Source organism: Hyperolius riggenbachi, chromosome 2 (assembly GCF_040937935.1).
Source record: "Hyperolius riggenbachi isolate aHypRig1 chromosome 2, aHypRig1.pri, whole genome shotgun sequence".
Classification (NCBI taxonomy): domain Eukaryota; kingdom Metazoa; phylum Chordata; class Amphibia; order Anura; family Hyperoliidae; genus Hyperolius; species Hyperolius riggenbachi.
In genome coordinates this window covers 181,637,268-181,895,396 of record NC_090647.1, presented here as the reverse complement: position 1 = coordinate 181,895,396, position 258,129 = coordinate 181,637,268, and the positions used below count along the sequence as shown (strand labels likewise).

General features: G+C 43.6%; 2 protein-coding genes across 5 annotated transcripts; both read left to right on the top strand.

Moving 5' to 3' along the window:
• The first annotated feature begins 15,457 nt into the window (after window positions 1-15,457).
• On the top strand, window positions 15,458-18,676 carry LOC137544902 (52 kDa repressor of the inhibitor of the protein kinase-like). The gene is made up of 2 exons (XM_068265999.1): window positions 15,458-16,251; window positions 16,954-18,676. The coding sequence occupies exons 1-2, from the start codon at window positions 15,458-15,460 to the stop codon at window positions 18,674-18,676; spliced, it is 2,517 nt and encodes an 838-aa protein (XP_068122100.1).
• Window positions 18,677-33,366: 14,690 nt separating this feature from the next.
• On the top strand, window positions 33,367-248,681 carry TBC1D4 (TBC1 domain family member 4). 4 transcript variants are annotated; one of them, XM_068267862.1, is made up of 21 exons: window positions 134,650-134,813; window positions 135,240-135,327; window positions 145,606-146,199; window positions 156,677-156,766; window positions 169,838-169,942; window positions 176,117-176,249; window positions 178,970-179,061; window positions 186,357-186,467; window positions 194,143-194,262; window positions 195,679-195,753; window positions 197,580-197,818; window positions 200,443-200,592; window positions 221,594-221,757; window positions 223,461-223,670; window positions 228,483-228,638; window positions 231,133-231,291; window positions 233,777-234,021; window positions 236,515-236,674; window positions 240,059-240,228; window positions 241,726-241,902; window positions 243,655-248,681. In XM_068267862.1, the coding sequence occupies exons 2-21, from the start codon at window positions 135,268-135,270 to the stop codon at window positions 243,886-243,888; spliced, it is 3,444 nt and encodes a 1,147-aa protein (XP_068123963.1). In that variant the 5' UTR covers window positions 134,650-134,813; window positions 135,240-135,267; the 3' UTR covers window positions 243,889-248,681. The 4 variants fall into 4 exon arrangements, with proteins under 4 accessions (XP_068123960.1, XP_068123961.1, XP_068123963.1 ...); XM_068267859.1 differs by lacking the exons at window positions 134,650-134,813; window positions 135,240-135,327 and adding an exon at window positions 33,367-34,481; XM_068267861.1 differs by having other exon boundaries at window positions 134,650-135,327.
• Window positions 248,682-258,129: the final 9,448 nt, after the last annotated feature.

The following is a 258,129-nucleotide window of genomic DNA, read 5'->3' as shown; positions in this document are numbered from 1 at the left end:
GGGTGAGTACAACTTTCTTTTTTTACTTGAGCTCGGAGTCCCTTTAAGCAGTACATCCCAAGCAAGCGCGCCCGGTATGGGGTCAAGTTGTATAAGCTCTGTGAAAGGGCCACAGGCTATACTTATGGTTTTAGGGTCTATGAGGGAAAAGACTCAAAACTGGAGCCGGTCGGATGCCCTGACTACCTGGGGAGCAGTGGCAAGATTGTGTGGGACTTGGTGTCATCCTTATTCCACAAGGGGTACCATCTATACGTGGACAACTACTACACAAGTGTGGCCCTCTATCAGCATTTAAAGTTAGTCAGAATTCCCTGCTGTGGCACCGTGCGACCTAGTCGCCAAGGCTTCCCCCAACGGCTCACTACTACCCGACTTGCACAGGGGCAGTGTTGCCAACTCACCCCTTTAATTACTGACACATATGAATTATACAGGTTTTGTGGCTAGGTAGATGCAGTTAAGGCACTGATTATGTGCAAGTAGCCCCAGAACCTGTATAAGTTAGATGTGTCAGTAATTAAAGGGATGAGTTGGCAACAATGCACAGGGGGAGAGGGCTGCCTTGTGTAACAATGACCTTCTTGCAGTGAAATGGAAGGACAAGAGTGATGTTTACCTTCTGTCCACCATTCACGCAGACATAACAGTCCAAATTCGACGGACAACTGAGGTCGTTGAAAAATCCCTCGCCGTCCACTATTATAACACAAACATGGGAGGGGTGGACTTTAACGACCAGATGTTGGCTCCCTATTTAGTTTCCCGAAGGACCAGACGCTGGTATAAAAAGGTGTCTGTATATCTAATTCAATTGGCAACTTACAATAGTTTTGTTCTCTACACAAAGGCTGAGAAAACGGGATCCTTCCTTCAATTTCAGGAAGAGATCGTTTCAGAACTCCTGTATCCAGGAGAAACTGTGCCCCAACCCCCTGATGTAGTTAGCCGGCTACATGAAAAGCACTATGCTTATACCTTTCCGAGTGCCCCAGGTCAACGCACCCCAAGAAAACACTTAAAAACAATTAGGTTGCGCTAATAGATAATATACTTGGAGCGCAGATTAGAACAAATCTGAAAGTTTTGTATAAAGTCACTCAATAAAATGACCGCGCTCCAGGCTGAATTCAAAAACAAAACAAGTCACATATCACCAGTGTGAATAGGATTCCAGAACCAGTACAAAACAGGCAGCATTTAATCCAGATCCGGACCAGTCTCTTTGCAAATGTCAGCCGACACGTCACATGTAAATGAGAGAAAGGAACATAGCGTAACCATTTCCAACTTCAATAAACCACCACCGCTCCCAGTGCAGTGCCTCCACTCTGTTTTGTCACCAAGTGTGGGCACCCCCTAGTGCATACCTACGTTACGGCACGGCTCCTGCAGTGATTTGCATCAGCCCGGAAGTCATGTTAGTCTATAGCGATGCAAAGATGTTTACTTCATACTTGGCCGAATGCCAGACAGGGAATACCATATACTAATGCGGTATTCCCTGAAGGTCTGTTTTTGCGATGTGGTGCGGCAGACGCGACCCACCAGATACACCAATATGTAGTGTGAAACCAGACATCAGGTTTCGAGAGACCCTAATACACAGAGCTGCCAGAAACCTCTCCTTTCACTTAGGACAAAGTGCATAGTGTACTTCGCCACACACTGTGTTTGCACACTGTTACATGGGGAAGGAGAGGTTTGTCCTCGGAAGGTAAGTAAAAAAAAAAACAAAAACAAAAAAAACAGGTAAGCAAAATAGTTAAAAGTTAAAATTGTTAACGTTTGGTTAAAAAGTTTCAATAAAGTTTATCAAAGTTAATGTTAATGAATTTATTGCATTGCTGCTTGCTTGTTTTTTTTTTTTTGTTTTTTTTGTGTGTGTGTGTTTTCTTTTCTTCTCTCTCTCTTTTTCCATCCTTTACCCCTCCAGGTGGACCGACCGACCGATCGACCAACCAGCTGCAGCATTGATGGTGCATCCTGACAGAAGCATTGCGCGTCTGTCAGATTACACACAAGTCGGTGCATGCATCGCTGCAGGACGAGATTTCTCCTCTGTAGTAAGATACGTTTGCCAAGGCATATGAGCTGAGGGGCAGTGTTGGAGTTCCTATGCTTTGGCAAGCACTTTGTATCAAAACTGGCAAAGGTTTTTTCATCCACATCGATCGATGTGAATGGATTAATCGGGTTTGCCAGGGCATGGGAGCAAAGTGGGTTTGGAAAATTTTGTGGGCGGTGCTCCTGTGTCCTGGCAAACGCCATGCCCCACTCTTTTTTTAACATTTTTCCGCAGATATTTTTTCATCCACATTGATCAATGCGAATGCGAGAATCTTTGCCGTTCACCTTTTGCCTTTTATGGGAAAAAAAAGTGCATCACCCCTATGCCCAATATAAGGAGTATAGCAGAAACTCCTAACACTGGCCATACATGTAATGATTGCGGAGACCCTAAAATGCCAGGACGGACCCCGCAAATGACCCCATTTTGGAAAGAAGACACCCCAAGGTATTTGCTGAGGGGCATGGTGAGTTCATAGAAGATTTTATTTTTTGTCACAGTTAGCAGAAATTGATTTTTTTTCCCTCCGTGTCATTTTTTGCTAACGTGTGACAAAAAATACAAATTTCTATGAACTCACTATGCCCCTCGTGGAATACCTTGGGGTGTCTTTTTTCCAAAATGGGGTCATTTGTGGGGAGTGTTTACTGTCCTGGCATTGTTTGGGGGGGGGGCTAAATTGTGAGCATCCCTGTAAAGCCTAATGGCCCATACTCACGGGCTACAATTGTCGCCGCAACATGCGGCGCGCGCGTGTTGCGGCGACAGGTTGCCTGTGAGTATGCGGCGTTGCACGGGCGCGCACCCCGAACTGTCGCCCGTCGCTGATGTCGCCAGGCGATTGGCGCGTGAGTATGCGGACTAACGACAGCAACATAATAGCAAATAGACGGCGCTTACGGCGGGGGGAGGGACAACAGCGACAGCTTCCGCCGCATCAGTTGCCAGGTCCCTCCGCCGTGTCTATGCGGAGGGACCTGGCGACGAGCTGTCGCCAGCATGTCGCAAACACGCTCCCGTGTGCTAGCGACATGCCAAAAAGTTGCCCATGAGTATGGGCCATAAAGGTGCTCATTGGACTTTTGGCAACATACAGTGGTGTGAAAAACTATTTGCCCCTTTCCTGATTTCTTATTCTTTTGCATGTTTGTCACACTTAAATGTTTCTGCTCATCAAAAACCGTTAACTATTAGTCAAAGATAACATAATTATACACAAAATGCAGTTTTATATGATGGTTTTTATTATTTACTGAGAAAAAAAACTCAATCTACATGGCCCTGTGTGAAAAAGTGATTGCCCCCCCCCCCCCCCTTGTTAAAAAATAACTTAACTGCCACACCTGTTTCAATCAAGAAATCACTTAAATAGGAGCTATCTGACGCAAAGAAGTAGACCAAAAGCACCTCAAAAGCTACACATCATGCCAAGATCCAAAGAAATTCAGGAACAAATGAGAACAAAAGTACTGTAATTGAGATCTATCAGTCTGGTAAAGGTTATAAAGCCATTTCTAAAGCTTTTGGACTCCAGCGAACCACAGTGACAGCCATTATCCACAAATGGCAAAAACATGGAACAGTGATGAACCTTCCCAGGAGTGGCCGGCCGGCCGACCAAAATTACCCCAAGAGTGCAGAGAAAACTCATCCGAGAGGCCACAAAAGACCCCAGGGCAACATCTAAAGAACTGCAGGCCTCACTTGCCTCAATTGCTTAAATTAAGGTCAGTGTTCACGACTCCACCATAAGAAAGAGACTGGGCAAAAACTGCCTGCATGGTAGATATCCAAGGTGCAAACCACTTTTAAGCAAAAAGAGCATTAAGGCTCGTCTCAATTTTGCTAAAAAACATCTCAATGATTGCCAAGACTTTTGGGAAAATACCTTGTGGACCAACGAGACAAAAGTTTAACTTTTTGCAAGCTGCGTGTCCTGTTACATCTGGCGTAGAAGTAACACAGTATTTGAGCAAAAGAACATCATACCAACAGTAAAATATAGTGGTGGTAGTGTGATGGTCTGGGGTTGTTTTGCTGCTTCAGGAACTGGAAGGCTTGCTGTGATAGATGGAACCATGAATTCTACTGTCTACCAAAAAATCCTGAAGGAGAACGTCCGGCCATCTGTTCCTCAACTCAAGCTGAAGCGATTTTGGGTGCTGCAGCAGGACAATGACCCAAAACACACCAGCAAATCCACCTCTGAATGGCTGGAGAAAAACAAAATGAAGACTTTGGAGTGGCCTAGTCCTGACCTGAATCCTATTGAGATGTTGTGGCATGACCTTAAAAAGGCAGTTCATGCTAGAAAACCCTCAAATAAAGCTGAATTACAACAATTCTGCAAAGATGAGTGGGCCAAAATTCCTCCAGAGCACTGTAAAAGACTCGTTGCAAGTTATCGCAAATGCTTGATTGCAGTTATTGCTGCTAAGGGTGGCCCAACCAATTAGTAGGTTCAGGGGGCAATTTCTTTTTCACACAGGGCCATGTAGGTTTTGAGTTTTTTTTCTCACTAAATAATAAAAACCATCATTTAAAACTGCATTTTGTGTTCAATTATGTTATCTTTGACTAATAGTTAACGGTTTTTGATGAGCAGAAACATTTAAGTGTGACAAACATGCAAAAGAATAAGAAATCAGGAAGGGGGCAAATAGTTTTTCACACAACTATGTGGTATCGCCATTCTCAGGAGAATTAGTATAATGTATTTTATGGTGTCTTTCCACACATAACCATGCTGGGTGGGAGAAATATCTCTGTAAATGATAACTTTGTGTAAAAAAATGCAAAAAGTTGTCCTTTACAGAGATATTTCTCCCACCCAGCATGGGTATGTGTGGAAAGACACCATAAAATACATTAAATTACTTCGCCTGAGTACAGTGATACCACATGCGTGACCCTTTTATTGCAGCTTAGCTGTGCAAAGGGGCGCAAAGTCCAATGAGTACCTTTAGGATTTCACTGGTCAATTTTAATTATTTGGTTTCCAGACTACTCCTCACGGTTTAGGGCCCCTAAAATGCCAGGGCAGTATAGGAACCCCACAAGTGACCCCATTTTGGAAAGAAGACACCCAAAGGTATTCCGTGAGGGATATGATGAGTTTATAGAAGATTTTATTTTTTGTCACAAGTTAGTGGAAAGTGACACTTTGTGAGAAAAAACAAAAAAAATTGAATTTCCACTAGTGGCAAAAAATAAAATCTTCTATGAACTCACCATACAAAAGCACTGACACACGGACACTTGTGTTTTATTAGGTAGGATAGGTTTTGGAGTGGTACATTTTAAAGAAGACCATATGGCATATACTGTAGTATAGAATTGGATCAATCTAAAGCAACAGGTAGTTCTTTTGACTGGCCTAAGTGCAAATTGCATACAATTTGAATTACATTTGTATGAAAGTTAGATGATAGTAGCAAAAAAATGTTTCTGTACCGTGTTAGCCAAACTATTACCTAAATAATATGAAAGGTAGAAAAATCTCATTGCCCATCTCGAATAGTGACCATGCAGGGAATTATTTTAATTTAATTAATGTCTTGTAACCATGCTATTAAATCATTATTAGTAGTATTTATATAGTGCTGACATCTTCTGCAGTGCTGTACAGAGTTTATTGTCTTGTCACTAACTGTCCCTCTGAGGGGCTCACAGTCTAATCCCCACCATAGCCATATGTCTATGCATGTATAATGCAGTGTATGCATCGTATTATTACAATTACGTTCTATTATTTAGTATGTATACAGTATAGAGCCGACATCTTCTGCAGCGCTGTACAGAGTATATTGTCTTGTCACTAACTGTCCCTCTGAGGGGCTCTTAGTCTAATCCCCACCACACTCATATGTCTATGCACGTATAGTGCAGTGTATGTATCGAATTCTAGGGCCAGTTTAGGGGGAAACCAATCACTTATCTGTATGTTTTTGGGATGTGGGAGAAAACGAGTGCCTGGAGGAAACCCACGCAGACACTGGGAGAACATACAAACTCGTGCAGATAGTGCACTGGCTGGGATTTGAGCCGGGGACCCAGCGCTGCAAGGTGAGAGTGCTAACCGCTACATCACCATTATCATTTGGCAGGAGGTAAAATTACTGTATTGGGAACACAAAAAGAAATTAAAATGTTACAAAACATTTCTGCATCATTGGTGTGTGTTGGAAATAGAACTAGAAGTAATTACAGTATTGCATGATGGAAATTACAAACATTATGTATACATATAAATATATCATTTTATAATAAGCTGATGTACAATTCTGCAGAATGTACCACAAGGAATCATGAAACCATTTGAGCTGCTGTACTTCTAACATTAGAAGCAGCAGGCTGAAGAGAAGGTCACAGAATGCTGCCATGATATTATATCAAACAGTGTCTGATCATTCAAAGCGCAGCCTTGTTAGTGACTAACTTCTATTCCAGTAAGTCATTTATTTTTTCATTCACTGGCTGACCAGAAAATGTTGTCTGCTATTATAAAGGGTTGTGGAGTCAGTACAAAACTCCTCCGGCTCCAACTCCGACTCTGGGTACCCAAAATGGCTCTGACTCCTCGACTCCAACTCTTAGTCTAATACTTAACAGCATAGCTCCCAACTGTCCCTTTTTCGGAGGGACAGTCCCTTTTTGGGAGCACTGTCCCTCTTTCACCCTCATTTGTCCCTCTTTCAGGACTTTGTCCCTCTTTCTGTGTAAATATATATATTTCTATACTAAAAATGTGTTTGACTCTAAACTTTATTCCCAACCTTTAAATTAATATATTTCTAATTTTAAAATGTTACTATGAAGGAAAATGAATCAGAATAGAAAGGACCAGTGTGGTTTGAATTATAAAACATATTTTTCTTATGAAATCTTTATGGTATGCGTGACTAGAGGCGTGGTGAGAGCGTGGCCAGGGGTGTGGCTGGGGCATGGCTTAAGTGTCCCTTTTTCTCATCTCAAAAAGTTGGGAGGTATGCTTAACAGGGCTGTGGATTTTGTATAAAAATCATCAGACTCCTCAGTTTATGAAATCAATGACTCCGGGTGCCTACAAGCAGAACTAAAGGCTGCATTCTAGGAAAGTTGCTATTCAGGCCAGCATACTGGAGATGGAAAAGGGTAATGGCAGCACTTAAAGGGAACCTGAAGTGAGGAGTACAGTGATGTGAAAAATATTTGCCCCCTTCCTGATTTCTTATTCTTTTGCATGCTTCTCACACTTAAATGTTTCTGCTCATCAAAAACCGTTAACTATTAGTCAAAGATAACATAATTGAACACAAAATGCAGTTTTAAATGATGGTTTTTATTATTTAGTAAAAAAAAAAAACTCAAAACCTACATGGCCCTGTCTGAAAAATAAATTGCCCCTGAACCTAATAACTGGTTGGGCCACCCTTAGCAGCAATAACTGCAATCAAGCGTTTGTGATAACTTGCAAGGAGTCTTTTACAGCGCTCTGGAGGAATTTTGGCCCACTCATCTTTGCATAATTGTTGTAATTCAGCTTTATTTGAGGGTTTTCTAGCATGAACCAACTTTTTAAGGTCATGCCACAACATCTCAATAGGATTCAGGTCAGGACTTTGACTAGGCCACTCCAAAGTCTTCATTTTGTTTTTCTTCAGCCATTCAGAGGTGGATTTGCTGGTGTGTTTTGGGTCATTGTCCTGCTGCAGCACCCAAGATCGCTTCAGCTTGAGTTGACGAACAGATGGCCAGACATTCTCCTTCAGGATTTGTTGGTAGACCGTAGAATGCATGGTTCCATCTATCACAGCAAGCCTTCCAGGTCCTGAAGCAGCAAAACAACCCCAGACCATCACACTACCACCACATTTTATTGTTGATATGATGTTCTTTTGCTGAAATGCTGTTTTACTTCTACGCCAGATGTAACGGGACACGCACCTTCCAAAAAGTTCAACTTTTGTCTCGTCGGTCCACAAGGTATTTTCCCAAAAGTCTTGGCAATCATTGAGATGTTTAACAAAATTGAGACAAGCCTTAATGTTCTTTTTGCTTAAAAGTGGTTTGCACCTTGGATATCTGCCATGCAGGCCGTTTTTGCCCAGTCTCTTTCTTATGGTGGAGTCGTGAACACTGACCTTAATTGAGGCAAGTGAGGCCTGCAGTTCTTTAGATGTTGTCCTGGGGTCTTTTGTGGCCTCTCGGATGAGTTTTCTCTGCGCTCTTGGGGTAATTTTGGTCGGCTGGCCACTCCTGGGAAGGTTCATCACTTTCTTCTTACATTACTGATGCCAAGAACCCCAAAGTTAACACAGTTGGTTATTGGTTGACTTTGTTTCAGGGTTAGCAAGTGGGCAGAGCCACCAACCAATCAAATTTCACTCATTGCATTTCAGTTGAGAAAGGAAAACTGCGGCCATTTTTACACTTTGAACTCCTGGCTTCCCAAACTTTAGCCGCATCTACACGCGTAGATGCGGCCGCGATGTTCCTTATCAATCGAGCCGCTGATGCGGCTCGATTGATAAGATCCGACAGGACGGATCTTGCTTCCGCCGATTCCCTGCTCGCTCCCCGCGAGCGGACAATGGCAGGGAATCGAGCGGAAGATAAGCGGCGCCGGCGGGGAATCGAATGCGGCGAGCGGGGACGCGGCGGGCATGCGCGGGGACGCGGAAGAGGCGATCCGGCGGCTAATCGAGCCGTCGGATCACCACAACATCTCAACATCTCCACGTGTAGACGGGGCTTTAAAAGTGTTGGTCACTGGGTGACTGGGGCTAATAGATTGGGGGAAAAAAGGTGGGCCAATAAAACAACAGCCAGTCAGATTTTAGTCATTGATTTCAATGAAAAAACATATACTGCTGCCGTTATCACATTTAAAATGCCAGGCTTTCCAAACTTTGCACAATTACTCACTGGATAACCTGAGATGCTGTGCAGGTAGGAAGGCTTTCAATGTCCTTTACTAGCAACTGTAATGACACATTATACATCAAATTATAGGTTAATATTAGATCCACCATAACAATTGTGCTATATATTAATGGGAATCTATAGATGTATAGTGTTTCTATAAGGTATGCATCATTTATTTATTATAATCACCACAGTAAAAATACACTACATAGATAAAAGTGTATTACAAATGGATGTTTGTTTTCTTGGTGCAGGACCTGCATCTCCACCTGATAATGACTTGTAAGAAAACTAGCCAGTAGGAATGATCAATAAGATGGAAATCATTAATAAAATAGTTGATACAGGACTATGCAAATTCTGTACGCAAATGTATGCGGCTTTAAGATGGACCATCAAAATAAATCTTGGTGGGATTTACAATTTACTGTATATGGAGGCTGCCATATTTTATTTCCTTTTAAACAATACCAGTTGCCTGGCAGCCCTGCTGATCTATTTGGCTGCAGTAGTATCTGAATAACACCAGAAACATGCATACAGCTAATCTTTGGCAGAAACACCTGATCTGCATATGCTTACTTAGGGTTTTTGGCTAAATGTATTAGAGGCAGAGGATCAGCAGGACTGCCAGGCAGGCTCGTACTGAGCCGTCGAAGTGCCGATGGTCCCATCGGTGGGCCCCGGCTGCCCCGCCTCCTGGGGGCCCAAATGCTGAAAAGGAGGGGGGCTAAGCGCAGGAAGGGGAGAAATTGTGCACAGAGTGGCAGGGAAGGGGGGGGAAGCCTCCCCCCCTGCCTCACCTAGAGCCCCCCCTTCCGCGCTCCCCCTCCCTCCAAAATTGCAGCTGGCAGCGAGCAGGGAATAGCTTATCGACCGAGAGTCAGATCGATAGCTCTGCGTGCCGCTGGCTGGTCTGGGCTTCTGCACTGACTGTCCAATCACGCTCTCGCAGTACTTCCTGTGAGAGCATGATTGGACAGTGCAGTGCAGGAGGCCAGACCAGCAGCGGCACACAGAGCTATCGATTTGACTCTCGGATGGTGATTTCTGCGCTCGCTGCTGGCTGCTATTTTGGACAGGGGGGAGGGCGGAAGGGGGGGGCCCTAGGTGAGGGAGGGGGGAGGCTTCCCCCCCTCCCCGCCGCTCTGTGCCCACTGCACCCCATTCCAGCATGGGGGGCTGAGACCTGCGACTACCTACCTACCTGGGGGGGCCCTAGGTGAGGGGGGCGGTAGGCTTCCCCGCCGATCTGTGCCCGCTGCCCCCTCTTGGGGGGAACTTGCATTCTGTGGGGGTATCTGCCGCCAACCTGATTGCATTTTGTGGGGGTATCTGCCGCCAACCTGGTTGCATTTTGTCGGAAAATCTGCTGCCATTTGAGCACTTGATGAATTATCATGAGGCATGTAACTACTTGAATATTTTATCTAAACTGTATCTGGTCGGACCTAATCTCTGTGAATAACATGAATAACACCGCTACTTATTTTGTGTTTTGTTTTTTTTGTTTTTTTTAAAGTCTGCCCATGACTCATCATGACCACGCCGTTGTTCCGGTGCGTGGTGACACCCATTTATTTTTGCTGCACGCCGCATGTGGACATATTCCTATTGGAGACTGTACTCAGAAGTGCTCACAATCTATTCCCTACCATAAAGTCATGCAAAATTTGTAGAGTACATGTGTATGTGAGCCCAAAATGGGGGAGGAGGAGGGGGGGGGGGGAGGAGGAGGAAGGGGGGGGGCCCAGGCTGAAACTTCCTTGGTGGGCCCTTAGTGTCCCAGTCCGACCCTGCTGCCAGGCAAACTGGTATTGCTTAAAAGGAAATATATACAGGTCCTTCTCAAAAAATTAGCATATTGTGATAAAGTTCATTATTTTCTGTAATGTACTGATAAACATTAGACTTTCGTACATTTTAGATTCATTACACACAACTGAAGTAGTTCAAGCCTTTTATTGTTTTAATATTGATGATTTTGGCATACAGCTCAGAAGCGCACGGAAGGGGTTGTTCCGGGTGTACAGAACCCCCCTGCACCAAGACCCCGGAAGTCAGAGTTTCGGCAAATTATGTCTCCTCTACCTGAGCAGCGGCAGCCACAGATGCGCAGCTGCCGCCTGCTCATATTTGTGTGCGGCCGGGCGAGGAGGACTGTCTCTGACTAGAGCGGGGGGGCCAGGGCCCAGAGCAGATTACCTTATCGGCGGCGGCGGCGGCCGGTGATGGCGTCCCACTGGTCTCCATGGCTACCTTCCGGATGACGTGACGTCACCACGCCATGCAGCGCCGGCGGCCGGCCCGCGCTCCTCCCCCTGGCCATGATTGGACACTCAAGTCCAGACCGTGGAGAGGCTGCCAGAAGAGAAGTGAAGCTCTCTGGAGTAGTGATGCGAGCGGTGACCAGACAGTGACTCCCTTCAGGCAAGTGCAGCGGGTGGAATGTTTGGAAGCCAGCCATTCTGGCTACATATTACTCTGGGACATATCCCCTGCTGCTGGCTTATACAGTCTGGGCACATAATCCCCCTGGCTACATATACTGCCCCCCCCTGGCTACATATACTCACTGGGGACATATACCCCCCTGGCTACATATACTGGGGACATATACCCCCTGGCTACATATACTGGGGACATATACCCCCTGGCTGCATATACCCCCTGGCTACATATACTGCCTGGGGGCATATACCCCCTAGCTACATATACTGGGGGCATATACCCCCTGGCTACATATACTCGGGGCATATACCCCCTGGCTACATATACTGGGGGCATATACCCCCTGGCTACATATACTGGGGACATATACCCCCTGGCTACATATACTGGGGGCATATACCCCCTGGCTTCATATACTGGGGACATATACCCCCTGGCTACATATACTGGGGGCATATACCCCCTGGCTACATATACTGGGGACATATACCCCCTGGCTACATATACTGGGGACATATACCCCCTGGCTACATATACTGGGGACATATACCCCCTGGCTACATATACTGGGGGCATATACCCCCTGGCTTCATATACTGGGGACATATACCCCCTGGCTACATATACTGGGGGCATATACCCCCTGGCTACATATACTGGGGACATATACCCCCTGGCTACATATACTGGGGACATATACCCCCTGGCTACATATACTGGGGGCATATACCCCCTGGCTACATATACTGGGGGCATATACCCCCTGGCTACATATACTGGGGGCATATACCCCCTGGCTACATATACTGGGCACATAATCCCCCTGGCTACATATACTGCCCCCCCTGGCTACATATACTGGGGACATATACCCCCCTGGCTACATATACTGGGGACATATACCCCCTGGCTGCATATACCCCCTGGCTACATATACTGGGGGCATATACCCCCTGGCTACATATACTGGGGGCATATACCCCCTGGCTACATATACTGGGGGCATATACCCCCTGGCTACATATACTGGGGGCATATACCCCCTGGCTACATATACTGGGGACATATACCCCCTGACTACATATACTGGGACATATACCCCCTGACTACATATACTGGGACATATACCCCCTGGCTACAAATAATGGGGACATATACCCCCTGACTACATACACTGGGCACATATACTTCTGACTACATATACTGGGGACATATACCTCTGGCTACATATACTTGGCACATATACCTCTGGCTACATATACTGGGCACATATATCCCTGGCTACATATTCTGGGGACATATACCTCTGGCTACACGTACTGGGCACATATATCCCTGGCTACATATACTGGGGACACTGGCTGTTTGTCATTATGTTCATTTACTGGTGAAAAGCTGTCTCTTATTATGTGCATTTACTGGTGCAAAGCTGTCTCTTATTATGTGCATTTACTGGTGAAAAGCTGTCCCTTATGTGCATTTACTGGTGAAAACCTGTCTCTTATTATGTGCATTTACTGGGGAAACGCTGTCTCTTATTATGTGCATTTACTGGGGAAACGCTGTCTCTTATGTGCATTTACTGGGGAAACGCTGTCTGTCATTATGTGCATTTACTTCATATTTTTTCTATGTAACTACATTAGCTGGTATAACTACATTACAGTTAGCCCCACCCACGGGCAGGGTATATGAGGGATATATTTATTTAAAAATATATATGGGCATCAATATTAAAAAAAATCTTCAAAAAACTTTATGGTAGGCGTGACTAGGATGTGTGTTGGGGGTGTGGTTAGGGGTGTTGCCTGTTTCCCGATTTCTAATTTTAAAATGTTGGAAGGTATGCCTTAATGCTGCCTCAATGTGTTTGTGGGAACCCTGCCTATTTATATGAAATGCTACTTTAATATGTTTGGAGGGGATCCCTGCCTCATGTCAAACTGTACATTTATTGTTGCTTTGCCACTTGCATATGTTTTGAAAAGGGCACAGTATTTACAGCAAGTGTCATGTAGGGGGCCCCTTGGGTTTTTTTGTTCCAGGGCCCCATTTCACCTAGAACCGGCCCTGGCCGTCTGCTCGTTATTTCCCCTCCACCCCGGTCCCACTGTGCCCTCTGGTCCTTCTCGCCAGTAGCATATCACAGACCTTCTGTGTTCAGCATTTCCATAGAAACAGGAGAGCGGCCAGCAGCTCACAGGAACCGTGGGTGCGCTTCAAATGCCGGAAGTGATGTTATTAGTCACATCCTGCATTTGAGGTGTACGTGCGATCACTGCGAGCCGCTGGCCGCTCTTCTGTTTTGTGCTGAACTTAGAAGGTCTGTGACAGGCTACTGGGGAGAGTCGGACAACGCAGTACCGGAGGGAGGATGAGAGTCTCACTTCAAACGGGGGTTTGTATTTACATTATGGGTGTCTGCAGCCGCCATGTAGTTATCTGTGTAGGGAATTGTCTGCAGCCTCCGTGTAATGATCTGTGTAGGGAATTGTGTCTGCAGCCTCTGTGTAGTGATCTGTGTAGGGAATTGTGTCTGCAGCCTCCGTGTAACGATCTGTGTAGGGAATTGTGTCTGCAGCCTCCATGTAGTGATCTGTGTAGGGAATTGTGTCTGCAGCCTCCATGTAGTGATCTGTGTAGGGAATTGTGTCTGCAGCCTCCGTGTAACGATCTGTGTAGGGAATTGTGTCTGCAGCCTCCGTGTAGTGATCTGTGTAGGGAATTGTGTCTGCAGCCTCCATGTAGTGATCTGTGTAGGGAATTGTGTCTGCAGCCTCCGTGTAACGATCTGTGTAGGGAATTGTGTCTGCAGCCTCCGTGTAACGATCTGTGTAGGGAATTGTGTCTGCAGCCTCCGTGTAACGATCTGTGTAGGGAATTGTCTGCAGCCTCCATGTAGTGATCTGTGTAGGGAATTGTGTCTGCAGCCTCCGTGTAGTGATCTGTGTAGGGAATTGTGTCTGCAGCCTCCATGTAGTGATCTGTGTAGGGAATTGTGTCTGCAGCCTCCGTGTAGTGATCTGTGTAGGGAATTGTGTCTGCAGCCTCCATGTAGTGATCTGTGTAGGGAATTGTGTCTGCAGCCTCCGTGTAACGATCTGTGTAGGGAATTGTGTCTGCAGCCTCCGTGTAGTGATCTGTGTAGGGAATTGTGTCTGCAGCCTCCATGTAGTGATCTGTGTAGGGAATTGTGTCTGCAGCCTCCGTGTAGTGATCTGTGTAGGGAATTGTGTCTGCAGCCTCCATGTAGTGATCTGTGTAGGGAATTGTGTCTGCAGCCTCCGTGTAACGATCTGTGTAGGGAATTGTGTCTGCAGCCTCCGTGTAACGATCTGTGTCGATCTGTGTAGGGAATTGTGTCTGCAGCCTCCATGTAACGATCTGTGTAGGGAATTGTGTCTGCAGCCTCCGTGTAGTGATCAGAGATGTAGCGAACGGTTCCCGAACCGTTCGCCGGCGAACCACTCTGCTACTCTCGCAATGACCCTGAGTAGTACGCCTGCGCTGCCCGGTGGAGCGCGTCCTAGATCGCGCTCCTGTTGCCGGGCACTCTCTACGCATGAGCGTGATGTCACTCATGACGTCACGCACATGCGCAGAAAGTGCCCGGCAAAGGGAGCGCGATCTAGGACGCGCTCCGCCGGGCAGCGCAGGCATACTACTCCGGAAGTAGTAAGAGGCCCAGAAAGGTTCGCCAGGCGAACGGTTCGGGCCATCACTAGTAGTGATCTGTGTGCTACTAGCCTTTCCATTTTGTTTTTGATTTCTGTCTGTATCCCTACAGCCTGCTTTAGGTCTCTGTGGGCAGCTTTGTTCAAGCTTTAGCTTATCCCTCCAGACATTTAGATATTCTTATCTGGATGCTAAAAAAGATTTTCAACCAATTTACAAGATCTAATTCACCTAATTTACATGTAATCTGCCCAAAGTAGCCAACTTCATAAAGTTAACTGTTACTTATGTATGTTCCAGATAAGTAATTTATATCAATTTTTTTCTGTTTTACATTTATAGCTTAAAGTAAACATGTCAAAACGTCCATCATCCCAAAAAGGGGCCATCCTGAAATACTTTAAAACAGCAGCCAATAAAGATAATGCAACAGCAAAAGGGGTATACTTCAGTGAACAAAAAAGTGAGAAGCGGAACACATGTTTGCAGAACAGCATAGGCATAAAGAATGCAGGGAAAGAAGCGAGCTGCATAGAAAAGTTGTATGAACAAGTAGATCAAAGTTGCACAGTAACAGACGAGGTTCAGCCGAAGCAAAGTTGCACAGTTACAGAGGAGGTGCAGGCGGAGCAAAGTTGCACAGTTACAGAGGAGGTGCAGGCGGAGCAAAGTTGCACAGTTACAGAGGAGGTGCAGGCGGAGCAAAGTTGCACAGTTACAGAGGAGGTGCAGGCGGAACAAAGTTGCACAGTTACAGAGGAGGTGCAGGCGGAGCAAAGTTGCACAGTTACAGAGGAGGTGCAGGCGGAGCAAAGTTGCACAGTTACAGAGGAGGTGCAGGCGGAGCAAAGTTGCACAGTTACAGAGGAGGTGCAGGCGGAGCAAAGTTGCACAGTTACAGAGGAGGTGCAGGCAGAGCAAAGTTGCACACTAACGGAGGAGGTTCCAGCAGAGCAAAATTTCACAGTAACAGAGCAGACACAGAAAGAACAGAGCTGCATCGAAAGAGGGCATGTAGAGAAGGAGTCTACTCCAAGACTAGATATAAGCCATGTATTGACCAATATTTTGACAGACTCGGAGAAGTTTGATTTTTTGCACAACTTCTATAAACCACCCGTAGACTTTAAATTCCCTAAGAAATTAATGTATGGAAAACAAAGAAAATTTCATTATGGGTACCTTTCTAACTACAAATGGCTAGCCTATTCTAAGCGTCTAGATGCTGGTCTCTGTGTTTATTGTTCAATTTTTAGCCCAAAGATTTCGTCAGCAGCAGAAAATTTTGTTTCAGTCCCCTATGCTAACTGGAATAGAATGACCACAGCATTAGATAAACATCAAATTAGTGTTACACACTGTAATGCTGTTGCCATCGCCACCGACTTTGAGAGTGTCTACCAGGGAAAGCAAAAGGCTGTGGATCATTATCTCTGCCAAGAGAGAGCTGCACTGTTTGAGGAGAATAGGGCAAAACTTAAAGGGACTCCGAGCACAAAAAAAAAAAGAAAGTTGTACTCACCATGGGCTTTCTCCAGCCCAGTGCGCGAACAAAGCGCGCATGCGCAGTACTTTCACGCCGGCCGCCATGATGACGCGAGGCGGCCGGCGTGTGACGTAATCCGCGTCATATGCGGAAGAAGAAGCCCGACACTCGGGAGAGTGTCGCCCGGGCTGCGGCCTGCCAGCCATTCCGGAGCGGGTAGAAGGAGAGGAGCCAGGACGCCGGCGTGGGACCTCCCGACCAGCACTGGGCTGGAGAAAGCCCATGGTGAGTACAACTTTCTTTTTTTTTTTTGTGCTCGGAGTCCCTTTAAGACCATCATCAGCACTGTAATCTTATGTGGTAGACAGAATATCGCACTGAGAGGACACAGAGACAGCAACAAATGTGAATCTATAAACAAAGGTAACTTCAAAGCCATTTTAGAATACAGAAGTGAAGGTGATTCTGCTCTTAAAGCACATTTAAAAAAGGCAGCAAAAAATGCAACATATACCAGCGCAATTATCCAGAATGAAATAATTGAAATATGTGGTAAAATTTTGACTAGAGGTATTGTATCTGATGTCCAAGATTTCTTTAGTGTCATTGCTGATGAAACTGCTGACTTCAGCAATAAAGAACAATTAGTCTTGGTAATTCGTTTTGTGAGTAAGCAGAACTGCATTAAAGAGGAGTTTCTACAGTTCATCGATTGCAGTGATGGTGTTACTGGGCAGCATATTGCTAATCAGATTCTTAGTGGTATTGAAAAATCTGGACTGAATGTAGATAAACTTAGAGGCCAGGGCTATGATGGTGCTGGTTCAATGGCTGGAAAAGTTAAAGGTGCTGCAGCCATCATATCTGCAGCTCATCCTAAAGCTGTATATGGACACTGTTGCTCACATGTTTTAAACCTTGCAATCATGTCAGCTTCAAGCCTGCCTATAGTTAGGAACATGTTTGGGTTAATAGATAGGGTACACACATTTTTTGACTCCCATCCAAAGCGGCAGACTGCTTTAGAAGCTGCCATCATGACAGAATGTCCTGTAGCACAAAGAACAAAATTAAAGTCACTTTGCCGAACCCGCTGGATAGAGAGGCATCATGCATTAGAGACTTTCCTGGACTTATATCCAGCAATAGTCAACTGTTTTCAAGACATCTATGATCCACCACCTGAGAGTCTTGTGTCATGGAGCAGAGACACTGTTGTTGATGCTAAAGCTATCTTTCTTGCCTTGACCACATTTGATCACATCATCGCTTTAACTGTGGTACAGTACTGTATGTCTTACATAAAGGGACTTACTATATCTCTACAAGCCAAAGCCAATGACATTGTAAAAATGTGTTCAAGCCTTGATGGAGTAATTTCTACTATATCAGCAATTAGAGAAGACATTGACAATGTACATTCAGAACTGTTTAAACAAGCTGTAGCTCTAGCATCCAGATTTGGTGTTACACCATCTATCCCTCGCCGCTGTCCTAAACAAACTCTGAGGAGTAACATTCCTGCTGAAACTACTGAAATTTATTTCAGGCGTATCCTCTCTGTTCCATACCTTGATTACTTAATTACTGAATTGAAATCACGGTTTGCTAACCATCAGAAGACATCAATGATGGCACTAACCATTGTTCCTTCAGTGATTGCAACAGCTACTGACTTTCCTGGTGAGGGTCTCCTAAACTTCATTTCAAAATATGAAGATGATCTTCCCTCTCCAAGAACATTGCACGCTGAACTGCAGCTATGGAAAAATTATTGGAAGACACAGGAAAATCTTCCTGCTACACCATATGAGGCTCTTTTAAATGCTAATGATTTAGCCTATCCAAATATTACAACACTTCTACGGATTTTATGTGTTCTCCCAGTTACCACATGTGAAGCTGAGCGGTGTTTTAGTTCCCTGAAACTCTTGAAAACTCATCTGCGCAGTACTATGGGTCAAAACAGGATGAATGGCTTGGCTCAGCTTTACATTCATAGCAGTCCCCCAGCAGTTGAAGAAGTCTTAAAAGAATTTATGGCATTGCATAAAAGAAGAATGGAACTTGGAACAATAGACTTATAAAGGGAGGGACCTGGCCTAATTGAAATGTCAAGCCATGCTCCTTATACCCATCTTGCTTTTCAGCCTGTCTTAAAATGGCGGATGGCGGCACTCATAGCTCTCTTTGTGCTCCGGAGGATGTCATGGCCGGCTGGATCCAGGATGGGGGCACCGCATCACAAGACTTGTAGTTGAGTATGAGAGCTCCTGTGAGTTGGGACCTGGACACATGGGGGTTTCAAGCTCTCCGCATTAGACTCTTTCCTGCTTTCCAATTCGTCCTTCAATGGTGGACAGTGGAGCCTGTGAGTCTCTTTGCATTTTGGAGGAAGCCTTGGCGGGTTGGATCCAGGAAGGGGTACCGGTTTGGTCTCACATCTTTGTTTCTGCATGGGTCATCGATCCCGACCCTCTCCTCCTTCTTTGCTCATTACCTGAATGTTGGACAATGGGCATCCTGCCCCTGTCTCTATTGCTGTAAACATGCATTACTTGCTGGCCTAGATTGCCTACCCATTTCATGTTTGGAATTGTTGTTGCTTCCAGCCGATTTATGTTAATTTTTTTTTTTTCGTTCTGTTTTTTTTTTTTTTTTACACTCAACGATATGTTGTTACTTGAAAAGCATGTTGATGGTTTAACAAATGTCTGTACTGTGGAACTTTTATCTCAAGTTTTCAAGACAATTATTAGACCATTGGTGCCGTCATATGGCATACACTGCTTTATGGGATGATAAGCTGTCTCATAGCCTACTTTCATAATTAATAATGAAGTGTTTGTGTCTATGCATTAGCCATATTTTCTCATATACAGTAACTTCTATATAGTTCTCCTTGCACTTCAATTATACATCAGAGTTGCTGTATCACTGTTTATTGTTTATAGTTCTGAGGTTTATATACAGTTTTGCTTATATACCTGTGAATTACTACTCTTGTAATAAAATTATGCATGTGGGGGTTGTTTTGCAGGGGTTTTGGTTAGTGCATGCAGTGCCTGTTGACCTCACCTGTCTTCTCTATGATTCAAACCTGGGGGCATTTTACACCGCAAACTCATTGAGTCATTGATTTTTACATGACTGCCACTGACGATAGGTGTTATGCACCTTAGTGGACAAGCTGTGCCTTTCTTATTACCTACATACATGAGAATCAGCAACAACTTACGATGGTTACTTATGGTTTACTATGTGACTTGTATTAATCCCCGCAGGCAATATACCTAAGTAATAATACTTTGGTAGTTATGTTATGGGATCAGACATTACCTCAAGTTTGAGGTGGGGATGTGGGGTTTACCCTTTTTAGGGAAGATACTGTTGACTTACTGTACTCTAGGTTTCTATCTTTTTCTTTCTTCTCACCCTTTCTTCCTTCTTTAGGCCCAGTCCTCTCTCATATACCTTCTGCATTGTTTAGGTGGGTGTTCTTTCTCCTATCAGCCTATACTTCTACAATGCTAAATATATCTGGTATGGCTATGGTTAAATTTATATCATGGAATGTGAGGGGGCTTAACTCTAAAATCAAACATTCACTGGTTGTTCATTTACTCAAGCATATAGCTCTCACATCATCCATTAGGTCATATAGGGTATTGAACAAGGGCACTGCTTCCTCCCAAGCTGAGTGAGATGCCACCAAGGCTTTAATTCAAGGCCAATATATGAATGCTATCAAAGATGCATGGGCCCAGTCTCAAATCACCCATCAAAATAAAGAACAAGAGGTCACCAATAGAGGTATGGGTTCTAACATGACCTTAGCCATGAAAACGACTTTCACCATGCATAGGCTTTGAGTTAATCCTAGACTTTTACATTTTTTCTTCTGTCCTGGATCCTACAGTGTGGACTCTATTTTATATTAAAACTATTAGCCACATTCAGTCTCAGGAGGGAACTTCTTCTTTTGGCAATCTTAAATGGCAATTTAACTTGCTTAATTCAGTATGCAACCCCTTGAGATTGAGGATATAGGATAGCTCCTCTTTACACAAGATCTGGAGTAACCCCTGTTGGAAGTATTGCCTTGTGGTAGCTCATTATACATTTTCAAGTTACATAACTGATATTGGATTTGGAGAATGATTGTTGAAGATCTGAGCTATATGGGAGAATAGGAATATGGACCCAGCTGGTCTGTACTTTATCCCAATCCTTGACTGATATGGATCCTAACCATGTGTACACTTGGGTTGGTGGAGGTGGGGTTGCCTATTACTTACCTGTAAGGTGTTGAGGGACTTGGGACTGGATAGTCTTTCTCTTTTTCTTTCTTTTCCTTATTTCTTGGTTACTGACATGTATCACAAGTGAAGATCTTACTAGTACTTACATGGATTAATGTCTATTTCATGAAAAGTTATAGTATACTGCTGCATGACCACTCTTGTTTTCTAATTGGCGAACAGTAACCTACTATTGCTGCTGCTGTTCGGACAGCTTTATTATTATTATTTATCAATATACTCTATGTTCTAAATTGATTCTTATTGTGATTTCACTGTACATTGTTACTGTTCCTTGCAAAAAATGAAACTTCAACTTAAAATAAGAATTATAAGTCTACAACACTATTTCTTGCTATATGGTGTTTATTTTTCATGATAAGGTTTCATAAAGGAGAACACCAGTGTTTAATTTGGTTTGTCATAGAATACTTTTACTCCTTTTTTCCCTTTTTTTAAGTTATTAGTTTCAAAATGTTGGTATTGCCTCTTCACTCCATATAGCTCTATAGTAGCTCTCTGCTCTCCTCAAACATCTTGCATCTCCCTTGGAGGTTTGATAATTTATAGTATTTTGATGTACACTGTAGGTGCTTGAAAATTAACTGACAAAACAGTAGAGTAGAATAAGTATTAGTGCTCAAGGCCACAAAGACAGTGAAATCTAACAATTGAAAGATTCCTTATGGAACACCAGCAAGAGAGAGAGAGAGAGATTACTCTCACACAGAGTTTTGTCTTTGAAATGGTGTAGTAAAAAAATTGTTGGAGTTCTCCTTTACATGTGAGCATTTTTTTTCATTCACATGTACTTCTTTTTATTAGAATATCTAATAGTTGTTTAGGTCATTCATGATGTGAATGACATCACTATAGCAATCTTGCAGTCAGAGGTAGAGTAGGCACACCATCAAAGTAAATCTGGGTGCTTGGCAATGTGATGTAAGCAATACCACTTGTTACCTCCAGGGAATGGGTTGTCAACACACCAATTTCAAAAGTTGCAGAACACTCTTTATTGTACCAGTTCCACAGTTAATCCAATAGTTGTAGAGCCTTACAGGGTCTCCCTTTCTCAAGGCGTGTGGCATATGCATTGGGAAAGAGAGACCCTGCGAGGCTGCCAAAATAATTGTCGGATTAACTGTGGAATTGGCACAATGAGGAGTGTGCTGCAACTTGCAACACTAGTAATCTTTATCTTAGAGATAGAAAACTAGTATATGTGTGTTTTGATTCACTATGAACTCCATATTGTTCTTAGCCGAGATAAACCTTTTAGGAACCCCCCCCTTGAAAATCCTAGATTTGCCCCTGCAGCTCATGAAAACCCAAAATTCCTATCTCAAAAAATGAGCATATTTCATCCGACCAATAAAAGAAAAGTGTTTTTAAAACAAAAAAGTCAACCTTCAAATAATTATGTTCAATTATGCACTCAATACTTGGTCGGGAATCCTTTTGCAGAAATGACTGCTTCAATGCGGCGTGGCATGGAGGCAATCAGCCTGTGGCACTGCTCAGGTGTTATGGAGGCCCCGGATGCTTCGATAGCGGCCTTAAAGGGAACCTCAACTGAACGGGGGGTAAAGAGTTTCACTTACCTGGGGCTATTACCAGCCCCCTGCAGCAGTCCTGTGCCCTCTGGGGAATGCGGCACCTGTAGCCCATTTCCTGCACACGCCTATACACGGTGGCTCTGGATGTTTCTACTCCAGACTCAGTCTACTGCTTCCGCAGGTCCCCCAAGGTCTGGAATCGGTCCTTCTCCACAATCTTCCTCAGGGTCCGGTCACCTCTTCTCGTTGTGCAGCGTTTTCTGCCACACTTTTTCCTTCCCACTGAGGTACCTTGATACAGCACTCTGGGAACAGCCTATTTGTTCAGAAATGTCTTTCTGTGTCTTACCCTCTTGCTTGAGGGTGTCAATGATAGCCTTCTGGACAGCAGTCAGGTCGGCAGTCTTACCCATGATTGTGATTTTGAGTAATGAACCATGCTGGGAGTTTTTAAAAGCCTCAGGAATCTTTTGCAGGTGTTTAGAGTTAATTAGTTGATTCAGATGATTAGGTTAATAGCTCGTTTAGAGAACCTTTTCATGATATGCTAATTTTTTGAGATAGGAATTTTGGGTTTTCATGAGCTGTATGCCAAAATCATCAATATTAAAACAATAAAAGGCTTGAACTACTTCAGTTGTGTGTAATTAATCTAAAATATATGAAAGTCTAATGTTTATCAGTACATTACAGAAAATAATGAACTTTATCACAATATGCTAACTTTTTGAGAAGGACCTGTATATGATGAGAAAGTCTTGCAATTGCATTTCCATTGTAACTATTGTCACAGGCCCCCTTGTGGCCGGACTGCTCAATGTCTTCCAATCTGTTTCAACCCACAGACCATCCAACCTTGTGGATGCATTCAATGTGCTGAAAGTGAAACTGATCAGTATACTACTACACAACCATGCATTCGAGATAGAAGGCGAGTATATATGCCCCTGTGCTGGAACTGAAGTCCTGCAGGGCGTAGATATACTGCTGCAAGCAGGATAAGTGGTTAAGTACAGATCTAAATACAAATTATGATGCCCCATAGCAAAATATTGATGAACCCCCCACTTAAAGTGAACCTCCAGACTAAAAGTCTACTCAGCAGCACTGAAAAGGCTTGGTGTTTCTTTAACAGTTTCACAGCATCAGAACTTTGTTTTTATTATCCAAGCCTCATTTTTGATTGCACAGAAGCTAAGCTCCACTCCATCAAATAAAACTGCCCTGGCATTTTTCCCCTGATACTGTGCAAAGTGTGATGGGATTTCTGATGATGATGTTCTAGTTGCCCAGCAACTGAGAACGGTGATCAGTAGAAACGACAGTTGGAACTGTGTTTCATGCTCACTGTCACGTCCTTTCAACCAAAAAGATGGCTGCCTTCATGAAATCACAAACATTTTCCTGTCCTTTTAAAACAGGGTGGTTAAGAGATTATATTACCTATCTATTTTAATTCACATAACTGATGTAATATAATGTCAGTATGTTTGACTAGGCTGAAGATCCTCTTTATGAAATAGCATCCTCCCTCTTCCTCAACGGGATATGAGCATGGCAGTGTACACACAACATAGAGTGGATGGGTGAAGACATTTAGAGATGTTGAATGGAATATCGTTCACAAAAATGAAATGAAGTGCAAGGAAACTCCAATCCCACTTGAAATTGACACCACAGGTTTCTCAAAGACAAACAAGCCTGTTCTATGGTGAGTGGAATGGACAACACACACAGATATGTGTTTCCAGCTTGAACATCTCTGTACTTTCCTTAGGTAACTTTGCCTTGTGTTTACTTGGTCAAGAGAGATGACCACATTCTGAGCTTGCTTCAAAAAGGCACCAAGCACACCCAATCAAATGGCATAAACCAGAACTTGATGAGATTAAAGCAAAACTCCAGTGTTAAAATCCACATTGCACCAATGTCACTGTACTGTGTCCTACTAACACGTTCACAGCATATCAAGCTTCATTGTGCTTCCCCTGGTCTTTAAAGGGATCCAAGCATTTTGTTTTTCTACAATTTACCCTGGTTTCTAATAGCTTCAGGAGCTGCCCCCCCCCCCCCTTTCTGTCTGCCATTATTATCCAGGGAAAGGAGTGAATGTAGTCTAATAAGACTTCTCTAAACTGTTTAAAGTACATTGTCCTCCCACCCCCTGCTGATTAAAGTTTTTGTTATCTCACTCCTTATCTGCCTGCTCTTTCTGTGGACCGCAGGCCACAGAAGAAGGGCAATAAAAGTCTCTAACAGACATTTAAATGTAAAAAGAGGTAGAATGGATTTTTAAGTAATGAGCCACATCGTTAGCATGCATTTTTAATGTGCTGTTGAGATGCCCTAGGAGCTAAAAATGCTGCTCTGTTCACTTTAAGAATATCGGAGTAGGGTAGCCCCACCCCTGCAACAATATATGCTCTGGGAATTACTTTTTCCAGTGGGGTGCAAGGAAGAGTGATGTTGCAATTACCCCTCTCACCTCTCTGCATGAATTTCAGCCAAAAGTAGCTTATCTCCTGATGGACAGACAAACAAACACTTCACACACTCAGAGAAGAGGAGAAAGCAGACAGTATTTATGTAAGCTGCAGCCTGCCGTCCATTCAAAAACACTGCAGAGCAGGGACTGGGGAAATTCCTGTCAGACGGGTCGAATCGATTTCGAACAATTCTGATCTTTTTCTGATCACTATACAAATAGAACAGAAAAACGTTTGGGAATCAGACCCGCCTATCTGATGGGAAATTGCAGTGTGTGCCAGGCATAGGTCATAAACAGCATAATTAGCGTCATCAGTGCAGACAGATAACACGGGCAGCACAGTGGTGTAGCGGGTAGCACTCTTGCCTTGCAGCGATGAATCCCCAGTCCAAATCTCAGCCAGGGCACTATTTGCACGGAGTTTGTATGTTCTCCCCATGTCTGCTTAGGATTCCTCTGGGCCCTCCGGTTTACTCCCTCCCACAGGCTGGAACCCCTCTCCTCCCCCTCCCTCCCTGCAGAGTCGCAAACAGACGATAAGAGTAGGTACTTCCATGATCGCCGATTCCAGCGTATTACATGCTGGCAACTAGTGTGTACTATGCTGGCATGTCCTGACAGCACTTCAAGTGACACGTGTCACATGATGCTTTATGGCCATGGAGACCTTGTGCAGAGATTAGGTAAGTGTTAACCCTTTGTTTTCTTCTACTTGTGACTAAAGGAAAGGAGGGAGGGAGTTTAGGAATTCAGCACTCAGTCCGCAGCATAAGGCCTTGGCCATGCAAAGTTTGCCCAGCCCTGCACCAGACACACCTGTCCCTTCACAAAATGGCAGCTGCCAGGACTCCTGGTTTCTCATACCCGCATTTGAAATTACAACATAGGTAAGAAGCTTACTGCTTTTTTTTTCTATTTCTTAGCCAACCTGTAACATTACAAAGTAATTTCTTTGCACGGTTGTCTGCATTAACTAAAACTTTATCAGCATTGTTTCCCCTCATCCAGATAAGAGTGTTTTGCCTTCCATTTACTTTGGACATCCAGCTAAATGTGACTATATATTGTGAAGTTTAGAGGGGGTCGCAGCCAGCACGCAGTACACAGATGTAGAAAATAAAGTCCGTTTATTGTGCAGTAGAAGAAAAACAGCTTCAATTCAGCAGTAACAAGTGGAAAATAAACAGTCAGCTTACTTCAGCTTGGTAATATAAAGTCCAGCAGGTTCAAACAAAGTTCATTTTTCATCAGGCCAATACCATACTAACAACAGACCAGGGTATGGTTTGGCTTCCATCAAGTGCTCCAATATTCCTTGTTAGGAGATTCCGTAGCAGACATGCTACTCCTCCAACACCTCTCTCCAGACTGCCTTTGAGGCTGCTTCTTATGCATGAATTTGCATCTCATCAATACCATATTAGTGAGGCTCTCAGCCCCACTGAAAACCAGGTGTGTACCTAGGTGGGATGTGAAGGCCCGCCCTTCTTTCACTCCCATCCCAGGAGTCCGGCCCTGAAAAGAAAAAAAACCAAGCAGCAAAATCCGGACTCCTTTCCTAGGACCACACAAGGTTTTAAAGTGACCATAGTCCAAATACCGGGGAAATGTACCTCCCATCTACTACCCAGCCCCGATGGCCTCTACAATAAATATATATATATTTGTTTTACAACTTGCTATATTGGAAAGGGATTCAGGAGATTTCTTATGTCAAACACAATTGCTGTCACTTGCAGGGACTTGTAAACCACAAAGAGCATCCTTAATTGGAAGAACCATAGCCGCCCTTTGACCTGAGCGACCGCTCAGGGCGCCGGCTTCCAAGGGGGCGCCTATAGCTGGTTACCTATACTGAGGGCACCTACACCTGATTTCCTATACTGGGGGCACCCATAGCTGGCTACCTTTACTGAGGGCACCAACACCGGGCTACCTACGCTGGAGGCACCTACGCCTGGCTACCTATGGGGGCAATGGAGACCTTCAACTGACTTCCTATACTGGGGGCACCTATACTTGGCAATCTATATTGAGGGCACCTACACAAGAGATCTTATACTGGGTGCACCTATAGCTGGCTATACTGAGTCTGAGGGCGTTTTTTTGGGGGGGCCGGGTAGTGGGCGCACTGCGGCTATAACGCGTGGTGCAAATTGTCGGTGCTGTGCTATCATTCTAAATTGGGGGGGGGGGGGGGGCAACTCTCCCACTGATTGTTTTTTATTAATATTCTTGAGAGGTTCTAGCCTTTATTTTTAAGTATATTCAGGATAATGCACTCTTTCCATCCATAATAGTATTTATTCTATTATACATATGTGACGTGTCACGGAGATCTGAGCATTTGACGTGATGTGTCACGACATCAAAAAAGGTTGGAACCACTGTCCTAGAAGATATATTAGGAGAAAAGGTGAATTACATATGGGCCTGTGTTTGTGTGTGTGCGCAAACGCGCGAAGAGGATGAAGGGGGGCACAAAAATCAGGTTTTGCTCAGGGCGCCGTGAAACCTAAGGCCGGCCCTGGGAAGAACTACAACTCCCATATGCCGTGAAACAATGTAGTAGACTTTACTGAACAAATACTGATACATTAAAAAACAATTAAACATTTGTTAAAAATTCTCCAGTACTCATCGATTATAATCACTGCATCTCCAGACCAAATGTATAAATAATGTCTAAATAAATATCAAAATCAAAGCTTGGTAATGCAATGATGTGATAAAAAATATATCAAAAACACTTGATGTACATAACTCTATTAGATCCATATAGAAAAACAACAAAAAATGTGCAAAAATATTATGAAAAAAAAAAAAATTGCAGGGGTTTGGACTTGATCTCTCAAGTGACAGTTTAGAGACTCTGAAGCGAGAATAAATCTCGCTTCAGAGCTCATAGTTAGCAGGGGCACGTGTGCCCCTGCTAAACCGCCGCTAAACAGGGGTCCCTTCACCCCCAAACCCCCCACTGCGACACTTGGTCGCAGACTTGGTCGCTCCTGGAGGCAGGGCTGAAGGCTGCAGCCCTGCCTCCAGTCGCGTCTATCAGCGGCGCATCGCCGCCTTTCCCCCGCCCCTCTGAGAGGGGCGAGGGAGAAGCGGAGATACGTGCTGACAGACGCGCGTGGGGCAGGGCTGCGGCGGTTAGCCCTGCCCCAACCAGGAAGCGCTCCCCCGCTGAAACGAGGGGATTTGGGGGATCAGGGACCCCCGTTAAGCCGCGGGATAGCGGCGGTTTAGCAGGGGCACACGTGCCCCTGCTATCTATGAGGTCTGAAGCGAGATTTATTCTCGCTTCAGACTCTCTTTAAGGCTGAGCAATATACAGGTGTAGTATGTTGCTATGGAGGGGGGAGGAGGAACAATGCCAAGGCGCCTATGGATTAGGACTAGTACATGATTTGCATTCAAGGCATGTATTTAGCCATGTGGGGCTCTGCATGCCTCTGTTGGTCTACAATTCAGTTGCAGCCTATGAGCGCTGTCATTTGTTTGATGCCTATGGAGTGGCTTCAAGTGGGAGGGGTAAGGAGGAAAACAATGGGTTTAGTCAAGAACAGCATTCTGGATGTTTTGGCAAGGCTGTATACACACTAGGTCAGAGGTATCCAAACTATGGCCAGTTAGTACCAGGGCTGTGGAGTCGGAGTCAAGGAGTCTGAGTCGAGGCAATTTTGGGCACCCGGAGTCGGAGTCATTGATTTTATAAACTGAGGAGTCGGATGATTTTTGTACAAAATCCACAGCCCTGTTAAGTATTAGAGTAAGGAGTTGGAGTCGGGGCCATTTTGGGTACCCGGAGTCAGAGTTTCATAAACTGAGGAGTCAGAGTTGGAAGATTTTTGTACCGACTCCACAGCCCTGGTTAGTACTTTGTATCCAGCACGCCAATGCAGGGCCAAATTCAGTCTACTCTCCTCCCTCCCTGCAGAGTTGGGAGCAGAGTGCAATGACAGATTACTTACCCAATTGCAGCTTCCAGTGCCAATCTTCATGGACACAGCATTGTCATCTGACCGACCTTCAGTATGTGCCAGCGGGTCACATGACGCTGCTGTCGCCATGGAAATCGGAGCTGGAAGCTACGAGTAGGCAATTAATTTGTCATTACAATCCGTTTGCAACTGTGCAGGGAGTGAGGGAGAGAGGAGAGTAATCCGTACATGCATTGGGGCTGCTATACTGGGGCAACCATGGCTACCTATACAGGGAAGGAAGTGACAAAATGGCTAGAAACAGCCCTGCTTCTGCAACAGTTTAATCTGTATTAGACGATACTAGAGAGTGAGATGGAAGCCTCTCCTGTAGGATTTGACTTTCCGTTAGTCCGTGCCTCCTTGACTGCAATCAAATGGACGTGTTTAAATCCAGACTGAAATCCCACCTGTTCAGTTTGGCATTTGCAGAAATATAACTTTTGTTGTGTGAATACTTTATCCTACTACCAATTACTGAATCTGAGAGAGCCTAAGCGCTTTGAGTCCTATGGGAGAAAAGCGCTATAGAAATGTTATTGTATTGTATTGTAAATCAGCTATTGATTGGTAGGAAGATAAGGACTGGACTTGAACCAGACAAATATCTGCACTTGGATAAACAGTGTAATGTCTTTCCCCTTATGAGAGTTATTCAATATACAGTATTAACCTCCTCCAGGTCCCCGGCGATGACGTACTGTGCCTGCGCGAGCAGCACTGTCAACCACCGCCATGTGGACTGGAGCGTACTGACGTCATCGTCGGGGACAGGGACGCAGCGGTGGCGAACAGCTGGACGGCGGAGCTGCGGCGAGGGACATGCCGGGAGCTTGGGGCTGGAGGAAGCCCTGGGTAAGTAGCACTTATTTTCTTTTAAAATGCCTGATAACTCTTTTAAGTATTAAAGTGAGCCCGAGGTGAAATATTTACCACTTGTTGTTCTGAAGGCAGTATATCTACGCCCCAAGGGAGGGCTGTTCCCGTTCCAGGGGGCGTAGATACACGCCTCCCACTGCATCGCCGCTGTGCGCGCTTCCCGCTGTCTTCTGCACTGCGTCATTCTATCTAAGGAAGTAACATGTCCATGCATTACTTTATGTTTGCGTACTTATAGTACATAGAGCGTGATTTTGAGCGGTGTGGCCGCACACTCATGCAAGTGCAGAAGATGCCGACCTGGTGACACCGGAGCTGCAGCGAGGGACATATCGGCTGCCAAGGGCTGGATGACACCACCGGGTAAGTAGATTTTTTTTTTTATTTCCTTGGACCTGTCCTTTAAACAAAAAAAAACAACAAATACTTACGCAGGTAGATGGAAGCCTCCTGTTTCCTCCTTCACCTCGCCATTGCCGCACATGGACCCTCTGAACATAACTAGACTAAAAGAGGGTCTTAGTCAGCAACAGTGGATTCAAGGACACAGGAAGTCTCTAGAGAATCCATAGACTGCCCTCATCTAAGGTAAGTATCTGCTTTTTGTTTTTGTATTTTAACTCAGGTTCCTTTAAGAAGGCATTTCTTGCTGCTGGAGTAGCTTTCAAGCCAGCCATTGTCCTTAAATCTTTTGCTCACGCAGGCGCAGTGCGGAGCCACCCGTCTTCAGGAGCACTTAGGTTCCCAAAGCCTCCTGCGGTGGCACAGAGCGGTATTCACCACTAAGGGGTGACAGTGCTGGAATGAGGCGAAAAGTGGGGAGGACAGAGAAGCGCGCAGCGATGAAGACTGGGGGGGGGGGGGGGGGGGGGGGATGGGCGTGGTCATGACATTGATGGGCGGAGCTAACGTAATGATGTAACAGCAAGGCATAAGAAAGCAGTGTTTACGCCATGATGTGGACAAACGAGACTTTGCATCATGGGTGTGCAGAAACTGTTTGATGCTAATAGTATACCGTAACCACAAAGCAGCAAACATAGCCATTTATGACCATTAAATAATAAATGCAGTAACAGTTACCCCGGACACCAGAAAATAAACGCAATGGGCAAACATGTCAGTACAAAATAAACGCAATGGGCAAACATGTCAGTACAAAATAAACGCAATGCGGGCAAACATGTCAGTACAAAATAAATGCAATGCGGGCAACGTCAGTACAAAATAAACGCAATGCGGGCAAACGTCAGTACAAAATAAACGCAATGCGGGCAACATGTCAGTACAAAATAAACACAATGCGGGCAAACATTTCACCGGAAAATTACTGCAATGCGGGCAAACATTTCCCCAGAAAAGAAACGCAATGCGGGCAAACATTTCCCCAGAAAAGAAACGCACTGCGGGCAAACATTTCCCCAGAAAAGAAACGCAATGCGGGCAAACATTTCCCCAGAAAAGAAACGCACTGCGGGCAAACATTTCCCCAGAAAAGAAATGCACTGTGGACAAACATTTCCCCAGACAAGAAACGCACTGCGGGCAAACATTTCCCCAGACAAGAAACGCACTGCGGGCAAACATTTCCCCAGAAAAGAAACGCACTGCGGGCAAACATTTCCCCAGACAAGAAACGCACTGCGGGCAAACATTTCCCCAGACAAGAAACGCACTGCGGGCAAACATTTCCCCAGACAAGAAACGCACTGCGGGCAAACATTTCCCCAGACAAGAAACGCACTGCGGGCAAACATTTCCCCAGACAAGAAACGCACTGCGGGCAAACATTTCCCCAGACAAGAAACGCACTGCGGGCAAACATTTCCCCAGACAAGAAACGCACTGCGGGCAAACATTTCCCCAGACAAGAAACGCACTGCGGGCAAACATTTCAAAGTTCACCTGGAAAAAAAAGCATTTACTTACCTGGCAGAAGTCTCCGGCCTCTTGCGCGCTGCTCCCGGGACCACCTTCTCCCTGCATAGCTCCCGCGCTGACAGGGCTACGGCAAGATGGCACCCGAATCCCTGTACTGGAGACACAAATAGTCTGCAGTACAGGGCTTCGGCAGCCATCTTGCCGTAGCCCTGCTCGCCTGCCGGTGTCGGAACAGACACCGGAAGAAGGAGGCTGGAGCGGGGCTGCGGGCAATGAACTGGCACGGCGTCTATAGACGCCGCTACCAGTTCATGCGGAGAGAGTGACCAGAGTCCCGAGGCCGGGACGTCCCGCTGCTGAAAGCGGGACATTTCCCGGGACCTCATGCTGCCTGGGACAGCGGACCCCGAATCCGGGACGTGTCCCGGGCAATCCGGGACGTCTGGTCACCATACTTTAAAGGAGTTTCACTTGCCTGTGGATTCTGCCAGGACCCATGTGCCCACGTTGTCTAAACGAACGATCCTCCGGTCCCTAGTCGCGGCATAGTTTTGTAATCGTAAGTCGCCGGCCACTGCACCTTTCTATTCGCTCTCCCCTCGCTGGGATAGTGCTGCGCAGGCGCAGTACAAGGTTTTCTCGTATTGCACCAGTGCATAATGCTCCCATCGACGAGAGTAGAATGAGGACACGCACGGCCAGGGGCGCAATGGCCGTCGACTTGCAAGTCGGCGGTAATGAAACTTAGCCCATTAGCCACGGCAATGAACTGGAGGATCGTTCAGAGACTGCGCGGGCACGGAGGCTGCAGGGGGCTGGCAGAAGCCCCAGGTAAGTGAAAGGTTTTGTGTTTTTTTTGACATTACAGTTTTCTTTAAAGTGAATGGGAACCGCATTTAAAAAAATGAGACAGATACTTACCCAAGGAGAGGGAAGGCTCTGGGTCCTATATAGCCTTTCCGCTCCTCTCCTGGTCCCCTTGTTCCAGTGCTGGCTCGCTCGGTAGCAGTATTTGACTAAATTAGTCAAATACTGCTTTACCCGGCCGAAGGAGGCTTCAAGTCTTCAGGGAGCCCAAGTGCTCCTGAAGAAGGGCGGCCCTGTACTGCGCAGCACGCTCACGCCTCTGCAGTATGGAGCCACACGTCTTCGGGAGGACACGGCTCCCGAAGACTTGAGGGGGTTGGAGCCAGCACAGGATAGAGAGCAACGAGAGAGGAGACGGAAGGCTCTATACGACCCAAAGCCTCCCCTCTCCTTAGGTATTTGCTTCATTTTTTAAAAAATGCGGTTCCCATTCACTTTAAGAGGAGAGGTAAGATAAAAGTAAAGTTTTGGTCTGATTGTTTAGCCTGTCTGTCCACTACAGTGGACTGGAGGGCAGGTTGGCCTCAGCACATGGCGTAGCATGGACCTTCTCTTCCTTCCTGCATACACTGACCTGCCTAATAAGCACGTAAGGAGATCACTATCAGTGTGCAGCTGAGCTACGTCCCCGCCCTGGGGACTGAATGACAGGCGCACACACAGATGGCCGCACGCCTCCCATGTGCAGACACACAACTCTATGGTGGGAACCCTCAGGTGATGACATTAGTGCAGGCAAGCAGGGGGTGTGTGTATAAATGCAGCCCCCCTCCGTGGTGTGGAAGGAAGAGGTGGGGGTAGCCGACTAGCCGTGCTCTCTCTCTGCAGGGAGGAGGAGGAAGAGTGACTGCTGGCTACTGCTGCCTCACCAATCAGGGTTTTCCTCTCAGTCAGGGCTTTCCTCCCAGCGCACGTTACAGTGTTCTGATCTGGCAATGCACAGGATAGGATTCTATAGTCACTGTAGTCTGTCAGGCTGATCACTGCTGCGGGCACACACAGCTACTTCTGCTCCTGCTGGTGAGACAATGGAGAGCTGTGGGCTGGGAGCTGCTTATTAATACATGCAGGAGGTGGGGAGAAACCGATCTGCTGGATCTGTCATGAGACGATCGCTTGCTGGAGGGAGGAGAGAAGGAAACAGTACAGACAGGGCAGTGTGGGGAAGCAGATCCCGGAGGCACACTTGTGCACGACCCTGCCATGTGGCTGTAGATGCCCAGACAGACTTCACCACTACTCTCATTTCTACTTTGTTCTGAGGTACCACAGTGCCTTTTAATGACACTTCAATGGAGCAGCTTATTTTTGTGTAAAGTGTGCATGTCTGCACTTGGGCAAAAGAGCTTGTAAACCTACTGCAGTTCTGCTGCAAAACCACAGAGAGGCTTCAGTCTGTCCCACTGCAAGGGTTATTCTACTGTACTTTGTCTAATTCTAGGCGCTCTCTAGCTTTGTGTTGCCTGGCATTGGTATCAGAAGCAGTCATGGAGAGGAGAAGCTCTGCAGACCAGTGTCACCCCCTCTTGGAGGAGCAATCAGTCCCTGACAAGACTGTTAAAGGGGAGAAGAAGTTTCGCTTGTGGTATGTTGGATGGGCATCCCTTGACCGTAGGACCACCTTACCTATGCTGCCATGGCTAGTGGCAGCAATACGAAGACGGGCAGAGAGGCACGAGCCCACTGGTTGTGTGGCACCTTGTCGAGAGGTGCAGTTGTTACTAGTCACCCCACACCTTCGCTGTGTGCCAGCCTTGAACGGTGCTAGTAGCAACACAGCAGTATTCATCTTTGAACACAAGGCACAGCACATTTCCCGCTTCATCCATAACAGCCAGGACCCCTCTTACTTCGCCTACTTGATTAAAACTCAGCCTGACAACCCAGAGTCTGAGATGGCCTGTCATGTCTTCAAGGCTACTGACCCCAGTCAGGTGAGAGGGCTTTGATGGGTGGATTTCATAGGTGGATGAGAAGGCCATACCATGTAGTGTATATGTGAGAGCTTATGCACATAGTAAGTTATACAAAGTTACCTTAAATGGCTGTTCTACAAGTATAAGTTTAAGTAAAGATTGCCCTGTGCATGGTATGACTACATCGATTTGCAGATAGCAGTTTGAAGTTTCTTGTTTTGGCAGGGTGGCTGCCATGTGACAGCTTTGTTATGCTGTCATAAAGAAGTAGGAAGTTGTGGTGAGTTCCATGGAGAACTTTCTTCAGGTTGTCATTTCATAACTAGGCAACTTTTACTACTTGCACTTGTATCTTCTGGCCACCTGTTGTATGTAATGACATTTTAATAGTGAAAAAAAAAGTAGAAATATCAATCAGCGCACATGCATGAGCTTTTTACAGTTCAATAAACCACACTGAAATACCAAGGTGCTTCTACAGCTATAAATGAAGGAACAGCGTTAGTCTTTGAGTAGAGTCTCATAAGTCTTGAATGATAGGATTTTATGATTCCTCAATGAAAATCCATAGCTTACCAGAATGGTAATAAACCGCACAGCATATGATGTTACTCACTGACATCAAACAAAATGTTTCAGTAGTGTAAGATTATGTAAAACAATTGCCACATATGTTTTGTGACATTTTACTTTATGTAAACTTGGTAGCATTTTGTGTACAATGTATTGAAGCTGCAGGCATTTTCTTAAAAAAAAAAAGCAAGTCCAAAAGATTATGGGAAGATAAGGTGAGTGAACGGAGAGGTACTTGTATTTGATGTCCTGATCCATAGATATACAGCTGCAAGGTTTGGGTACCAAAGCTCATCTGTTCCATGCACACCCACACATCAGCCTTGCTGGCTGACAGCTGCTGATTGAGAGTGATGGGGACTGAAGGTTTCTGCATGGATTGCATGTACTAGTATATAGACTGGGTCTGATCACACCTAGAGTTGGGTACACGTTCACTAAAGGGCAGGATGTAGACTGACGATAGTGTTTTTACCCACTATCCCTGTACAGAGTTGTACACTCAGCTTGGCTGTTTCATTTGACCACAGTTTTGTTTTCTTTATGCTGTATACAAACATATCAATTGTGTTACCAATACATTTTTTTGGGGTCTTTTGCATGGGGTCCTCCACTCTCTGCGATTTAAGGTGCATACACACATAATTGTCGCCTGTAGGGATCATGGTTATAGCCCTAGCGCTGCAGTTCCAGGCACATGTGTGTGGAAGAGCAGCCAAGCGTTGTGTACTCTTTTTGTATGGGAAGGGGAAGTTTGTGTACACGATGGAGCAACTACAGGAAAAAATGCACTTGTTCATCGCTGTTCTTTAAAAATCTGATGTGCTGACACTTTAATCGATGTTGCTGTACACACACTAGAATCTCTCCTGAGAATGAGATGGGCCCCTGGATATGCCTTGGCTGAGTTCCCTCTAGCATGTGTTCAAGACTTTTAGCCTTCGGTAATTGGCAGTGTTGGATTTTTTTTACAGTTGACTTCTATTGTATTCTGTACAGCATGAGGCCTCCTGCTGCTGTCTCGCTCCTCTCACTGAAGAAGAACATGATCACTGGAGCCAAGTGTGCATGTCTGTACAGGGGTGGCTGGCACTCTGCTACCCAAAACAATGGTGAAACCTTTCCAAGAAACAAACATATCATGTCTGTAGTTATGCCTTCAGATTTTCTTGCACTCTACATAGCTAAACTGTGTTTACTAACTCTGCTAAAGCCGCGGACAACCGATTATTGATTCCCTTTCCAACCGGTTACAATTGTGTTGGGCAGCACTCTAATGTCTGTGTGGGCCTCTGCCAACCTCCTGGCGAAACTGCTTGGTGCAAGGTGCATTGGTTTTCTTATCCGATCACTATTGCAGTGTTCTCCCCAGAATTTTTTTCCAGCCAGGTGGCATTGAAATGTAGCCGAGTGGCATGGAAAAGTAACCGGGTGAGGTGAGATGAGAAAATGCAGGGCCGGTGCTTCTCTGCAGAACTCTGCTTACAGAATAGGAGGAGGTGAGCCAATGACAGCCAGGTGCTCACAACAACTTAGCCGGATGGAGCACCCGGCTAAAAGAGCCTGGGGAGAACACTGCTATTGATTTCCAGAGGCATTTGGTGCTCCTATCCTCCTGTTACTCTCCCCTTTGACCACAAAAACAATGACCTTGCAAGCTTGGCAGAGGTAAATGTTCCTGTTCATTACTCAGTCTGATGATGCAGTCCTTGGATCACGGTTGGATAATGCTGGCAGTGTTTTGTATCTTAAAGGGAACCTAAACCAATAACAATAATGAGTTTCACTTACCTGGGGTTTCTACCAGCCCCCTGCAGCCACCCTGTGCCCTCAACGTCACTCCCAGATCCTCTGGACCCCCGCCGCCAGCTAGTTTTGTTTTTGCTGACTCTGAGCTGGCGGGCCGCCACGCGTATCGTCGCAGGACGCTATAGCGGCTGTCAACATGTATCTTTGTAAGCGTTGCAGGTGCATCGCATACAAAGACACATGTTGACACCCGCTATAGCGTCCTGTAACCGTGGTAACACATGCAATGATGCCGACTCCGAGGCAGCAAAAATGGAACTAGCTGGCGACGGGGGACCAGAGGATCCGGGAGTGCCGTTGAGGGCACAGGATGGCTGCAGGGGGCTGGTAGAAACCCCAGGTAAGTGAAACTCATTTTTTTATTGGGTTTAGGTTCCCTTTAACTGACCATGTGAACCACTGCTGTTTTTTGAAAGAGAATATTTTTGAAAAAACAAAGTGGTCTTCACTGCCATGTAAGGAACAATACACTTAAAGGGAACCTTAACTGAGAGGGATATTGATGTTTCCTTTTGAACAATACCAGTTGCCTGGAAGTCCTGCTGAGCTCTTTGGCTATAGCAGTGGCTGAATCACACACCTGAAACAAGCATGCAGCTAATCCAGTCTGACTTCAGTCAGAGCACCTGATCTGCATTCTTGTTCAGGGGCTGTGGCTAAAAGTATAAGGGCTCGTTTCCACTATCGCGAATCCGCATGCGTCCAACGCATGCGGATTCGCTCATGGTATGCAAGTGGATGGGCCTGTTTCCACTGTTGTGTTGGTGATGTGCGTTTTTTCAGCTGTGAAAAAACGCACAAAAGAGCCAACGAATTCGCCTGAGAGTGGAATGCATGCGAATCGCATGCAATGTATTTAATAGGGAAATCGCATGCGTTTTTTTACGCGTGCGATTCCGCATAGGAACCAATGTAAATTAAAACAGGCAGTGACATGGTTAAAAACGCATATAGCCTAACCTATGCGTAATCGCGTAAAATAACGCGTAAAATCTGCACCTGCATGCGATTTCATCAGCGGTGGAATCCAGGCGATTCCGTACCGCAATAGTGGAAATGAGCCCTAAGAGACGCAGGATCAGCAGGAGAGTCAGGCAACTGGTATTATTTAAAAAGGAAAAATCCATATCTTCCTCAGTTTAGGTTCCCTTTAAAGGATACCCGAGATAACATGATGCGATAGACATTTGTAAGTACTGTACTAAGCATACAAAAAAAAACCTAGGTTGTGATTTTTTTTTTTTTTTCTTCCTGAAAGTGTTAATTAGGCATGCAAGTGACAGTTTCTCAAGTCAGGATGCAGTAGGACTATAGCGTAACCCTCACTGATAAGGTATTACGGGCCATAAAACACTTTTCTGGCAGAGAATCTCCTCTGACAATAGGAGGTACTGAAGAAAATCAATAGTTAATCATTTTAATATTTAATATATTTTAGCTTCTGGGACACTGGAAGACTGTCAGCATATGAGACAATACAACATTAAACATTATTTTCTAAGCTGATGCACAAAAATTAAAACAGCAGGATTAAAAAAAGGTCAATTTTAGGAGTAGAAGAATAGATGCAGTTGTTTATTTTCACCTCTGGTTTCCTTTACATTTAATTTGTAGAAACCTAACAATATTTAGTTTACTGAAGTTTTACTTGTTGAATGGGAGATGTAAGTACCATATTTTTTGGACTATAAGACAATCCTGACCATAAGACCCACCTAGGTTTAGATGGTCAAAAACCATGGAAAAGTATACTAAACCTGGTGCATCCATGGTGAAGGGGCATCTTGTTGATTATTCCCCCTTTTGTACCTTATGCCCCCTTGTGTCTCCCTGTGTCCTTCTCTGTCCCCCTTGTGTCCTCCTCCGTTCTCCTCTATGCCCCTTTGTGTCCTCCTCTGCATGGTCACTAAAAGACGCAGTGACCTTTTCCTTCCACTTTGGGGGGGGGGGGGGGGGGGGGGGATGTGAGTCTTATAGTCCAAAAATACAGTACTTCTTTTGGTGACTGTACTTTTGTCTTTGGTATGTTTAATAATGGGGTCTCTAGTAGTCATAACACATCTGGAAGAAGGAACTGAAAAAATCCTTGTATAAGTAATAAAACATTTAATAACCGCTAAATAGGTGTCTAGTTGAAACTAATTTATATATCTTTTGGAAATGAATAAATGAGAACTTTTCATATAAATAATTCCTAACTGAGCCCAAGATTAAACAAGGCAGATTCTATTAGCCATCAAGTTGACAGATATAATATAAACAGTGTATAGAAGCAAAGTGATGGACGTAATACCTGCCATACAGGCTAGATGTGCTTAGTTGGAATTGCAGTACAGATTGCTTTTGCGTGTCTCCAGACTCAGCTGGTGGGTGGGTCAGACAACTGTGACCATGTGACACTCAAACATAGGTAACAGACTTCATTTCCCAGAATCCCTGCATTACAGTAGAAATCCTGTCTGCAAGTGGGGTTGTAGGAAAACGAAATAGGGGTTGAGCAGGTGAAACACCTCACTGTGGAAATAGCAGACTAAAGGCAGGAGAGGCCTTAAAGGGGCACTATTGTGGAAAAAAGGGGTTTTAAATAATATAATACATTCTTTAGGTGCCTGAAAGACATACAAATAATGAATGAAATGTTAAAAAATGCTTAATCCCATCGCAAGAGCTTCCCTCGTCGGCTGGTTAGTATCTGACGTGACTGTAGAGCAGCTCACTCAACATACTGTACAATAGTGCACATTTAAGCCTGTATGGATGGTGCCTAACTGCAGGCAAGCAGAGCTGCACATTGCATTATAAAATAAACCGTTCAGAAAGTAAGACTTAAGGACCTCCTTAGGTGGTATAAAAAATTCCAAACTAACGATGAGTACGAGTCTATGATACTTACAGGGAGAAAAAACAACTCCTGGAGACAGTCGATTAATAATAAAACAAAAACAGTTTAAAAAGGAAGGTAAGTGTTGGCCTACCTTCATACCACTTAACTGGTATATTTTCAGACTCAAATCCTGCTCTTACAGGTCCGCCAGGCCCATTGTACCACCTGTCCACTGTTCATGGCTCTGACTAGCTTCAGTTGAACAGAAGCCGAAGGTGCTCTCTACCTTTTGCTCATACTCTGTCCCCCTCCACCCTCTCTGTATGTCCACGCTCCTGCCAAGCTGTGTACATCGACGTGAGTATTCTGGGCATTCATACTTCAAAAGTGTTGCTGGTGCATGAGCGGCACTTTTAAAATGCACTTTCACAGCCAGGCTGAAGTGCAGTGATACAAGAAGCATGGAGGGAGACAGAGCATGCACTGAAAGAGGAGAGCTATTACAAACTGGGTCTGGTTTTGTGGGGGAGAGGGGGATTTAGAGCTGAAGGACCTGTGTCGCATGACCTGAAAGTGAAGAATGCCCAACAATGAATATGTTCTAAAATGTGCACATTACTTTCACAGTTAGCTCAATGCTAGATTGAAGTATTGTGCACACACCCTCAAAAGTTTTGAAATAACTAGTCTCTGTCCTGAATGTATTGCAGAAGTTGTCCGCTGTGTTACTAGAACCACTCTTTCAGTAACTCTCAAAACTAATATAGCGCAGGTGAGAATTGCAGACTTTATTACGCAATTTATGAGATAATTACTGGTATACAGTGCGATGCAAAAGTTTGGGCAACATTGTTAATTGTCATGATCTTCCTGTATAAATCATTGGTTATTACAATAAAAATTGTCAGTTAAAGGGATACTTAAGTCAAAAATAAAAAATGATTTTTACTCACCTGGGGCATCCCTCAGCCCCCTGAAGCTGTATGGTGCCCTCGCAGCCTCGCTCCGATCCTCCTGTCCCCGCCGGCGGCTACTTCCGGGTTCGGCGACAGTCGCCGACAGTCGCGTTCCGTGAGTGATTCTACGCGTTCCCAGCCGCTATATCACCCTCTATGCTGCTATAGCGTATATGTTATACGCTATAGCAGCATAGAGGGTGATATAGCGGCTGGGAACGCGGAGAATCACTCGCGTTCCCAGCCTTCCCCAGCCTGTCGGCGGCTGTCGCTGAACCCGGAAGTAGCCACCGGCGGGGACAGGAGGATCAGAGCGAGGCTGCGAGGGCACCATACAGCTTCAGGGGGCTGAGGGATGCCCCAGGTGAGTAAAAGTCCTTTTTTATTTTTGACTTAAGTATCCCTTTACAAAACATCTCTAGTTCATTCAGGTTTGATGGCTTCCGAGCATGGACAGCTCTCTTTAATTCACACCACAGATTTTCAATTATACTCAGGTCTGGGGACTAAGATGGCCATTCCAGAATGGTGTACTTGTTCCTCTGCATGAATGCCAGTCCCTTCACTGGCCCCACAGCCCCACAGCATGATGGAACCACCACCATATTTTACAGTAGGTAGCAGGTATATTGTTTTACTACCAGAAAAGTACAACACTACACTGCCTTTCTTACCAGCCAAAACTGCTATTTTCCATATTATAGTGGGTATGCAGCCTGCTTCATACCCTGATGCCTATACAGTATGTCACAGCTATGATCTAACCACGGGGCTTGAACCACAGAGCTCTCGTCCACAGACAGCAGACAACTTGAACTGTTCTATGGAGACTTGGGGATGTCTGTGAGGACCTAGAATCCTGCAGAAACAGAGACAGAACAGGAATCCTATGTAGTGCAGTATGCAAGGCAATATGAGACAGAGGGTGTATATATATAAAAAATGGGGTAATCACAAAACCGGGGTCACAGAAATTAGGCTTTAAGGATGAATATCTTCACACCTGGTGTGTGCTGGTTCCAGTGGTATTAGTCTGGTCGCTCCCCAAGGAAAAAACAAGGAGTTATAGATGGGTCACTGGGCGACCACCTGGTGAGAGAAACCTTCCTCCAGGGGCTGATCTGATAACTTAGGAGCCCAAAAAGGATCATAAAAGGCCTATACAGACTTGTCTCTGTACATGTTGTATTGGCCTGAAAAAGTGGGATGGCACCTGCGAATTGCAACGCCTAGTGTGTCAAGCGTACAACTAAGCCTCTTCTTTTTTTCCCTCATTGGCGTCATTTATTATTATTATTATTATTGATTTATAAAGCGCCAACATATTCCGTGGCGCTGTACAAAGTAAGAAACAAACATGAGGTACATAATAATACAGACAATGGTGTACACTAATATACAAGATACATAATTGGTGACAAAATACAAAAAATGATACAGCATACAGAGTACAAAATACAGAAGTGGTAATGACATTGATAAAAGTAACATGATGAATAAAATGTATAACGATTTCCAAGACACAAAAGGGGGAGAGAGCCCTGCCCTTGCGAGCTTACAATCTAAAGGGAATGGGGGGAAACAAGAGGAGGGGTAGTATACGATAAAATATATAAAGGCAGTGTGTTTTAGGATACCTAGTAGGAGTGCAATTTGGTCTTAGGACAAAGGGAAGTGGTCTAGGGTAGCGCATATGCGGAACAAATTAGTTCTTAAGAGCGTTTAAAAGTAACAAAGGTTGGCGAGTGACGAATGTGTTGTGGGAGGGGATTCCAGAGAAGGGGTGAAGCGCGTGCAAAATCTTGTAAGCGGGAATGTAAGAAAGTAATTCTAGAGGAGGACAACAGAAGATCGTGTGCAGATCTGAGATTGCGATTTGGTTTGTATCTGGAAATGAGTTATGATATGTACCGGGGAGAGAGATTGTGGAGAGCTTTGTAGGTTAGGGTTAGGAGTTTGAACTGAATCCTCTGGTTAATTGGCAGCTAGTGAAGAGCTTGACAGAGAGGGTCAGCTGAGGAAGATCGAGAAGAAAGATGAATGAGACGAGCAGCTGAGTTCAGTACCGACTGGAGCGGGGCCAGTTTGTTAGATGGTAGTCCACAAAGTAGTACATTGTAGTAGTCCCAGACGAGAAATTATAAGAGCATGTATTAACATTTTAGTTGTGTCTTGAGTGAGAAAGGGACGGATGCGAGATATATTTTTGAGTTGGAGATGGCAGGAGCTGGTTATGGAGTTAAGATGAGGAATAAAAGAGAGAGAAGAGTCGAATATTACCCCCAAGCACCGTGCTTTGGGAACTGAAGTTATGGGAGTGTTATTAACATTTATAGTTACTTCAGGCAGAGAGGTGGCTAGAGACGGTGGAAAAATTATTAGTTCCGTTTTACTCATTTGAGGTAAGTCTCTACTTACCTTTTAACTTTTACCTTTTAAAATCTTTTGTCATCCTTTTGAAGCCCTCCTCCCTACCTCTGAGCTCTGCCCGACTGCATATGTGACAGGAGCTGAGGTGAGAGCTTCCCAAACATGACTGGAGATATCAGCTCATATGCAATTATTTTTTTCTCCTGAGTTTTCTCCTAGGACATAATTTTTCATCTTTTCTTTCAAATAACTTTTCAGCATTTTGCTATTGAAAAAGTACCAAAAAGTAGGTGGAAAAATACTGTCAAAACTATTATAAGTATTTTTTTCGCTTGCTGGTGATTTAAAAGGCATTTTATTGACAAGTTTGAAAATATCACTTCAGAGAGAACTCGGGAGAAAAAGTTAATTGCATATGGGCCATTATCTTAAAGGGATACCAAACAGCTTTAAAGGGACTCCGAGTTCTAAATAAAAACGAAATTGGTACTCACCTGGGGCTTTCTGAAGCCCATCGTAGGTCGGGAGGTCCCACGGCGTCCATCTGGCTCTTTTCCCAGGGCCTGGCCAGAAATGGCTCCCGGCGACCCTGGGCAAGATTGTCGGGCTCCTTCTTTCTGAAACGTCACGTCTGTCGTCACCACGGCGGCCGCCTCGCATCATCACGGCGGCCGGCGTGACAGTACTGTGCATGCACGGTTTAATCGCGCATGTGCAGTACTTACACGCCTGCCGCCGTGATGACACGAGGCGGCCGGCGTGGTGACGACAGACTTGATGTTTCAGGAAGAAGGAGCCCGACACTCGGGCCTAGTGTCGCTGGGAGCCGCCAGGGAGCCATTTTTGGCCAGGCCCTGGGAGAAGAGCCAGAAGGACCTCCCAACCTATGGTGGGCTGCAGAAAGCCCCAGGTGAGTACCAAATTCGTTTTTATTTAGAGCTCGGAGTCCCTTTAAAACGCAATTTGTACTTATTTGGGGCTTCCTTCAGTCCACCGTAGGCCACGAGGGCTCCTCTCCCAGTCAATTGGTGACATCCACCTGAAGTCGCCAGTACGAGTCCCCACTGTGCACATTACACATCATCACGCAGATGGCTACGCATCATCACGGCCGGTGTGAGAGTCTGGCGCATGTGCGGTTCAGAGTTAGAGAACCACACATGCGCTGGACTCTCACACCGGCTGCCGTGATGACGCGTAACGTGCACGGCGAGGACTTGTACTGGCGACTTCAGGCGGAAGTTGCAAATTAACAGAGCCACCAGCTGGACCAGGAGAGGAGCCAGGAGGACACCGGGGGACCTTGCGGCCTATGGGTGGCTGGAGAAAGCCCCAGGTAAAGACAAATTGTGGTTTTTTTTGTTTTTTTTGTTGTTGTTTTTTTAAGCTGCTTGGTATTACTTTTAAAAGGAATGGAGGCCCTGTCCATACAGTAAGAACAAAGCAAATGATGAGCATAGATCATATTTGGTCACTTTTTTTCAGCTCAGAATTTTGGAAGTGTCATTTTAAAAGTGACATAGCTATAGCCATCAGTGGTGCCTTTACTCCAATACAAGGCCATGTGGGTGGAATCACTTAGGCTCTCAACTGTCCCTCATCCTTAGAGAACCTTAGTAAATCTGGCTCCTGGAGTTATTCTGTTTGTCATGTTTACGAAATGTGCTCATTTTCTTATTGCCCGACCTCTGAGCCCCTATGACCATGTTCCAAACACTTAAATGCTGCTGTTGTGGCGGGCCTGTTTGCAGAGAGCTCTATGATGAGGTCCTTTAGCCTTGTGTGCTCTCTTTTACTACTTCAATTTGGGAATCCCGAGGTGGGTGAGGGATGGTGCGGCTCCGTTCCCTCTTGAGCGGAGAATAAACATTTTTTTGTTCGTTCTCCGCTCATTGCTAAATGGGCAGTGAAGGCTCCTATTTTATATATTGGAGCCTTTCACACTTGTCACGCTGCAATGGATCTGCAGGATCCATCTCAGCAATTGGACCGTATGTCTGTGCACTCCGCGGTAATCGTGGGCAGGCGGAAGCATTCCCCGTAGAGCCTATAAGGGTAAAACATCTGTCCATTGCTCCAGCTAGACCAAGGCGGACCATTGGAGCATACGCCACACTGTTTGACCCCGCTGGCTGCACGTGGTCCGGCTACAAGTGGGAACACAGCATAAGATAAAGTCTGATGAGCCTCATCAATCTGCTGAGAGGTGTATCCCTACAAAAACAAGTTATGCCGGAAAATCTTACCTGCTTTTCAGGGGCTATGAGAGCTGCAGTTTAGTGACAGAGAATAGAGCAGAGGACCTGTCAGCAGAATGTTTCATGGCAACAACTGCAGGATCTAATTAAGAAAATGACATGTAATAACAGGCTATTGGATTTGAGCCTGTTCATTTAGTACGCTGTAAAATCTAATTTTTGCGAATGGAAATGTATCTGAAGTGAGAGGGATTTGGAGGCTGACATATTTACTTCCTTTTAAACAATGCACATTGCCTGGCTGTCCTGCTGATCCTCTTCCTCTAATGCCTGGTACACACTGCAATTTTTCGCCAAATAGATGGTCCAATAGATAATTTCCGAGAAGTCCGATCTGATTTCCGATTTTTCTGATCGACTTTGCATGGAAGTGATCAGAAATCAGATCGGACCTGTCGAAAATTATCTATTGGACCATCTATCTGGCGAGAAATTGTATGGTGTGTACCAGGCATAATACTTTATACTGAACAATCATGCAGATCAGATTTTCTAACCCAAGTCTGACAGCAACCGGAGAGATTAACAGGACTGCCAGGCAACTGGTATTGTTTAAAAGAAAATATATATGGCAGGCTCCATATCCCTCACACTTCGGGTGCCCTTTAAAGGGATACTTAAGCCTCCTAAAAAAAAAAAAAGCGCTTCACTTACCTGGGGCTTCTGCCAGCCCCCTGTGCCCGCATTGGTCCTCCACGATCCTCTGTTCTCCTGCTGCCAGCTAGTTTTGTTTTCACCAACTCGGAGTCGCCAGGCCACTGCACCTGCGCAGCCCTGGCCACGCGTGTCTTTGTCCGTGGTCCCGTCTATTACAGCGTCTTGCGTTGAGGACTGACGCGGGCACAGGAAGCCTCAGGTAAGTGAAACTTTTTTTTTAAGGAGGCTTAAAGAGACACTGAAGCGAAAAAAAAATAAATTATATTATGATTTGTATGTGTAGTACAGCTAAGAAATAAAACATTAAGATCAGATACATCAGTCTTATTGTTTCCAGTACAGGAAGAGTTGAGAAACTCCAGTTGTTATCTCTATGCAAACAAGCCATTAAGCTCTCCGACTAAAGGGGCCCATACACTCAGCAGATTTTCTGGCCGACCGATCGATCACGATCGATTGATCGTTTGCAAATCGGTTGGCCAATCGACCGATCGATGGCTGATTTCGATCGATTTCGATGGATTTCCATCGAACTGGCAGGGTGGAAAATTTAGGTCGATCTGATGAGATTGCTTATCCGTTTGCATTGGCCTTAATGGAAATCTGATGGCAAATAAATGCCATCAGATCGAAATATATATGGCAGGCTCCATATCCCTCACACTTCGGGTGCCCTTTAAAGGGATACTTAAGCCTCCTAAAAAAAAAAAAAAGCGCTTCACTTACCTGGGGCTTCTGCCAGCCCCCTGTGCCCGCATTGGTCCTCCACGATCCTCTGTTCCCCTGCTGCCAGCTAGTTTTGCTTATCAGTTTGCATTGGCCTTAATGGAAATCTGATGGCAAAAAAATGCCATCAGATCGAATTTCAATAGATTTCAAACTGAAATCTATTGGAATTTTATCCTGGTAAAAAATGTTCTAAAAACGCATCAGATAGATCATCAGATGCATTTCTCATCTATCTGCTGCCAATCTGACGAGTGTATGGGCACCTTAAGTTAGTCGTGGAGAGGGCTGTTATCTGACTTTTATTATCTCAACTGTAAGTGAATTGTTTACTTTTTCTCTGCTAGAGGAGAGGTCATTACTTCACAGACTGCTCTGAAAGACTCATTTTGAATGCTGAGTGTTGTGTAATCTGCACATATTATAGAATGATGCAATGTTAGAAAAAACACTATATACCTGAAAATAAAAGTATGAGAATATTTTCTTTGCTGCTAATCTTCTAGTAATTATTCATAGTACACAACCAATTCACTATATCATATTTTTTTTTTCGCTTCAGTGTCTCTTTAAAGTGCACCTAAACTGAGAGGGACATGGACATCTCCTTTTAAACAATGCCAGTTGCTTGGCAGTCCTGCTGATCTTTTTAGCTGCAGTAGTGTTTGAATAGCACACCTGAAACAAGCATTTAGCTAACCCAGTCTGACTTCAGCCAGAGCACCTGATCTGCATGCTTGTTCAAGGGCTGTGGCTAAAAGTATTATAGACACAGGATCAGCAGGAGTCGTGCAGCTGGTATTTTTTAAAAGAAAAATGCTTATCCTTCTCAGTTTAGATTCACTTTAAGTATTCCTTTATAGGACTGCTATATCAACTGTACAATTTACATATAAGATGTATATTTGTTTCAAATGAACTATACATTACTTTGTTTCATTGATGCAGTCACTCAATCTAGCTGTACTTATGCTAGATTCTGACAAAGGTGGTCGTTATTGTCCACTTTGTGTTTCATCTAGCGCAGTGTTCTTCAAACTAAGGCCTGCAGGACGAATGTGGCCCCCTGAGGCTTTAATACCGGCCCCCCACACACAAAATGTATTACTTATAGATGCAGTCAGCTACATCTACAAATATTGGTGCTCCACATATGGAATAGCAGTGCTGGCACCACCCATCCACATGGAAGCCAGAAAGCAGTATTTCCAATCAAATTCCACATCAGGTGACACTGCTGTCCAATTGAACTGCAGGTTGTCACCTGGGTATGCTTTACTGTCTGGCTCGCAAAGACTTCTACATCTTATGTATACTCCGGCCCCCCAGCAGTCTAAACTATGTTGACCCGGCTCTCGATCCAAAACGTTTGGGGACCCCTGATCTACCATGTGTACAATGCTTTATTCTCATTTACAGTTAGTGTCATTGTAATAAATTCCTCTTTACTCGTTTTTCTGATTCTCAGCCTTTAACCACTTGAGGACCTAGGGCTTTCTACCCCTTAAGGACCGGCCACTTTTTTTCCATTCAGACCACTGCAGCTTTCACGGTTTATTGCTCGCTCATACAACCTACCACCTAAATGAATTTTGGCTCCTTTTCTTGTCACTAATGAAGCTTTCTTTTGGTGCTATTTGATTGCTCCTGCGATTTTTACTTTTTATTATATTCATCAAAAAAGACATGAATTTTGGCAAAAAAAATGATTTTTTTTTAACTTTCTGTGCTGACATTTTTCAAATAAAGTAAAATTTCTGTATACATGCAGCGCGAAAAATGTGGACAAACATGTTTTTTATTAAAAAAAAAACCATTCCGTGTATATTTATTGGTTTGGGTAAAAGTTATAGCGTTTACAAACTATGGTGCAAAAAGTGAATTTTCCCATTTTCAAGCATCTATGACTTTTCTGACCACCTGACATGTTTCATGAGGGGCTAGAATTCCAGGATAGTATAAATACCCCCCAAATGACCCCATTTTGGAAAGAAGACATCCCAAAGTATTTACTGAGAGGCATAGTGAGTTCATAGAAGATATTAATTTTTGTCACAAGTAAGCAGAAAATGACACTTTGTGACAAAAAAAAAAAAAAAAAGTTTCCATTTCTTCTAACTTGCGACAAAAAAAAATGAAATCTGCCACAGACTCACCATGCCCCTCTCTGAATACCTTGAAGGGTCTACTTTCCAAAATGGGGTCATTTGTGGGGTGTGTTTACTGTCCTGGCATTTTGGGGGGTGCTAATTTGTAAGCACCCCTGTAAAGCCTAAAGGTGCTCATTGGACTTTGGGCCCCTTAGCGCAGTTAGGCTGCAAAAAAGTGCCACACATGTGGTATTGCCGTACTCAGGAGAAGTAGTATAATGTGTTTTGGGGTGTATTTTTACACATACCCATGCTGGGTGGGAGAAATATCTCTGTAAATGACAATTTTTTAATTTTTTTTACACACAATTGTCCATTTACAGAGATCTTTCTCCCACTCAGCATGGGTATGTGTAGAAAGCCACCCCAAAACACATTATACTACTTCTCCTGAGTACGGCGATACCACATGTGTGGCACTTTTTTGCACCCTCACTGCGCTAAGGGGCCCAAAGTCCAATGAGTACCTTTAGGATTTCACAGGTCATTTTGAGAAATTTCGTTTCAAGACTACTCCTCACGGTTTAGGGCCCCTAAAATGCCAGGATAGTATAGGAACCCCACAAATGACCCCATTTTAGAAAGAAGACACCCCAAGGTATTCCCTTAGTAGTACGGTGAGTTCATAGAAGATTTTATTTTTTGTCACAAGTTAGCGGAAAATGACACTTTGTGAAAAAAAACCAATAAAAATCAATTTCCGCTAACTTGTGACAAAAAATAAAATCTTCTATGAACTCACCGTACTACTAACAGAATACGTTGGGGTGTCTTCTTTCTAAAATGGAGTCATTTGTGGGGTTCCTATACTGTCCTGGCATTTTAGGGGCCCTAAACCGTGAGGAGTAGTCTTGAAACAAAATTTCTCAAAATGACCTGTAAAATCCTAAAGGTACTCATTGGACTTTGGGCCCCTTAGCGCAGTTAGGGTGCAAAAAAGTGCCACACATGTGGTATCGCCGTACTCGGGAGAAGTGGTACAATGTGTTTTGGGGTGTATTTTTACACATACCCATGCTGGGTGGGAGAAATAACTCTGTAAATGGACAATTGTGTGTAAAAAAAATCAAAAGATTGTCATTTACAGAGGTATTTCTCCCACCTAGCATGGGTATGTGTAAAAATACACCTCAAAACACATTGTACTCCTTCTCCCGAGTACGGCGATACCACATGTGTGGCACTTTTTTGCACCCTAACTGCGCTAAGGGGCCCAAAGTCCAATGAGTACCTTTAGGATTTCACAGGTCATTTTTGTTTCAAGACTACTCCTCACGGTTTAGGGCCCCTAAAATGCCAGGGCAGTATAGAAACCCCACTAATGACCCATTTTAGAAAGAAGACACCCCAAGGTATTCCGTTAGGAGTATGGTGAGTTCATAGAAGTTTTTATTTTTTTGTCACAAGTTAGCGGAAATTGATTTTAATTGTTTTTTTTCAGAAAGTGTCATTTTCCGCTAACTTGTGACAAAAAATAAAATCTTCTATTAACTCACCATACTCCTAACGGAATACCTTTGGGTGTCTTCTTTCTAGAATGGGGTCATTTGTGGGGTTCCTATACTGCCCTGGCATTTTAGGGGCCCTAAACCGTGAGGAGTAGTCTTGAAACCAAATGTCACAAAATGACCTGTGAAATCCTAAAGGTACTCATTGGACTTTGGGCCCCTTAGCGTACTTAGGGTGTAAAAAAGTGCCACACATGTGCTACCGCCGTACTCAGGAGAAGTAGTATAATGTGTTTTGGGTTTTTTTTTACACATACCCATGCTAAGTGGGAGAAATATCTCTGTAAATGACAATTGTTTGATTTTTTTTACACACAATTGTCCATTTACATAGAAATTTCTCCCACCCAGCATGGGTATGTGTAAAAATACACCCCAAAACACATTATACTACTTTTCCTGAGTACGGCGGTACCACATGTGTGACACTTTTTTGCAGCCTAGGTGCGCTAAGGGGCCCAACGTCCTATTCACAGGTCATTTTGAGGCATTTGTTTTCTAGACTACTCCTTGCGGTTTAGGGCCCCTAAAATGCCAGGGCAGTATAGGAACCCCACAAGTGACCCCATTTTAGAAAGAAGACACCCCAAGGTATTCCGTTAGGTGTATGGTGAGTTCATAGATGATTTTATTTTTTGTCACAAGTTAGTGAAAAATGACACTTTGTGAAAAAAAAACAATAAAAATCAATTTCCGCTAACTTTTGACAAAAAATAAAATCTTCTATGAACTCGTCATACACCTAACAGAATACCTTGGGGTGTCTTTTTTTCTAAAATGGGGTCACTTGTGGGGTTCCTATACCGCCCTGGCATTTTACGGGCCCAAAACCGTGAGTAGTCTGGAAACCAAATGTCTCAAAATGAGTGTTCAGGGGTATAAGCATCTGCAAATTTTGATGACAGGTGGTCTATGAGGGGGCGAATTTTGTGGAACCGGTCATAAGCAGGGTGGCCTTTTAGATGACAGGTTGTATTGGGCCTGATCTGATGGATAGGAGTGCTAGGGGGGTGACAGGAGGTGATTGATGGGTGTCTCAGGGACTGGTTAGAGGGGAAAATAGATGCAATCAATGCACTGGGGAGGTGATCGGAAGGGGGTCTGAGGGGGATCTGAGGGTTTGGCCGAGTGATCAGGAGCCCACACGGGGCAAATTAGGGCCTGATCTGATGGGTAGGTGTGCTAGGGGGTGACAGGAGGTGATTGATGGGTGTCTCAAGGTGTGATTAGAGGGGGGAATAGATGCAACCAATGCACTGGCGAGGTGATCAGGGCTGGGGTCTGAGGGCATTCTGAGGGTGTGGGCGGGTGATTGAGTGCCCTAGGGGCAGATAGGGGTCTAATCTGATAGGTAGCAGTGACAGGGGGTGATTGATGGGTAATTAGTGGGTGTTTAGGGTAGAGAACAGATGTAAACACTGCACTTGGGAGGTGATCGGACGTCGGATCTGCGGGCGATCTATTGGTGTGGGTGGGTGATCAGATTGCCTGCAAGGGGCAGGTTAGGGGCTGATTGATGGGTGGCAGTGACAGCGGGTGATTGATGGGTGGCAGTGACAGGGGTGATTGATGGGTGGCAGTGACAGGGGGTTATTGATGGGTGATTGATAGGTGATTGACAGGTAATCAGTGGGTTATTACAGGGGAGAACAGATGTAAATATTGCACTGGTGAATTGATAAGGGGGGGTCTGAGGGCAATCTGAGCGTGTAGGCGGGTGATTGGGTGCCCGCAAGGGGCAGATTAGGGTCTGATCTGATGGGTAACAGTGACAGGTGGTGATAGGGGGTGATTGATGGGTAATTAGTGGGTGTTTAGAGGAGAGAATAGATGGAAACACTGCACTTGGGAGGTGATCGGACGTCGGATCTGCGGGCGATCTATTGGTGTGGGTAGGTGATCAGATTGCCCGCAAGGGGCAGGTTAGGGGCTGATTGATGGGTGGCAGTGACAGGGGCTGATTGATGGGTGGCAGTGACAGGGGGTGACCGGGGGTGATTGATGGGTGATAGGTGATTGACAGGTGATCAGTGGGTTATTACAGGAAAGAACAGATGTAATTAATGCACTGGTGAATTGATAAGGGGGGGTCAGAGGGCAATCTGAGCGTGTGGGCGGGTGATTGGGTGCCCGCAAGGGGCAGTGATAGGTAAAAGTGACAGGTGGTGATAGGGGGTGATTGATGGGTGATTGATGGGTAATTAGTGGGTGTTTAGAGGAGAGAATAGATGTAAACAATGGATTTGGGAGGTGATCTGATGTCGGATCTGCGGGCGATCTATTGGTGTGGGGGGGTGATCTCATTGCCCGCAAGGGGCAGGTTAGGGGCTGATTGATGGGTGGCAGTGACAGGGGGCGATTGACGGGTGATTGACAGGTGATTGACAGGTGATCAGGGGGGATAGATGCATACAGTACATGGGGGGGGGGGGGTCTGGGGAGAATCTGAAGGGTGGGGGGGTGATCAGGAAGGAGTAGGGGGTAGGGGGGGGTATAAAAAAAAATAGTGTTGACAGATAGTGACAGGGAGTGATTAATGGGTGATTAGGGGGGTGATTGGGTGCAAACAGGGGTCTGGGGGGTGGGCAGGGGGGGGGTCTGATGGGTGCTGTGGGCGATCTGGGGCAGGGGGGGGGAAATCAGTGTGCTTGGTGCAGACTAGGGTGGCTGCAGCCTGCCCTGGTGGTCCCTCGGACACTGGGACCACCAGGGCAGGAGGCAGCCTGTATAATACACTTTGTAAACATTACAAAGTGTATTATACACTTTGTATGCGGCGATCGTCGGGTTAACATCCCGCCGGCGCTTCCGTATGACCGGCGGGATGTTGCAGCGGGTGAGCGGCGCCAGGCGGAGGCGGAGGATCGCGTCACGGATGACGCGATCGCTCCGCCCATGCCCCTACAAGGACCGCCGCCATTTGTCTATACGGCGGTCCTTGCGGGGTGCACTTCCCGGCCGCCAATTGTATATACGGCGGTCGGGAAGTGGTTAATGGTTTTCAGTAATTACAGATGTGAAATATTCCACTAATGCATGATTTTGTGAGTAAAAAGAAGACAAGAATGTAACAGAAGAATAAATACTAATTAAATGAACTATTACTTATATGCAGTATATAACTTATACAATTTTTTTATTGGAGCAGATGATTTGGGCACCAAGATCGGCAGGCATCTGATAGACTCCTGTGTGAAATTTTGGCTATCAGGCGCCCAGTCATTTGGGCACCTGATGCGGCAGGTAGCCGATCTACAATGCATTTAATGGTTGTCAGCTACAACTGTCAGTAGTTTTGGGGGGGGGAGGGGGAGGGAGTGTTAAGCTTAGGCACTCAGAATGGAGGGATGAGTTTAGGTTTAGGGCAGTATATAGTAAAATATCAGTGCCACAATAAGTACTCCTTTTTCTGACTCCAAATAGAGCATGACCCTCCAGTATCCAGCACAGGATTGCCTGACGCCGGCTACATGGGCTTAGCGGTTGCTTGAACCAGCGTTAAATAGCATAATCTTCCCCCCAGAACAGCAGGAACTACTCACCGACATCCAGGCACCGTCTTCTACTTTGCTGCATATGCGTCATGTAGTTAATATTTTTTTTACAAAAGGGCTAAAATTGATCACTGTCACCTGGCTCATTGTATGTTTTTCATTCTAGAGTAGTAGTAATATATAAAATACTGATTTTTATTTTGTTTTCTTTTACTCCTGCCTAAAATGCATATATAATGATATATTGTTATTAGAAAGCCCTGTTTGCTAAGAAAGAAAATCTCAAATTACAATAATTACAATGAAAAAGGTGTAGTGATGCAGCGATGTACAGCTGCCATAGTGAAGGCAGTGAGGTGGTTAACTATGAGCACACATTTATCCAGCTATCTAGGTGACCTTTAGGCTGTAACACAATAATTCACAAGATGTCAGGCTGATTTTGGAAGGTACACAGGGATCACGACGTTGGGCAGAACAATTTAAATGTCATTTCTGCCTCTTCTTTGGCAGCTCTTTGATTGGTGGAGTGCTGAGATGTCTTTGTAAACTGCTGAATGCTATATTGCGCTGCAAGCAAAACGAATTGCATGCCGTGTTTACTGGGTATAAACTGCAACCATTTGTACCTCACATCATTGCCTGCCGGATTTAAAATTAGCTTGTCAGTCTTTTGATAAAAACTCACCATGTCCTGTTAGTGTCTCCATTATATTATGATTATTGAATATAAATATTACTGATGTGCCTGGCGAATGGCACAAAGCTTCCCTCATGTCTTTCCCAAGGGTGTAGTGTACAGGAAGTGTGGACATGACATCATGACCCTCACCTAGGTGCCAGAGCTACAGTCACACTGCTTTTGTGCTTGTATCCGACCCCTGGGAAGGGCATACTGATTCATGTTTTGCAGCCCCGGTGCTAATTGAAGGGGCAGACTGGGCACCGTACAGCAATGGCAGGCAGCACAGCTAGTGTTTGTTATTATTAATAGGTAGGCACTGGGGGATGACCTGGAAAGACATGATATTTCCACTAGAGGTGGAATATGACCATACAATTGATTAGCTAATTAAAGCACACCTGACTCGAGGCAAAACTACCTTTGGTAAGCAGAGAGGTATGTTCATGCTGGTTCCACATAGCTCTGTGCAATTTCTGTTCCTTTCCCAGGTGGTAGGCATGAGTACTGCATCCTTTACATGCCTGCTCTCCCCGTTTTTACAATTGGTTTCAGCTCTGGTATCCTTTAAGGTGCCCATAAACGGTACAATGTTTTCCTGAGAGCTATCATTTGATTGTTCAGAAAACCAAGCAGTATGTGGAGAAAATCGAGGTTAAATGTAGTGTTGTTGTTCAAAACAGGAAGGAGGAAGTATCAGAGTCATGTGAATGGCCTCCTGATCCTGTCCGCTTGTTTGTTGCTGGACAGCGGCAGACGGGAGCAATCGGGTGCTTCGACTCGACTATGCCAAATTCTAACACCAACACTAGTGAAATACTTCTATTGTCGATCCGAACAGACAATTTTGTTGATTGGGCTGTTGAATTTTAGGATTGTATCTGAAGAGAGAAAGTGCCCTAATTGACCTGTTTAAGGGAACAATCGGTAATTGTGTTCCGATTACGACTATCTTATAAATCTGATTGCATCTGAGAAAAATATTGTACCGTTAATGGGCACCTTAAGGTATGCCTGAAATGCCCATTCAGCCTACTTACGTGTACGGCTTTGCCATGCTGGGGCTGCCTTATTGCTTTTCCAGCCAAGGTATGGGCTCTCCTCTTCCTCTGGAAATTAGCGATGGATGCACCTATGCTTCCTCCCTGAAGGGTTGTAATAAGCAACAAATGTTCTTCCTTCAACCATTTTTATATAAGAGGACTTAATTGTAACTGCACAATTTATGGATTTCCTGATGTGTAATTATGCTAGAGAGTGTGCCATTTCAAGTAATTGCACATTTGCTTTTTTTTTTCATTGCAGTCATCAGTATCCTCTAATTATCCACTAATTACGGCATTTTCATATCGCTGGTAAATTTATTTTAATAAAGTTTGTCATGTTAAATATTCATTAACAGTAAAGTACAGCATTTGCAGTTTCTTTTAAATGCTGTTTTAGATCTGTCAAAAGAGCAGCAGCGTTTGAGGGCAAGCTGTAATTTGCATGTTCCTCATATTCCCCCCCCATTCTCCAGGCCTGGTGAGCACAGAGTGATGATCCTGTTGTACAGCTGACTGAATCCTGATGCTGAATTCCCCTACAGGCTGCAGTTTACACTTCACACACTGTGCAGGCCTGAGATCCCCCTTAGCTCTGTGCTGCAGACTCTGACATTAGTCATTAGCTGTCATTGGGCCTTGTGAAACACAGATTCCAAATTAAACGCTAACTGAGAAATGTCTGAGAGTAAACTGTGTTTATATAAGCGTGCTGTATTTAAATATTCGTTGCCTATTTTCTAAGCTAGCGGAGTGCGCCTGACAGTTGTGCAGAGAGTAACAGAAGAGAATGGTAAAGATATGGTTTCCTGGCCGCCCACATTGGTCGTAAAATGCTTGTGATGCGTCACTCATATTCATTCCAATCTAGAAATGACTAAACATACCCACAAACTTGAAGGCTATAGATGTATGATTTTTTTGTTTTTGTTTATTTCCCAACTATAATTAAGTAAGGCAAATTCTAATGGTAATCAGGTTAAGTAAATATAGTGTATAGAATATGGTGAACAGAATGCTTTTTTCAATGAGGACACAGGACAGTGCAGGGAGTCCCCAACATCGCGATGGGTCGTCTGTTTGTATCGGTGGGCTTTAGTAAGTCGGTAACCCCCTGTATTTAGCCTATAAGACGCAATTACTTTTTCTCAGCACTTTTAGTGGAGAAAGTGTGTCTTACAATCTGTGCAATACAGTAATTGCAATTTTCTCCTAGGAGATAATTTATTAATTTTCTGTTTAAAGAGACTCTGTAAAATAAAAAAAATAAAAAATGCCCCTGGGGGTACTCGCCTCAGGAGGGGGAAGCCTCTGGATCCTATCGAGGCTTCCCCATCCTCCTCCGTCCCACGGTGGTCTCTGTCTGCCCCTCGGAAGGCACAGCCGACAATTTGTCAGGCTCTGCAATATTTACCTTCCCTGGCTCCAGCGGGTGGTGCTGTTGCGGCTCTCCGCTCGGAAATGGTCGATCCCAGTTGGGTCCGCTCTGCTGCGCAGGCGTAGGAGTTTTGCGTCTGCGCAGTAGAACAGACCCGACTGGGTTCGGCTATTTCCGCCTATCTCCGAGCGGAGAGCCACTACTGCGCCTGCGCTGAAGCCGGGAAGGTAAATATTTACATCCCTGCTGTTCGGAGAGCTGTATCGCTGCCGCCATGGGACCGAGGAGTACAGGGGAAGCCTCGATAGGAATCAGAGGCTTCCCCCTCCCGAGTTGAGTACCCCCAGGGGCATTTTTTTCTTAACCTCCCCGGCGTTCTTTTGAGATCGCCAGGGAGGCTGCGGGAGGGGTTTTTTTTAATTAAAAAAAAAACTATTTCATGCAGCCAACTGAAAGTTGGCTGCATGAAAGCCCACTAGAGGGCGCTCCGGAGGCGTTCTTCCGATCGCCTCCGGCGCCCAGAATAAACAAGGAAGGCCGCAATGAGCAGCCTTCCTTGTTTGGCTTTCCTCGTCGCCATGGCGACGAGCGGAGTGACGTCATGGACATCAGCCGACGTCCTGACGTCAGCCGCCTCCGATCCAGCCCTTAGCGCTGGCCGGAACTGATTGGTCCGGCTGCGCAGGGCTCGGGCGGCTGGGGGGACTCTCTTTCGCCGCTGCTCGCGGCGGATCGCCGCAGAGCGGCGGCGATCAGGCAGCACACGCGGCTGGCAAAGTGCCGGCTGCGTGTGCTGCTTTTTATTTGAAGAAAATCGGCCCAGCAGGGCCTGAGCGGCAGCCTCCGGCGGTGATGGACGAGCTGAGCTCGTCCATACCGCTCAGGAGGTTAATACAGATTTTCTTTAAAATAACTTTTGCCCTCTGCAATTGAAAAATACCAAAATGTAGGCGAAATAGTACTGTCAAAATCATTCTGAGTATTTTCTTGCTTGCTGGTGACTTAAAAGGCATAATTAATAATGTGTAAAAATATCACCTAACAGAAAACTTGAATTGGATCAGGCCATTTGTGCTAGTTATGTTCTCTGCCATTAAACACTTTCAAAGGTGCAGTACTGTCTCTATGGGATCATTCAGCACTGATAATCCAGACAGGATGATCTGATTGCTTTGGGAAATCTCGTGACATTTTCAACCGTTTTATATGAGAGACCCAAAGAACATTTAAGCTTGCACCTCGATAACGATCCAAAGTACTTGTATCTAAAGAGCACTGCTGACCTTGTCTGTCTTCAGTGTGGAGACACCAGATTGCACAGTGAAAGTTCAAGGATATGTAGTGAAATAGCAAGATTGCAAAAGTAAGCTGGACTGGCTGCCATATAAATGAATGATCTGTATACATTGTGCTGTTCTTTTTCTTCTCTGTCTGCATTTCCCCAGAAGTCCTCTCATACTTGGAACTAGTTCAGGCAGCTTGCATCCACCCTCCCCCTGCATCCTAGTTACAGCAGCTGACAGTAAAGTCTTTGCTGAAAGGTCATATTTGGCCTGGTGTGTAAAGAATGCATACTATGGCAATTGCTCACGTACAGGTTTGCTTTTGTCTTCATAAAAAAAAAAGTGTTTTATTGTACCCATTAAATCTATTTTACAGTGGATTTCAGGGTAGGCAGATTAATTGCTTATCTGTTCAAATGAAGATCTAGCTCTGGGGAGGTTAAGCAGTCTACAAAGTGTGTGTGCGTGCGTGCGTGTGTGTGTGCGTGCGTGTGTATAGACAGTGTGACTTTCACTAAGCCGAGTTCAACAAATCAACAGATGAAAGCCATGGAACTAGCATTTTCTGAAATCAATGTGGTTGCCACCATATTCCTCTCAGTTCAGGTTTGTTTTAAATTAGGACTGGAAAAAAGAATATGGAAGTCAGGATACATTTGAAATATTTGAGAGAGATCCAAGAGAGGCAGCTGTGTTGGCAACAATAGAGAAAAGGCAAGTTAAAGCATACCTAAACTGAAAAAAAAGTCAAAATAAACACACACATGTCGTACTTCCCTCCAGCATAGTCTACTAATCAATATCTTTCTCCTCTCCTGTGTCCTTTTTGTCCACTGTGATTGATGGAATTGGAAGGAATGGTTGTTAGAAGAAAATGGTGAGCTTCTGAGAGGAACTGATGGTGAGGCAAGTATGTACTAATTAATGTGTTCATTTTACATAATTTTACTCGGTTCTGGTTCACTTTAACCAAGTTAACTGAGGAAAGTCATTTTTAAGGCACCATAATGACTTGGCTCCTCAGATTTGTCTGCTCTGCTTTTAGATGCTCCTTTTTGTTTGGGATGAGGTATTGCAGCATGCAATCAATGGTAGTGCTCAGAAGTAAACATGTCTGAACCAAATTGTGCTGTATGGATGAATTTGCATGTGTGCTGGCAAGTTTACTGTGCACATTGCTACTCCCTGACTGCCCACTAATCTCCTTTCTTGAGTTCTTCCATTGACTTGGCGCTTGCATTGTATTATTCCTGCCACTACTGTCTGTATGGGAGATCACACCTTTACTTTCACCACCAGCTCTTATCTTACACGCTCATATTGAATAGGTTACTGTTTTCTTTTTTACAAAGTATGCACTAGTTAGCATTTGGTCCTTGGTAAGTGATTGGGTACAGAGTTATTTTGTTTTGGCATATAAGCAACAACACAGATGAAAAGTTACTGCAGTTAAAAAATATACTCACAATTCGCTATCTATATTTTATGCTGTGAGCAATGTCTTTAGAGCATCACATAATCACATATAGAACTCCTGAAAGTTCTGTGTTGCTTCTGAATCTACAGTACATTGGAGTCAAACCATCCTATTCACTGTATGCTCCAGCCATCCTATACATGCCTATACATGATATGCAATATATCAGAATGAGCTTCTCTGGCGTACAGCATTGGGTTGCCTCTATACCAGTGAGGGGATGATTGCTTTGGTGGCAGTACGATGTGAGCTTTCTGGGTTACTCGTTAAATGGGAAACCCTGTGGTCAGCTCTTGTAAAGTAATGTGGAAATATTATACATGCCACTCTCCTATATTTGTGTCATGTCTGCTTTCTATGTCCTTTTTATTTCCTCTGAAATTGTTTTTTTTCCTCTGTTTATATAGCAAGACTAAGCCTGGTTTTTCATTTGTCATAAACAGGAAGTACTATGCTCATTCCCTAAGGTACATTAATGGCCTGTGTAAGGGGAGGTGTGGCCCAGGCAGTGAAGCAGCACAAATTCCTTAACCCTTTGCACTCTGACATTCCACGCTCACAATAGCTTTTTTTCCAAAGACTACACAGACCACCCGTTCACATCACAAACGTGGATGGCCATGCGTGCGGAACGCAACACATGCGAACGCACGCCATCCGCGTTTGTGTGCGTTGCGTGGCTGATCCCATCACTGAAAAGTGAATGGGACAGCCACGCGTTTTTACAAAAAATGCGTGCAGCATGCGTTCCCGGACCGCACAGGTCCGGAACGCATGCAGTGTGAACATCAGACAGTGCACTCTATGCACTGTCTGATGTTGTGCGTGTTTGCCTCCTGCACGCGTTTCCAAAACGCGGCTGGAAACGCGTGCAGTGTGAACGGGGCCTAAGCGCTACTATTTTTTATATTTACAAAGAAACTGCAGCATTTTCCATAAACCCAGTTACCCAAACCAAGACAGTTTGCATTTCTGTGACCTGCACTAAGCATGCGCAGTGCATAACATTGCAAGCAGGCTTCTGCATCATGTATCATTTGACAGCATGCATCTTACCTTTTTTGTTAAGAAAGCTTACAGCGTATTTCTAAACCAGTTTTGTTTCAAACATGTTTTATTTTGTGATACATACATTTGTATAACAATGGGATAGAACCAATACATACCCCTATCCCTCCGCTCTCCCACCCTCTACCCTCCATCTGCCAGATCTCCATATCTATTCTAAGTTCGAGAACCAGAATTCCCCAGAGGTTCCAATTAGAACGTCAGGCCACCTCTAAGCAACCCAAGGTGCCCATTAACTGTACCTTGGTATACCACTACTTGTATTTAAATGGTGACATAAAATGCTTCAAGTCCTTGGCTGAAAGAGTATAAAGATTCTAAACCAGTTTTAAGGGAGAAGTCAATATTAAAATTTACATCATTTACTGGAAGAGGCATGGAGGGAATCAGTAGTCTTCAGTGTGGTCACATGCATCTGTAGGAATGCTTATAAACTGGGAAAGAATGTTATCATAAGATACTTACAGGGGCACGATGGTGAAATGTATGCTGTTTTAGTATAGCTATTATCAGTTGTGTAATAGGGACAGCATACATTTCTCCATAGAGCTTGTTTGGAAGATAAAACGAGATCTAGAGCCCCAATAGTGCACCATGTTAATTGAAATGTTATCAAATAGTAAGTATATGAGCTTATACTCAAACATCTGGGTTACCCCGCAGGTAACCACTAGACTAGCAGGTTGGTAGGTACGTCCACCACTACTTCCTATTTTAAACAGCTTTTAATGATTTTATTCTTATCTGGTGTCTCTGTTTCAACCTTCAATCCATAGAGCTTTTGTTAAAAAATTGCCTGTAAGCAGCATTTGTTTCTGCCATCAGAAAGCAGCTACAGCTGAGGTGATGTTCCCCTGCACCACATGGTCTGACCTGCCAGTAACTGTCATTAAATCATTTCATATTCAAGGGAGAACTTTGCTTGCACTATATACTGTAAGGGAGGAGTGGCCCGATGGCTTCACTTGTTATACAGGTGGCACTATACTTGGTGTGTAGGAACATGATAGTTGTGCTTTTTATACGAAAGTCAGGAGGGATATCTAGTAGCTTGTGTATGACTTTTATAGTCTGTTTATTTTCAGAAGGTTTCTCTTTTTATCAGCATGAAGGCAATATGGCTTGTAGAAGCTGAACCAACATTTATAGCTGTTTGATAACTTTCGGTTGTTGTTTTGATGCACAAATAAACATCTGTATAATTGCAGTTAAACTTGAAATAGCACTTTACTATCAGTTACAGCAGTGTTCCCCAACCCTGTCCTCAAGGCCCACCAACAGTGCATGTTTTGTGGATATTCACACAAGTAGTTAATGAGCTCTGCTGTGACTCTAATTACCCCACATGTGCATGTTTGTGGTTTCCTGCAAAACATGTACTGTTGGTGGACCTTGAGGATAGGCTTGGGGAACTCTGAGTTACAGGACTTAAATTGGAGGGGAGGCCAAGTTTTTTTTTTACTTTTTAGAATTGTCTGTAAAAGCTTAGATTTGGTTTTAGCTATACACACAGTTGTTGGAAATAACTGTTTGTGTCTCAGTGACAGCCTTTCTTTACAGGCATTTCATGTTGGCTCTTTCCTCTTCAGCTATCCATGGATCTGGAAAACACTCTGCCAACTGGTATTATGTTTACTCACAGTGGCTGCCAGCTGGTCATTTCCAGTTTGTTGTCCTCTCTCTCACTTCTGTTTAGGACAGCACAAAGCACTGGCTAGGATGCTGAGCAGTAAGTCTGTAAATGCGTGGCTTTAGCTCTGTCATCCAAAACAAATCTGAAAGATAAGGAGGGAAGAGACGCCCAATGGGGTGATAAACTGTGCTAAAAAGTTAAAACAGCTAGAATAGAAAAGATTAGGTGGCTTACCTCAAAAGACGACAAATTCTTATAATAGAAAAAAAAACTTTTAATAAGCACTTGGCAATGCGTTTCATGGGTGCTTGCATCCTCTTGCTTCCTCAGCCTGAATAGAGTGCCAGACAGAAAAACAGCTGGACACAGGGCGCCTCCTTTTTTTTCTGTTTTGTTTTCTTTTCTGTCTGGCACTCTATTCGGCCTTAGGAAGTGGGCAAGTATCCACGAAATGCGTTGGCAAGTGCTTATTAAAAGTTTTTTTTCTGTTATAAGAATTTGTCATCTTTTGAGGTAAGCCACCTAATCTTTTCTATTTTAGCTATTTTTAACACAGTTTTACCACCCATTGGGCACCTACCTCCCTTGTGTTACCCACCCTCCCTTGGGAGGGGTGTTCTATTTGGTTAGGTGTTTACCACTTCTATAACCATCTGGAATCTTTTACCTAGAGAGCAACTAAGTCCAGTTCATCTGGACACCTCAGTTAAGTGGGGTTTGTTTATCTCCACCTGCCCTCAATGGTCGGTTGCCCGTTTGCAACCCTCTTTTGTGAGTACCACCATCTACAGTTATTACATCATCCTACTCATTATTGTTACACCAATTGGGGCTCGTTGTCTCTGTGTTCTTTTTTCACTCCGGGGTGTTCTTTGATCACTCTATACATCCAATTCTGAAAGATAGTGTTTTCAGCTTGATTATGCAATCTTGCTGTCCGTCACCCTTCTCGTGGACTAGAAAAGACTCTATTTTGACTAGACACTGAACTACTGTTATCAAATCATTTGTGTGATCTTATTTTGTTGTGAGTTTCCTGTATGCCTTACCTTGTATGTTAACCCATGTATCTATTGTGCAGCGCTGCGTAATATGTTGGCGCTTTATAAGTGCAATAAATAATAATAGTAATGGTGTTATGGGGAACAGGGGGTACTTTATAATTTTACTCATATCAGGAGTTTTTAAAGCATACCAAAATAATGTTGAGAAAGTAAACACGGTTGCAAGCTTAACCACTTGAGGACCTAGGGCTTTCTACCCCTTAAGGACCGGCCACTTTTTTTCCATTCAGACCACTGCAGCTTTCACGGTTTATTGCTCGCTCATACAACCTACCACCTAAATGAATTTTGGCTCCTTTTCTTGTCACTAATAAAGCTTTCTTTTGATGCTATTTGATTGCTCCTGCGATTTTTACTTTTTATTATATTCATAAAAAAAGACATGAATTTTGGCAAAAAAATGATTTTTTTAACTTTCTGTGCTGACATTTTTCAAATAAAGTAAAATTTCTGTATACATGCAGCGCGAAAAATGTGGACAAACATGTTTTTGATAAAAAAAAAACCCATTCAGTGTATATTTATTGGTTTGGGTAAAAGTTATAGCGTTTACAAACTATGGTGCCAAAAGTGAATTTTCCCATTTTCAAGCATCTCTGACTTTTCTGACCCCCTGTCATGTTTCATGAGGGGCTAGAATTCCAGGATAGTATAAATACCCCCCAAATGACCCCATTTTGGAAAGAAGACATCCCAAAGTATTCACTGAGAGGCATAGTGAGTTCATAGAAGATATTATTTTTTGTCACAAGTAAGCGGAAAATGACACTTTGTGAGAAAAAAAAAAAAAAAAAAAAGTTTCCATTTCTTCTAACTTGCGACAAAAAAAAATGAAATCTGCCACGGACTCACCATGCCCCTCTCTGAATACCTTGAAGGGTCTACTTTCCAAAATGGGATCATTTGTGGGGTGTGTTTACTGTCCTGACATTTTGGGGGGTGCTAAATTGTAAGCACCCCTGTAAAGCCTAAAGGTGCTCATTGGACTTTGGACCCCTTAGCGCAGTTAGGCTGCAAAAAAGTGCCACACATGTGGTATTGCCGTACTCAGGAGAAGTAGTATAATGTGTTTTGGGGTGTATTTTTACACATACCCATGCTGGGTGGGAGAAATATCTCTGTAAATGACAATTTGTTAATTTTTTTTACACACAATTGTCCATTTACAGAGATATTTCTCCCACTCAGCATGGGTATGTGTAAAAATACACCACAAAACACATTATACTACTTCTCCTGAGTACGGCGATACCACATGTGTGGCACTTTTTTGCACCCTAACTGCGCTAAAGGGCCCAAAGTCCAATGAGTACCTTTAGGATTTCACAGGTCATTTTGAGAAATTTCGTTTCAAGACTACTCCTCACGGTTTAGGGCCCCTAAAATGCCAGGGCAGTATAGGAACCCCACAAATGACCCCATTTTAGAAAGAAGACACCCCAAGGTATTCCGTTAGTAGTATGGTGAGTTCATAGAAGATTTTATTTTTTGTCACAAGTTAGCGGAAAATGACACTTTGTGAAAAAACACAATTAAAATCAATTTCCGCTAACTTTTGACAAAAAATAAAATCTTCTATGAACTCACCATACTCCTAACGGAATACCTTGGGGTGTCTTCTTTCTAAAATGGGGTCATTTGTGGGGTTCCTATACTGCCCTGGCATTTTAGGGGCCCTAAACCGTGAGGAGTAGTCTTGAAACGAAATTTCTCAAAATGACCTGTGAAATCCTAAAGGTACTCATTGGACTTTGGGCCCTTTAGCGCAGTTAGGGTGCAAAAAAGTGCCACACATGTGGTATCGCCATACTCGAGAGAAGTAGTACAATGTGTTTTGGGGTGTATTTTTACACATACCCATGCTGGGTGGGAGAAATACCTCTGTAAATGGACAATTGTGTGTAAAAAAATCAAAAGATTGTCATTTACAGAGGTATTTCTCCCACCCAGCATGGGTATGTGTAAAAATACACCCCAAAACACATTGTACTACTTCTCCCGAGTACGGCGATACCACATGTGTGGCACTTTTTTGCACCCTAACTGCACTAAGGGGCCCAAAGTCCAATGAGTACCTTTAGGATTTCACAGGTCATTTTTGTTTCAAGACTACTCCTCACGGTTTAGGGCCCCTAAAATGCCAGGGCAGTATAGGAACCCCACTAATGACCCCATTTTAGAAAGAAGACACCCCAAGGTATTCCGTTAGGAGTATGGTGAGTTCATAGAAGTTTTTATTTTTTTGTCACAAGTTAGCGGAAATTGATTTTAATAGTTTTTTTTCACAAAGTGTCATTTTCCGCTAACTTGTGACAAAAAATAAAATCTTCTATGAACTCACCATACTCCGTACGGAATACCTTTGGGTGTCTTCTTTCTAGAATGGGGTCATTTGTGGGGTTCCTATACTGCCCTGGCATTTTAGGGGCCCTAAACCGTGAGGAGTAGTCTTGAAACCAAATGTCGCAAAATGACCTGTGAAATCCTAAAGGTACTCATTGGACTTTGGGCCCCTTAGCGTACTTAGGGTGTAAAAAAGTGCCACACATGTGGTACCGCTGTACTCAGAAGTAGTATAATGCGTTTTGGGGTGTATTTTTACACATACCCATGCTAAGTGGGAGAAATATCTCTGTAAATGACAATTGTTTGATTTTTTTACACATAATTGTCCATTTACATAGAAATTTCTCCCACCCAGCATGGGTATGTGTAAAAATACACCCCAAAACACATTATACTACTTTTCCTGAGTACGGCGGTACCACATGTGTGACACTTTTTTGCAGCCTAGGTGCGCTAAGGGGCCCAACGTCCTATTCACAGGTCATTTTGAAGCATTTGTTTTCTAGACTACTCCTCGCGGTTTAGGGCCCCTAAAATGCCAGGGCAGTATAGGAACCCCACAAGTGACCCCATTTTAGAAAGAAGACACCCCAAGGTATTCCGTTAGGTGTATGGCGAGTTCATAGAAGATTTTATTTTTTGTCACAAGTTAGTGAAAAATGACACTTTGTGAAAAAAAACCAATAAAAATTAATTTCCGCTAACTTTTGACAAAAAATTAAATCTTCTATGAACTCGTCATACACCTAACATAATACCTTGGGGTGTCTTTTTTTTCTAAAATGGGGTCACTTGTGGGGTTCCTATACCGCCCTGGCATTTTACAGGCCCAAAACCGTGAGTAGTCTGGAAACCAAATGTCTCAAAATGACTGTTCAGGGGTATAAGCATCTGCAAATTTTGATGACAGGTGGTCTATGAGGGGGCGAATTTTGTGGAACCGGTCATAAGCAGGGTGGCCTTTTAGATGACAGGTTGTATTGGGCCTGATCTGATGGATAGTAGTGCTAGGGGGGTGACAGGAGGTGATTGATGGGTGTCTCAGGGGGTGGTTAGAGGGGAAAATAGATGCAATCCATGCACTGGGGAGGTGATCGGAAGGGGGTCTGAGGGTTTGGCCGAGTGATCAGGAGCCCACACGGGGCAAATTGGGGCCTAATCTGATGGGTAGGTGTGCTAGGGGGTGACAGGAGGTGATTGATGGGTGTCTCAAGGTGTGATTAGAGGGGGGAATAGATGCAAGCAATGCACTGGCGAGGTGATCAGGGCTGGGGTCTGAGGGCATTCTGAGGGTGTGGGCGGGTGATTGAGTGCCCTAGGGGCAGATAGGGGTCTAATCTGATAGGTAGCAGTGACAGGGGGTGATTGATGGGTAATTAGTGGGTGTTTAGGGTAGAGAATAGATGGAAACACTGCGCTTGGGTGGTGATCTGATGTCGGATCTGCGGGCGATCTATTGGTGTGGGTGGGTGATCAGTTTGCCCGCAAGGGGCAGGTTAGGGGCTGATTGATGGGTGGCAGTGACAGCGGGTGATTGATGGGTGGCAGTGACAGGGGGTGATTGATGGGTGGCAGTGACAGGGGGTGATTGATGGGTGATTGATAGGTGATTGACAGGTAATCAGTGGGTTATTACAGGGGAGAACAGATGTAAATATTGCACTGGCGAATTGATAAGGGGGGGTCTGAGGGCAATCTGAGCGTGTAGGCGGGCGATTGGGTGCCCGCAAGGGGCAGATTAGGGTCTGATCTGATAGGTAACAGTGACAGGTGGTGATAGGGAGTGATTGATGGGTGATTGATGGGTAATTAGTGGGTGTTTAGAGGAGAGAATAGATGGAAACACTGCGCTTGGGTGGTGATCTGATGTCGGATCTGCGGGCGATCTATTGGTGTGGGTGGGTGATCAGATTGCCCGCAAGGGGCAGGTTAGGGGCTGATTGTTGGGTGGCAGTGACAGGGGGTGATTGATGGGTGATAGGTGATTGGCAGGTGATTGACAGGTGATCAGTGGGTTATTACAGGGAAGGACAGATGTAATTAATGCACTGGCGAATTGATAAGGGGGGGGGGTCTGAGGGCAATCTGAGCGTGTGGGCGGGTGATTGGGTGCCCGCAAGGGGCAGATTAGGGTCTGATCTGATAGGTAACAGTGACAGGTGGTGATAGGGGGTGATTGATGGGTAATTAGTGGGTGTTTAGAGAAGATAACAGATGTAAACGATACATTTGGGAGGTAATCTGACGGCGGGTTTGCGGGCGATCTAATGGTGTGGGTGGGTGATCAGATTGCCCGCAAGGGGCAGGTTAGGGGCTGATTGATGGGTGGCAGTGACAGGGGGTGACAGGGGGTGATTGATGGGTGATAGGTGATTGGCAGGTGATTGACAGGTGATCAGTGGGTTATTACAGGGAAGAACAGATGTAATTAATGCACTGGTGAATTGATAAGGGGGGGTCAGAGGGCAATCTGAGCGTGTGGGCGGGTGATTGGGTGCCCGCAAGGGGCAGATTAGGGTCTGATCTGATAGGTAAAAGTGACAAGTGGTGATAGGGGGTGATTGATGGGTGATTGATGGGTAATTAGTGGGTGTTTAGAGGAGAGAATAGATGTAAACAATGGATTTGGGAGGTGATCTGATGTCGGATCTGTGGGCGATCTATTGGTGTGGGGGGGTGATCAGATTGCCCGCAAGGGGCAGGTTAGGGGCTGATTGATGGGTGGCAGTGACAGGGGGTGATTGACGGGTGATTGATGGGTGATTGACGGGTGATTGACAGGTGATTGACAGGTGATCAGGGGGATAGATGCATACAGTAAACGGGGGGGGGGGTCTGGGGGGGGGGTCTGGGGAGAATCTGAGGGGTGGGGGGTGATCAGGAGGGGGCAGGGAGCAGGGGGGGGGGGATAAAAAAAAAATAGCGTTGACAGATAGTGACAGGGAGTGATTGATGGGTGATTAGGGGGGTGATTGGGTGCAAACAGGGGTCTGGGGGGTGGGCAGGGGGGGGGTCTGATGGGTGCTGTGGGCGATCTGGGGCAGGGGGGGGAGAAATCAGTGTGCTTGGGTGCAGACTAGGGTGGCTGCAGCCTGCCCTGGTGGTCCCTCGGACACTGGGACCACCAGGGCAGGAGGCAGCCTGTATAATACACTTTGTAAACATTACAAAGTGTATTATACACTTTGTATGCGGCGATCGCGGGGTTAACATCCCGCCGGCGCTTCCGTATAGCCGGCGGGATGTTGCGGCGAGCGAGCGGTGACAGGCGCCGGCGGAGGATCGCGTCACGGATGACGCGATCGCTCCGCCCATGCCCTTAAATGGACCGCCGCCTCTGTGGGTGAGCCGGTCCTTAAGGGCTCCACTTCCCGGCCGCCTCTGTGCGTTAGGCGGTCGGGAAGTGGTTAAAAGCATATGCAAAATATTTTGATTATTTATAATCAAACAAACTTTTCTTCCTAGGAATAAAAAGTATTTCAGACTGATGTCTTTGATTTGAATACATAGTAATCCACTCTGAACTCTAAATTGCATATTTGGAACTCTGCTTTAAATAGTTTAACCACTTCACAACTGAGGGGTTTTACCCCTTTAGCACCAGAGCAATTTTCACCTTTCAGCGCTCCTTCCATTCATTCGTCTACAACTTTATCATAACTTATCACAATTAAATGAACTATATCTTGTTCGTTTCGCCACCAATTAGGCTTTCTTTAAGTGGAACATTATGCCAAGAATTATTTTATTCTAAATGTGTTTTAATGTGAAAATAGGAAAAAATGTGGGAAAATGTATTATTTTTCAGTTTTCGGCCTTTATAGTTTTTAAATAATGCATGTTACTGTAATTAAAACCCATTAAATTTATTTGCCCATTTGTTCCGGTTATAAAACTGTTTAAATTATGTCCCTATCACAATGTTTGGCGCCAATATTTTATTTGGAAATAAAGGTGCATTTTTTTCAGTTTTGCGTCCATCCCTAATTACAAGCCCATAGTTTATAAAGTAACAGTGTTATACCCTTTTGACATGAATATTTAAAAAGTTAAGTCCCAAAGGTAACTATTTATGTATTTTTTTTAATTGTAATTTTTTTTATTACAAAAAAGAAAAAATTGGGGAGTGTAGGAGGTAATGAGTTAATTTTTAGTGTAAAAGTAATGTATTTGTATATGAAAAATGCTTTAGGGTGTAGTTTTACTTTTTGGCCACAAGATGGCCACAGTGAGTTTTTGTTTATGCGACCTGCAAGCGTACAGGAAGTACGCTTGCAGGAAGAGTTAGGAGGCTGGGACACTGTTTTTTTCTCACAATGATCTCGTAGAAGCAGCTGATCATTGCGGGGGGGGGGGGGGGGGGCAGAGATCAACGAATGGGAAAGGTTTTTCCTGTTCATTGATCTCCGGGCGAGAGGGCGGCGGCGTGCACGAGCGCGGGGGCACGCTCACGGGCGAGCGGGAGCTGCGTCAGGTACGGATTTCTCCGTCCCTTGGTGGTAACGGTGGAAAAAGGGACGGTGAAATCCGTACTGCTGGGGGTAAAGTAGTTAAAGAGGAACTGTAGTGAAAATAAAATAGCTTGTTGTTTACAGTATTCATTTATAGAATATTTACTCAGTGTTAGCTCATTGTAAAATCTTTCCTCTCCCTGATTTACATTCTGTAATGTATCACTGGTGGTGATGTCTTTAGTTTGCCTGGTAATCTGCAGAATGTTCATTACTGAGAGTTCTATACACAAAGGGAGATACTGATACTGAAATACTGGCACTTTGAAAAAGTTTGTATTTCCCACAATGCAATGAGGTTCACAGACAGCAAACTGTCTGGACCATGGTCATGACATCAAACTGTGGGAGGGGTTTTACCACAATATCTGCCACACAGACCCCCCCCCCCCCCCCCCGATGATCTATTCAAGAAAAGATAAAAATTTCTCAATGGTAAGAGGTTATCAGATATTGATTGGAATTCAAAGTTCAATCGTTTAAGTTCCTCTTTAACTTTTTTTTTTTTTTTTTAACTTGCCTATTTTCTTTTTGTCTTCTCGGTCATTTTGTGTCTAAGGCCTCGTTCACTTCTACCTAGCGCAGATGGCCGTGCGATCCGAGCGCAGCGCATACGATCGCACGCTATCTGCGCTGCTGACAGTGATGGGATTAGCTCTGCGCTTCAGGGCAAAATGCATGCAGCAGTACGCAAGCGCTTCCTAGCGCATCGTACTGCTGCGCAGTGCAGTAAATGTGAACGGTAGAAGGGCAGTCTATACCCTTCTGCCGTTACTGTGTTTCAGCCCATATAATGTGAACAAGGCCTTACTTTTAAAACCACACATCACAGTTTTGTTTTTTAATGTTTTTCATTTACGTGGCTGCTTTGTTATGAACAACGTAGTAATGCAGTGCTAAATGTCAGTCTGGGACTAGCAGGCAAACTGAATATCTTCTGGGCACTTTTCCAGCAAGGCCAGGTAGGCTACATGCCAGTCTTCTTTCTTCAGTGGGAAGACTAGAAGTAGACACAAATCAGTACATATAAGGGCTTACCTGGTCAGTATGTTATGTGTTGTCTTTTGAATTAGTTGTGCACACTGGGCCGTAAGCAGATGCTTATTTACTCCCATTGTAGTTTTACTCTGTGCTAAGCATTCCTGCTTTATTTTGGAAGTAAAACATTTACATCTTGATTTGGTTTTTTTGACTGTTGCCTAGAAGTGCTTGTGGTGAAAAGTGCTTTTGAAGAAGCAATGTGGTATAGCACATAAAGACTGGCAAGAGGCTGCAATGCTGTTCTGCCGCGACACTTTCTCAGTTCTAGTTCTATGAACAGTAATTGTACAAACTGGTAGTCATTTAATACAGAACACAAATGGTTTGAGGTTCCCTGAAGGTGGCCATACCCCAGCCGACTTGGGGGCCGATCGGCCGTTCGATTCCATGACAAAAATCTGCCGCCAAGAGCATGCCCTATCAAGGATGTGACCAATTTTGGGCTGAAATTGCTTGCATGTATCCATCGGACAATGCTGCAAGATGTAAGACCGACATGCGTGGCAGTAACAGCATTCGATATTGGGACGATTGCAATGGAACCCCCTGGCGCTGCCCCCCCCCCCCCAGTGTAAAATTTGCCCCGTGCAGTATACTTTACTTGTCTGTGTCCGCCACTGGCTCCATGCTCTGTCCTCCGTCCACATAGACGCTCCCCGCGTGGTTGTCAGGGTAACGTAGGCGTGTGTCTGGAAATCAATTGGTAATCGGCCTGCGGTGTATGGGCAAGCAACAGAGCTCTCTCCGATCAGATTTGATCAGAGAGAGATCTGTTTTTTGGTCTATCTGCCCATACATCTTCTGATGTACAGTATGGGCACCTTAACAGAACTGTTTGCCATTTGATAACTAATATACAGAATACGTAGGTTGTTGACTCTATTGTATTGGAAGACGATATTGTCTGATTCCGTTGTATTGTATGTGGCTTCCTTTTTACTAGTGATTCCTCCCCCACCTTTGCCTTTTCAGTCCCATGTCTTCAGAATGCAGCAGCCTGTACAGTGTTGCCTGTTACATGCGGATCCATGTGATGTTTTCCTTTTGTTTTGATGCATCTGCGGCTTTTGACAGATTGTCACGAACAGGAGCATCAATAGAAATGAGTGGGAGGTGTATTTCTCACTGTAGTCTCAGCCAGGTAATCAGTTGTGCAGAAAAGACACACAGCTGAACCCTGGGGAGAATATGCAGAGAAGGGTACGGCTGTGCGTGGGATTGTTATTTTAGCTGCTTCAGTTTCATTTCAGTGATATGATGCTTCCAAGTTATTTTATCTTCCTATATTCTATATTCCACAGGCAAATACCTGAATGTCATTTTTTGCTGGTTTGTGTATAATCATATTAGGCCTGGTTATTATTATTATTATTATTATTATTTTTTAATTGCAGTAGCATCTTTTATATTTCTTTAGGCTTTGAAAATGATTCGAAGGCAAGTAACAGACTTACCAGTATGTACTTTTTATTGCACAAATAATGACCTATGTCGTCCATCGCTACAATTTTAAGACACTATTTCCCCTTTTAAGGGTCTCAGATCGTATCACTATATTGTTCAATGTTTTACAGGGATGTGGGAATCAATATATAACATAATTTTTGAACATATTACACTGATCATCAGTGTTTTTTTTTTTTGTTTGTTTTTTTATTCCTTTGGTGTATAACACAGTTCAAATCATTTTCACTACTTCTTTGGAGAACTAATCTTGTGTTCTTGTGTCATCAGTGTTGGGAATGCACAGAAATTACACAGCATTTAATTCTATGAGGGTAGAGTGTGTTTCAGTTAAGTCCTGCCAATTCCAGTCAGTCCTGCCATTAGTAGCAGTAACATGCAGCCCAAGTATTGTCATGGAGAAAAAAAAACATTTCTACTTTCATCTTTAATGTTTCTCTGTGATCACTTCTGTCCTTTTTCTTTCTCAACCCACCCAGTGTTAATTTTTTTTCTTCTTCCTACTATCACAGCTTACTGTGCCTCCCACAGCTAACATCACCTAAACAACAGGCTTACAGCAGTGTGTAAACTCTTCAATGGAAGGGGGAGTGGAGGTAATCCCATTTCTTTCCGGTCATAGTGTCCTTATCTTATACAAAAGAGGAGGTTTACTGTTAATTGCACTTTGATATTTGGTTGTTACTGTAGCTTACAAAAAAAACACCCATGTCAATCACGTGGGACGCGTGTATGCGGACAGAGCCTGGAGCCAGGGATGGACAGGTAACCTATACGGGGGGCGGGGGCTGTGGTGTGTGGGCAGGCACCAGATTTCTCTCTAATCAGAGAGAGAGATCTGTCTCTTGGTGGATCTGTCCATACATCTTCTGATGTATGACCGACATTAAGCAGCATATGCTGCCAGTTGTGTGTACATTTTTTTTCCTACTTTTCAAATGTTACTTGTTCCTCTACAGCTTCCTTCCTTCAGTGGTGTGATTTTGTGCTAGAAGAGGGAGATAGGAGACATAACCTGGATTCCATCTTCTCTTGGGTTAACTATTGTGCAATTAATATTGACAGTCTAAACATTGACTTCTTCCACACGATCAGATATGAGAATTTGGCTGGTGCTAACTCTATGTTGCTGCTAATGTTACTGCTGACATGCCAATTTCTGCATTGTGCAAATGCTGTTATGCAAGGAGAATGGTTATACTAGAAATGTCAGTGCTACTTTTACATGGAGAACTGTGAGGTGTTAAAAAAAGTGAATGTTGCATTCACACAATAATCACCCTGGTTTCCCTTTTATATTCACCATTGTAAAATCCCTTCTACAGTATTTGCAGTCTTCTTGTTGCCAATATGCGCCACCAAGATCACTTGTTTAAAAAGAAAAATAAATACATCTGGTCTTATAATTACTAAACAGACTGTCCTAGGAGAAATATATTGAATCAGCTGGAAAAAGTGTTTTGCACTTGGATGCCACACAAGAGCCAATGCTTGTTTTTGCTAATATGAAGCTTGTTGGTACCAACTGTATTGATCTTCACTCGGCTATCAGATAGATCACATAGATACGGTAAGTGCTGGATATTGATTGTAGCATACGGCTGCATGCCAGCTACCTGAGCACTGGTTCTCCAATGATATATCTGCCAAGCTATTACGGTAGCTTTCCTGAGCACCAGTGCGCAAATGATACACATGCCAATGAAGACAACCTAAGGCGAGTATCAGTTTTGGTTATGTGCTGCTTTGATAGGGTTAGATTTAGTGGTTAGGGTAGAGACAGGTAGGCTTAACAATTAGGATTAAGAGGTTAGGTGTTGGGGGAGGTTAGGGCTAGGTATAAGTAAGGAGTTTACTTTTGGGGGGAGAGAGATTAGGATTAGGCATTAGGAAGGACTCAACATTATTGTGCTGAGTTAAGGGTTAGGCATCAAGGACTAGTTTATGTTGAGGGGTAGTTTAGGGCTAGGCATTAGGAAGGAAAAGGGGAGTATTTAGGATAGTCAATCAATGGTAGCCCGATGAAAGTACTGTCTTGACACTGATAGTAGAATATTGGAAATTAAACGTAACCAGAATTCTAGTTATCATCCACTGCTGCAAATGAATGTGCCTAAATTATAGACGTTGCCACAACTTACCACTTCCTAAGCAAATTATATTTGTTTGGCTCTAATCTTTTCAAACCATACAGCGCTGTCCTCCTTAATACCCACTGGCTGTGGGTTTGCCAATAGCTACCAAGTTCACCAAAATCCCCTCTGGTCAACAGGTATTTGCACTATTATCCTCAGCGCTGAACATCCAAACATTAAATGAAGATAGCTGCAGTCACCCCGTGCTCCAACAGACAGACAGGTGACCGTCACCAAATGAACACATCAATTCACTGTTAGTGTGTACTAAAATGCATTCAAATTTATAAAAAATCCAAATAAAAACCACAAAGGTACTCACATCGAAAGCCCTTATTACAATGGACCCGTCACTTTAAAACAGCATATATTGCACATCCAGTGCTTATATCGATCAGATCAGTTGTGGAGTGTTGCCCAGTCTCCACAGCTCTACCGGTTTTGGCGTTGCACCGTCCTCAGGATAGACGCTGATACACACGCTGCTTCCTGCTAAACAGGAAGCAGCGTGTGTATCAGCGTCTAGGCAGAGGAGGAGACCAGCGGCTAGTGAGCGGTGATTGGAACGCAGGCAGGTGTGTTGCTGTCTGTATACAGCACTCCCTGCGCTAACTCTGCAGTCTGAGGGGGGAGCACGAGGGCGGCCCGGGAGAGGAAGGGAGGGAGAGGTTGTGGGCTGACTCCCCCCCCCTTTATTACAGCGCCCCCCCTCCCTCAGCGCTCAGGGCGGCCGCACGACCCTAGAAACGGGCCTGATTGAGGCCTATGTCTGTTGGATCACAGCATAACAATGCATTGCAATTTGAAATTCTATTTCAACTAATATACCTAAGCCCATTTAAAAACAGGCTCTAGGTAGTGATACCGCCGCCACCGCCGCTGCATGTTAGTGCTCGTGCGCGCGGGCACCTGTCCGCTCACCCGTCCGGCTCGCTGCCCCGTCCTCCAGTCACAACTGCTGTCTGGGTCCGTGCTGCGCACATGCGCAGTAGCAAAAAGCACGGACCCAGCTACACAGGGACAGCGTGATGCAGGGACATGGGTTTTATTATAGAGGATGGGGGCTTTCACACAGGTACTTTTGTGGCTCACTGGGATGATTTGCAATGGAATAACATGCAGCATGCAGTGCGTTACCAGGCAATGCATGTGATGCAAACATAACGTCTATAGACTGTATACAGTACTGTATGGGTCGCATCACATTGGTAGGCTACAATGCCACTGTACACCACTGTGGCAAATATAGTGGGAAAGTAGCCCAAGGGTCGATAGCTGTACAGACGCTGGTTAGTCATAGCCGAACAGTGTATTTTCTTCTATGGAGATAGCTGGGGTGATGATGAGTGGTAAAGATGCTAGATTTTCTCATGTGATGATCTGAAATGATTATCTCTACCTCATAATGCAATTTCTGTACACAGTAGACTTCACTAGATGGAATATTGATGTGCACTTTAACTAGAAGTCAGAGCTGTACACTTCCATATTGGTGATCTATTGCTGACCACGGAGGTGAAAATAAACCTTGTCTTATTCAGCCACACCTGCTCTGCACACACTTGTTTACATAGCCAGCAATGCATGACTCTTTGATTGCCAGCTCGGGGTTGGCCTGCTTTGATTTCAGTGACATTTTTCTCATTCATTGAGAACAAGAACCAACAGGTATGAACGTAATAAACTGGCATTTCATGGGACCATTGGATTCTCAGAACAACAGGGAAAGCAGTTAGTGACATAATGACATTAAAGAAAGGATTATATAACATGATGCTGAGCTTGTTTTTATTTTCCTGAACATGACACCTGCAAGTTTTTTGACTGGCTGCCCAAATAGTTGTGTAGCATAGCTCCCATTCCCTCATGGTCTAAGCTCTGAGATGTAGCAGATATAATTATATCTTTGTTGGTTACTAGAGCAAGCAGGTTATTAGAAGTGCAGCACAAAGAAAACTAAACAAGTGAGACCTTTATGTAGCTCGTATAGTAGAATGATGTAATAACCTAGAGAACTGACATATGCCATTGAACAATCTGCTGATTGTGCCACACTGAGTGGCCACAGCAAATATTGTATGTTTTCCTAGCTGTCCTGTACAGAACACGGAGTGCAGTTCACCTGATTGCATGACACAAGAAGCTGTTTGTGCAGAAGGCGGGAGCACGGAACAATCAAAGATTTTACCTGAACTCTGAGCTCCAGGAGCCCTGTAGCATTCCAGTCACTTTGAAGACAGGCTGTGAGAGTGTTTGGAGGGTCCCCTGAGCCTGCAGCCCTTTGCTTCTTAATAAATCAGATGTACAGATACTCAGCTGGTTTTACATGAAGAAACTCGTTTTTTTTTGTCCCCAATTATAAGCCTTACGGCGGCTGTTTGTTGCTTTGCTTACACCTTGCTATAGTGTAGCACTGACGTAGAAGACTAAACTGAAATATGTTTTTAATACCACACCTGTTATGTGCTTAATAAACTGGTAAAAAAGCAACCTCAACCTTTTGTTCATTGTTGAATTAGAAAAACTGGTCCTTGGAATCCCCCCAAGTCAGGTACCTCAGGGATGAAAAACTGTGTGTGCCTTGTAGTAGTATGTGCATAAAGCTTTTGTGAGCAATTGAAATCAATACTACTCACATTAGGTGGTTGTTAAAACTGCGACTGGATTTTTCACCTGTGGTAAAATGTATGTATTCATGTGGAAATGTTTTGGCATGTAACATTAGTTGTTGTGCTGGGTTGGCTATAGTCTCACACTGGTATGCGCACCCGTGTCTGTCAGAGGCGCTTATACCAGTGTGAGACTAGACACAAACCAGAACAGTGCCTGGTGAATTGGGTCACACACAAGAAATACGTTGTTATGTGCGAATACAATTCATTTTTGAGAGGTATGTGGAATGTGGAGCTGGAGTTGAAGAGTCGGAGCAATTTTGAGTACCCGGAGTCGGAAACAAAATGCACTGACTCTGACTCCTAATAAATGTAAACTCTAATTAAAAGAGAAAATACAATAAAATGTTCTGTTTATAAAATAAAAGCCATAAATAACACACATATACAATAATAGTGCTTAGTCCACGAAAAATTAAATTAACCAAGTTACTTGTGCTGCTGCTGAAAAAAAAAGGGACAGTTTAAAAAAATACATAAATAGTTACCACAGGGACTCAGCTTTTTAAATATGTCATGAGGGAATGTTACTGTTATTTTAGCAAATGGGTGTGAGGAAACACGGAAAGACAGCCGCCTCTGCTCAGCGTGAGGCGGCTGCTTCCGTGGAGGACATGGCGGAGAGCGGGGATACCGCCGCGTCTGACGCGGCGGTTGCGGATGCACCGCACAGCGGTGCTGGCTTGGTTGGGACTCATAGTCCCTCCAGGTTCAGAATGACGCGCGTGCGCGCGGAGAGGCAGAACCTATATGGCAGCCAGAAAAAGGTCAGCTGACCTGGTCGGTCAGCTGACAACCCTGCTTCTTCTCATTGGTCCAGCACTCAGGGAGGTGCTGGAGAGTGTCTGTGTATATATATTGCCGGCTGTTCAGTTGCTGGTTGTCTGGCGTTGCGATCACAACGTGGTAGCACGCAGACCTGAGTCAGATCCGAAAGTGTGCCGGGACCAGCTGGAGCTGTAATCCTACACTTAGCTAGATTCTATTTGATAGTCTAAAGTACTAGTTTGATTGTGATTATCTTTTATGACCCTTTGCTTGCCTGACTACTCTTCTGAACTCTGATTCTGTACCTTGCCATTCTGATACTCTGTTGCCGAACCCCGGCTCGTCCTTAGACCCTGCATCTGCCTCCTGATTCTGTACCTCGATATTTCTGATACCCTGTTGCCGAACCCTGCCTGTACTTTAAACTCCGCCTCTGCCTTCTGAATCTGTACCTTGTCTGTCCGTGTGTTTTCGACCTGGCTTGTCCGACCTTGAGAACCGACCTTACTGTTAGAGGCGGTTCCCAGTCCTGGTAGTGGCACTCCCACTTGAGTGTCACTCTCGTTCTGTCGTTCCTTCTCTCAGCCTGACTCCTCCTCCCGGGAGAGTCCAGAAGGAATTGTGCAGTACTCCTTACTGCACTGAGGCCTAGTCCTCTGAATATTACTGTTTGCACCAAACACTCTTTCTATACTCAGGTGTCCAGAGGTTAGCTTATATATCTGATTATCGGTGATACTGCAGATCATCTATAATCTGGTATATATCTGTATTCCCTGTGATACTGCAGTTCACCGGTAATCAGATCCTCTCTCTGTTACACCGATCGTTACAATGGGCTTGTAAGTATTGATCGGGTACAAAACACAACACAGAAAAACATACACCTTTATTTCCAAATAACATATTGTAGCACATACATTGTACTAGGAACACAATTTAAATGTTGTGATAGCTGGGACAAATAACATGTGTGGGTTTTATCTATAGTAGCATTGTTAATTTTAAAACTAAGGAATGGAATTGGAGAAATGGTGTAATTTTTTTTTTTCATTTTTGTCCCTTGTTTTTCCCTTGTTTTTGAAGTGCATAGAAAATAAAGTAATTACTAAAAACTAGTATCACCCATTAAAGTCTTATTTGTGGCGAACCAAACAAGATATAGGGGGTGGTGGGCGCTATGCATATGACCCTGTCTGTGCACTCTGCCATAAGGTCATATGATTATCGTTTTTTGCGTTGTGTTGGGATGTGCCAGGACCATCACATTGCACTGTGACACAAAAATCAAGTGTAGAGCTGGTCTTAAAGTGAGGTCACAAGTCAACCAGCCTGTCACTTACCGGTATCTTTGAATTGTTTTTAAAAAGTAAAATAAAAAAAGGAAGAAATCATTATGAAGCATGCTACTTGTTTTGAGCCTGTTGGATTTTAATAATAAAAAAATAATCATTCAGCTCTTAAAGCTTAATTTAAAGCAAATAAAACAAATCTTACCTTATCTTCACAGAATAATTTAAGCCATTCTGAGTTCTGTGAACCAGTACATTATAATTGGCACCGCTTATAACACTGTGAATAGGTGTCTGTGAAATGTTTTCTGCAAGTCCTGTATTTAGCATATCATCCTATTTTCAGGTTGCAACTGATAATTTATCTGCTTCTGCAAATTATGTTAACCTCTTGGTTTGATATTAAGGCTGTTGATGTAAAGCTGATATTTACTTTACTGTAACATTGGTCAAGTTTTTCACAGTTGCTCTAAGCCAGTGTTTCCCAACCTTTTCCGGCCCGGGGAGCACTGTCCGACCAAATTTTTCTCCGGGGAACGGCGCGCTCGCGCAGGGGGGATGCGGGCCCCGGTTGTTTGCGCGACCTAGTGGACAGTGCCGTGCGCAGCAGGCTATGGGGGGGGGGGGGGGGGCTGGGGTGCGGCTGCATAGCTGGCATAGTTGCCCCAGTGTAGGGGGTTTAGTTGCCTCAGTATAGCTAGTATAGTGCCCCAGTATAGCCAGTATAGTGCCCCAGTATAGCCAGAATAGTGCCCCAGTATAGCTAGTATAGTGCCCCAGTATAGCCAGAATAGTGCCCCAGTATAGCCAGTATAGTACCCCAGTATAGCTAGTATAGTGCCCCAGTATAGCTAGTATAGTGCCCCAGTATAGCCAGTATAGTGCCTCAGTATAGCCAGTATAGTGCCCCAGTATAGTCAGTATAGTGCCCCAGTATAGTGCCCCAGTATAGCCAGAATAGTGCCCCAGTATAGCCAGGATAGTGCCCCAGTATAGCTAGTATAGTGCCCCAGTATAGCTAGTATAGTGCCCCAGTATAGCTAGTATAGTGCCCCAGTATAGCTAGTATAGTGCCTCAGCATAGCCAGTATAGTGCCCCAGTATAGCCAGTATAGTGCCCCAGTATAGCCAGTATTGTGCCCCAGTATAGCTAGTATAATGCCCCAGTATAGCCAGTATAGTGCCTCAGTATAGCTAGTATAGTGCCCCAGTATAGCTAGTATAGTGCCCCAGTATAGCCAGTATAGTGCCTCAGTATAGCCAGTATAGTGCCCCAGTATAGCCAGTTTAGTGCCCCAGGATAGTGCCCCAGTATAGCCAGTATAGTGCCCCAGTATAGCCAGTATAGTGCCCCAGTATAGCCCCCAGTATAGCTAGTATAGTGCCCCAGTATAGCCAGAATAGTGCCCCAGTATAGCTAGAATAGTGCCCCAGTATAGTGCCCCAGTATAGCCAGTTTAGTGCCCCAGGATAGCCAGTATAGTACCCCAGAATAGTGCCCCAGTATAGCCAGTTTAGTACCCTCACGCCCATCCCCGCGACCGCCGCTGTTATTACCTTAACAGTGGCCGCTCTCCCCTCTCCGGCGCGTGTATATTCAAGCAGCGTATCTCCAGCTGCTCTGTGTGATGCACTGATGCGGAAGGAAGGAGGGCAGCGGCTTCCTGTAACGGCGATATGTATCGCCGTTACTATGGTAACCGAGCCCTGCCTCCTGCGCATCAGTGCATCACACAGAGCAGCCGGAGATACGCTGCTAGAATATACATGCACTGGAGAGGGGAGAGCAGCCGCTGCTAAGGTAATAACAGCGGCGGCCACGGGGACAGGCGGGAGGGGGGATAAGAGCACGGCACACCAGGCAACGTTCCGCGGCACACCAGTGTGCCGTGGAACAGTGGTTGAAAAACGCTGCTCTAAGCACAGAGGCAGTTCCGGCGATTGTGTTTTAATCATGACTTGTTAGTGGTCCAGAAGTACAGGTTTGACAAACATTTAAAGTTTACCTCACCTCCCCCAATAGATTCTATTTTTTTTATAGTAAAGAAGACACTTATTGGAGAAAGTTCTCCCAAAAGGTGTCCTGTTGAAACTACCTTATTAATGATCCATTAATCTACTTTCTAGTTTTAATGAATTATTTTATTTTTTTGTTATGACCTGCTTAACTGAGAACCTTGATATATTCAGTCACAGCGCCAAGATTTATGTGGTAAAACAGGAACTCCAATCCACCTCCAGAGGCCCCTCCTGTGTTTTGGGTGCTGTATGATGTTATCTCGGCAGCCCAGTAAAACAAAAAGGAGAAGGTGCTCTCAGTGGATAAATTTCAGGCAAATAATTATTGGAAGTGATGAAAAAAACAATAAAAGCACTCACATCATGAGGGTCCTATCCCAATTAGGACCCTCTGTGGTTAGTTCGCTTCCCACTCTTGTGGTACTCAGCAACAAATACGATCAAGATGCATAGCCCGCTCTCGTCCCCCGTTTGGGACGAGAGCGGGCTATGCATCTTGATCGTATTTGTTGCTGAGTACCACAAGAGTGGGAAGCGAACTAACCACAGAGGGTCCTAATTGGGATAGGACCCTCATGATGTGAGTGCTTTTATTGTTTTTTTCATCACTTCCAATAAATATTTGCCTGAAATTTATCCACTGAGAGCACCTTCTCCTTTTTGTTTTACTGGGCTGCCGAGATAACATCATACAGCACCCAAAACACAGGAGGGGCCTCTGGAGGTGGATTGGAGTTCCTGTTTTACCACATAAATCTTGGCGCTGTGACTGAATATATCATTGTATCTGTGGAGGAGAAAGGGTCCTACCCTTAACACGGCAGCAAAGGTGGTTGGTACAGAAAGAGAAAGGAAGAGGATTGTGTGAATATCCTTGTGGGGCGCCTCTATTTTACTACAAAGCTAACTGAGAACCTTCACAGGTGTTATGGTTTAAATTGTGTCTGTAGTTTTATTTAAAGTATAAAGGAGGGTGGGAGAAAGAAAGACACATGTGCCAAGTGTCAGGAACCGGCCCGCGGCACGTCTGCGTATTTGGTTTCCGACTGCGGGTTTGACCAGATCGAGAGGGGAAGCAGCCTTAGTCGAGCTACCACAAGGCTGTGACTCCTCAAACACTTCTCACTGCCACCACTAGCTGTTGCTAGACACGTCCACTCTGCTGTCGAGTGCTCAGTACGCAATCCGCGTTTTCGTATTTGGGTTAGCTTTGCGCTTTAGGCCGAATACTGGAACGCCATGCACACACACGCACAGTTGCAATCTTACACGGTAGCGAATCAAAACCACTAACAGTCATTCCGAACGATACTGTTAGCCACTCCGAGACTTCCCACTCTGCTGTCGAGCGCGGAAGTGCCCCATACACACAATGCAATTACAATCTTATACGGTAGTGCTGCTCAATCATACAACCAGGCACGGACTTATACACCGTTACACTTCAGTCTCCTCTACTAGGCTATGAGTGTTAGTTTAGTAAAGCAGAAGTCAAACTTATTAAATAACGATTTAATATCCCAGGAAAAAAATGGAACAATGCAGAAAACAATATACCGTATTTTCCGCCGTATAAGACGCACTTTTTCTCCCCCCAAAATGGGGAGAAAAAGTCTCTGCGTCTTATACGGCAAAGGCAGGGAATCCCCGACTTACGAACGCCCGCCGATAGGAACCGCGACCCGCCACCACGTCGGGAATTCCCTGCACTGCCCCTTATGTGCTGCTCTGTCCTGCGTGTGTCCATGGCTCCCCCGTGTGGTCCGCGTTCTGCCAACAAACTGTTGCGTATGACCGCAAACACCGCCGCCGCTGCTTGTGCATACGTTCCTCCTGTGTGGTCCGCAACTGCCCGCTTGTGCCCCCGCTTGAGTCTACGCTTTCCCCCCGGTGTAAATGGCTAGACCGCGCTCATCTTACCTAAGTCAGTGCCTTCTGCGGGGATCGGAGACCTGTCTTCACTTCCGCACTTCCACTCTAGTAATTGCTTCTGCTGCGTCATCAGCAGAAGCCTTCACTAGGGGGAGCCGCGTGTGTGAAGACAGGTCTCCGATCCCCGCAGAAGGCACTGACTTAGGTAAGATGAGCGCGGTCTAGCTATTTACACCGGGGAGATAGCGTCGACTCAAGCGGGGGCACAAGCAGGCAGTTGCGGACCACACAGGGGGGACATAGGCACAAGCGGCGGCGGGTGTTTGCGGTCATACGCAACGGCAGTTGTGGACCACCCAGGGAGAACAGGGACACTTGGGAACGTACGGAGGACAGCAGGGGACATACAGGGGATATACTTGGGACAACAGGACACACGGGACAGCAGGGTACGTACCAGAGGCACACATACAGGGGACAGCAGGACACACCTTCGTGACACTTTAAGGACATACTGGGAGCAGCAGGGGACATACTGGGAACAGCAGGACACACATTAGGGACATACAGGGAGCAGCAGGGGACATACTGGGGACAGCAGACACACATTAGGGACATATTGGGAGCAGCAGGGGACATACTGGGAACAACAGGACACACATTAGGGACATACTGGGAGCAGCAGGGGACATACTGGGGACAGCAGGACACACATTAGGGACATACTGGGAGCAGCAGGGGACATACTGGGGACAGCAGGACACACATTAGGGACATACTGGTAGCAGCAGGGGACACCTGGGGACAGCAGGATACCCACTAGTGACATACTGGGGACAGTAGTACACACACTGGGGACAGAAGGGGACACAGGAGGACACCAATTAAGGGAGAACATTTACAAGACGCTCCTGGAACATGGACGCACCAGGTTTAGTATATATATTTTTTTCCCTTGTTTTTTGCTCCCTAAACCTAGGTGCGTCTTATATTCCGGAGCGTCTTATACGGCGCGAAATACGGTATACAAAAGATTACAAAACAAAGTAAAAAGTTACAAAGATAAAAGTTACGATACACACAAGGATATTTGCATAAAAATAAAATGGGAATCAAAACGTTACCAACTTGAAGGTCTAAACGTTGTTTGCAGGAGAACACAGCTTCTGGTCAGACCAGGATAGCCCTAGCGTTTGCTATCTCCAAAGAGCTACCAGTTGTGACTATCCTAGCTGCAAAATTGGTGCCCCAGGGCCACCCCAACGTCTTAGGTCCAGGAATAATCCAATTTCCTGTTTAATGTGTGCAACTTCAAAGCGTTCCTGTATTAATGTTTGATCTTTTCAGAGATTTCAGAACACTTCCATAAACCCAATTTCCACAGGTAAATTTATAGTCTAGTCCAGGGGTAGGGAACCTTGGCTCTCCAGCTGTTAAGGAACTACAAGTCCCACAATGCATTGCAGGAGTCTGACAGCCAAAGTCATGATTAATAAAGGCAAATGCATGCTGGGATTTGTAGTTTTATCACAGTTGGAGAGCCAAGGTTCCCTACCGCTGGTCTAGTCCATACATCAAAAGATTGTGAAGTGAAGCTTCCTGGCTGTCATATGTAAATTCCTGGCCCTGTGCTGGTGTGAGCTGTGTCAAAGCACACTGCAGCCAGTCCAGGTGACAATTGCTCCCAAGCACAATACACATCTGAGACAGTATTTCCCAGAAGATCAAAAGGTAAGGACATGACTGGCTATGGGCATAATTAGCCATCTCCTAATTAGAGGCTAGGTAGACAGTCCCTACTTGAATGTCTAGGTTCATTTGCCTATTCAACGTAATTGACCTATTCAAATGCAAAAAATGGTAGAGTTAATTTACATGTACATACAGGAACTCCATGAAGCCAGCTGCCAGCCTGGCATATCTACACCTCTGACATAATATACAGCAGATAGAAAAATGAAACATATGGCTTCCATGCGATACCATACGGCTGCTATGTTCTGCATATTACCGTACATATCATCATCATCATCATCATCATCATCACGTATATCCGCACACCAAGCCTTCAAGCTTAAAGTGTACCTGAGACAAGGGGGGTAACCACAGGATTTCTACTTACCTGGGGTTTTTTTCTAACCCCCTGTAGTCTGTCTACTCACTTGGCGTCCTTCGGTCCCCTCTGTTCTGACGCAGTCAGCCGCGGTAATCATGGGAGCGTTGTGCGTCTGCACAGTTGCAAGCGTTAACTAATGGCTATGGGAGCACAGTCGCGGAGGTGTGTGGCTGAGGCACATGAGCAATAGCCCGTGGGTGCATGGATTGTAATTTGGCTGCAGAAGCTTGTTGGTGTGGCCCGTCAGGATGCTGAGGGAGCAAACAGACTGCAGGGTCCTGGATGAAGCCCCAGGCAAGTAGAAAACCTGTTGTTCCTCTAGTCTCAGGTTTGCTTTAACCACTTGAGGACCCTGGGCTTAAACCCCACTAGTGACCAGGCCATTTTTTACAAAATAGGCCACTGCAGCTTAAGGCCTCTCTGCAGGGCGGTACAACTCAGCACACAAGTGATTCCCCCTCCCTTTTCTGCCCACCAACAGAGCTTTCTGTTGATAGACACTCATCGCTCCCAGGATTGTTTGTTTATTTATTACAAATGTATAAATATATATATATATATATATTTAAATAAATATACCTTTTTAAAAAAAAATAATTTCCTATCCCTCCCTCTGCCAGCCTATAACAGCGATCGGCTGTCATAGGCTTCAGGCCATGACAGTGGATTGCTCCCGTCTTCCCCAGGGGGACAGCCATGCCAAACGGCTGTCCCCAGTACAGCGCTGCCATGGATCGCAGCTCTGTACACAGTAGTCTAACAGTCTCCTAGCGGAGATTGCCGATGGGAGGCTGATGATGGAACTGAGCTCCATCTTCCACGCAGAGATCCTGCAAATACTCACCCCAGGACTTGACGACAATTGCCGTTAGGCAGTCCTGGGGCTGCCGCCGCGGTCACGCCTTTAGGCGTGACGCGGTCGTATGCAGATTAAAGGACCACATAAAAAAAGAAAATTAAAAATGACTGATATTTAAGAGAAAGAAAGTAGTAGGAAGATTAAGGGTTAATAGTTAAAAATAATTCACTCCTGATGTTTAGATTCTGCATGAGACGTTTTTACCGATGGACTTATGGGATGCTTTATTGCCTGCCATGCAGGAGCAATAATCATCCTTTTTGATGCAAGAAAATATTCCCCTCTCCTTGAGCTGATAGTCGTTGGGTCATCTCAATGACATATGTCATCAATGTCATCTGCTTTCCTGAAGAGATGCAGAAACATCATAGCAGCTGAAGGACCCCTCTCCAGTTTCAGACAGGCACAGCATACGAACTGCGAAACAGAAATGGGCAAGCGCCATCAACCACCCATACTGACAATCATACTGTACATATATAGGAGTGTGCAGAAAGGAACAAATTACATAAATAGTACCATGAAACAAGCTGTTCCCAAAGAAACCGCACCACTCATGAAATAAATGTACAAAACACCATCTTTATTAAACTGCAAATGTTATATAAAAACAATTAGAAACATAAAAATAGGAGGAAGGCACATTATGAACATAGTTCCTACATTCATGGTCTGTACATAAGTAGGTCAATGAATCATCAGTCCCAAGTACAACCATCTATCACATAGACCATGCAATAATTATAAATGTAAAATAGCTTGCTCATAGTAGCACATAATGTGTACCATAACAATCAGTGTAAAAATGAGTCGTGGAAAATGGAAAAAATATAGTGTTGTGCCAAACAAATAAGGATGAATGGAAATGCATGCAGCAAAGAGTGAGAGAAGTATCACCATAACAAGTGTGGAAAAGAGAATGCAGCAAGGATGTAAAATAGACCACCCTATCAGGATGGCTGAAGATACAATGGCTAATAGCCGTGAGGGCAATAAATACAAGAAACAGTTACACAAGGGTAATCATGAACCGGCTTACCAGAGAGAGCAAAACGTATGGCGTGCCTCCTACGGACGGACTATACTACTAGCATCCTACTTCTCCTATGTGCAGCATACGATTCTATGGGGCTGTTCACAGTGTTTGTAACAGATCGTGTTATTTTAACTCACTGCATGCAGGCTTTGTATTAACGTCTATGTCCAGTCTCTGTTGCAGTTGTATAATGCATGCGTTATGCAAAGGACCACTATGAATCCAGCCTAACTCAATGTTAGTACCAGCATCTGTGCAAATAAAAAAATGAAATTTGCATATGGGGTTCTCTCACAGTACCCCAAATGAGCGCTCTTTTGCCTCTGCTGGTGGAAATTGACCATTTGAGGACCACAGGTTTACATCCCCCTAGTGACCAGGGGATTTTTTTTTTTTTTTTTACAATTCAGCACTCTGCAGCTTTAACAGTTTATTACTCGGTCATACAATTTAGCAGCCAGATTAATATTGCCTCCTTTTCTTCCCGGCAACAGAGCTTCCTGTTAGTGGTATCTGATTGCTGCTGCGATATCAATTTTTTTTTAAATTAATTGTATTGTTTTTTTTTTATTTTCTCCCTTCCCCTGAGATCCAACCACTACAATATAATTTGAGTAAAATCATGTAGATCCATGAGTAAGATAATGTAGATCCAATCACTACACGCTCCAGTCGTTGCTGGCTGGCTGATCACGGATCCCCGCTCTGTTTACGAGCAGGGAACACATGCGCATGCGCGCGTGCGTTTCCTGCTAATCTCCACCCTCCAGGACTTGACACCAATCGGCGGTCCTGGGGGAGCCACTCTGAGGCGATAGGCGGTCGCACAGGAGTTAATAAAACCTACTGTGTATAGCTAAATTTTGATCACAGTCATCCAGTGAGTAATTGTGCAAAGTTTGGAAAGCCTGGCATTTCAAATGTGATAACGGCAGCAGTATATGTTTTCTCATTGAAGTCAATGACTAAAATCGGATTGGCTGTTGTTTTATTGGCCCACCTTTTTTTCCCCCCCAATCTATTAGCCCCAGTCACCCAGTGACCAACACTTTAAAGTTTGGGAAGCCAGGAGTTCAAAGTGTAAAAATGGCTGCAGTTTTCCTTTCTCAACTGAAAAGCAATGAGTGAAATTTGATTGGTTGTGGCTCCACCCACTTGCTAACCCTGAAACAAAGTCACCCAATAACCAACTGTGTTAATTTTGGGGTTCTTGGCATCAGTAATGTAAGAATGGGAGTGTAACGATTGTGGAACTTTCTCCGTGATCAGCGCACAACGCGTGCGCTGACACGGCGGAAATCTTCCACAAGCGTGTAATTGCAGGCACCCAGCAAAAGGTGCTACACACCTGTAGAGGGAAATTCCTGTCGGCAGATGGCGCTGGGGAGTGCAGAGGAACCAATCCTCTGTACCTCCACAAATGCCAGACAGGAATTGTACGAAGCGCAGAACGCAATCGCAAGAGAGGCGATTGCGAATGAGAACGAGCAAAGGGACAGGTTGTATGTGTGTGCGCCAATCCAGTCGCCACCCCGCGACCGCGCACACACAACAGCAGATATGAAATAGGAACGCAATCGCGAGAGGTGCGATCGCCAGACGTGACACAAGGCAGATCAGAATAGAATACGAGGGTAGCAAAGGCACAGCAAATAATACAATGAGAAGATGCGGAAAATAACAAACGCCAGCTAACCGCGAACACCGCACTCATTCGCAACAGTGCACGCGGTTATGCGCGGTCTCCACGTGATAAGCACAATAGAGACAAGCACGCCTAACTAACCATTGACAGACAAACATGAAACAGGGGACGCGAACGCTTGCTTAACGGTTACCTCACCGAGCCTCCAGCAAGCGGTCGTAGCAGACAAGACAGACACACGAAAACAGGGACAAGCGAGAGATAGGATCCACAGCACTAGCGAAAAGTGGCTAGCGCGATCCAGGTACAGAGTAGCAGAACAGAAGGATCCACAGCACTAGCGAAAAGTGGCTAGCGCGATCCCAGGAGACAGAACAGAAGGATCCACAGCGCTAGCGAAAAGTAGCTAGCGCGATCCAGAGAGGCAGAACAGAAGAGATAGCTGGTAGCAACCGCTGCACCAGCTATGCTCCAAGAACAGAGATCAGAACGACTTCCTATCGACCACCACTGGGACAGGACAATCGCAACAGACAAACAAAACAGATAAACAATCCTAACTGCACTAGGGAAATCTGCCTAGCACAGTTTCCAGGAATTACTCTAAGCTGATCTTCAAACAGAGAGTAAGGCTGACACCCCACCAGGAGTGTTACATAGGACGAAATCCTTATGAACAGCGAAGCATTGTGGGAAAGACATAGTACTTATAGTACACGCCTCCAATGAATGTGGCCAGGCAATTTGCATGACAATGTATGCAAATTCCTCTGTAAGCACAAGCTGCAAAACTGACAGAAGCTCTTCTTTCCAGAGTCCTGCAGCATGCAAACCTACACAATGGTCAAAAGGCTGCCTGCCTGCACAGGCAGCTGAGCAAATCATCACAGGGAGCAGTTTGAATCTCTCCATTGAAAACAATAGGTGAAATTTGATTGGGTATTGTTGGTCCCACATTTTACACACCCCTCCCCTTCCCCTGTGACATTGTGACTAACTATACAAAGTATTTGGACTCTGACATTAATACTTTTGTGAATGGCAGCAATTTTTAACTATCCTACTGAGTTGAATTTCAAAGCTATGAGAGTGACAGCAGTTGGAAAATTTAAACTGTCACTTTCACCTGCCATAAGGCAGTTTAGCTGCTGATGATGTCAGGTGGATGAGATGGTCCAGAGGGTTAATGTCACTGCCTGTTAACCGCAAGGTTATCGGTTCAAGTACCACCCATGACATGGGGAGGCAGGCATAATCTCTGAGCTGCAGGGAGGTTGAGTAACCCTCCTAGCGGGGAGCAGATGACTCCACAGGACACCACCGTATTTTTGCTTTAATGTCACTGTAGTTTTTAGACAAAGCTTTGCCTTATGGACAAGCATAGTTATGGACATCTGGGGACCATTTATATGATTAAAAATTATCAATATGTATCCTAAGGCCCTGTTTACACTTAATAGGAAGTACGTTTTTTCCAGAGTAAAATGAGCCAAAAATGACTTTTCTCCCATGTTGCCGTCACTTACAGTAGATAGTAGAAATCTGACAGAAGTGACAGGTTTTGGACTAGTCCATCTCTTCATAGGGAGACTCATGGATTTATTTATTTTCAAAAGCACTTAGTGAATGGCAGTTGCTCTGTCCAACTGAAAAAAAACTGTGTAGCGAGCAGAGAAGCTGGCCAGTATCATTGTTTAAATCCTTTTTAGGGAATATCTTTATAAAGAATAAATGCCTTGCTGAGAATCTCCTATGAAGAGATGGACTAGTCCAAAACCTGTCGCTTCTGTCAGATTTCTACTACCTACTGTAAGTGACAGCAACATAGGAGAAAAGTAATTTATGGATCATTTTACTCTGGAAAAAACATACTTCTTGTTTTTCTATGTTTGCACATACTTTAAATTTTACAATTTTCCGCCATAGTGCCCCTTTAATCAGTTGCTCTCAGTTATAACTGAAAGGACCACTGATTTTCAAAGTAATGTCCATGTTTCCCTATGGCACCGTTCACACTTAAAGTACTGCTGACCTGGTGGGATTTACTTTTAAATTATTTTATTACTGGTGCTGTTGTGTAACTTTCACAGCATACTGCACCATCCTTCCCCCTCCAGCGCCCCCCTGTGGCCCGTTTTAAAAACATATATTATTGGGGAGTAAGTGACAGTTCTTCTTCCCCGCTGTACGTACATAACTTTGCCCCCTTCAGCTGCCGCTTTAGTTCCTAATGCTGCGCTGTGTGCACACAGTGCAGCTACCCTGCGCGCTGTGTGCAGTGTAACACATAAGGATCTTAGCATGGCCCTATGTCCTTTGTAGTCTGGCCCAATTTTTAGTGTGATGCCAGTTTGTTGTTTTTGGGATGTGGGAGGAAACTCGTACACCCAGAGTAAACCCACACAGACACAGCAAGAATTTGCAATTCCTGTGCAGATGGAGCCCAAGCTGGGATTTGATCCAGGGACTCAGAGCTGCAAGGGGAGAGAGCTGTCCACTACTACATAACATATGTATTACTGTCTACTCAGCATAACGTTGTTTTATCTGGCCAGCAGGAATGCTCAATGAGATGGAAATAATTTGGAGTTGATGCTGGATTATTCAAAGGTTGTATGCAAATTTGTACAGCTCGAGAATGGACCAATCAAATCCCACCAAGATTTATTTTGATGGTCCATTTTCAAGCCGCATACATTTGCATACAGAATTTGCATAGTACTGTATCAACTCTTTTATTAATGATTTCCATCTTATTGATCATTCCTACTGGCTAGTTATCTTACAAGTCATTATCAGGTGGAGATGCAGGTCCAGCATTAAGAAAACAAACATCCATTTGTAATACAAGTGAAGCACGTTGGTAGAGGCGCCCAAAAGTATGTTGTGGCAACAGCTAGATAATTTTACTTATAAAATTAAATAAAAATATAAATCAAAAATCTATGAATTTAAATAGAAATATAAATCCGCGCCTCCACCAATATGCTTCACTTTTATTTTATGAGTAAAATTATCTAGCAGTTGCCACAACATACTTTTGGGCGCCTCCACCAATGTGCTTCACTTGTATACTCCACACCTCTTGGAGGTGTCACCCCTATCCATGGGCGATATTATCTACCAGGAAACAGGACTAGAAGAGGAGAGCGACCGTCCAGATCCAGAGGGTCCGGGATACAGAAAGGAGAGTTATATTTCCGCAGGCATTTACGGTGGTTGCAGGACTGCAACCTACCTTTGTGAGTATAATTTATTCACAAATTTACATCTCCAATTTATACTAACAATACTGCACCATAAGGGCTTCCGGTCTCACCTTTCCTATAGGTCAAGGATAACCCTTTCCATTGTGAAGGGGAGTACCCAAGACCCATACAGATATCCATTTGTAATATACTTTATCTCTGTAGTTTATTTTTACTGGGGTGATTACAATAAATAAATGATGCATACCTTATAGAAACACTATACATCTAAAGATTCCCATTAATATATAGCACAATTTTTATGGTGGATCTAATATTAACCTATAATTTGATGTATAATGTGTCATTAGAGTTGCTAGTAAAGGACAGCGGTGCCATTGAAAGCCTTCCTACCTGCACAGCATCTCCGGTTATGGTAGATGGGGCACCATTCTTATTTATTTTATTTAACTCTCTTGTACCTTTCAAAAAAACAAAACATTTATTTCGAAAAAAAAAAGGTTATATGAGACGTTTGCCCTGCAGAGGATTGTGCTCTAGAGAGTTTTCCATGCTTTACATACCGACAGTCAGACGTAATGCCAGGCAACACTCCATGTCAGGCATTTGTGGAAACGGGAGGGGGGGGGGCAGCATGACAATATGTGAGACGGGTTTACTGCGACATTGTTAGATTGTTCATTTGTTAATTTCCCATCTATTTGCCATATTAGCGCTAGTCTTCTTCCAGCATAAAATATACTCCTGACCAGTACTTAAAGGGAAAAACCTCTTTCACTAAAAAGCTAAAAAGATCCCATAGATATAAATGGGTGCTGCACAGGTCTTTGTAGCATTTTATGTTAATAAATATGATCTTTCCATTTCACTCTGCAAGTGCTAAACATTTACCCTACAGATATTCCGTGGTACTGTCATCAGTTTATAAACGTACAGGCACATAATATTCTGTATGAATGCGTTACTTGTCTATAAGCTGCGGCTGAATACAGTGAAATTGGGCTATAAGAACACCCCCTCTCCCCCCTTCCCCCGGATGGTACAGAAGACTGGTTCTTCCTACATTCATCCCATTTGGGATAAAATTGCTACCTGGCACCACAGCCAATAGTGTATACAGGTTTGCTTTGAGGTACCATATATACGCGAATACAAGTCGACCTTGTATATAAGTCGACTCCAATATTCAACCCTCTTAAGCTGGATTTTTTTATTAACTCAAGTATAAGTCTACCAGGAGGGGTTAATGACCTCTCTGCATACAGTATTGCAGCCATTAACCCCTCCTGTCCCTTAAGTGTGGCCAATACCTCCTTCAGGCCCCAATTGCTGCAATTATTCACTCCCTTTTATGCAGCCCAATATTTCCCCCCTGCCCCTTTCCTTCTTAATTGTTGTGGCCTGGACTTTCTGAACTGTGGGAATGTCACTATTAACACACACATTACTCAGTGTGCTCAGTGTTGCCCATGACTTGTGTATAAGTCGACCCCTATACTTTTATGAAGTGAATCAGACCTAAATTTCTAGACTTATACTCGAGTATACACAGTAAGTGAAGCCCACTTTCAAAAGCTGATTTTATTTTTTCATGTTTGAAGTATGCAGTACAGACTCCCATTGTTATGCCCAATACAGCCCTGACTACATTACATGCCTCTATGATCACTAGTTTGTTTATTTGTCCTTGCATGTGTGTGGCTTCAATTCCTAAAGAGAGTGGTGTATATTCACTAATATGTACTGTGTCAGCACATGACCCAGTCAGCCAGCAACGCACGCTATACCTTACATCATGTACTTTGTATAACACTAGTTACACTATTAGCATACATAACCTGCGCTAATGTTTATGTGCGCTGCCAGTACACAGTAATCATTATTAAATGTACCCCAGTCTAGTGAACAACTTGGTATAGCTGGAGATTATAGAGAACTCCTGAAGTGAGAGGTATATGGGGGCTGTTATATTGATTTCTTTTTAAACAATGCCAGTTGCCTGGCTGTCCTGCTGATCTTTTTGGCATCAGTAGTGTCTTAACCACACACATGAAACCAGCATGTGCCTTTTTCCAGTCTGATTTCAGTCAGAAACACTTAATCTGCATGCTTTTTCAGGGTCTATGGTTAAAAGTATTATGCCTGGTACACACCATGCAATATCCCATCAGATAGACAGGTTGAATAGATTATTTCCTTCAGGCCCGATCTGATTTCCGATAGTTTTTCCGATTACAGTTTCAGATCACTATACAAAATCAATCAGAAAAATGATTGGAAATCAGATTGGACTTGTCTGAAATTATATACCGTATATACTCAAGTATAAGCCGAGTTTTTGAGGACAAAAAAAGTGGCCCAAAAGTGGGGGTCTCGGCTTATACTCTGGTCATAATCATACGGACTCCCCCCTGAGGGCACTCCCACCGCAATATAAAGAAAAACAGCTGTGCGCTGACAGCCGCGTACCTGCTACATGTGCTGAGTGCTGTGGGCTCATTCAGTGGCAGTGTTATTCCCCGGCAAATGCAGAAAAAAGGGCTGCACGCCGACAGCCACAAACTGGTCCTTGAAAGTCCCTCAAGTCAGGTAAACACTTGGAGAACCTCAGGGATGAGGGAAAAGGGGAGGGGGGGCAGGTAAAACAACAAGTATCACCCACAGAAGCCTTATTTATGTAAAAAAAAAACAAGATATAGATCATTTAGGTGAGATAATCAGTGGTAGTTATGGCCAAATGAATGGGAAGTGTGCTAAAAGGTAAAAATGCCGCTTGGCAGCAAGGATAAGATAGCCTGTGCAGTGAACTAGTTAAAGCGATATTGTCACCATAAAAATCAAATTTCAACAGCAACTGGTCCGAGTGTATTAAGTGATAAAGATGCTAATCTTACATTCAAAACTTGAAAAACATTTTCTGCTGTTATGATTTGGAGTTATCACATACTTTAGGAGCACTGGCCCTTTAGTAGTCAGTGCCAAACAATTGCATGCTGGGGGTTCTTTTTATCTGTAATATATTCATCCTCTTCCATTTATTTCCCTGCCTAGCTGCTTATGCTCCTGCTCACTTGTGTTTACAAGCAAGGCTGAGGTGACTGAGCGATTGGAGGAGAAAAGAAAAAAAAACACTGCAGTTCCTAGTATACACCTCAGTGGGAGTGTCTGAAGACTCTGGGAGGAGGACAGCTAATGAATACACAATAAGCAAGAGAAGGCAGGGGGTGGGAGAAACAAGAGTCAGGGAGGATACAATGTGCAGTATGAGGACCATCACATTGCACTGCAACACAAAAATCAAGTGTAAAACTGGTCTTAAAGATAGGAAATGATTGGAATGGAAATGCAGCCAGCAAAGAGTGAACGAAGTATCACCATAAGAAGTGTGGAAAAGAGAATGCAACAAGGATGCAAAATAGACCACCCTATCAGGATGGCTGAAGATCTATAAATAGTGGCTTGCAAAAGTATTCGGCCCCCTTGAAGTTTTCCACATTTTGTCACATTACTGCCACAAACATAAATCAATTTTATTGGAATTCCACCTGAAAGACCAATACAAAGTGGTGTACACGTGAGAAGAGGAACGAAAATCATACATGATTCCAAACATTTAAGAAAAAAAAAATAACTGCAAAGTGGGGTGTGCATAATTATTCAGCCCCCTGAGTCAATACTTTGTAGAACCACCTTTTTGCTGCAATTACAGCTGCCAGTCTTTTAGGGTATGTCTCTACCAGCTTTGCACATCTAGAGACTGAAATCCTTGCCCATTCTTCTTTGCAAAACAGCTCCAGCTCAGTCAGATTAGATGGACAGCGTTTGTGAACAGCAGTTTTCATATCTTGCCACAGATTCTCGATTGGATTTGGATCTGGACTTTGACTAGGCCATTCTAACACATGGATATGTGTTGTTTTAAACCATTCCATTGTTGCCCTGGCTTTATGTTTAGGGCCATTGTCCTGCTCCGCCCCAGTCTCAAGTCTTTTGCAGACTCCAAGAGGTTTTCTTCCAAGATTGCCCTGTATTTGGCTCCATCCATCTTCCCATCAACTCTGACCAGCTTCCCTGTCTCTGCTGAAGAGAAGCACCCCCAGAGCATGATGCTGCCACCACCATATTTGACAGTGGGGATGGTGTGTTCAGAGTGATGTGCAGTGTTAGTTTTCCTCCACACATAGCGTTTTGCATTTTGGCCAAAAAGTTCCATTTTGGTCTCATCTGACCAGAGCACCTTCTTTCACATGTTTGCTGTTTCCCCCACATGGCTTGTGGCAAACTGCAAACGGGACTTCTTATGCTTTTCTGTAAACAATGGCTTTCTTCTTGCCACTCTTCCATAAAGGCAAACTTTGTGCAGTGCACGACTAATAGTTGTCCTATGGACAGATTCTCCCACCTGAGCTGTAGATCTCTGCAGCTCGTCCAGAGTCACCATGGGCCTCTTGACTGCATTTCTGATCAGCGCTCTCCTTGTTCGGCCTGTGAGTTTAGGTGGATGGTCTTGTCTTAGTAGGTTTACAGTTGTGCCATACTCCTTCCATTTCTGAATGATCGCTTGAACCGTGCTCCGTGGGATGTTCAAGGCTTTGGAAATCTTTTTGTAGCCTAAGCCTGCTTTAAATTTCTCAATAACTTTTTATCCCTGACATGTCTGGTGTGTTCTTTGGACTTCATGGTGTAGTTGCTCTTAATATTCTCTTAGACAACCTTTGAAGCCGTCACAGAGGCGCAGTAGTTCTGCAACTGCGCAGTACAGCCCGGCGGACGTCCGATGACGTCAGCGTGCCGGCGTGGGACGCAGAAGTGCCGGGCCTTGGAGCGCAGAAGAGCCCGACCTGGCAGCCGGCCTGGCCAGGTCGGGTCGGCCACCGGAGACCACTGGGAGCCTGCAGAGCGGCGGTGAGGGCACCTCCTGCCTGCCACGGGCTGGAGGAAGCCCCAGGTAAGTGGAAATTGATTTTTATTTTTTAGCCACCCTCCCTGAACCTTCCCTTTTATGAAAACCTACTGTGTATAGCTAAATTTTGACCACGGTCATCCAGTGAGTAATTGTGCAAAGTTTGGAAAGCTTGGCATTTCAAATGTGATAGCGGCGGCAGTATATGTTTTCTCATTGAAGTCAATGACTAAAATCTGATTGGCTGTTGTTTTATTGGCCCACCTTTTTTCCCCCAATCTATTAGCCCCAGTCACCCAGTGACCAACACTTTAAAGTTTGGGAAGCCAGGAGTTCAAAGTGTAAAAATGGCTGCAGTTTTTCTTTCTCAACTGAAAAGCGATTAGTGAAATTTGATTGGTTGGTGGCCCACTTGCTAACCCTGAAACAAAGTCACCCAATAACCAACTGTGTTAATTTTGGGGTTCTTGGCATCAGTAATGTAAGAATGGGAGCAGTTTGAATCTCTCCATTGAAAACAATAGGTGAAATTTGATTGGGTGTTGTTGGTCCCACACACAGTTTAAACATTTTGCACACACCCCTCCCCTTCCCCTGTGACATTGTGACTAACTATACAAAGTATTCGGACTCTGACATTAATACTTTTGTGAATGGCAGCATTTTTTAATTATCCCACTGAGTAGAAATTCAAAGCTATGAGAGTGACAGCAGTTGGAAAATTTAAACTGTCACTTTCACCTGCCATAAGGCAGTTTAGCTGCTGATGATGTCAGGTGGATGAGATGGTCCAGAGGTTTAATGTCACTGCCTGCTAACCGCAAGGTTAGTGGTTCAAGTACCACCCATGACATGGGGAGGCAGGCATAATCTCTGAGCCAAGGACACCACAGAAATTTTGTTTTTATGTCACTGTAGTTTTTAGACAAAGCATAGCACAGACTATTTTACACTACAGGGTGAATGGCCCTTGTGCTGCATTGGCATTTAAAAAATATAAAAATGAATGCAGCAATGGTTTTAACAAATGAGTGCTTTACTTTGCAATCTAATTCAAGAAAAAATACAAACATGAGCCCAGTGCCGTGCTAACAGGTCAAAAACCATGTCTCTGCAACTGGCTGCTGCCCCGGAAGGGGGATGTATACCTGTTATACCAAATGTAACAACTTTGTGCATTTACAGCTGGATTAAATGAAAGCCCCTTTTGCACTGGTGCCCGGTTGTTTTTCCTCTGTTTGTTGCGGTATAGCTGACAGTGTTGACATGGTAGCCAGACTGCCAATGAAGCAGCTTTACCAGTACTACCAGTCAGCATTTTAAATTAGCAGTTAAACTTGGCTTTAAGGCACAAATTACTTTGTGCATTTTTACCTTTTCCTAATGGCTCCAACAGGAATGGGTTCAAATCTCGGCTCTGCCTGTTCAGTAAGCCAGCACCTATTCAGTAAGGAGTTTCTTGGGCAAGTCTCCTTAACGCTGCTACTGCCTACTGAGTGCGCTCTAGTGGCTGCCTCGCAAGCAATTTGAGTCCGACAGGAGAAAGGCTCTATACAAATACTGCTATTATTATTATTAGCTGGTTGATGTAAATTGTGCCATTGAATACTGTTTTAAATGTGGTATGAGTGATTTTTTGGGCAGGGTGATCCCGACGCCCACTATTTATGGGGCACCCAATTTTCTGCTTTTGGCACCTAATAGCAGATATTTGTGTTAGCGGCAATAGCAGTGACCACATTTTCCATTAACCACAGGAATGGAGAGCGCAAAAACCGGCACCAAATTTTACATGAACCGCATGTGCCTAAATTTCCTGCTTCTGAAGGGAAGACCACTGTAGCGACTGGTAAGCTGGTGAGAGCCAGGTGGATTTGTTTCACACTACAGATGTTCTTTATGTTAATTTTGTGTGGAATAACCTGTTATTTCTACCTTACCGGGTAGAAGATTCTTGTTAAGTGTTGCCAGTAAGTATTGTCTGTGAAATTTGACAGTACTCTTCATCTGCTCAGGCAGCTGTAATGAGGTTATTAGGCACATAAAAAGCTTTCTTCAGGCCTTTTACAGTGTTTTCAGACAGGCATAATCTGATAAAACTGAAAGGCTTATAGATTGTAAATTATCTGCGTTCTCCATATAGCTGTTCCAGTGCTACTTGGAAGAGTAATGGGCTGAAAGGTTACATTTTGACCAAAAGGAAAATTATACCGCAATATTCTACCAACATTATTAAAAGTGGTCAACGTTCTTAAGCCAAGGACCCAGTGGCGTAGCTAAGGAGCTGTGGGCCCCAATGCAAGTTTTACATTGGGGCCCCCCAAGCACTCTATACATAACAATTGATACGGAGCACCAAAATCTGCCAATGGCAACTATAGTGTCAGAGGTGCAAGAAGGGAATGGGGATCACTTTGTTAATAATTACCACTATTCAAAGAATCTATAGAAGTGAATATTATGAGCGCAGGACCAATAGAGAGCTAATACTGAAGTTGAGGGAGGGCCCTTTGGGGCCCCTCTGGCCCAAGGGCCCCGATGCGGTTGCTAGTTGTTAGTTATGTCTGGACGGTTGTCCGGTTGTTAGTTATGCCTGGACGGTCTTCTGCCTCCACTCTGAACACATTGCCCTGCATGCTTGTTCCAGGCGTAGAGTCTGACACAGCCGAACACTAACATGACATTCAGGCAATTGGTAGTTTTTAAAAATAAATCTACATGCAGCTCTTATATTCCTTTCAGCACAGAAGAGCCTACAGGTTGAAGCTGCAGTTATGGTTTCTCACATGTACATACTGTTTATTAATGGCACATTGATTACATGTTACACAGCACTGGCCCTGCAGTGTGTAGTTTTTTGAAATGATGGTTTAGATAGACTTTAAGTTGACCCTTTTCTCATGTGTTAAAAATCAAAATGAAAGTAACTGTAGTTTGGAGTTGATGCTGGAGTATTCAAATTTTGTATGCAAATTTGTACAGCTCGAGAAAGGACCAATCAAATCCCAAGATTTAGATGGTCCAATTTCAAGCCGCATACATTTGCATACAGAATTTGCATAGTTCTGTATCAACTATTTTATTTCCATCTTATTGATCATTCCTACTGGCTAGTTTTCTTACAAGTCATTATCAGGTAGAGATGCAGGCCCAGCACCAAGAAAACAAACATCTATTTGTAATACACTTTATCTCTGTAGTGTATTTTTACTGTGGTGATTACAATAAATAAATGATGCATACCTTATAGAAACACTATACATCTATAGATTCCCATTAATAGCACAATTGTTATGGTGGATCTAATGTTAACCTATAATTTGATGTATAATGTGTCATTAGAGTTGCTATGGGGCACCATTCTTATTTATTTTATTTAACTCTCTTGTACCTTTCAAAAAAAACAAAACATTTTTTTCAAAAAAAAAGTTATGTGAGACGTTTGCCCTCCAGAGGATTGTGCACTAGAGAGTTTTACATGCTTTACATACCGACAGTCAGACGTAATGCCAGGCAACACTCCATGTCAGGCATTTGTGGAAACATGGGGGGGGCGCAGCATGACAATATGTGAGACGGGTTTACTGCGACATTGTTAGATTGTTCATTTGTTAATTTCCCATCTATCTGACATATTAGCGCTAGTCTTGTTCCAGCATAAAATATACCCCTGACCAGTACTTAAAGGGAAAAACCTCTTTCACTAAAAAGCTAAAAAGATCCCTGTAAGGCTTGGTGGTGTATTCTCCACAGTCAGCATGCAACGCATGAGCTGGCGTGGAGGAGGTACACACACCAGCACAAGGAAACAGGCTATCCCTAGTATAGTGGAGGGGAGGACTGACTCCAATAGGAGATTGTGGCGCACAGAGCCGGTGCAGATCTGACAGCCACAAACAATGCTTTCGTTATAACGTCTCAGCGCAAAGTAGCGCTGAGCGCATAAACCAGAACTGAGGAGATCAGGACAGGTAGACAGAATGAACGCTTGCTAGCTAGCGGCTACTTAGCGACAGCAAGCGTCCAAAACATGACAGACTGGAATGAGGCAGCCAATGCGATTGCAGCGATGGCGTGCCTCACAAAGACAGGACAGGATAGTCAGGAAGTAGCAGGATCAAGATAGATGAACGTAACACAGACAAATATACAATAAGTATGTTTTCCTAGCGTATTACAATTACAGCTATCAATGACACTATTTGTAACGTCTGACTAACATATGTATATATCGGCAATGAACCGATATATGACATAAGCAGGAACGCTGACTAGCACTGGAGCAAAACAGGGAACAGGGCTCAGAAGGATTCGCTATCTCTTCGCAGAGATGAACGCAATCCACAAACAGTAACAGGACAGGATTCAGAAGGATTCGTTATCTCTTCGCAGAGATGAACGCAATCCACAAACGGTAACAGGACAGGATTCAGAAGGATTCGTTATCTCCTCGCAGAGATGAACGCAATCCACAAACAGAACCAGGAGCAGGGTAACTACCTCAGCACGGGTGGTCACGGTACGCGCAACCTACCAAAACGTGCTGGAAAGCTGACTAACTGCACACAGGATATAAACAGTTCGTGTACGTATACATCAGCGACACTGATGTATCAATGTAACACGAATACAAGGAAAATAATAAACGTGCTGGTATGCATTTATATTGGCAATGAACCAATATATGATGCAAAGACCAGCAAAGTATCTTTAGAACAAGAAACACGATCGAGGGCTGAAGCAACTGCAAGACAGGCTTAAACTGAAGCTATGAAAACCCAAGGAAACCCTGCAGGAAGCAGATCTTTATACTGAGGTCATCCAATGGGAGCAGACATGCAGATTCCCACACAGGTGAATGATAATCAGTCACAAGCTGACAGCAGGGAAAGACAGACAAAGCTATGCAGCTTGCATGGAAAGACATCAGAACTGCCTGAGCTGCAGCACTACTACTTCCAGCAACACCTGCTGCAGCAGCGATCATTACAATCCCATAGATATAAATAGGTGCTGCACAGGTCTTTGTAGAATTTTATGGTAATAAATATGATCTTTCCATTTCACTCTGCAAGTGCTAAACATTTACCCTACAGATATTCCGTGGTACTGTGATCAGTTTATAAACGTACAGGCACATAATATTCTGTATGAATGCGTTACTTGTCTATAAGCTGCGGCTGAATACAGTGAAATTGGCCAAAAAGATTAATCCCCCCACCTTCCCCGGATGGTACAGAAGACTGGTTCTTCCTACAGTCATCCCATTTGGGATAAAATTGCTACCTGGCTGGCACCACAGCCAATAGCATATGGAGGTTTGCTTTGAGCTAAGTGGAGCCCACTTTCAAAAGCTGATTTTATGTTTTCAAGTTTGCCGTATACAGTACAGGCAATTTACATTGTTTGAGACCCCTTTTACACTTGCATTGAAAACCTGTGTTGTGTTACCCTTTTTTACTGCAGGGTATTGAAATGCAAGGCAATGGGGTCTAGCACCCTTAATGCAAGTGCCCTGATCTTCCGCTAAGCCGACACAGGGCAACAGTGCGTTTCGGCGCAAGTAATGTAAGTCAATGGGCGACACATACTTTTTAAAAAAGTTTTACTGTTCTCTCTGTGTTTGTGTGGATTTCCACCGGGGACTCTCTCACATCCCAAAAAAACAGACAGATAAGTTAATTGGTAACTTAATAAGATAGTTAAAGAGAACCCAAGGTGGGATTTAATTATGCTAGTGGGACACAGAGGCTGGTTGTGTACACTAACACCAGCCTCTGTTGCCCCATGGTGTGCCTCCAGGACACCCCTGCGCGCTGCTATACCCCCCGCAGTGCTAGCGACACACAGCATGTCGCCAGCACAATGTTTACCTATGCCTGTCTGTTAGCGCCGCTCCCCCGCCTCCTCTGTATCGGCGCTACCCGCCCGCGTCCCTTCCCTCCCGCTGATTGGAGGAAGTGACGCGGGCGGGTAGCGCCGATACGGAGGAGGCGGGGGAGCGGCGCTAACAAACAGGCATAGGTAAACATTGTGCTGGCGACACGCTGTGTGTCGCTAGCACTGCGGGGGGTATAGCGGCGCGCAGGGGGGTCCTGGAGGCACACTATGGGGCAACAGAGGCTGGTGTTAGTGTGCACAATCAGCCTCTGTGCCCCACTAACATAATTAAATCCCACATCGGGTTCTCTTTAATTGGTTAATAAGAAGTTAATTGGTTTTTCTATTGACACTTGTAGAGATTAGCCCCTGTGAGGGACAGACCAGTGATGGTGAACCTATGGCACGCATGCCCGCCTAGGCGGCACGCTAAGCCATCTCTGTGGGCACGCGTGCTGTGCCCGCTACCACCACTAATCTTAACAACCCCGCCGCTGAGAGCTCCGCATGCCATCTGTCTTGAGGGCGGAGCAGGACTAGCATCCATGCATGGAGATGTTTTTGAAAGCTCTGCCCCCTCCCCGCTCTGCTCGCAAGGGCGTCTGGTCAGACGTCAGCACGTCCTGACAGTGCGGGACTTTGAGCTGGCTGCAGGAAGGTAATCGTGGAGCTGCGCGCCGCCGCCAGGAGAGGAGACTTCTGCCAGGAGAGTAAATACTATTTTTTTTTTTTTACAGGTTACAATACTTTGTGTTGAAACGCTGGCCCCATTACGATTTTTGTCTAGTGAAAGCTTGCTGCAGTGTGATTATTTTCTGTTGAAACGCTGGCCACATTACGATTCTTTTCTAGTGAAAGATTGGTGCAGTGTGATTATTTTCTGTTGAAACGCTGGACACATTACGATTCTTTTCTAGTGAAAGATTGCTGCAGTGTGATTATTTTCTGTTGAAACGCTGGACACATTATGATTCTTTTCTAGTGAAAGATTACTGCAGTGTGATTATTTTCTGTTGAAACGCTGGCCACAATATGATTTTTTTCTGGTGAAAGATTGCTGCTGTGTGATTATTTTCTGTTGAAACGCTGGCCGCAATATGAATTTTTGTAGTGAAAAATTGCTGCAGTGTGATTTTCTGTTGAAACGCTGGCCACATTACGATTTTTTTTCTGTTGAAAGATTACTGCATTACGATTATTTTCTTGTGAAACATTGCTGCGTTATGATTATCTTCTGGTGAACGATTGCCTTATTATGATTATTTTCATGAGGGGGTGCAGGTTCTCTTGTCTGGAGTGACAAAATGGCTAGAGGCGCCCCTGCCTTTGCTCTCAGCCCGGCCGGGGATCACATGGGGTTGGGCAGCCAGTATTCAATATAAATTGCCATGTTGGCACTCAGTGATAAATAAGTCGATTTCGGGTCACAGTTTGGGCACACGGCCTCTGAAAGGTTCGCCATCACTGGCCCAGACTATATACTCTGTAAAGAGCTGAAGATGTCAGGACTATCTAAATACAAAATAAACATAAATAATGAAGCTGAGAAACACTGGTATACAGGATGTACAGTACACAAAGGTTGTCTGGTTTCATGTTCAGTCTGGACCTACATTTGAAAATTAGAAAAAAAATGAACACAAATCTTATTCATTTAGTTACAAATAAACGGTTCTTTGTTATGATATTTGTGCTGCTGTTTGGAGTGCTCACATAAAACAGTGCATGGAAAATTGGCAAGGTTCATGTGTAACTATTTACCACGTGTCTTGCCTCACCACACAGTAAGTTGCGTTTTAGGTCTAATCACTACTGTGTTCCGCTTACAATAGAGCTTTATTCTTTGCTTGCTCAGTACGAGAGCAGATTATGTTTAAGGATTTTTTTTCTTGAAACTTACACCTATCTTCAAAGCCAGAAAATATCTGACTAAGTGCATGTGACTTGTATTTAATGAGGACTTTGCTGCTACGCATATTTATGTCAATAATATGAGTGACATGGGAAGATGGGGAGGGATCAGTTATTTGTGCTACGTATCCAGCTGTGTGGAAAAAAAATACTATTACATGTCTAATAACTCAGGAAAAGAAATATAGGCATTTGTTTAAAGGATTTCTGTCGCGAAAATCTTAAAATTTAAAATATATGTAAACACAAATAAGAAGTATGTTTCTTCCAGAGTATCATGAGCCATACATTACTTTTCTCCTATGTTGCTGTCACAGTAGTAGAAATCTGACATTAACGACAGATTTCGGACTAGCCCATCTTCTCATGGGGGGTTCTCAGGGTTTTCTTTATTTTTAACCACTTAACATCTCAGTCGTTTTCAGCTTATGCATCCGAGCAATGTTCACCTCCCATTCATTAGCCTATAACTTTATCACTACTTATCACAATGAACTGATCTATATCTTGTTTTTTCCACCACCAATTCGGCTTTCTTTGGGGGGTACATTTTGCTAAGAGCCACTTTACTGTAAATGCATTTTAACAGGAAGAATAAGAAAAAAATGAAAAAATTCATTATTTGTCAGTTTTCGGCCATTATAGTTTTAAAATAATACATGCCTCCATAATTAAAACCCACGTATTGTTATTGCCCATTTGTCACGGTTATTTCACCATTTAAATTATGTCCCTATCACAATGTATCGCGACAATATTTTATTTGGAAATAAAAGAGCATTTTTTCCGTTTTGCATACATCACTATTTACAAGCTTATAAAAAAAAAATAGAGAGAAATATTTCATCTTTACATAGATATTTAAAAAGTTTAGACCCTTAGGTAAATATTTATGTTTTTTTTTTTTTTTTATAGTAATGTTTTTTTTTGTTTTTTTTTATTAAAGAGGAACTGTAACGACAAAACGGCCCCTGGGGGGTACTCACCTCGGGTGGGGGAAGCCTCAGGATCCTAATGAGGCTTCCCACGCCGTCCTGCGTCCCTCGGGGGTCTCGCTGTAGCCCTCCGTGCAGCGGTGACACAATATTTACCTTCCCGGCTCCTGCGCAGGCGCTCTGATGCCTCTCGGCGCCGAAGTAGGCGGAAACACCCGATCGCCGTCGGGTCTGCTCTACTGCGCAGGCGCAAGTTTCCGGCGCCTGCGCAGTAGAGCGGACCCGACGGAGATCGGGTATTTCCGTCTATTTCCGTGCCGAAAGTCGCCACAGTGCCCCCGCTGGAGCCAGCAAAGGTAAATATTGAACTGACAGTCGGCACAGTCGCCGGCTGTTCGGAGGGCTGCGGCGAGACCCCCGTGGGACAGAGGACGGCATGGGAAGCCTCATTAGGATCCTGAGGCTTCCCCCACCCGAGGTGAGTACCCCCCAGGGGAGGTTTTTGTTGTTACAGAGTCTCTTTAAACATTTTATGTGGGCATTTTTGGGAGGGTGGGATATAAAAGTGTTTAATTTGGGGAAATATTGGTGTATTGTAATGTTTTTAAAGATTTTCTTGTAGTTTTACTTTTTGGCCACAAGATGGCAATCTCGATTTTTTTTACATGACGTCACTCTAAGCGTACAATGTACGCTTAGAGAGACACAGCTTCAGAAAGAGCGAAGCTTCCGAGAGAAGCTGTCGCTTTTTCAGCGGGGGAGAGGAATCAATTTATCGGGCTCCATAGCCCGATAAATTGATTCCGTGGCTACCGACTCCGCGGCCGGGAGTGCGCGTGCACGCGCGCGATCGGCCGCGGGAGCGCGCGGGAGCGCGCCTGTCCTCCTTGACGTTTTTATACGTCAAGGAGGACAAAGTGGTTAAAAGCACTTAGTAAATGGCAGTTGCTCCGTCCAACTGCCAAAGAAGTGTACGGTGAGCAGGGAGGCTGGTCAGCATCTTTGTATAAGTCTTTTTTCAGGGAGTGTCTTTATAAAGAATAAAGGCCATGCTGAGAATCCCCCATGAAGAGATGGACTAACCCATAACCTGTCGGTAATGTCAGATTTCTACTACTTACTGTAAGTGACAGCAACATAGGAGAAAAGTAATTTATGGCTCATTTTACTCTGGAAGAAATAAACTTCTTATTTGTATGTTTTTTACATTTTAAGATCTTTAAAGAGGAACTGTAGTGAAAATAACATAATGCATAAAATTGCTTATTATTTACAATATTCATTGATAGATTATTTAGTCAGTGTTTGCCCCTTGTAGAATCTTTCCTCTCCCTGATATACATTCTGAAATGTATCACTGGTGGTGATATCTTTAGTTCTGCAAGGTAATCTGTGCAGAATGTTTATTTCTGAGTGTTTTATGCACAGATGGTGACATTGCTTGCTTGGCACTGGCAGTTGGAAAAAAAACATTATTTCCCACAATGCAATGAGTTTCACAGACAGCAAACAGTCAGGACCATGGTCATGACATCACACTGTAGGAGGGGTTTCACCACAATATCAGCCATACAGGACCCCCCTGATTGTCTATTTGAGAAAAGATAAAGATTTCTCATGGTAAAAGGGATGTCAGCTACTGATTGGGGTGAAATTCAATTCTTGGTTAAAGTTATTTTCTATTGGTGTGATGTAAAGAGTGGCTGTTGCAAGCCACAGAGGTCATTTTGTGCAAGAACCCTATATTTTGTGGTTAATTATTCTGTTCTTATATACATTCTTAGTAGTTTAGTGTTTGAAATGGAGTATTTCTAGTTTGCTATCAGCATAACAGCCACTGTGTGCTTTTCTGTTGCCTTCCTCTGGACAGATTCGGTTGGAACCTGCAGTAGATAGATATGGGAGGTGCAGTGTTATGGAATGTGCACTATAAATATTGTATTTGACATTAATGATCAACAAAGTCCTGCACACACTACTAAACTGGAAGCTGGAAAGTTAAAGCAATTTGCTCTTTGGCTGCAAACTCAGAGGCACCATCTTTTCATTTGATCTTGCCTAGGGAAAACATATATATAATGATTTTACGTTTTTGTTATTAGTCCTATACTGTAAATAGCAACTGATATCCTCTATAATAAAACCCAAGTGTCTCTGCGTCCCATGTCAATGTGTGTGTGATTTATTGTACGGCGCATGTGCAGGGAGGGACGCAGAGACATTTAAGGGGAGGAAGGGGCGGGTGTGTGTGCGAGTGCCTGCGCGCGGTGGACGTGCGTGGCAGGTACGCGTATGCGCACGGCAGGAGCGCGGTGACAGACCTAGTCCATTTTTAAACGTGCTAAGGTCACTAGTACAAACATGTAATTAAAAGTGCCTTAACTGATTTAACATTGTTACAAGGTATCATCCATGGCATAATTAAGGTTTATAGTACAAATTAAAGCAAGAAAAGTATTGTATGTTTGTAATTGCTGACAGTCTCTCTGCATTAATGTAGCAGTAGTCTGTGTTTGGCTGCTCCTTTCTTGCATGTAGCACTGTAGAGTACAGTTATCCTGGTTACCTGCAATAGTCCATGCATGGGTCCTCCTACCTTGCATGTTGCCCTGTAGAGTACCGTTATCCTGGTTGCCTGCTATAGTACTTGTCTGGCTCCTCCTATCTTGCATGTAGCAGTCACTGTAGAGTACAGTTATCCTGGTTGCCTGCGGTAATCCATGCCTGGCTTCTTCTACCTCGCATGAAGTACTGTAGAGTGCAGTTATCCTGGTTACCTGCAATAGTCCATGCCTGGCTTCTTCTACCTCGCATGTAGCACTGTAGAGTACAGTTATCTAGGTTGCCTGCAATTCTCCATGCCTGGCTCCTCCTACCATGCATGGGGCTCTGTGTAGAGTACAGTTATCCTGGTTGTCTGCTGTAATCCATGCCTGGCTCCTCCTACCTGTCATGTGGCTCTTTAGAGTACAGTTATTCTAATTGGCTGCTGGATGCTACCTTCATGAAGCACTTTCCATAGTTTAATTCATAAGTGCTGCAGTACTTTTATTCCCAGTGCATGCTGCAAAATCGAGGTATATCACATCGACAACATTCCCAATATCCACATTAGCATTTTCCCACCTCATCAAATCTGGCCATGTTAGTCAAACAAGACCTGTCCTTAGTAAACCCATGTTGATGCTCAGGGGCGCCCCTGGCCATTTTGTCACTCCAGGCGAGAAAGCTTGTGGTTCCCCCCCCCCCCCCCCCCCCCCGGGTATTTCATGCAATTTGTAAAAAAAGTTATAAACGGGGCAATAATGCATCCCTTTTGATATAAAGCGTGTGCCATATGATTCATGCTGCCACCATTCCCTAAAATAAAATCAGCAGATAGCATGGCCACCTACAAATCAAATGCAGATAACACGTCCCCCACAGATCAAATGCTGAAGAAGATGTCAGTGCTATATAAATAAATAATAATAATATGGTAGGACGTTAGACTATGACTATGATAGGATTAGACTGTGAGCTCCTCTGAGGACAGTCAGTGACATGACTATGTACTCTGTAATGTGCTGCAGAAGATGTCAGTGCTATATAAATACATAATAATAATATGGTAGGACGTTAGACTATGACTATGATACGATTAGACTGTGAGCTCCTCTGAGGACAGTCAGTGACATGACTATGTACTCTGTAATGTGCTGCAGAAGATGTCAGTGCTATATAAATACATAATAATAATATGGAAGGACATTAGACTATGACTATGGTTGGATTGGAGTGTGAGCTGCCCTGAGGACAGCCAGTGATATGACCATGTACTCTGTAATGTGCTGCAGAAGATGTCAGTGCTATATAAATACATAATAATAATATAGAAGGACATTAGACTATGACTATGGTAGGATTAGACTGTGAGCTCCTCTGAGGACAGTCAGTGACATGGCTATGTACTCTGTAATGTGCTGCAGAAGATGTCAGTGCTATATAAATACATAATAATAATATGGAAGGACATTAGACTATGACTATGGTAGGATTAGATTGTGAGCTCCTCTGAGGACAATCAGTGACATGGCTATGTACTCTGTAATGTGCTGCAGAAGATGTCAGTGCTATATAAATACATAATAATAATATGGTAGGACATTAGACTATGACTATGGTAGGATTAGATTGTGAGCTCCTCTGAGGACAATCAGTGACATGGCTATGTACTCTGTAATGTGCTGCAGAAGATGTCAGTGCCATATAAATACATAATAATAATATGGTAGGACATTAGACTATGACTATGGTAGGATTAGATTGTGAGCTCCTCTGAGGACAATCAGTGACATGGCTATGTACTCTGTAATGTGCTGCAGAAGATGTCAGTGCTATATAAATACATAATAATAATAATATGGTAGGACATTAGGCTATGACTATGGTAGGATTAGATTGTGAGCTCCTCTGAGGACAATCAGTGACATGGCTATGTACTCTGTAATGTGCTGCAGAAGATGTCAGTGCTATATAAATACATAATAATAATAATATGGTAGGACATTAGACTATGACTATGGTAGGATTAGATTGTGAGCTCCTCTGAGGACAATCAGTGACATGGCTATGTACTCTGTAATGTGCTGCAGAAGATGTCAGTGCTATATAAATACATAATAATAATAATATGGTAGGACATTAGACTATGACTATGGTAGGATTAGATTGTGAGCTCCTCTGAGGACAGTCAGTGACATGACTATGTACTCTGTAATGTGCTGCAGAAGGTGTCAGTGCTATATAAATACATAATAATAATATGGTAGGACGTTAGACTATGACTATAGTAGGATTAGATTGTGAGCTCCTCTGAGGACAGTCAGTGACATGACTATGTACTCTGTAATGTGCTGCAGAAGATGTCAGTGCTATATAAATACATAATAATAATATGGTAGGACATTAGACTATGGCTATGGTAGGATTAGATTGTGAGCTCCTCTGAGGACAGTCAGTGACATGACTATGTACTCTGTAACGTGCTGCAGGAGATGTCAGTGCTATATAAATACATAATAATAATATGGTAGGACATTGGGGAGAGGTCACTGGGTGCTGTTTGGGGGAGAAGGAGCAGGAGAGATCATTGGGTGCTGCTGGGGGGCTCAATAGAGGTCACTGGGTGCTGCTGGTGGTTGGGAAGAGAAAACTGGGTGCTGCTGGGGGTCAGGAGAGGACACTGGGTGTTGATTGGGGGTCAGGAGAGGACACTGAGTGCTGCTGGTGGGGGTCACTGAATGCTGCTGATGGGGTCAGATGAGGTTACTGGGTGCTACTGGGGAAGGGGAGGGGTGATCAGGAGAGGTCAATGGATGCTGCTGGGGGGGATCAGGAAAGGCCATCATTGGGTGCTGCTGGGGGGCAGGGCAGGAGTCAGGAGAGTTCACTGGGTACTGTTGGGGGTTGGGAAGAAGTCACGTGCTACGCTACGTGGGGGGGCGTCAGGAGAGGTCACTGGGTGATGCTGGCCTGGGGTGGTTCTGGTGGTGAGGAGAAGTCATGGTCCTGCCGATGGAATGTAGGCACCATCTTACCTGCTCGCAGAGTCCCTGTCTTTTGTTCATTACTGCCACCACTAGAATTCCTGTCACTGCCATGGTCGAGTGGGGGCGGAGCTTCGATTCGGTGGGGGCGGGGCTTCAATTCGGTGGGGGGCGGAGCTTCCCGTGGCCGTGGCTTCATCTGCCTACAACCGAAGGTCCTGGATCCAAGCTAATATCTGCTCCCCTTCCCTCAATGTGAGATGCAGCATGACCCGGGGGAAGCCTATGGTAGGGGATTCAGCAGCCTCTTCCCTTCTTCCTCACGCTGGAGTCACGCTGGAGTCACGCTGCGAGGGGGGCGGGGCTCCTTAAGCTAAACATGCTTCCCACCTTGGCTCTCCTCCTTCCATTGAAAGGCACACCCCCTCCCCTGCTCTCTTCCTAGCACAGTGGCGGCAGAGAGATAACTTGCCCGCAGCTTTAAAGAGGCCATGCAGCGGGTAATTTTAATTACACAGAGCGCGCCCTGTGCATTGTGGGCGCTTCAGGCACTTGCCTGGAATGCCAGTGGCTAGAGGCGCCCCTGTTGATGCTTAGAAATTAGATTATTTTCTGCTATGAAGTCTTGTATAGCAACTGTAAGGAACACCTCAAATAGTTTACTTATAACTGATGTTAAGCTTACAGGTCTATAATTTCCCATATCTGATATTTTTTTCGCTTTTCCTAAATAATGGGAAAATGTGGGCTGCACGCCAATCCATTGGAGTTATCCTGCTTGAGTCCAATAAAAAAATAAAGTTTTTATGTAAGGCTACATTCACAGAGGTGTGGTGGGACGTTATGGCCCATTGTAACGCCACATTGCTATGCAAAATAAAGATACATTTTGTAGTATGATAAAGGGTTGACTTTTGACTTTTTATTTATTTTTTTACGTCTTATGTCCGGAACTGTGAGAACTTCCTGTTCAGATAGGGCGTGGCAAAATCTCTGTCGTCAACGGAGGTGAGCAACAAATAAATCATATTTTACATGTTTTGTGGTGTGAGGAAAAGCAAGAATCTCTTTTCGGCCTCTTGCACACTGCAAGCGATTAAGATTCAGATTCCGCTTTTTAATCTGTTTTTACTTCCGATTCAGATTTGCAGTTTTCTCCCTGCACACTGCAAATCGTAATCTGAATCTGATGTAAAAACTGATTAAAAAGCGGAATCTGAATCGGAATCACTTGCAGTGTGCAAGAAGCCTAAATCATTTCCTGTCCCAAGACTACCAGTTCTGACCCTCTACAGAGGTCCTATGAATGGGAAATTCCCAGAGTGCTGCTGATCAATTACAGTTGGAGGCAGGTAGTTTTGTTGGCCTGCTGAAAGGGACCCGGTGGTCCTCTTTAGCTTGCATTTGGCCCTTAGGCCTGGCACCCGCTAGCAGCGCTTTTTAAACACTTGTGATTTGAAAAGTTCTTGTTTATGTAAGGTTATGGGTGATTTTTTTTTTAAAAAAATCACATCACTCAAGTGGGATCACACTAATAGCATTACATTGGCAAGAGCTTTTTAAATCACAAGCGCTCAGGAAAGGCTTAGAAAATCACTGCTAGTGGGTTCCAGGCCTAATTCACTCACTCTGTGTCCCTACATGCACAGATCATAAGCATCCTCAGCTGACCAATGCTATCGTTTGATCTACCGTACTTTGCTCTATGGCACAGCGGTGGCTGTGGATTCCTCTGGCAGGGCTGGTGTCCTTCTAATTACTGTACCAAGCAGAGGTATGAGGCGTCCTCCCGGTAGCTGTTATGTTTACTTACACACAAATGGAACTGTACTCACCATCTAGGGATTTGAAATAGAAATGGACTATGGCATGTATAGAAAGGGGTGTGGCGCAGTCAAAGAACACAAAACTAACATTAGCCATTCGCAGTTCAAATTATGCAAACAGGAACCTGTAATGCAAACAGAAATAAACGCTAATATTATGCTGTATTGTGCTCATATCTATTTCTTGCAATACATGTCCAATTTTGAAGTCTAAAGCAAGAATCATGGGTAACACAAGAACCGGAATGCAACGAAAACATTAATTCTGCATTGCATTGCATACAGTGAAGCATAAAGTCAATGAAAAGTATGTTTCACAGTTAGCACAGGCATTTTTTGTTAACGCACTGCATGCAGAGGGTTGGGGTACTCGAAAACACTATGGGCTCGATTCACAAAAGGGTGCTAACTCAGTTAGCATGCCTAAAAGCTTTGGGCGTGATAACTAAAATGCTAAGCAGTTAGCAAGCCTAAAGCTTTATTGATCACACGCAAAGTTTAGCGATGCACGTTAGCACCCTTTTGTAAATCAAGCCCTTTGCATCGTGTGCACTGTGAATGTTGCTTTGCTTTTGTATAGCAGTGTGACATTCACAACTTGACACTACTATTGAGCTTGAAAACACAGATGATTAGGTGTTTTATATTGCTACTCAATGCAGATTGTGCATGTAGCCATGCAACACTTTATTCCTATTTGGTTTTGTTTGTCTTTAGCTAAAGCCCGCATTTAAGTAAGCTGATCCTGTTCTTTTGCCTTAGCGCAGTGTTCCTAGACAGAAATAGTCAGAGGAGCTATCTAGAAACAGGCTAAATAGCAGCTGTTGTTGCTCTTTTTGGCAGTATGTATATTTAATACAGAATGTTGTTTTTTTTATATATTTGCAGTGCTAGACCATGCTTAGTATACAAAGCATTTGCAGTTTAAACACATTGAAATCTCTTTATGATAATAATTATTTTGGATGCCAATTGTATTTTCAAGTAGATACCTCATGTTTAAACAGCCCACACATGTCACATTTTTGATTGTACGCACGTGACTAAGGAATGACCAGCCAATATGAATTGCCCGAAAATGTATTGATTGTAGTTTTTTTTTTTCCAAGAAGACCTTGTAGTGTTTGAGAAAATAGATTTTAAAAACGTTTAAGATTTTTTTTTTTTCAAACCGGTAAAATGACATTTTCCTGCTGTACACTGAGGGCATAGGGGGCAGAGGTGACACATTAGGGGGCAGAGGTGCTACAGAGGGGACACTGGAGGCATCAGGGGAGCATAGAGAGGGTACAGGGGGCAGAGGTGACACATTAGGGGGAAGAGGTGCTACAGAGGGGACACTGGAGGCATCAGGGGAGCATAGAGAGGGTACTGGGGGCAGAGGTGACACATTAGGGGCAGAGGTGCTACAGAGGGGACACTGGAGGCATCAGGGGAGCATAGAGAGGGTACAGGGGGCAGAGGTGACACATTAGGGGCAGAGGTGCTACAGAGGGGACACTGGAGGCATCAGGGGAGCATAGAGAGGGTACAGGGGGCAGAGGTGACACATTAGGGGGCAGAGGTGCTACAGAGGGGACACTGGAGGCATCAGGGGAGCATAGAGAGGGTACAGGGGGCAGAGGTGACACATTAGGGGGCAGAGGTGCTACAGAGGGGACACTGGAGGCATCAGGGGAGCATAGAGAGGGTACAGGGGGCAGAGGTGACACATTAGGGGGCAGAGGTGCTACAGAGGGGACACTGGAGGCATCAGGGGAGCATAAAGAGGGTACAGGGGACAGAGATACTGCAGTGTAGGTTCGTTTTTAACCTGAATCTGTCCATAAGTCAAAACTTATGGACAGATTCAGGTTAAGAACGAACCTACAGTCCCTATTTCCTTTGTAAATCGGGGACTACCTGTACATTATTTTCCATAAAATACTCTGCTGTAGAGATGGCATTCTTTATATCTTTAGACAATCCTAATCATAAAATGTTATTTTAATCCAACTGTATATATTTTGCTTCTAGTATCTACACTTCAAAATGACATGTATTTAAAAGGCTTTTCTATTCCTGTCCCCCCCCCCCCCCCCCCCCCAGGCTTGGTTCACACTAGACCTAAAAACGTACTACTGTGTAGAGCAGAGACTAGCGGATAAAAGATGTATCGACTGATTCTATGTAAGGGCTGGTTCACACTGGCAAGCGCAAATCACAAGATTTCACATGCCGGATCGTGATTGCAAACGCGGTCATGGGCAAGCGGGGGGAAAGCGCCGGATGTGAAGCCCTTATAGAATCCATTCAGACGTGTCTGTTTTCAGCAGATCTGTGGCCTCTGTTACAGTAGTGGAGTGCAAAATCTAGTATGACTTTCCCAAATACTGCATAGCTATGTATGTCATTGAACTCTATGAAGGTCCATAGCAGTGATGGCTGACCTTGGCACTCCAGCAGTCGTTGAACTATAAGTCCCATGAGGCATTGCTATACTCTGACAGCTCTAAGCATAACTCAACGAGGCAGAGGCATGATGGGATTTGTAGTTTTGTCACAGCTGGAGTGCCAAGGTTAGCCATCACTGGTCTATAGAAATGGACTACATCCATTCTCACTAGTGCTTTCAACTGAAATAGTGCAAGATAAGTTTCCTATTTGGGCTCTATAAAATCTTCCTGGTCAACACCATCTTGAATGAATAGACCTGTCAGTGGTATAGAATGAAAATATGAAAAATTGTAAAAAAAAGTCTGCAGCTACTGCACGTATGATCTATCTGAGAACTGTAAAAACAAAGGGGAAAATCCACACCCAGACCCCTTCAAATACCTAAAAAGTAGGAAGTTGTCATCAGGTCTCCTTTGCTGTTCCTTGTCAAAAATGCAAAATGTATGTTACAAGGGATACAAAAATGTCTATTGACGGACACAATGGACCAGTTACAAATGCACATCTTGTCACCTGTGATGTTACAAGTGGCCTATCTGGCATTGTGTGGACCTAGCCTTGCCTTATGCAAAGGTAAATGGGGAGCTAGACTCCAGCTTTTAAAGGTTCACTTTCCCGTTACGTCCTGTTTTGCAAAGTAATCAGGAATAGTGCAGGTTAGCAGTCATGTGATCTGCTGTGCACCGATGTTCCACTACAGTAGCCGTTGGTAGTAGTAGTACACGTATTATTAAACTTGACGCCGGGCCACTGAATAGGAGGGGCAGCATGAGACAAATAAGGAATATTTGATTTGGTTGGTGAGTTTGGTTAGTTTATTTATTTCACACTGTATTTAGCAATTTGAAAAAAAAAAAAGGAGTACAACAAAATATCTGTGTCCTTTTAAACCGCGTTATACTTTTCAACCTTTATCACAGTCCTGAGAAACCCTCCACATTGCCTTTGATCAGCTCTAATTCCACACCACAGCTTTGTTATAAAGTAGCTTTGATGTGATTACACCGAGTTTTGTTTTCCAGCTCTGCTATGTCTTTGGTTTCACAAGCTAATATAGTCAATCTTCCAGTGTGAAAATAAAGCAGCGACTTATGAAGCATGTCCAGCGCATGGCTAGTGTGCCACTGAATATCTTCTTTCATTAGCACTCTCTTGCCAGCGTTAAGTGAAGACCTCTTTCTCTGCCAAGATTCTCAGTTGGCAAGTGCTCCTAGAAAACCAAATATGTGCTCTATATTGCTTGCACATCATGTACATTTGATTAGTATGGTATATCTAGTCATTCTCTAGATGTATATATACGTACTGTTTAGTCATGTAAGTAGAGCCCCATTTGATCTGTTTACGTAACACGCTATACAAATCTAGGTTTTGGCTGCTTCCTGACCCCAAAAAATAACGTTCATCCTGTGAATATTAAGTGAAGAGTGCCTTCCATTTCCTTTTCTGCATTTCAATGGCAGCATTATTTGGTAATTATTTTCTGGCTGGACATTGTGGATAGGTGCACTGAATTCTGGGAAATGCTGTCTTAAGTGAGTCAGTTTTATTAATTACAGGGATAGGATGCCAAGTCTCCAGAGGGTTAGTCCACTCATTATACAGACTTGGCCCATGACTGTGTGCTCTCCAGTTTGCTCTTTCACATTGAAGCACTATATTCACCATTGGCTGACAGTGGACACTTCTTTGATAACTAACAACTCAGTAGTTTGAGGTCACATTTTGTTACGAATATAAATATGTTCTTTTAGAAGATAGATTTTGTATTATAGTTATCAATGTTAGCCACTTTTAAAAAGTTAATAGTATTAGTTTGAGCTAAAGAATTAAAGCGGACCTAAACTTTTCCACAGGAGAGAAGTAACACACAGAAAAAAAAACACCCTGTTTGTTTATAGAAATACAGTAATCAGTCTGAGGAAGGCTTCATAGTTGAAAGCTTACTCTTTTTCTTCTAAAGTTGGCCAATAAATCGTATCATCCTGAATCAAAACTTCTTGCTTATATAGAGATACCAGGCTGTCTAATTCTCCCTTATCTGCTAGTAATAAATCTCTGTAATTTGAGTTGACACCTCTGTCAGATCTGTGTCATGGTGACAGGCTATATGTAAGCACTGGAGGTTAACCCTCTATGTGCTTCCATGAAACCAGGAAGTAACTGTTACTGCTTACATTTCTCCACAGTGATGCTGCTGCTTAAAGAGAACCCGAGGTGGGTTTGAAGAATATTTTCTGCATACAGAGGCTTGATCTGCCTATACAGCCCAGCCTCTGTTGATATCCCAAATAAATCACAGCCACGCTGCTGACAAACAGCTTGTCAGAGCTGGCTGTGTTTATCTCTATAGTGTCAGTCTGCTGCTCTCCCCGCCTCCTGCAGAACTCCAGTCCCCGCTTGCATCCCTTCCCTCCCTGCTGATTGGAGGGAAGGGACAGGGGCAGGGACCGGAGCTATGCAGGAGGCGGGGGAGCAGCTGAGACTGACACTACAGATGTAAACACAGCCTCACAGCATGGCTGTGATTTATGAGGGATTGCAGAGTGCAGGGGGACCTTCGTGGGGTTTGGGATAGCAACAGAGGCTGGGCTGTATAGGCAGATCCAGCCTCTGTATGCAGATAACATTCTTTAAACACACCTCGGGTTCTCTTTAAAGAGAACCCGAAAAGTGAAGGGAAAAAAAAAAACAACAACAAAAAAAACCATGTTGCCTGATCCGGTATGGGGGTGTGGAGTTACTGGATCAGGTAGTGTCGATTACCTCCTCTCCCCGCTGCTCCTAGCTCCTGCAATCCATTACTTTCAGTTTCGTGATCTTTGAGATCATGGCACTGTTAGTTTGTCGACACTCTGCATGTCTGCAAATTCAGGGTGGGCTAGCGGGGCACAGGGGGCACTGAGGTCTGCGAGCAGGGCACACAGAGGCATGTCCTTCAGATAGGAACATGCCTCTGTGTCTTTTTTGTAGATATTAAGCCGCCACGGGTGCACTTTAAATAAATGTTTTTCTGTAAAGGATATTATGAAGTTGCTTATCTTTTAGAACAGAGAGGAAGTCCTGGGTTTAGGTGCGCTTTAACACTTCAAAACCTACTTTATTATGGGCTATAATCAGTCATTCTCCATAAGAATTTGTATGACTATATGGCATCTGGCCCAGTTTATCAGATAACTCCTAAATGTGGTCATTACTCTGAAATGGATTAGAGACATGGAAATAAATAGAGGTCTTTCTGGCCAGTTGTGTGTATAAATGTGTCTGCTCAGATTTGACTGCAGTGGAATTGGGTAGGGAACCTTCAGCTTATTCTGAGGAGACATTACAATCCAACAAAGTTTATAAACCTGTCTAACTACATTAATCTACTTTCTAAGACATGGACCAACCCATGACATTGGTATGTTGAAGCAACTGTGGTTATGGGCGCTCCTCTTAACACATATAGGGCTTGATTCACAAAGCTGTGCTACCTGTTTAGCACGGGTGTGCTAAACAGTTAACACTCGAAGTGCCGTTCGCGGATTTTGCGCGTGCAAAGTGCCGCGATTGGCGCAATGGCGGACTTTTGCGGGAGGTTCGCAAACCGAAAATCGAAGGTTCGGGCCATCTCTAATGGCCAGCAGAGAAGCTTTGCATCCTTTCATTGTGGGATTGGGCTTCCAGGCTGCAGAACCCTTTCAGTGGAGTTGTGGGTTTTTAAGGGACCACCTGCTGCTCTCCAGATACTCCACATCCATCATGCTTTCAATCTAATAACTGTAAATGTGACACTGCTACAAAATATTGGGTTAGGCACCCCGCAGGTGTGGGGGTAGGTTAAGGGGTACCACCAGGTTGTTAAAGCGGTTCCAAGATGAAAAACTAACTATAACAAGTAACTTGTCTATATATCTTTTCTAAAGTTTAGATAGTTTACACAGTATATCTAGCTGCAAACAGCTTCAAAAGTTTATGATTCTTTATTCCTGTGATACAATGAGGGCAGCCATGTTCTGTTTGTCACATTGTCACAGGCTGAGGGCTGGAGATGCTATCAGCTTGCCTGTGTGTAAATGCAGTCCCTCCTCCTCCCTCCTCCCCTCTGCCTCTGAAATCAATGGCTAGTAACTTCCTTCTCCTCTTGCCCAGACTGAGCTCCCATAGGCCCTTGTTACAGTGCCAAGGCACTGTGAAAAGCTGTGGGTGAGGCTTGTTTACTTTATAGGGAATTAGAGTATTAAAACAAAACAAAAAAAGTATTTGGCTTGAGGAATGCCCTATAAACTATATGAAAGGAACACAATTATGCAATGAGTAAAAGTTTATCTCTGATCCACTTTAAGGTACTACGGTTAGGCACCACCAGGGGCGGCATCAGTTGAGGGAGGGTTCTGTGTGAGTGTTGGGGTTAGGTTAGGTCATAGTACAATATTGGTAAAGATTACCTATATTTTACTATCAGAATTAAGTAGTAGAATATCAGTGATTAACCGATATACTACTAGTAGCTATCCCCGGTGCCCTTTTTACCAGGTTTTTGGTTTGTTTTTTTTTACATCTACGCCCCTATTCGGCCAAGCCCCAATCCAATGATTCCTCATGGAGTGCTTTTTTAATGCTGATTATATTTTGTTTTAGTGAATGTGTTTTTAAGAAGCTTGATTCTGGTTTTCCTTCAAGAACAGTAATGGAGGAATGCCAGCTGGATCAAAGTTTGTATAGTATTGTGTTTATTTAGCAACAAGTTCACACAGGCTTCTGCAATGCAGCATAGTGTTGCACAAGCAAGGCTGGTGGAGCCTATGCCTTCCTGATGACAGATACATTTTTGATGCCGAGAAAGCTTGAACTCTTCAATCTCTGTGTGTTTCTTTTGGCAAGCTTAGTACACCCCATATTTCTTCCTATGATTCTGTACAGAGTATTCACCTAGTATTGGCAATATATAGCATTATCCGTTACGATTAGTCAGTTCCTTTTGTCTGTTATTTATGCAGAAGGGGTGCCCCGAGTGTACAGCTAGGTCACTGTCTTACTTAGGCCCAGTGCATACCAAAACCGCTAGCAGATCGTCAAAACGCTAGCGGTTTAAGGAGCAGAGAGCCGATATTTGCCGGGTGCACACCGAGCGGATTTTGTAGGAGATCCGCCGGCTGCATCCGCATCAGCATCCGTGTGGCTAATGTATCTCTATGGGCTGGTGCACTCCGGCGGTTTGAGGTTTTAAGCAAACCGCGAACGTGCAGCAAGAGGCACGTTTGCGGCTTGCTAAAAACCTCAAACCGCCGGTGTGACCCAGCCCATAAAGATACATTAGCCACGTGGATTTTCAGGCGGATTCGGCCGGCGTATCCGCCCGGTGTGCACTGGGCCTTAGAATACAATGTTGTCAAGGAGAATTGGACAGATATTCTGTGCATTCATCATTATTACATTACTCTATGCCATCTCTAATAGTATGTACAAATCATAAATACAATGAGTGCATTCGTCAATGTGGTTTTTGTTTCCCATCCCTGCTGATTTCCAGACAATTCACATTTGCATGCTGGTACAGGTTTTCATAAGTGATTGAATAGAGTTTAGTCACTTTAGTCACCATAGTTTTCCAGTTGTGTGTTTCATGTTCTGGTGTTTTCCATTTAATGTGCATAATAGATGTCTTGCCAGTTATGTATTGCTTCCAATAGGCAAGATAATAAACTAAAAATATTTGGTATGGATAGTTTATCAAAAAGGTGGACTTTGGAGTCAAGGAGTATTGCTCATGTTTACTCTTCGAGGGCCATGCTGCTCTGCACTTCACTATGGCTAACAGTTGTGCATAGCCGCGTGCATCGCTTGGCACTTCTACCTGTGTGAGAATAGTTACAGACCAGAACTGGTAGTTCTCCTGCTTGATGTCACCTTTTTTAGCTGGATGTAGTATATTTTCCACTAGGGGACTCTAGTTTCAGACTCTCAAGTACATTCTTTCAAGGTGTGTATGTCTTGTTTGATCAGTGAGAAGTCCATCTTTGTTCAAATGTCATGATCAGCACTATTCATCCCTCATTTAGAACTTCTGTTAGATGGACCATTCCATAGTGTTAGCTTGGCCCTAGTTGCTTACCTCTCCCTCTGCAGAGTAGGAACTTGCATGCTTTGCCACTATAGTGCCTCTGTGTCTGTGTCAGATTATGGGTGCGCATACATGCAAAAATGGCAGTGGGAAATTTGATTGCAGGGTAAAGCAGAAAAACTGCTCACCCTGCTCCTGCAAAACTCATGGTGGTGTTAATTACTATTCCCCCTCCAGGCCTCAATGGACACTGGGAAAATACGTAATTCGGCTTCCAGCTATTGCTGGCGGATGAATTACACTGTTTTTATACTAATTTGGGCTCAGTCTTTTGACGGCACGCAAATAACTGTCTAAACACCGTTATAGCTGTAATTCACATTACCGCCTATGGTGGTTCATGGTGCGCCAAAATTTGCCGAGCCCCGTTTGCCTGTCTCATCTGGATGCATTTCATCTGTCTCAGATGGTTCTGCTGAATGGTTGTGTGTTTTTTTTATGCAAGTTTTGCTTGTTTGTGTTCTGATTCCAAGGCTTTCCATGGATTTTATATTAGAGATTTGTATATACTGTAATAATCTACTGTTTATCCTTCTGTAGATGTGCATGTTTGTGGGGCTGCAGTTAGACATTGGGAGGGTGGCTATAAATGTGCAGTCTTTGGGGTATATATGGAAATGCGCACGGTCTCTGTTTTCTGGCATTGGTCTGTTTTGATTTGTCTGTGCACCCGGTTTAAAACCCTTGTACTTTACTCTAAAATCTCTTATGGGCGGTTTTATATCGTGAATTATAGTGGCACATTTAATAAAAATGAGGTAATATAATACTGCAGTGTCTGGTGCCTGGTGCAGCCAGTCTTTCCCCATCTGTCTTTTAGTTCTGTCTGGGATTTGAGTGGTCGTCCAAGGGAAGTCTCGGATCCTGTAGGCCTGTCTCACTGACCTGTTGTAATTCAAGATGGGTAGCACTCAAGTACCGATTCTGATATTGGAGGAACAGTAGTAAAGTTGGCCATAAGCAAAACAAATATACATTATATTGAAAAGCTCATTGCGTGCTCAATGAGTTGATAATGCTTGCTTCAGACTACAGAAGCCCAGGTTATTAAACATTTGTGCACATCCTGATCCTTCTGTTTTTGTTGGCAGAGCCACGAAACACAGATTAATGAGGAACTCCAATGAACATAACGTCATGTACAAAAGTGCTTAATTTTTACAATAATTATGTATGATTTAGTCAGTGTTCGCCCATTGTAAAATATTTCATCTCCCTTATTTACATTATCACATTTATCATAAGGTTCATGTTTCTAAGCATACAAGATTTTATGGTCCTTTTCTGAGACTTTCTTTGCATTTTGGCTTCTCCTTTTGGTAGTGGAAGTTTATCATTGCATGGGTTTCATTGTATGTATCTTTGTGTGTAGGCAGTAGGCACATGGCCAGATGATATATGGTGTGTTGTTTTGAGGAAGAGGTACACTGCTGTCCTGAGACATTTACTTATACATAATGTAAGGACAGGAATTGATGATGAGTAGAGCTTCTGTAGCTTCAGTGCTGATTGTAAAGAGTTTATCTTTCAGAAGCAGAACAGAGGAGGTGGGCACAGTCAGTGAAAGGCCAAGGAAGCCATGTCATAACCCTTTTTGTATTGCATTACTCATTGTTTTTATGTGCAATGCACAAAACTGTGTGCATTGCAAGTCATGATACATTCCAAATAATATGCATTAAAAAGGATCAGGAAGCCTGAACTAGGGCTTTAATCTCTGTTTACTGTTGCCAGAGAATAGTCTGAGCAGGTGTGTGATTTTTTTTTTCACCACATGCTATTCTATGTAATGTGGTACCATGCTGTGCTTCTCTCTGGCCAATTTATGTGGTACGGTTCCTAACACGCCAGAACATATCATAAATAACAAGGGGGCTTTAGCTTAAATACTACATTCCTGGTTTCAGAGCTGGAAATCTGTGACAAACAACATGTTTTGAATATTGTTGCTCGTAACGAGATTTGAAGTAGGCCACGGCGTCACTGCCATCTGTTTAGCCTTCACTGCAGTTCCCCAGTTATCTGAATATTTCAGTAGAACATCAGTCAGGGACATTGCCCAGTGTACCTGGAGCCCTGGTGCATCCCTGGGCACCAAAATGGGAGATCATTTGTTGCAAATAGAGGTTAATCAGGACACAGAAAAAAAAAACTGAGGCAATTTCATCAAGATGTATAATTTTGTTAAAAAATAAATTGGCACGCTATTTCGCTATTTACAATTAATTAACCAATATAAAAGCTCTTCATCACTAGCAAAATAATTGCCATGGTACAGCATAGCAAAAACAATCTATAATTGACTATACTTTATAAAGTGCCAGCATATTATGCAATACAGAGCTAATAACATCAGCCTAAGGTGGCAACACACCATACAATTTTTTAAATAGCTGTTCAATTTAAGAATTGCAATACATTTTTCTGACTGATTGTAACATTTCAAAAATCTGACCAATGTACCACACACGTATGTTCGATTTTCCCCAATTTCGATAAAAATGATCGGAAACTCTGAGAATATTTCCAGGGTGTGTATATTAATAAATTGACAATCTAACACACACCATACAATCTTTAGCAAGATTGAAGAAAAATATCTGGCATTCCGGATCGATAAAAATCGAAGAAGACGGGTAATCCGATCGGATTTTTCAATCGAATAAAAAAAAAGCTTTCGATTTTTTCGAGAGATCCGATTGTTTTTATGAATTTGCCGTAAAATCGGATCATTTTATTGTATCGTGTGTGGCCACCTTTATGCACATCAGAACTATTCACATTTCATCTGTAAGATGCTCTGTTTGCTCTCAGATGTCACTTACGGTTGTTGAGAAACACGTTGCCATTCTCTTCTATACTGCAGTTCCTTATATCAAGGTTCTTCTGCTGGCTGACATACAAAAGCACCCTCAGTCTGTTTTTCTGGCTGGCATGTTCCATTCATCCTTGGCTCTCATACAACTGACCTTCACACTGCTCACACAGCCAAATGAGGCCAACCTCACATCACCCATGCGTCACTCTCACTCTTTGCCTACCCACCTCTAATGTCCATTCTCTGTTCCTTTGTATCTGTTGACCTTCTTATGTTCCATGTGGCTGGCCATGCCTCATATTCACTGTATTTCTTCTTCTTATGACCTCTGACATCATCATCCTTCACAAAAGAGGAGGGGAACAGCACCCACTAAAAAGGGGGTGTGCCTCAAGTTGGTCTTTGTGTCCTAAGACCATAATCTTGAGAGAGAAGGCGATAGTCGGCACCGCTGTAATGTAAAAATAGCTCTTTATTTATAGCTCAATTACATAAAATACAAGAGAGTATAACAGCTGCTATACTCTCTTGTCTTTTATGAAGCCCAGCTCCATGTGGTCTTCTCTGTTCCATGTGTCCCCAGATATAGTTCCCTTCATTGTGATCTATTCTTTGCTTCCATTTGTCTCATGGTCTCCTTCTCAGTGTGGCTTTGTCTTTTCCCCTCATTACTCACATGATATTCTCTCACTTTTTTGTGGCTTTTCATTCTAACCCCACCGGGTTTCTATCCTCATTGTGGCCTCCTCTTCTTTCCCAGTTGTCTCCTGACACCCCCTACTCATGACCTATTGTCCTCCTCTAGGTGTATTCTGATATCCTGCCCTCCCATGCAGCCTCTAGTTGTCTTGCAGCTTTCTCCCAGTATGCCCCCTCCTTGTGGGGGTGTTTTTTTTTTCTATTTGTTTTACAATATACTCAAAATGTTTCCTGACACACCCTTTGTTATGTCTTATTCCCCCTCATTTTCTTCCAATGTCCCCTTGCAACCTTTTCTTCTGCCCTAGTTGTCTTCACTATATTGATGGATATTGGGAGTACTGATAACATGACCTATGATAGTTAAGCTATGGAACATTAGGGCCACCAGGATTTTGTGTATAGAGATCTAAAATGCTTCAAAGTACAGCATACTAGTATAGTCAGTGCAGACTAGCATTTCTTCTTCACCAAAAACTAAGCCTGTAATTCATTAATCCTCTCACGGACATGAGGTTAATTAAGTCATGCAATTTGGAAGTGATGATCTCCAATTATGTATAGGTGATAAGGTGAGGTGAGGCCCAGAATCCATTCCAGGATGTCGTACTGCTGAAATGATATGGCTGCTCTGCTCCAAAGGAAGTTTGAGCTACTGGTAGGAAGTACTCGAGCCTTGAGAACATGTATAGAGTATGAGTTGGGTTGGAGATACAGTTCATTCTTTTGTGTTAAGTGTGGTCAGGAAAAAGTGTAGAACAAAAATGAGTGCTTCATTCAGGCATTTTCATAAATGTGTCTCAGGGCATTATTAACTTTCAAACATAATGTTAGTTTCCTTAACCTCCTTGGCGGTAATCCCGAGCTGAGCTCGGGGTATGCCGCCGGAGGTCGCCGCTCAGGCCCTGCTGGGCCGATTTCAGTTCTGAAAAAAGCAGCACACGCAGCTGGCACTTTGCCAGCCGCGTGTGCTGCCCGATCGCCGCCGCTCCGCGGCAATCCGCCGCGTGCAGCGGCGAAAGAGGGTCCCCCCAGCCGCCCGAGCCCAGCGCAGCCGGAACAAACAGTTCCGGCCGGCGCTAGGGGCTGGATCGGGCGGCTCTGACGTCAGGACGTCGACTGACGTCCATGACGTCACTCCGCTCGTCGCCATGGCGACGAGGAAAGCGAAACAAGATAGGCCGCTCATTGCGGCCTATCTTGTTACTTTCGATTGCCGGAGGCGATCGAAAGTACGGATCAGGAGCGCCCTCTAGTGGGCTTTCATGCAGCCAACTTTCAGTTGGCTGCATGAAATATTTTTTTTTTTATTAAAAAAAAACCACATTGCAGCCTCCCTGGCAAAATAAATAAACCGCCAGGGAGGTTAAGCCCCAGAAGATTGGCTTATTTCTATGCCTTGCCATTGTCTCTACATTTCCTGCCCTCCTGAAGGAAACTGTGTGGATGATAGTGTTTCAGTGTCACTGTGATACCAGCTCTACATAAATAATTCACTGTGAAGCTTGAAGCATCTGGTTTGGGCTTGTATATCCATCTGAACTGTACAAGTGAGGCATTTCCAAGTGGGACCTCTGTTATGAATATCTTTTGTATGTGTTGTTTTTAACATGATGATTGACCAATTGCATTATCAAGGTCTTTGTTGTTATACAGCAGCGTGCTCAGATCATTGTCTCTGGTTAAAATGTTTATTTTCTGGAGTAAGCCAGTGTTAGGGCAGCCAATTGTCTGTGCTTATTGCTAAAATAACAGTCTGAGTGCTATAGAGACTGACATGAAGCAACAATACATAAATCAGAAAATATGGAGAAATGTTGTTTATACTTCTTTTTCAGTTAATAGAGTACATGTCTGTATTAGCAAATGTTATTGGTTTGAAATGTTGCTATTAATGAGATTATAAATGCTGCTCAGGGCTTCTACATAAACCCGTTCTAGACTGAGGTAGTGGAAATCTAGTTATAATGATCTGCTGGTGGCTGTCAGTGACACAAGCCTTAACAGAGGAAATAGGGTTGCAGCAATAAAGACACTGAGACATGAACTACGGTGCAAAAGTGTTTATTGCAAATAATATGCAAAACTATGCATACAAGATATCTTGTGTCAGAACAGAATACAGATTTGGCAAAAGAGCAGCAGACACAAGATCTCAGGAATGCGATAGAGCCAGGATTGTCCAGATACTCATAGTTGTGAGCACAAAGTTCTGGCACAGGTTAGTTCTTGCAGGGCTCTTACAGTATATAGAGAGGCCACACCTGCTGCATGATTGAACCACAGAGTCATCACAGAGCAACCTTTGCAGAAACAGAGCTGTCTCCAGACAGCATAGAGCCACCTGCTGTTGAAATAATGAAAGTCCAGGACACTCATTCCCTAGAGCCATCTGCTGGTGGAATAATAGAAGTCCATGACAGTCCATGCTACCAGCTGCGACCAGCAGGCAGAAAGTGGCACAATGTGATTCCTAACAATCACTCTCCAACAGGACATAGACTATTGCTGCTATGCACTCACACTGTTTGCATTGTTCCTGTCATTCTGGGCCCGCTGCAGCCTGCTTTCTCCATACGCCAGTTAGGAGCCCCGTTATTACTGTGAGCCAATCACAGTAATCACTGTGTAACTGTCCGGCCTCAAGAGGGTTAACTTTATTTAGGCGGAAGTGGATCCGGGGGGGCAGATATGACACAGAGGCCTGTTCCCTGCTCAGTGCTATGCCTCTGTGTCCCCTCTGCTCCGCTCTCAGCCCCCCCTGCTCCATGCTGTGATCCTCTGAATTTGGCGACATGCAGCTTGTCAGTAGAAGTTAAGGGGCGTCCTTTACAGGAGAGGCACTCCTGCAAATCACCCCCTCTGGGCGTCAGGAACGCCCATTCCCTCCTCACAATGGGTCTTCACTGTGTTATCCCGCCTCTTCCCCACTCATTCCCGCCTTTCTGATCTCTGTGCTTCTCGGATGAGAGTGCAGAGCTCCGTATGCAGTGTCGTGTCCCCAGAAAGTGAAAGTAAACCATTAAAGGTTTCAGCGCCGGGGAGAGGCGGAGATGGACACTACATGATCCGGCTTGCCCCCTCCCCCAGATAAGGTAGTATGTTTTTTTTACAGGACAACGCTGGCTCGGGATCTCACAGCACATGTAAATAATCATAGACCAGACATGTCAGAATATAAAATGAAAACAAGCAAATGAGTAACACTTGAACATTGAATACATACAATAGCTGCAATACCTTAACCTGACTAGCATATATTTACTGAAAGTTAACCAGTTAACCGCATAACAAGTCATGCACTTTATTTAACAGAAGTTTCCTAAAGTAATGTCCTACGTGTCGCACCCGGGAGCATCAAAGTGGCATTTAGGACTGAGATGAATTGCTTAGAAGCAAGGCCTATAAGAACATTTAATATATTCAAGTCTGCCAAATCGGGCAAGATGGTTGGGAATTGTGCATTTACAGCGTGCCTATGCTGGACATATGCAAACTACATAGACTAGTATTAGTGGTGCGATGCATCGCACTGCAGAAGTCAGCCTTCATATGACCTTGTGCCATATGCATAGCGCCGCCCCCAGCTAGTGACATGAAAAGTAACATAGGAGTGCAAGGGGCCTCAAACATGGAATGAACCTATATGGGTCAATCCAATTCATTTTTTCTCCTAGGAGATCATTGCTGTCTGCAATTGAAGAAATACCAAAAAGTAGGTGAAGATGTGCTAGCAAAATTATTCGGAGTATTTTTTTGCTTGCTGGTGCCTTAACCTTTTGCCCACTGCTCCACGCCAATTGGTGTGAGCAGTGCGGCAGCCCCAGGACCGCTCCACGCCCATTGGCGTGAACGGCCGTCTATGGGGCTAGCAGGAGAATCGCGCGCACGTTGGGGCGCATCTCCTGCTTGGGGGGGTGGAGCTCCGCCCCACCTTCAGTCTCTGAGCAGCAATTGCCGCTCGGGAGACTGTTAGACGGCGAAACTGCTGTCTAATTACTTTGTACAGCGATGCGATCTGCAGCAGCGCTGTACTAGGGACAGCCGTGTGACACGGCTATCCCCCTGGCAGGCTAAACAGTGATCGGCTGTCATAGGCTGAAGCCTATGACAGCTGATCACGCTGATTGGCTGGCAGGGGGAGGGAGGGATATACAATAAATACAAAAAAAGTACATTTTATTGAAAATGTAATAAAATAAATATTTACCAACAAACAAACACCTGGGGGGCGACACTAGTGTGCTGAGTTGTTCGGCCCTGCAGCTCGGCCTTAAAGCTGCAGTGGCCATTTAAAGGGGCACTATTGCTAAAAACCTTGTTTTTAAACCTTTTAGCATACATATTTGTTCATGGAGGACTGTTTTTCCGCATTATGCACTCTTATTTGAATGTTTTTGTTTGCAGGCAATAAACATTTAGAGACTATATATAGGTATATATATATATATATATATATATATATATATATATATATATATGTGTATGTATACTTTGTATAAATAAAGATCAATGCACAATCGAGAGCAACACACAGCTACAGGGCTTGTGTGAGCTCTTTGATGCCGCCACCGCAAGCCTGCGCTGAGCAAAAAGCCGGTCAGGTTACCATGGAAACGGACAACAATAGGTGTACGTTTCATTGCCGGCATAGAAAAGAGGGTCCTTGGCGGCCGGGCAGCGTAACTACATGCAGCTGCTCAGAATAACGTTCCACCCTGCACGGAGGAGGCTGCGACTATTACTTAAAGAAAACCTGAACTGAACATTAAAAGTCAAAATAAACATACACAAGTCATAGTTACCTGCTGTGTAGTCTACTCCTCAGTGTCTTTCTCCTGTCCCGCGTCCTGTTTGTCCACTGTGATCGATGGAATTCTCTGTCCTCCATTTTGAAAATGGCTATTACCCCATAACAGCTTCCTGGTCAGCACACTGTTAAACTGTAACATCGCCCACTTGAGCCATAGGGAAACATGGACACATCAGTTCTCCTCTCAGCTGTAACTGACAGCAACTGATATATAACTGACAGCAACTGATATATTTCAGTTCTGACAAAATGTTGTCAGAACTGGAAGGGATCGCTGTAAGAAGAAAATGGTGAGCTTCTGAGAGGAACTGATGGCAAGGTAACTATGTAATGTTCATTTGAAGTTACCTCATGTGTTTATTTTAAATAATTTTACTCAGTACAGGTTCTCTTTAACGTCGGCTGCTGTGCTCAGTAACTGCTCTTTAGAGCAGTTACGAGGTGGGAGAACGGAACTGAAATGGCCAGAGGGGTGGATTATAACGAGATCTCTCACACCACTACAATCATCCTCCCTATTGAAGAATGGTTTGAACTAACTTAAGAAAGGTACAACTGCTGACGTGAAAACAAGTCTCTAAATGTTTATTGCCTGCAAACAAAAACATTCAAATAAGAGTGCATAATGCGGAAAAACAGTCCTCCATGAACAAATATGTATGCTAAAAGTTTTAAAAACAAGGTTTTTAGCAATAGTGCCCCTTTAAGCAATAAATGTCCTGGTCACTAGGGGGTTAACACCGCAGCCCTTATGTGGTTGAAAAGACATTTTTTAAATAATATTGCTCATACCAAGTAGCTACAAATACATAGCGTCTCGTAATCGAAATTTAAGTTAACCAGGGAGAGGCCGCGGGAGAGGGATAGCTAACTTACCTATGGTGCTGGCCTGGACCCGATGCGCTTCACTTGTGTTCCACGCCGCGTTCCACGTCGCTACCACGCTTCCTCCTTTAACCCAAAAGCAGGAACTGTGGTAGTGATGTGGAACACAAGTGGAGCGCGTCGGATCCAGCGGTCAGCGCTGGCTAATTTAAATTTCGACTCGTATCTTCTCGGTATGAGCAATACTATTTATTGATAAGATGTGGAAATATCACCTGGGAGAAAACAGGAGAAAAAGTGAATTGGATTGGGCCCATATACTCCATGCAGATCGAGCTGCAAGGCAAGAGTGCTTTCCACTTAGCTACCCAAACTGGAAAATCATAGATGTGGTTTTTGCCTGAAAAGTGGAGAGTGAGGGAACAGAAAGTGCCACTGTTTCTCTCTTCAGGCAGATCTCCCTGTAGATGAAAGGGTTAATATGGACCGTGCTGATTTGCCATCAGTACTATTTGGTTTAAGATGCGACTGATGTTTGACAACAGATGTTCTCTGTGTCTAATTGCCTGCGCTGATGTCATCGTGACAGTGTGAACATGGAATAAATTCAATTACTTCTTGCCCATTAGATTCTCTGGGTTTTCATATAGAACAAATTGAGTTAGATGTAACATTGCACTTGTTATATAGATAGAGGCAACGGATGATTTCATAGGTTGCTAGGCCCATTATCATCTAAGTGACACTGTTACTAACATGAGCCACTATAATGGATGTCTTGTAAGGCAGCCAACTGTGCTGAGTGATGAGGCAGACAGGGATGGGGTTTATGTTTAGCTCCTTGGTATGTCATGCTGCTGTAATGCTGGTCTTTTTTTTAAATTGATATGGTACTCTGACCACTTTATTCTACATGTATGTGTCTTTTTCAAGATGGGCCCAAAATAAACTTTAAAATGAGTATTAGTTCATTTGATGCTGCCAGTTTAAGCAACATCCAGACATATAGGCTTCAATTCACAAAGAACTGCTCTGTAAAATGTAGAAGTCTAACTGTTAAAATGTGATTTGTGGTTGCTAGGGGTTACTACCTTTCGGCACCAGCAGCATAAGTACTGCGCTTAGTAACTTGACATTCTCACAGCAGCATCAGACAATGGATGAGAGATCACAGATGTCTGTGAAACAGCTAAGGAGATTTATTTGACTTCAAGCAGGAATACAGGTGCATACATCTTTAAACACTCTTTGTGACCTCAGCAAAGCAAGAATATGTTGATCATTGCATGGCTTTTCATTGCTGTTGGGTCATTCCTAGTGACTAAAAACTGTTCTTAAGAGAAACCTGAGTCAAAGGACAACTGTCACGACAATCTTAAAATTGAAAATATATATAAACATATTCAAATAAGAAGTACTGTATGTTTCTTCCAGAGTTGAATGAGCCATAAATTACTTTTCTCCTATGTTGCTGTCACTTACATTAGGTAGTAGAAATCTGACATTACCGACAGGTTTTGGGCTAGTCCATACTGTATCTCCATACAGGATTCTCAGCACGGCCTTTATTCTTCACTAGCAGACCCAAGCCCATTTTTAAAGTTTAAAAACGGGCTCTAGGGTCTGCATTTCTCGCCGCCGCATGTTACTGTGCACGTGCGCACACTGGCCACCTGCTCACATGCCAGTCTGGCTCCCTGGCCCCGTCCTCCTGTCTCTGTGAGGCTGGGTCCATGCAAAAAGCACGGACCCAGCTACACAGAGACAGCACACACAGGGACACAGTGGTTTTATTATAGAGGATAAAGACTCTCCCTGAAAAAGATTTATACAACGATGCTGGCCAGCCTCCCTGCTCATCCTACACTTTTTTGGCAATTGGATGGAGCAACTGCCATTAACTAAGTGCTTTTGTAAATAAAGAAAACCCTGAGAACCCCCCATGAGCAGATGGGCTAGCCCAAAACCTTTCAGTTCTGTCAGATTTCTGCTACATACTGTAGTGGCAGAAACATAGAAGAAAAGTAATGTATGGCTCATTTTACCCTGGGAGAAACTTAGTTCTTATTTGTATATGCTTACATATATTTAAATTTTAAGATTTTTGCGACAAAGGTCCTCTAAGCCAGCGTTTCTCAACATTTTATTGGTATGTACCCCTTTTAAAGCCCTGTACTCGCCAAGTACCCCCAGCATAGTAAACACTATCACAAGTACCCCTTGACAAATATATATTTCATCGTAGTACATGATAATTGGTTCTAAACAATTTCCAAGCATTTACTATTGCTTTTAATTAGCTAAAACACTAATTTGGTGTTGTTTAAATAAGATTTATCATTTTCTAAAACTCTCTAAATGTGTTATTCTTGGTTAAGTTTATCAAGCCCGAGTACTCCTTGGAACCATCAGAAGTACCCCCTGGGGTACGTGTACCACACGTTGGGAACCTAGGCTCTAAGCTACGTTACATTACGAGACACTACAGCATAAGCAGACAGTGTAATAAGATGTAGAAAAGTTGAAGGAAGTTGAAGAAAAAGTTAACAGTGAGCTGTCTGCCTGTTATAAACAGCCAACTAAGGATTAACTCTCAACAGCACATTGTGGGGGGTGGTCAAAGTACACATCACATCTTAAGCCTGTTATTGGCTGTCAGGAGCATGTGATGTGCAGATGGCTCACCGGGCAATGAGGGCTGTGGAGTCGGAGTCAGAGTGGGTACCTGGAGTTGGAAATTGCTGGTTTCAATAAACTGAGGAGTCGGAGGATATTTGAGCCAAATCCAAAGCCTTTGTAAAAATTAGACTAAGGAGTCGGAGTCGAGGAGTCGGAACAATTTTGGGTACCTGGAGTCTGAGTCGGTGCTTTCATAAACTGAGGAGTGGGATGATTTTTGTACCGATTCCACAGCCCTGTACGCAAGCGTGAATGTCCCCAGCCATCTATACAGTTGTTGATGGTTATTTAATCTGACCATTGGCTTTGATACAAGTAGTCCAATGTGTCTTATATTGTTGTGATCCTCCTGGTGCTTCAATTCAAAGCAGCTCCTACCAAAACAGCCACTTTTAGGATTTTTCTACAATGTGTGAAATGGCCCATAGTAAATCATTGGCATTTTCTGCATGTCAGCAAACATGGGGCCTGATGCACGAAGTAATGCAGTGATGCAGTGATAAAACTGCAGTGCACAGGCAGCGCATAAGTGTTACCAATATTAAGAACAGGGGCAGCGCATGTTACCCTATAAGTGCAACACACATTACCATGGGAACGCATGGTACACCACCAAAAGAATTAGACTCATTTATTTCACCAAGCATGACTGGGTCATGCCCGGAAATGGGTTTGGCAGATTAAAAAGCTCTGGAATAGGACATATATAGATAGCAAGAGACATACAGAGACATATGAGACCAAATGATTTAGTCCAGAGTGATTTAGTCCAGCAGGCCAGCTGACACAAGTTGCCATAGAAACACGCCTGGAAACCTGGTAACGAGCACTGCCCCCCCCCCCCCCCCCTGACATTAGTACCAGTAAAATTGCTGTGCACTACCTGCCAACGGCAATTTTACTGTTGCTTCCTGCATCGGGCCAATGGTGTAAACCTAGCTTTAGTACACCAGAAAAGTTATGATGGATTTCGGTGGCAAATAGCATTTGGCAGTAAGGAGGTTATGCTAGGCGAGGGAGGGAAGGATAGGCTCTAGCACCAAGTGAACTTAGGTAGGTTTAGTGGCTGCAAAGTATACCGTATTTAGTGCCGCACAACACAATGCAGCTCACTCCAAAAACACACAGTGGGGCTGTCAAACCCTAGATTACTATGGAAGTTTATGGACAATTAGTAGTCACCGTGGCATAAGGGATTATGTAACAACAGTTGGTTACGTTTTTTGATTGTAATTGATATCTTCATTTCTGAGCTGAATGCTAATTTAATGTGACAATAAGATTTACAAATTAGACCTCTTTTTATGTGTGTCTAGTGACCCTACAATGCTTACTAAGAATAGCAAAGGTGTTCTCTGAGGGGACCTCATGTCAAGTATGCAGGGAATGTATGGCTGACCCATTCAGGAACCTTTATCTTTAGATAGATAAGGCTTTTAAGCCAAGCTTTGTTGAACATACTATGCAATCATATTTCAGCAAGGAAAGCACATTTGTGTTGGGAACCATGAGAGCACAATTACAAAGACTCAGACTGCAGTGGTGGCCAAAGAAGACTCATAAACAGGTACTCTTTAATTATAGATCAATAGCAACTGCACATGCTTTACAGGTATACAAACGTCTGTGCTTGCCTTGCAATATCTGTATTGTCAACAGGTTCCTGGATTGTTCTAGGACAGTATCTGGGACACAAAAAGCTATTTCATGCGGTGCTATTAAATTGTGGTAGAGTGCTATGACACTTTCTCCTAAAAGCTGCTGATTAAAAAGGTGAGGCAGGCTTTTCTTACTGAACGATGAATTCTGGTGTAGCATAGCTTTCCAGTAGACCTGATATTGATTGTTTACCTGGGAGCCACCTTGCACCAAGCTCACACAGCCAATGGTTGGCAATGGCAATCAACACGTTAGTCGAACAGTGATCGAACTACCGTGCCATAGTTTTTGATAATATGATCAGTGTTAGATTGCTAGCATGTTCAAACAAGACTTTATATCACATTGTATTCTGGTATTGCTGTACTGTATATACTTCCCTATCGTGTGTACGTCATTACATGATGGGCTGTGCATCTGCATTGCCCTGTACACAGCGCTTAGTTGTACAGCATTACAGAGGAAGATAGCACTTTGTGATTAAAGGAGAACTGTAGTGAGAGGTATATGGAGGCTGCCATATTTATTTCCTTTTAAGCAATACCAGTTGCCTGGCTATTCAGCTAATCCTCTGCCTCTAATACTTTCAGCCATAGGCCCTGAACAAGCATGCAGCAGATCAGGTGTTTTTGACAAATTTAGACAGATATGACAAGATTAGCTGCATGCTGGTTTCTGGTGTGATTCAGACACTTCTTTAGGCAAATAGACCATCAGGGCTGCCAGGCAACTGGTATTGCTTAAAAGGAAATAAATATGGCAGCCTCCATATCCCTCTCACTACAGTTCTCCTTTAAAGGGAACCTGAAGTGAGAGGTAGATGGTGGCTGCCATATTTATTTCCTTTTAAACAGTACCAGTTGCCTGCTGATCCACTTCCTTTAATGATTTCAGCTATTGACTCTGATCAAGCAAATGTTTCTGCCAAAAATCTGACTAAATTAGCTGCATGCTTGATTCAGGCGTGTGATTCAGACACTATTGCAGCCAAAGAAATCAGCAGGATAGCCAGGCAACTGGTATTGTCTGAAAGTTAATAAATATGGCATCTTCCATATACCTCTCGCTTTATGCTAGGTATACACGATGCAATTTTCTGACATATTTTCTGTCAGATCGACTATTTCCAACATGTCCGATCTGACATCATTTTTCTGATCGATTTTTCATTGAAAGTAATGGAAAATTGATCAGAAAATTGATTTTATATCTCAGAAAATTGCAAAATAGCATCAGGTTCCCTTTAAACAAATGTTGTGTAAAGGTAATGGCAAGACAGAAAATATGCACTAATATAAATAAAACAATAATAAGGGTTACTGAATGAAAACATTGACAAACATGCATATTACCTTCTACTTATACTGTGATGCATGATCTGGTTTGCATGTATTCCTGTATTGTCTCATTGCTATATGTCACCCCTAAATATTGTCTGTAACTTTAACTAATGTACAGCGCTGCGTAATATGTTGGCGCTTTATAAATACAATAAATAAATATTGTGGTTTGGTAGGGAACAAAATATGCTTGAGGCGGTGGAGGTGTAAACTGTTAAAGAGGAACTGTCACAAAAATCTTAAAATTTAAAACGCATACAAATAAAAAGTACATTTCTCCCAGAGTAAAATGAGCCATACATTACTTTTCTTCTATGCTGCTGTCACTTGCAGTAGGTAGTAGATATCTGACATTACCAACAGGTTTTGGGCTAGTCCATCTCTCTATAGGGGATTCTCAGCATGGCCTTTATTCTTTATAAAGACATTCCCTGAAAATGATTAATACAAATATGCTGGCCAGCCTCCCTGCTCGCTTCACACTATTTTGGCGGTTGGACAGAGCTACTGCCATTCACTAAGTGCTTTTAAAAATAAAGAAAACCCTGAGAACCACCCTATAAGAAGATGGGCTAGTCCAAAACCTGTCGGTAATGTCAGATTTCTACTACTTACTGTAAGTGACAGCAACTTAGGAGAAACGTCATTTATGGCTCATTTTACTCTAGGAGAAATGTACTTCTTATTTGTATGTGTTTTAAAATTTAAGATTTTCGGGACCGTTCCTCTTTTTAAAGCAGCATGCAATCTGATTTGGGAACTACCAGGTAATTAAACTATAGCCAATTTATCAACTGCAGCAGTGGCGTAGCAATAGGGGATGCAGAGGTAGCGACCACACCAGGGCTCCTGGACCAGAGGGGCCCTCCTTTTACCGCTTTATTGGCTCTTTGTTTGGTGCTTTGCTGGTAATGATCACCTCTATGTTGTCTTTGATTAGTTGTAACCATTGCCCTCTGCTTACACCTCTCAGATATTGTAGCCATCCTTGGCAGGTTTTGGTGCCCCATATCAATTGTTATGTATAGAGCGCTTGGGGCACAGAGCTCCTGACAGTTCTCAAACTGAAGCTTCATTTTCATTGAAGCAAATTCTAGCTCCAGTCAAAACGTAACTTACATGTTTTTTTTTTTTTTTATATATTTGGCAAAGGTCTGTCAGCCATAACGGTACCATTATCATAGCTATCTATTATGTATTCATAATTGTATTGCAAAGTACTGTACAATACAAAACAAAACTTCTGGCTTTTACAGATGGCTGGCATGGTACAGCACTACTGTATTGCGAAGTATGATATTTATCTGTTCTTTGCTTCAGCTGATCATCACTCCTAAACATACTAGGATTGTGACATGACAATGTTTTTCTGCCATTTGTATATCAGCAGCACATGACCTCAGCTAATCTACCTAGCAGGCCAGGTGAAGCTGTGTTTGCTGGGCATTATATGAAGGACGTCTGACATAACACTGATACCTGGTTACACAGAGTCCTAGCTAATAATGTTTGTTTAGTAGCACATTCTGGGATCCTGCTCACTTCCTAATGCAAGAACCCTTTGTTTACCTATGCGTTGAATAACAGGCTAAATACATATTGTGACTCCCACATAGGTAGTTCTGTTTTCTTTACAGGGAAGCCATTTGTATAATATTAACCACTGACAAAAACATTTAAGCAAACATATTTGATTTCTAAGGAAATTTTAAATGCAAGATTATCCATTTATGACGATTCATGTATTTATAATTACATAGTTAGGGGCTGAAATAAGACATCCGTCTATGAAGTTCAACCAGAAAATATGGCACAACACTGTACTGCATCCTCACACGGCAGTTGATCCAGACAAACGTTTACAAGGCTTAGACCAGTTAGCCCTGGAAAGTAAAAATAAAAATATACCATTCCCAGCTCCAGATGACAATCAGATAAAATCCCTTGATAAACATAGCCATTATTGTCCTTCAGTGCAAGAAAAGGAACCCCCTTTAAATGCAGATATAAAAATTGCCCTAACACTTTCTGATTTTAATTACTTTTACTGTAAAGAACTCCTTCCTGAATAGGAAGCAAGCATTTTTTTCCACCATGTGCAGATCATGTCCCCTAGTATGTTATATAGTGTTTTAGATAGTGTGGAACAGGGTTTAATCCCCACTGAATCATCTTTGGTTTGTGTGACTCCAGAGTAGCTACTTCACACACATGCAGTATATGCAGCCTCTCTTCCAGTGCTACAGTACAGAAGATATGACTGGAATCTGCTGGTAGTTCTCATGCTCAGGTACAGGCTTTGATACTTACCAAAAACCTGTAGCCTTCTCTGTATATCTCTGCCAAAAAAGAGACCTAAATGAAATTGGAAATTATTGGTTTGCTGTTTTGTCTTAAACATTTATTTTTTTTTTGCAAATTGCACAAGCTCCCTGCTTACCGTACGTATTTTTTCCTTAGGTATCCTTTATATCTATGTAAAATGAGGTGGTGCGAAGCAAAAAAAAAAATGATAATCACAAGGGCATCATGTTTGATTGCTGGATTGAGTAAAAATCGAATATATGTATCAAGTCTAAATTTTGGTTTCTGACAGATCCCTTCAGTACACAAACCTGCAGGTAGAGTAAAGCATTAGATAACAGCCCCTGATTGTTTAATGTAATATATAAAGGGGTTTCACTACATAAAGAGAGAAAAGCAAAGAAAACAGATGTATAAAAGTCACAGTTGCAACAGTGTTTAAAGTCTTTTTAAATGGCACTGTGTTGTAAGTAAAGACCAAAATAGACATGCAACTCCTAAATTAGGTTGGTAGTACCGCAAGTCACTAAATTGACTCGGTATATAAATAGAGCTACACTGAGAAACAATGGAGGGTGAGGCAATAACTTGCTACAGGCTGTTACAGTACAGCAAAGAGAATAAATTGTCACTGTAATGTCACTGAAGTAGATGTGTGACCCAGCACATTTCTGTAGGTGTGTGACACAACACAATTTCAATCATAACGTCATCAACACAATTTCAATCATAACATAACGGTCGATTTCTGCATACTGTCTTCATTTGTCTTTGTCTGCATACTGTCTTCATTGATAAGTACAATTTTTTTAAGTGTTATTTAATTTCCATTGGGTGACTACATACTGTCTTTATCAAGACTAAAGTATATTGGTGACACGCCTAATAACTCTGCTCGGCAAAACCTGTCAAGTTACTGATCTATGTTGGCAAAACAATGTCTTATTTAAAAGTAGCATTTAAAGGGATTTTTTTCCAGGCTAATTGGCCCAAGCTTTGCAAGAGTTCTTGGATAACATATAAAGTTTAGTCTATACCTGGCCCTTTCTTTTTTTAACCCATTTCAGAGTGGAAGACTGTTTTTTTTTTCATTCTGCCGCTCAGTAATCACTTGGTTCACAGTGATTACCTTGTAAGGAACCAGTGAAATGGGCTTCTTAACAATAGGCAGAAGCTTGGCTGTCATGATAGCCGAATCTGTGGCCGCAGTAATCATCTCAAGATGATGGCAGCGGCGGGTGAGGAATCGAATGGATGGCAGCGGCGGGTAAGGAATCGAATGGATGGCGACAGCAGTGGCGGGGGAATGTGGCAACACATACCAAGCAGGAAGCGATCGGATCAGAAAACCAGATTAAAAACTAATGCACAAAATAAGAAGCTGTTCTATTTAAATGGAAAACAGATCTGTTTTCACTGTATGAGTTTTTCATCTGCTATAGTGTGAGTCCAGCCGCACTAAGGCCCAGTTCACACTGGCAGTTAAAACTGTACATTATCGGAACGGAATGGATCCTAATGGATGCGGATGGATCCAATTAAAGGGAACCACAAATGAATGTTTCACACAAAATAACCATATCAGTCGATAGCTTGTAAAGAATAAATGCTCTAACTGATAATTTTGCCGCTCTGGTGTGCCTTGTTGAGTGTTTTTAATCCATTATTGCTCCAGGAAAAATCCAATATGGCCGCTGGCTCATATCCCTTCTGCTTCCGGGTTATGAGCTGTTCTGGATGTGCTATCTAGGCTCTATAAAACTATAGACAAGCAGGGCTGCTGCTGCTGCAGCCTTTCATCTGTGTGCTTTCAACTTTATTATTCTGGTATGCTGTGCAGCTGCCTGTAGGAAGTGTCTCTCATAGGAATAAAATAATAATGATGACTGCACAATGCACACAGATCACACAGCAGCCACAATTGTCTGTTGTTTCAGAGCTTCTTGCTCAGCAGAGCAGCCCCTCCCATGTCATCAGAGCTCTGAGTATGCAAAGCAGGAAAGCTGAGCCAGGAGCGGGCAGGCTTGAAAAGACTTCACAGAAGACTGACTCAGCTATAATGATTCCAGGTCAAACTTATCAGAGCTCATAACAGGCAAATTGAGCTGAGAAGAATGAAACAGAGAGCAGGGTAGGTGTTTACTGTCATGTTCCCACTGATAAATGTAGTAATACATGAGGGTGCTTTGTCTCTGGTCCTCTTTAAACTATGGATCCATTCACATCCATCCATTCAAATGGATCCGCTGAACTGACCACAACTTTGGTTCTGCAGCAATTTTTCTGGATCGCTGAGCCCCGTGGAATGGAAACAGAAGCTGAAGCGCTGCTTTTGGGGCAATGAGAAAAGAAAATGTTTCTTCACACTAGTGAAGAAATGGACCATTCTAAATAGAAAAACACACTTTAGGGGTGGGGATCTGAGAGATGAGGGGACATGGAACGGAATCTGAATGAGTGAAAACGGATCCGATCGACCGGTGATCAGATCCGTTTTCATGGATCCGTTTGCCACTTCAACGCAAGTGTGAACCCGGGCCTTAAGGTGAGGTAGTTTAGAATCCTTTCATGAAATTCACTGTCATGAGAATTATTGCCTCTGGGCTCTGTGACACCAAAGTGTGTCACAGGCAGCACCACATGTAGTGCGGAGAGCTAAAACGGCACGTAAGGAATGTTATAACTGTCTTCAAACCAAAACATTTTTATGGACTTTATTGCAAATGTTGTTTTCAATGATTAAAATAAACTTTTGCCATAAGCTGAAACTAAAATTCTGTAGTAGGAAATCATTCTTCCTAAAATGGTGCATCCATCTTATTGGTGCTTCAGCACGTTGTGTGTTTTACAACAGTTTCTGACAAATGAAAGTGCGTTTTGCCTATTAAACGTTGCCAGAGGCCTGTCTGTCTTCAGTATAGGGAAGTGCAACTGTTACATGATGTGAAGCATCAAGTTGCTAAGCACTCTAGAGCAAATCATTTATTTACATTCCTATTCTGGACACAGTGGTTACCCTACCCATGACTACACAACAGGCTATGTTATGATGTAATATACTGTGTAAATATAATATATATAGCAATTTCTCTTCCTTACAGTATCCTGGCCTTACCGGGGGAAACTTGGTCAAAGTTTATACTGAGAATGTGTGGATGGAGATAGAGCCACCAGATGGGGGACTATTTGTGACTGATGATGGAAACTGTCAGATAACACTGATATGCAGGGGGCACCTGGGGTTGCTGACTGGGATTGGGGGACAAGGCGCTAATCCCCAAAGATCCTCTGTTGAGCTGTGATACAAAGTTCAGCAAATCCAAACTGAATTTTTAAACAATTGCACTTATGTTTGTAAAATATTGCCACCCTCAACGTGGTTATATTTAAAATAAGTATTTTTCCTGTTCTGTATTTGTGGAATGTTAAGTGGCAGTTTGGGAAACCAAGAAGCAGGAAATTTGGCCTTAACCTGGAAGAAAATCTTATTTTTCATCTCCATGCCCAGATAGTGAGAACGTTGGTGGAGAACATGGGTGTTGAGCCACATCACTGTCTGAGCATGGATGGGTGATGTAGGCCTCAACTTCCAAATTAAAGTTGATATTCCTATTGCTTGCCCAGGTTGGCTGATCATTTTTACTGTCCTGTAGTTGCAGGTCAGCAATGATAAAGACATACTGCTAAGACTGTCTGGGAGGTCAAGCAGCTGGAAGCTCAATTCCGACCTGGAAGCCAAATCATATTCCTACCATTTCAGGTTGCAAGCAAATTGCAACCACCATTCAGGCAAGCCGTGGAATTCCCCCAACAACTAGGGTATAGGAAGGTGTTGGTTATGAGCCAAGTCCCTGAGAGAAAACCAAGCTGATGAAGACAACAAACTCCAATAGAGTTATACATTATTATCGAAAGAGGGTGGAGGCACCCAACAATTTAAAATAATTATAAACAGCTTTGCCAAGTTTACAGGCTACTCTCAACCCTCTTCCATGTAACCATTCCCAGAAATCCCTGGCAAGCTCTTTTGCACGAAAAAATAGATCTACTAACCTTATCCCAGAATAAACTGGCTTCATTCGTTTTCTCGGCAGCTACAATGACAATTGCTAGCAACTGGAAAAAACCTTCTGTCACTATTAGTGAGGTAAAATCTAGAATCAATTCTTTCATGATCAATGAGAAACTGACCAGCATCTTATGGGACACTCATAAAAAATTTGAGAAGACCTGGGACCCCTGGATTCAATTAGAACACCCCCTCATGGAGAGTTCCTTGATCAGGAGGCTATGAGACGGGACAGCCCTCTTCTTTTTCTTTCTCTTTCTCTTTTTCCTTCTTTCTTCCATTCTCTTTCTTCTGATTCTCTCCCTTCTACTCAAACTCTCCAGCTGAGCTTACCATAAGCGACCTCTCAGTCGTCCGTCTATCGCTGGACGACGGGCACTAGGGCTCACAGTTTTCCCCAGTCCTTGGCTGGGATCACCCCCTCCTCCCACTCGTATACTGATCCCAGATAGTTGGACACGGTCCTCTGGGTCACACTCCTATAAAGTTTTCTAATATGCACTACCCCCTTGTTTACATTGTGATTATGTCATCATCCCTCTTATCGTATGCTATTGGACCAATGTTACGTTTATCACCCCTTTTACTGTACGACATCTGATCAATGTTACGTTGATTGTTATAATACTATTACTTGGCCATACTGTTCGCCCCAATGTATCTTTGGAAAATGAAAAATTTAATAAAAATTTTTGGAAAAAAAAAATAATAATTATAAACAGCTTAAACTGGAGAGGCAGTGGTGAGACTCGCCTCTCCTGAAGAAAATAAGTCAATAGCGACTTAGAATATGAAAGCCTCCAAAGAAGGTGCTAGTTTCATTCTCTACTCAACCATTGGGTGCTTGCTTTTGGGTATCATTGACCTGAGGAAGCGGGTAAAGCCCACAAAACGTGTTGTCATGCCCATGTTGTTTTGTATATATAGTCCTGTATAAATCAAGTCACTATTGACTTTTTTCTTTAGAAGAGGTGAATCTCACCACTGCCTCTCTATATTAAGCTGTTTTTAATTGTTTTATATTGTTGGCTGCCTCCCATACATGGTGGAGAGGATTATAAGGGATGCAATATTTGACGTAACATAGGATTCCAGTTTCTTTCTGCACCTAATTGGAAAATGTGGTATTCAGTAGGGTAGCATCCATGCTCCGTGGATTTGCAATTAAAACTATATGGGAAAGAGACAAAATGTAGAAATGATGTATTAATAATAGGAGTTATGTCTTGTGAAAATGTGCAAGCAGACATTAGGTTGGCTTGAATGGAAACTGTAAAAGCTTAAAGAGACTGAAATTGTGTTCTCTGGTAAGAGACTAGTCAGAGCCTGAATAAGCTGGCTTAGCTGTTGAATTAAAGACTGCAATGTTTCACTGGCCTTTTGCAATTGTTGAAGGTAATAAATTGCACCAAGGCAAACAAATGTATCAACAACCAATGTAAGTATTACAAGCACATACTGTCTAATGGTCAATGCTGACTCAAGGTGTGTACAAAAAAAAACTGTATGTAGAAAAACGAAGGCAGAAAATGTTAACATATACTGTCTAAACACAAAACAGTAACCAGGCTGCAATACTGTGAGTCCATTGTACCCGTGTATACAATGTTATGTCACAAGGTAGGGTAAAAAATGTACGTGTGTGTGTATACATTATATATCATGTGGCAAAAACTGCAAATGTAAATATTGTAAATAATACAGTACATAATAATACAGTACATAAGTGCAAAAGTACAGTTTGACTATAAAAATTCCACATGTAATTAGTTTGAGCATTGAAACATAAACCACACCGTGTTTTATCTGCTTTTGAAGTTTTTTATCCGGATCTAGCTGCGATAAACACATTTTAATCCTTTTTCCCCTAGCCGTGTTCTAACCTAAAAAATCGAATCGCACACGCTTTCCCAACATTCAGAAAATCGCCAAAGCACTGTAATGGCAGTTTCCATTTTCCACCATGGTGTTTGCATGCATTGTCCATTGTTGCACTCAGGGCCCTTTTCCACTGTACTGCGATTCAGTTAAAATGCAAAACGCCAGCGATTTTTAATTCGCTAGGTTTTTCAATTAACATATATATACCGCGATTCGATTTTCTCCAAAGCGTGATAGCGTTCGGGAGTGATTTGTACTGTGATTTTGCTATGCAAGTGCATTGCTTATGCAAAATTGCGATCACGTAAAAAATGAGTGACAAAACGCAATCGCTAGCGTTTAGCAGTTGTGATTGCGATTGCTAGTGGAAAAGGGCCCCTAGGTATATTCTAAGGGAGCATAAAGTGATTTTTGTGCAATTTCCATATGTATGTATGTATGTTTCCCCATACCCTCCTTGATTTAATTTCAAAATGCATCTAGCAGCACATCATAATTACTTTAAAAAGTTTATTATAGTTTGCTGAAACCAAACTATTGTTACTGTAACATATATTTTCTAGGCTTACTTTTGTGTTTTGTTCGCTTTTAGGTCTCCACTGTTATCAGTAGTATTCGACAAGTGTCTAAAGTTGCACTGAAAGAAGATTCGAAGCCTGCCCGAGATGGTGAAGATGCCTTTTATAACTCTCAGAAATTTGAGGTCTTATACTGTGGGAAAGTGACCATTGCTAATAAGAATGCACCATCTACCCTTGTTGATGACTGCATCGAGAAATTCTCTGAACATGAACGCCAGCGCCAGAGACTGCACAGTGATCAGCGCAGTATGGACTCCAGCTCTGACCTCACTTTGGCTGAGACAGATGTCCCTGTGTCTCCATCCGACAGTACATTTCAGGAAGAGGACACTGAGACCAATGCCAATTCTGCCTCCAGGAACCATTCAGGGATATTTACAGTAGGTAGCCAGAACAACCTTGCTTCCACACGGGTATCCTTTCCAGAGAGGATTCTAGAAGACTCCGGATTTGAGGATCAGCAGGAGTTCAGATCTAGATGTAGTAGTGTTACTATTCAGAAGAAAGCATATGATGGAAAGCCACATTCAAGAAGACGACATGCAAGTGCACCAAGCCATGTCCAGCCATCAGATTCTGGGAAGAACAGGACAATGCTCTTTCAGGTATGATGCTGTCTGTAGCCTCTAATAACTGTACTTTGTCCTACTTTAGAAGGTATGTCATTTACCTTGCTAAAACCAAAATTGTCACAAATCCTAACAATGGAAAGTGGTCATAAACTGAAAAGACAAGCCAGTGGTTATCTATAATTATTATTTAGCATTTATATAGCGCCTATTTTGAGTGTGGAGAGGTTTCCATGCAAGATATAATAAGGGTGGAGTGGGGAAATAGCTTTATGAAAAATACAACTATCTATCCACCCGCCCAATGGCGATAAGTGAATATGTGGGCGGAATTGTTCGTTTGTACTCAATAAATATGTTAAAAGAACCTGGCTTTTAAGATGCAACATCCTTGTAGCTCCTTAATATCAGGCGAGTAGAAGTTTCTTTCCCAGGAAAGGACTGATGATCACCTGACCCAGGCCAACTCCTCCCACTGCATTCTTATAAATTCCATGTGCCCCTCCTGTTACCCTGCCATGCCTGCACTAAGAGACATTTTTAAATAAACACATTGGTAAAGTTGTGGTATAAATCAACAGGGAAGAATTAAAGACCGGAATTGATTATGAGACGCTGTCAGGCACGTGCAGAGGGGGGTGCTCTGGGTGCCCAGGCACCCCCCTTTTTAAAACCTTCAAAAAAGGCCCCTCTTGCGGCGCAAAATAAGCCACGCCCCCGATCGTGATAAGCCCCGCCCGCCCGTGGGAAGCTCCACCCCCGCCTCGGACACTTTCAAGTGAAGAGGCCCAGGCAGGAATCCTAGTGTGGCATACTGACCTCTACCTCCCCAACACCCACAGTGACCTCTCCCTCCACCTAGTACCCACAGTGACCACTCCCTCCCCTAGCACCCACAGTGACCTCTCCATCCACCTAGCCCCCACAGTGAGTTCTCCCTCCACCTAGGACCCAAAATGACCTCTCCCTCCCCAGTACCCACAGTGACATCTCCCTTCACCTAGCACCCACAGTGACCAGGGCCGGTTTAAGTAACAATTGGGCCCTAGGGCAAAATTAGCCTGGGGGGCCCCCCAACAGACACCCCCAACCAAAAAGCGTCATTAGAGGCCCTTTGTTGCAGCCAAATTTCCCTCCTGGGCCCCTGAGCTGGCTGCTGACCCTCCCCCAATCACCTCCCAACTTCACAGACTCTGCAGAGTCCCTTGGGAGCAACAGTTAAGATGGGGGAGGGACACCTTGGGGGCCCCTACAGGCTCTGGGGCAATTGCCCATTTTTTCCTATGGTAGCTCCGACCCTGACAGTGACCTCTCCCTTACCCAGCACCCACAGTGACCTTTCCCTCCATCTAGCACCCACAGTGACCTCTCCCTCCCCCAGCACCCACAGTGACCTCTCCCTCCCCAGCTCTAGCAGTGATCCTGTCTACCCCAGCACCCACACTGACCTATCCCTCCCCCAGCACCCACAGTGATCTTTCCCTCCCCCAGCGACTACCCTCCTGCCCCCTGCAGCACCCACAGGGACCTCCCATCCCAAAAGCAGCACCTACAGTGACCTCTCCCATTGCCAGAACCCACAGTGGCCCCTCCCAACACCCAGCATCCACTCCCTCTTCCAGTAACCACACTGACTTCTCCCCGCACCCACAGTGACCTCCCCTTTCTCCAGCACCCATACTGATCTCTTCCTTCCACAGCACCCACACTGACCTCTACCTCCCTTAGCAGCAACTGTGCCATTCATAGCAGCACCCATAGTGACCTCCCCTTCCTCCAGCACCCACAATGACCTCTACCTCCCCCAAGACCCACAGTGACCTCCCCCAAAGGACACACAGTGACCTCCCTTTCCTCCAGCACCCATACTGACCTCTACCTTCCACAGCACCCACAGTTACTTCTCCCTTCCCCAGCACCCACAGTAACCTACCCTTCCCCAGCACCCACAGTGGCCTACCCTTCCCCCAGCACCCACACTGACCTCTACCTCCCCTAGCAGCAACTACGCCATTCATAGCAGTACCCACAGTGATCTCCCACCCCCTGCACCCACAACAATCCCACCAATATTCAGCACCCACATTACACTCAACCAGTAACCCCCACTATAGCAAGCACCCAGTACTTGCACCAAGCACCCTGCACCCAATACTCACATCCGGCCTCAATATGGCACTTAGTACTTACATCAAAGAGCCACATGACACCCTGTATCTGCACCCCTTCACCCTATAGCTGGCACATAGTACTCACACCCACATGGCACAGTACTTGCACCCAGCCCCAACATTGCACTCACTACTTACACCTGCACACCGCCTTCACATGGCACCCACTATCTGCACTCACATAACAAGTACTAGCACCCAAAGTACCTGCACTCAGAACTCACATAACACACAATGCAAACCCATATCTAGCACCCAGTGCAGGCATGGCACCAAGTATTCACACCTATGTGATACCCAGTACCTGCACCTAACACCCACATGCTTCATCTGCAGTAGTTCCAGTTGCACTAATCTTGGTGGAGGGCTGCTTCACTTCACTGCTGGGAATTGTGAGCACTAATTATATTACATTGCTGTTTGTATATTGTATATTGTTTTTTGCTGCTGCAATATCTGGTGGATTGTCTGTGTGGTTCATCTGATATTAAACAGCAAGTGTCATTTTTTAAAAGTACAAATTTTTTTTTCTTTTCCCTCTAGTTTGTTTTGCAGCAGGCAATTGGCTAGGGGGAGGGACTAGCTGCAACACAGGTGTTAAATTAAACAGGAAGTGTAGGCCAAACCTTTAATCTTGGTGGAGGGCTGCTTCACTTCACTGCTGGGAATTGTGAGCACTAATTATATTACATTGCTGTTTGTATATTGTTTTTTGCTGCTGCAATATCTGGTGGATTGTCTGTGTGGTTCATCTGATATTAAACAGCAAGTGTCATTTTTTAAAAGTACAAATTTTTTTTTCTTTTCCCTCTAGTTTGTTTTGCAGCAGGCAATTAGCTAGGGGGAGGGACTAGCTGCAATAGGAGGTATTTGGTCAGCTTCAGGACTCAGTACTGAGCTTGCTCAGTCTGTGGCTTGCTCACTAAGTGGCTGCGACACAAGTGGCATAGGCGTTAAAAACAGGCGTTGCAACACAGGCACAAAGAGAGTGGTGAGAGGAAGTAGGTAAGGACAAAAAAAAAAAAAAAAAAAGCCTTCAATCAATATTGTGGTTTTTTGCATTGGTTAGAATGTGCTAGGCACGTTGTGGTGTAGTCTTTAAATTTTGAGGACTCCACCCCAACTTCACTCACTCCACCTCCACTTCTCCACCCCTCCCGCCCCTCCTCCTCCCCTCCCCCTCCTCCCCTCCCCCCCCCCTCTTCACTCACTCCCCAACTTCACTTACTCTCCCTTTCCTCCTCCCCAGCTACACTCACTCTCCCATTTCATCTTTTACCGCCACAGTTTACTTTAAATAATTTTTTCCCCACACAAAAGTCATCATGTTGGACTATGCTGTACAGTGTACATCCTGCAACATGTATGCATGCCTTGATCAGCGGATTGAGGGTGTTTACTGTTGCCCTGGGTGTGTGCGTGTTGCTCAGTTAGAGGCGGAAGTCGCAGAGCTAAATAAGCATCTCGCAACACTGAGAAGCATACACAACATGGAGAAGAGCTTGGATCTCACGATCCAGACACTGGATGGAACCGTTGAAGATGAGGAGGGTGGAGTACAGCCAGACCAAGAAGCAGAGGCAGCCGCTAGTTGGGTCACAGTTAGAAGGGGTAGGGGAAAAAGTGGCAGGGAGGCTGGTCCCGAGTTGTCCCTCACTAATAAGTATGCTTGTTTGCGTAATATTGGGGAGGATGATTCAGGAGTAGCAATGCTGCAGCAGGATGTGCTCCTTAGCAACCAAGGGGCAGACTGCTGTAACGAGAAAGGGAATAGGAGTGCAGCTAAGGCTAGACAGGTACTGGTGGTAGGGGATTCAATTATTAGGCGCACAGATAGGGTAATCTGTCGAAGAAACCGCGAATGCCATACAGTCTGTTGCCTCCCGGGTGCTCGGGTTCGGCATGTAGCGGAAAGAATTGACAGATTACTGGGTGGGGCTGGGGAAGACCCGGCTGTCATGGTACACATTGGCACCAATGACAAAGTTAGTGGGAGATGGAAGGTCCTCAAAAATGATTTTCAGGTACTTGGAGATAAACTTAAAGCAAGGACCTCCAAGGTGGTGTTTTCTGAAATACTGCCAGTGCCACGTGCTACATCTGAGAGACAGAGGGAGCTTAGGGAGTTAAATAAGTGGCTGAGAAATTGGTGTAGGAAGGAAGGGTTTGGGTTCCTGGAGAACTGGGCAGACTTTGCAGTCGGCTACAGGTTCTACAGCAGGGATGGGCTGCACCTTAATGGGGAGGGTGCAGCTGCATTGGGGGAGAAGATGGCTAAACGGTTGGAGGAGATTTTAAACTAGGATCTGGGGGGAGGCGGGAGGATAAAGTCTCAATACATAGACAAGATGAGGTAAAAAGACAGTGGGAACCTATCATTATGGAGGGTGGAGAGGGGGGTGGGGACAGTGTAAAGATTAAGGAGGTTGGTAAAAATTCAAGTAGCCAATTTCATGTAAACAAAATTGGTAAATGTGGTGGTAAAAATATAAAGTGCATGGTAACAAATGCTCGGAGCCTTGCAAATAAAATAGACGAACTAGAGTTCATTCTGAATGACAAAGGCTATGACATTGTGGGAATAACCGAGACATGGATGGATGAAAGCCATGACTGGATAGCTAATTTAAAAGGATACAATGTGTTTAGGAGGGATAGAACAGGGAAAAAAGGTGGAGGGGTTTGTCTCTTTGTTAAGAATTCTCTTACAGCTGTCCTCAACGATGAGATGGAGGAAGATTGCGAAGATGTGGAGTCCGTTTGGGTAAATATTCATGGTGGAAATAAAAGTTGCCAATTGCTTATTGGGGTATGCTACAGGCCACCTCTTATTAATGAAGCTGCAGAACTGAGATTACTACAGCAGATTGAAAAAGCTGCAGGTAAAAATGAGGTCATAATTATGGGCGACTTCAACTTTCCAGACATTGACTGGAGTATTGAGGCTACCCATTCTGGTAAAAGCAGCAGATTTCTGGCAGCACTACAGGACAATTACTTGACTCAAATGGTAACTGAACCAACTAGGGGGAATGCGTTACTGGATCTGATCATTTCTAATAGACCAGATAATGTATCAAATGTGCAGGTTCAAGAACATTTGGGAAATAGTGATCACAACATGATAACGTTTGAGCTGGTGACTGATAGGCCAAGGGGCAGCGGGACCACTAAAACTATGAACTTTAGAAAAGCAAAGTTCACTCAAATTAGGCAGGCACTAAGTTTGGTGAACTGGGATAATGTACTACAAGGGCAAGACACTGAAGGGAAATGGCAAGCTTTTAAACTTATACTCAATCAATACTGTAGTATGTATATCCCATATGGAAACAAAATGTCTAGGAATAAAAAAAGGCCTCTATGGATGAATAGAAAGGTTAAAGATAAAATGAAGAGGAAAAAGAATGCCTATAAGGTCTTAAAACAGGAGGGGACAGAGGCTGCACTAAGCAATTATAAGGAGTGCAATAAAAATTGTAAAAAAGAAATTAGGCAGGCAAAGATTGAAGCTGAAAAACAAATCGCTAAGGATATCAAATCTAACCCAAAAAAGTTTTACAAGTACATTAACTCTAAAAAAAGAAAGGTTGACTGTATAGGACTCCTAAAGGATGAGGATGGGAACTCAATGGTGGATGACCAAGGTAAGGCAGAGTTATTAAATGCTTTCTTTGCTTCTGTCTTCACAAAAGAAACAGCACTGTTGCAAACTACAGAGGCGGAAGAGTCTCAATCTTCTAACTGTAATATTAAATACTTAACGCAGGAAGAAGTGAAGGCAAGACTAAATAAATTAAAAATAGACAAGGCACCTGGCCCGGATGGCATGCATCCTCGGGTCCTAAGGGAATTAAGTTCAGTTATAGATAAACCCCTTTATCTTATCTTTTGTGACTCTCTTGCAACTGGCAGAGTCCCAGTGGATTGGCGTACAGCCCACGTTTTCCCATTATTTAAGAAGGGCAAAAAATCTGATCCAGGAAATTATAGACCTGTAAGTTTAACATCAGTTGTATGCAAACTATTTGAGGGGTTACTAAGAGATACTATACATGACTTCATAGTAGAAAATAATCTTATTTCTCAGCATCAACATGGGTTTACTAAAGACAGGTCCTGTTTGACTAACATGCTCAGCTTTTATGAGGTAGTGAATGCTAATATGGATATTGGGAATGCTGTAGATGTGATATACTTGGACTTTGCAAAGGCCTTCGACACTGTTCCCCACAAAAGTCTGGTGCAAAAGTTGAGGATGCAAGGACTGGGGAAGAGTCTGTGTTCATGGATAGGGAACTGGCTAATGGACAGAAAACAAAGAGTTGTGGTCAATGGATCATACTCAAAATGGGAGACTGTTAGCAGTGGGGTCCCACAGGGGTCTGTTCTGGGTCCAGTGCTCTTCAATTTATTTATTAATGACCTAGTAGATGCAGTAGTGAGCAATGTTGCTATTTTTGCAGATGATACAAAATTGTGCAGAATCATTAACTCTCAGGAAGATAGTGTCATATTGCAACAGGATCTGGATAGGATGGCTATATGGGCACATACATGGCAGATGAAATTCAATGTTGACAAATGTAAGGTCATGCATTTTGGACGTACTAATGGTCTAGCACCATACAAAATAAATGGGATACAGTTGGGGACATCAAACTTGGAGAAGGACTTAGGAGTACTCATTGACAACAAGTTAAATAATCGTACTCAATGCCAAGCAGCTGCAGCTAAAGCTAACAAAATTTTGGGATGCATTAAAAGGGAAATAAAAACTCGAGATGCTAGCATAATATTGCCCCTGTTTAACTCTCTAGTAAGGCCACATCTGGAATATGGAATTCAGTTCTGGGCACCACATTACAAAAAAGATATTGCAGTTTTAGAGCAGGTGCAGAGACGAGCAACAAAATTGATGCGTGGGATGGAAGGTCTCACTTATCAAGAAAGGTTAGATAAACTGGGTTTATTTAGTCTAGAGAAAAGACGCCTTAGAGGGGATCTAATTAACATGTATAAATACATCAGAGGGCAATATAATACCTTGGCGGATGAGCTTTTTGTCCCTAGGCCTTCTCAAAGGACCAGAGGACATGATCTGCGCATGGAGGAAAAACGTTTTAGCCATTTATTTAGGAAAGGGTTCTTTACAGTAAGAGTGATTAAGATGTGGAATGCATTGCCACAGGAAGTCGTTATGGCAAACTCTATACCTGCATTTAAAGGGGGCTTAGATGCTTTCCTTGCGTTGAAAGACATCCATGGCTACAATTACTAGGTAATGCCTAATGATGTTGATCCAGGGATTTTATCTGATTGCCATCTGGAGTCGGGAAGGAATTTTTCCCTTTAGGGGCTAATTGGATCATGCCTTGTAAGGGTTTTTTCGCCTTCCTCTGGATCAACAGGGATATGTGAGGGAGCAGGCTGGTGTTGTACTTTATACTGGTTGAACTCGATGGACGTATGTCTTTTTTCAACCAAAATAACTATGTAACTATGTAACTAAGCCTCCACTTAGTGCCCAGCATAAACACCAAGCACTCACACATATGACATCCAGTACTTGCACCCAGAACTCACAAGGGACTGAGTACCTGCAATCAACACCTACATAATGGTTGATACACACTCATACAGCCAGAATCCACATGACACCCTGTGCCAGCACCCAGAACCCACATGGCACCCAGCATCTGTCTTTAGCACCCACATGACAACAAATACCCCACTAGCCAGCACCCATCACCCATATGTCACCATGTACTCACTCCCAGTACCCACTTGGCACTCAGTATTTGCACCTAAGACCCACTGTGGTATTGGCACAAAGCAGACGTGTTTCCCATACAAGCCTGGACACCAAACAGTCCACCGGAGCGGATACTGCAGTGTCCAATCAGGCTGGCTGTTGGAGATACAGTTCTGATGTGAGATGAGCCCCAAACTTGTGCAAGACCAATTATTATGTATTCCGCTCAATATGCATTTAATAAAACAAAGTAGCCTAAAGCTAGAACCTTTCTGTAGTTGTGATTGTTGGCTGCATCTATGTTGGGTAGACTGTTCCTTCCTGCCCCAGAGGCACAGCTAGGAGCTGAACTTCCTCTTTTACCTTTCAGGAGGATATTCTCATATGGACAGTGAAGGCAGAATCTTCTGCATGTCATTCTTTTATTCCTGTGGACAAGTACAGGAAAAGCAGCAAATTGCTAGTGTTGCCATTGCCAGCATTGTGATGCTGCCAACCTTTTATTGAACAGTGAGAGGACTGTGTTGTGCTGTAAAAAGCCTTCCTACTTCTAATATACATTTGATGATATCATTTTCTTAATCTACTGAATTCTCTTTGAGACAAATGGATTGATTTCTTCCAGAACACATTCTTTGTCACTTCCCTGATGGTGTTTTCTGCAAAAGACACATTATTAGTCACTTCCCAGATCTCCACTGCGAATTTTTCTGACAATTTCATCCCCCGCCTTGCTTGTAAAGTGCTTTTCATTCGTTTTTAACTTTGCTTATTCCTGTTTGTGTTTATTTCTAATACAGTCAGTATTATTCCGCCTTCTATATTTTCCATTGCCTGTTGATTCTTTGCTTTTATTCCCATGACTCAGAGGATCATTCAGATTGTACATGAAAAACACATTATCTCACATGATTTACATGATGAGAGTGATGAAATATGCATGTCTCTTGGGGCAGCTGCTGTTTTGAAGGTGTTGAATACCACGGTTTGTCGTGAATGTAGCTCATTATTCAGGATCTGTGACTTTATCTAACGCACCTCCTTGGTACAGAATCGGTCCATACTCTGGTCGATTTCAGCGATCGATCGATTCTATAGAATAGAATCGATCGATCGCAAATTGATTATATAGAATCAGCCAATCGATCGGTTTGCGGCCAATTTCGATCGATTTGATCTTTCTGAAAGGATGGAAAATCTAGGTCGATCTGCTGCTGGCAGCAGATCGATGGTCCATAGAATTGCATTTGATCTAATGGTGCACTAATGCATTTAGATCGATTTGCAATAAATTTCCAATAGATTTAATTCTGAAATCTATTGGAAATCTGTTTCTAGTGTGTGGCACACATCAGATAGATTCCTGTCAGATTCGATCTGACAGCTTACGAGAGGTTTTGCCGCCGGGAGACTTGGACGCAGGATACAGTCGGCATGGCTGATCCTACTACTGCACAATTTCCCGGCGACATTAATTACTATTCCCCCTCCAGGTCCACGTGATTGGTGGGGAATTATGTAATTCGGCTTCCAGCTATTTCTGGAGGCCAAATGACAGTGTTTTAAAAGTAACTTCAGCTCTGTCATCTGGCGGCACCAAAGTTACTCACTGAGCGCCGCTATAGCCATAATTCCTATTACGGTCTATGGTGGCGCTGGCTGTGCCCAAGTCTCCTGCGCTGGTTTGCCAGTGTTCAACCTGACAGGCATCTGACAGAAATCTATCTGATGGTTGAATCTCTTGCAAGTCTATCAATGTATGGTCACCTTAACACCACAGTGTCCAGGATGTGAGGGGGAAGGTCCTTCCTTATATCTAGGGCTGAATTTCCAGAAAGGCCACCAAGGTCCAGGCCTTGTGGGGCTGCTGCTCAAGGGGGTGGATGGACAGAGTGATTGCTGTTTATGGAAGAGGATGCTGCAAGTAGCAGAGAGAGGCTGCAAACGGGACAACACATGGAAGAGGGAACTGCTGCACAAGGGAGCTGTATAATGAAAGTGGGGGCGTGTGTGGGGGGGAGGGGGGAAAGGGAGGGCTCTCTTTACATGCATGTTATTCATGGAAGAGGAGGCTACACATAAAATGAGTAAAGAGAGCAACAAGAATGTTGGCCAAGGGGTGGAGAAAGTATAAATCCAGTGTTGCTTAGGCTCAGTTCCCGCCTCCCACTGTTTGGAGTGGCGCAGACATTTCAGTGTTTGCTATGATTGATTTTCTTGACCGGTTTGTGTCCAGGACAGATGCGTTTCCACCATAGGTGTCTAAGGGAAACGCATCCGCTATCTGGAAAAATGCTGCAGGTCAGGACTTTGTGTTGTGTGTAATGCAATGTATTGAAGGTGTGAACCAGGCTTCAGGAGAGGGTTCTTACACCTGATGTTTCCCACAGTTGTGCAGTGTTTGCTCAGACTCTGTCTATCACCTCTGTATTAGGCCTCCATGTTTGTATCTTACTTTGAGCATCTCGGCGGAAGGCGATGGCGCTATATATATATATATATATATATATATATATATATATATATATATATATATATATATATATATATATATAGTAATACGATCATTTCACAATTTCTTTCTCAGGTTGGAAGGTTTGAAATCAACCTCATAAGTCCTGATACCAAAACTGCAGTGCTGGAAAAGAACTTCAAAGATATCTCCTCATGTTCTCAGGTGTGTGTCTGATTCCATAAATGTTTTTCTTTCATTTTTTTTATATATATTTCACTAGGTTAGATTATGTTTTTGATCTTAAGATATTTGATGTGAACAATGTGACCTTTTTGGTTTATGCATCTCTCCTGACCTTCTGGTGCTAATTGGTATACCACCTGCAGTGCAGTACATTATGCATTGCAGCCAGCATGCAGGAACAAAGGACAATCAATCATTTCTAAAGATGCTTGTTCATGCCAGTATGTACCAATTTAGTGCCTTAAAAGAAAACTGAAAAGGTGCAAAACTGAAAAGGTGATAACCCTCGTTGCCAGGGCTGGAGTTATAGAAAAGCCACAAAGGCCCAGGCCTTGGGCGGCTAGACCTGGAAAAGGGGTTACTACATATCAAAGAGAAGGCTGTCCTGGAAAAACGAGACTGCAAATATGGAGCAACACACAGAAGATGGTAGCTGATGCAAAAGGAGCTGTACATTAATGATTCTGGATGCTTTACATGGATGTTACACCAGGAAGAGGGGGCTGCACATGGGATGGGAGGGCAACTACTGCACATGGAAGGGGAAACACAAGAAAGTTGGCCTAGGGCAAAAAATGTATAAATCCGGCCTTGCTAGAAGCATGTTTCTAATAGGAACAGCAACACATATTAGGTAATGTTTCTGTTTACAAAGGTCGGCTAGATAGGATAATTTATAGCACATGTACTGATCTGGCATCAATAAGAGGGAAGTGACATCCTCCTCTGTTCAGTTAGGCTGTGATAACAGCTGATTTCTCTCCTCTCTGTGCTGTGAGATAACAGCACGTTCTGTAATGCAAGCTCATCAGCAGCCAGCACTGATATCTTAAAGTAAACCAGAGACGGCTTAATCTAAAGATTTGATACTTACCTGGGGCTCTCCCCAGCCCCGTAAGCAGGTCTGAGTCCTTTGCCGTCCTCCCGTGGTCTGCCGTTCAGCCGCAATCAGCCCCGGGAACTGATTAATGTGCAGAAGAGTCGACTGGCGCGACTGAGCCAGATAACTGGGACTGATTGCAGCTGAACGGAGGCAGTTGGGAGGACGGCGAGGGACTCAGACGTGCTTATGGGGATGGAGGAGGCCTCGGGTAAGTTTCAAATCATTAGGTTAAACCGTCTCCGGTACACTTTCAGTAAATAAACAGGAAGCTGCCTGTTTTTTACCTAAGACCTTCCACAGCAGATAACCATACTTGCTATCGACTGAGCCTGCATTACAGAAAGAGCTTTTATCTCACAGCTGGACAGAGGAGGACACCACTTTCCTGTTACTAATGCCAGGATCAGTAGACTTGCTATAAATTATCCTATCTAGCCAACCTTTGTAAACCGTAACACTACCTAATATGTGTTGCTCTTCCTATTAGAAACATTCTATGAGGGTTATTCCAGTAGCCTTTTCACTACAGAAAAAGACTGGTGGTGGAATGGTGCTTGCCACAATCAGTACTGATAGGAAAGGTTTGCTGATTGATTTGCCATTATTTATGCAAAAATAGTACTAGAATTACTCCTTACAGCACTATAAAAACATAGGTTGAACATATCAGTGGTCACCATCCATTCACGGCCCTATCTACCTACAGATGTGAACCACCAATGACTCAATAATTTGGCTTAATTTGTGGAACAAGTTCTTATATACTTTTGTACCTAGCCTCAACTTGCTAATACATTATGATTTGCCAGAATCCACAGTTTGTTAGCCTCCTGTAGCTTGAAACTGAGTGTCTCAATTAACCAGATCAAAATCTGACTATCTTCCAATCAGAAAAATTGCCTGCACTTTGCCTGAGCTTGCATTTATATCACCATCCAATAAAGAAGCATAGGGGAAAACCACTTTCCAAACAATATTGTTGGAATTACGGTGGACTTTTGCTTTAGATAAGCACTCAGTGTGAGGCAGAATTAACCCAATATGAGCATAAGACAGCTTTCTGAAAGATGCAATCCATTATGGATGTTTGATGTAATCTCATCATAGCTCAGCAGATGGATGCACTTCGCCTTCCCTTTCAGGATGTTTTTAGCCTTCTCTCATGAGTGTAACAAAGCAGCCGAGTTTAACCACTTCAGGACCACAGTCTTTTCGCCCCTTAAGGACCAGAGCCTTTTTCTCCATTCAGACCACTGCAGCTTTCACGGTTTATTGCTCGGTCATACAACCTACCACCTAAATGAATTTTACCTCCTTTTCTTGTCACTAATACAGCTTTCTTTTGCTGCTATTTGATTGCTGCTGCGAGTTTTAGTTTTTATTATATTCATCAAAATAGACATGAATTTTGGCAAAAAAATGACTTTTTTAACTTGCTGTGCTGACATTTTTCAAATAAAGTAAAATTTCCTATACATTTGAGCGCGAAAGTTATTCTGCTACATGTCTTTGATAAAAAAAAAACCATTCAGTGTATATTTATTGGATTGGGTAAAAGTTATAGCGTTTACAAACTATGGTGCCAAAAGTGAATTTTCCCATTTTCAAGCATCTCTGACTTTTCTGCGCACCTGTCAGGTTTCATGAGGGGCTAAAATTCCAGGATAGTACAAATACCCCCCAAATGACCCCATTTTGGAAAGAAGACATCCCAAAGTATTCAGTGAGAGGCATGGTGAGTTCATAGAAGATTTTATTTTTTGTCACAAGTTAGCGGAAAATGACACTTTCTGACAAAAAAAAGAAAAAAAAAAAGTTTCCATTTCTTCTAACTTGCGACAAAAAAAAATGAAATCTGCCACAGACTCACTATGCTCCTCTCTGAATACCTTGAAGTGTCTACTTTCCAAAATGGGGTCATTTGTGGGGTGTGTTCACTGTCCTGGCATTTTGGGGGGTGCCTAATTGTAAGCACCCCTGTAAAGCCTAAAGATGCTCATTGGACTTTTGGCCCCTTAGCGCAGTTAGGCTGCAAAAAAGTGCCACACATGTGGTATTGCCGTACTCAGGAGAAGTAGTATAATGTGTTTTGGGGTGTATTTTTACACATACCCATGCTGGGTGGGAGAAATATCTCCGTAAATGACAATTGTTTTGTTTTACACACAATTGTCTATTTATAGAGATATTTCTCCCACTCAGCATGGGTATGTGTAAAAATACACCCCAAAACACATTATACTACATCTCCTGAGTACGGCGATACCACATGTGTGGCACTTTTTTGCACCCTAACTGCGCTAAGGGGCCCAAAGTTCAATGAGTACCTTTAGGATTTCACAGGTCATTTTGAGAAATTTCGTTTCAAGACTACTCCTCACGGTTTAGGGCCCCTAAAATGCCAGGACAGTATAGGAACCCCACAAATTACCCCATTTTAGAAAGAAGACACCCCAAGGTATTCCGTTAGGAGGATGGTGAGTTCATAGAAGATTTTTTTTTTTTTGTCACAAGTTAGCGGAAATTGATTTTAATTGTTTTTTTTTCACAAAGTGTCATTTTCCGCTAACTTGTGACAAAAAATAAAATCTTCTATGAACTCACCATACTCCTAACGGAATACCTTGGGGTGTCTTCTTTCTAAAATGCGGTCATTTGTGGGGTTCCTATACTGCCCTGGCATTTTAGGGGCCCTAAACCGTGAGGAGTAGTCTTGAAACCAAATGTCGCAAAATGACCTGTGAAATCCTAAAGGTACTCATTGGACTTTGGGCCTCTTAGCGCACTTAGGGTGCAAAAAAGTGCCACACATGACGTACCGCCGTACTCAGGAGAAGTAGTATAATGTGTTTTGGGGTGTATTTTTACACATACCCATGCTGGGTGGGAGAAATATCTCTGTAAATGACAATTGTTTGATTTTTTTTACACACAATTGTCCATTTACAGAGAGATTTCTCCCACCCAGCATGGGTATGTGTAAAAATACACCCCAAAACACAATATACTACTTCTTCTGAGTACGGCGATACCACATGTGTGACACTTTTTTGCAACCTAGGTGCGCTAAGGGGCCTAACGTCCTATTCACAGGTCATTTTGAGGCATTTGGATTCTAGACTACTGCTCACGGTTTAGGGCCCCTAAAATGCCAGGGCAGTATAGGAACCCCACAAGTGACCCCATTTTAGAAAGAAGACACCCCAAGGTATTCTGTTAGGAGTATGGTGAGTTCATAGAAGATTTTTTTTTTGTCACAAGTTAGCGGAAAATGACACTTTGTGAAAAAAAAAAACAATACATATCAATTTCCGCTAACTTGTGACAAAAAATAAAATCTTCTATGAACTCATCATACACCTAACAGAATACCTTGGGTGTCTTCTTTCTAAAATGGGGTCACTTGTGGGGTTCCTATACTGCCCTGGCATTTTAGGGGCCCTAAACCGTGAGGAGTAGTCTTGAACCCAAATGTCTCAAAATGACCTGTGAAATCCTAAAGGTACTCATTGGACTTTGGGCCCCTTAGCACAGTTAGGCTGCAAAAAAGTGTCACACATGTGGTATCGCCGTACTCAGAAGAAGTAGTATAATGTGTTTTGTGGTGTATTTTTACATATAACCATGCTAGGTGGGAGAAATATCTCTGTAAATGACACATTTTTGATTTTTTTTACACACAATTGTCCATTTACAGAGAGATTTCTCCCACCCAGCATGGGTATGTGTAAAAATACACCACAAAACACATTATACTACTTCTCCTGAGTATGGCGATACCACATGTGTGACACTTTTTTGCAGCCTAGGTGCGCTAAGGGGCCCAACGTCCTATTCACAGGTCATTTTGAGGCATTTGTTTTCTAGACTACTCCTCACGGTTTAGGGCCCCTAAAATGTAAGGGCAGTATAGGAACCCCACAAGTGACCCCATTTTAGAAAGAAGACACCCCAAGGTATTCCGTTAGGGGTATGGTGAGTTCATAGAAGATTTTATTTTTTGTCACAAGTTAGTGAAAAATGACACTTTGTGAAAAAAACAATAAAAATCCAATTTCCGCTAACTTTTGACAAAAAATAAAATCTTCTATGAACTCATCATACACCTAACAGAATACCTTGGGGTGTCTTCTTTCTAAAATGGGGTCACTTGTGGGGTTCCTATACTGCCCTGGCATTTTACGGGCCCAAAACTGTGAGTAGTCTGGAAACCAAATTTCTCAAAATGACTGTTCAGGGGTATAAGCATCTGCAAATTTTGATGACAGGTGGTCTATGAGGGGGCAAATTTTGTGGAACCGGTCATAAGCAGGGTGGCCTCTTAGATGACAGGATGTTTTGGGCCTGATCTGATGGATAGGAGTGCTAGGGGGGTGACAGGAGGTGATTGATGGGTGTCTCAGGGGGCGGTTAGAGGGGAAAATAGATGCAATCAATGCACTAGGGAGGTGATCGGAAGGGGGTCTGAGGGGGATCTGAGGGTTTGGCCGAGTGATCAGGAGCCCACACAGGGCAAATTAGGGCCTGATCTGATGGGTAGGTGTGCTAGGGGGTGACAGGAGGTGATTGATGGGTGTCTCAAGGTGTGATTAGAGGGGGGAAATAGATGCAAGCAATGCACTAGCGAGGTGATCAGGGCTGGGGTCTGAGGATGTTCTGAGGTGTGGGCGGGTGATTGGGTGCCCGCAAGGGGCAGATTAGGGTCTAATCTGATGGGTAACCGTGACAGGTGGTGATAGGGGGTGATTGATGGGTAATTAGTGGGTGTTTAGAGGAGAGAAGAGATGTAAACACTGCACTTGGGAGGTGATCTGATGTCGGATCTGCGGGCGATCTATTGGTGTGGGTGGGTGATCAGATTGCCCGCAAGGGGCAGGTTAGGGGCTGATTGATGGGTGGCAGTGACAGGGGGTGATTGATGGGTGGCAGTGACAGGGGGTGATTGATGGGTGGCAGTGACAGGGGGTGATTGATAGGTGATTGACAGGTGATCAGTGGGTTATTACAGGGAATAACAGATGTAAATATTGCACTGGCGAATTGATAAGGGGGGGTCTGAGGGCAATCTGAGCGTGTGGGCGGGTGATTGGGTGCCCGCAAGGGGCAGATTAGGGTCTAATCTGATGGGTAACAGTGACAGGTGGTGATAGGGGGTGATTGATGGGTAATTAGTGGGTGTTTAGAGGAGAGAAGAGAGGTAAACACTGCACTTGGGAGGTGATCTGATGTCGGATCTGCGGGCGATCTATTGGTGTGGGTGGGTGATCAGATTGCCCGCAAGGGGCAGGTTAGGGGCTGATTGATGGGTGGCAGTGACAGGGGGTGATTGATGGGTGGCAGTGACAGGGGGTGATTGATAGGTGATTGACAGGTGATCAGTGGGTTATTACAGGGAATAACAGATGTAAATATTGCACTGGCGAATTGATAAGGGGGGGGGTCTGAGGGCAATCTGAGCGTGTGGGCGGGTAATTGGGTGCCCGCAAGGGGCAGATTAGGGTCTAATCTGATGGGTAACAGTGACAGGTGGTGATAGGGGGTGATTGATGGGTAATTAGTGGGTGTTTAGAGGAGAGAAGAGATGTATACACTGCACTTGGGAGGTGATCTGATGTCGGATCTGCGGGCGATCTATTGGTGTGGGTGGGTGATCAGATTGCCCGCAAGGGGCAGGTTAGGGGCTGATTGATGGGTGGCAGTGACAGGGGGTGATTGATGGGTGGCAGTGACAGGGGGTGATTGATAGGTGATTGACAGGTGATCAGTGGGTTATTACAGGGAATAACAGATGTAAATATTGCACTGGCGAATTGATAAGGGGGGGTCTGAGGGCAATCTGAGCGTGTGGGCGGGTGATTGGGTGCCCGCAAGGGGCAGATTAGGGTCTAATCTGATGGGTAACAGTGACAGGTGGTGATAGGGGGTGATTGATGGGTAATTAGTGGGTGTTTAGAGGAGAGAAGAGATGTATACACTGCACTTGGGAGGTGATCTGATGTCGGATCTGCGGGCGATCTATTGGTGTGGGTGGGTGATCAGATTGCCCGCAAGGGGCAGGTTAGGGGCTGATTGATGGGTGGCAGTGACAGGGGGTGATTGATGGGTGGCAGTGACAGGGGGTGATTGATAGGTGATTGACAGGTGATCAGTGGGTTATTACAGGGAATAACAGATGTAAATATTGCACTGGCGAATTGACAAGGGGGGGTCTGAGGGCAATCTGAGCGTGTGGGCGGGTGATTGGGTGCCCGCAAGGGGTAGATTAGGGTCTAATCTGATGGGTAACAGTGACAGGTGGTGATAGGGGGTGATTGATGGGTGATTGATGGGTAATTAGTGGGTGTTTAGAGGAGAGAATAGATGTAAACAATGGATTTGGGAGGTGATCTGATGTCAGATCTGCGGGCGATCTATTGGTGTGGGGGGGTGATCAGATTGCCCGCAAGGGGCAGGTTAGGGGCTGATTGATGGTTGGCAGTGACAGGGGGTGATTGACGGGTGATTGACAGGTGATTGACAGGTGATCAGGGGGGATAGATGCATATAGTACACGGGGGGGGGGGGGGTCTGGGGAGAATCTGAGGGGTGGGGGGTGATCAGGAGGGGGCAGTGGGCAGGGGGGGGATAAAAAAAAAAATAGCGTTGACAGATAGTGACAGGGAGTGATTGATGGGTGATTAGGGGGGTGACTGGGTGCAAACAGTGGTCTGGGGGGTGGGCAGGGGGGGGTCTGAGGGGTGCTGTGGGCGATCAGGGGGCAGGGGGGGGGGAAATCAGTGTGCTTGGGTGCAGACTAGGGTGGCTGCAGCCTGCCCTGGTGGTCCCTCGGACACTGGGACCACCAGGGCAGGAGGCAGCCAGTATAATAGGCTTTGTATACATTACAAAGCCTATTATACATATGTGCAGCGGCGATCCGGGTGCTAGTAACCCGCCGGCGCTTCCGAACGGCCGGCGGGCTACTACGAGCGGTGGGCGGAGCCAGTCCCCGGCGGCTGATCGCGTCACGAATGACGCGATCGCCGCATAGCCACTCCCGCAGCCGCCCCCGCCGATGGGCGTATTGCGGTCGTTTGGGCCCGGACTTTGCCGCCGCCCATCGGCTGGGGGCGGTCCTCAAGTGGTTAAAGAGGCACTTAAGTGAGAAAAAAAATTGAGTTTTACTCACCTGGGGCTTACCTCAGCCCCCTGCAGCTGATCGGTGCCCACGACGAGTCGCTCTGATGCTCCGGGTGCCGCCGGCGGCCACTTCCGGTTTCGCCTTCAGGACCCGTCAGGCTGGGGAACGCGGCTGATACTACGCGTTCCCAGCCAAAATAGCACCCCTATGCGGCCATATGGCCGCATAGGGGTGCTATTTTGGCTGGGAACGCGTAATATCAGCCGCGTTCCCCAGCCTGACGGATCCTGACGGCGAAACCGGAAGTGGCCGCCGGCGGGACCCGGAGCATCAGAGCGACTCGTCGTGGGCACCGATCAGCTGCAGGGGGCTGAGGTAAGCCCCAGGTGAGTAAAACTCATTTTTTTTTTCTCACTTAAGGTTCACTTTAAGCACTTGGATTTGGTGTCTTCATGTGGCTGTCAAGCCCACAATCCACCTGCTCACAATAAAACACTCAGTAGGGGCTCAGGTGGTTGGACACAGCCTGTTGTCCTAGCTCCTCCCACCAGTAAATTTCACTATAGTGCCCCTTTAAGTAAAAATAAAATATCAGTTTAATTTAACTGGGGCTTCTTACAGCCCCCCTGCAGTCCGTCTGTGCCTTCGCCATCATTCTATGACCCTCCAGTCACCTGCAGTGCCCCTCTTAAAGCTGGCCAGTTGCAGTCAGTCGTGTGCTGTGGACCTTCTGATTGGGCTCCCATGGCTGAGAGCTTTTTGCCATGGGCAGTAGGAATCAGGAGGTGTGTGGCCCGGGGCCATGCATACAGCTGACAGGCGCTGTGGCTCACTAGATAATCGTAGAATGACAGTGAGGGCACAGTACTGCAGAGGCAGGAAGAAGCCAATGGTAAGTTGAACTGCTCTTTTTAATTTCAGTTTAGGTTTAGGTTTTCTATAACCTACATTGACAAACTCCTAGAAAGGGGAGAGAAGACAGTGCTGCTTGATCTGGTTGCACCTTGGGAGGAAAAGGGGGTAAGCTCAAGTGTAAGTCACACATTGACCAAGACCACAGAGTACTGTGGTTATTAATGTTAAACCATGAGTCTGGAAACTAAAACTGTATATTTTCTTGACTTGTATTTCAACTGTAGGATTAATCTTCTAATTTACCTAAAAAAAAAAATCTAATTAGCTCAGTGGGGCACAAACCTTTCCACAAGTCCCACAAATGGTGTAAATTGTGGGTGGAGATTAGAAAACTGATGACAAAACTGAATAGATTGTAACTGAACTGTACTGTACACTTTTTATGTGTTAACCCAGTCTAAGCTAATATATGCAAAGATGCTGTAATTCATGTCTGATCAGTGTGGAGGACCTGCCTATGTGGATATGCCTATGCCAACAAGCACTGTTGTCAACAATCTGTTGATGGTACTTGGAAGGTTTGAGGAACACTGCACCATCCTATTATTGTGTTTGATGCTTACATCCTGATCTACTGCTGGCTGTAATCTACATCTCTGTCATCTAAGACTTTCGATAACCCTAGATTACCCTTAAACTGATTTAGTGTCTGACAACACCCTAACCCCAAAGCCTGGTACACTCCAATGCTGGGCATACACGGACAGTAGTTTCTTTATTAATCGAGCCGCTGATGGCTCGATTGATAATATCCGACAGGTCCGATGACCTGCCGGATAGATTCTCTGCTCGATCCCCGCGGGTTGGACAATAGCGGGGAATTGGTCAGTGCGTGGCCAGTCATAATTGAAAGTGTGTACCAGGCTTAACCCTGCCCTCTGTCACTCAGTAGATTAGCGATACTTACCTTACATGGCAGGATATTCCCAGGACTTTATCCAGTGCAGCACATCACCCTAATTTCCTGTAAAACATGGCTTTGTGCATTAAAAAAAACCCACAAAACCCCACAAGTTTTCTATCTATTCTTGTTGAGGACCAGGGCAATGGAAATATGTGTAACTCCTACAGTAATGTGTCTTTTCTTGCTCTACTTCACTAACATAATGTAGCTCCACTAAGACTGTTCCCTCACTGGGGTGAAGGTGACTGGATTAAGGATTTAGCCTCTTCTGTTGAATTAATAGATTATTGTAAGAAGCTTTTAAATCACTAGCTAGCAAAAGCTGAATTAAAAACAGCATGACATAAATGGACAAATTGCTGCACAATAATAAGATTCATATGTAGACATAATTGGGAGGATGGGGCATGAAGATTACAGGGTTGTATTATTCCATATTTCAGGGTTTGTCATCTGCACAGTCAACAACATATCTGACACCGTTAGGAAAATAAAAAATATGTTTATGGTATGGAAATGGCATTTTGTGTTTCTAAAATCCTGTTTCACTCGACTCTGGAAAAATGACCTTTTCCTAGAACTCTGTGACCGCAGATTTCACCTGTGACTTTCCACTGGGGAAAACCTACTGTAGCTCATCCGATTTAATTAACAGGAAGTGGAAGACAACCCTGGTCTTATTCTTTACCTTCAATATAGATTTAAAACATTACCATCTAACCATACTGCACAAGTGGCATAATATCTCTTCTCTGTGTCACTTGGGCTGCAGTCTTCTGTACTCTCAATTTCATTTAGGGGACATTTATCAAGATACTCAATTTATAAATGTACCTTGCTAGTTGCTACTCATGTTGGTAATTTATGATGGATGTGTCCTGACCTATGGACTATGCAGTGTGTAGCAGCAGTTTAAAGAAACCGCTGCTAACGTTTTTCGGTCAAATATGTGCAGTAAATATGTTTGCTAAAGAGGGCCATTTTTAGCATTCTTGCAATTGCAGATAATAATAGCTGGCTACAAATATTTCCTAGATGATGCAAATTTAAATCTGATGCAAATGATTGCAACGTGAACTTAGACCGCAGCTACAGCATTACATAGGTCTGTTTTCAAGCTTCAAGAATGTGTATAAACTTAAAGTGTATCAGAGAGAAATGATATTAAAAGACTTATACATACCTGGGGCTTCCTCCAGCCCCATCTGCACGGATCGCTCCCACGCATACCTGGGGCTTTCTCCAGCCCCATCCGCATGTAACGATCCCATGCCACCGTCCTCAGTCTTCTCCATCTTCTGTACTGGGTTCCGTAACTTCGGCCAGTCGCAACCAGTCTGCACAAGCGCAGTTCGCTCTCTCCGGCAGAGAATAGTACTAGGCAGTACTCTATTCTCCGCCGGAGAGAGATGGAGAGAGTGCACTGCGCTTGCGCAGACTGACCGCAGCTGGCTGAAGTTACAGGACCCAGTACAGAAGACGGCAAAGACTGAGGATGGTGGCATGAGAGCGATCGATGTGGATGGGGCTATAGGAAGCCCCAGGTATGTATAAATCGGTTTTCTTTAACCACTTATGTGGTTGCAGAAGGTATAACTATGTCCCTCAGGACTTCAGTTCCTACCCTGGGATGTAGATACTCATCTATTGCAGTGAATGGCAGCCACGCACCTGCTCCCGCGTGCACTCGCCACCCCCCGTTAGTGGCGAAATCAATGAATAGGAATGCAGTTCCCATGCATTGATCTGAGTCCCTGTGTCAAAGATCGTCGGCAACGATGTCAGAACACAGTAACACATACACGCGTTACTGTGTGGAGACATCTTGTGGCCAAATAGTATGATTACACCTAAGTACATTTATTTTAATAAAAAGACCTACACATACATTTAAAATTAACCCCTTACATCCTACACACGCCCATAATTATTCAAATACAATTTTTGTTTGAAAAAAAAAATTGACAACTAAGAAAAAAATACATAAAGAGTTACCTAAGTGACTGTACTTGTGTCAAGAGGGTATATTACTGATAATTTTTAAATAGGTGGACTTGTAACTAATGATAGACGGAAAACAGAAAAAAAAACACCTTTATTTCAAAACAAAATATTGACGCCATGTATGGTACTAGTGGGCAAATGTGTGGGTTTTAATTATGGTAGCATGTATTATTTTAAAACCATAATGGCTGAAAAAAGAGAAATAATGAATTTTTTACTTTTTTTTTCCTTATTTTTCCTGTTAAAATGCATTACGAATAAAATAATTCTTAGCAAAGGGTACCACTCAAAGAAAGCCTAATTGATGTCGAAAAAAAACCAAGATATAGATCATTTTGTCGTGATAAGTAGTAATAAAGTTCAGTGTTCTCCCCAGGCTCTTTTAGTCAGGTGCTCCACCCGGCTAATTTTGGTGACCACACGGCTGTCATCAGCTCACCTCTTTATATGCTGTACACAGAATTGTGCAGAGAAGCGCCGGCCCTGCATTCTCCCGCTGTGCCCCACCCGGCTGCTTTTTCATGCCACCCGGCTGGAAAAAAATTCTGGGGAGAACACTGAAGTTATAGGCGAATTAATCGAAGGAGTGCTGAAAAGTGAAAATTGCTCTGGTACAGAAGGTGAAAAACCCCTCAGTAGTGAAGTGGTTAAAGTAAACCCGAGATAAAAATGAACAGTTACAATTGTTCTCCTACTCATAAAAATGACTTTTTTTTTAGTATACCAGGGTTTTCTTTTATATTTAAACATTTACAAATTAGGTTGAATGTTTTACTTTCTTTAATTAGTAGCAGCCTGTTAAGTGTCACAGACTTAGAAAAAGGTCAATAGTTTGTGTATTTTATCTCTTCCTGTCTTCAGAAGTTGTATTCTGCCAGGAAAACTTTTATGGCTGTAATTTACTTATCAGTGATGTTTACCATATTCTTGACAAGGTGCTGACGAGACAGAAGCTGTCACTCCCATGCCTAGAAATTAAATATTTCAGTCAGCAAAATAAAACCAGTAAAACAGCCTGGTTATTAACATGTTTTGTACTGTACATACACGTTTATGTCATCATGTCACATGTCGCCACAGGTACACTTTAACAGAAAAAAAATGACATCAATAGATAGATGGGAGAAGAAAACCATTCCACAGTAAAAATTACTCCATGTTATTTAACATTTTGCCAAGAAGTCAAAACAGGGTAAATAGTTTGTGTTTTCTTTCTATTTGCAGGGTATAAAACACATCGATCACTTTGGCATTGTGTGTCGTGAATGTGTGGAGCCGGGTATAAACCAGTATAATTGCTATGTCTTTCAGTGTGCCACGGAAGCATTGGTAGGTAGCCATGTTGCCTTGCAGTATGCTGTACACACACACTCGCTCTCTCCCAAACCTTTTATTTTTCTCCATCTGCAATAGACCAGTTTGATTTCCAGTGTATTATGCAAGGCAGCTGTTCATCTGCCACCTTATTCATTACACACAAAAGAAGTGAATTCAGAGAAATATGGAGGTTACTAACATAAAATGCCAATAGTCTGGGTGTCATGCTGATCTTTTAGCCTCAGTGGTTGGAGTTGCACACCTTCACCAAATGTGTAGAGAACACCTGATGGTAATAAAGAGGATCAGCCTAGCAGCCACACAAGCGGCACTTTAAACCAGGAGTCCTCAATCAAACAATCAATCCTTTCATATTTACTCTGTTGACAAGTTTTATTTAAAGTTGAAGTGCACTTTGTTGAAAAATATAAGGGCCTTCAATTCAGCTCTACACATTTCTAGGATTACTGCCTTACAACATTTCAGATTGTGTACTATTCAAGGTACAATCACCCAGCCCCTCCATAGGTCCTCCATCATGATCCTAACATCATCTGCTTTGCTGCAAGTCACTCAGTTAGTGCAGATGTAGAAAATAACCTACAGTACCTAGAAAACACAATTGGTTGTTTTTGAAATTTTCATTGCATGTGATGCTACTGTTGAACCTAACGTCTATTTGTACCAAAATGTCTGCTTAGCTTATGCAGAACCTTAGGCTTACCAAAGACTGGCTGATCTGTTTATAATACGTTGTGTGAGATCTTCCCATCACTATTTGTAGTACCAGACTACCATAACTTGCCTTATTACACATTATGCAGTATATTGTAGATAAGGTAAGAGATCGATAACCTCCTGATATGAAGGATCTTTTCACCTGTCTCACAATTTGCACCGTTACATTCGAGACTAGATTTCAAGGAAATACTTTAGTTCTGCCTGCATTGCTACCACAGCTAGGTTAGTACTGTGCGATGTGGTATAGAGCAATGCGTTTGTGTAATGCTCCAACCCACAGTCAGGTTTCCCTATGCAGGAAAAATGGGCTCGAACAATCAATGAGTGATCTAGATGTTGTTCAAGTATCAGTCAGGAATATCCTCGCTTTCAATAAGATATTTTCTTTCTCTCCATAAAAAAAGAGAACAATCTGCATCACTTCAAAATAGATTTTATACAGTTTTTAGTGAAAAATTTCAAATCGTGACCAGCATTCTATGCAAGTTGTGAACAGAAAGATAGCAAGCTATAGACCCAGATAGGGGTCCAGATAACAAAGGTACGGTAACAATCTTAAGGTGCCCGTAAATGATACAATCGCTCAGCCAAACTGATTGTTCGGAAATAATCGTTCAGGCCCACAACTAGAAGGAAAGTACAATCGATCCAAATGAGCTCAATGGAATCAATACAAAAATGTATCCACTGAACAAAAGCTAAGTACCTCCAATTATGCCTAATTCACTTGATCATACTGTCGATTGGATGGGTGATTGTACCCTTAATGGGGCACCTTTAAATGAGTGAGGGCTCTTATATTGAAAATCTCAAAAGCAAACGCAATGCAATTTACAATGTGATTTTGCTGCGATTTTCACTGATGCTGGGAACACAAGGAGAAAACACAGAAACAAAATGCAGCATGCTGGACAAAGTCGCATTGCAATTACAGGACAGTCTCAGTTATACAGCAACCACAGGGATTGGCTGATGCCGGATAAGAGTGCTTTCCGGTTGCCTTAAACTCAATGGTAAAAATAGGTCTAGCTAATGCAGCACTATACCCCACTCTATATACATGCCATGGACTCTGTATAAATTGGTAAAATACAGTAATAGGGCTGGTGCACACCGAGCGGGTTTTTTGGCGTTTTTGCAGCCGCTTGCGGCTGCAGATACGCTTGGTCAATGTATCTCAATGGCGTGGTTCACACCAGAGCGGGAGGCGTTTTGCTGAAAAGCATACTCCCGGGGTGAGGCATTTTTTGGATTGCGGAGGCTTTTCTGCCTCCAATGTTAAGTATAGGAAAAACACAAACGGCTCTGAAAAACGGCAGTTCAGAGCGGTTTTGCAGGTGTTTTTGTTACAGTAGCTGTTCAGTAACAGCTTTACTGTAACAATATATGAAATCTACTACACCAAAAACGCTTCCCAAAACCGCAAAATGCTAGGTGAAACGCTACAGAAAAAGAAGAAAAAGCGTTTCAAAATCTGCTAGCATTTTGCGGATCTGCTAGCGGGTTTTGATGTGCACCAGGCCATAGAAAGTATATTAACCTAGAGGGAGCGTTGGGACCGGGTCTTTAAAGAGAACCTGTAACAAAAAAAGTTCCCCTGGGGGGTACTCACCTCGGGAGGGGGAAGCCTCAGGGTCCCAATGAGGCTTCCCCCTCCCCTGTAGCATCAGGCAATCCAACGCTCGCTCCCCCGAAGTGTCTGACAATCCTCCCTAAACAAGCCTGATAAGCGCTGATTTATTTACCTTTCCGGCTCCAGCGGGGGCGCTGTTGTGGCTCTCAGCACGGAGATGGGCGAAAATAGCTGATCTCTGGTCTGCTCTACTGCTCAGGCGACTTGCGCCTGCGCAGTAGAGTGGGCCGGCAGCGATGGGCTATTTCCGCCTATCTCCGAGCTGAGAGACGATACTGCGCCTGCGCTGGAGCCGGAAAGGTAACTATTTACATCCCCGTTGGTCAGGGAGCTTTATCGCCGCTGCCATGGGACCAAGGAGGATGGGGAAAGCCTCAATAGGATCCGGAGGCTTCCTCCACCCGAGGTGAGTACCCCCCAGGGGAGGTTTTTTTAGTTACAGGATTTCTTTAAAGAGAACCCGAGGTGAGTTTGAAGAATATTATCTGCATACAGAGGCTGGATCTGCCTATACAGCCCAGCCTCTGTTGCTATCCCCAACCCCCCTAAGGTCCCCCTGCACTCTGCAATCCCTCCATAAATCACAGCCACGCTGCTGACAAACAGCTTGTCAGAGCTGGCTGTGTTTATCTCTATAGTGTCAGTCTGCTGCTCTCCCCGCCTCCTGCAGAACTCCAGTCCCCGCCTGCATCCCTTCCCTCCCTGCTGATTGGAGGGAAGGGACGGGGGCAGGGACTGGAGCTATGCAGGAGGCGGGGGAGCAGCTGAGACTGACACTACAGATGTAAACACAGCCTTACAGCACGGCTGTGATTTATGAGGGATTGCAGAGTGCAGGGGGACCTTAGTGGGGTTTGGGATAGCAACAGAGGCTGGGCTGTACAGGCACATCCAGCCTCTGTATGCAGATAACATTCTTTAAATACACCTCGGGTTCTCTTTAAGCATAGGTGAGCCCACAAACAGCCTAAGAAGTTGGCCTTCACCACTGTGAGTACTGCCGCGATTTGTGCTGCTTGGTTGAGTTCCGGATAACTGGGACTGTACATTGCACTAGTAAAAGGGATCTTGTGCTTTTCATTACCAGTCCTTACACAAAAGGATTAAGATGAAATGAGGCCCTAGTAAAGAAAGGCAGTTTTTTCCAATCACTGATGATCACCTGTTTTTTTTTTTTAGCAAGATTTGGTGAGGGCAGGGGCGTAGCAATAGGGGTTGCAGAGGTTGCAACCGCATCGGGCCCTCCCTCAACTTCAGTATTAGCTCTCTATTGGTCCTGCGCTCATAATATTCACTTCTATAGATTCTTTGAATAGTGGTAATTATTAACAAAGTGATCCCCATTCCCTTCTTTCACCTCTGATACTATAGTTGCCATTTGCAGATTTTGGTGCTCCGTATCAATTGTTATGTATAGAGTGCTTGGGGGGCCCCAATGTAAAACTTGCATCGGGGCCCACAGCTCCTTAGTTATGCCACTGGGTGAGGGCTAGCGTCCAGGGCTGTGGAGTCGGTACAAAAATCAGTTTATAAAACCTCCGACTCCAAATGCCCAAAATTGCTCCAACTTCTTAGTCTAATTTTTACAAAGGCTATGGATTTGGTTCAAAAATCATCTGACCCGAATCCTCAGTTCATTGAAAACACAGACTCCAACTCCAGGTACCCCAAATTGCTCCAACTCCACAGCCGTGCTAGTGTCTACCAGGCTCCTAGACTCTCTACAGGTCCTAGGCAACTACCTAGGTTTGCCTTGTTGGATGATCTGGCTCTGAGTCCTTATAGACCTGATAACCTCTTGGCTGCCTATTGCTTTCCCTTTACCAACAGGCTGTACTGAAGCTGCAAACTGCTCTACTGGCAACATTTTCCAATACACTGCAGCCCCCTTTGCTGCCAATATGATCTGCACATCAATGTAAACTCATCCCTGCTCTTCCTAGTTCATGCACATCCTGTCTGCCTTCAGCTCAGTAATTAGTCATGAAGTGCAGAGAGCAGATCAGGTACAGGGTTCGCATTATACTGTAGATACTGTATGGGGGCAATGCTGGCACATGCAGACATAGACTGTCATGGAAGGTTTTCAGGCTGAGGAATGAGCAAGCCGCCACACAGTATTGCTGCAGTGATGTATGTCTATAGTCTGCTGGTAAAGGGAAATCCCATGTAAACATCATAAAGCCAGGCTTCCTCACTCCTCTCGAAGAGGGAAAATTAATAATGCATTATAGTTGCATTATTGATCAGAAGGCATATTAGGTTTATTTCAGTATATTTATATGTTTACTTGTCCTTGAATGTGGCAGCTGGCTTGCAGGGCCATGTAAGCCTGTGTGTATATTATTCCCTGTCCCTGTCTCCTTGCTATAGCATGCAGACATAAGAAGGGATTGATATGTTCTGACAAAGACCTCATTCCTGTCTGTATGTGAAAAGCATACTCAGCTGATCCTATGTGACAGGAACAGACACACTTGCTGGTTCTGCTCAGTGAATCTGGCATATATTAGTAACCAGCTGAACATGCCAAAGGCTGACAGTCAACAGGTAGATGTTAATACTGACTCAAAACAACAAGGGATAGAAATCCATTAATGCCATTATATCTTATGTATAAGTGCTGGTTCAGATGTCTGTGGCAGCCTGGTGTCTCATTGCAAATGCTTGTCTTCAAGCTTGCAGGAAAGCATTTGCTGGCTTTCGGCGGTGCTTCCCGTCGTGCATTGTTTTTCATCCCCACAGGGGGACACGGAAGCGTGGCGGTAAACGATCCTGGAAGCTACATGTTCCAGGATTGGCTAAGTGGCAGGCATGCTGCTACTGCCTACTGAGTGTGCTCTAGTGGCTGCCTCGCAAGTCCTTTGAGTCCGACAGGAGAAAAGCTCTATACAAATACTGAAATTATTATTACACAAGGAGGGGCAATTAGGGGTTCTGTAACATTGTGATTTCATATTGAGTGAATAAAAACTCATATTAACTTTTGCAGTGCTTGCCACAAAACACCTGACAATCTGCTCTTGTGATGGTGATCCACCCATCAGTCTATTATGCCTGCTTCACAGCCCTGATGGTGTTGTAACCTTACCTGATGATCCTACCCTTACTGTCCATAGACAATGTGTCACACCAGAAACCTATTACATTGCTTATCTGTGTCACAGATGCAAAGTTCAAAACTGGGTTATGCTAGGAAGAAACTGCTTATCCTTTTTAGCATAGCAAGAGATGTAAAATCCTTTCTTAAAGTTCCTTTCAACCCAGGCTATGAGAAACAGTCCCTGTGGGGGCTAAAGTTGCCATAAATTGCCATCCAATGTAATAAAACCTAAGTGTCCCTGTGTCCGTGTGTTTGCGCTACTGCACATGTGCAGCACGGACAGCCATTGGGACAGGAGGATGGGGCCAGGGAGCTGGGCGGGCGTGTGCCTTGGCGGCTGGGTGTGCGCTGGAGGACGGGTGTGCGCGGACAGACGGGTGTGCACGGGCGGCGGAGTGGTACGCTCATGCGCATTGACATGCATCGGTGGCGGTGGTGTGCCAGAGACCGAGATCCCGTTTTTAAACGGGCTTAGGTCAACTAGTAACTGATAAAATCATGGTGTTATTTTATTTAACTCATGTTTTCCTTCAAAGTGCAGGCATATGTCCTACTTTTATCTGGTGTCTAGCAATTATGACAGTAGGTGAATTGGAAATGTATTTCATATCTTCTGATCATTTTTAAAGCATTTCTAGATTGGTTATGTCTTATAAAGTCCCATCATTGGTTGTTAATGCATTCACCATATGGTTTGGTTGTCTGTCAGGTGGAGGAAATCATGCTGACCTTGAAGCAAGCGTTCAGCACTGCTGCTGCACTCCAGAATGCCAAGACGCAGGTCAAGCTGTGTGAGGCGTGTCCTATGCATGCTCTGCACAAGCTGTGCGAGCGAATTGAAGGTAAAGGCGTGAATTCACTGAGCTCAGTAACAACATAGACTTGTACAGCAAAGTATATCACATACGTTTTCCATTAATTAGTACATTGTCATCCTACGGTGATATGGTTCAAGACTTTTTGCTGCCTGAGACAAACTTGTGAGGATGCACTAACCCCCCCCCCCCCATTTGGAATCACACAGCCCCCGACAATTTACTCTGCTTTATGTAATGTTCTCACATGACGTGCTGCAGCAGAGCACAATAGCACAATGGCTGGCTGTGACTCTGACAAACAAACTGCTCACCCTTAGCCACTCCATTCCTCCTCGGTCAGGACAGCAGTGCCACCTCCTCCCTTCTGCTGTGAAAGTCATATGAAACACAGCTGTCAGACTCCTCACACACCACAACAAGCTGCTTTTCCCCAATGATGACCTTCACCTCGCTCTCCTCTCGCTACTCTGACTGCATGCCGTAAGTATAAACACATAGTACAAGCATGCTGCCCCTGTAATCTCTGCACCTGATGCAAATGCCTTGCATCATGGGAGAAAAGGCGCTGGGTCTGTACTTTTGTAGCAGATCTGTAAGAATTTCTATGACTTGTTGCTCACTCCTTTCCTCCCCTGAACAGCACAGAAATAGCAATGACTTGCATAAAAATATTTTTTAAAATTCAATAGTTTAGCCTTTTCATCTCTCTTCTAGGAGCACGGCTGTCATTTTAGCACTCTTTATAGGGAACCTGAAGCGAGAGGGCTATGGACATATTTATTTCCTTTTAAGCAATGCAATTTGCCTGGTTGTCCTGCTGATCTTGTGCCTCGGGTCCATATTTGACCTGTATTTGGCGCCCCTGGCAAGAGAACCTGTGTCACCGCCCAAATACACACACAGAATTTTCTACTATAAAAAATATATTTCCTCTCCCCATCACCAATTTTACAGTTGCATGCCTTGTGTTTCGCCTTACCAGTGCTCCCTAGAGTGTTGCTGCAGTTTCCGTGCCCCCAACACAGGCCACAATAGTTGGGCTTACAGTGACAATTCCTAACCACAAAACCGTGAGACATGGGCAGATGCAGCCATTAGTATAGTGGTGTGCGCTGCAGGAGGAGTGCTGCTCATACCGAAGACTGTATTATACAAAGTACGGCGTCCTGAAGATAAGATGGCACTCCAGGCCTGTGCCTGGAATGTGCGTGCAGAAAAAAAAATATAGGGATGGAAGCCACCAATAGCTACAGGAAAATAAGGAGGATGCATTGGCATCAGTGCTCTCATCACAACTGCAAACACAGTATTCGATTTTTATGAACACTTATAATATTACAAATGATGTGCCATGTTAGAATGCTCTGCAGCAGCCTCTCTGTAACATCCATACCAGTAGAACATGAATGTAATGGAAATGTACCATGACTTCTAAGCCTTTACCTTTCGACTAAATCCACTAGATTACAAGTTCAAGCTTTGGAGGTCACTTTCACCGGTAGAGAACTGAGCTGTCTTAAAAGCTTGAAGTTAGAGCCTAGTAAAAGCTGTGATTTATGTTCTGCTTCTATGCTGTGGAAATACGGCTGTGATATTCCAGCTTCGGTATTAAGGACACCTCTGCAGAAGCTGGTGTGATGTGACTGATAAGAGCTCTGATGGAGTGTCTATTGCTGTTTTTAAATATGTTCATCCCTTAAGAAAATAGACATCTGAGAATTTCAATTTCCACTAATGTTTGTAAATATTTCCTCTGCTATTTTAACCGGTTCTGGACCATGTTGGTAGAAATCTACATCCTACAGGTGGCTGCGTGGCTCTGACAGGACATAGATTTCTCCTTAACTGCCTCTCGCTCCCACTGTTAACGCTGATCTCGACACTCTGCACCCGCCGCTCCTGAGCCGGTCAGGAGCTGCTTTCATTGGCTCCTAACCACGTGATCACTGTGAGCCAATCACATCGTCTTACATTGATAGACACCTTCAGGTGCCAATGAAAGCAGCTCCTAACCAGCTGACAGCGCTCTGCCATCATAGAGACAGCAGAGAGAGGAACCTGCAGCAATGGAAAAGCGTCATGACTGGCAAGAGCGACTGGCATGTGCGGCAATTCGTTGGGAGGTGGCGTTTTCTGGTAACAGCTGTCTCTGGTCCTTAAAGGGATACTGTAGGGGGGTCGGGCGAAAATGAGCTGAACTTACCCGGGGCTTCTAATGGTCCCCCGCAGACTTCCTGTGTCCATGCAGCCAGTCACCGATGCTCCGGCCCCGCCTCCAGTTCACTTCTGGAATTTCTGACTTTAAAGTCAGAAAACCACTGCGCCTGCGTTGCCGTGTCCTCGCTCCTGCTGATTTCACCAGGAGTGTACTGCGCAGACACAGACCATACTGGGCCTGCACTGTGCGCTCTTGATGACATCAGCGGGATCGAGGACACGGCAATGCAGGCGCAGTGGTTTTCTGACTTTAAAGTCAGAAATTCCAGAAGTGAACTGGAGGCGGGGCCAGAGTATCGGTGAGTGGCTGCGCAGGTACAGGATGTCTGCGGGCGACCATTAGAAGCCCCGGGTAAGTTCAGCTCATTTTCCCCCGGCCCCCTACAGTATCCCTTTAAGGGGCCAGAGACTGCTGGTATGCAAAGGGTTAGAATGTCTGTTTTTATATTACCTTGTAACATTACTTGCATATAGACTTTCTAATTTTCTCTCCAACTAATATTTTTTGTATGCATTACCGTATTTAGGGCTGTACCCACCAAGAGCAAAGCTGGTAATACAGAGGCAGCTGTCTTTGCTATCGGACAATGAACAAGCTGATATATTTGAACGCGTGCAGGTAAGTATTGTAAAGTGTGTTGGCATACTAGTCAATGGTGTACATTAAAGGGAATTTTACCATATATACTCGAATATAAGTCGACCTTGTGTATAAGTCGACTCCAATATTCAACCCTCTTAAAGAGTAACTGTCAGGCTGCAGAAGCTAATTTAAACCTCTATTCTCCTGTGTTAAACAGTTTAGAAGGAAGCCCAAAAGCCATTAGTGAAGATAAAAATCTCAGTTACCTTTGATGTGTGCTTATCAGCAAACTGTTAGACCTAAGCAGGACGCAAGCCGCATACTATACTGCAAAGCATTCTGGGGCCCTCCCCTCGGCTGCTAATGAGACGTTACAGCAGCTTGTAATCAGTCCAGCGCGTAGCACTGATAAATCTCCCGGCAGAGTACACTGCAGGAGTCAGCTATTGTTCCTAGCCACATGGCTCATTAATATTCACTGCACACTGTGTTGTTCAAGTACGAGCTTATCTGTGATCAGGAAGCAGGCAGGACATGACGACACATTTGACAGAAAAACATGGAGCCTGCCATGAGCTGTCAGGAGCATCTATCTCTGCATATACTATATACAAATTCTGTGAAATCCAAACGTGGACAGTGAAATGCATATGTAATGTAAGTACAGCCAATCTTTAGCTACTGATATATGTGTTTATTTTCTCTGAGACCTTATACCTAACAGCTCCTCTTTAAAGATAACCAGAGATGAAGCACCCTCATGTATTTTACCATATATATCAATGGGAGTAGGACAGTAAACACCTACCCTGCTCTCTTTCATTCTTCTCTGCTAAATCTGCCTTTTAACAGCCCTGATAAGAATCCCTGACTGAGCATTCAGTCTAGCTTTTACTGGAATGATTATAGCTGAGTCAGTCTTCTGTGATGCCCAAGGCTGCCCCCTTGTTGCTCTGCTTTGCTGCTTTGAGGATAAATAACAGCAAAGCAGAGCCACAAGGGGGCAGACTTGGGCTTGAAAAGACATCACAGACTGACTCAGCTATAATCATTCCGGTGAAAGCTAGAATGAAACAGAGAGCAGGGTAGGTGTTTACTGTCATGTTCTCATTGATATATAAATATTTATTTATTTATTGTATTTATAAAGCGCCAACATATTACGCAGCGCTGAACATTAATTTAGGTTACAGACAATATTTAGGGGTGACATACAGCAATATGACAATACAGGAATAATAGGAAACCAGATCACACGGCACAGTATGAGTGCCAGGTAATGCTTATTCATTGGATTGAGCATGTAGATTAGGCAAGTTAGGTTCACTCAGATGCATAGCATGGGTTCACAGTAATGGAGATGCATGATCAGGTAGGACACAAAAGGAGGAGGACCCTGCCCAAAGGCTTACAATCTAGAGGGAGAGGTAAGGACACGAACGGTAGGGGACCAGAGTTCAGCTGTAGGTTTAGAGCACTTGTGAGGGGTAGTAGGCCAGAGTGAAAAGGTGAGTTTTGAGGGCTTTCTTGAAGATGTTGAAGGAGGGGGCTGCCCTAATGGGTGGAGGTAGGGAGTTCCATAGTGTTGGAGCAGCTCTTGAGAAGTCCTGGAGGCGTGCATGGGACTGGGTGATGCGGGGGGCGAAGTTCATTGGAAGAGCGGAGTGAGCGGCTAGGTGTGTACCTCTGAGTAAGATCGGAAATGTAGGTTGGACAAGTTTTGTGGACAGATTTGTAGGTCAGACACAGTATCTTGAATTTGATTCTGGACTGGATAGGAAGCCAGTGGAGGGATTCTAGGAGGGGATCTGCCATGGTGGAGCGATGGGAACAGTGGATAATTCTGGCTGCCGCATTCATGATGGACTGCAGTGGGGCTGTTCGGGTCATAGGGAGACCAGACAGCAGGGCATTGCAGTAGTCAAGGCGGGAAATTATGAGGGCATGGATGAGGAGTTTGGTGGTAGCAGAGGTCAGGAAAGGGCGAATCTTACAGATGTTACGAAGGTGGAAGTTGCAGGACTTTGTGAGGTTTTGGATGTGGGAAGTGAAGGAGAGTGCGGAGTCCAGGGTGACACCCAGACAACGGGCTTGAGAGGTAGGGCGAATGGTAGTGTGGTTAACAGTGACATGCACATCTGGGAGGTTCGTGGATGGCCGGGGTGGGAAGATCATAAATTCCGTTTTGTCTAGATTTAGTTTCAGGAACCTAGCGGACATCCAGGAGGAGATGGCTGATAGGCAGGAGGAGACCTTGTCCATGGTAGTGGTGGATATGTCAGGGGTGTGGAGGTAGATCTGGGTGTCATCTGCATACAGATGATAGTTAAAACCCATGGAGGAGATAACCTTGCCAATGGAGGATGTGTATAGCGTGAACAGTAGGGGGCCAAGGACCGAACCTTGGGGGACTCCCACCGAGAGGTGGTTGGGGGTGGACGAGGACTCATTGAAGGCGGTCGTGAAGGAGCGGTTGGAGAGGTAGGATGAAAGCCAGGACAGGGCGAGATCGTGAATGCCCAAGGACTGGAGGGACTGGAGGAGTAGGGGATGATCTACTGTGTCAAAAGCTGCTGAAAGGTCAAGGAGGAGGAGAATGGAGTATTTACCTTCAGCTTTAGCTAAGGCAAGGTCATTGACCACTTTGGTCTCATTGATATATTGATATATATTGGTAAAATACATGAGGGTGCTTCGTCTCTGGTTCTCTTTAAGCTTGAATTTTTTAATGACTCAAGTATAAGTCTACCCAGCAAAGTTAATGGCTGCACTTGGGTCTCTGGAGGGGTTAATGACTGCACTGCATACAGCATTGTAGTTATTAACCCTTTCTGCCCCTTAAGTGCACCCAATACCTCATCCAGGCCCCCAAGTATTGCTGTTTATTTATTCACTCCATTTTTTGCCACTCAGTATTTCCCCTTGCCCCTTTCCATGTAAATTGTTGTGGCCAGGACTTACAGGCCTGTGTTTTCTTGGCATTTCCTTTCTTCAAAGTGTCACTTACCACAGGGTAAATTGCTGCAAATCAGTGTTGCCACTGACTCGTGTATAGGTCGACCCCTATACTTTTATGAAGTGACCTACATTTCTAGACCATACTCGAGTATATATACAGTATGTGAAATGAGACATGATATTATTAGATAGACCTGTATATGTACAGTGCCAAGCACACAAATAATTATGCTGTGTTGCTTTTCTTTTTTCTCTGCCTGAACAAGTTAATATTCAGCTATGGAACTGACAGTTTTTCTACAGTCTGGACCCATTTGGACTATAGACTCCTTCACTAATAAGACTCTGACACAGGGAATCACATATGGTACATCATAACTAAGGGTGCAAGCTACACTCAGTAATAACTTTTTCATCCCCCAGAGTCCACCTCAAAACCTTTATAGCCAGAACCTTCTGTCATGAGACCCATACCCATTGAAAATCCTTGCCACACCCAGTTAAGACAGCTACATCTCTGGAGGCATTTAAAGCAACCCGAACCGAAGCTTGGAATCAAAATCAGATGCTCGCCTTAAGAGAGGGAAGCATCAGGGTCCTATTGAGGCTTCCCTTGCTTTGGCTCGGGTACACTTTAAGTCCAAACTCAAAAGCCACCTGTTTGTGATCATTAAACTATTGTAACACAGTCTGCCTTCCAACTATGTATCAATCTAATCTATACGTTTTGAGTCCTATAGGAGAAAAGCACTTTACAAATGTTGTTGTTGTACTCAAAGTGAAATTCCACCTTTGCTGACAAATGAGAATTACCATCAGTTCGGCTGCACAGGTTGTTAGAATTAATGGCGGATATTATTGGAAACTGCATACCCTGGTATATTTGAGTTCAGATGCTCAGCTGCTCCACACTGTCGCCTAGGAACAATAGTTCCTGGTCTGTGCAGATAATTACTCATGCACGAGGGGGAAGCTAAACTGGGTTGCCTGTAAAACAAGTGCAGCACAGTGTACAGATTCTAAGGCTAAGGCTCTGTTCCCATTTGAGATGAGAAATGACTTATTTTTTTACCCGTTCTCCACTCATCCCAAAACTGACAGTGAATGGTTCCTATTTTATAAACAGGAGCCATTCACACTTGTCACTCTGCAACGCATCTGTGGGATCCATTGCGGTAAGCAGACCGCATTTACCTGTATATAATAATCTGCAATAATCCCAGGTAGGCAGATACGTTACTACCATAGGATACATATTGAACGTATCTGCTCAGGATCCATCGGAGTGAACACTCACACTGTTTGCTCCTGCTGACCGCATGTGATCCACCACAAGTGGGAACTGAGCCTGAAGGTGGCCATAGATCAGGCGACTTGGCAGCCAATCTACCATCCAATTTGAGTATTATAATTGAATTGGATGAAAATTGGTGCTGCCAAGTGCATGCCCGATCGACAAAGCCACCAATTTCTGGTCGGAAATTGGTTGCATGTTCGATCGCAATTGCCGCAAGATGTCGGGCCGAACTTGGTTGGTTGGGTGTGCGGCGGTACGGCGGCTGATTTCGGAACGAGTAACGAGACAACGAAACCCCCGTCGCTGCCGCCGCAATGTATAAATGTGCCCCCCGTGTGTGCAGTCAATCCACACAAATCCCATAAGGAACTCAACCCTCAGCGGATGCTTATCCAACGATATCCATTTATTGGAGTGTTACAAGAGTATACACAGCATATCACAACCAGCACAACGTTTCGGGCGAGGTGCCCTTTCTCAAGTGCTCGAAGTTTGTGTGCATTTATACTTTACCTGTCCTGTAGCAGCCTCTGCGCGGTGTCCGTAACCTCCAGTCGCCTCTCCGTACACGCCTACCGGCGTCTAGCATATGACATCAGACGCTAGGCGCCAGTAGCGTGTACGGAGAGTTGCCCGGAGGATTACGGACACCGTGCAGAGGCTGCTACAGGACAGGTAATGTATGAATGCACACATGGGGGGCACATTATACATTTGGGCAGCGGTGGTGCCGATTCCCTGAAGATTTCATGCTGAAATCGGATGGGAATCGGCTTGTAGTATATGGGCAGAATCAACAAAAAGACACTTTTATCTCTAATCAGATTCGATTATAGATAAATGTGTCTCTTTGTCGAATCTGCCCATAATTGTCAGATCTATGGGCACCTTTACAGTCCTGGACATTCATAGCTGGCAGCAGACTGACAATGGAAAGATAGTATGTAATTATATTGCATTGCAGAAACATCACTAATATGTGTTTACAGCAAATGATCAGCAAGAGATAAGCTAATGGTAACCAATGGGACAGTAACAGAACTGTGGGATAGCATTAGATCAAAACCTGACCACAAATTTGTACAAATCGGCTAGATCATCCTACTCTGGCAGTTTGAATTGAATCATTTAGTTATTATTATTGAAAATCATGTAGTTGTGCTAATGCGTTGTGGTCCATATGACATATCTCATTAACCCTTCACATACTAAAATACTCATTCTATACGAAAAATATGAAACAAAATTATAGAGCATTTTCACAAACAGTTAAAAGCGTAGTCCCTAAACAAAATAAAAAGGACATGATTCTGTGTAGTCATGAATGTCACACAAAGGCTCCCCTGCTAGTCCATGTCCTCTTACCAGTTACCCTGTAACTTGTACAATGCAGCATTTGCTAGGAGTTCAGCCAAGCTAATAAAGCAACAAATCAACAGGTTTAACAATCTTGTTGCACCAAATAAGGAAATGACAACAACCAGTCTGACACTAAATTAGCAGATGGTTCAAAACCCAGCCAGGGCACTATCTAAATGTATGTTCTCCCCGTGTCTGCGTGGGCTTCCCCCAGCGCTCTGGTTTCCTCCCACATCTCAAAAACACAGATAAGTTACTTGGTTTCTATCTAAAATCGTCCCTTGACTATGACAGGCATTTGACTATGTGGTAGGGATTAGAGTGTGAGCCCCTCTGAGAGACAGCTAGTGACCTGACTATGTACGCTAAGATGTCAGTGCTATATAAATACTAAATAATAATAATGAAAAGGTTTTGAAGCCGTATATAGTCATCAGGGCCGGATTTGTACTCTTTGCCGCCCAAGGCCACTGTCACCAGCCACCCCCCTTAAGTATAGGTACCGAGATGACCCTTCCCTCCAGTATAGATAGCCAGATGACCCCTCCCCCCTTCCCTCTAGTATAGGTAGCCTGATAACCCCCCCAGTATAGTTAGGCAGATGACCCCTCCCCTCTTCCCTCCGGTATAGGTAGCTAGATGACTCCCTTAAACCTTTCAGTATAGGTAGCCATCTCACCTTCATACCACAGCAGCCATCTGTGTCACTCATTTCTCCACTCGTCTTCAGTGCAGAAGCTTCCTTTTCCTTTCCGACTCTAATGCTGCCCGAGTCCATAGCTGCTGGCCACAATGCAGAGGTGCACAGAGAGCAAGTTGGCTGCTGCACAGGTGGCTAGCAACAGAGTAGTGTGGTCAGGCACTAGCCTAATCTCCCTCCATTGCAGCCTTTGCAAGCTTGCAAATGCTGCACACTCCGTTTAGCCTGCTGCTTTGGTGCCCTTGCTCCTGTGATGCCCTAGGCCATTGTCTAAAAGGCCTTGGCCTAAATCCGGCCCTGACAGTCATGTTACTATTTGCTGTGTTTGAGTAGTGTCTGGGTACAGATGGAATAAAATTGATGCAGGCTTATCAGATTGTTCCATGTAGAAATTTCCACTTCACACTAAACAGCTCACTTGGACAGCTTTGATGATTTGTAGGGGAAGTGACTGTCACAACAAACGTTGTAGCAGCTGTGTGTCTGAGGAGACTGGATGGCTGAGGGCTGGGCTTTACAGTATATTACTTGGCTGCAATAAATAAGAAAGAAAAGGCCTTTAATTAAGAGATATCCACATGTTGTATAGCTGCATATCTAATGCGATTTTTTTATTCATTTATAAAGAGCAGTGCAATGGTCAGTAAAAGGGGTTGGCTTGAGGCATACAGGGATCTTTGCCGCCCGGTCACTTTGCCGCAGGGTGAGCCAAGTGACAGCTCACCCTATCGCTGCTGAAATTACTATTCCCTCTACAAGTCCGAGCAACTCTGAGGGAGAAGTAATGCGGGGTCGGCGATCGCCAGCACATGAATTCCACTGCTGCGCGGCCATAGACATAACATAATGTTTATGGTGGAGCTCAGGTCAGGCGCAGCGCAGGGAAGAGCAGGACGAAATGACCTGCTTCGTGGCATTGTTTATTAACCAATAAAAAACAAAACATGAGGACAGTGTAATGCATTCTGCATATGTATGTTGGATATTTAACCCAATGTTGACTCTTGTTCCTTGTAGAAAATGAAAGCTGCCAGTGACCAGGAGGAGAATGAGCTTGTCATACTTCATCTAAGACAATTATGTGAGAACAAGCAGAAAACTCATGTTCATATTGGCGAGATGCAGCCGGTAACTCACACTTCTTATCTTTCTGTTTGATAAATGATGAATGTAATGAAGATTCTTTGTTCAGATAAACAGAGGCCATGTCGTGCTCAGACATGAATGCTAAACCTCCACACAAAATAGCTTGCTCTTTGCATTGTGTGTTTAGATAGCATCTCCTATGTGCCGATTCCAGTCTCTAAATGGCTTTGCTGATTTTGGAAATTCTGCACAATTTCATGTCTTCAAACCTATCCAACATTTTGGTGTGAAGGTCCAGGAATCTTTTTGGCTTTTGCTTTGAGTAGCAATCAATCAGTTCCCCATGTACTTCAACATGAAGCTATAAGTGACACGGATCATTTTCCGTTGTGCTAACCCCATGACATGAAATTGCCTGTTGTCAGTCATGAATTACTCACCTTCTGTCAAAGTGTTAACAAGCAGTTCCTAAAGAGAATGCTGACTGCAAGTAGATTATGAATGATAACTGAATAAGATTACTGTAAAGGGGGCCGGTCTGCAGATCGATCAGCCTTCATATTCAATAATTTTATCAAATTGGAGAAAAACAGGTGCACATAACGGCCCAGTACATTTGGGCGCACCATGCGCTGCCATAGGCTGTATGGTAATTACAGCTATAGCAGCGCTCAGACAGTAATTTGGATGCCATCAAAAGACGGAGCCCAACTTACTTTAAAAATAACGTAATTTGTCCACCAGCAACAGCTGGCAGCCAAACTACGTCTTGCCCCCAGAGTCCATGGCGGCCTGGAGGGGGAATAGTTATTAACGACGCTGGGACTTTTTCAGGAGCAGAGTAAGCTGTTTTTCGGCTTCACCCTGCACTCCAATGTCCTGGCACCAGTTTTGCATGTATTTGCATGTATATTTAAAAAGAATCTGTACTGTCCGATTTGTACAATTAAAAACATAACAAAGTGTATATGTATATTATATATATATATATATATATATATATATATATATATATATATATATATATATATATATATATATATATATATATATATATAATAATGTTACAGCATACCATACTACAAGTTTTTATTACATAGTGATTATCTGCACTCCGGTCTGGATTTCTCACAGTTTCTCAGCATGTGGCAGGCAGCTCCCTCCCCCATCAGCCTCACAAATTGCATCACAGACGAACTGAAACTGAGAGCAGAGACGCTATCTGTGAGAAGTAAATAATGCACACAGAGCCTGCAGGTGGCGGGCATAACTTGTATTCATTACAACAGAGGCAGCCCATTCCTCCGTGGGTCGACAAAGCTTGACAAAGAAAAGAAGATTAGATATATTACAGAGACAGTGCAACTAGAAAAGGCTGCAGTAATCTGTTGGTGGGATCTGATTGCTGCTGTGTTTTTTTTTTTATTAATTTAAAAAGTTTTTTTTTAATTAAATTATGCTATTTATTATTTCCCTCTTCCTTCCCTCCCTCCGAGATCCAGTACTGCGATCCAATCGCGGCTGGCAGACTGTTCTCCGTAACTCAGCGCTAATCTCCGCCTACAGGACCTGACGCCAGCCGGCGTAAGGCAGCCCTGTAGCTGGCAATCGGCGTTAGGCGGTCGGGAGGGGGTTGAACGAGTGACACTCAAATGGGGAACTGTTTGCATGTTTGCATCTTCTCATGAAGGGGACCCTTCATGACTCCGAAACAATTGTCAATTAGGTGTTGACACACCTATAATGATTGAATTGCAAATAACGGTGTGCTAACCAACCTCTGGAATTTTGCTTTGATCTGATAATATGATCACACACCTGTCCACACACTGCACACAGATTTCCAATAGAATTCAGCATGAAATCCGTGGAGCCATCTCCACCTGCCAGGCCCACCAGGTCTCTCTGTCATAATAAAAAATGATAGTCTCCTTTTCATACAGCAACTTATTTCCACAGATAATGGTAGGTTAAGCTTGTTTGCATGGTAATCCTTCTCTCTGTGGATGTATTTTTGATAGATAACTGCAGACACTGTGCCTATGGCTGCACAGCTTGCCAGATATCATACTTCATTAGAGCTGATCTCTAGACTTGTTTTGTACAGCAGAAAGGTCATCTCTAGATCCTGTTTTTCTGAATGTTCTAAGATGCATTAAATGATTTTTACATGTTCTCAATTAGGTCACATCGAATTAGTGTTGCTCACAGCACAAATGAGGGAAAGGTCTACACCAGTGAAAAGTTTAACTGATGTCTGTGGCATTTAAAGGGAAAATATACAACGATTTGAAGATTAGCAAAAATATACAGTCAAAAAATTTCTAGTAGTTAAGAACATAATTTCCAATTTTCCAAATGTTTCAAATTTTCTAGTTGTAAACTGGAAAACTCAACCAAAGATGTTTGTTAATTTTAAGCCATTATAAAGTTGTGGTTTGTTTTTTAAGAAAAAGAGCACGGCTAGTTCAGCACAGCCCTGCAACATATTCACCACCATAGTTTTTCTGTAGGTAATGGTATGTGTAGCCTCTATTGCTCTCCTGCCCCTCCTGCTAGGACTGTTGCACCAATTTCTATTTATGTCAGGGGTCTCAAACTCAATTTACCTGGGGGCCGCAGGAGGCAAAGTCAGGATGAGGCTGGGCCGCATATGGAATTTCACAATCGCGGCGCGTCGCCGCCTCTGCCCGCCCCTTTTACTCTTCCTTCACAGAGAGGGGCGGGGAGAGGCGGTGATCTGTGCGGCGATTGACGTCAGGAGGGGCAGAGCTGAAGCTGAAAGCTCTGCCCCTTCCAGGAAATGCCGGCGGATTGCCCCCCAGGCGATTTGGGGGCTCTGCAGCACTCGTTTAGCGACGGGGATGCGGCGGATTACTTGGGAGCACTGAAGCGAACTATAAGGAAGCATTTGCCGGCGAGGGCCACAAAATATTGTATCGAGGGCCGCAAATGGCCCGCGGGCCGCGAGTTTGAGACCCCTGATTTATGGGATACCTTCCCTTGCCTTCGCTTAGGAAGCAAATGCCTTATGTACTCTAACTATCAGTTGGCTGATGGTGTAAGCAGTTGGCTGATGGTGTAATGGTTAAGGGCTCTGCCTCTGACACAGGAGACCAGGGTTCGAATCTCGGCTCTGCCTGTTCAGTAAGCCAGCACTAATTCAGTAGGAGACCTTTGGCAAGTCTCCCTTACACTGCTACTGCCAATAGAGCGCGCCCTAGTGGCTGCTGCTCTGCTCTGGCGCTTTGAGTCCGCAAGGAGAAAAGCGCAATATAAATGTTATTTGTCTTGTCTTGTCTACCTAAGAAAAACAGATGGAAGTATTACTTGGAAATGATGAACCAGCCAGTACTATACATGCTTTTTTTTTCTTTTTTTTTACTACTTTTAGTAGGGTTTTAATTGATATGCTACTGATTCTGATAGTCCTTACAGTATTGCTAGGAAGACATTAGTTGCTCATTCTAAAGATTCACTGGTTGATCTTCCATTGACATTTCTAGCAGATTTGATCACTCTGCCGTAATCTGATTAAGTCTGAAGTGGTGCAACGTGGTGATGTGGTTGCTCTTCCTGGTTGTTTTTCGATTGGAGGAGTAATTGACTTTTTACCATCCTGGACTGCTATCGCATATTGTATGTCCACTTTCTTAACCATACGATACAAATACAATAATTGTCATTCAATCTAATTGATTTGGGCTAAAACTGGTAATGATCATATGTCTGTACAGATGTCCCCTAGAGTGAAGAGTACTACCTATGCTCAGAGGATTAGCAATCCGCCAAAATGTATTTATATTATGTCTCTATTGCTGCAGGATAGAACTTGCACACTACAGCAAGCCAGACACATTGTCTTATCCCAGATCTCTGGATGCTTGGTGAATTATGTTTTACAGAACACACAGCTAAAATATGTGATCATTACATTGTTACAATGACTCCTTAGTTTTGGTTTTTATTTTAAGACAACTTTTATTGAATGTAGTACATAATACAAACAGTAATATGCCCTACCTCCCCCCCCCCCCCCACCTCCCAGATAACAGATACAACATCAGGGCCCACAATCATACAATGTTTTTTGGTGTTCCTATATAAACAAGTATTCAACAATACAGGTATAGTAAACCTTATTCCACATAAGTGGCATCACAATATGCATCACATAAATCAAAATACTATTATAGATCCAGGTGCTCATAACTATACGTCTGACACACTAATAGTGCTATCTAGGTCTGAGATGACTGTATCAGCATCATCAACCCACGTTCCCCACACCTTATCAAATTTTGCCAGGTGTCCCCGAACCTACAGTATGTTAGGCTATACAGGGAGAAATTCTTGCTTACTAAGGTCCTCCAATGAGGGAACCTGTGACAGTTTCCACTTGTATGGAAGACATTTCCTAGCATAAAAGTTGGTGATCCTGAGAAAGAGTCTCTTGTGTTTGTTACAGGTCACATTATCAATATTCCCCAACAGCAAAGTAGATAAGCCCACCGGGCATTGCAGAACTTTTGCTAGGTATATTGTAACAGAGTCCCAAATAGCCTGAACCTCTGGACATCCCACACACAGTGGCCTCAATTCACGGAGCATTATCAAACACTTTATCAAACGTTTGATAATTTTCCTCATGGGTAAAATCTCATTTTGAATTAACTAAGGTATTATATATTTGTTGAACGTTTTATCGGTAAAATATTCGATAAATATATAACACCTTAGTGAATTTAAAATGAGATTTTACCCATGAGGTAAACTATCAAACGTTTGATAAAGTGTTTGATAAACGTTTGATAATGCTCCGTGAATTGAGGCCAGTGTATAAAATCTGCATCTGGGCATCTGCATTTGTAATACCCTGAACCAATATCCGGGTCCATTTTGAACAGCCTATCAGGTGAGTAGTAGGCCTAATGGAACCATTTAATTTGAATCAGTTTGTCACAGGTGCTGATAACGGTGGATATAAAATAGGTTTCAAATTCCACCCAATCAGAGGGACCTCAGATGCAAGAAAAGATTCAAAGTTCTCATTTACATATATGTAGTTGATATATTTGACCTCATGTTGAAACCAAAATTGAATGTCCTCCATCTTAAGCTCAGGCAAATGTGGGTTCACCCATAAGGGTGGTCTAGGAAAATAGTACCCTCTGACTGAGAGAACAGCTTGGATGCTGATGCATACATTTTCACAAATGCGTTACTGATAGAGGCCCTTACCTGCACGTGCCACCCCCTCATAGATCATATTACTCAGGCGTCATATAAAGTAGCAATGTCAGCCTCCAGGTTCATTAAAGCGTCCATCCAATCTGTGCTCATCCATCTTTGGACACGTGAGCTGAGCAGCAACAGCATATAAGTAGAAGATAGGTAAGGCCAGCCTCCCAAAAGTGACCAGGAGCTGAAGGGTATTCAAAGCCAAATGTGGGGCTGACACCCCCGCCGTCAAACACCCCCCCCCCCCTTCACCCAAATGAGACTAGACACTAGAGATTCTAGTTGCTTGAATAATGTTTTAGAAATCTGAGTGGGAGACATCTGTACAATATAGAGGAGCTGGTGTGCAAGAATGCCTGTGACTTGACCTTCCACATTAATTGGGGGTTTACCCCATATATTAAATCGTGGAGAGAGAAGGCAACCATGTTGCGTACCTCTCTGGATGATAAAGGGTTCAGTAATGTATGAATTGACACAGATTCTCGTGCATGGGCTGGCATTGAGTATCCCAAACCATTTCCTAAAGTTGTCTCCAAAACCAATTTTTAACAGGACTGCTTTCAGATAAGACTATTCCACTAAATCAAAAGCTTTATGGGTATCTAGGGCCAAAATGACCCGGAGCTTGTATTGCCATGAGGATACTGGATGTTGGAAATTAATTGCCGGATGTTTAATTTAGTTTACTTGCCAGGCATGAAAGACTGCTGGTGGTTATAAATGGCAAGTAATGCTTGTGTGTTGCAACAACAGCCAGGGAAGTCTCTGAACCCAGTAAAGGATAGTGCTGTGTTCTTTATTGAAAAGAGCACTTTCTACCTTTCACTGACATACCGGTAGGTCATTAACCACTTGATGACCCACCCTTTACCCCCCCTTAAGGACCAGCGCTGTGTTTAGTGATCTGTGCTGGGTGGGCTCTGCAGCCCCCAGCACAGATCAGGTAGCAGGCAGAGAGATCAGATCGCCCCCCTTTTTTCCCCACTAGGGGGATGATGTGCTGGGGGGGTCCGATCTCTCCTGCCTGTGTGTGGCTGGCGGGGGGGGCACCTCAAAGCCCCCCTCCGCGGCGAAATTCCCCTCTCCCTCTCCTACCTGCTCCCCCACCCGGAGATCGGGGCTGCACAGGACGCTATCCGTCCTGTGCAGCCAGTGACAGGCTGTCCCCTGTCACATGGCGGCGATCCCCGGCCGCTGATTGGCCGGGGATTGCCGATCTGCCTTACGGCGCTGCTGCCGTACAATGTAAACAAAGCGGATTATTTCCGCTTGTGTTTACATTTAGCCTGCGAGCCGCCATCGGCGGCCCGCAGGCTATTCACGGAGCCCCCCGCCGTGAATTGACAGGAAGCGAGCGGCTGCTTCCTGATTAATCAGCCTGCAGCTGGCGACGCAGTACTGCGTCGCTGGTCCTGCAGCTGCCACTTTGCCGACGCGCGTTATGAGTGCGCGGTCGGCAAGTGGTTAAATAAATCTGATCAAGTCATGATATGAGCATAGCTTATTTTGCTACTGGGGAAAAACTGCACCCAAACTTAACTAATACCAAAATACCAAGGACTGTAAACAAAATAACGCATACAGAAAAATAGGGCAAGGCTCCGGGGTACCAATCAATACCTTGTAAGACCGTGGTGGGCCAGCACCACTTTTGTACTGCTCATTTAAATCAGTTCATTACCCGTCACAAATAAACAGGAAGTTCCAAGAGTGAAAAAATATGTATCTGCTGGACACTTGGGAATGTACAATCGCTTAGGCAGGGATCATACTTGTCCTCTTTCTGCAAATGTTTTGCTGGTCAAGTACAAACAAGCACAGAGATTCAGTGGGCAGTTTACATTGTCTGCAGCTTTGTGTTCACATTTTAAAATTGACAGCTTACTAATAGGGTTGCATAGGGTGCAAAACATGTGGAGGAAAGCAGTAAGCATTCAAAAACAAACATAACAACACAGACAATGTGAATTCTACATTGAATAACATGGGTTGACCACGCAAGTATGTTCTCTTGCAGAAAAATACAAACAGGGCAAGTTTGAGTCGTCCCTTAACTGAAAAAAGGGTGAATCCTAAAGAAACACTAATGCTGGGTACACACGATTCAATTTCCCTTTCCATCTATTGGTAATCTTGACGGGAAGTTGTATCGTGTGTACATGTCCAAATTTCTCCCGATCAATAAAGGGATCAACTTACCGGTGATTACTTCGCAAAGTCAATCCCTTTATCAGAAACAGATTAGACAGGTCAGAATAATCGTCCAATTCGGACCAGTAGCTGCATCGTGTGTTCATAACATAATGTGACTGCAAAGAAAATCATGGAGGTGTCTGCATGACATTTGTTTAGTTTTCAACAAATGCACATCTGAGTACAGCCATGTAAAATACCTTCTCTTACTGATTGTAATTTTTGTTCTAGCTAATTGGTTGTCCTAACTTTTTAATGCCTTCTCTCTGCTTGTTTTCAGAGTTCCTCCAGCAGCTCCCTTTCAGAGAACAGTTTTCCTAGTGGCCGATTCAAGCTGGACATTCTCAAAAACAAGGCCAAGAAATCGCTGACCAGCTCTCTGGAAAATATCTTCTCCCGGGTATGAGTGCAGAATAAAAAGCTGGTTATACATGTATCAATTTTTCTGATCGATTCCCTGCCGATTTGATCACTGCTCCCAGACTTCGATATTGGAAAACAACTATAGTGTAGTGGGAAGGTGGTGTGCCTCTATAAAGAGGAAATACCAGCATTAACCACACAGTTTATATAATGGGGACAAAGGTATCTGCATGAAGATATGGAAAAACAACATAAAAAATAAGGCATTTTATCCCCTCCATGAAAACAAGACATAGAAATGTATAAATTCACTTGTGGAAAATGTATTAATCAATATTATTTAACTACTTATGCTGTTCGCTGCAGTAAATCTACACCCCGCGGGACTTCAGTTCCTGCACAGGGGTGCAGATATGCTTTTATTGCCGCTAACGGCAGTCGCTCGTTCCTGCGCTCACTACCACGTGGTTACTCGTTGCCGCCCATTAGGCGGTAGATCAATGAATGGGAACGGAGTGCAGCAGTGCAGGCTAGACATGAGTTGTGAAGTGCCCCCCTCCCCACCCTGCTGCCAGGTATCCTATGAAGCTGTACTGTGCTTAACCTTTACAGTGCTGGACATTGATGCAATACATTAGATGTATTGGATACCTCAGTAACAGCAATTTCCATCACACACTGCACTGTCTGAGAAACCTTCTTAACTCCTCCTATTCCTAACAGTTTAAGAAGGAATCTGCACTATTTAGTGATTTTTTTAAAGATGTCTGAGATAGTTCTGCACAGATTTCTAAAAACCTACCAATATTTTATCTCAGACACTCATGACAAATATCCCCCATTGTTCAATGTAAGTCAGCGGGCTGGTTCCCTAAAACATAAGAACAAATCAAACAGTAAGGCCGCCTTCATATGATAACGATATTAATAAAATTGATATTTTAATCACTTCTTCACATCTGAGTTTTTTTGTTTTCAACAAAAAAAAACAACAAGCAAACATTTTAATTACTTCTTCAGATCTATTGGGTTGTTTTTTGTTGTTGTTGTTTTCAGCAAAAAACAAACAAAAGAGAAACTTGGAGATGTATACTTTGGTACATTTTTTTGCACATCTTTCACATCCGTCCACTTTCAATCCTAAATGTTTTTTTGGGGGGTGGGGGGGATGGGTTGCAGGATACCAGTCCTTATTTACCTCTATTAGGCTTAATAGCCATTGGAAGTTGTCATATGGTGACAGATGCAAAACCTAACAAGCTATTGATGGAAAGACAGAGTATTTACATGCCATGCAGTTATGGCACAGGGATCTATGAAAATTAATAAAGGACTAATCACGGGAGTCATCCCTGAAGTCTGAAGTAGATGCACTTGAAAGAGCACAGTGACTACTGTTAAAGTGAGGCTGAATCATCAGAAAGAAATAGCTGATGTTGATTTTTGTCCACAGGGAGCGAATCGAATGCGAGGCCGGCTGGGGAGTATGGACAGCTTTGAGCGGGGCAATAGCTTTGCCTCTGACAAGGTACACCTCTTTACTATTTTTGCAGCAGTAGGTATGTGCTATCATGTTTACAGTAGTGTTTGAATTTTCCCAGCATTATCATACCCTGTATCCCCACTGCTGTGAGTAACATTACCGCAGGTACCCCTTCACACATATATACCGGTAGCTGTCAGCAGTACTGCCAAATTGTGTATAACCACTTTCCAAACATTTCTGCCTGCTTTTGATGTATTAAATAGTTCCTGTTGTGTATATATAACATTATACCTTTCTAAAACTTGGATCTTAACCTAATGAATTTACTATTGATAAATAATCTTATTCCTGAACCTGGCAGAAGTGCCCCTTGTACCACCTATTACAGCAAACCTGAAGTGAGAATACACTTATGATATAATGAATTGTATGTGTAGTACAGATAGAAAAGAGTCTCGTATTGTTTTCCATTACAGGGAGAGCTAACTTCAGTTGTTTTCTATGCAAAAGAGCTTCTCTAAACTATTCAACCCACTGGGTCGAATACATTCCTGTTTTCTGAAGAACTTAAACAGCCAAGAAACAGTGAGAGACAGCTTGAAATATGGTCTTATTGCAGGAAAGTTCAAAGGTTCATTACTTCTGCTTTGTTTTATAGCTTAAAGAGAGCCTGAAGCGAGAATAAATCTCGCTTCAGACCTCATAGATAGCAGGGGTCCCTGATCCCCCAAATCCCCTCCGTAATGCGAGGGAGCGCTTCCTGGTTGGGGCAGGGCTAACCGCCACAGCTCTGCCCCATGCGCGTCTGTCAGCGCGTATCTCCGCCTCTGACAGACGCGACTGGAGGCAGGGCTGCAGCCGTTAGCCCTGCCTCCAGGAGCGACCAAGTCTGCGACCAAGTGTCGCAGTGGGGGGTTTGGGGGTCAAGGGACCCCCGTTTAGCGGCGCTATTGCGGCGGTTTAGCAGGGGCACACGTGCCCCTGCTAACTATGAGCTCTGAAGCGAGATTTATTCTCGCTTCAGAGTCTCTTTAAAAGATGTTGTGGTTTGAAAACTGCAACTGTGAAAGTATGATGCAATGTTTTAAATAAAGCTATATAACTGAAAATAAAAATATGAGGTGCTTTTCTTTGCTACTAATGTTATATTCATTATTCATACTACATATAAAATTCATTATATCATAAGGTTTTTTTTGTTGTTTCAGATTTGCTTTAAGAACCTTTTGTTTGAAGGGTAAACTGCATGTAGAGGGGCAATATTCAAGATCATAACAAAAGTGCTTGCTCGCATTTAAGTCCCTTTTTTGGTGGTTTAGTAACACTTTCCTTTCCTCACCTTGTCACCCGTTGTGTACATTACTGTACTTCCTGTTTCTTGTAACCTGCACTTTACTGAGAAATACATTTTGTTAACCTTCTCCAGCATGTGCTATAGACACAATAGCAATATGAGTCTGTGCTTCTTGCAGGGCTGACTAACCAGCCTCCATCATAATAATAGCCTGTTTTCCAGGATATTATACTGACAGCTCAGGAAACTTGTGTGCAGGAAGTCAGCAAGAGTGAAAAAATAGTCAGCAGGGCTTTATTGTTCACTACAAAAAGCAGAGTGTGTACCCTGTAGACCAGAGGCTGTACACTCCGAGGTACTATGGTCGATCAGCAGTTTCAGACACCTCTCTGTTTTCTTCTATTTAAATGAACAAACTGCCTTGCTGTCAGCCGTTGTACTGTATTAGCATACAGTAGTCTCCCACAGTTTTCACTTTGGATGACAAGGGCAACAACAGAGGACTGTGGGAAACATCTGTAAATTCTATCTTCACTAGAAGAAGGGAAGATTGCTCATATCATTGTTGTCACAGGACGGCTCTCCCGGAGATTCTCCTCCTGCCACTCCACCATCTTCTCCTGTGTCGTCATCCTGGCAGTCGTTTCCAGAAGAAGACCCGGACTCTCCTCAGATCCGCAAACGGGCTCACACCTTCAGCTACCCACCATCTAGTGCCAAGAGAAAGATAAGCTTTCCTGATGCAAAGTCTCCCAACCACAGGTCTCTACTTCAGAGGCAGCACTCAGTAGCCTGTGATGGGACGCCAAGCAGGTTAGTTCATGCACAATACTATGCATGCCGTTAGTTATTGAGCACTGAGTCGTTTTATTAATATACTTTTACTTTACTGAGTTTCATTTGTTCAGTTGAAGGATGAAGAATGGATCCCATGTAACACTTTTAATTTCCTGTGTGTTAGTTAGAAGTCATCAGTCTTCCCTAATATTGCATGGTAGAGGCATGATTTAGGGCACCTTTTAGTGCTTATGCACATTGCCTTGCTACAGTAACATCACAGGAGTGTGTAGCGCAGTGAACCGCACACATCTATACATTTCTCTTCTTGCTTTGTCGAGTCTTCTAGGTGTACAAAATCACATTTGGGATAAGTGTTTGTACTTCTATAAAAAGTAAATCAGATATAGAGAGTGGTTGTATATACATTTGGACTAAATTTGTAAACCTTAAGCTTTGAAAGTTTGGGCCTAAATGCTATTTTGACTGAAATACATCAATTTTTTGAAACATTTTTTTTTTTTTGCTCAATTTGTTTGGTTTGATGTTCTTATCAACTCAAACATTTCTGTAATTAATCAAATTGTATAGCTTATAGGGTTTTTTTTATAGGAATTAGTAATTTCCACAGTGCACACTCTATTTTGCAGCTCAGAAGAACATATTTAATCATTTAAAACAGATTTGCTTAAATGGGTTGAAAACCTGATGTTAAACAGATCCAGCACAGGCAGTTTTGATCAAGTTTTTGGATTATGGGGAGGAAAACTGTACAAGCACAAATAGCGCATTACATACTTCATGCAGGTGATGTTACTGTTGAGAATCTGAATAATATGCTAGATTCTAGTGCTGCAAGGTTAGAAAGTACCCATAGAAAATATCATTGTACTCTCTGGGAAGCCCCTCTTACCGTAAGATGGCTGGTTCTATAGTATACCATAGTTTATTGTTTTTTTTAGCACAGTCATGTGCCATGGCACTGTACAGATGTAGATATATACATATGTACTGTATGTGGGTAATGCAAATACCCTGTACATAGTTCATACATAGCACTACTACAAGCAATAAAGTTGAGGCAGCACATGGACAGCAAAGATGAGCTTACAATCTAAAAATGGCCTACAGCTTTAGTTAGTACCAGATGTCTCAAGTTCTGCAGAGCAGTCAGATGTATTACATGTATGTGTTGGTCATCATACAACTTCCTGTTAAAGGTTTACTGACCTTTCTTATCTAGAAAAACAAGGAGGATATACAATGTGTTACGCATTTTCAATGTTAACCGGGTTAAAAAAAGACGTGGGTTTGTGAACTGCATCTTTCTTTTAGGTGTTAGAAGTTCTGATCCAGAAGTGTGCAAAACAAAATATGTGATCTAGTCCTATAGTATTTACCCCAGTGTCAAGGAACAGGCGCTACTTTAGCTGTTAGTTTTCTGTGTTTTGTCCAACTGTTCCAGGCTGCTATTTCCATCAGGGCCAGCTATTTCTGCTGAGAGTCTTTATAACAGGAACACACACAACATGATAACATACTGTATGCAGGCAGTACTTGTCAGATCTTTATGCCTTATTTAAACATTATAATCTGCCCCAGTCTTTTATCTTTTATCTTGTTTTTTTTTCAGAAATGTATCTTATTATACACAGATCAGCTACAAAATTAAAGCCACTGATGAGTGATGGGAAGATGATCTTGTTATAGTGGCAATTGTCAAGGGATGGGATGTATTGGGCAGAAACTGTCCGTTTTTCAGGGTGATGTGTTGGAAGCAGGAAAAAATGGACAAATGTAAGAACCCGAGTGACTCTCCAAGGGTCAAATTATAATGGCTAGATTACTATAATAGAGCATACTCGAGATAGCAAGTCTTGTGGGCTGTTCTCAGTATCCAGTGGCTTACTTCTTAATTCTTACTGAAAAAGGTCCAAAAAGGACAACCTGTGAACTGGTAACAGGGTCATGGGTGCCCAAGTTTCACTGATACACATGGGGAGCAAATTAAGGCTGGGTCAGTCCCACAAAAGAGTCGCTGTAACGGGTCTATAACCTAATGCTACCCAGGGAAAAAAAAGTGTCAGATTACACAGTGAATCAAAGCCTGCCGTGTATGGCACTGAGAAGCTGCAGACCAGTCAGAGTACCCATGCTGACCCCTGTCCATTGCAAAATGAGCCTAAGATGGGCATGTGAGCATTAGAACTGAATCGAGGATCAATAGGAGTCCTGGTCTGACAAATTACGCTTTCCTTCAGTTCTTGTGGATGTCACGTTACACTTACCACCTACTTACTCATTGGCCCCTTCATGGTAACAGTATTCCCGGATGACAGAGAATGCAAAAGCTCTGCTGCTAACATCTTATAGCCAGATACCACAGGACACCTTCACAGGTCTTGTGGACTCCATACCTCAAAGCGTCAGGAGCTGTTGGCAGCACAGGCTTGACCTACACAATATCCAGAAGGCAGTGTTTTGGCTGATCAGTGTATAATACTTTACAAAGAACACATTGGTACAGAGACATATCAATGCTCTCATATGTTGTGTATACTGCTAATGTATATTGAAGCTCATGGTTTCTACTTAAATTTCCCTGTTAATATTTATCAAGCCTGCTGTTAATATTGTTTTCTGTCATTGCTGATACCTAGCCCTATTCCTATTGTACGACGTAACCGCACTGAGAGTGAACCTTCGTTCTCCAGTCTCCCCTCATCCTTCACTGCCCCTTCTTTCCTGAAAAGTTTTTACCAGAGTTCAGGGCGAGCTGCCCCACTGTCTGAGAGAGATGCCCCCAAGAGGTGAGCCCTGCTGCAGCTGCGTCCCATCATACACCTCCCTGTAAGATGTGTATGTCTGGTTGTGGCTCGCTTGCCCTGCTGGATTAACCAACATTGAGCTGCTGCAAGGGGCTGGCTGTTAATTCTGCCTGTCTGTCACACAGTAATTACCGTAATTGGTCTTTGAAATGGTAAAATGTTCAAAAGATTATCTATGACTAACGGTAAACTAGTGTATTTTCTGAAATCTGTTTTTATCATGAGTGTGTCACACTAGTACATGTTAACTGCACTTTTCAGTATAAATTGACTTAACATAACCTAAGCATGGACAGCATGAGGGCCCTTTTCCACTAGCAATCGCTAGCATTCACGCTGAACGCTAGCGATTGCGATTCAGCAAAAGCACAAAATTTTGCGGCGGTTTCCAGACGTTTGTGATCGCGATTTTGCTATGCTATACACTGCATAGCAAAATCGCGGCAATAATCGTTCCGCCGCGCGATCGCGATTAGGTAAATAACGAATCGCGGTAGTGGAAATGACCTACCGCGATTCCTATGTTAAAAAGCAAACCGTAGCGATTTGGAAAATCACTAGCGGTTTGTGATTTTGCGATTCAGCAATCGCAAACGCTATAGTGGAAAAGGGCCCTTTAAGTGATATTCTTCAGAAGATGGAAAATTGTATTTCCTGTTTGGTGCAATGCACCTTTATGCAGCCCCCTCAAAGGCCATATGTCATATGGCTTGCATTGCAAGTTTTACATGGGGCCCCAAGTACTCTATTGATGTGGAGCCCCAAAATCTACCAAGGACAACTTTGGTGTCATAGAGGTGTACAATATTTAGAGTAAGGAAACCGTTTAAGGATTTGTACTATTTGATGCACATATAGAGGTGTTAATTACCAGCATAGCACCAATTAAAAGCTAATAAGATGGATGAAGATGGGCCTCTCTGGTTCAGGGGTCCGGTGCAGTCACAATCTCTGCATCCCCTATTGCTACACCATATGTCAGATAGACTAAATAGTTTTGACTTTATCTGAGTGCAGTATGGTACCACATTTGAAGAACGTTTTGCTGGTATTAACAAATAGCACTCTATTTTATGTGGTAAATGTAAGCTGTAGAATAGTCGGGTACCAAATGAGGAAGTCTTTTAACCAGAAAGTACAGTATCCTCTTGTTCTTCACATCCTATTGGTTGACCTATAAGCCACAGCTATCCAATTGGTTCTACTCTCTTGGTCACAGCTGTGAGCACACTGCAGTGTGTATTTTGAAACTTTTCCTTAACCTCCTTGCCGGTTATCCCGAGCTCAGCTTGGGGTAACCTGCGTAGGAGGATTCCTCAGGCCCCGCTGGGCCGATTTTCAAATTTTTTTTCCCTACACGCAGCTAGCACTTTGCTAGTTGCGTGTGGTACGCGATCGCCGCCGCTACCCGCCGATTCGCCGAGCCGCCCCCCCCCCCCCTTCCCAGACCCCTGCGCAGCCTGGCCAATCAGTGCCAGGCAGCGCTGAGGGGTGGATCGGGATTCCCTCTGACGTCCATGACGTCGTGACGTCATCCCGCTTGTCGCCATGGCGACCGGGGAAGCCCAGCAGGAAATCCCGTTTTGTACGTGATTTCCTGCTTACTCTGATCGCTGGAGGCGATCGGAGTGGGTGGGGGGATGCCGCTGCTCCGCGGCTATCATGTAGCAAGCCCTGGGCTCGCTACATGATTAAAAAAAAATAAAAATAAAAAAAAAGTGCTCTGCTGCCCCCTTGCCGCGGAATTTGGACCGGCAAGGGGGTTAAAGGGGCACTACAGCGAAAAACTGTAAAATGTAAAATATGTTCTAACATATATAAATAAGAAATACATTTTTTCCAGAGTAAAATGAGCTATAAATTACTTTTGTCCTATAATGCTGTCACTTACAGTAGGCAGTAGAAATCTGACAGACGTGACAGGTTTTGGATTAGTCCATCTCTTCATAGGGGATTCTAAGCAAGGCTTTTATTCTTTATAAACATATTCCCTAAAAAGGATTTAAACAATGATGCTGGCCAGCTTCTCTGCTCGCTACACAGTTTTTGGGCAGTTGGACAGAGCAACTGCCATTTACTAAGTGCTTTTGAAAATAAATATATCCCTGAGAATCCCCTATGAAGAGATGGACTAATCCAAAACCTGTTGGTTCTGTCAGATTTCTGCTACCTACTGCAAGTGACAGCAACATAGGAGAAAAGTAATTTATGGCTCATTTTACTCTGGAAAAAATGTACTTATTTGTATATGTTTGCACATATTTTAAATTTTACAGTTTTTCACTGTAGTGCCCCTTTAAGATCCGTACACACTCAACCCTAAACTCAGCTGACACGGGTGCTAAAGACCACCTCTGCTGAGAATCTTGTGTATGTGTGGCGATCTCGACATGGTGGCACGAGATCCAGCATGCCGTATCATCTCACCCTATTGTTGCTTTTGCCTGGGCTCCTCCCCCTCCGTCCTGCGCTGCACATTGGCCACCCACCATAGTAACATAACACATCGCTAGCCTTCAGTCTAGTGATCTGTCTGCACAGCCTCCTCCACAAAATATTACCCATGGAATCGTACCCCGATCCCTACCGGGTGACATTAGTTTGAAATGTGTTGGAGGCTTTACTGTTTCTGTCACATTACATCTTTTTATACTAATTAGAGCAAGTCGTAGATGAACCTAGTGATTAGGAAAGAACAATGGAGACAATGACAAAGACCCCCTATTATAATACAGTAATTCACATTTCACTGAGTATTTTTAAAGCCATGGCTGCAATGGGTAGTCTTAAAAGTGCAGATGTGACACCACTCTAAATATGAACATTATACCATCATACTTGTCTGTCTGTACAGGAGTACTAATAAATCTGACTAACAGTGCATGATGCACGTCTTGGAAATAATTGTAATTGCCATTATTATTATTTGCCTGTCCTATTTTCAGTGTATATATGGTAAGTAGTAATATGTGTTGTAATTAAGTATGCTAAGTATGAGCTGCTGATAGCAGTGGACAGTTACAATGGAACTTCAGTGGCATATAGTAGAATGTAGTAAATTGCTCAGGATACCCACTTTTACATGAATTATTGTGATTTCAGCATCAAGAACACTATCTATATCTACATATTGGTGCTTATTGGTACACAGCCCCGCCCCTGTGATGTTTAGCCCAAGCTGTTTACTATGCTGATTTCTTCTCCCAGTGCACTCTGGGAGACCAGGGCTCATATGCAATTGACTTTTTCTCCTGAGTTTGCTCCTAGGAGATAATGTTTTATCTTCTATTTAAAATAACTTTCCAGAACTTTTTAACTGAAAAAGTACCGTAAAGTAGGTGAAAAAGTACTATCAAAATTATTTTGAGTATTTTCTTGTTTTCTGGTGGCTTAAAATGCATTTTACTGACAAGTTTAAAAATATCACCTAAGAGAAAACTCAGGAGAAAAAGTTAATTGCATATGGGCGCAGGTGTTATTTCTTCTGGCTTCAGAACACACATTAAACAAACATTCTGCAGTGATGCACTTGCCAGCAGTGAAGATGTCGCCATTTCTGTGATGCACCTGCCAGCAGTTAAGATGTCGCCACCTGTGATACATTTCAGAATGTAAATACGGAGTGAGAAACGATGTTACAATAGGCAAACACTAAATCATTACAATATATTCAGTAACATTCCCCTTTAAGTTAAAAATAAATATCTGTCAGAAAAGAAATAGACCATGTTTACCCTGTCAGTGTAGCAGGCCCCTGAGTGCATAGATTCAGGGCTACCTTCCTCCGCTAGAAGCCTCCAAGTCTGGCCCAAATGAGACACTGCAGAGAAATTTTCTGTCGCCACTTCTTCAGACTTAAGGACTACTGAAGTGAGAAGAATCTGGCCATATTTAACTCCTGTTAAACAATACCATTTTCCTGGCAGCCCTGCTGGTCTATTTGACTGCAGTAGTGTCTGAACAACACCAGAGACAAGCATGCAGCTAATCTTGTCAGATCTGACAATAATATCAGAAACATCTGATCTGCTGCATGCTTGTTTAGGGTCTAGGGCTTAATGTATTAGAGGCAAAGGATCAGCACTATAGCCAGGCAACTAGTATTGTTTAAAAGGAAGTAAATATGGCAGCCTCCATATCCCTCTTGCTTCAGTTGTTGTTTAATGCAGAGAATGGAGCTGAGGCTGGAAGCAGAGATTTTTATTGTGATCTGTAGTGTGTCAGTGGAGGGGACACTATGGAGAGCAGCAGGGCTGGAAGTATGCAGTGTGAGACAGACATCTACAACATATCCCTAGAAACAGAAATGTCTGTCTTCTAACAGGTTTTGACTGTTAGTTGACATTTTTCAGCTGCTCGCTCCTGCTTTCTGGGTTGTAAACATACAGCTCATTTCAGTAGAAAATGCCAGCGGATTCTGTATGTGAGAACATTTTTCTTAATTTGCTGGACAGTTAACCAGCTATTTTGACAAATTGCTATAAACAATGCAACAATGAATGGAATTCAGGACTGACAATAATTGACCACTACAAGTGGCCTTCCTTGCATTGTTTGTGGGCTTGTATGAATGTCATTTCCTCCTCCTGTAACAAAAGAGGCAACAGATATTATGTGGAGATTTGTTTCAAGCCAAAACATGTCTTTTTTTACTGACTGTGACAAAGTTATTGTTTTTACAGTTGTATAATGCCAACTCAAAGCGCCATTTTATATTCTTCTTATTAAATACCAGCCATATCACAAATAAAAGCTTCATACTAGTTATTAGAAAATACAGTGATAATTGGTGTAGGGAATGAGGAAGAGGACATCCCTCAAGGTTTTCACCTTTCGGAGTTCCTAATAAAGTCCTGTGAAACGTCTTAGTGGAATGCCGGTATGAATCTGGAGATAGTGCACTGTGAATACGCCTACACTCATTTATATTTCTTTTTATTTACTATAGTTATGTACTGTCAACTTTTATGCCCTGTTCTACAGAGTGCACAGAGCTGTCCCTGTATCTGCAGGAGCTCACCATGTTCTGTTACACATACACACCTCAAAACTCGAGGACCAAACTGGTCAGGTGCCATTGAAAGGAAACAAGGGGGCCATTGGGGGTGTGCAGGGCTGGTTTAAGGGGCTCCGGGACCCTAGGGCAAACTGAAGCAGGCAACCTGTTTGGCTGCATTAGTGTCTGAATCACACCAGAACAAGCATGCAACTAATCTTGTCATTTCTGACAGTATTGTCAGAAACATCTGATCTGCTGCATGCTTGTTCAGGGTCTATGGCTTATAGGATTAGAGGCAGAGGATCAGTAGGCCAGGCAACTGTATTGCTTAAAAGGAAATAAATATGGCTACCTCCATATTATTCTCACCTCAGGTTTACTTTAAAGAAAACCTGAACTGAAAATTAAAAGTCAAAATAAACATACACAAGTCATACTTACCTCCTGTGTAGTCTACTCCTCAATCTATTTTTCCTCTCCTGCGTCCTGTTTGTCCACTGTGATCAATGGAATTCTCTGTCCTCCATTTTGAAAATAGCCATTACACCATAACAGCTTTCTGGTCAGCACACAGTTAAACTGTAACATCGCCCACTTGAGCCATAGGGAAACATGGACACATCAGTTCTCCTCTCAGCTGTAACTGACAGCAACTGGTATATTTCAGTTCTGACAAAATGTTGTCAGAACTGGAAGGGATCACTATAAGAAGAAAATGGTGAGCTTCTGAGAGGAACTAATGGCAAGGTAACCATGTAATGTTCATTTGAAGTTACCTCATGTGTTTATTTTAAATAATTTTACTCAGTACAGGTTCTCTTTAAGCTATCATATTGCCACAACCACTTCTAAGCCCAAAAATGGTTGCATAGCTCGTTAAAAAACGTACATAGCAAAGCTGTCATTAAAACCAATATTTGGTACACCAGAGATTCTTCCTGCAAGCACGGACATCTGTCAATGGATGACCTTGGGCTGAACAGAGTAGAATAATGTGCCATTAGGACAGCATCCTGTCATAATTCATATTTCACTCATCTGACTGGCTAGCTATGCACATCATGCCTACTTCCCATTGTTATATTAGCTTCACTTTAGTGTGCTTTCCATTATTTTATGGGCCTGAACAATTCATTTCATTTATGGTTAAAATCTATTAATTTTAGTATGGTACAGTAAAGTCTTGTTTGTCCTGGCAGGTTAGAAGCAATGAAAGCACATTACTTCATGTAAACAGTATATCATGGCTATGTACAGCATGAATCGAGCCTGTTCTTGATGCAGGAGGAGGCAGCAGAGCTGAGTGCACTGTAGGAATGTGGTGTATAAACAAGTCTGAGGAAAGAGTGTAATCAGGTAGCATGAAGGTCATTAGTTACTGTTTTTTGTGAGAAGCTGACCTCAGGCAAGTATGCCTTTTATTCCTTGCTTGTAAATGTAAAATTGCGCTCAGCTTTTACTGTTGCACTTTTACCACAGCATTGCTGAGTGGTGTTGATGGATGCAGAGCTGCTCCCATTCATCTCTATGATGAATAGAGGCTCTATTGGCTGCAGAGGATTGTAGCATACTTGCGCAGACTAAGGTGATTGATGTTACTACAGGTGAAATGCATAGAAGGACAAGGAGGTGCTGTTGTTACTTTCAGACATGCAAGGCATTTGAAAACAGGAAGTTCTCTGCATGTGACTGGATGTTTGAAGCAAACACAGCCTTATTTCTGTGCACTTCTCCTGTAGTAAGTCACCTTCATGGACTCACCGTTGTTAGTGCTGAATTTGCTGATTGCTGCTGGAGTCTGCACTCACTAAAAGGCATCAGATTGCTTAACACAACTGAACTCTTCCAAGACTCAGTCATATGTTCAAGGCCAATGTGTTACTTTGTGTGTCTTTCCATGCGAGCGGAATACTAACAAATGTTGATTCAGGTACCGTATATTCCGGCGTATAAGACGACTGGGCGTATAAGACGACCCCCAAACTTTTCCAGTTAAAATATAGTTTGAGATATACTCGCCGTATAGGACTACCCTTCTTCCAACACACACCAAATTAAAATAAAAATTTAAAAAATCATGTACTGGTGCTGTGTATGAACAGATACTGGTGCTGTACTGTATGTGTTACCCAGTAATATATAACAGTATATAGTCACTTGACTTGTTGCATTGGTCAAATATCCTTAAAGTGGATCCGACTGGTCAGCTCTCCTTGTCTACCTGTTTATCAGAGCGGTATGGAAGAATAGATTGCGCTCCCTCAGCAGGGAGATCTGAGAGGCGGTAACAGGATAGGGCGTATCACCCGGAATCAATGACACTCGGTGTATAAGAGGACCCCCAACTTTCCAGAAGATTTTCAAGGGTTAAAAAGTAGTCTTATACGCAGGAATATACAGTAATCCCTTTAAGGGCTAACTGTACATAGTAGATAAGGGGGGCTATACACTAGTTCATTTTTTTTCATTGCTATCAGGTCAATTCAAAGATTTGAATCTGCTAGAAATTGTTGCCACAAATGATGCTCAGTCGATCGAGTTTTGACTGGAATCAATAAATTCAGTTACTCACATGGGACAGAAGATTTTATTTGATCGGTGGGGGGCTGGGAGCGCGTCGCTAGCCGGGTTTGATTTCGGGACAACCGATGCAGCAGTGGAGCTACTCTCCCCTGTTTGCTGGCGCTTTCTCCCATGTCTTCTCTCCACTGTCGGTGTTTCTCCTTGTCTCTTTTCTCCCAAGGAGCTGTATGTCATATTTATTTATTTATTATTTATTTATTGTATTTATAAATCGCCAACATATTACGCAGCACTGGACATTAGTTTAGGTTACAGACAATATTTAGGGTTACATACAGCAAAATGACAATACAGGAATACAAGAAAGACCAGATCACGCAGCACAGTATGAGTACCAGGTAATGCTTAGTCAGTCACTGGATGGGAGCATGGAGATTAGGCAAGTTAGGTTCACTCGGATGCATAGCATGGGTTTACAGTAATGGAGGTGCATGATCAGGTTGGACACAAAAGGAGGACGACCCTGCCCAAAGGCTTACAATCTAGAGGGAGAGGTAGGGACACGAAAGGTAGGGGACCAGAGTTCAGCTGCGGGTTTAGAGCACTTGTGAGGGGTAGTAGGCTAGAGTGAAAAGGTGAGTTTTGAGGGCCTTGCTGAAGATGTTGAAGGAGGGGGCTGCCCTAATGGGTGGAGGTAGGGAGTTCCATAGTGCATAGTTCCATAGTGTTGGAGCAGCTCATATGACAAACACTAGAGGCCGCTAGGGGTCTGGCACGGTACCATTCCGCTCCCCGGGACAGAAGAGAGAGGGAGAAGCGGCTGGGGTGGAGAGAACACATGCTGCGGCATACAGGTGAGTGTAACCTCTCTACAGCCAGGAGGACACACACAAATAGATTAGTAGACCCAGCAGGCAGTGCACACAGATTTTCTTATCAATTTTATGCTGAAATCTATTGACAATCTGTGTACGTTGTGCAAAGGGACTCAATCAGATAGATCCTTCTCTGATCTGATAATGATCTGAGAGGGATCTATCTGTATGGTCACTGTTAAGGGGCCCATACCCTGGTGGATTTCAGCGATCAATCGATTCTATGGAATCGATCAGAAATTGATTCTATTAAATCTATCAATTTGCGGCCGATTTTGATCCACTTCGATCGATTTGATCTATCTGACAGGATGAAAAATCTAGGTTGATCTGCTGCTGGTAGCAGATCGATGGCCCATAGAGTTGCATTGGATCTAATGGTCCAATAAAGCATTTAGATAGATTTCATTCTGAAATCTATTGGAAATATGTTCCTAGTGTGTGGCACACATCAGATAGATTCCTGTCAGATTCGACCTGACAGGCATCTGACAGAAATCTATCTGATGGTCGAATCTGCTGCAAATCTATCAGTGTATGGCCACCTTTACACTGCGTAACATGGTGTTAGATTGCAGAATAAGCGTACAAAATCATGTGTCTCTGTCTGTTACATTCACTTTTGTATGGCTCTGATCTAGTTCTGTATCATGCCTGAAGAAGTAACTTAATGTTTTGAAAGCTTGCAAGAAAATTATGTACGATTACTCATTTAAGGTATTACTCAAAGCAACATTTGTTGCTTTGATGTTTTTACAACTGCGCCACAACTAACACCAGACCATACTTCACAAACTGAACTTGTGTTTTATCCCCATACCTAAACCACAGATGTGGTGGTGTTCCTTAAATGTGTCTAGACCTCGCTTAAATACATCCTCAATATACAGGTTTGCCACAATGGGAGAAACTGGGTGACCTCATGGCACCACCATGTTCCTGTCTGTAGGCACATGCTTTAAATTATACTTAATATAAGTTATATTTAGACCAAGATCCAGCAAGACACATACTGTACTTAGTTGGGATTACTTTCTGTACAGCTGCTCGAGGTGTTGTCAAGGTTCAGAAGATACTATACAGTGTCACTTGCCTCCACAGCAGGCGTACATTTCAACAGCGATATGACATCATGAGGCACTATAGCCTCCTCTATCCCAAGGGGGAAAAGCTGCCCCATTTTTCCTTTGATAATCCATAATATGAACAAATGGAAACCTTAATAGAAAGAGAGCAGTGATTAGATAAACAATTGAATCTATCTCCCCACTCCTAGACATTACTTTTTTTTTTAGAATCCCTCAGTGTTATTTTCTCTGCATAAGATAAATTGAGTATGTTTGATGATGTACGGTATCATATGACTGATACAGTGTTTCAATGTCCCTTTTTTTATCTACCACCTCACTCATTAGCTGTTTTCTTCACTGAAAGAGTTTTATGACTATTCTACTATAGGATTATGCTATAGTCCGACTAGGTCCCGACTGGGGAGAAATTGTCGCTCCAGAGAATGAGCACAGCATAGTTATTTGTATGCTTAGCACTGTACATACCCAAGTCTATCTTATCATGTCACATGTCACCTTGGTTACCCTTTAAGACAAAAACGAGCTCTTCTGAGAATAAAGCTCAGTTGGGCAGAGTCTTCTATCCTTGTATTATAATTTGTATTTGTACGTGTAATAATATGCAGGATTTCGCATTTGTACCTCCTAATAATGGACAGTGCTGTATAATAAATTGGATATAGTGCCACTTAATGAATACAAGACATTTATACAGGTGATATACTACAGTGATTGGAAGCGAAAGCAAACCTTAAAATGTGCTGACCTGTTTTGTAGGGCTGGTGTATTTTATAGAGTTATCAGCACATTCTAGGGAGCAGGCCTATCCTGGGTCACATCCCTCCTTAGTGCAGGGAAAGACTCTTTCCTGATCTCTTTCTACAGATTGCCTGTTTTACCCAGATCCAAAGCCCAATATGCATACAAGCTTACTGTACATTGTAGATGGACAGACATGTCTCTGCATCCAGTCTACAGCCGGCCTTCATGAAGCCAATGTCCTCAGCCTCAATTTCCTACCCTACTCTGCAAAAAACGGTAGAATCTCCAAACTTATGACACCCGATAAATGTACCCATTTAAGAGAAAGCAACACTTTGTTTAGCATTTCAGTGTATCTGCTGCCACACTTATTCTGTAAACCGATATCAACAAATCACGTATAGGTGCATGGAAAATGAGGACAACTACAATATATCTGTTATGTAAGTAGAGCAAGCATTTATCTACTTACATATGTGGGGTTTTTTTTTTGGGGGGGGGGGGGGGGGGGCATGCTATTGCTAATAGTTTCTCTTTAAAGTCCAGTACAGGATCTTTAAAACACAATCGTTTTACATGTTTACACACATGCTAAGCACCCAGGATTAACCACTTCCCGACCGCCTAACGCACAGAGGCGGCCGGGAAGTGGAGCCCTTAAGGACCGGCTCACCCACAGAGGCGGCGGTCCATTTAAGGGCATGGGTGGAGCGATCGCGTCATCTGTGACGCGATCCTCCGCCGGCGCCTGTCACCGCTCGCTCGCCGCAACATCCCGCCGGCTATACGGAAGCGCCGGCGGGATGTTAACCCCGCGATCGCCGCATACAAAGTGTATAATACACTTTGTAATGTTTACAAACTGTATTATTCAGGCTGCCTCCTGCCCTGGTGGTCCCAGTGTCCGAGGGACCACCAGGGCAGGCTGCAGCCACCCTAGTCTGCACCCAAGCACACTGATTTCTCCCCCCCCTGCCCCAGATCGCCCACAGCACCCATCAGACCCCACCCCCCAGACCCCTGTTTGCACCCAATCACCCCCCTAATCACCCATCAATCACTTCCTGTCACTATCTGTCAACGCTATTTTTTTTTTATCCCCCCCCTGCTCCCTGCCCCCTCCTGATCACCCCCCACCCCTCAGATTCTCCCCAGACCCCCCCCCCCCCCCAGACCCCCCCCCCCCCTGTTTACTGTATGCATCTATCCCCCTGATCACCTGTCAATCACCTGTCAATCACCTGTCAATCACCCGTCAATCACCCGTCAATCACCCCCTGTCACTGCCACCCATCAATCAGCCCCTAACCTGCCCCTTGCGGGCAATCTGATCACCCCCCCCACACCAATAGATCGCCCACAGATCCGACATCAGATCACCTCCCAAATCCATTGTTTACATCTATTCTCTCCTCTAAACACCCACTAATTACCCATCAATCACCCATCAATCACCCCCTATCACCACCTGTCACTTTTACCTATCAGATCAGACCCTAATCTGCCCCTTGCGGGCACCCAATCACCCGCCCACACGCTCAGATTGCCCTCTGACCCCCCCTTATCAATTCACCAGTGCATTAATTACATCTGTTCTTCCCTGTAATAACCCACTGATCACCTGTCAATCACCTGCCAATCACCTATCACCCATCAATCACCCCCTGTCACCCCCTGTCACTGCCACCCATCAATCAGCCCCTAACCTGCCCCTTGCGGGCAATCTGATCACCCACCCACACCATTAGATCGCCCGCAAACCCGCCGTCAGATTACCTCCCAAATGTATCGTTTACATCTGTTATCTTCTCTAAACACCCACTAATTACCCATCAATCACCCATCAATCACCCCCTATCACCACCTGTCACTGTTACCTATCAGATCAGACCCTAATCTGCCCCTTGCGGGCACCCAATCACCCGCCCACACGCTCAGATTGCCCTCAGACCCCCCCCCCCCCCCTTATCAATTCGCCAGTGCATTAATTACATCTGTCCTTCCCTGTAATAACCCACTGATCACCTGTCAATCACCTGCCAATCACCTATCACCCATCAATCACCCCCTTTCACTGCCACCCAACAATCAGCCCTAACCTGCCCCTTGCGGGCAATCTGATCACCCACCCACACCAATAGATCGCCCGCAGATCCGACATCAGATCACCACCCAAGCGCAGTGTTTCCATCTATTCTCTCCTCTAAACACCCACTAATTACCCATCAATCACCCATCAATCACTCCCTATCACCACCTGTCACTGTTACCTATCAGATCAGACCCTAATCTGCCCCTTGCGGGCACCCAATCGCCCGCCTACACGCTCAGATTGCCCTCAGACCCCCCCTTATCAATTCGCCAGTGCAATATTTACATCTGTTCTCCCCTGTAATAACCCACTGATTACCTGTCAATCACCTATCAATCACCCCCTGTCACTGCCACCCATCAATCACCCCCTGTCACTGCCACCCATCAATCACCCGCTGTCACTGCCACCCATCAATCAGCCCCTAACCTGCCCCTTGCGGGCAAACTGATCACCCACCCACACCAATAGATCGCCCGCAGATCCGACATCAGATCACCACCCAAGCGCAGTGTTTCCATCTATTCTCTACCCTAAACACCCACTAATTACCCATCAATCACCCCCTGTCACTGCTACCTATCAGATTAGACCCCTATCTGCCCCTAGGGCACTCAATCACCCGCCCACACCCTCAGAATGCCCTCAGACCCCAGCCCTGATCACCTCGCCAGTGCATTGCTTGCATCTATTCCCCCCTCTAATCACACCTTGAGACACCCATCAATCACCTCCTGTCACCCCCTAGCACACCTACCCATCAGATCAGGCCCCAATTTGCCCCGTGTGGGCTCCTGATCACTCGGCCAAACCCTCAGACCCCCTTCCGATCACCTCCCCAGTGCATGGATTGCATCTATTTTCCCCTCTAACCACCCCCTGAGACACCCATCAATCACCTCCTGTCACCCCCCTAGCACTCCTATCCATCAGATCAGGCCCAATACAACCTGTCATCTAAAAGGCCACCCTGCTTATGACCGGTTCCACAAAATTCGCCCCCTCATAGACCACCTGTCATCAAAATTTGCAGATGCTTATACCCCTGAACAGTCATTTTGAGACATTTGGTTTCCAGACTACTCACGGTTTTGGGCCTGTAAAATGCCAGGGCGGTATAGGAACCCCACAAGTGACCCCATTTTAGAAAAAAGACACCCCAAGGTATTATGTTAGGTGTATGACGAGTTCATAGAAGATTTTATTTTTTGTCAAAAGTTAGCGGAAATTGATTTTTATTGGTTTTTTTCACAAAGTGTCATTTTTCACTAACTTGTGACAAAAAATAAAATCTTCTATGAACTCGCCATACACCTAACGGAATACCTTGGGGTGTCTTCTTTCTAAAATGGGGTCACTTGTGGGGTTCCTATACTGCCCTGGCATTTTAGGGGCCCTAAACCGCGAGGAGTAGTCTAGAAAACAAATGCTTCAAAATGACCTGTGAATAGGACGTTGGGCCCCTTAGCGCACCTAGGCTGCAAAAAAGTGTCACACATGTGGTACCGCCGTACTCAGGAAAAGTAGTATAATGTGTTTTGGGGTGTATTTTTACACATACCCATGCTGGGTGGGAGAAATTTCTATGTAAATGGACAATTGTGTGTAAAAAAATCAAACAATTGTCATTTACAGAGATATTTCTCCCACTTAGCATGGGTATGTGTAAAAATACACCCCAAAACGCATTATACTACTTCTCCTGAGTACAGCGGTACCACATGTGTGGCACTTTTTTACACCCTAAGTACGCTAAGGGGCCCAAAGTCCAATGAGTACCTTTAGGATTTCACAGGTCATTTTGCGACATTTGGTTTCAAGACTACTCCTCACGGTTTAGGGCCCCTAAAATGCCAGGGCAGTATAGGAACCCCACAAATGACCCCATTCTAGAAAGAAGACACCCAAAGGTATTCCGTACGGAGTATGGTGAGTTCATAGAAGATTTTATTTTTTGTCACAAGTTAGCGGAAAATGACACTTTGTGAAAAAAAACTATTAAAATCAATTTCCGCTAACTTGTGACAAAAAAATAAAAACTTCTATGAACTCACCATACTCCTAACGGAATACCTTGGGGTGTCTTCTTTCTAAAATGGGGTCATTAGTGGGGTTCCTATACTGCCCTGGCATTTTAGGGGCCCTAAACCGTGAGGAGTAGTCTTGAAACAAAAATGACCTGTGAAATCCTAAAGGTACTCATTGGACTTTGGGCCCCTTAGTGCAGTTAGGGTGCAAAAAAGTGCCACACATGTGGTATCGCCGTACTCGGGAGAAGTAGTATAATGTGTTTTGGGGTGTATTTTTACACATACCCATGCTGGGTGGGAGAAATACCTCTGTAAATGACAATCTTTTGATTTTTTTACACACAATTGTCCATTTACAGAGGTATTTCTCCCACCCAGCATGGGTATGTGTAAAAATACACCCCAAAACACATTGTACTACTTCTCCCGAGTACGGCGATACCACATGTGTGGCACTTTTTTGCACCCTAACTGCGCTAAAGGGCCCAAAGTCCAATGAGTACCTTTAGGATTTCACAGGTCATTTTGAGAAATTTCGTTTCAAGACTACTCCTCACGGTTTAGGGCCCCTAAAATGCCAGGGCAGTATAGGAACCCCACAAATGACCCCATTTTAGAAAGAAGACACCCCAAGGTATTCCGTTAGGAGTATGGTGAGTTCATAGAAGATTTTATTTTTTGTCAAAAGTTAGCGGAAAATGACACTTTGTGAAAAAACACAATTAAAATCAATTTCCGCTAACTTTTGACAAAAAAATAAAATCTTCTATGAACTCGCCATACTACTAACGGAATACCTTGGGGTGTCCTCTTTCTAAAATGGGGTCATTTGTGGGGTTCCTATACTGCCCTGGCATTTTAGGGGCCCTAAACCGTGAGGAGTAGTCTTGAAACGAAATTTCTCAAAATGACCTGTGAAATCCTAAAGGTACTCATTGGACTTTGGGCCCTTTAGCGCAGTTAGGGTGCAAAAAAGTGCCACACATGTGGTATCGCCGTACTCAGGAGAAGTAGTATAATGTGTTTTGTGGTGTATTTTTACACATACCCATGCTGAGTTGGAGAAATATCTCTGTAAATGGACAATTGTGTGTAAAAAAAATTAACAAATTGTCATTTACAGAGATATTTCTCCCACCCAGCATGGGTATGTGTAAAAATACACCCCAATACACATTATACTACTTCTCCTGAGTACGGCAATACCACATGTGTGGCACTTTTTTGCAGCCTAACTGCGCTAAGGGGTCCAAAGTCCAATGAGCACCTTTAGGCTTTACAGGGGTGCTTACAATTTAGCACCCCCCAAAATGTCAGGACAGTAAACACACCCCACAAATGATCCCATTTTGGAAAGTAGACCCTTCAAGGTATTCAGAGAGGGGCATGGTGAGTCCGTGGCAGATTTCATTTTTTTTTGTCGCAAGTTAGAAGAAATGGAAACTTTTTTTTTTTTTTTTTTTCTCACAAAGTGTCATTTTCCGCTTACTTGTGACAAAAAATAATATCTTCTATGAACTCACTATGCCTCTCAGTGAATACTTTGGGATGTCTTCTTTCCAAAATGGGGTCATTTGGGGGGTATTTATACTATCCTGGAATTCTAGCCCCTCATGAAACATGACAGGGGGTCAGAAAAGTCAGAGATGCTTGAAAATGGGAACATTCACTTTTTGCACCATAGTTTGTAAACACTATAACTTTTACCCAAACCAATAAATATACACTGAATGGGTTTTTTTTTATCAAAAACATGTTTGTCCACATTTTTCGCGCTGCATGTATACAGAAATTTTACTTTATTTAAAAAATGTCAGCACAGAAAGTTAAAAAAATCATTTTTTTGCCAAAATTCATGTCTTTTTTGATGAATATAATAAAAAGTAAAAATCGCAGGAGCAATCAAATAGCACCAAAAGAAAGCTTTATTAGTGACAAGAAAAGGAGCCAAAATTCATTTGGGTGGTAGGTTGTATGAGCGAGCAATAAACCGTGAAAGCTGCAGTGGTCTGAATGGAAAAAAAGTGGCCGGTCCTTAAGGGGTAGAAAGCCCTAGGTCCTCAAGTGGTTAAGCAAGTCTATTAACCTGCAAAATGCGTTGGTACCTCTCTTATGTACTGGACTTTATAGTTCATGTAATAAACTCCTGAAGTCAGCAGCACACATCTTAGTTGACAAACCACAGTAAAAAGCTTCTAAATGCCAGGAACCTCCTGCAGTATGAACTAGCCTTTACTGTAATGTCATTACTGCCTTATGCTAAGAGGCGGTAATGCAGGAAAAATGTTTGTTATTATAGTTAGCACTCGTTTGTAGCTGGAAGGCTTTAACCCTGTGAATTTAGCACAGTGGTTATGTAAAGGAAACTAAAAAATAGTTACCTTATTTTGTGTTAGACAGTATCAGATTCACTTTAGAACTCTTTCAGATGGTTAGTACCAGTTAGCTGGACTGTTAGCTCTTAGTACCGGTACTGGACTGGCAGCTTTCCCCATAAGGTCACATGTCACGGTTGTCTGCCATCAGTTAATGCCACCGTGTGTCAAGCACTGACGCAGGAGTTACAGCCACTGCCATTCTGCTGAATTTGAATTGCTCTGAATAGCGCTCATGGGTGGCAGACCCCACAAGCGCAGTTTAGCCTCCCATCTGAAAGAAGCCTATATCCTCATACACATATTGGGTTACTCCTACCTAAACCAGTTGCTTATTTTTGAGCCCTTACTGGTGAAAGTATAATGTCTGTATAGATGTCCTATCCTGCATAGCCAACCCTGCACATTAGAATAGCTAATGGACACTTTTTTAGCCTGGTTGGTATTATCATATTCCCCACGCCAGCGGAAGGCCTCCTGCAGATCTTGCCCTCCTCTCTTCATAGTACAATACACAGTCTTGGCTGAGCCTGATGCAGCCTCACGTTCCAGTTGTCCAAGTCCTCTTTAGTGTGGCTTATTTTGGCCTATTTATAACATTACTGCAAAGAGCAACAATAGTGTGCAGTATGAAGCAAATCGTATACTGATTAGAGCTAATAGAGCAAAAATTGGCTTCCCACTAATTCATAATACATGGGGTAAGTAACCATGGGGGAATTGGGTCGCCGAGCCATAGATAAATTCACAAGAAAAAGAAAAGAACCTCCATAAAAGAAAATAAATCTCCATATACACTGTACATTACATCAGAATGGTATCTGAAACAGTCACTGCGATAGCCAAAGTCCAATCAATTAACAAATGAAAAAAAAATTAAAGTTCCTTGTTATATCTAATAAAGATTGTTAATTGATTGGACTTTTGCTATTGCTGTGACTGTTTCCGATATCAATCTGATGTAATGTATACACTGGGATGCGAACATTTGGGCAACCTTGTTAATCGTTGTGATTTTCCTGTATAAATCGTTGGTTGTTACGGTAAAAAATGTCAGTTAAATATATCATATAGGAGACACACACAGTGATATTTGAGAAGTGAAATAAAGTTTATTGGATTTACAGAAAGTGCGCAATAATTGTTTAAACAAAATTAGGCAGGTGCATAAATTTGGGCACTGTTGTCATTTTATTGATTCCAAAACCTTTAGAACTAACGATTGGAACTCAAATAGGCTTGGTAAGCTCAGTGACCCCTGACATACCTACACAGGTGAATTCAATTATGAGAAAGCGTATGTAAGGGGGTCAGTTGTAAGTTTCCCTCCTCTTTAAATTTTCTCTGAAGAGTTGCAACATGGGGGTCTCAAAATAACTCTCAAATGACCTGAAGACAAAGATTGTTCACCATCATGGTTTAGGGGAAGGATACAGAAAGCTGTCTCAGAGATTTCAGCTGTCTGTTTCCACAGTTAGGAATATATTGAGGAAATGGAAGACCACAGGCTCAGTTCAAGTTACGGCGCGAAGTGGCAGACCAAGAAAAATCTTGGATAGTCAGAAGCGACAAATGGTGACAGCAGTCAGAGTCAACCCACAGACCAGCACCAAAGTCCTACAACATCATCTAGCTGCAGATGGAGTCACTGTGCATCGTTCAACCATTCAGCGCACTTTACACAAAGAGATGTTGAATGCAAGAGTGATGCAGAGGAAGCCCACAGCACAAACAGAGCCGCTTGAGGTATGCTAAAGCACATTCGGACAAGCCAGCTTCATTTTGGAATAAGGTGCTGTGGACTGATTAGTTATTTGGGCATAACAAGGGGCGTTATGCATGGAGGAAAAAGAACACAGAATTCCAAGAAAAACACCTGCTACCTACAGTAAAATATGGTGGTGGTTCCATCATGCTGCGGGGCTGTGTGGCCAGTACAGGGACTGGGAATCTTGTCAAAGTTGGGGGACGCATAGATTCCACTCAGTATCAGCAGATTCTGGAAACCAGAAATCGGTGACAAAGCTGAAGCTGCGCCAAGGTGGGATCTTTCAACAAGACAACGACCCTAAACACTGCTCAAAATCCACTAAGGCATTCATGCAGAGGAACAAGTCCAAAATACCTTTCAAGCAGAATCCAGACTTTCATTGGAACCTACAGGAAGCATTTATAGTCTGTAATTTCTGCAAAAGGAGGATCTACTGAATATTGATTTCATTTCTTTATGCACCTGCCTAATTTTGTTAAAGCAATTAGTGCACACTTTGTGTAAAGCAAATTAACTTCATTTCACTTCTCAAATATCACTGTGTGTGTCTTCTATATGATATATTTAAGTAACATTTTTTATCGTAACAACCAACAATTTATACAGGAAAATCATGAGGATTAACAAGGTTGTTCAAACTTTCGCACCCCACTGTATATGAAGAGTTCTTTTCTTTTTTCTTGAGAAGCAAACAGTATCACAATAAATTGTAGCATCTAGTCCTAGTAATGAAAGCTGAGTTATTGTGCATCGCCAGAACCTGCATGCCGTGTCTTTCTTTGATTAGCTTACTGCTGTAATTGTTTATTTGTTATTATTGTAACTGCATGTGCAGATTACTCTCTGCCCTGAAGTACAGTACAGGTTTTGTGAGAGTGCTGACTGGTGCATCATTGTTTGTTTTCTTCCTTATTCTGAAAAAAAAGCAAAAGAGGAACTTGCGTCCTCTAATTACAGACTAAAAAAGGCCTTTGTCAAAACCACAAGGCATCAATAGTCTAGATCTGGTCAACAATGACCGAGTATATGAAACTTTGTGCTGAGCTAACATTGTGGCAAATGAACAGTCTGTAACCAGACTCTGTACAGTTTGGACCAGTTTTCCTCTTTTCTATATAGGAGATGTGCAGCAAGTGTAAGCCTGGCTTGCTAAGGCATCTGTAGAGATCTCCAAGCGTGTTTGGTGGGGATATAATATGTGATTCTGCAAGCCTAGACTAGAGATAAGAGCTTTCTGCAACTCTAACATCTCATTTAATCCAGTAGAGGGTGACAAACTCTGTCCACTTAATAGAGTTCGCCAGGAGAAAAGCGCGATATAAATGTTCTGTGTTTGTTTGTTGTTTGTTTAATAGCAGACAACTGTTAATCCAGTCCAGGCTTGCTGGATCTCATCTGGTATCCCTACTGGAGATCCTTGAAGATCTCTGGAGTAAGCCAGGACTGATGTGTTTAGTTCAATAGCCAGACATAAAAAAAATATGTATAGAGCAGATTTATTTGTGATTAGGATCATCTCTTATTCATATGACAGAATTGCTAGTATTGAACCCAGTGTACATAGTTACCCTCACAATGTTCAAAGTATTCCTAGTAGAAACTGTCAGCTGGGTCTGTTACAGCCTGCTGTATATTGTGTGGTTAGTTAACGCGCATGAAGCGAGTGACAAGGGCTCTTGCTTTATGCAGCTAATTACTCACAAAATAAGATGTGAATTTATGGGTATGTTGCCTGAATGGCAAACAAGATTACACTGAGTTTCTTGGTATTCAAATATTTGTTAATTTATTAAAAGACCTTTGCAGCGCCCATTAAAGTGGGATTAAAAATAAAATCATCCAATAAGAAATTACCTATTTAGCTTACCTATCCTGCTGTTTTTAGTGTTTACTATCAGATTTCTGAGAAATGTGAAATGAAAAAAAGAAAAGAATATTTCTGCTGGTTTTCATCTTTACTGTTTTTCTGTGATGTCAAAAGTGACATCACTTCTGCCCTGTTTTTCCTTTCAACCCAGTACAGTGTTAACTGTTCCTCCCTACTGACAGAGCTTACTGTCCCACCCACCGCAAACATCACCTAGACAACAGGCTTGCATCACTGTGTAGACCAGGTAAAAGGGGGGTGAGGGGTGGGTGGGAGTCAAACGGTTGGGCATTTAGGAACCTATTTTTGGATGTTACAACCCCCTTTAAGGAAGTGCAGACCTGGTTGAGGTTAAGGTGGTCTGTTTTACATTATGCAGGTGTTTGTGTGTCAGACGGTCTGGCATCGTTGTTGGCACCATTGATCTATATATTGAGCAGAATTGGTTGCATTGCAGCCCATGAAAATGATCCAGTTATGAGAAAGCAAAGCATCCGAATGTAGAAACCTAATCCTCATCCTTTAATAAATAACAGACAAATGTAATTCATTTTTTTAATTTAATTGTAATTTTAACATTCATGCCTGTTCTGAAATCCATTGTTTTGCTTTTGAACAGTGAAGGTGAAGGAAGGAGGAGGAGGACATCTTCTTGCAGTAATGATGACTCCTTAAACCATAGTGGAGCCCACGTTACACCCCGCCGGATTTCCTGGCGGCAAAAGATTTTCCTCAGTGTAGCCTCACCAATGATATGTTCCCCTTCAGATATGCAAAATAAAGGTATGTGATTTAATCTAAGGTGTTAGTCACACCACTGAAGGTGCATTTATGGAAGGTTTTTGAAAATTCTGGAGAAGGCAGCCAAAAAACTTGATTGGCTTGCCTAACAAAGTATCTATTAGGTGGTAAAACCCAGTTCAGGATTAGTTATTGTGCCTTCTCCGACCTTATGTCAAACAAATTGGGTTACAGAGAAAACTGAAATACTCTGTCATTAGTGTTGGTTTTCCAGCTCTATAGACTATAAGGCGACTTGCTGTAGTCTACTGCTAGAATCATATAGATTTAACAATAGTGTTACCTTATATCATATCCTTTATGTAAAGCTATTTTTAAGCTGAAGCTCATTTGTAAAGTAATATTCAAGGAACACTACTATTGATAAGTTTTTTGAAGTCTTCACCAAGCTCTTCTCTACTGGGTGGACCACCAGCCACTGTTCCAAACTCCCAGTAAATCTGGCAGTCCAAGCCATGCCCTCTTTTGTAGTCCCGTTCAACTCTGTTCTACTGAGCACCCGTAATGTTAACTATACTGATTTAAGCTTTAGAAATGCTCTATATATATATATATATATATATATATATATATATATATATTATTGGTATGTAACCCCGCACTCTGGGTGATGATGATTTTCAGCCCAGGTAATTATTTCTAACAAACGTCTACCCCAGGACACTTTGGGAGATCAAATGACCTTCCTGGGGAGGAGGAAGACATGCCACAGTGATTTACCTTTCCAGCAGTAAAGATGCCAGGGTCTCTGATACATTTCAGATGTAAATCAGGGTGAGGTAGTATTTTCCAGTGGGCAAACATTGCCTAAACAATTTATAAATGAATGTTGTGAAAAATAAGCATTTTTGCACGCATTATATCCAGTAAAGTTCCTCTTGAAGTGTGAATAACAGGACGTACCACGCCACTATCTATAACCTGAAGCCGGGCATTATGTCACTAATCTGATATACAGCCCCCCTCATAGTGGAGTGGATAAGAGTTAGAGGAGGGTGGGTGGTGATTGTCAGGAGACATTTGGATGTAGATTTGAATTACAGTATTTACGGAGGGATTTATACATTTTCTTGGGTAAGGCCAGGTTCCCACTTGCAATGGTCAGCTTGGCTCAGAGCGTCAGGGACCAGTTCAATCTCAGCTCTGTTGCGTTCTGGTCCCGGTCGGATGTGTTTCCACCATAGTTCTCTATGAGAAACGCATCTGCTGTCATGAACAGTGTAACAGGATGGGACTTTGTGTTGCATTTACTGAAACGCAGCAAACGGATCTGTCAAAAATAGCAGGTGGAAGCACAAGCTATTTTTAACATTAGATCCGTTTGCATGTTAGTTGCAGCACTGCGGAAAACTTACCGAGAACCAAGCCTAAGCAGGAGACTGTGAGGTTTAAGTAAAATGGAGGACTCGAACATCTATTTCATTTAGAGGAAACTCATTTTACAGTGGAATATTTTAGACAGTGAATTATGTGCTCATACACTGAAGCAGGGTCTAAAAGTGTGCCTAAAAACAAGAAGTGCAGTGTTGTTTATACATATAACATAAAGCAGAAAAGGAAGTATGTGTCAGTGCTAGTGTGGCTTCTATGTGTGAACGGTATACCAGGCATGACTAGTGACACAGAGAGACATGCCGTATGACTGTGGAAATAATTGTGCACATTTTCTGTCTTCATTGTGTCAGAACATTTAGATGGAAACGATTTGTTGCCATTATCTCCCCTTCCCCCCACCATGGAGGAGGACCCTCTAGCCTCTCTTCTTCACGATGAAAATACTACTGACGGCACTGAGGGCAAGAGGAATTCTGAAGACCTTCAGAGGTTATGGAGGAAAGCAATACATCAACAGATCCTCTTACTACGGATGGAAAAGGAGAATTTGAAACTTGAAGGTTAGTGCAGACAGAGGCAAGATAGAAATAAGGAGAATCCTACAGATTTGGCATGTATTGATCTATACTTTTATTTTATGAATACCTTCACTGAACTGTGCTGCTTCAATCTGTAAATTATAAAAGTACATTATTATTATTATTACTAGGTATTTATATACGGCCAACAACTTCCGCATGTGCTTTACAGAGTATATAGTCTTGTCACTAACTGCAAGCATGGGCAAACTCGGCCCTCCAGCTGTTATGGAACTACAAGTCCCACAATGCATTTGCCTTTATGAGTCATGACTGTGGCTGTCAGACGCCTGCAATGCATTGTGGGACTTGTAGTTCCTTAACAGCTGGAGGGCCAAGTTTGCTCATGCCTGGTCTAGGGCCTTTTAACTTATCTGTATGTTTTTGGGGTGTGATACGAAACTGGAATGCTCAGAGGAAACCCACAGAGACACAGGGAGAACATAGAAACTCTGTGCAGATAGTGCCCTGGCTGGGATTCAATGGATTCAACGCTGCAAGGCAAGAGTGGCTATCCACTGTGCTGCCCTATACATACTAACATCTGGTTGCTTATTGTTTAAGAAGAAGAATACAGGCATGTTCACACAAAAAAAAAAAACTGGTGCTGTGTGTTGTACCACCATAAATGACCACCTGTGGTGCTGTCTGTTATGATGCTCGCTAACTCCACTCCCTACATTAAATGGGGCAAAGCACAATAATGCAACAATGCAACATAGCACTCTCACATTGCTCAGCACATTGGTGGGAAGATAAGGCATTGCTTTTTGGACAGTGTGTGATATTTCTGTATACTGTACACCATGTGAACAAGCTCTCAAACAACATTGTCTTTTGTTTATATCAGCAAATCAGGTTTTCCCCGATGTGGTTCTTTTGCTATATGGGATGTTTACATTGTGATTCCGTATTGCTTCCTTAATAGTATTGTAACATGCCACTTGTTTTACATGCTTTCGAGGAGAGTGCACTTGAGTTAACATTATCTATTATTTTTCCAGAAGGTAAGAAAGTAACACATGCTATTTATATTTATATAAAATGGTAAAAAAAGAAATGTTACACAGATGCTGAAGCATTTGTATAATATTCATAACATAATTACATGCAGAGAAATAATCAATAGTAGTAAGTTTTGTGTACTGGAAGCTGATCAGTGTCCCACAGACTCACTCAAATGAACTTAAAGGGGAACTGAAGAGAGAGGTATATGGAGGCTGTCATGTTTATTTCCTTTTAAGCAATACCAGTTGCCTGGCAGCCCTGCTGATCCTCTGCCTCTAATACTTTTAGCCATAGCCCCTGAACAAGCATGCAGCAGATCAATTGTTTCAGTGGTTCAGACTTATAAGTCTGATCTGACAAGACTAGCTGCATGCTTGTTTCTGGTTTTAATCAGATACTACTGCAGAGAAATAGACCAGCAGGGCTGCCAGGCAACTGGTATTGATTAAAAGGAAATAAACATGACAGCCTCCATATACCTCTCTCTTCAGGTCCCCTTTAAAGAGACTCTGAAGTCTCGCTAAAATTAGGTTTTTCTTTTAAAAACCTCGTTAACATTATAGGCTCACCTAAAACGCCACATTCCCGCAGCTGGAAAACCCCCTGATCACCACAAACTCACGGGGGTAGGGGCAGGCAACTTCCGCATAGAGGCAGCGTGGCTCTGCCTCTATGTGCATCAATTAGCGCTGGATCGCCGCCTCTTCCCCGCCCCTCTCAGTCTTCTTTCATGGAGAGGGGCGGGGGAGAGGCGGAGATACTCACTGATTGACGCGCATAGGGGCGGCAGCAAAATCCATGACCAAGAAAGTCGTGGATTTTGCCTGCCCTGTACCCCCGTGAGTTTGGGGCGATCGGGGGGGGGGGGGGGGGGGGGGCGGTTGGGGGTTTCCAGCCGCGGGAATGCAGCGTTTTAGGTAAGCCTATAATGTTAAGGAGGTTTTTAAAACAAAAAGAAAAACCTCATTTTAGCGAGACTTCAGAGTCTCTTTAAAAGAAGAAGGAAGTGCACTAATCTACCAGATTTCTTTTTACGGATTAGATCACTAAAATAACAATTCTGACTGGTTGCTGTGGGTTACTGCACTTTGCAGTATACACTGCATGGACTAAATGTTTTTACTGAAAATATTAACATGAACCCGAGGTGAAAATAAATTGATGAGATAAACAATTGTGTTTATCCTCATACTCCTAAAAATGACTTTTCTTAGATATCCCATGGTTTTGCTTAGTGGCAGCCTTTTACTGTAATTGTCCCTAAATAAAAATTCATGAACTATTGACCTTTTTTTTTATCTCCCCCTGCTCTCAGAAGATGTATTCTGCAAGGAAAATGTTTATGGCTGTAATTTGCTTATCAGTGATGTTTACTATATTCCTGACAAGGTACTGACAAGCCAGAAGCTGTCACTTCCATGCCTAAAAATTAACTCTTTCAGGCAGCAAAATAAAACAAGTAAAACAGCCTGGTTATTAATATGTTTTGCACTGTACATACATATTTTTATCTCATCATGTCACATGTCACCTCGGGTACACTTTAAGTTTCAGAATTAAAGTACCAGAAAACTGAAACTAAATCAGATGCTTTGTTATATAGAAAGTGAAGATAAAATATTGTATTCAATCAGTATTCAATCAGTCACAAAAATGTGACATAACATTTCAAAAGGTTGTTAAGTTTGTTTGGGGCTAGAAACCTGCCAGGTTCAGGCATGTTTATTTATATATAAGGGAGCCAGGGCGTCACATTTATGGTCTTGCTTGCTGGCCGCCAGACTTACTCAGATGCTTTATTGGTTCCGTCCTGGACTCACTATCCCCTGGATTCGGTTTGAAACCCGTTTGGTGCTTCCCTACAACATTCAGACACTACCCTATCTTGCTGCCCATTATGTCAAGCAAATTAAGACCCTCAACCTCGTTGTAGCTGATTCTTTACATCTGGGGCACAGGCGTCACACCAAATATAAGCTTAAGTCTGCCTTGGCCCCTAAGCTGTCCTTTATTGGTCACCCAGAGTGTCCTCCAGCCTTTCTGAGTAGCTCTGCCTTTCATTGGTGGATAGAAAATCTTTCTACTACATCCAATAGATTTTGGATTCAGGATAAATTTGTCCCCTGTTCTCTCTTAAGGTTTAACAGATCTATTCCTTGGGAGGAACACTTTCGATAGTGTCAACTCAGATACTTTTACACTAGGAACTCCACTCATGGAAGTTTATATAACATAACCTTTTTGAGAGCCTGTACCTCTCTGAGCAACTTCCCATAGGGACAATTTACTTACTTTATTCACACTTTGTCGGGTTTTACACTGAATCCAAGACAAAAAGTATGACCTATTGGGAAGTAGAATTCCAGATAGATTTAGACCTAACTCAGTGGCATAAGCTGTCCCTCCACCTCAAACAAGTGACTAGGACAGACGCTTGAAGGTAGCTCTTCGGGGGTATAGAACACCAGCAGGGCTACATACATTTTTCCCTCAAATCCTCCCATTGTGTTTTAGGGGTTGTCACTTGGATGACACCATATCCCACATATTTTGGAAATGCCCGGTGGCAGTGTCCTTTTGGACTCAGGCTAAGACTTTTTGGTGCCTAATCTCTCAACAGATAGATTAATCTGAGACCCAGGCTTTGTTTCTAGCTCCAAACAATGGCATTCCTAAGGTTTGGAGAAGAGTGTATTATGCAATGCTCAGTGCTATGCTTGGGGTTATAGCACTTTCCTTGAAGAAAGCGACCTTTCAGTTTGACCTAGTTCTGGCCAGGGTGGACAGCATTATGCTTACTGATTATATATTCCATACTATGCAAGATTCAGTGGAAAAATAACATGTACATTGGGAAGGCTGGTCTCAGGCACAGGCTAGTTCTCTTACTTGAAGGGCATTGGATTGTTTGTTTAAGGTTAATTGTTTTTTGTATGTGTGTTTTGCACATTGTTTTTTTTTATTCCTCTCTTTTTCTTGTACTGAATTTTTTTCAAAAGCCATGGAGATCTGCTACTGGTAGTGCTTCAAAGTTTTCTACAGTTACTATATATGCACTCTACATTAATATGGTACATTCCTTTGTTGTTGATTGTACCTACCTTGTTTTTACTATGTATGCTGTATATGTCTGGCTGTTTGTGAAATGTTTGTGAGCAATAAAACCAAAGTGAAAGAAAAATGGGACATAACTGCTTTCAGTCTAGCTAAGCTGAAATCCAATAAAATAATATTATTACTAAGAGGGATATGGAAACTAACATATTTATTACCCTTTAAACAGTGCAAATTGCCTGGCTGTCCTGCTGATCCTCTGCCTCTAATACTCTTAGCCATAGATCCTGTACAAGCCTGCAGCAGATCAGGTGTTTCTGACTAAAGTCTGACTGGGTTAGCCACATGCTTGTTTCAGGCATGTGATTCAGATACTGCTGATGCCAGAAAGATCAGCAAGACTGCCAGGTAACTGGTGTTGTTTAAAAGGAAATATGGCAGCCTCCATTTCTCTCTCACTTCAGGATCTCTTTAAAGAATTGCTCTTCAGGCACGCTAGCCCGACTGTTTGAAGTGCACTAACCACTGCAATCAAACCTCGTTCGACAATATCACTATCACATTTCAGGGTTCACCAGTTTGAATCAGTGTATTATTACAGCATGTACAAGTCTATATCATGAGTAAAATAATGTTAGTAGACCTGCTGTGCTTAAAAATTCTTATGGCAACTGTTTGAATATGTTTATTTTTGATTTTTGTTTTTTTGGTTTTTTTCATATTTATTTTTAGCTAGCAGAGATGAACTTCAGTCTAGAAAAATCAAACTGGACTATGATGAGGTTGGAGCTTGTCAAAAAGAAGTTTCGGCCCTATGGGATAAAAGTTTAAACTGCAGATCAAAAATCCGGTTTGACATGGAGGAAATCTATGCCTCTCTGAAAGAAGGTACAGACTTATCACTTGCTTAGTATGAGTCACACAGTGTGTATAAACTGGAAAGGATAGTTCATGTTCTCAGAGACAAGAAGGGCATTTCTTTGGTGACCTGGTGGACTGCCACCATCCAATAAAAAGATGAGCACTCAGTGGCCATTTGCATGGGTGCTGCATCTGGGAGGTAAATATCCATGTAACGCTTGTCTACATGTTTTGCCTGGTTCGACCGGGCTTACTCAAGGCCATGCAGTTAGCAGTCCACTTAAAGGGGTACTACAGCGAAAAACTGTACAATTTGAAAATATGTGCAAACATATACAAATAAGAAGTACGTTTCTTCCAGAGTAAAATGAGCCATAAATTACTTTTCTCCTATGTTGCTGTCACTTACAGTAGGCAGTAGAAATCTGACAGAAGTGACAGGTTTTGGACTAGTGCATCTCTTCATAGGGGATTCTCAGCAAGGCTTTTATTCTTTATAAAGATATTTCCTAAAAAGGATTTAAACAATGATGCTGGCCAGCTTCCCAGCTCGCTACACAGTTTTTTGGCAGTTGAACAGAGCAACTGCCATTCACTAAGTGCTTTTGAAAATAAATACATCCCTGAGAATCCCCTATAAAGAGATGGACTAGTCCAAAACCTGTCACTTCTGTCAGATTTATACTACCTACTTTAAGTGACATCAACATAGGAGAGAAGTAATTTATGGCTCATTTTACTCTGGAAAAAATGTACTTCTTAATTGTATATGTTTGCACATATTTTCAATTTTACAGTTTTTCGCTGTAGTTCGACTTTAATCACCAAAGCACATACTTCCCTGTGAGTGTATGCTCCCAAAGGAGCAGAGACACCAATGTGCAAGTTATGGAAAACTTCACACAGGGATCAAACGCTGTGACATACCAGCCTGGTACACACAGCCACTGCTCTGGCATTACACACACTGCTACCACACTGCTAGTTCATTTCCAGACACAAATTAGTCTTGCTTGGCTTAGAAATGCCATCTTATCTAGTTACTAGCTTTGTGGGAGATTAGATTGTGGAAGTGATTACTACCTCATGTGACCCCTCTCTATCCCCCTGACACAGTCAAGGACACTAGTGAGGCTTGTCCACTTCCACTTAAAGTAAGCCAGAGATTTGAAAAGAAGAAGATTTGATACTGCAGCTTCCTCCTGTAGAGTAAACCCATGTGAGTCCCACACCATCCTCCCGATGTCTGCCGTTCAGCCGCGATCAGCCCCGGTAACTGACTCAGTTGCGTCAGTCTGGGTCTAATGTGCATGCCCGGGAGGTCCGATCATGCGCAGAACACCCAGACTGGACCCGGCTGAGCCTGTTACTGGGGCTGATCGCGGCTGAACGGCAGACCGCGGGAGGACGATGTGGGACTCAGATGGGTTTATTCTGCAGGAGGAAATTGTGGGTGAGTATCAAATCTTGTTTTTAGATCTCTGGCATGCTTTAAAGGAAACCAGCTACAAGAACCGGGTCCCGTCACTGACGTCATCGGAGCCAGCCTACGAAGAAGAAGTGCACCCTCTACAAACGCAAACAGCGCACTTCTCTTACGCTTGACTGGGTCCGACTGACAGAGGTGCGGGGACCCTGGTTTTTGTAGCTGCGGATGGCGGCGAAGCCCCAGGTATGTATAAAATCTTTTTCATTCTTCACATCTGGTTCACTTTAAGGTAGGATGTGTTTTTAGTAAAGGGTGGCTTTTTTTCTGCATTTGGGACTTATGGGGTATTTTTGCAAATGCTGTAGGATACCAATAAATGTTTTGTAATTTGTTAATGCCATTTGAGCACCACTTTTTATTTTATTCACCAGTTCTTTCTATTGTTGTTTTCTATAAATATGGAAAGAAGTTAAATATTTATAAAGCAGCTGTAAGTGTTATTGCTGGCTAAGTGGCATGCTCAATTATCGCCATCCTAGAAATAGAAATACCAATGCAAGTCTGTTTAATCAGGGTAGGTATCTGTAAGATGTTTGCACATTCTAGGCTTCACTGGACTTTCTCATGCAACCACAAACCCATACAGATGTTTTTTTTAACTTTCTCCAGAGTTGACCCGAGTGCGTCAAGGACATCAGATTATGAGGATCTATGAGAGACAGTGATGGGGTGTATCCAGTATCTCTATGATGCTCTGGGTAACACATCAACACTATATTTACAAAAAGGTCTGCACACCTAAATAGTAGCTATAATTAGTTTAGCAAATGACAATGGGTGCTCAGTCTATAAACCAGGCTAGAGTATAGCCCTACAAGTACAAGCAATATATACAAATGACACGCACACCAGCCATGAATAAGTGCTATGATATGTATTGAACACAGACAGTATCAGTATGTACATCAGACAAAAAATGCGTAGAGATGGATTGTAAATAATAATTTTCACTGTCCATTTTAATGCTATACAGTACATGTGTTATGCATGAATACGTATCTTTGCAATAGTTTTATTGCTTCCCATCTCAAGGTGTTCCAAAAAGCAAGCGTGGGGAAATCTGGCAGTTCCTGTCTGTGCAGTATCGTCTAAGACATCGGCTTCCAAACAAACAGCAGCCGCTGGACACAACATACAGCGATCTTCTAAAACAGCTCACTGCTCAGCAGCATGCCATTCTTGTGGATCTTGGTAAGTGCCATTTATCTGCTGACTGCGGACATGTAATGGTGGTAACACTTGCACAGACATGCTGGCTGCCCTCAGGGAGTTGTGTGTGGTGAAAGAAGCTCAGGAAGGGGCACTTCCTGTTTATGTCCTGCAGAGGGAAGAAAGAAAGAAACAGCCCTGCAGCACAGTAGTGGCCAGGCAAGCTATTCTAGCCTGTCTGGCTGTTCTCCCCAGACTTCAGTAGTTCAGTGTTACAGAGACCCCACTATCATGATTTTTATGCTCTGTCTGGCTAAATATGGACAGCCATAGTTAACAAGACTGGATATCCTAACCTGGACTGTCTTTGATTACCCTGAAAACTTACGGTGGTCAGTATTTCCAGATTTGATCACTTTGATGAATCTATGGTAATTGATGGAAGAACAAAAAGAAATGAGAATTGGCTCTCTGGTGCATGGAAAAGAATGTAAACTTGCTTTATTGTATAAATAACATATATAACCCCTACATAAAAATCCCCCTAGATTCCAAACAATCACAAGACAATAAAATCCTCCTCAACATAATTCAACCTCAGGGGGCTGCAGTCCACCCGAAAAAAACAGAGCTGTAATGTACATGGAGTCCAATTCCGGATGCAGAAAAACCGTCACAAAAATCTTGGCTGTGGGGCCCCTTTTGGCATGACTGGCTCACTACTAGTTGATGTGTAACTAGCAGATTGTAATTGAGGTTGATAGATGTCAATGTGCAAAATCAAGCAAAGGAGCAGCAAGCAACAGTGGCTGAAGCATGTAGTCCATAGACCCTCCAGACATCAAGCAATAAAGATTTGTTAGTGGTTGCAAGCAGAATAAACACAGATGATAATGTGCATTGTAGTTCATATCCCTCAATCGCAGGGCAGTGAGGCACATGCAAGCATGGGTTAATGGAATAAACACAGATGATAATGTGCACTGTAGTTCATATCCCTCAATCGCAGGGCAGTGAGGCACATGCAGGCATGAGTTATTGGCACCACTGATGAGCGTAGCATGCACTATAGTCCATAGCCCTCAATCACAGGGCATAGAGGCATCTGTCAACAAAGTCTTGGTGCTCACACCATGCATGGCTGAGCACATATGACCATAGCAGGATGTATGTCCCTCCAGAGAATAAGCAGCAATGCTCTCAACAGTTTGTAACAGCAAATGAAACATTGGAGGATGTCATGCATGCCACATAGTTACCAGTCCCATGCCAAGGTGTCCGGGTGGACGTTGGAAGGCTCCTAAGTTTGTTGGGTTGAAAGGTGTGGAGGAGAAAACCTGCTGCCAGGAGAGCCTGACATGTTTCACCGCAACTAGCGGCTTTTTCAAAGGCAGGCAGCGTGAATAACATCTAGACGCCATCACAGCGTCTATAAATACATCAATCGATCGCGCCGCTCCGCCCGCCCAGCGTCCCGCCGCCCCGACGTCACCGCTACACGCCCACAAAGCAATCACGCGGGCGTGTGGGCGCCAAGCCTCCGGATGTGTTCACATCTGATCATTAAATGTGTAGTCAATTTTAGTTTATTAACTGATTACAGTTTATTAATTGAAAGCTTGATTGGGAGGGCAATACAATTGTATCAAGAACAGTGGGCAGAACGGTGGCGTAGTGGTTAGCGCTCTTGCCGTGTTGGGTCCCTGGTTCGAATCCCAGCCAGAGCACTATCTGCAAGGAGTTTGTATGTTCTCTTCATGTCTGCCTGGGCTTCCTCCCACATTCTAAAAAACATACAGATAAGTTAACTGGCTTCCTCCTAAATTAGCCTTAAGGGGCCCATACACTGGTTCAGCCATCGATCGATTCTGTGGAATCGATTCTATCAAATCTATCGATCGATCAATTTACGGCTGATTTCGAATCGATTTTGATGGATTTGATATATCTGACAGGATGGAAAATCTAGGTTGATCTGCTGCTGGCAGCAGATCGATGGCCCATAGAGTTGCATTGGATCTAATGGTCCAATAATGCATTTAGATTTATTTCCAATAGATTTCATTCTAAAATCTATTGGGAATCTGTTTCTTTCGTGTGGCACACATCAGATAGATTCCTGTCAGATTCTACTTGACAGGCATCTTACAAATCTATCTGATGGTCGAATCTGCTGCAAATCTATCAGTGTATGGCCACCTTTAGACTACAATGGATATATGACTAGACTAGACTGTGATCCTCTCTGAGGGTCAGTTGATGACAAGACTATATACTGTGTACAGCGCTGTGGAAGATGTCGGCGCTTATAATAAAGAGCTGTGAGGAATCGGTGACTGCATAGTTATGTTCTGCAGCAGACAGTGCCATGCTAGTGAGGTGACAGTTTCAGACGTACCTAATTTCCCTCTCATCACATGTTACTGTTATAAAGCCACACTTCTGTATTCCCCATTGCAATGGAAGTCATATATTTAATGCATTGGATTTTTTTTATGATGTGTGTCTTTATGTATTTATTTAACAGGAAGAACTTTCCCAACCCATCCATACTTTTCCGTCCAGCTGGGGGCAGGCCAGCTGTCATTATACAACCTGCTGAAAGCTTACTCCCTGTTAGACCAAGAGGTGGGCTATTGCCAGGGAATTAGCTTTGTGGCCGGTGTCCTCCTCCTTCACATGAGTGAACAGCAATCCTTTGAAATGTTGAAGTTTCTTATGTACGACCTTGGCTTCCGCAAGCAGTACCGTCCTGATATGATGTCCCTGCAGGTAATCTGGTGCACCTCCATACAAATTGTATTCCGCTAAGAATTTTGTTATTAAGAATTTAAAGAAAACCTGAGCTGAAAATTAAAACTCAAAATAAACATACACAAGTCATAAGAGGCTTAAAGAGAACCCGAGGTGGGAATTACTTTTACTATTGGGGCACAGAGGCTGGTTGTGCGCACTAAGACCAGCCTCTGTTGCCCCATCGTGTGCCTCCATGTCCCCCCTGCTCGCCGCTATACCCCCCGCATTGCTGGCGACACGCAGCGTGTCGCCAGCTCAATGTTGACCTTGCGCTGTCTGTCAGCGCCGCTCCCCCGCCTCCTCCGCATCGGCGCCACCCGCCGCGTCACTTCCCTCCTATCAGCGGGAGGGAAGGGACACGGGCGGGTGCGCCGATGCGGAGGAGGCAGGGGAGCAGCGCTGACTGACAGCGCAAGGTAAACATTGAGCTGGCGACACGCTGCGTGTCGCCAGCAATGCGGGGGGTATAGCAGCGAGCAGGGGGGACATGGAGACACACGATGGGGCAACAGAGGCTGGTCTTAGTGCGCACAACCAGCCTCTGTGCCATAATAGTAAAAGTAATTCCCACCTCGGGTTCTCTTTAAGAGTCTTTAAACACAAACATAACTCAAATCAGTGTTTGATGTGACCATCTTTGACTTTACAACACCATCAATTCTCCAAGGTATGCTTGTACACAGTCTTTTAGGAACTTCGCAAGTAGACTGTTACAAACATGTAGGAGAAATTACCTCAGCTCTTAGTTGTTTTATTCCAGACAGGCTCAATGATGAGATCGTGGTACTGTGAACACCATACCATCTCTTCCAGGACTTCTTGTTCTTTCCACTGAAGATAGTTCTTTATCATTCTGGCTGTACATATGGGAAGGATCATACACCACACTGATGTTGTTGCATGAAGTATAACTATCTGGTTGTAGGACCATCCCACTGGTCTCTGCTTCTCTGACCCGATGGTGCCACTTTGCATTTTGACATTGCAAAGGTCGGCATAATCAGTTCTTCATCTGCAACACTAAAGTGGTTGACAGTCGTATTTTCAGTCGTCACCATTGACTATTTCTTACATACAATTAATAAATTGGTAATACAAAAAAATTCCACTTCCACAAACATACAATGCAGATAATTTATTGCATGTAGAGATTCATCACCAGATAACAATGTGCGACAGAATCAGTCCGTTTCTGATTCCTGTGAGTCTTTCTTCAAGCATAAGTTACAGACAAAACAGCCAGTTAGTTCTGTGTAAATATAATCAATTGGACAGCATAACAATTCTCACAAATAAGAAATTTATCCAAGCCAACGCCTAACCGAGGATCTGGTGTCTGCCACTATGTTGCAGTATTTCTTATGTGCAGCCAAAGTCATAAAAAAACGAATTCAGTGCAAAGAACATCTCTGGAAGAAATTGTTAGGAGAGAAGCACTAAAACGTAGTAACAGCCTAAACGTGCAAATTACACAACTTGCATTCAAAACAGGTACAGCAAAAGAGGGCGTTAGCTTCAGAAAAAATATGTGCACAAATTATTCCTTATTAGATTCTTCCACATCGATGATGGACCCTCACGGAAGAGACCTAACCACTAATCTAACAGGCAAAACATAATTCTTACCTGGTGCTGCTAGTCATAAATGGCATCGCTGTGAAAGATTCTAGTACACCCTCCTTTGCTGTACCTGTTTTGAATACAAGTTGTGTAATTTGCCCGTTTTTCGAGCTTCGCACATCTATGCAGGTAGTTAATTTGGGTGCAGCCTCTGTCTGGAAGTGCTGCCAATGTCTCCTGCTGTATAAAACAAAAAACAAATATAAGTATACTCATGGCTAGCTGCGTCCATGTGCTTCAGTTTGCATTCAAATTTTTAGATTAGGGATAAGTGCATAACTTGCATCTGATTTGTATTCAAGGTATGTATTTTAGCCTCTAGGGGATCTGCACACCTCCATTGGTTTCATTTAATTTGCAGCCTAGGAGAGTTGTCAATTGTTTGCTGAGATTCTTATTGACCTATTGCACAGATGTGTGTATATATATATGTGTATATATATATATATATATACTGTATATATATGATCCAATTATTGTGGAAGTCTGCATTTTCTAGTTGGTTATGTGAGCAGTGGATGACCATATTTTACAAGCTCAAAATTTATTTTTCTCTTTATTAATCGGATCATCATGATATTACTGAATGCATTTCTTCTGGTTTTAAAATAAAAACAAAATAAAGATAGGGTATGTTATCTTTCATATTTTTTGCATCTGGGAATTCTTATTCCAGCCTTTTTGGACATACTTTTTCTTTTTGTACTTTAGTTCTAGAGTTTTGGTCTGGCTAGCAAAGGTCAGGTACTTTTTCCTGACTGACTATTTATTCATTAGCCTCAAAACATAGGAACAAGTGAAATAGCAGTTGGACCATGCTTGTTGAGTTATCTGTTTTCTTGGTTTCAGATTCAGATGTACCAGCTTTCCCGACTTCTGCATGATTACCACAGAGATCTCTATAATCATCTGGAGGAGAATGACATAAGCCCGAGCCTCTATGCTGCACCATGGTTCCTGACTCTGTTTGCCTCACAGTTTCCCCTTGGATTTGTAGCCAGAGTGTTTGGTAAGAGGCCTGCAGCATGCGTTTGCTTGTTCACTTTTACATGATATAGTTGCATCATTGGTTACAGTAATGGTATAAGTGCTGCACATAAAAATCCAGTAACATACATATCAGAATATTGCTGAGTGTGTATGCAGTGCATATTGAATGCAAGCTGCGTTGTGGTCATTTGGATTTTGCAATAGCCTCAATGACCCTGGCTGTTATCTGAGTCAGAGTGATTACTCATTAACCTGTCAGATTCATATCCTTTTGCCAAATATTCCCTGGCTGACTTTCCGCCGACCTCTTACTACAGCAGAATCCTTCAAACTCAAATAAATATGCTGTTAACATTTATTGTCTATAAAAGTGGATGTCCAGTTAACTCTTCTGCATTCTATGAACAGTCTTAGTAGCGTCATTAAATTATGGTCATTTAAAAATAAAATAAATTAGGGACTTTTTATTTTGCTTGTAAAGCTACAGATTTCCCATGAAGCTTTGTGGTATTAATCTGCACTCTATGGCGATGTCTGTGATAGCTGAGAGAGTGTTTCTGTCTCAGTGTTTAATAGAGATAGGTAAAAGCAAGGGGTTGTCTCACAGATCCAAACTCTGCACACTTCTCATGTGCTGCCTTCTTCTCAACTTCACTGGCTGGAGTCAGGACTAACCTGGTAGGCTGCATTTGGTGTGGACTCTTCACCTTTAGCCGGTCAGTGGAGCAGTATTAGAAAATTTGGTTCTTTACCTTATTGATTATTTTCTGATATAAATATGGTAAATACTAGTACTGGCATTAAAACTATTTTCACTTCTCCAGCACTCCAACATTTATAAGTATTACTTTGGTGGATACCTGGATAAAATAGAATTCCTGCTAAGGCAAAAAGTAGATTATGCTCCCATCTCACGTAGAAGTCTAACAGGCCCTGTAACACCTGTATCCTGCATGACTGTTTAGAGCTTACAGCTGTGGCACTTCACCACGGCATCCTGGTTGCAAAGTCCAGTATACAGTGAACAGAGGCGCCAAAAGAATAAAATTCAATACAAGTTTTAAAAAGCTAAGGCGGAAGTGGTGGACTTACCTCCTTAAAGCAGAGACATAGACTGTCAGATTCAAGAAAAACAAATTTGTTTTTCTTGCATCTGACAGTCTATTGTATTCGGAGTATGTCAATAAATTTGTTTTTCTTGAATCTGACATTTTTTATGTGTCTGCTTCAAGGAGGTGCCTTTGGTGCCTCTGTTCACTGTATTCTGTACCAGTGTCCACCCCGGGTGGAGGGGGTTTTATCCTCCTTTTGTCTTCTGATCTACAGAGAGCGACTTCTTAATCCTGAGTGGGGACAGGTCTAATCTCCTCACCTGCTTATACAGTGGTTGCCTTGAAGGTAACCCTGCTTTGTGAGTATTACTTATCTACTCTGCATTTACGTACCAGTACATACTACACTATATTGGGCTCTCGGTGTCCCCTCCTCTTTATATGGTTGCAAAGTCATTCATGCTCAGTACAGTGAATATCAAAACAACAGGAGGCGCCCTTGCTGTATGCTCAAAAAGAATACTGGTCGTTTAACCATACATAAAAGGTAATTTGCCTACCTTTATGGAAGGAGACAATATTCGTCTGAAGTGCCGCTACCAATAAATCTACCTGATATCTTGTTTGAATATTGTCTCCTTCCATAAAGGTAGGCAAACTACCTTTTATGTATGGTTAACCACTTGAGGACCCACCCTTTACCCCCCCCTTAAGGACCAGCGCTGTTTAATGGGATCTGTGCTGGGTGGGCTCTGCAGCCCCCAGCACAGATCAGAGGGCACGCAGGGCGATCAGATCGCCCCCCTTTTTTCCCCCCTATGGGGATGATGTGCAGGGGGGGTCTGATCGCTCCTGCCTGCAGGCATTTAGCGGGGGGGGGCACCTCAAAGCCCCCCTCCGCGGCGAAATTCCCCCCTCCCTCTCCTACCTGTCCCCTCCCCGGTGATCCGGGCTGCACAGGACGCTATCCGTCCTGTGCAGCCAGTGACAGGACGTCCCCTGTCACATGGCGGCGATCCCCGGCCGCTGATTGGCCGGGGATCGCCGATCTGCCTTACGGCGCTGCTGCGCAGCAGCGCCGTACAATGTAAACAAAGCGGATTATTTCCGCTTGTGTTTACATTTAGCCTGCGAGCCGCCATCGGCGGCCCGCAGGCTATTCACGGAGCCCCCCGCCGTGAATTGACAGGAAGCAGCCGCTCGTGCGAGCGGCTGCTTCCTGATTAATCAGCCTGCAGCTGGCGACGCAGTACTGCGTCGCTGGTCCTGCAGCTGCCACTTTGCCGACGCGCGGTATAAGCGTGCGGTCGGCAAGTAGTTAAATGACCAGTATTCTTTTTGAGCATACAGCAAGGGCGCCCCCTGTCGTTTTGATACCCACAAATTAACGACCCAAGTGTTGGGATTGTTTGCTCATGACCCAGTGAGTATTTTTTCTTTGAAGGAGCTGCGACCAGACGATAAAGACCGAGTGGGGACGGGTTTTCCCCACCTGCCTGCTGTGAGTGGTTGCCTCCGGAGCAACCCACACTTGTGAGTAGTATTACTCCTATTACTATAGCCCAGTTATCTTACGATAATACACCATTGGGGCTCCCGGTCTCTCTGTGGTTTTTTCGTTTAGTGTACCTACCACAGTTTTCAGTACAGTGAAGAATGGAAAAAGAGGAACTGAAGACATCTAAAGGCTGGTACACACCATGCAATTTTTACTTCAAATTCTATTTCTGATCAAGAAACAGATTGGATCGGGCATAAAAATATACAGCCTGCTGACTGACATCATCTGATCCCTAGCTCAAAATCACTCTCTTTCTTGATGGGAAGCGGATAGGACATGTTGGAAATTATCGATCAAAATACTGGCGAACGTTACATCATTTTGAACCATATCCGATCAATGTCAGTTTTCAATATTGATCTGATCACTCGCTGGAATCGGATCTAAAGTAAAAATTGAAGGTCTGTACTGGCCTTGACCTACATGTTATTCCCTCCTCATCCTGCAGGCTGCATCACACCCCTCCGCTCAGTCCTCTTTAGGGTCCACCTCCCATGTCCTGATTGGGTGAGATGGTGAGCAGCAATTTGGCCACATCACCCCCTTAGCTGAAGGGGCTCACTAATCAAGCAGTAGTGATAACTTAAAATGTAAGGTTTTTAGGTTTGTTTTTTGTTTTGTTTTTTCATTTTTGTATTTATTTATGTATTACTGAGCAAGGCTGAAGGATGGGGGATAGATGGGTATTTAAAAAAAAACGTTAAGCCTTTGGCCGATATTTTTTTTGTTTAACGTGTTTATCAGGCATTTTGTATATAAAATAAGATTATGTGACATTCTTTATTCACAGATATTATTTTTGTACAAGGAACAGAAGTCATATTTAAAGTGGCACTTTGTCTTCTCAACAACAATAAAGAAGGAATAATGGCATGTGACACGTTTGAGAGTATAGTGGATTTTCTTAAGAACAATATACCCGATATGACCAATGACACAATGGATACAATTATTACCCAGGTAACCTGTTTTGCAAGGATGCATACCCACAATCAGAACATTTCTTATATTACCCTACGAGTAATGTAGCCTAGATCTTTGCTGACTGTTATGTTGCTATTATGTCCAATAGTTTAAATAATAACTGTTCTTTTAGAAGTTTTTCCACATTATGTGTGATTAAAGCTTTATATGTCAGAGCATAGAAGGAGATATGCCATATTCTTAAAGTTGTGGATCCCTGATTTTGTACAAGGCAGTTTGCACTTTCCCAGATCTGTTTTTGAATCAAAATTATTAAATCTGATACAAACAAAGGACTAAAGCTGCATACATGCTTGAGTTTTACCATCCAAATCTTAATGATTATTTTGGGTTGCGTTTTAGCAACAGACAAACTGCTTGGCTTTGTATGTACCTTTAGACAGCGCAGGTCTTGCAGTGCTAAAAACAAGGATGTTTCCACCTTTTAAAGGGTTACACACTTTTACTAACAAGAACCAATGCTCAGCAAATCAGCTATATTCATAGTAAGCATTTGAACAAACGAACAAAGCTGCTTGAATGAGTACCTTAATGTGGAAAATCTGACAAAAAAAACCTGTGAGAAAAAAAGCTGCATGTTCTCTCCTGTGATACAGGGCCATCCGCTCATGAGGTGGGGTGAAACTTTTGCCTCAGGCGGCAAATTTCCAGGGGCGGCACCCGCCCGTCCGTGGGTGCGGGGAGCCGGCCGCCGAGCTGGAGGGGTAGCTGGCAGGACGGGGGTATTGGGCCAGCGGCGGGGAGGGGGGTCGGACCCCCCCCCCCCTCCCTCGCCTGGGTCCCCCGTCCTCCGCTCCCCTCCAGCCTCAAATAGAAGCAGCCGCTATGTGTAAGAGGAACGGGCGGGGAGGACTCACCTCTTCCTCGATCCAGCGTGCGCTCCACTGACGTCACTTCCTGCAACGCTGCAGGAAGTGACGTCAGTGGAGCGCACGCTGGGAAGAGGTGAGTGTCCTCCCCGCCCGTTCCTCTTACACATAGCGGCTGCTTCTATTTAAGGCTGGAGGGGAGCGGAGGACGGGGGACCCAGGCGAGGGAGGGGGGGGTCCGGCGGCAATTTTTTAAAAATTTGCCTCAGGCGGCAAAAAGTCTAGGGCCGGCCCTGCTGTGAAAGTGCATTCAGCTCTGCCAATCTTCTAATGTTCTGCCCTGACGATAGCTGCTTACCCCTCTATAGTGATTATCTTGATAGAAGTCTGTTGCAATCTCTTCTTGCAGCCTTCAGCATAGCCCCACTGTGCTCTGATCTGAGCTGCAGTCTATTGCAGCCATTGGGATGCGTGTTGGTAAATAAAGACATTATCCGTGCAGTGACTGGAAAACTTTTCTACACAGGTTCTTGGTAGATTTGTGCAAATGAAGCCTGCAAAAAGTATTGCTACACTTTTCCTGTGGTACAGTAAGATGTGACAATTCCTATTATCCTACTGATGTATGGAACATTAGTGAATGAGGTTTACTTTTCTTTTTCAGGTCTTTGAGATGGACATTTCCAAACAGCTTCACGCTTATGAGGTGGAGTACCATGTAATAAATGATGAGATGTTGGAGGCCTCTAATCCATGTGATGATACTGAATCCGTCCAGAAGATTGAGAAGGCCAATAATCAGTTAAAAAGGCAAAACATGGATCTCCTGGAAAAGCTGCAGGTAAGCAAAGAACCTTGAAAACAGCCTTCATGAAGGAAGATCTATGCAAGGGTAACTGCCTAGTCACATAATCCTTACACTAAGCATCAAAAGTGATTCCTCATCAAAATTGCACACATATGGACTTGCTTTTTCCTCTATACGAAATTTAGACAAGGCAGAGAAATCACAATTACTGCAGAGTCCCTTCCTTATTCCATTCTTATGCTCGTATACAGGGTATTAGGATTGCAGTGATGTTGAAAGAGAAAGATTGCTGTGGCACCCTTCTTTTCCTGTTAACCTAGCCTAAATAAGGGTTTGGTTGGAATACAACGAAGACACCCCCAATATACTGGTTTAAATATCTTCTAAGGTTAATGATGTCTACTAGGAGCATACATGATAAAAGGCAATGGTAAATTTGGGCGTCAGGTAAGCCGCTAGTAGAATACTGTATCAGCAAGCTGGGTAGTGGCTGTGCTCTGTTTCCCCTCCTCCTCCACTTCCTAGACCATACCAGAACAAGTCTTTCATTTGGGGGTACCTTACAAAGAGGGATGGGAAAACCGCAACCCCTTACTAAATGCCCTTGCCCCTGCGTTGAGTAACTGATGCATCTCTTCCTTCCACGTCCCACCCAAGAGGGATGAGAGTAATTCTGACCCTTTTTTTTTTGGGGGGGGGGGGGGGGGGGATTATTTTGAAATCTGAAGCTTGTTTAAGAGAGCTTCTAGGCATCCACCTCTGTGAATTAGGGCCTGTTTCCACTACACGCAGATTGGATGCAGAAAAACTCCAATGAATGCCTGTGGGCCTGTTTCCATTCATTGGAGTCAGTTTTTCTGCATCCATTCTGCATTCAATCTGCATGTAGTGGAGACAGGCCCTTAGTGTAGAGGACAGTGAAGACTAATTCATGAAGTGTTAACAGTGAAAAAAACCCGCATGCACACATATCTTGAACTATCCTTTGATGTTGAAAGGAGCAGAAGCCACTGGTAATATGATAGTTTATAGTTTCATGGTCTTTCATATTAGGTATATGACATCACCTTCTTGTTTTATAGGGGCTAGGCCACTCTTGGGCTGCTTTACCCACTTATTTCGGCCTATTTTTTCCTCTTTTTGTTAATTATCTTCTCTATCGGGTTTCTCTGCCGTGTAGTTAATACTTTGCAACTGGCTCACTACAGTAAAAAACTTAACGTATTTTGTTTGAATTTAGTGACAGTATAAATTTCTTTTTAAATGACGCTGCAGTCAAAATGTATCCTCTGTTCAAATAGCTTAACCAATTATTGTTTTGTGCATAAAAGGGTTAATAGTTTTTTTTTGTTTTCTTCTGAATCTTACCAGTGTGTCAGTTGTCTTTTGTTTTCTTATGAGTTTTACCAGTGTGTCAGTTGATTGTCACTGACTGCAGGAGATAAGAATCATTTATAGTAGAGAGCTTTTGGTGAAATCTAAACAGGAGACATCTAATGCAACCTTGTTTACGTATCCCACCAACCCATGTTTCTGGCTGTTCTATTAGGCATAGAATAGCCTCTCCAAATCAGTGATCTTATCAATAGATGATCAAACATCACTCACGAGGGCCTTCATTATTAATAGATTCAATACACACATTGCATGTAATGAAAATCTAACATAAATCCATTAGAAATATGAAGTAAAACATTCCTGTCTTTACACATAAACTATCTCCATGTTTGTAATGTGGCTGTTATACTGTCTGAGTACAATGCTTCTCTTGTTCTCCCATTACAGGTAGCTCACACCAAGATTCAGGGCCTGGAAGCCAATATTGAAACTATTTTATCTAGAGAAAACAAAATGAGAAACCTGATCCGATCTCTGGAACAAGAAAAATCAGCGTATCAAAAAGCCGTGGAACAAATGAAGAAGTACGTGCCAGTTCATGTACTGACGGACTGTGAACTTTTGTTAGCGGATCTTAACTGTAGCCCAAACAACAAAACAAAGGCAGGAAGTAAGCAATAAAAACACACAGCTAGCTCCGATCTGGCATGCAGAAACATTGCTTCCTATAAAACCAAAAGCAAAGCAACAGTTCATGCATGTTGTGGTGGAGGACTGTGGATTCAGTGCATGACCATGTAATCTCATCAATTGCGGGGATTCTGCTATGGCCTGAACAGCCCACAGCCTTTAGTGAAAACCAGCGCAACATCAACACTCAATCCATGGCCTCTGTAACTTCAGTATGCAAAAAAACTAGTCATTGTAGGAACTGAGACAAAAGGGAAATATAATTTGTTTTCATGTCATTGTGTACATTTACAAGCTGACATTGGAAATCAGCCGTCTGACATTTTGACTCAGCTGTCACTTGTAGAGGACACTCAGTAGGGAGAGAAATACTTGAAAATGAATGTTGTTTCCCAAAGAACAGCATGCTTCACACCTTGGGTGTGGCTCGTCTGTATGAACTGATTTTTGTTTGTGCCTGTCATGATTCTACTGTCATTTGTTACATTCTTGTAGAGTTTATACTAAGAAAATCACTACTTCACGCCAAGTGAACGGACAATATATTGATTTGCCTTTAGTTTTCCTGTGTAAATCATGTTGTTGGCAGCATTATTTAAGTGTGGATAGAGAGAGGTCTGCACTACCTGCAATGCTGTCAGAAGGTCAGTCTGCATAGGTCGCATTGATAAACTGCTATGAATGAATCTCTTGAAGCTTTAATGCTACCATAAATGAATGCTGAGTAGAAACCCATATAGAGCTGGAGGGGCCTGATTTATCAAGACAAGTGAAGTTTGATATAAAAAAAATGGAGCGCAGTGGTTAGAACAACCAATTGGGTTTACCTGTTGATTGTTAGTGGTTGCTGTTAGTAATTGCTCCACCCTAGCACCAGTTACCTCTGCACCTTTCTAGAGAACATAAGCCCCTGGGGTATTCAGGTGCTGTCTCTAGCAACCAATCATGTGTTTGCTTTCACTTTCATTAGGAACTGCTGTAGCTAGCAGCTAGCAAATGGTTGCTATAGGCAATGCTGAAACTTAGACTTCATCAAGCTTTGACTTCAGGAAAAAGACTAAGTACACCATGAAATACATGTTGTTGTATATGTGAATGGCCTTACATGTGTTTTTGCATTTCTATCCAGCCACTCCCGTGGTTCATTGCATATCTAGTATCTTGTCTTCTAGCTAAGCAAATACAGCTTAGTGTCTGGTTCACTCTCATCCTGCCATCTGGTTAATGGTTAAGGATGCTCGTATTATTCATCCTCTGTGATGTCCCAATATTTGTAATATGTACAGTATAGCCTAACTGGGTAAAGCTAACTCTTTGTCCTACTGTGCAGGGAATAACATATATGGACTATACAGACAGCATCAGGTAATTATGCTCTTTGGACAGCCACTGCTATCTGTAGCCAAAATTTTTTGGGGTCATGCCATTAATTGTTAATACTCTCCACCTGCCAGAGACGGTAAGTAATTTGGAATTTTGTTACTCAAGTCAGCCAGTGGTCATTTCTGGAAAAACGGGAGGAGAGGAACAGTAGCCCTTCCAGAGCGGTGTTCTCTCGTGCAGAATACAGGTGTGTTTGACCAAGAAAATGTATCCAGGTTGATTATATATATATATATATATATATACTCATTTTTGTGAGTTATAGAGACGGGACAGGTCTTGCTGGGTATTGAATATGGGTACACACTTGTGAGGCCTGTCTCAGGTACAAACTGGTCTAACCTAACAGTCCTCTAGACATTGCAGATTGATTATCCACAGCATGATAACCTTTATGGACATTTTTTTTAATTACAATTTATAGAAATCCTAAAAAAAACCTGAAGTTTACAATTTGTTTTTCCTTTGCAGGGGGCACTGAAAGGGTTAAGCATCAGAGTTTACTCTATGGGTAGAGAGTTGTAGCAGTGTTCCTGCAGTCTATTTGTAGCTGCTGATAAGAACTAATTAGGCATGATGCTCTGGTTAAACAACCACAGAACACAAAGCAGTGGATTTTTTTTCAGCAACTACATATGCAATAAAAACTTTTCATTGTGTGCTGTGCAAGAGTTCAGTTCTGCTCTAAATCAATGGATGAATTTTAAGCAGTTGCTACATGTAGATTAGCTAACAGACAAGGAAAGCTGAATATCTTGTATATTGTTTATGGCATGTTATAACTGCATTGCATTGTTTTGTATAATGACTGCTGCCATGAACAACAATGCTGGTTACACTTTACAGAGAGAGATTCTAGTCTACGTAAAAACAAGTTGCATCAGATTACACAGTATTGCTGTCAGCTCACTACAATGCTCACATTGCTAGGCCTTGAGGCTTATCTTATCGGCAATTGTGGGAGCAAAGGAAAGAAGTGTTGCCCATAGCAGATGGTTTTGTTGTATTTTTCACATAAATTGTCTAATAATACAATCACAGTTACACCTAGCTTCATTTTCTGCATCTGCTGAATGTCCCACCTGTAGGACTCGATCAAACAACTTGAGTCAAGCATTTTACTCTATTAAAGTTTTTTTTTTAATTAGATTGACATCTGTGTCAGGATTTCAATTTTTCTTGGAAGACGTAAGGAAACCTCTTATCCTTTTAATGTGAAATTATCTGACGTTTATTGGCATCCAACTGGTATACATCTGGTACTGTGCATGTTGTGTAGAGAAAATATTCTGCCACTGAGATGTTTCTTTTCAGAGCACAATGTCTTTCTGCTCATACTTCTCATATGTCCTCAGTATGTGAATCACCTGTTTGTGGAAGGTAGCCATTTCAGCATTCATACGACGCAGGAAGGAGGGCACCTCTCATATTTGTTGCCTTGACAATGTCACTTGGGCATTGTGTATTGATGTCATTGTGCGGCCGCCCCTTCTGACGATTGGAAGCTGCCGGCATTGGTAGTCTGCTAATAATCTGCAAACTCATCTGGACACCACGGCAGCTCTGCTCACTGTGCCTGTTTATAATCCTGCCCCTGGAGCCCTCTGAAGTGAGGATGAGGAAGACCTTATCCTAGGCTGCTTTCCTTTATATGCACTACCACACAACATTAAAGAAGGACTAAAACTCCCTAAACCACTTTAGTGTATTTGAAATGAACAGGACAAATCTAACTCCTATCATCCAACCACAATCCTCCTGTGCTTAAAGGGAACCTTAATTGAGAGGGATATCGATGTTTCCTGTTAAACAATACCAGTTGCTTGTCAGTCCTGCTGATCTATTTGACTGCAGTAGTGGCTGTATCACACACCTGAAACAAGCATGCAGCTAATCCAGTGTGACTTCAGTCAGAGCACCTGATCTGCATGCTTGTTGAGGGGCTGTGGCTGAAAGTATTAGAGACACCGGATCAACTGGAGAGTCAGGCTACTGGTATTATTTTAAAAAGAAAAAATCCACATCCTTCTCAGTTTAGGTTCCCTTTGAAGTGGAACTTCAGACAAAAATATAATTTTGTGGATCAAATGTTATTTGTATTATATTGAATAAATAGTCTTACCCCCAGGTTATTTTATTTTTTATTTCATAAAACTGAGTGAAGAGTAGGAATGATCACAGATATGCAAATTATCACAAGTTGATGCAAATTCTTATGCAAATATATGCAGTTTGAAAATGGACCAATCAATTTAAACCCAAGTTTAAATTGATTGGTTAATTTTCAAACTGCATACATTTGCATAAAAAAGTGCATAATTTCAGAACAATTTGCATCTCATTGATCATCCCTAGTGAAGGATAGCACTCCTATCCCCTGGCTAAAGAGGAAGCATGATAAGTACCATCCCTACACTCTGACCAGCTCCACAACCATGCAAGGGGTGGTTTTAGACTTGGCTGGAAAAGCAGTACAACCCTTTAGAGATAGATAACTGGTGACAAGATCATGCCACCTTTTTGTCTTGCAAATCCAGGCACTCCTGGAGATAAGCATTTTGTTTCAGTAATGCAAATGATATCCGTAGCTCAAAGGTAAGAGTTGTGCTTCATTATTAAATCTGGACCTGCAGCCAGCAAAATATTCTTCACCCACTTACTATCAAGTCACTTGTTGTGAACACTGTGATGTCTTCCTTTACCACAGTCAATGGAAAACTGCCTTACGTTGCTTTATACGGCTGACAACCCTTTCATTCAGTTTGTATGCTGCAGGGTTATTGTATAGTGGTTTCCACTACAGAAGTCTTTAACTAGATCAGCTTACATAGATCTGTAACAACTTACTGTGTATGTAAGCAAACAGAGTACGGCATATTATTACAGTAATAACGTGTTAATTGATCTGTTTGATTTTTACCTTGCATAGATTTTACATTTAGGCTGACTGTCATGACATTTTTGTAGTTCTGTACAAATAAAATAATTAGAGAAACCTCAGAAACAATGCATTTTGTGCCTATGAGAAAATTCCACCCCTTGAAGTCAGGATGAGTTACTGGCTGTGACAAGGTTTCAGCCTCCCGCGGCATATTGAGCGATGGTGTCTCTGGGGTTGTGTACTGTATGTAAAATGCTTGTCATTAATCACTAAGTCACAAGGAAATGCCCTTGATCAGCTCCACACTGACTTAATGCAAAGCCATAAGGTGCTTTACAAAGCTCTCACCTTGTCTCCTGACAGTGTTCTCGTGTGATCTAAATGTGCCAAATCTTGGATATCTATCCTATATTCTGAATGATATTGCTATATGTTCCTGCTTCCTATGCAATGATTCACTTACAGCACCAGTCCTCTTATCCACCTACAAAAATAATAAAAATGTTCTTTAAAACCACAACGTGTGTGTTATTCTTTGATGATATGAGAATATTTTTGGCTTTACAGAGACAACATACGTAGATATGCTAGGCCTGATTTACTTGAGAATTTTCCAGAGATCCCAAAATATTTTCAGCAGCAGATGTTCTGAGTTTTCCCCAAATCCAAGTATGGGGTTCAGTCATACTAAGGCTTAGAAGCAATCATTAACGCTCTCAGATACTAACAACAAGCTGGAACTCTAGTAATGTTAAATCAACTTGAACACAAGTTGTATGCAGTTTCACGAATGCATTTATTCGCTTCCAAAATGGTTTGCATGCAAGAGCATTCTATGGTAAACCTTTTCACCAGCATTGAAGTTGAAAAGGTCCCTACTCTACCAACACCAGTTACCAAGTATGCAAACATTTCATGCTTATGAACTGGGGATTCACACTGAAGCCTGTCTGGTTCTACCATTCTAGGGAACACATGTATGCACCTAAATCTATGCTCTCCAGGGAGAGGCAAACTGCACACACCATTGTATGAAAGGGCTGCACAGGAGCAGGACAGCTACAGCATGCAACCAGATCACAATGGCTGCTGAAACATAACACAAGCAAGGCTCGTCCTTTTGATTGCCCAGGATTTAAATGGGAAAGGAGCTGCTGAGCAGTGTAGCCAATTTACATATAAACAATCATCAACCCTCTGCACTCAGACAACAAAGCTGGAACTCTAGTAATGATAAAAACAACTTGAATGTAAGTTGTATTTGGTTGCACTTATGGAGGATAATTGCTTCCAAAATGGTTTGCATGCAAGAGTATTCTGTACTAAACACTTTCACCAGCGTTGAGGTTCCCTGAGGTAGAACCTGACAATGCCTCAGTGTGAATCTCTGGTTTGAGAACGTTAGGGCTGGTTCAGACGGACGCTTGCAGAGCGATTACAGCCAGCGTTCGGGGCTTGGCGTTAAACGCTCCCATTCAAGTGAATGGGAGCGTTTGTACCAAGCTTTCATGCGCGTTTGCACGAACGGGGCGTTCGGGTCCCGATTTTCCCTAGCGTTCAAGGAGCCCCTGAAAGCTACATGTAGCTTCCAGGGGCAGTTAACCGCTACGGGTAATGTCCCCCTAGGGGAAGAAAAACCGCGACCGCATCCGAACGCAACGCGAACGCTGCTGAAAGCCCGAACGCATTGCCGCCGCGACGCCAATGAACGTGACGCCTCCAAACGTCCGTCTGAACCAGCCCTTAAGTGTTTGCCTTTTTGCTGACTGGTGCAGGACCCTTTCGACCTGGAGGAAACCTCAAGTGTTTCATACAGAATGCTCTTGCATGCAAACAATTTGAAAGTGGATATCCTCCATTAGTTCAACTGAATACAACTTGTGAGTTTCTGAGTGGAGAGGATTAATCATTGTATGTAAATTGACCTGTACCCTCAGCCTCTCCCTTCCCATTTGAATCCTGGGCCCTCAAAAGAATGAGTGTAGCTTCCATCGCTTGTGTATCTCTATGCCTATATCCACATCACACACACCATACATGTGCATACATCATAAATACATCATACATTATATCCACATGACACACATACAGTGGGTTGCAAAAGTATTCGGCCCCCTTGAAGTTTTCCACATTTTGTCATATTACTGGCACAAACATGAATCAATTTTATTGGAATTCCACATGAAAGACCAATACAAAGTGGTGTACACATGAGAAGTGGAGCGAAAATCATACATGATTCCAAACATTTTTTACAAACAAATAACTGCAAAGTGGTGTGTGCATAATTATTCGGCCCCCTTTGATCTGAGTGCAGTCAGTTGCCTATAGACATTGCCTGATGAGTGCTAATGACTAAATAGAGTGCACATGTGTGTAATCTAATGTCAGTACAAATACAGCTGCTCTGTGAGGGCCTCAGAGGTTGTCTAAGAGAATATTGGGAGCAACAACACCGTGAAGTGCAAAGAACACACAAGACAGGTCAGGGATCAAGTTATTGAAAAATTTTAAGCAGGCTTAGGCTACAAAAAGATTTCCAAAGCCTTGAACATCCCACAGAGCACTGTTCAAGCGATTCAGAAATGGAAGGAGTATGGCACAACTGTAAACCTACCAAGACAAGGCCATCCACCTAAACTCACAGGCCGAACAAGGAGAGCGCTGATCAGAAATGCAGTCAAGAGGCCCATGTTGACTGGACGAGCTGCAGAGATCTACAGCTCAGGTGGGAGACTCTGTCCATAGGACAACTATTAGTCATGCACTGTACAAAGTTGGCCTTTATGGAAGAGTGGCAAGAAGAAAGGCATTGTTAACAGAAAGCATAAGAAGTCCCGTTTGCAGTTTGCCACAAGCCATGTGGGGGACACAGCAACCATGTGGAAGAAGGTGCTCTGGTCAGATGAGACCAAAACTGAACTTTTTGGCCAAAATGCAAAACGCTATGTGTGGCGGAAAACTAACACTGCACATCACTCTGAACCCACCATCCCCACTGTCAAATATGGTGGTGGCAGCATTATGCTCGGGGAGTGCATCTCTTCAGTAGGGACAGGGAAGCTGGTCAGAGTTGATGGGAAGATGGATGGAACCAAATACAGGGCAAACTTGGAAGAAAACCTCTTGGGAGACTGCAAAAGACTTGAGACTGGGGCGGAGGTTCACCTTCCAGCAGGACAATGACCCTAAACATAAAGCCAGGGCAACAATGGAATGGTTTAAAACAAAACATATCTATGTGTTAGAATCAGAGCCGGATTAAGCCTGAATGGGGTCCTAAGCAAATAGCAGATTTTGGGCCCCCTCAGATATCTGAATATATATATATATATATATATATATATATATATATATATATATATATATAATAAAGAGAGAGAGAGAGATGAGAGGACGCAGCATAAAGAATAATAGTGCGCCTTCTGGACAGGTGAGAAGGCTATGCGCTGCGCAGTTTGAATGAAAGGCAGGTGTGTGGCCCCTTGTTCCATTGGTTTGGGGGGTGGGGGATACAGACAGCAACTGATACAACTAATTGGGGGGGAGGGGGGCTGATAAAGTTTGCTCAGCCCAATTTACTTTGTTTAATATGCTCTTTGTAGCTTCACTTTTTCTACAAGTCCTCTTCACCTTACCTAGCTGGAAGCAGCAGGGTTGTAGGTTATCCCCTCAGGCAGCAAATGCTGTATTCTGTGTATGCCTGTCCATGCTCTCTCCACATGGTGTCACAGCCCCTCCCATCAGTGACCGAGAGGTGGGGGTAGAGAGCAGATGCCTGAACTGGAAAACAGCACTGAGGCCTGGTGCACACCAAAAACCGCTAGCAGATCCGCAAAATGCTAGCAGATTTTGAAACGCTTTTTCTTATTTTTCTGTAGCGTTTTAGCTAGCATTTTGCGGTTTTGGGAAGCGTTTTTGGCGTAGTAGATTTCATATATTGTTACAGTAAAGCTGTTACTGAACAGCTTCTGTAGCAAAAACGCCTGCAAAACCGCTCTGAACTGCTGTTTTTCAGAGCGGTTTGCTTTTCCAATACTTTACATTGGAGGCAGAAACGCCTCCGCAATCCAAAATCTACAGCAGCCCGGGAGTATGCGTTTCTGCAAAACGCCTCCTGCTCTAGTGTGCACTACCCCATTGAAATACATTACCCTAGCGTTTCCACATCCGCAATCGGATCTGAAAACGCGACCTAACCGCTCTGGTGTGCAGTAGGCCAGACAGACACACTACAATACAGCCTGTGCTGCTGGAGGGGTTAATTTAAACAGCCCCTCTGCTTTCAGCTGTGATCAGTGTCATTTGCCAGGGCCAGACACTGCTAAGTGTGAGTGAGATTACCCTCCTGCTGGGAGGAAGAAAGAGAAACAGTGAAGGGCCTGATTACATGCTGATGGGGCTTATTAAACTGAGGCCCCAAGCAGCTGAATGAGGTGCTTAGTGGGTTAATCCGGCCCTGGTTAGAATGGCCCAGTCAAAGTCCAGATCTAAATCCAATCGAGAATCTGTGGCAAGATCTGAAAACTGTTCACAAACGCTGTCCATCTAATCTGACTGAGCTGGAGCTGTTTTGCAAAGAAGAATGGGCAAGGATTTCAGTCTCTAGATGTGCAAAGCTGGTAGAGACATACCCTAAAAGACTGGCAGCTGTAATTGCAGCAAAAGGTTGTTCTACAAAGTATTGACTCAGGGGGCCGAATAATTACGCACACCCCACTTTGCAGTTATTTATTTGTAAAAAAATGTTTGGAATGATGTATGATTTTCGATCCACTTCTCACATGTACACCACTTTGTACTGGTCTTTCACGTGGAATTCCAATCAAATTGATGCATGTTTGTGGCAGTAATGTGACAAAATGTGGAAAACTTCAAGGGGGCCGAATACTTTTGCAAGCCACTGTATACTCAATGCATATACAAAGATCACACACAAATACTGCATACATAAGCACACATCTCACACACAGCATACAGTACACACATCACACACATATACTGCATAAATATACACACACACACAATGTAAACACCAGTTCTCACCTCCCAGCACTTGCTGTTATCTACCCTACAATTTTTGCACAGTCCATGTGCTTTCTTCCTGCTGTGATGATTGTCCTGGGGAGGAGAGGGAGCTTCTGAAAGTTCCTGTCTCTCCCTCTGATATCATTCATGGAATGGAAGGGCAGACGGGCAGGGGGGTGAGAAATTAGGCAGCAGCCTATATACTGAGCTTTTTCTTTTTCAGCTAGAGCTTAATGTCGCCCCCTCTGTGCGTGACACGTGGTACAGTCCGGCTGCTAAAAGTAACACTGGTCTGCAGAGATGCAGCATTCGCTACATAAGACATAGAGACTTTTCCTCCCCACTTTTAGGGGAAAATAAGTGCATCTTATGGAACAAAAAATATGTTACTCAATATACACCTAAAAGAACACCTATAGTGAGAGGGATAGAGAGGCTGACATTTATTTCCTGTTAAACAATGCACATTGCCTGGCTGTCCTGCTGATCCTCTACCTCAGCTACAAAAAGGACAGGAGCCCGAAACAGCAGACTGTTGATGCCACACAGTTCTTTTTTAATATGTATGTCTTTTGTGCAATAAATTAAGACTATCATGGAAGTGGTGTGGATCTCTACTATTTGTTCCTGTTTAAAGTTCTTGAAGTACCCCGGAAGTGAGTTCCTGCACACCCCACCCTATTGTTGGGTTGCAAAAGAGTGCATTTATACAAGCAAAACTGTTCTTGGTTAACTTGGCTGCAATCTCACAGTGAGATTCTTGTGAAATCGACACTCAGTTCCGCTATGTGAAGTACGCTATTCATGAAGTGCGGAAAAATTGCGTGTATTTTATGATGATGCCAGCAAGCTGCCGATTTATGCTTCAATTAGCTTTGACATTTTTATGACACAACCAAACCATGCCAGCACTTGTGTGGGCATCATTTTTTGCGGTTATATGGTTTGGACGCATGTAATTTTAGCCATAATGAGAGGCCAAAAGATAGCTCTCCCTGCTCTAGTTAATATAATAAATATATTCCTCTACTGGTCAACTAATTTGTCTCTTAGCCGCGTAATTGGGAGGCAGGCTAGAATGCCAGTTTCACCAAACGTTTCACGAGATTCTAGCAATCCTACCAGAAGTTTAATAAAACACTTGCGAGACCATCAGAGACGATTTCACTCATTCCTACCAGCAAGTGTAAAAGTACTCACGATAAGTTGTCAAATTAATTTGAGTACAGTATAACATTACGTATCTTATCCACTGTTTGGTGTTTTTTTTTTCTCTCCCCCCACTTTCTTGGTGTTAAAACAAAAATGCTTTTCATGAATAAGATGAAAAAATTTGTCTTGGTAAAACTGTTTATAGGATGACTTTGCTCTTATGTCAGAGATTTGTAGACGTTACTCTTGATAATTGAATGATCATAGGCTAAGATCTAATTAAAGGGCACTCTGGTTATGCACATGGTTCACAAGGTTTGATCTGCTGGAGCGCTTTGAAATTGATTTGTTCCTCTTGTAATGTCAGAGTTATACTACAAGAGTGAAGCAACAACTCTCTTTTCCATAGAACAAATGTCAGTTGTAAGTCTAAAAAGAAATGTCTTTGTAATTTCATGTTACTTATTAAAAAATAAAAATTGAAAGTGTTTATTTTAAGTGTGAAACTAAACATAAAATATGTATACTGTGTATTCTTAGTGTTGGTTTGTTGTAATACAAAACTACCACTAGATGTCACTGGTTTTCTTTGATTATTTCACACATATCTGTTCCAGATAGGTAACCCCACCAAAATGCATTCAGATTCTGAATAAGCGCTTGATACCATTTTTCTCCTTGCAAATGAGGTGTCAGATGAGCATTTTAGCAGCGTATAATTGAATTTTCTATTTTCACAAAAACAGTTGAAAGCTCCCTTGTCTAAGCTGTAAAATACTGTTTAGCTTTATGGCAATATCAGGTGGATTCCTTGTTCTAAGTAATAGTTAATGAGCACCTCTGTATAAAATAAATGTTAATTCAGATAAATAATGTAAAGCCCATATTACAGGATAACTGAAGACAGAACCCGTTTGTGTTAGTTATTTTGCATTAATGTTTCTTACACTCAGAAGTTCTGTGCTGTATAATTTAATCACCTGAAATTTGAATAGAAAGAGGAAAGGATCTTAGGACTTTTTAAGGGGGATGGATGTCAAGAATTTAACTAAATAATCAAATGGATATCAGGGGACAATATCAACATCAATTTACTAACATACTCGGGGGCGTAGCAATAGCCATAGCAACTGCTATGGGGCCCTGGAGAGGAGGGGGCCAAGGTGGTATCTGATGTGTTCACTTTGTTGCTCCACCCTCTGACTTTGTCTCCGTGTCGGTGGACTATACACAGTGTACATTACATGGGAATGTGAATTGCTCAGTCAACTTATCTTCATAAGGTAGGAGCAGATGGCATTCCTCAAGAGTGCCTAGATCTGATGGCCCCGTAAAAAAATTGTTATGGGTCCCCATAGTCCCTAGCAAACATGAAAAAGATTTCACTTCAGCGCTGTTGTTTATTTTTATATTAAACTATTTTTTGTGAAAGGATACACAAGGTGAGTAGTAAATAAAACTATTTTTATTTACCTGGGGCTTCTTCCAGCCCTTACAAGTCACGTGTGTTCCTCAATGCAGTTCCGTTCTTCTACCATCTCCCACTGCAGCCTCTGAAGATTGCACACCTTGGATGGGACAGCTTCTTCTCTGCATGCGTGGGCCACATGCAAATTTGCCCACATCAGCAGGAGCATACTGCATTGTACTGCATACTGTATCTGGTAGTCGGTGGTCTTCAGAGGCTGCAGTGGGAGACGGGAGAAGACTGGAGCTGCGGAGAGGGACATGTGACTTTTAGGGGCTGGAAGAAGACCCAGGTAAGTAAAAATCGTCTTATTTACTCACCTCATGTATCCTTTAAATGCATGGTTTGGGAAGAAACTAAACAGACTCTAGATAAGGGCCCATTTCCACTAAGTCCAAATATGCAGTGTTTCTCTGCATGCAAACTAGATGGGGAAATGTTGCCTATTCAGACAAAAGCTTGCAGTCCGAATCGCATGGCAGTGCAATTCTGGATGGCATGCAGCAATTTTTCGTAGCGCACATCTGAATTTTTTATTTCTCTGTTAACTGTATTTTAGTTCATAGGATTTTATTTTCACATATATGTACCAGAAATGTATGATATACTAAGTTCTAAGATGTAAAACAAAGTAAAAAAGTGGTCATCAAGGTGCACAGAAAAATCAGAATAAAGGATGAGATATTGAAACTCAGACTGATGAGCAATAGCTGTGAGCATGCAAATAAACTCTTTTTGGACAAAACTTAGAGGGGCTTAGAACATCTGTGTTGGTATATCTCCATCTGTGACACTGGTAAAGGAGATTTTCTCCAATTTACGCTTGTTAACAAAACGTACCCATGAGGGACGGTTTATTAACTTCACTCAGAGCAGAAGCAGATCCTAATGTTAAAAATAGGATCCGCTTCTACTTGTTAAAATAAAACGTATGTGCTTGCCACATTGCGTCCCACCGACTATTGCCACCACTCAGTCCCTCGTACACCGCCCTGGACTGTCAGAAGCATGTGGATCGCCATTGGGCTGCAAAAGACCAATAGGAATCCTTAGCAACAGGGAGAATTCCCATTGGTTCATGGTGGACCAATGAAAAATGTTCCTGGTACTAGGGAGAATTGGTCTATTGCATCCTATGGAGGGGCCCCATACCCCTACTGGCCTCTGGGCCGAGTACAGAGGGTCCGAGCGGCAGCAATTGGCGGCGGGACATGAGTGGGGAAAGCGGATGGGTGGAAGTGGAGCAGACAATGCAGAAACTGCAAGCAGATGCAAAATGGACAGATGGGCTTGTCATTCCTGTTTTGCTTCCGTTCAAGTGTGGATTGGCCCTCAGGCCCCGTTTACACTTAATCAGTTGCTTTCAGCTATAACTGAAAGGTCAACTGATTTTCAAAGAAATGCTCATGTTTTCTAATGGCACCTTCCACATTTAACGTGTTTTAACTGAAATCTTTTTCACAATGCACTGCTATGGAGAAGAAGAAAAAAACGCGTACCAACTGATTAAGTGTAAACGGGGCCTTAGGCTTGATATCCACATAACAAAGTCTCCAATCCTGTTCTGTCAGTTTTTTACTCTTGGCATCAGTTTAGTATGTGTTTGGCTGTGTTCATACATAAATCTGCACATTTCTGATCCAGCCCTGTCAGTTTTGTATGTGTTGTTATGGCTGTGTTCACACATAAAAGGTGCACATTTCCGGTACAGTCAGGTGAAACTGATAGAAATCTGATGCAAAACTGGCAGGAATGGACAGTACTTAAATGGACCGCACCGTGTTCTCTTGAAAGTTATGACTTCCCTGGGGTTTTTGTTTAACTCCGCCTCTGAGACCCTCCATGCACCCACTTCTGGTACTTAGCCCCATCCCCATACGTAAAAATGCCGAGACACTCTCTGTATGTGAGATACAGAGTGTCAAAGCAGCGCCACAGCACCCGTTCAGAAGGGGGCGTGGCTAAGCACCCGGCTGTGGATGCATGGAGGGTCTTAGGGGGGAGTTAAACAAAAACCTTGGGGAAGTCATTATAAACTTTTAAGAGAACACAATTCATGTTGTGTACATTTTTGGCGGCTTTAACCACTTTACCCCCAGCGGTGCGGATTTCTCCGTCCCTTTTTCCACCCTGTTAACACCAAGGGACGGAGAAATCCGCACCTGACGCCGCTCCCGCCGCCGTCCGCACTCCCGCTCGCTCGTCCGCGCGCCCCCGCGCACACCGCCGCCCGCTCGCCCGGAGATCAATGAACGGGAACAAAACTTTTCCCGTTCGTTGATCTCTGCCTTCCCCCCCCCCTCACCCCCCCCCCCCCCCC

What these genes read in the sequence shown, in the direction of transcription:
- LOC137544902 (XM_068265999.1), top strand. Translation starts at nt 15,458, where the DNA reads ATGTCAAAACGTCCATCATCCCAAAAAGGGGCCATCCTGAAATACTTT. An exon ending in AAATTCCCTAAGAAATTAAT is followed by an intron (nt 16,252 to 16,953) that starts GTATGGAAAACA and finishes CTTATGTGGTAG; the next exon opens with ACAGAATATCGCACTGAGAG.
- TBC1D4 (XM_068267859.1), top strand. Translation starts at nt 34,035, where the DNA reads ATGGAGAGGAGAAGCTCTGCAGACCAGTGTCACCCCCTCTTGGAGGAG. An exon ending in GCTGTGCGAGCGAATTGAAG is followed by an intron (nt 176,250 to 178,969) that starts GTAAAGGCGTGA and finishes TACCGTATTTAG; the next exon opens with GGCTGTACCCACCAAGAGCA. An exon ending in CTATGCCTCTCTGAAAGAAG is followed by an intron (nt 228,639 to 231,132) that starts GTACAGACTTAT and finishes TCCCATCTCAAG; the next exon opens with GTGTTCCAAAAAGCAAGCGT.